The sequence below is a fragment of the Zosterops lateralis genome (genome assembly GCF_965231275.1).
Source record: "Zosterops lateralis genome assembly, chromosome: 14".
In the NCBI taxonomy this organism is placed as follows: domain Eukaryota; kingdom Metazoa; phylum Chordata; class Aves; order Passeriformes; family Zosteropidae; genus Zosterops; species Zosterops lateralis.
In genome coordinates, this window is record NC_139774.1 from 7,743,713 (window position 1) to 7,988,287 (window position 244,575).

At 43.6% G+C, this 244,575-nt stretch overlaps 5 protein-coding genes and 2 long non-coding RNA genes across 14 annotated transcripts; 4 read left to right on the forward strand and 3 right to left on the reverse strand.

Moving 5' to 3' along the window:
* Positions 1-20,775: 20,775 nt before the first annotated feature.
* Positions 20,776-47,787, forward strand: P4HA2 (prolyl 4-hydroxylase subunit alpha 2). Of its 4 annotated transcripts, none has more exons than XM_083871676.1 (16): positions 20,776-20,824; positions 22,221-22,323; positions 27,797-27,896; positions 29,583-29,679; positions 30,853-31,004; positions 32,444-32,581; positions 33,448-33,687; positions 35,363-35,574; positions 36,345-36,521; positions 40,041-40,111; positions 40,344-40,443; positions 41,397-41,450; positions 43,858-43,923; positions 46,052-46,120; positions 46,494-46,590; positions 47,281-47,787. In XM_083871676.1, the coding sequence occupies exons 3-16, from the start codon at positions 27,815-27,817 to the stop codon at positions 47,349-47,351; spliced, it is 1,626 nt and encodes a 541-aa protein (XP_083727802.1). In that variant the 5' UTR covers positions 20,776-20,824; positions 22,221-22,323; positions 27,797-27,814; the 3' UTR covers positions 47,352-47,787. The 4 variants fall into 4 exon arrangements, with proteins under 4 accessions (XP_083727802.1, XP_083727804.1, XP_083727805.1 ...); XM_083871678.1 differs by lacking the exon at positions 43,858-43,923 and adding an exon at positions 43,730-43,789 and having other exon boundaries at positions 20,777-20,824; XM_083871677.1 differs by lacking the exon at positions 20,776-20,824 and adding an exon at positions 21,596-21,693.
* A 15,997-nt stretch (positions 47,788-63,784) lies between these two features.
* On the reverse strand, positions 63,785-65,994 carry LOC310914905. Its single transcript, XR_014591117.1, has 4 exons — positions 65,797-65,994; positions 65,680-65,709; positions 64,888-65,016; positions 63,785-64,046 (listed from the first exon to the last, which is right to left on the reverse strand). It is a non-coding gene; the product is annotated as an uncharacterized lncRNA (long non-coding RNA).
* Positions 65,995-85,703: 19,709 nt separating this feature from the next.
* LOC310915140 (uncharacterized protein) lies at positions 85,704-87,598 on the reverse strand. The gene is made up of 4 exons (XM_083871787.1): positions 87,438-87,598; positions 87,316-87,345; positions 86,302-86,427; positions 85,704-85,825 (listed from the first exon to the last, which is right to left on the reverse strand). The coding sequence occupies exons 1-4, from the start codon at positions 87,576-87,578 to the stop codon at positions 85,721-85,723; spliced, it is 402 nt and encodes a 133-aa protein (XP_083727913.1). The 5' UTR covers positions 87,579-87,598; the 3' UTR covers positions 85,704-85,720.
* A 15,148-nt stretch (positions 87,599-102,746) lies between these two features.
* Positions 102,747-160,998, forward strand: ACSL6 (acyl-CoA synthetase long chain family member 6). Of its 3 annotated transcripts, none has more exons than XM_083871788.1 (21): positions 102,747-102,796; positions 129,748-129,968; positions 131,569-131,683; positions 132,480-132,544; positions 132,946-133,047; positions 133,169-133,268; positions 133,945-134,123; positions 134,945-134,977; positions 135,937-135,988; positions 140,814-140,887; positions 143,821-144,033; positions 146,493-146,627; positions 147,726-147,860; positions 149,645-149,740; positions 150,578-150,650; positions 151,054-151,142; positions 151,683-151,799; positions 152,037-152,180; positions 152,910-153,011; positions 153,972-154,043; positions 156,080-160,998. In XM_083871788.1, the coding sequence occupies exons 1-21, from the start codon at positions 102,748-102,750 to the stop codon at positions 156,218-156,220; spliced, it is 2,307 nt and encodes a 768-aa protein (XP_083727914.1). In that variant the 5' UTR covers position 102,747; the 3' UTR covers positions 156,221-160,998. The 3 variants fall into 3 exon arrangements, with proteins under 3 accessions (XP_083727914.1, XP_083727915.1, XP_083727916.1); XM_083871789.1 differs by having other exon boundaries at positions 143,821-143,898; XM_083871790.1 differs by having other exon boundaries at positions 143,956-144,033.
* On the reverse strand, positions 147,398-174,422 carry LOC310915143. Of its 2 annotated transcripts, XR_014591148.1 has the most exons (4): positions 174,299-174,422; positions 162,014-162,113; positions 147,612-147,764; positions 147,398-147,446 (listed from the first exon to the last, which is right to left on the reverse strand). It is a non-coding gene; the product is annotated as an uncharacterized lncRNA (long non-coding RNA). The 2 variants fall into 2 exon arrangements; XR_014591149.1 differs by lacking the exons at positions 147,398-147,446; positions 147,612-147,764 and adding an exon at positions 148,311-148,608.
* On the forward strand, positions 161,412-174,307 carry MEIKIN (meiotic kinetochore factor; the record flags this gene model as incomplete). Its single annotated transcript, XM_083871791.1, has 14 exons — positions 161,412-161,655; positions 163,048-163,135; positions 163,358-163,436; positions 164,416-164,476; positions 165,109-165,249; positions 165,672-165,791; positions 166,045-166,084; positions 166,353-166,414; positions 167,202-167,296; positions 167,629-167,799; positions 168,120-168,200; positions 168,700-168,855; positions 169,143-169,266; positions 170,902-174,307. 14 exons carry the CDS (start codon positions 161,412-161,414, stop codon positions 170,946-170,948), a joined length of 1,509 nt encoding a protein of 502 aa, XP_083727917.1. The 3' UTR covers positions 170,949-174,307.
* A 526-nt stretch (positions 174,423-174,948) lies between the features above and the next one.
* On the forward strand, positions 174,949-239,139 carry FNIP1 (folliculin interacting protein 1). Of its 2 annotated transcripts, XM_083871792.1 has the most exons (18): positions 174,949-175,100; positions 202,415-202,541; positions 210,947-211,090; positions 215,311-215,411; positions 215,656-215,730; positions 216,223-216,314; positions 218,807-218,890; positions 219,885-219,956; positions 220,800-220,935; positions 221,463-221,664; positions 222,042-222,127; positions 228,308-228,454; positions 229,364-229,533; positions 230,808-232,233; positions 232,584-232,752; positions 234,459-234,656; positions 234,995-235,110; positions 235,893-239,139. In XM_083871792.1, the coding sequence occupies exons 1-18, from the start codon at positions 175,012-175,014 to the stop codon at positions 235,969-235,971; spliced, it is 3,513 nt and encodes a 1,170-aa protein (XP_083727918.1). In that variant the 5' UTR covers positions 174,949-175,011; the 3' UTR covers positions 235,972-239,139. The 2 variants fall into 2 exon arrangements, with proteins under 2 accessions (XP_083727918.1, XP_083727919.1); XM_083871793.1 differs by lacking the exon at positions 218,807-218,890.
* Positions 239,140-244,575: the final 5,436 nt, after the last annotated feature.

A 244,575-nucleotide genomic window follows, 5' to 3' on the forward strand; every position in this document is an offset into this window, starting at 1 on the left:
AAAAATGCCTTATGTCTGACAAAATAATAACGATCACTTAAAATCCAAGGAGCATGAAAAGCAAATGTTATTAACATTGAACTGTTTGTCTGCTTCAAGCACAGTATTACACTATGGTAATGAATATATGTCTGTACTTTAATTTATTATTAAGAAAATAGCACCCATCTGCCTCTCTAACCAAGGCACTTAAGAGCCTTCTGCAAACATTAGCTCCAAATTTGTCCTCACACACAGAATAAATAATGTTTAACAAATAAATGATACCGTGGCATAAAATGGTTAAATAACAAGTTCCAAGACAAATAGTCCTGCTAGAAATTGTACCCAATCTCTTAGTTCACTCTCCTGCAGTTTAAGCAAATGATGGATGTGTCTGAGAAACCCACAAAGGACTGAGGGTCCTCTTCTGTCCCATCAATTGTCCTGAGGTCCAACTGGATACACTACCAGTTAAGAGAAAGAACTAATGACGTTCCACCAAAGATATTTCATCTGTTAAAGATACCACAGAAAATAACACTTGGTTGCCAAAGAATAGGATCTTTTATGAATGTTTAGGCATGCAAGGTGAGGTGTGACAAGATCAAACAGAACCTAGCAATTCTGATGCTCATAAAATGAGCAAGAAGGGCGAATCATTCAACTTTTTAAATTCTTCCACGACTCTTTAAAGATTTAATATGCAGTAGTTGTTTTGGGGTTTTTTTTTTTTTTTTGGTCAGCTTTAAATCTTCACAGTGCTCTAAAACTCTTTATTTATTCTCAGCAACCCCAACACTGATCTGTGGATGGTTCTGCTAAGCTTAGCCAGAGGGTGCCCTGCTGTGCAGCCCTGTGCCATGGCCCCAGCCTGCCTGTTCCCAGGAAAACCTTGCCTGGCTCAAGATCCATTGTTTTTCTTTAGTTCACCCCAAAGCCTTTCACTGCTTCCTTTAATATCTTTATTTCAGCACTACTTTTAAAATCATCAGTGTCACTGCCTAGGGAGAGAGAATACAAATACTTGGCACAGGTGGACATTTACTTTTCAGTTTTCATGGATGTGGAGTCAGTTGTGCCTGTTCAGAATGTCTCAGGAGAAGCATGAATAGTTTAAACATGTGTTCAAGAAAGATTTTTAGTTTATGGGTCCCCAGGTATTATTCCAAGTTGTGCTTTGGTAAAAGTTTTCAAATAGGTGAACTATAGTTCTTTTAAAGGAGACTGAAAAAATAATTGAGCACAGAAGGAATATTCTTCAGAGCACACTTTGCAGAGGAAGTGAAACTCAGTGCGGCTCCAGCCCCTCACCCACTCAGCTCCCCAGGAAGCCACAGCCCAGCCACTCTGCAGCCACACGAATTATCCCAAGACAAGGGCAGTTTAAATTAGATATTAGGCAGAAATTCTTCCCCATGAGGGTGTGTGCTGAGGCCATGTCATAGATTGCCCAAAGAAGCTGTGGATGTCCAATCCCTGAAAGGGTTCCAGGCCAGGTTGGATGGGGCTTGGAGTAAGCTGGTCTAGTAGAAATCGTCCCTGCACATGGCAGGGGGTTGAACTAGAAAAAGCTTTAAAGCTGCCTTCCAACCCAAAACATTCCATGATTCTATGAGGGAGAGATGTATAGTGCTCTTGAAATGCTACAGAAAGCTCGAGCATCTTGGTGGTTCATAAACTGAAGCTGGGATGGAGCAAGCACGTAGCTGAGTTAACAGCAGAGGGGTTTCTTTGCATCTGCAGTCACTGAGCATCAACTGCTGATGACTCACTTGGAAATGATTTGTTGGCAGCTTGTCCCCAGCCAGCACACAGCCTCCATCCCACCACTCCCACTGACCCCCTGGCTGCACACGCTGTCTCCATGGTGTCGGGCAGGGATGAAATCCAGCTGACAACAATAGATACCACAGGAAAAAATCCCCAAGAGTTTCTGCTCCTGTGAGGGATTTGACAATGGAAATAGGGGAAGTCCCTTTGCTAGATTTGGCAAAAAAAAATTTGGACAGTGCTGTCAGGAAAATATTCTTCACTGAATGAATGATGCAGCTTTTTTTGGTCTTTTCTGTATTTTTGTGACTATGAAAATGGAATTAATGAGTAAGAGGACCTTACAGCTGGTGTCCAACTCAACAGTTACAACATGCTGAGGGAAGCACACTTTTTCTTTCCTTTTGGACAACCAAATGTGGTATTTTTAGACCCATAGAGAGTTTTCTCCTCTGTAATGATGTAAGGTTCCTGTAGCTCATCAGATTTGATTGCCCAATGTAAAAAGCTAAAAAGAGACAAAATTGAACACCCCATCATGTCTGAGCCTCAGCTCAAGGCAGGATGTCAAGAAGAGACTTTTGGCTGCTGAATCAATCACACCCAAGCGGAGGAGAAGGCAGGACACAGAACCCAAACAAACCACAAAGCCTGATTCTAGCTTGAACTGAACTCCTGCTAATGTACGTCTATTTATGGAGTTGTTTGATGTTAGACAGAATATTAAGCTACTTTATGGCCGCTTCATTTGAGAGAAAATATGTGATGACCTAAACAAATACCAAAATCCACAAATTATACCCAGGTGGCAAATTTATTGTTCATGTTTTTAGAGGCATTTTTTCTGTAATCCTCCTCATGGGCGGCTGATTGGCGAGGCTGGATCCCTGGATGGTGTCAGCCTGTGTAATTGTGTCCACTGTATTCATCTCTGCTGATTTGTGCCAGCTAACAATTTGCCCCATGCATTTTAAGGTTCTAAGGTTGGATGGGGCTTGTAGCAACCTGGTTTAGTGGAAGATGTCCCTGCTTATGGCTAGGCGTTGAACTGAGATGAGCATTAATGTTCCTTCTCACCCAAACCATTCCATGACTCTGTCATTCTTTGTAGATAGAAATCTAGAAATCTCCTCTTCTTCCACTTCTCCCACTCCCAGCACTGTGTAACTCCTCTATAAATTGTTATTAGCTTTTTCTGTCTTCTGTTTTTTCCTCTCTTAGGCAACCAAATCACATTCACCTAAAGCTTTCTATGCAAGAAATTAAAGTAATTTCCTTTGAACATTCATTTGAGGCGTGTTAGTTTATAAAGAAATCTAGTTCTCTTGCATCGCCCTTCCCAGGCACTTCCTTTGCATTCCTGAGTGGCGTGTCAGGAGGAAATGCAGGTGCCTCAACCTTTGGCTGCTGGCACCCATCACCATGGGAGAACAAAAGTGTGAAGTGGTGTGCCTAGAATAGCCAGCCCAATGGTTTTCTAAATCTCCCCAGCATATAAAGCTTGCAGCTTCTAATTATAGATGCTAAGCACTCCTAAGGAAAAAAAAATAATAATAAAAACAAAATATATATTTTCTATTGATGTATAAACCATAGAGGATCAATTACAGATGTGCTGTGAGCCACCATCAATGTGGGGACTTAACAAATGGCTGCTGTGCCCTGTCATGCATGGGGACATTTCTATGATGCTTTGTATAAAATTTGGGTTTTCCTTGTTGGGCACATGGTCCCTTCTCTGCTGACCCACTCACTAAAAGCAACAGGACATTTTAGGTGGATGTTCACAGACAGACATGTGTTCCAGGTGATACATCCTGCAAAGATGCCCCCAAATAATTTTGGGGTGTAGAAAAAACCTTTCTGGCCCATTGGAAGTGCCTGAGAATGAAACTGCTGAGTGAGGCTGGAGCCTAAATGGGGTTTACTTTTGCTGAATGCTCTGAGGGGCCCCTAAAGACTTTGTATTGGCTCCAAGCCAACCCATGTGAGCATTCCCGTCAGTGTGGCTTTTGGAGCAGGCCAAGGAGCAGTAAATGGATTGCTTGCGATATTTCCCAGGCATTTGCTTTATAGTCACTGAAGACAAAGTGTATTTGGTTTCTAATGAAACAGGGATGTTTCTCAGCATAATGAAGTTCCTGTCCTTGTTTTGTTTTTTGTAGCCCAGCATTACGTGACATATAAAACCACCCCATTTGTTTTGCATTGACTGGAAATAAATTCCCCCATAAGACCACCACTGAGCAGATATTATCACAGAGGCCAGCCCCACTCCCACATTCCTGTCTCCTGGACCCCCAGCCCTGGCTTATCTTGCTGCAGGGCATTAGTAGCTTACTGATGCTGGGTGTGTTCATGCAGTGTCCACCCCGTGCAGGCACAGCACACACTTCCTGGCATGGAGTAATGGTGTATCCCATACAGGCACCAAGCCCCAGTTCTGTCAGGAATGTGTCACTCTCATGCCACAGCACGTGTTAAGTCCTAATTTCCATGGGCCTTTTCCAGCCAGATATGCCCCATGCTCCATCCCACAGTACAGCTGGATGTGTAAATGCCTGCAACATTTCTGTGTGAGTGCAAATGCATGTGCTTTGTTGAGAATAGTGTTTTATCCAGAGGCAAAACACAACTATATTGTAAACTGTGATCATAATAAATAATAAATCATATGGCAAATAAAATCATATGGTGGATATGACTGGGATATTCTGGTTTGGGGCTTTTAGTGTAAGGAGATTTTTTTGTGGCAATAGTTCCTCTTTCTATGGCTGAGAGAGTCAGGATTGGTCAGCTTGGAGAAGTGGAAGCTCTAGGGAAACTCATTGCAGCCTTACAGTACTTAAAGGGTGTCCATTAAAAAGAGGGAGAGTGATTTTTACAGAGGCAGATAATGATAGGACAAGAGGAGGTGGTTTAAAATTAAAAGAGGAGAGTTTTAGATTTAGCATTAAGAAGAAATTCTTCCCTGTAATAGTGGTGGAGCACTGACACAGGTTGCTCAGAGAAGTTGTGGCTTCCCCATTGCTGGAACTGTTCAAGGCCAGTTGGGTGGTGCTTAGAGCAACTTGCCCATGGCAGGGAATTGGAATTACACGATTTTTAATGTCTCTTCTTCACAAACCATTCTATAATTCAATGATTGCCCATCTGTGGGGGTAATGGTGGAGTGTTTTGTCACTGGGGCAGCTCTGTAGACCCTGGTGTGTCTCTTTGAGCCAACTGCAGTCCTGGCTTTTCTTCCTGCCCTCCTGGGAGTAATTCAAGCCAGGGCAGATGACAGACCTGGCCCCAGGCAGGAACTGCTATGTCCCTCTTCCTGGTGACTCCAGGGTCAGGAGAAGTGACCTGACGGAGGTCTTTGGGGACAAAAGCATGGTCCATGTCTTTCAAATTGCAATCCTGTGAATTCACAGAAACCCATCCTTCCTGCTCCCTGTGCCTGGTGGTTATGGTGCCTTGGGGAGCCAGCACCATTTTGCAAGAGCAGGAAGGGAATGTGCTTGGAGAGATTGGCAGCTCCTCTCAGTGCTCCCTGATCTTCCAATTGGGTATTTCCAAAGCACACAGAGAATCAAGCATGCTTCTATGGATGCTTTCCACACAAAGCCTGCTTGCAGAATTTACAGGCTGTGCAGGGTCTCCATTTCCTACAGAGTCTGGAAGTCATGTTAGGAGCACCTGCTTCTCTTCACGGACAATAACTAACATACAATCCTGTATTTCTGCTGCGTTAAATGAAGGGATTACTCCCTAAAGGACTCAGTACAGAATTCCTGTGTTGTTAAAGATGTGCCAACATTTTATTTGCAAATCTTTGGTTCCCACCAAAGTTAGTGGAAAGATGGCTTTAAACTTGCTGGCGCCCTAAAGTGAGTTCACTTCAGGATAACCCTGAGGAAACTTTTTTTTTTTTTAATGCAGAAAGAATCATATATTCCACTTGCTGTGATTGCCAAGGAAAAAATTAATAGGGTTTTTTATTTTTTAGCTTGAGGCTTTTTGCTTTTTTGCTGTAGGACCAGGTGCTCACAAATGTGTGTATGCTGGCCTACACTGTTGGTATAGTGCTACTATTAATAACAACCTGGCCAGAAAAAAGAATCTGATCCTGTTAAGAAATGGGTTACACAACTCCCAGTGTATCGTGTGTATCTTGAATTGAATCCAACCAATCTTGATTAATTCGTGTTCAACTACTAAATCTACAGTTGGAATTAAATTCAGGGCAACAGCAATGTTCTATAGAATCTGAGTTTCTAATAAATTCATATAAATGTTTCATTTAAATGATTGCATCTTCAGCTTGGATGTATTTTTTTTACTTTATGATCAGAGGATCATAAGGATTTGTTCTTTTCTTATTCATTCCTTGAGCCTAACCAGCAAAATTGTTGCCTTTTTTGTATGTGACTGTGGCCAAAAGGGATGTTATAAATCTCAGACTGCAGCATTTTGGGTATCAGAGGCTGTTTTTACACCAGAAGACAAGTTCAGGTTGCCAGTGGAGTTGTTTATTAGGAATCCTGCCAATTAAATGCTGAAGATATGCTTTGTGTTTACATCCCTTGGTTGTACAGGGCCGTGCTCACCCTGACTAAACACAGTTTATTTTCAGCTGCTGCCCTCTCCTTCCTTTCCAGCTGTTTGAATTGCTGTGCCACAGCAAGAAATGCATGGAGGCATTTTAGCCAGAACGCCCAAATTCCTGTCACCACCTTCACGGTAGCAGCTGTGAGTCCTGGCTTGGAAGAACAACACTGAGAGGCTGGAGCCAGCAGTGCTGACCTTGGCTGCTGAATCCTGAGGAGCAGAGCAGGGAGCAGCCCTTCCCTGTGGCTGGAAAGTGCCGGTGGAGTTAGTCACTCCCATGGCTCCTCTATGAGCAGCTCACTCAGCCTCTTTGCTTGCTTTAGTCTGGAGAGTACCTCAGTTAAGGAAGCTTTGCCAATTTGTCTCACACACTGCTGGCCCCACGCAGTGACTCACTGCTAACTATTTCTTTGAGGGAATCAGAGGTGGTTCTTAAGTGTGGATTTTTATTGGCACAGACAACACAGGAGTCTGTATTCCATTTCACCCAGGAACCCAGACGTGGCAGGGAGGACAGGCCCAGACAGGGACCGTGATCAAGGAGGGTGTCCACCTGCATTGAAAACAAGCAGGTTCCTAAAAGGAGCCCAGTGGGTGCACCAATGGGGGCAGGACGGGTTGAGGAGGGCAGAAATGCAGGGGTTCCCAGCTGCTTGCTATGAAAGAGCAGGGAACATGTCCTCACTTGTCACCACTCTGCCCTAGGATTAGCATCCTTGTCAAAGGGAGTTTGCTGGCTCTGCTGTAAACATCCCCTTGTACAAAGAACTCCACTAAGTCAGGCTGCTCTGTGTTGTGCCCAGTGCAGGATGGTCATGCAGGGGCTGAGGCAGGTCACAGCCCTTTGCCCTGCCTCCTCCTCCCTCTCCCTGTGGGACACGCAGCTTCCTCCTGATAGAGTCAAGGAATGATTTGAGTTGGAAGAGACCTTAGAGACCATCTCAATCCAAGCCCCCTGCCATGGGCAGGGACACCTTCCACTAGACACCGGGTTGCTCCAAGCCCTGTCCAACCTGGCCTTGAACACTTGAAGGTTTGGGACAGCCACAGCTTCTCTGGGCAGCCTGTGCCAGTGCTTCAACACCCTCACATGGAGGAATTTCTTCCTAATATCCAATCTAAAGCCAACCTCCATCAGTTTGAAGCCATTCCCCCTTGTTCTGTCGCTGTAGGCCTTTTGTCCAAAGTCCTCTCCAGCTCTCCTGGAGCCCCTTTAGGCACTAAAATGTGTTTTAAGGTCTCCCTGGAGCCATTTTTCTCCAGGCTGAATAACCAAGCTCTCCCAGGCTGTCCTGAGAGCAGAGGGTCTCCAGCCCTCAGAGTATCTTTTTGACCTCCTATGGATCTCCTCTTCTTGTTGGAAGGACCTACCCCTATGTTCTCATCTTCATCCTCTGCAGGAACAGAGCGAGGATTTCCCTGTCTCAGCTCTGCACCTTAGTAATTCCAAGCAGCTCTCCTTGGGTCCCAGCTCACTGCTTTGTTTTCCAAACTGCTCTTTGGTAAAGTCAGAAAGACTTAGAGAGGCAGAAATGTACTTGACTCCACCTCCAGACAGTATCTTGCAAACTTGGAAGCACTGGGACCTTATTTCTGGCCTCTGATGTGGACAGCAGATGTGAGCAAAACATTTAGTGTAATAATGGTGTTAGCAAGAACCAAATTGCTAACTTGGTTGTGAATAAAAATAATCACTCTGCCAGACCATTGCCATGAAAACTCTAAGAGCAATGAAATCAGACTGGTCTGGAATGAAACCCACTCATTGTATCAGAATCATCTTGTGCACATTCACTGCCAAGTATGTTGGCTTTTGGGTTGTTTGACAAAATATGGCCTCAGCTGCTCTCTGCTGTTTGGCACCATGTCAGGACAACATCGAAAACAGGGAATCCTATTCCACAGACTTCTAGAAAGGTGAAAAATAAAAAAGGAAAATAAAGACAAAGAGTATTTTATATACTTCTAAAATATTTTTTATAGTAGCAATGATGCAAGCAAGAAATTGAATGGATTTTGTGTGATTTTTATTTCCTGGCTACAAATGGGATTTTTTTGTGGGGGAGAAAGTTCATAAAGCTTCTCTGCTATTTATCCCTTTGACCTCTGCATTACCCCAGCTGTGGCTGGGATGACAGATATACATCCATGCAGTCAGAGTTGTGAGGTTAAAAGGAAAAGTGACTCATTCAGTATGAAACCCCCAGGAAAAAATCCCTTCAGAACAATAGAGATATTAGACCAGAAGCTGAATTTTGGCCAGTTGCTGGACTGACTTACTCACTTAACTTACGAGTTAGTGCTGTGCATCTATGGCTGCTTTGGGGTGGGCTTTCTGGACTAACTCTTTAGGGGCACAGGTGCTCACTTTTGTTGAGAATGAGTGGGGGGCAAACAAATCCTAGCTGCACAAGTCCTGCTGGGACACACAGTATGTGCTGGAACAGAAGCAGAGTTGGATGTGAGAAGACTGAAGGAACCCTTGTTCTGTGCCTGCTGTGGGAGAGGCCCCAGCTGGTTGAGGATGTGTGTCATGCAAGCTGGTCCTTTTTAGGGCAGAGACACAAAGTAAATGGAATTTTGACAGAATTGCATTGATAATTCCACTTTTTGGAACACTGGACATGATGTCTCAATTTCTGTGGTTTGTAACTAGTGTTTGAAATCAGGCTTTTCCTCTCTGTCCTTTTGGTTTCATATATATATATATATATATATATATATATTTAGGGAGCAAAAGTGGCATTTACAGCTCTCTCTGTGTAAATCAGTTTTACTATAACCACTCTGAGGACAGCTTCATCTTCTTGGTCACAGTCCAGGGCTGATGTGTCATGTGATAACACATCCCCAGCTTAGTGGAGGAGGGAGCATCTTGAACTAGAGAACTGTCCCAAGACAGGTATTCATCATTTTTGGTGCTGTAAATGAATGGATTGGAAACAGAACTGCAACAGCAGAACTGACCACCACCACTGACATCTGGTTTACACCTTTTATCCATTGATTTCAGTGCTCTGTCCTGATGTCAGGCAGTTCTCAGCTGCCTGAGCAGCTTGGGTCTGAGTATCAGCAGGAGAAGCCTCATGGGCTCTGCTGTCTGCCCAGCATGGTTTTAGGATGTTACCACCATATCCTGGATCTCTGTAAAGCTGATCCTTTAATTTGTTGCTCTGTTTGGTCCAACACTTACAGTATTCTTGCCCACATCTTTGGATCCCCTTGTCAGTCACAGACTGAGCCCTCTGTCCTGGGCAGAGGGGAAATTGCATGTTGATATGGAAAATACCAGTAATGTTGTTGAATTTTGTTGCTGTGGAAACAGGAGCTGCCCGTTGTGAAGGATGCCCAGAATTCTGTCTTTAAACAATGAGATGGAAAAAAGAATGCGACACAGAAGGCCAAGAACTTCTCTGTGGGTTAGTTTTCTGCTTCTTTTAACCTTTAACTATAAATTGTCCCTCTCATGACTGTCTTATAATATAATCTTATATCGTACAGAATTTTTCATGCTCTTGTATTAATAAATGGGATGATGCATTCCCCTTCTTCTCTCTGTGACCTTCTGTGACTAAAATACTTCACTGAGAGATGAGAGATACTATTTGCCTTCAGCACAGATAAATATCTTGTGTTAATGTACTAATGCATGAGCATCTGCAGTCTGCACCCAGATGTCAGCAGTGATGGCTTTTCATCTTTCAGTCTGATGACTGGGTTGCTTTTATTTAGGAATGAGTAGGACTCAAGGAGGAGTTGAATAATTCTGTGGTTAATGAGCACATCTGGAGCTATAAAAAAGCCAAGCCATGAAGGAGTAGGAAGGTCAAACTGCTCCACACGTGTCCTGCAGACAGCAGGCCTCTGCTGAGCTCCCTGGTGCCTGTGGAGGTTCTTTAAATAGCCAGGGCTGATGCTGACAGAATTGAGTTCAGTGTCACACCCAACTCCAGACCCAACATTTTCTGTTCCCCACAGTCCTTTTCCACCGCTGGGAACCACGCTAATGTATAGCTGGTTTGATGGTTTTAGAACAAACTAAGTCCCACAACTTTGCAGTCAGGCCATGGCGAGGAGCCAGTTCCCATAATTTCTTCATTGGGGCATTTCCACCTGCACACGTGAGAGGCAGGTCAGCACGAGGTCTTGATGCTCCAGTTCAGCTGCCATCCCAGCTGTGTCAAGGCACAGAAAACACCCAGCAAGCAGTGGGTCCCAACAAGGCCCAAGGAACACTCAAAACTACTATTTCTTCAAAGCTGCTGGGAGTTTGGTCTTCTGCTGGCTTAGAGCATGCACATCTGTGATACATCCCCAAACTCCACAGCAGCAGGGAAGGAGGAACACTGAGCCTGTGTTGGCACAGAGGAGAGGTTTTCCAGGGCAGGGTGGGGTGATTACACCACGAGTCCCTCTGCCTGGAGCTGGAGGCTGTGACAGCACACTGGGCAAGGCTGGGCTGGCTGACTGGGGCAGCCTTATCAGCTGGGGCTGTGCCAGGGGAGCAGGTTATGGATGGGGCTGTCAGGGCCTCCCGGCACCACCTGCCAGCACCGGGGAGCGTCACAGCTGCTGGCCACTTTCCACAGGAAAGCTTTGGAAAAATTGTGCAGGGAGATTGCATTAAACACGCTGCCCGGCTGACAGGAGTGTCTGCTCAGCACCAGCTAAATCCCTGCTGTATTTTTAACCTGTTCATTGCCCGTTGTGCTGTGTGCCTGTGTTAGCTGTCAGGAGCAGTGTTAAATTTCTTTTTTACTTTGTCTCTCAAGAGGAATAAGAAGGATTTCAGCCCCAGATGCTCTGCTCTCTCCCAAGGGGTGGGAGTTACATGCAGAGTGTGTGTTTTGGGCTCTGCTCAGGCTGAGCAAGTGCTGATGGTGATCATGCTCCAGGAAAGAAGGGAAGGTCTGACCCAGAGCAGGGGACAGTGGATCCTCCCAGCTCAGCAATGCTCCAGGACGCACACACAGGGTGTGCAGGAGACCCCATTCCTTCTCCCTCTGCATGATTCCTCTCTGCTTCCTTCACACCTTCCTTCCAAAGCCAATCCAAAATCAAGGCCAGGAGGAGGAGGAGGGAGAGGGTTCTGGTCAGCTCACAGTCAAAAGAGAGATCGGGATGCAGGGAAATGTCCAGGCAGTTATAGGATGAACTTTGGTGTCTAGTCACTTTAGCTTTCCTCAGAAAGTGTGTCTAAGACTGTGAAAGTAAATAGTTTTGTTGTGTATTAATTGTCTTTTCAGCCAACAGAGTCTGTGATGCAACTCCTGGCTCACTGGTGTGAGGTCAGACACAGAGCAGCTAACGCTGACTTCCTGCTCACCTGAATTCCCACTCAGAAAGTGACTATGCCAATTTAAGTAAATTAATTTAGGAACAGTTTCTTTCAGGCCATACAGTTTCTGTAGGTCCCTGGGGAGCAATGCCAAAGGGGAGCTCATTCTTTTCTGCTCATTTTTTCATAGCTGGCCTGTCAAAGCAGGAACAAAGGCTACATTTAGCAGGAGCTGTGGCAGCAACTGATGACATCTGGACCTCATTCTGCTTGTCCCAGTGATCCACAGGGGCTGTCACAAACTGCCCTCCCTTCATGACCAGCAGATTTCCCTTTCAACTGAGTCAAAATTATTCTGTCAAGATAAGGAGAGTAACAATGGCACTACCTATCTGCATGGCTTAAAACCTATTATTAATCTCACTAATTCTGTGTTTCACTGTCGAGCTGCTGAGTCAGTCACTGGTCTGCATTTGTGTATATTAAATGCTTTTAGGGATAAAGATCAGATCCTCGGGTTTTGCAGAACACAATTCCATTCTTTTACTTTAAAATAAGCATGGCACACATCCTAAATACAGAAATATCCATTGTTTTCCAGTTGGGTTATAACAGAACTGTTGGAACTTTATATTTAATTTCTGGACTTTTTGCTAGTTACTCTGTTACCACCCAAGTACGTGTGGCCAATGCTGGCATCATGTTAGATTTGTGTAATGAATAGTGAAATATATTGCTTACATGTGTAGCCACAATATGTCAGCAGAATGAGAGGTTTTATTTCAGTTTGATGTGAGGTGACAAGTACTTGAGTATTATCCAGTGCTGCTTCCTTGGCCAGCCAAGACTCTTCACTTCCAGGATAAATAACCATTTTTACCACAGCCCTGTGGAGTTAGCACAGCTACCCGGAGGAGGGGATGGATTTCTCCTGAGTACCTACAGCAAGAAAAGCGTTTGTTATTTCGACGTTGAGCCTCAGCTGTGGAGTTTTCAGGCTGGCAATGGACGGGCGCAGGGCTGGAGAAGGCACAGCCTGCCGCAGAGGGGGAAGCATCAGCCTGGTCCTGGACCGGGCTCGGCGTGCCCCCTCCCGGCCGCGCCGGGAATCGCACCCGGCCCGGGGCAGCGGCGGTGTCCGGGCTGGGCACACGGGCCCGGGGCAGCGGCGGTGTCCGGTCCGGGCACACGGACCCGGCCGGGCTGGGCTGGGCTGGGCTGGGCTGGGCTCGGGGGACGGCCAGGCACAACCAAAACCAAGAGGGTCCGTACAGATGGTGTAAAAGCACAGAGCGGTGTTGTGTCCCGTGGGCAGGGAGGGTGAGCGGTCTGACACAGCAGCCTGGGGACAGCAGCTCCAGCCCCCCTCAGGAAGGACCGCAGCTGGAGCACCTGGGGAGGACAAAGCCCAGCGGCGCCAGGGGAAGGTGATTCCCGAGGATGCCGGCGGAGCTGGGCTGTAGCGTAGGGCCAATGCCTCACCAGAGCCACGTTAGAAACCACAGCGCTGCCCTGGGACGGCTCCTGTGACACACTGAGGTGTGAAAGGTCACTTTGCCCTACCACACGGCTCTGAGTTTAACGAGAGGTTGGACAACACTCTCAGGTACATGGCGGGATTTTGGGGTTGTCCTGTGGAGGGTCAGGAACTGGACTCAATCATCCCTCTGGGCCCCTCCCAGGTCAGGCTATCCTATGACTCCAAGGGAACTTTCCAACAGCCCAAGAATGTTGTGAAAAACGAGGTTTACTTTTTTGGTAAACTTTAAGAAATAGGTTTAATAAAAAATCAAGACAATTAGGAGATAGGAAAAAAGCAAAGTACTGTTGGTTGAGTGACTTGGCACTCAGCAAAGTCCACTGTGCTATATCAGAGACATTCTTTAAATACTCTTTTTATTGCATTAGTTGCATATTCAGATTCCTCTATAAATTAGTTTCTATATTTTAAGAACTGTTTTGTATGGTTTCTCTTTGGGTTTGCCTTTTTAGAGTATGCATGTTTTGTGGTTGTGTCTTCATTATCACTTTTATCTTGGGCTTTGGTCTATACTTTTTTTAGATGGTAGATGCTGATAGTTGGTGTATCAGTAGCAGAGTTTTCTTTATATGTTCACTGGATGTTATTTTGACCAAACAGACAGTTTAAGCATACTTATATCAACTATTACTACTACGTCTAATTTTCTTTACTAACAGCAGAAATAAAAAACTTACATTTTTTACCACAACATTATTAATCATATAGCACACATTTTGTGAAGAACCAACTTTATCATATACATTTATAACAATGTCCTTTAATTTCTGGCAGGGAGATGATGCTGACGGGGCGTCTCCAGGCGTGTGAGGCCCTGCAGGGAGCTGGGCAGCCCTGGCCGTGTTCCCCTTGGCTGCCCATGGCAGTGTGTGCAGTGGGCTGTGAAACCACAGAGCAGGGCTGTGCCACGGGCTGCACCCTCCAAGGAAACTGAACACAAATACCGGCTCTGCCCAGCGTGAGTCGTTCCATTTTTGACTTCCCAAAATCGTTATGGGGACAGGAAGTTAGGGCACAATACCAGAGTTGGATCCACAGTTAATTAAAAATAGCTTAATCTCTTGTGACCTGAAACTTTGCTAATTAGGGTCTTTCTCCTGAAATTATTAAGGGTTTACAATCTGTATAAGATGAGGATTTGTCTGTAGGGCCAAAATTATTCACCTTGTGATAAATTTCCTTTGTCACACTCGTACATTCAGTACAAGCCAGACTGAGCAGAGTAGAAATGAAGATTTATTATATGATTTTTTAATGTGTTTCTTGAATTGCAAATGAGGAAATACAATTTAATTTTCTTATGGATTTCCATCCAGCTCTACAGCAAGTAAAAAATTCAAGAGACATTTTTATGTTAAAATGAGTATTATTAGCCTCTTGGTTGCATTACATATTTTCCAAACATATTATTTTTCTGTATTAAGCATGGAGCTTTAAATCTTCATTAACCAAAATGACTCAGTTCAGTAATTGCTAAATAGAGCTGAAGTGAAGACATACATAACAAAGAGCAGATTAGAACATAAAACCACACAATTATATCATTGCAGTTATATCAGGAGTTATGAAAATGCCTTTAAAGAACACTGGAATCTGTTCAGAATTTGTCAGAATTGTTAAATGTATATACTCTTTACAGATCTGCAATTTCATTTCTTGCAATGGCAGTTTAAATCCATTGCCTGTCTACTTTTTTTCTCTTCTTTTTGATGGTTTTCTAATGTAAGGGAAGAACACAGCCCATACTGATTTAAGCTCTTTGAGTTATTTAAATGTGCTTAGAAAATGTGGAGCTGAAGATGCTTCCAGACACCCTATTTACTGTAGAACCAGTCATTGTGGGAGAAATCTCTGCCTCTGCACTTCTCCAGATCAGGCCAGAAATGAACTGTCTTGTGTATCCTATCACAGGCAGAGCAAGAAAAAAACATTTACTTTGGAATAGGGCCAGCAAATGAATGGTGTGACTTTACCTATGGAGTCGTAGCATGGGTATATGCAGAAAATGTATTTTCCCTTCCAGCAGCTGTAATGAAATGAGTTCACTGCCTTATTTAATACCTCTGCATGAATGTTCATGCTCAGGTATTCACTGTTTACTTATGCTGAGTATTCAGTGCACACACTGTGCCTCTTCTTCTGCCTGGGAAGGAATAAAGATACACTGTTCAAGTCAGACAAATATTTTTAAAATCAAACCATGTGCCAGTAAGGATTTCAGGAACTCCAGAAGTTAGCAATTTCACCACTCCATTTTGCTGTGCAGATGTTGCTGCTCAGAGGAAGGATCAGGACTCCTGCTGCCAGGGTTGCCCTGACTGAGCACTGAAATGGGGATTCAAAAAAGATGCTTTGCAGGAGCAGCTCCAGATCAGGTAGGAGAGACGAGAAGATTGACCCTGTCCCCTTCTGGCCTGGGTGGCTGTGCATGAACCATGAACAATACAAAACATAAATGATGTTATGTGAGAATGACGAGAAGCTAAAGGACTAAGTATTCTGCAGTTGGAGGAAAGAGATGTTCATTTTGCTTTGCTGGCTGCTGGCAGGACTGGAGGTCATGAGTTTGTCAGAGGGGAACTTACATCTCTGATCAAATTTAGGAAGGGTGCTATCATCCTCCCCAGAATCTCAATTCTAAGATCTGAGATTTCAGAGTCTCAGCACAAAGCTCATGAGCCCTCTGCACAAGCATTTTTCATCAGTTGGGTTTCCCTTCCAAGGTGTCTGTAAATTATGTTGTGCACAAAGGTGGGATGTGAAAAGCCAGCACAGGCTGATGCAGAATGAGTAATGACACGGAGCTGAGAGTGCTGGAGCCAGTCAGCAGTGAAACCACGGAGCTTGCAAGCAGCATTTGCCCAGGCTGGTCTCTTTAGTAGAAAAAACCCAGATGCAGTGACCCTTTCCTCATGTGAGGCATCTTTTTTGGATAAATATACCTCAGTTCCATGTGGAAAACCCACACACATAGCAGGAGATATGCCCAGCAGATGATTGCCACCTAAAACGCAGTGACTGCAAATTATCATCTCTCCAGAGAGAAATACTTCATCCTGATCTCACTTCAGACTGATCCAATATGGTTTTTTTTTAAGGTCAGTTTTTCCATCCACTAATTAGTAGCCTAAATAAAATAAAGGTTGAGATTTTTGTGGGTTTTTTTCATGGGTTTGCAATGTCTTCTATCCATATTTCTTAACTATATCTTTCTCTAAACCTAAAAGGAATGATGTGACTGGCTGGCCTTTCCTATTTCTGGATTTGATTTATGCTGGAGTCAGTGAAGGAATGACTTACAGAGCCTTTCCGTTGGCTGCTTAGCCTTGTACAGAATCTGTGTTGAAATCCAGGGCATGCACAGAAAGGTCTGCCTAGTGCAGTGTGGGATGACCCAGTCCTATTTCACATTCCCTCTTGGGATTTATTATGCAAAAAATGTGCTTCTCCTCCACAAGCACCTATGTTAAATGTGTCACGAGCTTAAATCCCTTGTGGGTTGCTTTCTGAGCTTCAGGCAGGTCTGTCTGTGTTACTTCAAAGTCTTCATTTCTTTACCCAGCAGTGAAAAATCAGCGCTCTGTGGAGACACAGGGGTTGGGTGGGCAATGCTCAGAGGTGCCTGCTTGCCAGCCACCCAGGTGCATTCCAATTCACTGACACCCCAGCTGTGGTGACACAGGGAGATGGAAATGTGTCTTTCTGCAGAAATCAGCATCTTCCTTAGACTCCGACCGTTTAGAGTATTTCCTTCTTAGTTCAAACAGGGAACACAGGGTGATTCATCATTCCTGCTAGCCAAGTTTACAAAAGAGTTTATTCATTTGCTGAGGCAGGGGCCAAGTTTTGATTAAAACCCATGAAATATGGATGTGGTTGACAAATGTTTCAGCCTGGACAGTGCCTCTTTTGCATGCAAATGCTGGAGGTCACCGTCCTCAGACTGTGTCACAGTCCTCAGGTCACTGTCCACCCCAAATGCCCCTGATAGATTTCAAAGAACAATATCAGAATATCATTTATAAAAGCTGCCTCGTGTCCTGCAAGCCCCTTGGATGCTTAGCAAGGACTGCAGTGTGCATCACTACATCCCCTGATTCTTTTGGGCATCCCTGGATCATTTGAAAAATTTAATTAAAACATGGGCAATGTCATTTTAAATAAGAAGGGGAGAATGTGTTTCTTTTTCCCTCCCTGCAGTCAGACCCCTCAAATTCTGTATGGATGCACTTGTAGAGGTTTAAATAAGCCAGTCAGGCAATTACCAGCTTTTTCCTGTGTTTGCAGAAGTTTAAATGGCCTTGTGAACGTGCAGCTGGGCACGGCTCAGAGCACTGCCAGTCAGCCTCCACCAAACCATAATTATGTTGAATAGGAACACGAGCCATCAGATTCCTCCCAGGGACAATCCTGGTGAATCCAGCTTTAGCCTGCCAAGCCTGGCACAGGCAGCTGGAGGTAGTGCTCTGCATCACAGACCTTTTCCATCTGAAGGCTGTGTGTTTATCTCGCCTTAAGTCTTGCCTAGATTATCTGCAGCAGAACTTAAGGCATAAATCTCATCCTTTCACTTCTCTCTGTTGCACTTCAGTGTCCTCAAGGGGTGCAGCCTTGAATAACACTGAGTTATTCATGACTGCCTGCAGCCTCCCAGTCTGCTCAGCTCAGCTGCACCAGCCATGGGGTGGCTCAGGGCCTCACAGGACTGAGTTCCCAAAACAGTCCATCAGCATAAAGCCTTTTGCCCATTCCAGGAGAATCCTGGCACGAGTCAGACTGCTCAGGAAACCTTCAGAGCAGGAGTTTGTTTGCAGCCAGGGTCTCTGAGTTTTGTCAGAGGACAAAGCATGGTATAGTTGATACCTCAGTGTTTCACACACTGGATTTGTTTAGCCTGTGCAGGGCAGCCCCATGCAGAGACACCTGAGCTGGCTGAGCTGGCTGCTGGACAGTTACCTGCAATCAAGACAGCAGATGCCCAGTGGGGAGCAGTGGGAGCATGTAGAGCAGTAGGCTGTGTGGGCTGTGGAAGTGCAAGTAACCTGATGTAGCTTTTTGTTGCTGCTGTGCAGGGTGTGTTATTCCAAGAGGAAGCTGTACTCGAGTCTGTTCATGGTGAGGTGTGTGTGTCTGGGCACTTTGCCTTTTTCCAGTGTTTGCACTTTAGTCCCACCTTCTTCATCTTGTGATGAAGATGTTTCACTAATGCTCAAAGGGCTTGATTCAGGATGGCTTCCTGACAAATGCTCAGGAATTCTACTGTTTGGAAATGCTCTGGGATTTTGCTGTCAGCTGGGTACCAGACAGTGCCAAGTCCACATCTGGCACATCTAGCACATCTGGCACAGCAGGCTTGTCCCAGTCCATACACCCATCTCTCACCTCAGAAGCCCCCTGGCTTCTGCCCATCATCAACAATACAGTTTGTATTTCCCTTGGTACACCAAATCCTCAGCTTGTGAGATCCACCTGTGCACAGGCTGAAGGAAGACTAATAATTAGATAATACTTCAGCAGACAGCACCTCCACAACATGGCACAGTCTTTTATCTATGACTGATGAAAATACATTGCTCAGACTTTTGGCTGGATCTCTGAACAGCAGACACTGGATGATGGCATGCCTTGACTTTTGGCTTCCATCCTTGCTTTTCTAGGATCTGGTGTGATTATTTTTTCATTCATGAAAAAAAGGAAGCGCAACAGACACAGCTAATTTTAGAATTTGTTCCTGTACAAGGCCTTTTTACACATGTAAATTTTAGCTTCAGTTTCAGGGAGAAGCCTGAGCTATGCTGAGGTCAGAAGGAGTTGTTATCCAGGCATATTCCTGCCTCTTCAGTTCTGACTCACTGCATTGTTTTATGGGAAATCCTATACACGGCATGACATAAATACTCTTCAGTTAATGTTAATATTTCCTCTGTCTAGGTCTTGAACAAACCCTTGTAATATGAGAGATGAGGAGACATCCAAAAATACTCGTGTGCACTTTCAGCAGACAAGCTCTCTGCACAGAGATTTTTACTCTACTTTTCAGGAACATAAGAGCTTCGAACACCCACAGGACACTTGATTCTCCTGGTTTTAAAGCAGATCTCCATGTCACAGCTCTCTGGGTTCAGTTGCTCTTCTCACATATTATCACTTCTTTCTCTGTCTGCAGTTGTGCAGGGTTGTTTTTTATTCCCTTTTTAAATACAGTAATACTGCTACTATTGCCAATGGGCTCAGCATTGTCCAGCAGCAACATTGGCTCCATCAGGGAGGGCAGAAGCTTCCAGCAGCTTCTTCCAGATACCACAGCTGTCTGTAGTCTCCCACACCAAAATGTTGCCACACAAACCCAACACACCTCTACAAACACATTTTGAGTCATTTCTACTAAATGAAAAGGAAAAAAAAATCTATTTTTCCCTAACGTAAGAGCAAAAAGTCTGTAATAAAAAAGGTTAAAAAAGAAGCATCAGAACTGAATCAGAGTCAGAATCCAGCTCTGACTCATGCCATTGGGTCTGAAAAATAACGGATTTTTTACAGTCTGTAAAATGTACTAATATCTTTAATGTCATCACAGACTCACAGCTTGCTTCTCTCATTGATAATGATGCAATCATTTCTAAATTCACCCAAATAAATGTTAATGTACAAAGTGTTTGTATGTGCAACATATGGAACTGTGTTGGTATGTTCTGGAGACAGGACAGATGGACCCTTTTATCATGGTTTATGATATTAGCAGTTGTTGAAAGTGAAAAAATTGCCTCCTTATGTTAGATATTTAGTTCCCTATTTTCTATTTTTCTTATGGATTGTGGTTTGGTGAGTCATTTCCCAAAAGCTTGTTTTTTCAGTTGTAGTTCACTAGATCTCTCTTTAGAAAATGGACTTGTGATGGAGTGAATTTGGAAAGCAAGAGGCAGCTTGTTCATGGTGTCTTGCATGGTCTAATGAGGTTCCTGGTTCTATTTAATATTGGAAAGATTTTAGGTAGAGATGACTGTTAGGGTGGTTGGCAATGATGATGGTCGCTTAGAATTAGTGTGAATACTGGTTTCTGGAAACACACAGTAAGTTAGACTTTCTGGTGAGCTGGGGGATTATTTTCTTTTTGTTTCAGCTCTGCCAGCGCCTCGTGTCAGGCCCGTCCTCGCCCGAAGCTGTGCCCTGTCCCGGGAGACCCAGTGGGGTCCGGCAGCTCCTGTCCTCGGCAGGGCCCAGGCCAGTGTGAACCCATCGCCTGCTCGCAGGGCCCTGCCACGTTCCAGCACTGAGATTGCTTTCCTTCATCTCCATCATTCCCTTCTGCCACAGCCCCCCCTGCCCAGGGCTCACCGGAGCTGCTGAGCGCTGGCGCGGCGGTGCTGCCCGGCCTTTAGGGAGCATATGCAGGGCCAGACGGGCTGTTCCGGGGATGGAGCAGGGTTACCAGGTGTCTGAGCTCCCTCGGGTCCGCTTTTCACCGGGGAACAGCCGCCGCGAGAGCTCAGCACAGCCCAAGCGGCGGGGGCAGTGCGCCGCTACTCGCGGCATTACGGCGGGGGCGGGGCGGGGGCGGGGCCCGGGCGTGGGGGCGGGTCAGGGGGCGGGGCCGGCGGGAGGCGGGGCTGGAAGGGCCGGGGCGCTTCTAGAACGGGCGGCGGGAGCGGCGGCGGCGGGTGAGCGGGGCTGGGCTGGGGGTACAGCCATAGGGTGTATAGCTGTAGGGTGAGCGGGGCAGGGCTGGGGGTACAGCCATAGGGTGTATAGCTGTAGGGTGAGCGGGGCAGGGCTGGGGGGACAGCCCCCGGGTGAGCGGGGCAGGGCTGGACTGGGGGTACGGGCACAGGGTGAGCGGGGCAGGGCTGGGGGGGCAGACATAGGGTGACTAGGGGTACAGCTGCAGGGCTGGGGGTACGGCCACAGGGTTGGTGGTACAGCCATAGGGTGAGCGGGGCTGGGCTGGGGCTACAGCCATAGGGTGTATAGCTGTAGGGTGAGCGGGGCAGGGCTGGACTGGGGGTACAGCCGCGGGGTGAGCGGGACAGCCTCGGGGGTCCCGCTGCCGCCTGCCCTGTGCCCGCTGCCGCAGCCCCCGGCCCTCGGGGGGTCCCGGTGCGGGGGAGCCGTGAGCGCTGCCCGGCGCCGCGCTCCGAGCGGGCTGAAGGCGGTCCAGCCCGGCACGTTTGGTTAAATCCCCGCCCGGGATCCTCGCTCCGCCGCTGGGGCTCGGCGGGTCCTGGGGGCCCAGTCCGGTCCAGGGGAGGTCGGCGGGCAGCAGCAGCAGCAGCAGCCGCCCCTCGGTGCTGCCCACGGGCCGGGCTCTGGGGACGGCGCCTTGGCTCGGGGGGGAGGTGGTGTCGCAGATCATCAGCGGGTCTCTGTAAGGTGTCATTGCAAAAACAGTGCAAGAGCTTGTTCCCCTTCTCCGCGCTGTTGGGGTTTGACAGGACTGGCACTCTCGGTTCAGTGACTGCCAGCCGACATCGCCAGCTGTATTGACTGTCTGTGCGGGTGTCCTGCCTGCCCCAGGCTCAGCACAGAGCAGGTGATGGTTTAAGCTTCCTAGAGGTGTTTCGGCCACGCTTTTTCTGCTCATGTCTCATTTTATTTTACTCTGAGCTTTGTTTTCCAAGGAAAAAGGCTGTCCCTGCACGGTGGTGCAGCTGGGCTGGGGACAGGCCAGGGGAGCACAGGCAGCCGTGTGTGACCTGTACCAGGCAGTGACCAAAGGCCCGGGGGAAAAGGCTGTGCAGAGGCAGCTGCTGTGGAAGCTGAAGGCACTGCCTGAGTGTTAGCACAGCCCAGCTGTGGCACAGCAGCTTGGCATGTCATGGGATGGCAAAACATGCCTTTGGCTAGACAGGAGTAATTTTATTTCCAAAAACAAAGAATGTCCTTGTAACCTGGAAGCAAGGAGGAGAGAGGATATGTAAATAAAGACTATTTTTGGGACTGTCTGACTTTGTGGTGTTTGGTGTTTCCAGCCAATAATCATTCCTTTTCCTCAGTAGTGAAGTAGGGTTCCCCAGAAGACATTTTTGTAACAAAACCTCTTGCTCTTTAATTTTATAGGTGCTCTGTGAGGGTGGAGTGGAGCTGAAAGGCCTCTGTGGCCATCTTTACCAGGGAAATACTTCATTTTTCTGGCATTAAGGACTTGGAAATAATCCCACAGGTATGTTGTGGATATATATATAGCAATCAATAAATGCCACTCACATTTCAGTAGAAGATTCTTCTGCATTGGTAAACTGGCACTGCTGTGACACTAACAGACAAGAATGTGGCTTCTTGCTAATGCTATAATGTCTTGGGATTCGATTCTTTGATGTGACTAATCATACTTTGGGAAGCAGTGCAGGAGTAACATACTTCAAAGAGAGTAACAGCAGAGGGAGCAGCGTTTACCAGTTAGTGTAAGGAATTTTTCACTGGAGGTTTAAGTCAGGAATCCAATCTGTTTATAATTTCCATGCTGTGCACGTTGGCAAACTTCCAAAGAAGCAAGCTGTAAACATAGATATTTTTCCTATGACTAGTTCTGATTTTTGTGCATGTTTTCTATATGTCAGAGAGATGAGAACATGGAGCGTGGAAGGGGGCATATTCTAGGGTGATGTTAGAACAGACTCAACCCCTGAGATAAAGATAACCTCTGAGATAATGCCTGATTTTAATTAAATTTATTTGAAAGAAACAGTTCCCTGACCATAGACCTTTTAATATGAAAAGAACCCCTCTTATTTCTGAACATGAAGATATTTTTAATGCTTTATATGAGCAAATAATAAGTTAAGTATGATGTTATACTGATGTTATGGGCTTTGCACAATAAAATGTAGTCTAAATATTAATGCCAAAAAAAAAAAGCTGTAGTGGAAAAAGCCCAGAGTCTTTTTGTCTTCACCAACACTGTGGGATTTGACTCCAGGCTGCTTTATAAAGGCAGGACTTGCAGTGTAGGATTCAGGTGGATTTGCTGTGCCTTAGATTTGCATCAGTTTTACTCTCTGCTGGAGCGTAGAGGAAACATTCTTTGTTATGGCTTTAAAAAATTACTGGGAGCTAATCAAGATGATTATGGCTTTTAAGGTGGTTATAATTTATTTTATGTTAAAAGAAATGCCAGCAGTTTTGCGTGATTGTGCTGTGTCCTTGTTAATGCTTGCAAATAAACAGCTTTTCCTCATTTTCTTTTGGCTTGCCTTGAGAAACACAAGGCAATAATATTGGTGTTTCTGCTAAGTAATTCTAATTGGTTTTAGATGCACATTAAAATGCTTTGTAAAGAAAAGTGGTGATGTTGGCATGGGCTGCTTTGAGCAGTACAGCCAATGTGCTCTGGAGGAGGGGGCTGGGTTGAACACTGGTGCATCTGAGTTCATGTGGACAATGAATTTCAGCTCTGAATTACTTGTATCAGAGTCTTCAGTCAGTGGTGTAGGTTTTCTTTCCTTAGTATTTAATAATTTTTAAAAAGCTTTATAGCTGCTATGATATAGCAGCTATATTAGTTGGGCTAATCTGCAAGACTTGAATTACTGCTCCAAGTGGATGGTTTTCTGGCTGCTTTTCTTGGTTGGTATTGAGAGAGACTCTTCCTTGGCAACATCTTGAGAATCTGTTTATATTTCAGCCTGTCTTTTGGCTCTTAATAAGTAAGCAGCCTTGCAGGTTTTTTGTTTATACCATTTTCCGCTTAGATGTCATTAACCTTATCCACATCCATCAGTGCTGATAGCAGCTTAATGCCTACTTTTGAAGCTCCATTGTTTATGGAGAGGAAGGGGATGAAGCCATCTGCAGCAGCAGTTCAGTAGTGCTCGGTGTGTCTGCAAGAGGATGGGGTGGAAAACAGTGGCGTTTGAAGGAGCCCCAAACAGACCTGTCTCATCCAACAGTCCAACCTCAAGTTGTTGTTTGGGGATGGACCAAACTTCACAGCCTCAACTGTGTGTCCACCAGGAACTCCTCAGTGGTTTGAGGTGATCTTGAATTAGTGGTTTGCTTGTTGGATTTCACTGTGGTATTTAAACATAGATACATATGGAAGCAGCTGTTTACAGAGTCATTTCCCAGGTGTCTTTAACAGCTCAGGCAAGCACAGAAGAGGAGAGAGGCTGTAACCCTTACTTGTGTCATCAGCTTCTATGTTGCATTCCAGTAGCTCAGAAAAATGGTATCTTAATCAGATGTTGACAGTATCTGGTTATGATACATTGTCTCACAATCTTAATTCCTCTGCGGCAAATTCTGGGTCTGTAAGCGTGGAACCAAACCAGAGAGCAGTACTCTGCTTTAATTACTTAGAAAAAATCATTGCTGTGTGCTCTGAAAAAAAAATTTCCCCATCTAGTCTTGGGAAAGAGGTAACTTTGCTTGTAGCAGTTTGGAGCAGTTACATGGAACCCCAGTTCCCCACCTCCACTAGAGAAGCCCCATAGCAAAGGGAGTGCTGTCACCTTTAAGTGAGGAGTGGAAGAACACTGGTTGGTTTTTTTCTGAAGTTCATGTGATCAAAAGGAGTGTTCACATATGAGTACAAGCAACACTCTGATCTCATTTACTATGACTTGTATTCTTTATGTTGTGCAGTCTGGTCTTATGTTGGTTCCACTTAATTTAATTCTCCTGCATGAGAAGTCGTGCAAATTTGGAGCTGGATGAAGGACTTGCTTTTTTGGTCCCTGTTTTTAGTTAGGCTGTCAGGCACGTGGAGTACTCTTGTACTATGGTGAACAAAGGAGAATAGCGTATCAGTTTGATCAGAAGTTGAGTCCAAAAGGCACTGGATGAGTAATAGGTGTTTGTTTCCTCTTCTGACCTGAAAAGAGTCCTCCCTTTTTGCTGGGAGCTGGCCTATATTGCCTGTGACTGGATATGAAATGCAGAGTGAATGAGAAACTGAGAACCATGGTAGATGTGCAAGCAACTTCCCTTTAATAGGTCAGCTCTCTCTTTTTATACCTTGTTGATTACAAGGTTTTTAGAAAGCTTATTTCATAGAGAATTCAGTCTAACCTGTGGAGAAAAATTCTATCCTTGTGTATTTTGTCTAGAACCTGTTTTCCTTCTGCCACTGTTGCCTGAGCCTGACAGAGATCTTTCCATAGGGAGGAATGAGGTCATTACATTCATTGAGGTTTTACATGGTAAAGAAGTAAAAAAAAAATCTCCCAAAAAACCACAAAGGAAAAAGGCAGGAATATAGACAGTATTTGTCCTACAGAGACTTGTTGTCTGGTATTTCTGTTTGAATAAAACACACAAACATTTGTCTCTGTTATTGAGGCATGAGCTGCTCATGCCCCTTCTGCCCCTCTTGCCCTCTTTGTTAGCAGATTGTTCTGCTGGAGTGGGGTGGGCACACGTACGTGTGGCTGTGCACACACACTCCTGCCAGCCAAGACTGTGGTTATTCAGCCTCCTGTAATTCATTATTTGTGCTGGTTTTCCCAGTAACAGCTGTGAAAAGAATGTGTACAAACAATCTGCAAACCCTGCAGCCAGGTGTCCTGCTTGTTTGAGCAAGAGCTGCTTTCCCTTTTTACTGAGGTCTCTGTTTATTGACTCAAGTAAAACTGAGTAGGATGTTAAAGCTGTTGAGTGTCTGCTATAAAGACAAGCTGGTAGCTGTAGTAAGTGTATTTCTTGGCAGATATCCTCAGCCGTGAGAGAACATGGTGAGGAGGTGCAGGAGAATGTAGAGTTGTGTTGTTTTAACTGGAATATTCACTTGTAATTATCCTCCCAGGCTTTATGTTGTGCGTCCAAAAAACCACTGCATTAAATGATGGCAGACTATTCAGATGGACAGATGAGGCTTAATATATCCAAATTAATGTATTTCCCAAGTGCACTTGACTTGCTGGGCCTTCTGCTATATCACTTACTGTGGCTTGTGATATTGGCAGACCTCTGCATGGCACTATTCACTCAGCTTTACTCATTTCTCAGATTACCCGTGTACTAGTTCTTAACTAACTTAAACAGGCATTTTGGGAATATGTGGTTTGCAGGAGGGTAAGAAACAAGAGGGAAAGGAGAAGCCTTACAATGAGACATTTTCCTGCTTACTCATGCTTGCAAACTGTTGTGGTAAATTATTCTGATTCCTTGTGTAGTCTTGTAAAGCAATCAAAAGAATAATTAAAAAATAATCATCTTGCCATGTGATAATACACAACAGAGGACAGAGCTGTTTCTAATGTTTTTAGTGATGGTGGTGTCACTGAGGGTGTGTTTGATGTTTGTGTCTGTGGCACTGGTGAGCCCAGCTGAGGGTGAGAGCTTCAGTTGTGCTGTGGGCTTGAAAATCCAAGAAACAAAGGGCAATATCCACTTTTCATCTTTTGCCTTGTGGTTATTTTGTCATTTGGAGGTGGAGGTGTGGAGTCCAAGGAAACAAGTTAGAGTTAGTGCAGAATTATCTTGAGTCCTTCCTGTTTGCTGCATTGCTTGAAATTTCAGGACACTCCATGTGTTTTCATTTCCTTTTTCTCCTCTATTCCGTTTTCTCAGGTTGATTCCATTTTGCCCCCAATAGATGCATTTTTACTGTATATTGAGTTACTGGGTCACACATGGTAATTTTGAGCCACCAGTTTGCCCAGTTACATTGAGTAGGCAAAAGTAATAACTGCTTCCTGAGTTGAGGTGGAGAGTTGTCACCTCCCTTTTGACCCTGTGCAGGGGTGTGCCAAGAGCTCCATGTTTGAGCAGCATTACTCCTACATGAGACTGGCACAGTGGCTGCTCCTGCTTGGTGGACAGGCAGCTCTGGAGTGAGCTGTGGACTGATCCAAGGGCAGTGCTCCTCACAAATCCCCTGGAGAGAGTGTTCTGGTCATCACATCTCCCAGGAGGCTCTTCTGTATGCCTCTTGCATCCCTTGCTTCTCTTGACCCCATCTGTTCAGACTGGCTTTCCTCCCATACCTCTCAGGCTGTGCTTTTGGAAGTGGAACAATCTGCTTCCAACATCCATTGCTGGGACTGGGTTTCTAAACTGGCACAGCCTCTGAAATACAGAAGTTATAAGCCTGTGCCCAGAGGCCAATATGCTGAGATAATGCATCTTGAATAAGCAGAGCTGGAAATTTCATTTTTAACTTTTCCAATCATTGCTGCCACTTCCATGCTACAAAATGTTCTATTTCTCTATTTGGCTTCCTCACTATTTGTGTTTCTAGACAGTTTTTAAATAACTGAGTTTTATAGAATGCTATAAACCCATTTAATTTAGACTCTTATTATTATTATTGGAATATAATACAATTTTGTGGGTCTCATATTTTCCAGCTCTAGCTGTGTCTGACATGGAAGATGCTGAACTGCTCTTGCAGAAGAGCATGTTCTCACTGTCTCAGTGGACAATATATTGTGTCCCTTACTTTCCTCATTTGGGCTTTCCAGTGTCTTCCATGTAAATCCCAAAAAGTATGCAAGATAGCATTTGATACTGTTAAGTAACAGCTCCTATGGTTGAAGAAGAATTCTTTTTCAAGCTTTACTAATTAAAATTCAAAGAGTGTAAATAATTTTCATGAGGGTAAAATGAGTGAAGATAAAAATTAGTGCTTTGGCTTGTTTTTCACAAATAAGTTAATTATTTTTATTCTTCCTCCTCCTCCTTTTAATTTTTTACAGGTTTGAGTTATCTGGAAGATGAAACCCTGGCTGCAGTTGCTGTTCTTCCCTTGTGTTTTCCCCATCTGGCACACAGAAGCAGAGTTCTTCACCTCCATAGGTGTGGAAAGAACCAGTACATGATGTTGTGCTGTGGTTATTGTGATTGCTAGATCTGTTAAAATTATCATCTGAACCATATGGCTTTCTTCATGTGGCCTTGGGCAACACTGTCTTTATTAGGAAAAGCTGCTCTTCTGCAGCATCAGTGCAATTTGTTTGCAGTTGGCTGACTTAGAACACTGACCAACATGATTCAAGTTTCTCTGGGGGCTCTGTCAGTAAAATAAGATGGGATGTGTGTTTTGTTAGGATTTGTGCATCTGTTGTCATCTTGAGCAGAGCATGCCACCTTATCCTAAAAAGCTTAGTCCTGAATTTGAGTTATGAAAATAATTTAAGTGATAAATATGTGAAGTTTTTTTTTTCCACAGCGCCTGAAATCTCTTGTCCTCTCAAAAAGTTGGAGTTATGTGTCAGAAGGAAAAATCAGTAACTCCCTTACACTGTGTGTTTTGCTAGGCCTGAGTAAATCCTAAAGTATTTGCATTGTAATAAATCTGTAAAATAATTGGATTTTTATGACAATTTAGTTCCTGTGCTCTAATAAGATACAACCATGTATGATTGTGGTAGAGCTTCAAATAAGCACAAACTGAATTTCCTGCTGTTAATTGGTCTAAAGTTTTCCTGTCAAGCAGTTTGGGGACTTCCCCTCCATAAGGGCATTAGAGGCTGATTAACTACCACTGGCTGTTCTCCAGAACGTCCTTTGACTCAGTGGAGCTGTTTGTGAATGGCAAAGCTCAGAGCTCCTGGTGGGTTGTTCTGCACCACTGTGTGGAACTGCTCAGCCAGACTCCTACAGCCAGCCACCTCATGTGCCCTGCAGCTTCCTGAACAATATTTAACTACATGTGTGTTATTTGCTTCTGATTTTTCTAAGTAAAGTAGCATTTTATACAAAGCCTCTGTGAAGGATCACCTTCTCTTTACACTTACCTATTTCTGAACCTTTCCTAACTCTGAAAATAGCACACCCTGCTGCCTTCTGTCTGCTTAATCATGCCTCATTCATAATTACTTTGGAATGCTGGAGCTGTGGTTGCATTTATGAATCTCATCATGTTCTTTCAGTTTGGGCTTTGAAAAGCCAAATTTGTCATAGCAATTAGGACTGATATGTTAGCAATTTCCACTAATGCTAATCAAAAGAGTGTGTGTGTGTGAGTCCAAGAACATTAGTCTGAAATTCCTCTCTGGGTAGTGTTAGTTTGTTTCCACAGTTACCCGTATTGTAAAGCTGTAACTTAAATTATGCCAGTGATTACACTAATAATTTGTTAGTGTGACCTAATCTGTATCCATATGTAGAACAGATGCTTTGGCAACCATTTGGATCTTTCCTTGCTTTGTCTCCCCATAGCTGTCTGAGTGTCCAACCTTTCTTGTAATTGTCTTGCATGCCCTTGTAATACCAGAAGCAATTAGGAGGCAGAGGAAGGGTCAGGGCAAAGCTACAGGAACTGTTGAAGCTGGGACTTTAAAAACCCCCTGAGGCATTTGAATGCCAGACCTGTGTGTCTAATGGCTTTTGTGGTTTACAGGCATTGAAGGCCTGTATTACGCCCTTAATTGTCTGTTGTGATTGTTTTAATAACCCTAGAGCATTTAAGATTGGTCTTCTGTGCACTTGGGAATTGTTACTTTTTTAGATCTGATGAATATTTACTGCTACTCTTTCTAGGTCAAATGACAGACCTGATTTATGCAGAGAAGGACTTGGTACAGTCTCTGCAGGAATATATCCGAGCAGAAGAGAAAAAGCTCTCTCAGATTAAAAGGTAGGGGTGATTTGTGTAATGAGGGGTGACAAAATGGCTCATTTGTGTTCAATCGCACCTCACCTTTGTCACCACTCCCTGATGCTAAATCTTGTTGCTATTTCCTCAGTAGATAATCACATGGAGGGGATAGGTACTAACTTGGTTTAATTTATTCCCATTAATCTACAAGGATCCCTGCTTCAGCTATCACTTAGAATTTGCTTCCTTAGAAATGGTGCTCTGGTGGGCCCTGTCCCCTTAGCCCTGTCCTTGTACCATCACAGGGCTCTGTAGAGAGGACACATCAGAGTCACATCAGGAGTCTTGTTATGAGAGCTGAATGCCTCTGTGTGCCAGTGCTCTGTGCTGCCTGTTGTTTCATGCCATCAGCCCTGCTTACAAGAGCCAAGTGTGCCCAGCGGCATTTACCAAATCTGAGTTCATTCCTGTGGTGGCTTTGCCCTCAGGGATGGTTCTCCTGCCTTGTTCTCTTCAGATATCAACCTGGCTGGAGCACATCTCTGATGTTGTCCTGATTGCTTGGATCACTTGAAAGGCTCTTGCTGACAACTGATACTTTGTGTCATTTAGGAAGATTGTTAATTCTTATCTAGCCAAAGCAATATGTACTACCAGAGTGTGACAGGAGGATAGTCTAAATGAGGTCCAGGTTCAGAAAAGCCAAGTGCCTCTAGAAAGAGTCGTATTTTCTAAAGAACTTCTGAACTCCAGGTTGTATGTGTCAATCTGACCTTCCTTTGGGAGTGTAGGATGAGAACAGAGAGATGGAGTAGTGAAGTGATGGGAATTCTGGTCACATATACACAAAATGTTCTTTTCTTGAAAAGCTGCCCTTTGGAGGCAAAGCAATATCCTCTTCAAGTATTGGTAAAGTGATTATCTGTTCAGTCTATGAATAAACTGGTATTTTTAAGGTTCATTACAACTGAGATGCATGCCTACTGAAATTAGGTTTAAAATACTAAGCAGGGAAATACTTTCCCTTTGAAGGAGGCTATTGTAATTAAAAAAACCTCCACTTTATCCTTGTGAACTTGAAATACTGAAAGCCAGTTTTGACAGCAAAGCTGGCAATAATTTGAGCTGGGTACGTCATTTGAATGATTTAAGAAGGAAGATGTATACATTCATAAATTATTCACAGGCTGAGGTGCACACTTCTCATTCCAGCTGGGCTGAAAAAATGGATATACTGACCAGCAAATCAGCCTCTGATCCAGAAGGGTATCTGGCACACCCTGTAAATGCATATAAGCTTGTGAAGCGTTTGAATACGGACTGGCTGGAATTGGAAAACCTGGTTCTGCAGGATACAACAAATGGTAAGGAGTTACAGGGGACTGCTCTGGGGGGCAGCCTTGTGTTCTGGGAAACCACAAGCTTGGCTGTGGTTTGAATATTATTGCCAAGTTTGTTTAAAAAGCAGCTAAGGACTTGCCTTGTGTGTACTGATTACCCAAGTGAGTGAAACTTGCAAAACTTGCAACTGAAACACATCTCAGTCAAGACTCAAACTGGTTTATTTGGGGAAGAAGGGAGAATGGGGTGTGCTTAAAGCTGTGGTGATAACTGTTGAGTGGTATGTTCTCTTGTATATAAGCTGCTTCATTTGCTTTCCCAGTCTGTTGCTTCTCTTGATTGTTTTTTACCATATTGATCAGAGAATAAGATTAAGAAACAAAATGAGTCCCATATTGAACTGGTAGAGAAATCTCAGTCCCAGCATTAGAGTTGGCAGATTCCATAGTCTGCCAAAACCAGGATAGTATATGATTGCTATCTCTAAACCTATCCTTCTAAATCAGATGCTTCCAGTACTAATCCTTGGGTTTGCATTGTTTTGTCAAGTGTCTGCCTGAATTTGCTTGCATACCTTTTTCAAGTGGAGGTTTATTTTTACTGGACTCTTGGAAAGTGAGAGAGAGGTGGTTATGTTTTTCAGGCAGAGCACCACATGGTTTCCTTTTCTACTCTGCATATACGAAAGTTTAGGTACTTGAAAGTTTTTTCCAGACCAGGCTTTTATTGCTTTTTGGAATAGTTATCCTAAATGGAAATAAAATACTCAAGTCTATTGAATACATCTGTCACTGATTCTTTTTTTAAAGGCTTCTTTTTCCAGTTTGGCTTGCTGTATGACTGGAAATGGTTGGGGCTGTTTTCCTTCAGTTGATGCCTTCCTCTTCTGCCCAACCAACCTGCTGTGTAACCCTGATACATTTACCTAGTGCATTTAATTTTATTTCTGAATATCACCTGGTTTCACTTGTCAGTTTACTTGAGGTTCAACTATCACACTGAGTAAGACCCTACACTAGTGAGGGGATCCTGGAACTGAGACTTGAAAAGCTCTTTATGGCTTTAGAGTGTGGAATACAGATCATTGACCAGTACTGCAACCTAAAATCAGTTGTCTCTGTGGGTATTGCAGGAGATCTCATGAAAGCTATTAAATTTTCTTGTCCCAAACAGACATTACAGGAAAATGAAGAGTATTAGATTCACACTGTACATCAGTAATTGTGTGGCACAAGAAGACTGAGCAGTTTAGTTATTTTTCCTTTATATTTAGTCATGAGCCATATTTCTTGAAAAGGGACAGAAAACAATGTGTTTATAACTTGAGCCAAATAGGAGGCTTTAAATCTGCACTATTTGAAACTCAATTCTCAAGCCAGACAGATGTTTCCTCTTCTGTGTCAATCTTGTGCTGATATTTATTCAAGCTCTGAAAGTAACATCTTTCCTTTTCACTGCACAGGCTTTATTGCAAATCTTACAATCCAGCGCCAGTTTTTTCCAACTGAAGAAGACGAGACTGGAGCAGCGAAGGCTCTGATGCGCCTGCAGGACACCTATAAACTGGACCCTGAAACCCTCTCTCGAGGGAACTTGCCAGGTAAGTGCACTAAGGCCTCCTCAGCTTTAACAGGACACAAGTGGTGACGTCCTCAAACTCTCTCCAAAAGTCCTTTATGAAACGAGGATTAACTGGTCTTGCCATAGATATGCCTCAGAAAATTTTGAGAGATGCTGGGGTGTCTGATTATTAGCTGAGTCCTGATGAGTGTTGATGCTGCTTATGAGTCACCTACCTGAAACAGGTTATGGTGGCCACCAACATGGTGTTTACAAACTGAATAGGCTTCATTGGTGTGTGGGTAGATGAGCTGACACAATGTTTTTAGTTGTTACAAGTATTTATAGCCATTGATAATAACTAAATTTTAAGCCTTATCTGTGCATCTTCTGAGCTAAAGCAACTGGAAATCCGTGCAGGCACACTCAACTGGACACCCAGTTTGTTTAAATAAACATCAGCTTGCTTATGCACAAATACAGATTTACAGTAAAGAGAAACAAGTTGGCTCTGCATGTAGTGTAGGCATGTAGTCAGGCTTCTCTGATCATCTAATGGTGTCAATCTGTAGGTTAGGTGAAACCTGTTAAGATGTTTGTCTGCTCTTCCTTTGTCTCAGAAAAGCTCAGAAAAGTCAACAGAAAACACAATAGCTTACCACTACAACTTCTGTTAAACCTCTTTTTTTCCTAAAGAATGAATTAGAATAAAACTAAGAGTTTACTCTTTAATTCTGATGGTGATGACTTTAGTACTGAACTTAAAATATTGTCAAAGTATTGATTCCTAGAAACATTTTTGGATGATAGAAGTGTGTATTTACAGATACTTCTCAATGTGTCCCCATGTATTTAAGGCTAAGGTGCTTCTGTGTGGGTTGCTGAAAGCTATCTTTTTGTTTTTAGGAACAAAATATAGATCCTCCCTGACAGTTGGTGACTGCTTTGGCATGGGGAAGACAGCCTACAACGATGGGGACTATTACCACACTGTGCTCTGGATGGAGCAGGCCTTAAAACAGCATGATGAGGGGGAGGATACAACAGTCAGCAAAGTAGAGATCCTAGATTATCTCAGCTATGCTGTTTTCCAGTTTGGGGATTTGCACAGAGCCATGGAGCTCACCAGACGGCTGATATCCCTTGGTAAGAACAAAGACCACGTTATTGTAGCTGGGGAGTGTTACCAGCAGCAGAGCTGAGAACTGTTGTGGCCCATCCACATTGGTGAGCTGCCTGGAAAGGATATCCTGACAGATGACTTAGAAGTGTGGGTCCTGGAAAAAAAGTCTATTTATACATGAAGTATCTTTAATAAGCTGTCTTATGGTCCATGCTGTTGTTACCCAAGGCCCCAATGTGTCTGATTGCACTCACTATCTCTGTGCTTTGCTGGAGTGTACTGAGCTGCTGTGTTTGGCAGTGGTTAAAGCCTTGCTTGTCTCAAGTGGAGATCAAGGCTGCCACAGATGCAGGCAGTGCTGCATCCTCTGTAAAGTCTCTACTGACTTTACTTAGGCCTCTTTATTCCTCAGTGCAGGTACTCTTGGATGCTGGAGTACTTTCCCTGAGATCTTACAGTATTTATTTCTGCATATTCAGAACAAACTGAGTTTCTGAAATCCTCCTTTAATTTCTGAACTGTTTCTAGCTTTCCCTTGAGTAAGCAAGTAAGCTTCCTATCCAGCCTACTTCCTGTATTGGAAAGGTCTGTCTTCCTCATTTAGAGTTTACATTACCCATGTTAGGTATTTGATGGGTTTTTTAATGAGCTGTGGTTCTTAGTTTATATATTGGCAGCATCCTGAGAGTGGGTGAAACCTTCATATTGAAAAATATTTATTAATCTGATTTCCACAGAACTAGAATTCTTAAATAAAGATTTACAAGAATATGTCTATGTATTGAATCTAGCTCCCTCTGCAGTTAGGTTTAACACTGATAGCAGAATGCAAATCCTTATCAGCAGCAAACAGTGGAACACACTTGGCAGTCCCCTGTGAAAGCAGCAGCTTCCTCTGCTCTGGGCTCAGCTTCCCTCTCTGGACACTATTACCCTGTGCTCTGAGGGGTGATGGAGTGAGCTTTGGGGTTGGTTCCGTGAGATAGAAAGTTGGGAAGGCCAGAAGGGAAAGATTTTGTTGTAGGTAGTAGCATCCAGAAACACAGATGAAAAAGGAATTGTTCTTTCTTAGTTATCTGGGGTAAAGGTCTATTGATGATGTTTATTGATTCATACCAACATCATTAATAAATCACTAATATGTCCAAAGGTGCTGGTGATCCAGACTCCCTCCTATATAACCCTGTTAGAGCTACAGATGGATGCTGTAGGTGGACTCAGAGCTTCCCAGCCTGAGAGAAAGTCTTTGGGACTAACACTGTGGCTGGACTCCAGCACAGGACTCTGTTAAAGTGTGGTTGTGCAGCGTGGGTGAGGAGCATGGTGAAAAAGAAGGGTACAGCAAGCAGGCTGCCTTGGTCTCTGCTCATGAGCTCTGGGGATCTGCTTATCTTGGATCAGAAAAGTTGAGAGAAAAGGAGAAATGTGAAGAACAAAAAACTTCTATTCTTTTTCTTGGAATAGAAGTGTTATGATGGATTTTTCCAGAAAGGATTCTTTTGTATCCTATGTGCACCTCTGCTTTGTGAAGACACAAACTTCCCAGTGTTAATTTTCAGTGCAGACTGAAGCCAATGCCTTTGCTTGCCTGATAATACTTTAGGAAGGGAAGAATTGCTGCTGTCTTGATACAGGGACTTGTTTGTACCAAGTTACAAAAATCACTGTTTTTCTGTCTTTTTTTTTTCCCCAATGAAGACAGCACTCATGAGAGAGCAGGCAGTAATTTGAGATACTTTGAGAAGCTGCTGGAGAAGGAAAGAGAGGAGAAAGAGAAAGAAAAGTCAGTAAACAAGACTGTGACAACCACAGAAGCCGTGGTGCAAAGTGGAGCCTATGAGAGGCCTCTTGACTACTTGCCAGAGCGTGATATCTATGAGGCCCTTTGCAGAGGTGAAGGGGTGAAAATGGTAAGAGACAAGAATTTCCTGGCTATGCTGCCTTTGCATAAAGGTGGTCAAGCTTGATGTGACATGTTTCCCCTTCTGTGAAGCTTTTTTTTAAAGAAAAATTTAAGTTTGGCTCTCTACAGGCTGAGATTTGTGCCTTATAGCTTGGCTTCTCAGTCTTCACCTGTTACACACAAACAACTCTGAGCTCTCTTAAGGGCTGTTGAAAATTTATTCTCCTCAATCTGTCTACTCAGCTTTTTCAAAGTCAGCTATACAGATACAAAAGGAGGCTTTTTCCCCTGAGAGCCGATTATGCTTTACCACACTCAAGGAATCACATTATTCCTTCCCTTTTGCATCTTAGGTGTGTTCCTCTGGAGTGACTATTTTGACCAAGTGATTTCCAGTACCTCTCAACAAACATGGCTTCAGTTCTTAGTCCAGGGAAAAGAACCAATTTATTTCATCTGTACAGTCTTATAAATAAGAACCAGGCTTTTTTTTTTTTTTACAGCTCACTGTTTGTGTGGCTCTTAATCTGTAACCTGCTATGATTTAATTCCCCTAAAGATTAATGTTTTAGATGCTGCTCAGTGGTATTTGGAACAGGATAACTTGTTTTTAATTGCAGTAAATTGCAGGATCACTCTAGTTTACCTCTTGTATCTTCTGGTCACCTGATGGCTTTTACGATGTCTGTGGAATGAATATCATCTTCTTATCTTGCCTGTTTGAAGTTCAAGGACAGTGTTTGAGCAAACAATGCTTTGTTTGGCATTTTGTTTCAGACACCTCGAAGACAAAAAAGGCTGTTTTGTAGGTACCATGATGGAAACAGAAACCCTCATCTGCTCATAGCTCCCTTTAAAGAGGAGGATGAATGGGACAGTCCTCATATTGTGCGGTACTATGATGTCATGTCTGATGAAGAAATTGAGAAAATTAAGCAACTAGCTAAGCCAAGGGTAAGTTTCCCTTTTTCCATCTCACTGATGACTGCTAATTCCATACTTCAGTCTCTATTAGCAAGGACTAGGCAAAGGATTTGAAAGATCTGGTTTCATACTACAGATGATACACTGCAGCTGTGAGACTAAAGGAAATGCTTTTGAAACTGCCTGGTGATGTAGGACCATAAAGCCCAGGCTCCCAAAGGTATTTATGCATTGTTGTACTTAATTATGCAAAGCTCTCAGTAAATGGCTTAGAAAGCTTTAAGAAATTAGAGACTAGACTTGAAAAGGTAAATGGCTGACTTAAAATTATAGGAGTAGGTGTGCAATATGCCTTAAGTCTGTGTTTTGAACTGGAGCCAGACTTAAACGAAATTTAAAAAGCCCAAATCTCAACAGAAGTGGAAAGAAAAAAAATGTAAGTTTTGCTAGAATAATACCTAGATGTTTTGGATTGGCTTTTTTTTTTTTTCATTTGTTTGTGTATCCTGGAATCCACTGCTTCTGTTCTAAACCCATAGGTGTTCCCTGTTGCTCGTGGTATGAGTTCTGGTGACTCTGCACACAATAAGAAAAAACAGCTACCCCATGCAAAGCTAGCAATTATCTGTTTTTTCTGGAGGTGGGATTTCCTGCCTAACTGTCACATTTCTGGCAAGAAGTAGTATGGCAGTGTGATAGTAGTAGATGCCCCCTTAGTTTTTCTGTCAGGTCTGAGTAGAATGTAGAACTGAACAAATCTTTGATTATAGAGGAGTGGTTTGTTTTAGCACTCTTCAGGCCACCTCTGTGAAATAAGGCACTAAAATTCCAGGGAAGATTTACCCTTCTGTGAGTATTTCTAAATGTAAGCATAAATAGTCAGAAACAGATTGAGAAACTGATGCTTCCCAAGATGATTAATAATTTGAGATGTTTGTGAAGCTGGTCTTCTATGACTACTAGCCAGCCATGGAAGTGTTGGCTGAACATTCCTGTCTCAGTGAGGATTCTCACCTCCTTAAATGGAGAATTTTTCCTATTACATCATAGTAGAAAACTTCAAGAGCTTCAGATAAAATGGAAGCATTCACATAGAGCATATCACTTAATCTATTTTATCAAATAAAGCACAGTCTAAAGACAGCTATTTTTTTTTTTTGTTTTCCCTTTTTATTCAAGGTTTTATGGAAAGTCTTAATAATTGGTCTCTGAATTTTGCATGTATTACTAATGTTAGAGGAATTTTTTATGTAATCTATGTAGAGTAGAACTGCAGTCAGTCTTTGGAAGAGTAGATAAATATTATAGCCTTACAAGTCAGATAAAAATTGTCAGTTTAAAAAAAGCAACCATTTTCTTACGAGTTTTATTCTAAACCTGTGTATAGGTCAGCTGCAGAAATAACCTTAAATTCTGTGGTACTACTGAAGGAATGGAAAATGCAAGTCCTGTGATGAGATGGTCCTTAATAAATACAGCTTAATTCTAGCCTAGAAAATTTAGTTAGTGGTCAAGGAAGCTTTCAAATAGAACTGGGAAGTGTTATTTTATTTTAGGCTCAGAAAGATGACCACTTTCTTTATTCTAAAATGCATTTGCAAGAAATTTTTACTTTTGAGTCCAAGCACTTCAACATTATCTGCAGTTTACACTTGCCAGTACTTTTTGTAGAGAAAGAACATCTGTATGTGATTGGGAGTGACTGCAGTTGAATTGCTTTTTATGCTTGTTTTGCAAAATGCAGTCACTGTTATTCCACTTCCAAAAAGTAGATCCAGCTTTTCAGGCAATCTATCAGAACTGGCTGGGGAGGGTCAAGAAAAGTCCTATATGGACTATGTGGACGGCATTGAGGCAGGTCTGCCATCATGGTGTGAGAACCATATTCCCAAAATTGTTAATGTTACCTGCAAGCCAGGAATGTCTGAACAAGCAAGAATGTGGCATGAAGTGGGGAGCCATGAGTATGAGCTCATGCTGCAGGGTTTCAGCAGTGCAGGATTTCAGAAGGAAATAACAATGGACAGCTTGCTGAAAAAAAAGTCTGAAACAGTCAGAAGCTTCTGACCAATGAAGGTTGTTATGATACTTTTTGAAAGCAAATGCATCTTACAAGGCTGATTTCTCCACCCTGAGAGAGGAAGCCTCACACTTATCAGTTGCTCTTACCAACTGAGATGTAGATTGTGTCTTAAATGGAGAAACCTACCTATCAAAGCAGATAGGGAATAATATCAAAGTGGCCAGACTTATTTGAGTTTTGATTTGTTTAGATCATATGCTAGGTGCCGAAATCAGGCAAGCATATACAAGCTTGAAAATGGCAGCAGAATGAAAAGTTTGGGAAGCAAAATATATATCCCCAAAGGTATGCTTCACTGCACCAGTAAAGAACAACATTCAGTCAGTCTGGCTCTTCTGTTATAGTTTATACAGGCGAAATCTGGAACAAAATAACAGTGAGTCAGAATTACAGCAACAGCTGTGCCAAGAACTCTGGTATAGGGACAAGACAGCTGACATGGAGTGTAAAGCTGGCTGGAGACTTTTTTGTGGAAAAATGGAGGAAATAATGACTGCATTTTCTGAAGATGCAAATAAAAAGGCTTTCTATGACCTATAATTGAGTGGAAGAAAAGAGGTATGATTTAGAGTGTGTGTGGTTGGCAGGAGTTAAATTTAAATGTGGTCTGTCTGAGTTTACAGTCAAAGAAAGGAGTGTCCCAGTTCTTGTTCTCAGCTACAAGAATGAAACTGAAGTGACCTGGTGTATAGTTAGCAGTCATTTGTCACTCTGACACCACAGGAAACTTTATCAGTTTTGCCAAGTTTCATTTTTTTCCCTGCAGATCTGGTGATATGGCTTAAGTGTAATGATACTCAGTGTTTAAAATGTATAGGTGTGCTGTGCTTTTGCAGAGTTACCTTCATAATGTAATAACATCTCTAACTGTCACAGGACTAGATAGATGTTCCAGGCATCTTTCAGCTGGAAAACTTGAGCATGGGAATGTTGAGTGTTGTCCTTGGGAGTTTTCTGCCACTGGGGATTTGCTTTTCCCATAATTTGTAACTCATTCTGTAAAAGCTTTCGCTTGTTATTTTACATCTGAGAATGAGGTTGGATTTTTAGTCCATGTGAGGAGCAGGCCGATTAAATTCATGAACTAACCAATGACTTGCTCTTTGCCAGGAACTTGGACTTCATATGTTGTTAACTTTTGTTGTTGTTCCCTCTTGCTAATATTGACTCCTGCTGTTTAAAAAAAGTGCCTTCAAAACCTGTTCAGCAAGCAACTCACGCGTTTAATCAATATCATGGCTTGTGCAGTCCATCAGACTCTTTTTCCAGGATCAAATGCAGGTGGATTGTATTTGTTTCTGCATGTGTTGTTTTAGCATGAAATCAGATCATGTTCTAGTGGAAGCTCTTTCATCCAATGAGATATTGAAGTTGGACAAATCAGATGTTGCTTTTGGTAAGATGCAAGAAACTTTCTGCCCTGTAGCTGATGTGTTTCTTCCCCCTTGGGATTTTTTTTGGCACAGCTGGCACGAGCCACAGTACGTGATCCCAAAACTGGTGTCCTTACAGTGGCTAGCTACAGGGTATCCAAGAGGTAAGCAGGGAGAAGGGTTGAGCTTTAAGGTTTTTGGGCTTAACCGCTGTTGTTTGCTACCTCCTATGTCTGAAAACTTGAACTGTTTTGCATGTAACAAAAGCTTCCCCAACAAATGCATGGAAAATGGCTCTTTTAGCCATCTGACAAAGGGCAGATGAATCCTTCTGCCATGGGAAATGTGATGTGCTGATTGGTATTGTAAAATAATGTGTTGCTATCGTTCCCTTAGCTCATGGTTGGAAGAAGATGATGATCCTGTTGTGGGCAAGGTGAATCAGCGAATGCAGCAAATCACAGGGTTAACAGTGAAAACAGCTGAGCTCTTGCAGGTTGGTGCACTGGCTTCCTCCTGGTGGAATTAGCTGCTGGTTTGGGTGGTCTGGTGCAGACAGATGTTTTCCCTGTGTGTGCCAGGCAGAAAAGGGTGGAGATATCAAAGAAATATAAGCTAACTTTGTGCAGGAATCTGAGATTTACCCATTTGTTCTGAGGGAAGTGCTTGCTGCATATTTTTCAAGTCTGCAAAAGATTATTCTCTGTTCTAGTTCAATGTTTCTAAGACCCAAATATTTTTTGTGGTCCTGCTATAGTCTCATATGAATTCAGATCTCTGGATGGCTGTTGGGGAGAAGAGTGCCAGTAGTACAGCACTGCCAGAATAGCTGTACCTTAGCCCATTCACTGTTTCTCTTCCTCTGTGCTCCTTGAATTCCTGTTTCAGAGCTGGATGAAAATACTCTTGATTACAGCCTATCCATAGAAGCCAAGTAATTGTGTAGTGATCTGGGACACACATTAAGTGTGGCCTCAGAGTAACTAAAACATGTTATGTGACCATAAAGTAAGTGAAGAGATGCTTTTAAGTTAATTTTCTGTGATCCTGGAGAGGCTTTTGCATGTAATAGATCATACATGAGTGGCACAGAGTCCAGTTCTGTCCCCTAGACTGGATCCACAGGGAGCTGCGCAAATTTATTTGCCTTTCCTTCAGAGGAAGGAAGCAAGAGTGTGGTGAAACTATTGCTGCTGAGTGTTAAACAGGCTGCTGTAGTGATAAGTACAAACCCTCGAACTACAAAAACAAATAGCACTCAAGTTGTTTCTCACCTGTGTGCCTCAGTTGTGGCAATCTAAAAATAAATTAAGTGTACTATAGATAATAATCTTGCCACAAAGTGCTGTTTCTCAGAGCATGCTTTGGATTTCTGAGAGCAAGTGCTGTTCTGCAGCAGTCACTTGCAGTTCAGTAGATATTTATGTGCTTCCTTCTTCCATCCTGTAGGTTGCCAACTATGGAATGGGAGGGCAATATGAGCCACACTTTGATTTTTCTAGGGTAAGATCACACTTGCAAATATTTTGTAGTGGGGTGGGGAGGAGGGAACAGTTTGGTCTAAGAACTTTTGAAAGTGTTTTCTGTTAGAGCATTTAATATGTAATCCTGTTGCATGGATGGATTATGAATTCTGAAAAGCCTTTGCACTGCCTTCTCTGATGCTGAAAGTTCAAGAGAATGATGAACAAATCTCCTTGCTTACCTTTAGGACCTTAATTCCTTACACAATACAGAGACACTAAAAGAGTCATGCAGCACTTTATTGTGCTCTTTGCATTGTTTTATTTATACACTGAGGTCTGCAAACCCTGGGTTATGAGTCTGTCTTGTTCCATCCTGTTCAGTGATGTTGTCCAAACTTCCTCCTGAAAAGTAAACATGGAAATCCTCATGGGTTGTACAGCCCTTCTGGCAGACCCCTGAGAGTGGCTGCAGCGCTGGGGTCTGAAAAGAGTTCCCTGGGTTGGTGTTGAGGGCAGTGCTCCAGCACAAGTGGATGTACAGGTGCTTGTGCTGGGTCTTCATGAGGCACTAGAGGGCTCTGCCTGGCAAAGAACAGCTCTGGCTTGCTGTGGGAGAAAAGTAGAGGAGATTATTTCTAATGACCCTAAACAAGTTCATGGACATGCTAAGCATACTGAAGAGCTGTGGTGACTGGTAACTACAAATATAAAATCCACGTGAGGCCTTGGTTTTTGTAGTATTTCAGTGGAATCTGGCATAATTCAGGTTGTCCCAGTGGTTTTACCTGGTAGGAGGGATTGCTGCAGCCAGAGCACACAACCCAATAATTAAGTGCAGAATTGAAGCCTTCCAACTTAGCACTGTTTAATAAAGAAAAAAAAGTTTCAATGCTGTGGAAGCTTGTATTCGTTAGCTTTGGCCCATTATGAGAATTTTCCTCTTAACATCAAGTCTGCTTAGTTTCCTGAGTTGAGCAAATGCTGTTAAATTCTCTTCAAAGCCTTTGAACTCAAGGACCTCAGGCATCAAATTGGCCATTGTGGACTTTACTTTTGGATTAGGAGCTGGACCAGAGCTCCACTTGGAACATATCCTTGGCTGCAGTTGTCAGCTGAGGCAAGGCAGTTGCAAGGTTGCCACAGTTTTGGTCTGGTCCTGCAGGCTCTCTGTGCATCACAAACTTTGTGTTGAAATAGAGGTGCTGCTGTGTCTCCCCAGCTTCTGATCAGCCTTGAAGCTTTTTGTTCCCTTGCAGCTCTCAAATAGAGGCTCTTCAGTAGCTGCCTATTACAACTTGGAAATTTTATTGGTTGTTCAAGTTAGATTTTTGCTGTTGAAGTTCAGAAACTCACAATTAGACCTGGGTTTCACAGCAGTGGCAGTAACCAGGGAATTCCCTGTATCTCACTGTTCTTATGTTGGCTTTTTTGGATTGGATTTGTATATGCAAGTCTCGGGGTTTTTGTGAACACATTTCAGGAAAGACCACTTGTTTATTAAAACATGCTTCAAGCAGATTGAGCTATGACATGTTAGACATGGTCACTGTGGCTTTCCATGCTGTTTCTTTGTCAATACTGATTTATTTTCTTTAAAGGTTAAACATTATTGCTTTTGTGTGTAAAAATGCACTTTGTCTCCAGTCAGGAGAATGACTTCCTGACTATTATCAATGTAAATAAATTCCTAATTTCATTTTTTTTGAAGGCAAGAAAGACACTAGTATTCTAGATATTCTTTCTGCTTTTACACTGGTACCAGTGTGATCTCAACTTCAACAAATGAAAGTCAATGTTTTTTACAGACTAAAGACAATTTGATCTTTTTGATGTGGTCGTTAGTCCTAGACAGGCAACCACCTGAAACCACTTTATAGTTTTGTCTGCTGTCAAAATATGCATTTGCTCTTCTCATGACAGTCTTTCTTTGAGTTGCTACATTTACAAGAATCTGTGTTATCTAAAGCCCACTGAAGATTAATTTTTTGTATTCACATCAGTTGTTGACTTTGGATCAGTGCCCAGAAAAATAATGGCCTGTTGCTGACCTTACTTGGTTAACATCTGTCCCACAGGCCCTGAAAGCATTGCTTCTCTTCTCCCTTCAGAATTGTTCAGTGCAACTTGTCCTTGTCGCATACAAGTGCCCTGTGCATGCAGCTGTACCCTGGCTGCAGCTTTTGACAGCTTTAATGTTGCCCTGTATCAGCTGTCCCCTTTCTATTCCAACTCCTTAAATTGGGCTTGAGGATCTCTGCAGAGCTGCACATATGTAGCTCTGGTGAGAGCCTGGGTTAAAGTTGTTGTCTGTTGCAGCGACCCTTTGACAGCACACTCAAATCGGAAGGAAATAGGCTAGCGACGTTTCTTAACTATGTAAGTACCTCTGTCTGTCTGCTGTCTGGGAGCTTGAAATTTGCAGTTATTCTCATTTAATTTTATAGAAAGATGAGCCAGATGCTTTCAAGCGGTTAGGGACTGGAAATCGTGTGGCCACTTTTTTAAACTATGTAAGTATGATGATCCTTTATGCATTGAGTGTAACTTTAGCAGCATCTTTTTACAGCTTGTGCAGTTGGTTATTTGTAGAGATTTCCTGGCATCTGGCAGTTGGGATTTCATTATTCTTGCAAGCATCAGGTGCTGTCCCTTCTGAATTGATAGAATTTTGGTGGTATTTAACCTCAGAGCAGAAAATTAAAATACAGAACACATCTTCTCCTTTTGGCTGCTCTGCTATGTAATCTTTTACTTAAGTGGGTTCCATGGAGGGAGAGGAGACTTTGGCTTCTTTCTCAGAGGGAAATACTTGGGGCACTCCTGTGGTACACTTCTGGAGAACTTGAATATCAGCCACTTAATGTGAGACAGTCTTATTTTTCCACCACTGTTTGACAGCACGTGATGTTGTGGTCTGTCATCCTCTTTCTCAGCTGTGTGGCAAAGCCAGAGTTGCTCAGCTGCTCAGCACAGCTGCTGCTTCAACAAATGGAGGGAGGCAGAGCTGATAAAATTGATGCAACTAGGTTACAAGTTTTGAAGATTTGAAAGATTCATTAGTTGCATGCATTATACAGCTCACAGACCATGTACACTGGAATCCTAAATGTAGCTGCCACTGGGAATAGTGGCCTTGTTTTCACAGTAGTCTTCTGACACTATTTTATCTATCAACCTATACTCACTATATCTTTAGGATTGCTTCATCTTTGTGTTTAAGATTGGAGTGATACAGCTTAAATATTTTGTCACAGAATTTGAGATTTGATGGCTGACATTGTAGTTTGAGAGTGAAATGCAGCTCAAAACAGAACCAGAATCACTTTCAACTTCATATAGAGGGGAGGGATATAATTTTCAAAAAAGAATTGGAGCATAGTGGGTAGCTGTGAAATGTTCTGCTGTGAAGAGATTTTAATTTTAAATTGAGTCAATCTTTATTTTGTTTTCTTCTCAGAATTTTGGATGAGCTCTGATTTAGAAGGAGCAGTGCACGTCATCTCTGCCAGTTGTACATGGTCAAAGGCAATTTGCCCTTGTTTGTCTGATGCAGAATGCATAACACATCATACCTGTACCAACACCCTTACTAAAAAGAGTAGCTGTGGGCTAAGACAAGCGTATTAACTTGCAAGGCTGCATGCACATGCTTTCTAGTTGGAAGGGGCAAAAACCTGTGCACCTATGGCATCTGATGCCCTTTTATTTTACCAAGCAGGAGGACACCAGAGTGATAACAACATCTGCTTTAAACAGAAATCCAAGTTACAATAGGGATTGTGGAGACTTGGGGAGTCTAATAGTAGTTTTTAAATTTGGTGGGAGCTGGATCGGACTAATTTGTTTCTTTTAATTAGTATCTGACCCAAAGCTTACTGAATTCAGTGGCAAGACATTCTAATTTTAATGAGAGCATTTCCAGGAACTTTGGTGGGTTTCGAGTCAAGTCTAGAATTTACAATAAATACATTTTTACTGATGAGTACAATAGGGTTAAATTTATTCCTGTGTAGTAGGGCTAATAAGCTTAAAGATATCTTGTTTTGTTTAGAGTTACATATCTTGTAGCTATTAAAGCTTGAGCTGCCTAAAGCACTTGAAATTGTGTAAGACTGCTGGTGAACAGCAACAGAAAAAGTGCAGAAAGAGAAATTTTCTAATAGTTTGTGTAGTTTTTGAAGTGGTTGACCAAGATGCATAAACTAAATTATGAAAATGAGTTCCAAAGGCATGGTTTCAATTTATGAGGAAATATGTGGTTTAACAGACACTTGTTTTCCTAATTGGATCATAAAGTGGAATGAAATTCTTGAAACCAGTGTACTCTGTAGTCCTCTCTCTTGTTTTAGAGTATTATTGCAGGTACACAACTTCTAGTGCCTATATGAAGTAGAGGATGCATAATCTAGAGAATATATATCTAGTTATACATTATCTGGACAAAAGCCTTCAGCTGAAATAAAATCCTTCAACAGCAGGTACTGCTTGTTCTGCAGTTTGTGCTGGTTAAAGTGCATCCTCCTCATCAGTGCCACTTGAAGAGGTGCAAATGGGTATCTCAGGCCTTGGGACACTTTAGCTTGTGGAACTGCATAAAAAGCCTTGTAAATGTACAGTTTGTGGACTTTGTTTTCTCAGATGAGTGATGTAGAAGCTGGAGGAGCTACAGTTTTCCCAGATTTTGGGGCAGCAATATGGCCCAAGAAGGTAAAGCCTGTTTATGTGTTTGGGTTTATTCCTTGTCTCTCCCTCAGCACAGTCCATGTAAAAGTCAGCTGATGTGACAAGTGCACTCCATTGCAGCTAAAGGGCATCTCCCTTTGCTGGTCATGTATGAAGTGAACGATTCCTCTGCACAGCTGTTTCTAGCAAAGTAAACTTGTATCCCGTAGAATTCCTCTGTACTGTGAACATGGCTGAGCTAGAACAGGACTAAGAGTTTTTAATGTGCTGTTGATGGTGACCTGTTAAAGTGCTTCCAGCTGTCTGCAGCTGAATCCATAGGCATCCCCCTCCCCTTACTTTAACCTGGTTATATTGACTAGGTCCTGACTAATCCAGATCTGATCTCACTTTTCAGGGTACAGCAGTGTTTTGGTACAATCTCTTCAGAAGTGGTGAGGGGGATTATAGAACAAGACATGCAGCTTGTCCAGTACTAGTAGGGTGTAAATGGGGTAAGTAATACTTCTTTAGAACAAAACCTGAAGGAAGGCTCATGTATGTAAAGCTGGGGGTATACTGACCTCTTATAAAAGCATTTAATAACCTGGATGTTGCCATTTCAATTACTGGAGCCATTTGGCCATAATGAAATTTGTTGCCATTGATCTCAAAGTATTAAGCAGCTGCATTGTAGAGCTATAGCTTTCCTAGTCAGCTTTTGTGTCAACGGCAGCACAAAGTGTCAGTATCAGAATGACTTGAATTACCACTTTGCTAGAATCAGGTCCATTTCTAGGAAGATCTGTCCACAGTTATAGCTGCAAAAGGATGAGAGTAAATGGGAGTGTCTGGATATTTGGAATTTCTGCTTCCTGCTGAAAGCTTCTCAAGCCTTAATATCATTTACTCTCATCCCTATAAACCCTAGCCCTCCTCCTGGAGTGCCAGAGCATGCTGACTGTCAGTGGCACAAGCCGCAGAATGCACTGCTTTGTTAGTGTTGGCTCCAGAACTGTACATTGGGGAAGAGCCTTTCTTCCCCAGCCTTTTGCATATTTCAATGTATTTTCCCTTGAGTAAATAGAGAAGTATAAGCATGGATCCCCAAACTGAGAGGTTTTACCAAAAGTATCCATCTAGGTTGTGATGATACCCACACTGGCTACATGGTGATAACTAATTCCAGTTCCCTGTTTTCACAGTTTCAAACAAATGGTTTCATGAAAGAGGAAATGAATTCTTACGACCTTGTGGGAGAACAGAGGTTGACTGAAATCCAGCCTGCTGCAGACCTTTATTTTTGTCTCTTTTTCTACTGTTGTTTGTTCCAGTTCATTTCTAAGAAATGATCCATCTTTTTCTCCAAGAGTCCTGGCACTTTACTACAAAAGAACAATAAAATATGTAACACCTGTGAAAGAAAGTAAATGGCATTGTACACATCCATGTGTTTTGGTTGCAGTTATTTCCACATTTTCCCTGCCTTCCTCCCTACAGTCTCCCTCTGTAGTACTGGTGCAAACGGTGCTGTGAGCAATTCTGTTTGTTTGGGTGCTTGGTTTTGTGCCTTTTGTACCTCAGAAGATTTAGATGTTAAATATTTCTTTGAACCAAAGTTGATTTTTTTAAAAAGTTTTGTGTACATGTTGATTTATTGTATTTCTATGGATCACAAGTTTTAAAGCAAAAATAAATGTTCTTTCCATGAAGCGATTCTCTATTTGGAGTCCTTGATTGGTGCATCAGTGTTTGGTTTTAGGGAACAGTGGGCCCTTTTTCCTCTGAAGGCCTGTTGCCTTGATGCCCATTTCCTGTAGAAAATACATCGTGGTTTTGGACAGTGTTCTGTCTAAAACTCCAGTACACAAAACAGAACTAATGAAACTGGAAAGGTGTAATTTGTGTATTGAAACTATGATGTGTCCTGGGAGCAGAGAGCCTGCACATTTTGTGCCAGCAGCAATTGTGGTCTGTGTTTTACACTTACAAGAAGCCTTTTCCTGTGGTGTTAACTCTTCTCTTGCAGGATGCTATCTGTTTTTGACAAGCTACTTATTTGTTATTTATTTGCTACTTATTTGTAACAAGCGGTTACAAAAATTAGAAGCCTTTCAAGAACATTGATAGTCTTGACAATCCCTGATTCTAAAACCAGACATCTGCTGCTGAAACAATGTTTTTCCCACAGGAGTACCTGAAATGAACATCTATGGAAATCGGTAGGATGTTTTGCAAGCAAATCTTAATCTACTTTTGTAGACTGGAGGAGGGTTTTGTCATGCTCTTCAGACAGACTGGGAATAATCCTTCCTTGTGATTCTCCTTTGCCATTTTGCTCTGTTATCATGAGTGTTGGCCCATGGAGGACTGAAATAAAGTTCCACTTCTGAAATATTTATGAAAAAATGAGAGTTAATAGCTGAAAAAAAGCACAAAAGTTATGGAGAAATAGGCAAATGTTTCAGGAATGTAGGAACTTGGATTTCACAGTACAGCTGCTCTGTAGCTGGACAGATAAATCTGGCCAAAATAAGAAACCAAATTTGGCTCTCCTAGTTCAAGAAACAAGTCCCTGGGTGAACAATCATAGGTTAGATGTAAACATATATGAGGGATCCTCACCCAACCCTATTTGATCCTGATTGCAAACACCATTATCCAGGGAGCTGGGTGTGGTCTGGGTCTTAGCACATCAGCTGTCTAAACCTGGGAAGTTCAAACCCCCTATAAAAAGAGCTGCTGTAATAAACTCTGAGCTGTTTGTTGATGAACCTCAGTGAGTTTGTGTTGTTTCTGTCTCTAGCCAACAACCCCATATGTAATACTTGGTGTTAATACCAACACTGTCTGTTAGTACCAGTGAATATGTGGCTCTGCAGCTGAATTGACTTTGGGGCCAGACCTTGGCTGTGGGTGGTTTGGGCCTGACTTCATGGGGCTATGGATCACTGCAGGTGAACTGAAAGCCAGAACTGGTAATAATTCTATAATCATAAACTGGTACTTAAAGACATGCTTGGGTAATAGTAAATGTACAATCCATGGAACTGGCTTGAGAAAGTGGAAGAAACTTGAATTGCACTGAAACATCCACTCGCAGTCAGCGTTGTCATATGATGACCAAGGCTGGTTTGCTTTGTGCTTCTGCATTACCCAGTGTTGTGCAAAGACTGAGTGAGGTAAGGCTTAAAACAGGTGTTGAGCAGGGTTAGAAAAAATTCTCCTCCTGTCCTCTTGGATGAGACTCATAGAATGGGAGAGCTTTACATGTTAGATATAATAAATGTCATCAAATTATTCCATCAGTATTAAAGTAATGTGGCTCAGCAGTGCATCTTTATGTGCTCTTGTATTTTATATGTGAAGAACTGATTAATTTGAGAGTTATTGCTTCATTTAAATGCAGCATCCACCTGTACTTACTAAAGCTTTAACTTTTTCTGTTAAACATGCACAACTGATTGAAGAGAGAGGCCTTGCATATTCCAGACAGAGACTTGCTGAGCTCAAGTTGTTAATAATGCTGAAATGAGAACCTAGACTTGTGACTAAGCTGTGTGTGAATACTTGGTGCAGGTAGCTATGGAAACTGCAATATTTTTTTCCTAAAAGCTTTGAAGACCCAGCACAGCAGAGCTCAATAGCTGCTCTCTAATCTCCCAGGGCCTCCTTTGCCTGCCATGAATTTTGTGGTTGCTGGCTGGCTGTTCAGAATATCTCATTGTTGACCTCCTGTTTTCTTAGTAAAATGTTTCAGCATAACATAAACTGGGGAAATAAGGAGCTTTGCTTTATAACAAAATATTCAACATATGACGGTCTTGCAGGTAGGAAGAAGTGATGATGAGCCAAAGCCACAGGCTCTGGTTGGAACACTCTGGGTTTCAGAGGAAGGAACATACTTAGACTTTGTCGATGTGGTATGTTTACAGATAAAGTTCATATCAGGACTCTGGCCAAAAACTGCACATCCCACTTCTGAAATAACATAGTTGGCTGGGAAATACCATTGTTAACTGTGTGTTATCACAGTGAACTTGTAAAGATAATTTTACTTGCTTGTTTTCTCTGGGAAAAATCCTATTCTGCCTTCTCAGTTGTCTTTGACCTTGCTCCCACCTAAAGTAGGAGGTGATGAACGTGGATGCAGAGGTGCTTGAATGCCAAGCTGCTTTTGGTGCTGTTATGCAGGATTTGCTTACTGCTAATCTGATCTCAAGAGTAATAGATAATAAATATAATAATTTGAGAGAAAAAAAACGTATGTGGCTTGTGAGATTCAGTAACTTCCCAAGCATATTTGTGTAGTCTGTTGCATTATACTCCCTTTTCTGTCTCCTATCACTGTAGAAGATGAACAGCATATGGCAGCCTAAATTTAAGCCTATGGGATAGTTCTTAGACCTAAAACAAAGAAGTTTCAAATGCTGGAGCAAATCAGTCTTTCTGCATATAGACACAGGAAGTTCTTGCCAGTATGTTACTGGTAAGGGAGGTACTTAGGTCTTGTTGAGACTGAAATGGTTTTTCTCCTGATCATGTATGTTCTTTATTTCACAGGATTTAAATACTTAGCACAGACACTGCAGAGGTTGACTCTGGACCAGTGCCTACAAGTCAATTTGAAGTGCTTTTGACTTTTCTGGCCACATCTGGTGGAATTAGCTGGAGATGAGGTCTGCAGGGTTCTGCCCTGTATGACAGATACCAGTGAAGGCAGATATCGTATGAGCTCTTATGGAAAAGTGGTTTCTTATCTCATGTAGCTGTTGTAGTCATAGGAAGAACAACCACCCCCAGCTCATGCCAGTAATCCACATTCTGGCCTGAGTGTTGCTTAGGTGGATATACACTGTGTCACTGAGCAGTTGTGCAGCCCTCCAGCTGGGTTGGGAAATCACCCAAGCATTCATGTTCAGCTAAAGAGACTCAGTGAAGTGTGTACCATTTTTTTGCCTGCATTAGAGATTGCTTGTCTTTCCTGGTACAGTAGAACAGCATGTGAAAACCATCAATCTAATCACCTTAGATGGAAAAACTCGTATCCAGGCTCAAATGTCTAGTGGGAGTGGTGAAAGGGTCTGGCTGGGATGGACATGGGAAGCTGTGCAAACACTGGCAGAGAGCAGTTGACATAATCTGCTCAGAGGGGGGACCACATTTGTGTTACACAAGATGTTATACATGGTCGTAGGTTGGAGACAGAAATCATGACTCAAGTCCTCTTGGTCATAAGACAAACAGCCTGTTTTATTGTTCAGGACCTTCTTGTATATGGAGTTGAAAACTCGCAGATCTAGACAACTGATTGGTCTGGGTCTTGGTCTTAACACTGCCCAGCTCCCTGGCTGATGATACATCTGCATTTAGGGTTGGAAGGGATTGTTTGAGGTCTCTGTTCGAGTTTAAATCTGTCCTATGATTGTTCATCTAGGGACTTGTTTATCGAACTAGGAGAGCCAAATTGGATTTCTTATTACAGCCAGATTTATGTGTCCAGCTACAGACTAGCTGTACTGTGATAAGAAGACAGTTCTGTACTTTGGCTGAGCTATGGACTGCCTAATTCAGGAAGAGGAAGGATCCTTTTTCACTGAAGCTAACTTGTGTTTGTGGTGAGGGTGGTGCATGTGTGTGTAAAAGGCAACCTAGGATATAGCTGTCCTCCAAGCCTCTTCTCACTTGTTCTTCCTGCACCCTGAGATGGTGCTGGGATGGCTCAGCACAGCAGGTGACCTGTCATTAAAGCCAGACAGTTCATGCCCAAAATTTACCTCTGCTTGGTAAGGATTTTCCCAAAGATCGACTTCGTTTGCAAAGCCCTGGAAGAAATGCCCCCCAGGTATTCTCCAGCATTCAGAGATGGCCATTGGCTTGAGTGTGCACATCAGGATATTTCTTCTGAAATTTCCTGATGAGGCCTTGAGAGAAAGTCAAGGATAAAACCAAACTGCTCACTTGATGTTAAGATCAGCTGGGTCAAAACTCACAGAGAGTAAGACCTACTTTTCCTTGAAACCTGTTTTTCTCGCACCCTCTAAGGCCTCTCAACTGTATCAGCAGCATGTAGGAACTGGGGTCATGGTGCCCTGAGCTCTTCTGGCAACACCTTGCTGTTTGTGGGCACGAGTAACCAGAGTGTGACCCAGCACGCTCTTTGCTGGGGAAAAGGAGAGAAGGGAGCCTGGCTGCAGTTTGAGTTTCCTGGGGAAAAGGAGAGAAAGGAGCCTGGCTGAGGTTTGAGTTTCCCACTGCTGGGCAAGTGGGCAGTGGGAGCTTCAGGGATGTGATGTGCTGGTGGGCAGCTGGAAGGGCACATGCAGTGCACCCCACGGTGGCAAACAAAATGTAGCACTAAGCCCTAAGCAGTGACAGAGGCAGAAGCAGCAGGGGGCCCTGGCAGGCGCTGGGTGTCAGGATAAAGTGTAGCAAAAAACCCGAAGCAGCGGCAAGAAATGGCCGGGGCGGTGCAGCGGCAGCAGCAGGGAGAAGCTCCTTCAGAGGGGCTCCGGGGCCCGGGTTTTCATCATTCCTTATAGCTTCAGAGGCTATTGCTGTCAGTGTCCATATCTGCAAAGATGTTGGAAGATTGATTTATCACATTGCATATTGAGACCTGATGAACTTTCTAAATTTTCTCTGCATGTCTGGGCTGGGGTGGATTGACTCACCCGCAGAGGTTCAGCAATCCTGTGACCACATCCATTTGTAGACCTGGATGAAGTCTCCAAGTGATTCATCTCCTGGAAGAGGAGCTGCTGACCTGTCACTTATCCCATCTCCTGCAGAAGATGAATTGGGCCCATGGGGCTCCTTCCTCTGGCCCTGGAGCAGATGTGTGTGGTTTGGTCGGAGAGTGGCAGCTGCAGTCAGCTGTGAGCATTTCCCACCATTCCCAGCATGTGCCCTCCAGGTGTGCACCAGCCCCAGTGGCATCACTGAGCCCTCTGTGAAGGCTGCAGCCACTGCTGCTGCACCACGGGCAGGCTGGCAGTGAGAGCTCACCTCCTCCTGCTACAGCATGATTTTGCTTGTTTCTGCACTGATTTCCTCCACTTTGAGTAGGTGCAGATAAGTGAAATGTTTCTGACTCAATGAAGTATGGGAATCTGTGAGCCTTAATATACCATCTGTAGCCTTAGGCTGTCGCTTCCTAACAAGTGTTCATTTAGTCATGCTCTCGGCTCCCACTTTGCCCCCACATATGTATTTTGGTGGGAGAAACATTGCAAAATGTGCTCACTCACCCATGCCTGCAGGACGGAGGGAGCTTCTGGCTGTGCTGGGCCCAGCCTGCAGGATGTCACTCTGCTAAGACAGAGCCAAATCTGGCTCCTGCAGGTATGAGAGATGAGGTAATATTTTAGTGCAGCCAAAAGGTTGCCAGGTAAAAGAATGAAAGTTGTTGATTGTTGGAGTCCAGGGCATCCCTCTGAGCGCCCTGGAAAGTCACAGACCTCAATAGAGAAGCCTGGGACCCAAAAAAGAGGGTCCTCTAGAGTCTGTGCAGAGGGGTTTGCCTGGCACAGAGCCCAGGAAGACACAATCTTTGATTTTGTTCCATGAGAAAAACATCCAACAGAGAGAAGAATTGCAAGTCACAAAAGTGTAACAGAGAGTAGTGTAGTTAGTTCAGCATGCAGAAGATTTTGTAGTTTGAGCTTTTAGAATGTAGATGCAAAAAGACAAAATGGAGTTTTTAGGGCGGTGCCCTGAGTTCTTCTTCTCCCTTGGCATCCATCTTCTGCAGTGACGTGGGCACAAAGTAGTTTGAGTGGATTGAATCAAAGTAGACATGACCCTGTTAGGTGATAGACATTAGCACAGAATTGTAAATAATGGGTACGTAGTTATCTGTATAAGAGGTAGCGACCTCTCATCCCAGGGGGAGTCACCTTGTGTCCAGGCTGCTGTGAACACCTTGGCCGGACACAGGGGGAGTCACCTCGTGTCCAGGCTGCTGTGAATATCTTGGCCAGACACTGAGATTTGTAAGATAAGAATTAATAAACAACACGAGAAACCAAGAAAACCAAGACCTTGAGACTCCTCATCCTTCTCGCGCCGAACACCGAGCACTGAGCTCAGCACAGAACACAGAGACACAGAGTCAGACAGCAGACCCTAAATCCTTCAGAGGTCAAGAGGGAAAATCACTCCCTCGAGCCCACACAAACCACCAGCCTTAGAATCTTGAGAAGAAAAAAACAGAGTAAACCCGAGAGTTGATTCTATGTGTTGTGCACATAGATAACTGGATTTGTTCCAGTTAATCTGTTGGGTGTTGCTGTGGGCTGGGAGAGGGGCGGGTTGAAGACCTGACCAAAAGGAAGTGGGACGGGAGGGGAGGGGACACAAAAGTAGGTGCTCAAGAGAGAATGTAATTTCCTGAGTACCCAGCTGATGGGAAAGGGGGCAGGGACTGCCCTGGCCACAAAAGGGTGTAAAAATTTGCAATTTCTCTGGAAGGTGTGTGTTCAGCTCATGGGGGAGGGAGGCACACAGCTGGCTCAGCTGAATCAGTATAAAGTTTTCTTTTGCTTTGATGACTTTGTCCCTATTTGTTACAGATGGGTAATATGATGATTGGCTCTCACGATTAGGGGATGAATATTGTGTGTGTGTTAAGAGAAGCTTTATTGATGTATGGTTGGGGTTATGGGTATGGATTGATGTATATTGTTGGGGTTTGCTGTTGGGAAGTTTTCTGTTCTCCTCAAAGTCCTCTTCTCCCCCTCTATATTGTTGCCCCTGGTCACTGGGGACACGAGGAGGGAGGGTGTGTACCATGTCCCTCCATGGGGCGGTTGGGAATGGGGAATGCTTGTTGCTAGGGCGGCACACCATGACAACACCTCACCGCCAATCAAGCTGCAAGAACACGGCCTCCACCAATGGATGGTGAAGGAGAGTTGATTGACAGTCCCTGGGCGGGGCCAGTGTTGCGTGAGGCACCACCGGGGTATAAAAGGCAGAGCAGCCATCTTGTGAGCGAGTCTGTGGCAGATGGTCACGGGTTCTCTGTGCGCTGCTCTTTTTCCTCGTTCAGTCCTTTGTTGTATTTGTTAAAGTCTAATAAACCTTGGCAAATTTAAAAAGTGAGAGGTCGTTTCTCACACCATTTAAATTGTGTCTAAAAGCTTGTTTGTTTCTAACACAGATGTTCTTTTTACCTTGAAAGGCCTTAATGTTTTTAAATGTGTTTCCAGCATGGCTTTCTCCAGCTCCTCTAGCAGCCAGGAGCACATGCTCTTGTTCTGGATGCGCTGCTTACAATTGGATCCCACCTTCTCTTGCAGCTCACTTCTCACAGGGGTTGCTCCAGCTCAGCTTAGAAGGAGGGAGCTGTTTCTAATTAGCAAAGAGTCTGAGGTAATTGACCTCTTATTAATGTAGTTTTACCCCTGCCAAAATAAATGACAGAAACCTCTAGGCAAGCCTATTGGCCAGCTGAGGCAGTGACCAATGTCCCCCATGGACACTCCATACACAGAGAACCAGCTGGATACCGTCGCCTGGTCTGACTCATTTTTGGACACTACTACTATGTGGAAATGTTGTACTATGTCACATTCAAGCAAGAAAGAGTTTGTACATCACATAGTTCATTTAAAAGAAATTATTTCTGCATTGACATGTTGCCTAGAAATTCAGACTGCTTAATGACTCAGGTTTGTACCTGAGTAAGACAAACGTCTGAATTGTTACACAGTCCCAGCTTTGAATCTTCCCTCCCACAAGAGCTTCCCTGAGACTGCACTGCCCAAGACAGAAGAGCACTGAGAAAAAAAGCTCCTTGGGTCAGAAGCTTTGCACAGGCAGCATTGTTGTTGTTTTCATCTCTGTGTTTTGCTCTGAGTAAATGATAGCCTGGATTTTCAAGACAATTAGCCTGAGTTTATTCATGGGAAAGAGGAAATGGCAAGCTGGAGTTGGTTTTGAGGTGGTACAGAGGAAACATTTGTAGAACTTTGGGTGCATTTAAAGGTGGAGGGGAGCAGCCATGGACGGTATCCTCAGTGAGCAGAATCACATCTTGTAGCACTAAGTGACATGACAGCAGTGTGGGATGTGTCCAAGGACTGACCAGAATGTCAGTCTAATGTGCTGAGGACTGACCAGAACCCTATGGCAGCACTCCCAGGAATGGAGTCAGAGCTAATGGAAGCTTCTGCATGAATTCAAAATAGCATCCCCATCCTTGTTAGTTGTGATTTGTCCCCAGTGGCCCCAGGCAGCCAAACTAAGCAAAGGTGTCAAGGAGAATCACCCCTGTGAGTACCAGACCTTTGTTACTGCAAACAAAGGATTTGATGATGAAATGCCATTCTTAAGTTATATCTGGGAAGCCACAAATTTGTGGCAGACAGATCAGAAGCTTCTTACTAACCCTTGTGCAATCAGTGCCACTTTTTGACACTTGGTGTTTGGTTCTGCCAGGGTGCTGCTCTGGCTGGTTGCACTTTTATGTCTGTCAGAAATAGCAGTTCTGAGTTCAGGAAGTCTGAAGTGTGTCTTGTACCCAGCTGGGAAATTGGATTTTACAAACCCAAGTCTGGAGGAGGACCAGGTGTTCTCAGGAGTGCTCCTCTAACTCATCTCTCCTGGGTATTTTAGTCCAAGATTTGACTTTGTCTTCCAGCCCTGCCCTGCTCCTGCCATGCTGGTGGGATGCTGCCAAATGGGGTTTGTCTCACCCAGTGCCAGATGCCTCCTTAGGGAGGAGGAAGGATGCAGACATTGATGGAACAGCTAATAGCTTGGAAAATACCCCTCCCTCCATTAGATCAGAAAAGGCACAATCAGGCTGGGGTGAACAAGTGCGCAGTGCTCCACCTAACTGTGAACAAACCCTTTCCTCACTTTTCATGGCTGTTCTGTGGCACCTATCTGTTTTTTACTGAAGCAGCATAAAAACTACTTGAAGAGCTGACAGCAGATAAAACAGGCCAGGAAGATTCTTGTCTCTAAGTCTTGCCTAAAGGCAGTGCAACATGGGATGTTGCTGTGTGAAGAAACCACCATCAGGCACTAAATGTTTTCTAAGAAATGCACAGCTCTGGGGCTCGATATACAGATAAAGGCAACTGCACCTTCCACCCCATCAGTTACAGGTGTCACAACACAGCACTTGTCAGTGTCAAGACCTAGGTGTGTGGGGCCAGTTGTGCAACCGGGGGGTTGGATAACACCCAGTGAGCCCAGCAGGGCTGAGCTGCTGCACTTCATGGTTCAGGGGGGCTCTGTCCTGTGAAAACCACCAGAGCTGCCCCAGCATCACTGTGCTAATTCTGCTTTTCTTCTAAATATTTATTGGGTTAAATTCCTTATGTGTCCTATACCAAAGAGATGGACAAGACATCCCTTTCTCAAAGAAAGGGTTTACCTAGCCATGCTTGTGTTATCAGCAAAACTTCCTGAGATATTAATACATAACAGCCCTTGTTAGCTGGACACTTGACCTATTCTAAATTCTGTTTGTAAAGTTTGTACAATGAGTTTGCAGTTTGGGTTTAATCCTATGGGAAACAAACAAACAAACAAACAAACAAACAAACACACAACCAAAAAAACCCCTTGGGAAATTCTTCAAAGACAACACTGTTGAACATTTCCCCTTGACCAGGCTTGGCCATGGCTGGGTCTGAAGCCACCCTTGAGGTGTTCCCTGCTTGTCCTCTGTATGTGCCACCAGGTCATGCTCAGGCTGCCACGTAGCTGCAAGCGTGGCTCAAGAACTGTGCGGGGAACTTGGAGGCTGATCCTGCACAGCTGGGCCAGCTGCTGGCCAGAGCAACCAGAATAGTGTGAGAAGGAGCATTTGGAGCTTGGGAGGGAGAAATTAATGGAATCATTCCGCTGGAAGGGACCTGCAGCAATTATCTAGTCCAACTGCTTGACCACTCCAGGACTGAATTATTTCCTAGAAACCAACTTTCCTTAATAAACAAAAGTATATTTATTTTTAAAAAACTCAAACAAAACCAAAAACCAAGAACCAAGAAACCAAAAAACAATTTGAAAATATTCCAAGTGTTATTAAAACAAACTCCTTTTTAATAAAGTGCTGAATTCTCTCTTGTGAGTGATGCTTATCCCTTAAGTGCCTTTGAGCAGCCTATGCAGTGCTTGGCAGTGAGAGCAGTGGCCAGCTTGTTATAGTGGCCCTGAGCCACAGCTGGGTGAAAGGACAAAATGATTGTTGTGGATTCCAAAACTGAAAAAAGTTACTTTCCACAGAACAAGACAGTATCAAATAGTTGTGCTCAGTGTACACAGTAAGTTGATGCAAAATCCTTTGGAGACAGGCAGGAGAAACAAGTGACTTTGTTTCACTGGCATGTTACCTGGAGTAAATGCAGGATATTTTACACTTCTAGAAGCTTTTATAACTCAGTGGCGTTTCCCTGAGCTGAAGAGGGTGTGGGTGGGATCTGAGGCCTTGCAGTGAAAGCACAGCTGGGACCTCTGTTATTCAGCACATCAAAGCAAGGCAGATTGGAGTGAGCCTAAGGAGTCTGACTTCTTTGTGAGCACTGCTCAGCTGCTGTGTGGACCCTGTGGTTGGCTTGGCTTGTTACTGCTAAAACAATTTTTAACCTTTCTGACAAAAGTAAGTAATTTAGAGACTAAGTGGTGTGGTGTGAAGGGACAGAGGATGGTGAAGGAGTTTTCCACAGAGCTGACAGCAGGGGAAGCTCTGCTCTTCTTCAAGAGCTTAGTCCTGTCTTTTCCCAGTCCTGCTGTTTGCTGCAGCCTGGTAGCTCTGATTCTAAACCAGGCCAGAGTTTACATGTAAAAACTGGAACTAATATTTCATTATAATAGAGTGGAAATGAAAATGGACTTTTACTATTGAGAACTATTGTTTTGTTACCACAACAGAGATCTGCATCAGATGTGAAACAGCACCTGTACAAACTGCTGGGAACCAGCCTTGGTGCTTGTTAAAGCTGGGCCTGATGGTGGTAGTGTTTTAAGGGAGAGCAGCTTTGCAGCTTCTGCAAGTGTCAATCATGGACAAAGCTTTCCACTTGACCTTCACCTCCAGGTGTGTAACTGCCTGCTGTGGGCATTGTTAAATTGATCAACTAGAGCTTAAACTGCCTTGCAAATAAATAGTGTTGGCTGTGGGGCTACTGGTTAGTGCTCACTCAGCATTGCATTTTTATGCCTTTTCACTTAACTGAAAAGTGCTGCTGTAACTGGAAAGCCACACTGGAGAAGAGCTGCTTGGTAGGGATGTATTCTCTAAAACTGAGAGGCTCAGTGAGTAATTACTGGATAAAGGAGGTTTCTGATGATTGATTTGAATCCTAATGAGATCTCAGGATGAGAAGCTCATTTGAGCTCTGGGAAATCATGTTATGCTTTCTGCTGGATTGCCAGTCTGCAAAGCAGACCTGACACTATGGGCCTGAGCCTGGCCTGCATTCACAGCCTGGCAGAGGATGGGAGCCAGGTGGACGCTGCAGTGAGATCCCCTGCTCTCAGCTGTGTGATCTGGGGAGGCAGGACTCACACCTGCGATGCAGAGTACCTCATACAGGGTTATCCATACCCAACCTTCCAGCAGCACTCCAGTCATGTCAAAAACTGAAGGAAGCTCATTTTCATTTCAGTTTATGTGCTTTTGGGGAATGAATTCCTGATGAGGCAGGAAGTGGGGGTGCAGCAATGACCACTGCCTGTGCTCAGCTCCCACCACATCAACCACAGCTTTATCTCACCCCTCCATCTCAGGGAGGGAAGTCTCGGTCTATGACACCTCTTTCTGCTTTAATTTCTACTTTCCTTTATAACTTTTCTAAAGCTAAAACACTTTTAAACCTCTTTTATTGCATGCTGTCAATGATCAGTGGTGGCTCTGTTCTGAGTAACACCTTGGCAAGAAAAAACAAGCGGTAAGGTAAGCTTATTCCCATTATGTACTTTGGAAATTGCCAGCTACGTTCAGTAGCCTTCTGGCCACCAGAAAAATGATTTGTACCTCTGGGTCTAGCTGTTGTACTTTTTTCCACAATTTATTTGAAATATGCATTTTTTTGAGATTAACATTTAAGTTCAGGAAGAGCAACCATTATCGTGATACATTTGAATTTGCCAGCAGGTCCCGGGGGAACTGTGACTTTTCAAGGCTGATGTGCCTGGATTTATGTAGAGTGGATCCGTGCTGACTCAGTAGGGAGGTGGATGAGATGTGCCTCCAGGTTCTCTGCAAGCAGGATTGCTCAATTCAGGAGAGAGGGATGATGTTCCTACAGATAGCAGAGAGAGGCAGGGATGGGGCTTTCCCATTCTTTCTGTTGTTTGCTCGTGGTAGGTGGTTAAAAGTGCACTCAGGTTCCTCCAGCATTCTGTCCTGCACCAAAGTTTAGATCCTGTTGTGAGGGCAGAGAAGAAACATTTAATTGCAAGTAATAAAAATTAAAAGTCCTTGCATGTGAAGTGTATCACAGATAAAATAGACTTCAAGACACATGAGCCCAGTACTTATGGAAGTTATTAGAACACATATTGTGCTGCTGCCAAGAATATTAGATCCAGATTTTCTTTTTTTCCATTGCCTTTGAGAGTATTTAGGGCATTGCACTTGAGAAGTTTCAAAGTCTGGATGAAGATTCAAATAACTTAGGAAATTGTATATAGAGAGTTAGGGTTGGTTCAGGATTGTTTCTGACCGAAATCAGATGAGGTTTCTGTAGGTCTTACATCTTTTGGAAATGAGTTATTTTATACTTTTTACATAAGGTTGCAGTCAATGATAACCAGGCTTATAGCCTATAGATTGCTGATGTGCTGTTCGCCCAAATTCTTTAATACTTACCATTTCTTCCATTAACTTTTTTTTTTTTTAATATGAGTTTTTAAAATTATTTTCCATTCTGTCCTGTAGTTAGTTCTATTATTGTTATTGAAGGTTATGGTTTATTTTAATCAGAATATATTCTTTGCCTGCTCACAGCATTTGTGACTCAAGGATGTGGTTAACAGCTGCTTGTATCTTAAGACACAAAAAAAGGGTTTCAAATATTTCAGCTATGATAAACAGGTACTGTAGCTTCAGTGCCTGGTTTATTTCCCTATTCTGATAAAGTCATGGGAAGAATTTACATGCTGAAGTTATCTGCCCGTGTTTCCTTAGGGTCAAATCCTGTGGGTTAATCTTGTGCTAGTCCTCTCATAACTTCACATAGATAGATGATATCAGGAATCATCCTAAATTATGTGTCTTCTTGTTTCTATAGAAGCATTTGCATTAAGCACAGGCTTCATCGGAGTATTTTTAAAAGCTTGGCCCAGGTTTGGTTGTTTTATCAGTATACATACTCTGATACCTGAAAAAACACCAGGGTGCTGGTGTATATTTTTTAATGCTTGTTTATAATCTTTGCTTGGTTGTTTAATCTCGTAAAACATGAGGAATAACTGAGCATGGATTTGACCTTGAGGACTTTATGTGAGAGGGAAACATGTAAGTGCTGGAAACATGAGAAATAAATGCATTCATAAAGGTGGTGAGGAAAATGCTGCTGCCTACCCAATTTGAAAGGTCAGATTTTAATTCTAATCTGGTTTCCTTTTCTGCATTTCCTTGATGCAAGGGCTGCAAGTAGATATATGGAAAAATAAACATTTATACAGGGAGAGTGACCTGAATTTAAGAGTAGGTATAGTAACTATGTGAGTAGGTGGCTAGGGGTTTTTCCTCCTTATTTATGAACTTAAAAAAGCAAATATGAGTCATGCTGGGAGTGCTACAGGACTTTCTGATCAAGTCAGTGGAATACTAAACCCAAATGTCATGCTTGGGATTTTAAAAATTAAACTGAATTACATTAAGGTTAAACCTTGGAGGAGCTGCAGGAGTAGGTGGGTGCTCAGTGGCAAACCCCAACTGTATCTCAGCCAACCTGACCACAAGCAGTAATAAACAGATGTTCTCTCACAAGAGCTGCTTAAAATCATGGACTTCTGCAAAATAAATACCTTTCTGATGATAATGTGACTCTTCTGTTTGCCATCCCAGTTCAAACATTGACTGATGTAATATCTCTTATTCTGTGGGGTTTTGTGAAACCTTTAGGATGTGTTTGAACAAGGCCATCTCCAGAACATTTTGTGGGCTGATCTGTTCTTTTTCATAAGGTTGGACAGGACCACTTTGGTCATCTCTAGGATTCATGAAACTGAACGAAGTGCCCTTCAATTTCTTTCTGTTTTTTGAACTGAGTTGTACTTTGAGCAGAGGAAGGAGCTGCATGCCCTCGAGGAAAACCCTGGGGCAAAGGTGAGATCACAGGTACAAAACATTAAACAGTGACTTTGAGAAAGAAACACACCACTTCTAAACTGGGTATCTTCCAATATTTTTCAAAGTCGTCTGGCAGTTGAGGTGGGGCTGAATGAGCAAATTCATGTATTACTCACCAGCTGCTCTGAGTGGCCAGCCAGGAGTTGGTTGTATTTACTGTATGTGCTGGGAAGAATTTCAGAACAGCAATTCAGCAGGTTTGTTTCTTTGTGTAGGTCCCATCCTTCCTCATACAACCACAGAAACTCATCCTTCACATGGCTGTGTGAATATGGCCCTACAGAACTCTGCTGCAGTTCAGATGATGTTGGGATCTCAGATGTTTTCATAGGCTTTGAACTTTCCCAGTTCATTATTTTGTTTCAGTTTTCAAGGTTCTCTGTGATGTGGGGGTTTCCAGAGTGCTTATCTTGCCTAGGATGCAGAAAGATGCAGAGAGCTACAGGAAGACCTGTACCACCCCATCAGCACTGCTGTTTTAACCTGGAGATGCCTGATGGTTCAGGACTTGCTGAGCATGATATAAAACTCCTTATGTTGGGACTGAAGCATGACAATAGGACAGATATTTTTCTCCACATGCCTTATAAATGCTGTGTCTCTTTCTTCCTCTTACCACTATTTCATCAGCTGCAAAAATTAGTTCTGATGGTCCAGTCTAGATTGGATATTGGTTAGTGATCCTGACATGATGGGAAATGGTGCAAACCCTCTGGCTTGTGTGTCTGAGTGAGTTACAAGGTTTACATGTGTGATAAATCATACTGCCATAACAAGGAATTTTCATGGTTGTAAGTGACTTCAATCCTTGTTCAAAACTCACCAGCCTTAGATAGGCTGTGAGTGGGAGTAGTGAAGCTTGTTCAGCAGTAGCAAAGGTCTAAGATCAAGGTAAGATTCATCAAGCAAACTGATACCTGTCATATTTCAGAGTTAGAAAACCAATTGATGATTCCATTATGTTTTATTACAGTTGTTTCAAATTTGGATCCAGCCTTTTTCTGTACTTAGAAGAGCTATGGATTTTTAACTGATGTCAGCTAGATTTGTTATTATACAAGCCAATTGTCTTTTGGCTCAATTTTATGGCAAATTGTAGTTCTATCTGTACTTAGAGAAGTCTGGGTTCCCCCCATCTTTTCTAACTGTAAGGACAAAATCCTTGAAATCTGTGACGCCTCTGAATCACATGGGAAGAAGTATCAGCAGTCCTTTTTCTGCATCAGTTGTACCTTCTCCATCAACTGCACAAAATAAATGATGACACTTGGCCATGCTTGTTATACAAAGCTTTAATTGCTGTGTACAGTTTTAATTTGCCTCCTTGCATTAGCCATCAAAAATTAACATTAATTAGCATCAGAATATTTGCATTAATATGCAAAGGCTCTACTTTATAACAGCCATATCTCCCCCTCCTCTTCCCAGCCAGCCCCTCACTGCCTGGGCAGCTCTTCCCTAGCCCAGGCCTTGGAGGGATTTCCAGGGGTTATGGCAGCTGCATTTGCCATCCAGGTACAAACTCGACTTGTTTCTCCCAACCATTTTGCAGTCTGCGTTCTCGTTGACCCATCTCAAGAATTCTTGCAGACTCTCTTTAAATTTTGAGAATTTTCTTATTACCTTCCCGCAGCTCTTGTCGTTGGATGATTTCTAAGACCAAAAAGGAGTTGATGCATGAGTTATAGATGCTGCATATTCTGTCTAAGCTGTCCTAACACCCCCAAAACGATTTCACACAATTCTTAGAAATCATTACTCATTAACTATTTCTCTTTGACTTTCATAGTACTGCAGACTTTTCTGTGTTGACTTGGGGGGGCAGAGGAGTCATCTGCCAATCTGGAAGAAGATCAAAAAACATTTTTCTCACAATACCAAATCCTAGGGACTTTGAGGGAGTGTGGGACACTGGTTGGGTCCCAGCACAATCCCAGCTGCAGCAGTGTGGATCACTTGTTGGTTGGATGACAGACTTAGACATGGCTTATTTTGCAGCTGCAATAGATAGGAAATCGATGCTTCTCTGTTACAGGGGATTACCTAAACACAGTCATTATTGGAAATTCAGCCACTGGTCCATGCAAATCCTATTTTTTATCTCCTAATTTCTCTGTCTTTCTCTCCTTTGGATTCAAAAGGCAGCTTCTTTCTCTGTAGTATTTCTCATCTGTTTTTTCTGCTATTAATTGTCTTGTTCTTCCTGAAGGACAAACTGTACAGGTCATTATTAACTGCACCTAATAGATAATCTTCATTACTGCAGGTCTAACTGAGCCATATTGATACTGTCTTTATAAGAATTAATTTGTGCATGGGAAAAAAAGCTTGATATCCTTCCCTGGGACTGGAGCTGGTTCAAAATTAAAAATGAGTGATAATTTCTTTGATAAAATGTTAGAGCGGTTAATCACCTGGTTTAAAAAACCCTAGATAAATGGATAATTACAAGAAAATCTTTGAAACTCAAATAAAACAAATAGTACAAACTTACCTTCAAAATGTTGCAGGTTTCCTCTAGCCTTTGCATACCTTTCTCCACTCTTTTCATGCATATCCATTTGTCAACCTTTTTTAGTTCCTTAGTAAATGTTTTAGCATTATTATGTGCACAGCTTTCATTCTAGGAGAAAAAGGGAAATATATAGGTTGTAGTTTGCAACAAGAAAGTTTTTCTTTCTTAAAAGAACTGTTAATAAATCATATTGAATATGCAGTTTTTCTTTGGAAATCTAGACTTCTTTCATTCTTTTTAGAAATTCCTTTCCTTCCTTCTTTCCAGAAGTGTTATAAGGACAGTTTTTATAACTATCATGGCTGGAAACTTTGAAATAAAAAGGGTCCAGTTTCTGTCAGTGGAGGATGTGACCACATTGGGAATTTAATTTGATTCCATCTAAATCAGAGAGCGATTCATTTTGTCTTTGCTTTGGAAGTAGGACACTTAGAGGGAGCTACTTTAAACATTTTCTTTATACTGCCAGTCCTTTGAAGACCAGACTTTGCAATCACCAACAGAAATTTCTCTGGAAAAATATTAAAAAGAACTGATAAAAAAAGAGGTAGGGCATAATTATCTTTAGGAGCAGTTAGAATGGTTACTAGCCAGGTTCTAATAATCTTTTAAAAATAGGGCATTGCATCAGTATTTTGAGACTCCACTTACCTCTGCAGCAATTACAGCTTGCTTTAAATGTCCTCAGACTTGCTATGCCAGAGGTTACGCTCCAAGTTCCCTTTGGAGGATCTAACTGAAAATAATAGAATGGAAGTAGCAGGTTCTTACCTTTATGTTAAGCGGTGTGAGGAACTTCGCCTGGAAACAATAGAAATCTGTTAGTCACAAACTGGAAATCAGCTCAAAAAATAAATCTGGTGTGAAGGAAGCAGGGAAATTATTTACATCTATGCGTTCATTTTCAGCTTTAAGCAAACAAAGCATTTCATCAATTAGTGCGTTTTTAGCCTTGTTGAAGAGATGAGGCATTTCCTTCTGTGAGAGAAAGTAACTGGACACCCCAGAACTCAACAGTAACAAGAATATGTGAGGATACATTCTAAAGGCGTTACTTTGGGTGCTTGACCCCTGTTATCTGAAAAGCTGAATTCAAGCTCTTCTCTCTTGGCAGATACAACCGTGGCTTATATAGAGAAGATGAGTAAGTGCAGGATGTGATTACTATCTTATCTCATTCATAAATCATTCAAATCAGACAACAGCAACAACTTGTTGAACTATCAGCATATCAGATTTGAGAAACTTCTATGATTAAAGTTCTGGTAAATTTCCTAAAGCCTCTAACTTCAGAGCAATGCTTTAATGGAAGAAAAAGTGATGTGTAAGGGCATAAATATTGTAAAAGAATAACAGTGTGACCCGTTCTCACTCAGAGGGGCCACAAGTTGCGACGTGGGTGTGGACCCTCACAGAGGACAGCAGGCAACAGCAGGGCAGGATGCGGAAAGCTTGCTTTATTTTCTGACTCCATCACTTTTTACAGAAGGCCAGGATTGGCCCAAGAAGGTTACAACCTCATGACTCCATTGGTCACTCTGACCATCAGTCAAGTTCTCCTCTCAGAGAACAACTATGCAAAATACAAGATAATTTCTAAGAATACATATAGTTTACATGAAACAGTATGAAAATCAGGCTGCAAAGATTCAAACACTTGAAAGCAAGAAAATGCAGGGTGATACAACAGAATAATCATAAAATCATAAAATGGTTTGGGGTGGAAGGACATTAAAGTTCATCTTGTTCCAAACTCCTGCCATGGCTAGGGAGACCTTCCACTAGACCAGGTTGGCCAGAGCCCCATCCAGCCTGAACCTGAAGACTTCCAGGGATTGGGGCAGCCACAGCTTCTCTGGGCACCCTGTGCCAGGGCCTCACCACCCTAACAGGGAAGAATTCTTCCTAATGTCCAATCTAATCCTGTCCTCTGTCCATTTGAAGCCATTCTCCTCTGTCCTATCAAGGAAAATATTTGAGGAAACTTGTAGTAATGCAGCCACAAAGGGGATTGCTTCCCCTCAGATAAAACTACATCTTATATTGCTGTAAATTTTTGCAGTTCAATAATTTCAGCACCTCTGGAGCTAATATCAGCTAAAGATAGAGCCCATAGGAGCTAATTAATCATCTACATCCCTGCAGTGTGACTTGGGTGAGCATGTATGAGCAGGGGGGGCACAGGCATGTAAGCAGCCTTCCAAATCTGACTACTTTTCTAGAGCAAATATCATCTCTTTGACCTGAAAAGAAAACAATGGGCTGATTGTGCATTGTAATTAGTAAGTGTGAAAGCTGGATTTTACCCTGGCATAATTAACTTGTATGACAATGCTGTGCAAAACTGCAGTCTCAGGTGGCAACTGCAGTTTCTCCTTCTCATGGGACAGGGAATGTTTGCTTCTTCATTAATGATACTTGGGCCACTATGTAACACTTCCCAAAGGTAATGAGGTGATTTACATGGGGACATTGTTAGTAAGTGACAAGAGGGGCTGCAAGGACAGTACCACTTGGTGTGGTGGTGAGTCAGGGGTGCTGTGGGGTGGAACCCCAGGTCCCACAGGAGGGAAGCCAGGGCTCCCCCAGCTTTCACAGTAATTGCAGCTCTCCCAGCACAATCAGCTCAGAGTGAACACACAAGGGAGTTCTCTTCCAAACATGAAGACAATGCAGCTCTAAAGACAAAAAAGTGTCATTTGTTCTATGCTAGGTAGCAATTAATGTTACAGCCAGTCAAAGTGTCATGAAGGGAGCTCTGAGCGTGAAGTTATTTCTGGACACCAAGGAAAAGGAAATCACTCATTATCAGCATTGATGCCAACCATGTCTGGCAGTGCGGTGGGAGATTTCATTAACCTTCATCAGGACACCTGGGCTGCCTCACCTTGTTCTGTGCTCAGGAACAGCCCTGGCTCCAGCAGAGAGCTGGGAGGAATTCCTTGTTCAGTGCCAGAAGCAATGTGCCTGGCAAGTGCTCTTTGGGAAGGCTGAGGGAAGAGCCAAGCTCCCAACAAGAGCACCAAGCTTTGCCAATATCCCTGCCAGCCTGGGCCAGTTTGTGTTAGGGTCTCTCCTAAATATTTCCTGTATAGGCCAGTTTCTATTCTAAGTCTATATTTGATTTTTAGATATGTAATTTCATGGAAAATGTTTGACAAAGCACAAATGGGTTTTTCCAGATTTGATTAGGGAAATTTTGTGTTGAGTCAGGGATATGTTTCCTTCTGGATAGTCTCCTAAATAATAATAATAACAACAACAATACTACTACTACTACTACTACTATGAATATGAATATTTGAGACTGGATGATGTTCTAAGTTCTTTGTCTGAGTGTGTTTTGGGTTGTCTCTATTATAAAAACAAGTCTGCATGTTAACCATGGTCATGTTATTCACTGTTCATTTACCTGCTCTGCAACCTGGAGAAGTTATGTACATTACCATGTGAAAGGTTCTTGTAGCAAAAAGCACACGGAAAATGGTTGTCATGGATGTACTTTCCAGCACAGCTTTCATTCAGTTCTCTGATGAGGAGCCTGAATCATTCTCTCAAAGGGCAACATTTTAGTATCAAGCTGCTCTTGGTCTGTTGGTGTCCAGGCCCCCTCATTTCCCAACCAGACTGTTGCAAGACCAAGTAGCTTTGGGCATCTCTTTTCAGCTGACAACCTGAGGTAGTAGGTTAAAATGAGTTACCAAAATGAAAGTTTAAATGTGCTAAACTGGCACACTGAAAGATGCAAAACATGTAAATAATCAACGAAAATGCCTTTGTACTTTCTCCTCTGTGAGTTTCAGTATCTGTTGGTAACACAAGTAAGCCCATTCTGCTTCTCACCTCTGGAGGTGGGAGAAATCAGGGAAGGACAGTCTCCTATACCTTCTCCCACTTCTGTCTGGATCATTTGCTCCAGGAGAGGCTGTGGGCAAAAGGCTCAACCACCACCTTACTGTGTACAAGGATTTAATAACCAGACCCAGCACACACAAAGCCTTCTCTGGACTGTATGTTCACCTAAGCCACTAGGCAAAGATTAACACCTTCTAAACCCATTTATCAAATCATTTTTGCCCCAGATACCTTTTGGAACAGTGTCACTCTTTTTAATACACGCCTCCCTGGAAAACATACTCTGACTTAATGTCAAATAGCTTTGAAGCTGCTGGAGAGAAGTAGCAAGATGTTATCAATAGGCTCATGTGACAGCTGCAGCTGGTCTGAAGCTGTACAGATGAATTTGGCCATAGCAGAACTCCAATTCAGCTGGCCTAGTTTGTTAAAGAGTAAAAGTAAACAAGTGCCTGGATGAGACAATGGTAGGTTGGATTTGAACTCAAACCAGGGACCCCAGCCTATCCCATTCAACTCTGAATGCAGACATTTAACTGGCCAGTGACCTGGGCAGTGCTGATCAATCAGGTGTTCAATTGTGGGAATTTTGAACCCTTATAAAAGGGGGCAACCGTCAATAAACGTTGGCTGTTGTCACATGAACTTCATTGTGTTCAGTCGTGTGCCTGTCTCCAAAACTGCCACCAAACATAGAGGCTCATGCTCAGAGAGCAGCTCCGTGGGCACTGGTCGCATCTTTTGGTGATGCTGCAGTGGCCGGGTGTAGGTGCCAAGCCCTTTGACTCCTACTTAAAGGCAGCCTACTCTAGAAGCTGTGGGGCCTGACAGAGTTGTTTTCCTTTCAGCTCTTTCTGTAATGAGACGTGAGAATCTGCTGTGCTTTATTAAACCCTTTTTATCTAGAAGTTTTTATAAAAACATGTTTTATACCAAAAGGACTCTAAATAATACTAGTCATGTTTTTAACCAGCTGAAGAGTTTCGAGGACGTTTGCACAGGGCGTTTTGAGAAGCTGGGATAAACAAGCAGAACGCCAAATTTCTCAAAGTGGTGAAAAATATTTGACGTTCAAGTCTTGGAGTTGTACACCTAGAGGATGCCCTAGTGAGTTTGGGCACTTCAAGGGAACTGAGGCACACAAGCCCGTTTTCCGGCTCATTCAGAAAATAGCTCCTCTGAAGTCCTCATTCACCTTTCTGTGACACCTCTGAACTCTTTAGAGTAATACTGAGAAAAGCTGATTAAAAACCTGAGCGAGTATCTCACATGTTACTCTTTTTATCGTTCTCTAGCTGACCCCAGCGCTGTGGCGGAGCACAGGCCAGGGCTGCCACCTAGAGAGCAGCCACCGCCACTTGCACACTCATCCTTACAGCATCTTGTGGAGAGTAAACGCCTGCCAAACCTCGGCACAGCCCTTTGCGTGCGGCAAATACAGCCAGGAGGGGTTGCCTGCTCCGGGACTTATCCCAGCCTGAGGGGTTGCCTGGGGGAGATGAATAATAGTGTTATTTTATTTGTATTTGTATTTGAGCAAATGATTGTAAAGGCAGTGTCTGGGAGTGTGAGTGTCTGCTGTTCTATGGGAAACATTATTGTAGGATCATAGAATCACGGAACATTTTGGGTCAGAAGTGACCTTAAAGCTGATTTAGTCCCAGTCTCCTGCCCCTGGGCAGGTTCACCTTCTATTTATCCCAGTTTGCTCCAGGCCCCGTCCAGCCTGGCCTTGGACATTTCCAGGGATGGGGCACCCCCAGCTTCTCAGGGCAGCCTGCTCCAGTGTCCCATTTTCCAATCTTCCCTCCCCTCCACGGGCAATGGTCCACAGCATTTCCCATTGTCCTGGCCCATTGCTTTGTCTCCCCTTCAGAAGATTTCTGCTAAAAAATGTAAATATTTATTTGGAGGAAAACTTTTTCTGTGTTTCCTCTCTCATTGCATAGGATCATGGCCCCTTCCCTCCTCAGAAAGTTAACTGTTCCTCTCTTTTGCATCCAGTCCCAAATGACAGAGCAGCTTTTCATGCAGTGTGTAGGATTGTGCTCCAGCTCCCCAAAGAGCTTTCAACCTTTGAGCTGGAGGTCAGTACCAACCCTTGCAGGTCGTGTGCCAGTCTGGAGGTGATGGGACTAGAATGTCCCCTTGGGTTCCTTGTGGGTCCTGTCATTACAGGAGTTACAAGCTCCATCCCAAAGCACTGATGTACCCAGGGTCACCTTCTTCCTACTCTCTCACCCCCTCACAGGGTGGCTGCTTTGACCTAAAGCCACTAATAATGTCAAAGTTTTGAGTTTTGCATTCTGTATTTTTGTAGGTATTGGTAAATGTTTTATTGCTGACTATTTTTGGGTGGCAGAGAGATGATGACTGAACCTATTGCTGGATTGTGGTTTTTCCCCTGTTCATACAGTGACTGTTTCTTTCTTCCCCCACATTCAAGAAACTCCTCTTCAGGTGTTGCTACAGAAATTGGCTAATTTTTCAAACTTGTGGGTTGCCTTAAGGGATCCCTGCAGATTCCAGCATGGATATCCCTGCCTCTTTCAACCTGCCTTTTTCTGCAGATAATGTGATGTTTAGGGTATCCCACGGGTGCACCATGGCTTGCACAGCCATTGCTCTCTTCTAAGTTCTCCATGAATCATGTGTTTTAGAGAAATTCTTTGTAGGTGCTCAGTGATGCCTGCAAGTGTACATAAATATGATGGACTAAGTTTGGATTGCTCGGAGGGGAAGATGTGTATCCAACAACCCTGATGTCCCTGTTAGTTTCCCCATCAGAGCTCCAAAAAGGAATTTTTTTCTGTCGGCTACATTTTGCTTTCTTCTGCATGGGTGAATCTTCCTAGAATCAGAATATCCAACTGGATGGGAAAGAGGAGATGCTGGAGGGAGAGAGATCTCTATCGGTGAAGTGAAAGTGAAAGAAACTAAATCCTGATGCACTATTTCAGTGCTACTTTTACCCAAATTTGAAAACACTAGTTGTATTAGGTGGTATCTAGACCTAAGGATGGTGATTCTCTACACAATTTTTTGTCATTCATCTATAGCCTATATGATAAACTTAAAGATTTCTGAATACCCTGCTGACACTGTCCAGACCTCACTGGTAAGAGACATTCAATCAATTAAAATATTTTTTATTTAGAATGTTCCTTACCATAAATATATATTTATGTTTATGTTATAACATTTATTCTATAGATAATACATCAAGTATTATGGAGTCTAGATATTTTATATCTATATGTATCATGATACATATTTTATATATTATACATAATACCATAAACTTTTATATATAAAATGCCTGTGTGCTTGTGTTATATATGCTGCAAAAAAAACCCCTGCCAGTTCTATCTTTGTGCAGGAAATTTATTTTGCATAGATTCTGTTAGAGTTTGGGTACATTTCATAGAGTTCTGCATACAAGTTTCCCAAATACTTAAACATAAAAGATGTACAAGTGCTGTGCACACAACACACAGCTGCAACGAGAACAGTCATGCTTTACACCATTTGCACTTCACATTTTTAACATTTTAAAATGATTGTCACCACATTTGTGGCATAATAAGTTAAAATAAGTATTTAGGTAGAATTAGAAAAAGTGCATCCTTGTATAAGATTGTCCACTGAAAGTGCCTCAGCCTCCTGGAGGTGAGGTGAAGGTGCAGAGTGACATGGATGGCTCTGTTCCACAGGTTGGCCTTGTTCTGGCTCTGAGAGCACTTGGGTGATGCAGAGCTGAGCCTTGGGGTTGTAGTTTGGAACAGCACGTAGAAGAAATAGTGTGACAAAACTCCTAAACCAGATCCCCAGAGCAGCTCTTCTAAAGCAAATACTTATTGTATTTCTTCATTGTAAAAATAAATAATTTGAGGTTTCTCTAAATAAATAGAATAAATAAATAATAATAAAGATCCAAATAAATAACAGCTCCCAATAGCATTGCTCGAAGGAAGATATGCTAAGCTCAGGTCTTCTGGCAATCTGGACAGGTGCCTCGAACTCCTTTGAAGCTTGGTTTTTTTCTATGGATCGGCATTTTCACCCAGGAACCTTAATAAATGTTCCAAATCCTTGAAAAAATCATACACTTCCAGTGTGTCTTCATCTTCCTTGAGGTCAACCTGAAAGGAGAAGAGTGAAAACAATCAGGATATGTAGTTACATTCTATTCTCTGACTAGTTCTTTTTCTTATTAATTAATTTTAAGACCACAAAGACATTGGGGTTTGAATGGCTGAAGAATGTGTTACATGTTGCACCTTGTGCAGCTCTTTCTCAGCCAGGGCTCCAGTCCCCACCTGCACCAGGGCACCTCCACTTGGTGATGGGCTTTGTCTTAGCAAGGAGATATTGGGAAGAGGTGACCAGAGCAGAGGAGGCACTGGGGCCATGGCCAAGTGTCAGCTTCTGGCTGGAAGCTGCTCCCACTGCCACATGATCAGGAGGCAGTGGGTGCTTTGGTCAGACACTTGTTCTCAGTGCAGCCAGGAAAAACCACAGAATCCTTCGTGGTCCTCTAAAACAAGAGGAAACAGCGAGCAGGGAATCAGCCCAAACATACCATCCATCCGGTGCACGACTCTCCATAAGACCGGATTTTCTCCAGCTTCCGAACTATGTGAAGTATGGGACTCACACTCTCTTTCCTGTTTTTTAGGGCTTCATTTTTTAGGGCTTCAATAAATCCTTCCAGATAGTTGGCTGCATTCCCTCTTGCCTCCATCTTCTTGTTCTGGAATAACAAAGTTTAGTAATTTTGTCTTTTCTGTACTGTATTCCTGGCACAGATTGCATCACATTAATTCAATCAAAATGCCTGCTACAAGAAATAATCTTGCACAATGATTCGAGTCCAAATTTATATAATATTAATTATAGAATTATGTAATAATCTGTACAGTAGAGAAGCAATTGTGCAATCCAGTGCTTTCCTTCTGCTAAATGCTGATGTTACCTCCAAAAGTTACAGAGTCAGTCTGTGGAGATGGAACTAGGCATGACTGGGCACCCTTTGTTTTTTTATTGCCTCCTTAGTTGACTCAGGCATGGGAAGGCAGTGATTCTCAGGAGAATCTCTAACCTCCAGCTTTGCTGCCTGGGCTTTGCATCTCCTGAGATTCCCCAAGAAGCACACTGCCAATGCCGCTGCTGGCATTGCTCTCTTAACAACATGGGCATTTTTTCCCCCAAAAGGTAGGGAAATAGCCTGTTCCCCACTTTCCAATGGCAGTAAGGTACCTGTCTCCATCTGACTCTGGAAGACAGTTCTGATTATCTGCCTGTGAAAAGAGAGATAACCAATGCTGTCTGGAGCCAGCTGTTCTGCACCGCTATACTGAAGGCAGAGCCCTGAGCACAGGGAGATATTTGTTTGATAACTCTGGAGGGAGGAGAGCCCTGATGCGATCTCTCAGCACACATAACCCCACCATGGTGCTCCCAAAAAGCCAGAAGGGTGACTTGGCTGCCATCTAAGACCTGACTTAAAAGCACAACATCATCCTGAATGGTCTATAACAACATCTGCTTTCCCCTTCCCTCTCGAAAAGCAGCTAGCCACCCCACAAGCCCATAGCATTGCAAAGTGAACCACAGAGAGATCTTACCAGAAGCACGATTTCGCTGCTGCCCTGGAAGAGATTGATAAAAATCACATTAGCAGGTTCCCTACAAACAGAGAAAATCAGACACGGGGCACAGAGAAAATGGACCAACCTTAGACTTTAGGTCCCGAACGGCTTGGATGGTTTCCTTGAAGAGGCTGCTGCTAGGGCAGGCTGTGGGTACTGGTGTAGAGAACACCAGGCACAGCACTGACAGCATGACCCCAAGCAGGCATAGCATTGTGGCAAAGGGGCTGTTCTCCCTTCCTTGGGCTGGCTAATCTGCCTCCTGGCTGCCTTTTATATCTGCCTCTGGTGCGAGGAAGTGAATAATACCTCACCACAAAAATGCTTAAACTGAAGGCGAGTAGTCACCTGTAGAATGGAACCTGCTGGTTTCTTATCTGATTGAGGAAACTACGTTTCTAAAATAAGGACTCCCCCAGAAGTTCAGTGGGAGCTATGTAATTTGGATATTTGAGCCATTCTGATTTTAAATGCTGAAGCAATTTTATGAACTGATATTGTGTAAAAATTGATGTGAAGTAACTAAATGTGTCTTGGATCTTTACATACATATTTGCCCTACTTAAGATTGTGATTACATCATACTCTCACTGATTAGAGTATCAGTATTGTTAGAGTATTAGTAAATCATACTTCTACTAATTATTTCTCTTGCCCATGTTCTGTGTGCTTGCCATTAGAACCATGGCATTACTCAATGGTAATTGAGTGGATTACTCGATGGTACCATGCTCAGACATAAATGACAATTTTGAGACTCCTCCTGACACCATGTGGGGCCTGTGCTGGGGAGATGGACCAGCCATGGACTGCTGGGGTAGCTCAGTGTCTTGGGCGAACACAAAAGCAGCTCCTCTGCTCTTTTCAAGGAGAGGACATTTGTCTAGTTTCTGTGCTCTCCTGAGGAGGTTTAAAACATTTGGCTGGTATCTCATTTTACTTCATCTGCAGGAAGCTTGGCTGATGGGGTACATAGCACTGATGATTGATGAGGACACTGACAGATTTGCTCCTCGAGCTGCAGGTGGCCTCTGGGTAGCCACAGTGGGTCCTGGGTGTGCAGAGCCATCTTCTGTCCCCTAATCCCCCATCAGGGCTGCCTTTGACTCTGCTGCAAAGCTCTTCATTAATCCCAAGAGGAATGAACAAAGCTCTTCATTAATCCCAAGAATGAATGCCAGGATTACACTTGCAGAACATCAGGTCTTTACTATCCAAAACCTCAAAATGTTAGGTTTGCATGGTTTTGCTTTAATTTAAATTATGCTATTTCAATCCTGCAGGAGTTTTATTGTATAACTGACATTCTTTAATGTGCATAAGGTATTCTTGCCCTTAAGAAAACTCAAGTGGCGCATAGCTAGAGAGACAGCTTTATTTGTGCTTTTCCCCTGAGGCAAGGGCAGGTGATGCCCACACACAGGTGCCATCCAAGCTGATGAGAGCCCAAGTGCTGCTTTTTCCACACTCTTGGCATTTTGCTACTGGTCCCTAAGCTGATGTTTCACAGAACACGTAACTTCATTGGTTTCTTTGCATGATATTAATTAAATCAGAAGACACTGTCTTGTTAGCCACAAACCAGGTTTTGGAGATGCTGCCAGGCTCTCCCTTGAGCACCCACCTTGTTCAGTTTTTTGTTTTCAGTCATTTTGTTAATTGCTTAGTGAGTAAGGCATCTCCCCTGCTGTTCTCCACAGATCAGCCTTCAGGAGCCTTTGCTGCATGAGCCACTGTGAAAGCAGCAGTCAGGTGTGGAGCAGAATGTGCTCCCTTTCCTATGTGCCCTGGATACGCTGGTGTGGGACCTGGGGTAGCTTTCCTGCCTGGAGACTCCTGCTGGAGTCACACTGATATTCCCAATGTTTCCCTGTAGTCAGAAGATTTGCTGTACTCCAGATTTGAGGTTAACCCACTGTGTGTTACCTTAGTGGGGAAGGATCCATTGGAATGCTGTCTCTACCTTGTGCTATCAAGGTATTTGTATCAATTCAGGCAGTGGTGAATACCAGTCTCTGTGGTGCACACATGGCTCCTTTTAAAAAAATCCTGTGATTCTTTTTATTTTAATGAGCTCATGAGTAGTGTGGACCCTTTCAGTGAACCTGTACACTGGACACCTTAGGAAGCAGAACTGCACCTGAGACACAGGTATTTTCCCCCATCTCTGGCTGGTTCAGGACTTTGCCTGTCCCTGGCACTTATGTGGCCGTGGAGATAAAATTATTCCTTCTGGTCTAAAGGGAAGGAATGGATTGTATGTATTGAATCATAGAACCATAGAATGGGTTGGGTTGGAAAGGACCTTTAAAGGTCAATTTGTTCCAACCCCTTGCCATGACCACTAGACCAGGTTGGTCAGAGCCCCATCTGACCGTACCCTGCATGGATGGCTGTACCTGCTGGTACTGAAAATTGTAGTCAGGTTTAAAGTGCAGGGAGTTTCTTCCCTTGGAAAAAGCAGTAGGAACTAAGGCTGCAGATAAACCTGTCGGTGAGCACTGAGGATTTTGCTTTCATCTCCAAAATAGTTAAAGAAATGAGAGTTCCTGCAGAGAGGGCAGAAGGGAAAGGTGTGGGCAGGATGGACTTTTACTGCTGGAAAAAATGATTTGTGAAGTTGGGACTCCACCTTTTTTTCTTTATTCTTTTTAAAGCCACTAATGACATGCAAATACTTTCTTAGATTGCGGCCAGGGTGGAAAAAAAAAGAAGCGATGAAACCAGAGAGGAAGATGGAACTTGTGGTCTACTCATGTACGCACATTTACCAGTCAATCTCACACACACCGACTCTTTTGCAAATATTCACTCAGAGGTGAAACTACTGTGACCACCCTGCTCCTCTCAAAGTTGTATCAGCATTGACCTTTCTTTCCCGTTCTGTACCGAGGGAATAACTGCTGTAGGAATCTGAGAGAGCTGCAGGGAATTTCCAGCCAGGGCTCATGCAGCAGTGCCCGCATCCAACTCCACCTCCGCTAAAACATCCCACAAGGATTAGCACTGATGACATGTAAATCATTGATATCATTGATATGATTTCAGTCCTTGGCAGAGCCCCACATGTTGTCAGACATGGAATTGAATAAATGAACAGAAAATGGCCCAGCCCATTAGGAATTAACTAAAAGCTTAACATTAAAAAAAAAAAAAAAAAAAAAAAAAAAACAAAAAAAAAAAAAACAAACCCACTGAAAAGATAATATAAAATTAACTGAAAAGTAACAGAATTGTTCACTTTTCTAAACCTGGAGAGATGGTGAGCTTCAGTTTTATGAGTTGGGCTCTATGTAACTAAAGTAGAAATCCTGATGAGAAGTCTCAGCAATGATACAGAGACTATTCTTGCCCTGTAAAGGATTTGGACAACTTCAGGTTCTTCACCACATATGCAATCATTATAAAATCATTACAACCATGTAACTCACTGGAGTGGAAGTTCAGCCAGCTGAAAGGTGACACAAGCTCTTGCAATGCTTCCTGTCCTATCAGGGAGAAAGTAAACCATTTTGAAAGCAGTTTTACTAATTTGTGATACTCTATCTCAAAGCTATCTTCTTGCTGTCCTTCCTCTGTGAAAAGATTGATCAGCACCTGCTTTCACTCCTCTGAATATCCCTGTCACAGACATGCCAAGTTCATCTCTGCACATTCTTGCACTACCTTGATTTCTCCCAGATTTTGATTTCTCCCAGATGTTTGCCCCTGCCTCGTTTCTGGCTGCCTGATGCACTTGCACACTTCTGAGCAGACCAAACCATCAGACTCCTCAGCCTTGATGCCCCTCCCTCCTTCCCTCCTTAGCCCTTTCACTTTGAATTAATGTCAAACAGAGAGAGTGAAATGATTTACAATGTCCTTTGCACTACAGGATTGACGCTGCGTTCCTCGGTCCTGGAAGGAGCTAAGCAGCATTCTGTCTTTGTGGTCTGCCTCTGCAGTGTTCTGCCTCTGTGGTCTGCCTCTGCAGAGAGGAAGAAGCCATGCCTCTCCCTGCCTTGCAGAGTGATTTTACACATTGTTCAGAAGCAGCAGAATTTGAGATCATTGTCACTGGTGACTGTACTTGGTTGGGGCATCAGCAGCAGATGTGCAGCTCTGCTCCCCAGCCCAAGGACATTCCTTTTGTGTTTCATGCTCTGGCTGTGGTCACTGGTCTGTGACCAGCTGTCTGGCCAGTGGGCTGTCATCCTTGGAAAGTGGCCCTTGGAGCATGAGGCCAAGTCAGGCTAACTGGAGAGCAGAGCTACATGTTTTGAAATAGGCTCTAGGGAAAGATTTTTTATTTAATCAGAGGTATTCCCCATGTTTGTATGACTTCTTCTGCAGTTAATCAAAAGAAGTGCCTGTGAGTCACAGAGGCCTGTCCTTCCCTCACAGGACCTTGTGGGGGAATTATACTGACGCATGAAATCAGAAATTAATCCAAAGCCGACTCATTCTGCACATCTCAACCTCCTGGACTCCTGCCCTCTGCTGCAATCTCTTAGTCTGTCAAGGCTCTGCCAAGGCCTCCGTAGTTGATGGAGGTCAAAAGGGCTCCCTTTGTTTCCTTCAACCTGTTAAAGGGATGCTTTAGGACTCATATAAAGAACTTTTAGTAACTACACAACTTTGGAAAAGCAACGAAAACCTCCCTCCTTGCTCAGAGAAATGTCTGGAGATGCACAACAAATTCTCTACCTTTCAGGCAAAATTAGAGATAAGTTGTGGATTTCAGTGTTAAATTCTAAGAAGTGAGATGCCTGATTGATCAGAAAAGATTTCACAGGCAGCCTTGACCCCTCTCCAGACCCAGTGAGTCAGGTTGGTGCTCATCGGACAACAAACATTACCTCATGCATGCTTCACTTTCCACAGAAAATAGAACAGTCTTCCCTTATTTTTTGAAAGGAATTATATCTACAGTTTCTTATATCTTCCCACACACAGGAGGAAATTGCAATACATCTCTAGACTTGGGTTTATGGTGTAAAAGCTATTCAAGTCCCCTCAGGACCTCATGTTCTCCAATGGTGGGAGCAGCCACCACCTTGCACCTCTTGTATCTTTAAGATAGAGCCTTTCACCCATGTGCAGTGGCCTTAGCAGTTGTTGATAAACATCCGAAGAAGGACAACTGTATATTTAATGATGATCCATTGCATTCTCAGTCACTTGTCTGAAATCAAGTGAGTGAGAGAAACACAGGTGATCAGTCCAAAAAGCCTGTAATGGGTGTTTTCAAGCCTCACCCACTGACCTAATGGAATCTGGCCCCAGACAGGTGGTGTCCAGAAAGAGACACCTAATTTTTTGGTTTCAAAGACACCATGAATGAAGGAGGAAATAAAAATGAGGTTTTCCAAAGCCTGTGGGATCGTGTTGAGCAGAAAATAGAAGATTTATGAATCCTGACAAGTGACTAATCACAGAATCACAGAATGACTAGGTTGGAAGAGACATCCAAGATCGAGTCTAACACATGCCCTAACACTTCAACTAAACCATGACACTGACTGCCACATCCAGTCTATTTTTAGACACATCCAGGGGATGGTGACTCCACCACCTGCCCAGACCATTCCAGTACTTTATCACTCTTTCTGTAAAAACTTTTTCCTAATATCCAACCTATATTTCCATCGGAACAGCTTAAGACTGTGTCCTCTTGTTCTGTCAGTTGCTGCCTGGAGAAAGAGACCAACCCCCACCTGACCAAAACCACCTTTCAGGGAGTTGTGGAAAGTGATTAGGTCACCCCTGAGTCTCCTTTTCTCCAGGCTGAACAACCCCAGCTCCCTCAGTTGTTCCTCAAAGGGTTTGTATTCCCAGCCCCTCACCAGCCTCATTGCCTCCTCTGGAGGTGCTCAAATGCCTCAACATCTCAACGTCCTTCTTAAACTGAGGGGCCAGAGCTGGACACAGCACTCAATGTCCATCCTAAACTGAGGGGCCAGAACTGGACACAGCACTCAATGTCCATCCTAAACTGAGGGGCCAGAACTGGACACAGCACTCAAGGTGTGGCCTCACCAGTGCTGAGTACAGGGGCAGAATGACCTCCCTGCTCCTGCTGGCCACACCATTCCTGATCCAGACCAGGATGCTGTTGGCCTTCCTGGCCACCAGGCCACACCCTGGCTCATGTTCAGCTGCTGTCACCAGAACCCCCAGGTCCCTTTCTGCCTGGACACTGTTCAGCCACACCATCCCCAGCCTATAATGTTGCAAGGGATTATTGTGTCTGAAATGCAGACTTGGCACTTGGACTTATTAAACCTCATCTTACTGGACTCTGCCCATCCACCCAATCGTTCCAGGTATCTTTGCAGAGCCCTCCCACCTTCCAACAGATTGACACATGCTCCCAGTTTAGTGTCATCTGCAAATTTACTAATTAAACACTCAATCCATGTCATCAATGAAAACACTCAACAGAGCTGCCCCCAGCACAGACCCCTGAGGGACACCACTGGTGACTGTCCCCAGTTGGATGCAGCACCATTCACCACCACTCTCTGGGCCTGGCCATGCAGCCAGTTCCTAACCCAGCAAAGAGTGCTCCTGTCCAAGCTGTGGGCTGCCAGCTTTTCCAGGAGAAGAGAACTACAGATGAAAAAGGAAGTACAGTGTCAACAGAAAATGACTAATTGAATGTTTCAGAAAAAGAAAACAGGGAAATTACCCTTGTAGAGAGTAAGCCCAGATCTGGCTGCTGATTGCTCCTTGATGGAGCTGAGGCTGCATTCATCTGGTTGTGATGGCATCACTATGCTCTGTACACAGCTGAGCAGGAGAGCGATGCCATTGCTGATCTCCATTTCTCTCATCCTTAGTGCTAAGAAATCATGGTGAGAGAAATGGTGCTGGGATGGCAGAGGAACATGGGAACAGCATTTCCATGTTCAAGCTGCTTTCTGTCAGTTCTGCCCTGGCATAAATGAAGGAGGTCCTCTGGCAGGGAGCTTGCCTGTGGGCTGGGGCACAGCTGCCCTGCCACATTCCCCTGTGCACCTATTCCAGAACCATCTACAGCCTGGAAAGAGAGACTCTAGGAGAGACACCCCCAGGCCAAGCTGAAAAATGTGGCCTTGTGAAGCTGGTGCCTGTGTGCTATGTGTCCCACATGCTCCCAGAGCCCAATGTCTCTTGGCAAATCTTCCCCCAGACTTGCTTGTTGTGGTTGCACAGGACAGCTGCCACCATTAAATATTTGGAGAGTATCCAGAAGACTGTGGCTGGTCCTACACAGGATGGATGTGACGCTGTTTTACACCACAACAGCACAAAGACTGGCTTCAGAAGGCTGAAAATTACTCCTTTATTCTTGGGATGTGTCTCCCCTTTTATACTATTCTACACAGACCAATTTGATTGGTGACAAGAAGACAAACCTCTTCAATCACATTGGTCAGACCAGAGGGACATCAAGAAGAAGTCCCTCCTAGGGAAAATATGTAAACTAATTTGCCATTACAAAAACATATCTCTTGTTTACAGAAAATTCTCTGGGAAAGGAATTTCAGAAAACCAAACATCTCAGGCATAAGCCAGGGCTACGTGGATGGGCTTCTTTCATCCTTGAAAAGCTCATCATGGATCTCATAAACACAGGCAGATCTACACATGTGGTATGCACCCCAGAGGAGTTCAGCAGACTGGAGGGGATCTGCTCTGCTGTCACAGTGTTGGGGAGATGGGTTTTACTGTAAATAATTTCTTGCTTATCAAATGGGGAATGCTAAATATAACTCACACCTACAACTTCTAAAAGTAGCACATGGCTCTGTGCAGCATACCTTCCCCCGCTGTGCCACCAGCTCACACAGCTTGTCCCCTACTGAGGCTCACAGAGCTGATTTTCCTACCTTGATGTAAGAAATGCAACAATCATTTTTTAATGGCAAATCTACTTCCAAAACAAACAAATCTGAAGCAGCCCTCGAAAGTCAAAGTCACAGTTTAACTGAGACATCAAGGCAGGTGTGTTTTGTTGTGTTATGATGATGCAAGATGCTTATCAGGGTTGTTAGAGCTGTGATGAAGCTGTGGGGTTGTCATATTCAGGCAGCTGTGCTCAGCACACTGGTGCTGTCAGTGCTGGTGGTAAGACTGTCTCGCCTGCTGAAACCAGGCATTCCCTTCACTGCTGTTTGCACAACAGTTTCTGCTTGGCTGAATGGTATCAAGTTATTTCGGAGCCGTTGCGGGATCCGAGATGACGGCAGGGCCCTTGGAAGCTCCAGCCAAATAGACTTTGCCCTTGCCAGGGCAGGGTGGGGAAGAGGAAGGGCTGTGCCATGCTTGAGAGCTTTACAGGTGCTGCTGGCATCATGGCTGGGAGGCCTGTGACCTGCAACCCCACTGCCTTCACCCCACTGCCTGCATCCTATTACCTGCATTCTACTGCCTTCACCCCACTGCCTTCACCCCACTGCCTTCACCCCACTGCCTTGCATCCTGCAAGGCCCCAGAGCTGTCCCACCCTGCCGGTGCTTTCCCTGGCAGTCTGCTGCCCCAGGCAACAGCTCCAGTTATGTTTTCCTGTGGTCAGCCTGTTACATTTGGTCACAGTTTTGGAGACAGGCACACGACTGAACACAATGAAGGTCATGCAACAACAGCCAAGATTTATTGATGGTTGCCCCCTTTTATAGGGGGTTCAAAATTCCCACAATTGAACACCTGATTGTTCAAGGTGTCAGCACTGCCCAGCTCACTGCCCAGTTAGATATCTGCATTGAGGACTGAATGGGATGGGCTGAGGTCCCTGCTTTGAGTTCAAATCCAACCTATCATTGCTTACATCTAGGCTGGTTGAGTTGAAGTTCTGTTATGACCAGTTATATCTGTACAGCTTCAGACCAGCTGTAGTTGTCATACCAGCCCAGTATTGACTTGGAGTTATTTAATGTTTCACTTTTCCCTCTTGTCTGTTAGTCACAATTTCCTGGACTGCTGTGCCAAGAATGCTGAGCCTGATTAATGTTTCCTCTATAAAATCCTGATATTCTTCTCCTTTCCATATATGTCTGATTCTGAGACTTCCTATTTATCTGAAGGGTGAATTTAAAATTTAGTGTAAAACATTTAGATGTAATTTCAAATAATGTATCTGAAATATTAAACACCTCATTGCTAATGAAAACTTTGAAATACAGGAAATATTTCTTCAGGGTATTTCTTATTATTCCTTGAACTGTTGCAGCACTGAATGAGATGGAGTCCAGGAGCAGAGATTTTCCTGACTGTTTAACCTAAGGGAATTTGGCTGGATATTCATTCATTTCTCTGATCTTAGTAAACAGGTCCAGGGTTTGGGTTGATTTCATTTTTTTCCAGTTCTTACAAGAATTAAATATAAAACAATGCACAATGACCGTGGGCAGTTTGTGGTATCCAGGGAGAGTCAGGGCACTTGTCCCCATCCAGGGCTGGTGGCCGTGTCCCCACTGTGGAGATTTTTGAGGCTCCTGCCCCTGTGTCAGGAGATGAAGTCTCTGTACAGCCTGACTGGGCTCTGCCACATACAGTGTCTGCAAGGGGAGGTGCTTTTTGAATGCAAAGCATCTGCTTCTGTTTCAACCATTGGAAGTGTGTATCTGAAAAATGGGGTGTGCTCTGCTCTGTGGAGGGGGTGAGATGTATGTAGGATCCAATCTCTGCTGTAGCAAGCCCTGTCCAGGGCCACCATGCTGTCAGCAGGGAAAACCCACATTTTTGGAGGTTTCTGCAAGGCATCCTCTGTCTCCATGGGTGCTTGCCAAGGTGGCTGTATGTCTCTGGTTCTTTGGGTGTTCATTCCTGCCTCACCTGGGCTGTCCCTCCATTTCAATCCTCTTGGTGAACATGGATGCTTCTCAATTTTTCAGGACTGGGAGCTCTCCACATGAGTGGAGAGGGGGATGGTTCTCAGCGGTGACAAGTGAAAGTTTTTCTGCTTTTCCAACACTGCAGATGTGGCAGGGACATGGTGCAGCCAGGAATGAGTTACCCCGGACAAGAGGACACATCTTCTTAAAAGTTCAAGCACAACATGACTGGGTAAAGCTGAGTTCAGGGCCAGGGTGCAGCAGGTGGGGAGGTGATGGGATGGGTGAGGGCTGATGTTGCTCTGCTCACCCTGATCAGGGGCATCTCCCCTATTGCTGGCAGTACCTGTTGTGTCCATCCCACTTGGAAATCAAACAGCTCCCCAGTGTTGAAACCACTCACCCTCCTCAAATAAAGGACTCTTAATTATACAGGAAAACTTGTTTATTTTTGTAAATTTGTTAATTTTTTGTAAATGTGCATTCAGATTAACAAAAGGTTGCAAACAGTCAGTAACAGATACCTAAGTATAGGCAACACCTGACAGGAGTCCTTAAAAACCAATCCTTGGAGGAACATTCCTCTTCAATACTTTTTTATTAAATATTAACTTTCAGAATCTTAACTGATAGCTTTACATGGATATGCACTTTGTGAGTACCTGCCATAGCTATGGCTACTTAAACAGTTTGGAAAACAAGTATTGTCTGATTCAGTTCATTAGAATTCAGCTCACATGAGATGGGGAAACACCTCATCTCAGCTGAGTAAACTTGAAGGAAAAACAAACAAAACCTCTTCGCTTTTGTGTTACCCAGTTTGGCTGGATTTGGGTGACACGGCTCTGCTTCACCAACAATAAAATATGTAGTGGTTGAAGTTGCCCCCTGGATCTGAACCCTTAGGAGTGGAGGTGGGAGTGCACAAGTGAAGTGAATCCTCTCCAGTCCTGGAGCTGGGTCAGGAGCCAAGGAGAAGTGAATGGCCTGAGTGCCACCAATGGCCTTGTCCCTGTCCCACGGACTGACTCTGACCCAGCTCTGAGAGCCCTGGGGCTGTGGTTTGGGACAGTGTGAGAGAAATATTGTCACAGCCAATCCCAAAGCAGATCCCCAGAGCTCCTCCTCACACACCATCACACAGCAGTTTCCTAAAGCAAATACTTAAATACAGCAGCATCACAATAAATATCTCAGTCTAAATAAATAAATAAATAAATAATAAAACTTCCTCTTTCATGAAGAAAAAGACATAAGTTAAAATATTAAAATTATCTGAAATATTTAAATATTTAAGTGTCTTTAAAAATCTGCATGTTCCAATCATTATAGTGAACATGACTGCTGTTATAACATCACTTTTTATACATATATATATATATATACACACACAACATATCTCTCTATATATAAATATTCTATGGCCACATTCCTGAGGATAAGTTAATTGAGTCACAGTTTGGTTGCAAAAGAGTTCAGGTTCTCCTTTTCTTCTCAGATTTGCTCTATTTAGGCATTTTGAATTTTCTCAGAGAGCAATCTCAAGAACCTGTCTAGTGTGTCCAGGAAGTCGTCCCATGTTACTTGTGCAGTCTCACATTCCTGATCGAGGTCCTTGAAAAAAAAAAAAGACAATGTAATTCAGTCACGTAACTTGGATATCACATCTGAGTCTATGGTATTTGATACCTCAACTGACAGATGGGCTGTAATAGCCCAGAGCACGTTTTGGAGAGCTGGGTGAGCTGCCCCTGGAGGCTCCAAGGCAGGGTGATGATGTGTAGGAGACAGCTCATCACCTTGCAGCATGCACAGGTGCCCTGAGCCCCACTGCTGTCCCAGCTTCTACTCTCATTTGAGGGTTTTTCATATTATTATCTTCCTTGCAATTGGGATTACCACAGGAAAAGATGTCAATGTTATCTAAGGAAGAAGGTGGATGTATTTACACCTTTCTTAATCCTATCATTTTCAGAAGAGATTTCTAGTGTCCACTGCAGCCAGCTCAGCACCATCCCAGCTGCTGTGCCCCATCATTGAACAGCCTTTGCTGATTATTTTGCTATTAAGTACCACAAAGCCAAACTTACTTTGGGGAGGATGTTTTTGTAGGTATTAAGCCTGGTCAGTTTTCTGGCTATGAATTTGCTGTGAATGTCAAGAGCTGTCAAGGTGCTAACAAAGGTTTTCAGGTGGCTGTGCATACATCTCTCCACCTGCAGGGATAGGGAAAAGTTATTTCAACAGTAATAATTGGTAGCACATAAATAAAACATCATATCCCAGGAATTTAAATACCCATGAAAAATAATAACCCACAGGAATTAAGAGCTGTGTTTTCAACACTAGCCCTGACTCTGTATTCAGCCATTTACTGGACATCAAATTTAGGAAATCATAGCACAATCTATAATTTTAATTTAAGAGCATGCCAGTGTCCAAAAACTCCCAATTGCCTTAAGTAAGTTGCAGGTGCCACTGACATATAAAACTGAACATATAAAATTTGAATGTCTTCAGTTCTGGAGATATTTGTTCCTCAAGGGAAAGGAGGGTCAACCCTGCATTTGTGTTTCATGTCTTGCTATTGTGTCTCTTTTGAAACTGGATCAGAATTGTCTTAATGAAATAAAAGCAATTATTGCTGCTGATGTGAATTTTCAACTTTTCTCCCTGAAACTAAGAAGCATTGATGCCATTTGTCTTTTGTTCTCTTGTAATAGGTGATGGGCTGCTATTTCTCACTGGTACTCCTCATGTCCTCCATAAAAAAGCTCATTTTTCCACTGGATTTCAGGAAAATACAGGTCAGTGAAATGAATGGGTCTGTATAGGATATGGACTAAACACTCTGTTCTAAAACTAAGGGATCAGATGAATTTTTGAGGCTTCCAAGAAGATGCTGGTGCACATCTAAGACCTTTGCCTACTGAGAGAACTACTGAAGCATTTTAGCACTGGCAGCAGCTTTCTGTGGGTTCTTGCAAAAACTTTTCATTTCCCTAGGTTTGTAAAGTTATCTTATTGCTATTAGAATTCTGAAGTGAGACAGAAATGTGGGGATTTTAGACAATAATTTTAAATAGAAATATGTGGTTTCTTACCGTAGCATTCACGGTTACAAGGCTGGGAACCTGCTCAAGAGAAAAGGAAGTTAGTAACTTCAGGAGAGAACCTGGAATAGAAGGGCAGCTAGGGAGAAGTTGTTCAAAATTAAGGAACTTACTGCACTTAAATTTAGTTTCTTCGTATCTTGGAGAAGTTCTCGAATGATCAACCCCACCAAAGTCCTGGAGTGCTCCTCCTGCAGTTGTGCTGAGCTGCCCAGCACCCCCAGACCCAGCAGGGCCACAACCTGGACCAGCATTTTGAGAGTCAGCTCTGCTCCTCAGCTGGGTAAACTGTGTGTGGCTCTGCCTTGGGCTCCTTTTATATACACAGTGCTGCAGGAAATGATTAATATCTCACCACAAACATGCTCTTGCTGAAGAGGAGGAGGGGAAGAGTTACCTGGAGAATGGAATTGCTGGTTATTCAAATGAGTAAGAGTCTATGTACTTTCTGCATCACGAGCAATTTTATAGACTCTCTACCTGAACCCCTTTGCAATATTTATTTCCAAGGCAAAATGTACAACCCTTTAGTGTAAATAAAGTGTAGACAGGTATCTGTATCCATATTAGAGTATGTATTCATAGACTATACATACACATATATAGACAAATGTGCACACAACTGTGGATGCTGGAAAACTAAATCTTGCTTTATATTAGCAAGATATCAGCACTTCCAAAAATTTGGAGGTAATTTAAAGAAAATGTACAGGTTTTCTCAGAAAACTAGGGTTATAGTTCTCAATATTAGTAGATTTTTAAAGATTTGTAATAAAAATATCAGAAGTATCAAGTAGAGTTTCTACACAGAATTCTGTCTAATTCAGGAAATATACTACAACCTGACTGAGTGAGGACCGAGATCTCAAGGTGTTGGTGCTCTTAGGAAAGGCACTGTGGCCTCAGGATAGATTTTTCAGCTGTTTGTGGAGAAAACAAACTGAACAGTAACTGAGAAATTTTGCAATCAAACTTCATGTAATACAAGTAGAGCTGCACAGGACAAGCTAATTATGAATATTAAGTGGAGAAATTTGGTAAAGAATGATTCAGAAGTCTCATGACCTGTGAATATTAAAAAAAAAAATCAGATTTCATAAGAACAGCTGTCTCTTGGGTTGCATTAAAGGAAGATCACCACGGATGCTGCAGCCCTGGCAGAGAGAGGTTAGATCAGCTTTACTCTGGACAACGGCTGTGTCATCTCTCACTGACTTGGCCTGGGGCTACAAGTGAGGATGGGAACCAGGCTGTAGTTTTCCATGTTCTATTTAAGGTATGAATAGAGAGTTTCCAAATCACTGTTAGCAGGATATTTATTCACTCTTGGATTATTGAGGATGCAGTTGTGGATGCTAGATGAGGTTGTAGCCATATCCTGGAACCATAAAAGGAACCCTCTACTCAGTATTTTTTCCATACCTAACATACTTTCAGAGCCAGTACTAGAAGTACACACTGTCATCCAGAAATTTTGTTAGATTGTACTTTTCTCTTTAATGCAATATTGCTGATGAAAATCCTGACTAATACTGGATCCTTACAGCCAAGGCTAGGTTCGACCTTGCAAAGTGATGATGAATTGCTTGTACAGTGATATATTTCACCTAGTTTGCTTATGAAAACATGCTGTAGCTTGGACAAAAATACTACTAACCAAAACAGAAATCCAAAGAGCAAAGTATTTTTAACAAATGTTACATACAACATGATCTCCTTTACTCTCTCTGTGTTTGTTATTGCTCTCTAGAAATGAAAGAAATTTTAAAATCAGATTGTCACTTGAGCATGCTGTGCCATTATTCTGTATGGACCATGCTGAGTGATGTTCAGGGAAGGCAACACTCCCTCTGCCTATGTGCAGGTGCTTTATCACCTTCAGCTCAGGGAACTGGATGCTCCCTTTTGTTTTCATTTCTGTATGGTCAGGTATGTTCAGGTCACACACAGTTTTGCATTTTTCCATCTTTCAGATGCATTTTGTTAAATTCACTGAATCCATTCCTCTCCTGAAAAGTCAACCCTATGATAATAATCTCCTTTTTTCTAGTTGTATTCTGAGAGCCCTTGCACCATGAAAAACATAGATGATACAGTGAATTTGGATAGTCTTTAAAAGATATGAAGTAAGAAGGGAAAGGAAAAAGCATATCTCATACATGAGTGTTATATCAGATCACATCAGCAGCAGGCTTTCTTCCAGCTACCTCTGTTTTCTGCATATCTATTTGGTTCATCTCAGGGGTAGTTTCCAGCAGTGACCCATAGTTTCCTCATCATTTTGCTTGTATTTCAGCTGTGCTTAAATCCTTCCACATTCCATTAATAAATGATGACATTTCTCTGGTAATTCCCAATTTTTTAGTACAGCTGTCAGGGTAATGCATATTTCAAGATTAATTTTTACCATCCTGGACATACTTTCACGCCCAGGCGGGGGACATGATGTGCAGGCGAGGGCTGGAGACTGGCTGAAACCAACTAACAAGTGTAAAATGTATTAGTAAGAAAACTTCAAAGACAGCAAGTGACTTACAACAGGCAAGCATAAAGCAGTTACTCATGCAATTGGTTACATCCTGCAGTCAGGGCACTTGCCAGAAGCAACAGAAGCCAGTGTTAAAATCCAAAATGATATTCTGAGATAAATGCCAGGACTATGACTTTTATATTTACTTTATTGGATTCAGTCCAGAGCATTAGAGCAATTAAATAGCTGTGCTGAGGAGGTTATGGAAAAACAGTGTAGCTGTCTGGTGTCAGCATCATCACTCTGAGGGGGAATTTTTTTGGGAAAAGACTTTTACGAGAGTCTTTGATACGTTTGCAGCCATGTGCAGGACAGAAAAAGCATCTGTCATGTCTTACATCTCCACAGCTTGTTTGTACATCCCACGAGGAGTGTGCACATTTATAAAATGGGAAGCAGTAAGAAAATAAATTAGAGGAAAAGAAAAAAAGACAAAAATCTGGACCGGGCAACCTAGTTGATGTTTGTGATCCTTCAGTGATGCTTGGCCACTCTGTGTGTTTATGTGTGTTTTGGCCATTTGCCTCCCTATTCATTGCACTTTATGGCTTGTCTTCCCAAGAGCACATCACAAAGACTGTCCCTGGTTTATGATTTTAAAAGTTCATTATTACTCTTTTTTTATTATTATTGTATCTGGGTCAGGAAACTGCCTGTGAAAACTCCATTGTTCTCCCTCCATTTGATAAGAAATCATCCACAATGATGAGATATTTCATCCTCTGAAGAAAACGTCTTCAAACTTTTCAACATTATAGTCCCCAGCCTGTCATGCCAGAAGCCCAGCAACCCCTTCACCCTCACCTACAGCAAAGAACAGTTTAATTGTGAGCAACAATGTCACCCCAGCTCTATACTGACTACTTTAAAATGTTCCATTTCTAGAAACATTCAGGTCTGATTGAAGATATTCCTGCCCATTGCAGAGGGTTTGGAATAGATGAATTTTAAAGGTTCCTTCCAACACAAATTATTCTATGATTATATGAAAGCTCACCAATCACCTTATTTTTAGTAGAAAAGACTGATAGAGAATTGGTTTCCAGATCCTCCCACAGCTCAGGCTGAACTGATTCCTCTATAAGCAGCTCCTCAGCTTTCTACTGGTCCCAGGCTGTGTTTATCTTCCTCCACTCCCAGAAATTCCCACAGTCCTCTGGGTTTTCCAGGATTGCTAGCAGTCATCCACAGTCACACTGCAAAGAGCCTTAGGAGCTCAAAAATTAATTACATCATATCCTGCAGACTTGACTATGGTTAGTTTATTTAAATAGTTTCTGTGAGGGGATATTTTATGAAGACAACTCTTGTGTTTTGTTGACCAGATCTCCTACATACATCCTGGTTTACTGTCTTTGCTCCAAATTTCTGCAATCAATGAGTAATAACAGCTGTGTTTGTGGCAAAGGAAGACCTTCAAAAAGACAACCCAATTACAGAGGGCTACAATCTCAGCAAACAGGTTGCTCTCTACAGAAACATCTCAGAGTCTGGCTCATTCTATATTCTGTATCTGTATTTAAAGAAAGTCTCCCCAAAGCCTTAAACTTCAAACTACAAAGAGCATTTCACAAAATCATTAGCATTGAATCGCTGTGACAGTTCTCTCAACCTGTAAAACAACAAATTCCTTTCCAATAATGCACAAGTCTGTTCTAAGAAACCTGAAAAAGCCCTTTCTAGGAAACAGAGTACCTCTGGCAAATTAGCTGTGTTGACCTATATTGGAGAGTGGAGTAGAGGAAGATTTATGTACAGTCATCAGTGGCAATTTCGTCAGCCCATGGGCTATTTTTGTCTGCTCAGAGGTGCCTGAAGGTGTCCAAAGTTCGAGAAGTTCTTTTGGTCATGGAGAACAGTGCTAGAAGACATGGTTGGAGGAAGGATGCCCTCTGTTCTGGCTCTGAACACAATCTCATGTTAATGAGATGGATTTAATTTCTCTGAACGGAGCATATTGCACTAACCTTGTGCTGTTAGTATAGTAAATACTGGAAAAATCTGTGTTTCAGGCCATAATCTATGTTGCAAATGAGCCCACACCCACAGGCTTCATTGCTGTTCATGCAGTCACATAGAGAAGTGTTTGACTTCTTCAGTAGGGATGAGATTACTGGAAACCAGGTGGTGAAACATGGGTTAATGAACTGCTCTACTGGAAGACACTGAATTACTCTCATACTCAGCTTCCCACTAAACTGAGCTGAAAATTTAATTATTTTGGGGATGCCCACTCTGGAGTGAGCTTGTGCAAAATGGTAGATTTATTCCATGCTCAGTAATCTTGCTTTATTTACTCTTCTTCCAATTATTTTTTGAAAGGTGCATATACTTGCAAACATACAAAACTTTCTCCTGGCACTATCAAGACCAACTATTTGGTGATCTTGATTAAATAATTATGTTAATTACTTTTACTCAATCAAATTCCTGGGGGAATAAAGGAATAGAATCATAGAATCATGGTATGGTTTGGGTAGGAAGGGACCTTAAAGATTATCTCACTTCAGGAACCATGGGCAGAATAAGAGAAATATTTGTGTCAGAAAGTTAATGTATCTCATCTAGGTTTTATTTCCTGTTTCTTATGGAAGCTTTACAGATGTTTTCTCATAAAAACCACAAGTGCAGATAGCAAGTGCTTTCTTGTGCCATTAGTAAACTCTTTGTGAGATCAAATGAGGACACCAGAGATGCAATGGTATGATGAGAGCTTTAACTTCCAGTTTTGATGTACATGCAAATTCTTGCTGCTGTGAAATGCACCTCTGCAAACGTTGCTCCGAGTCATGTGAAGAATTCTATATTTTAGAAGGGGTCTTTGTCAGCCTGATGTGAAAATGCAAAAATTGAGTGTCCTGATGGGCTACAGCCTGGATGCTCCCTCTGCTTTCCATCCAACTATCTACTGCAGTCAGACATTTCTAGGCATGGCATGTCTAGATTCATTTAGACAGTAACAACAAAAGCCATGACATCAGGTGTATTGGATGGATCAGTCTTGATCTTCCCAATAGATAAGTGTTTGTGTACAAAACCTCATGGCCCTTTGGGATCCCATTGCTCCAGAAGGGAGCCCAAAATGGGCATTCTTGGTTCTTGTGCTTTTTGCTCCCATGTGGCCAAGAAGTAACTCGAGACATTTTGTGATAATCTATGCAGTGAGTAAAAGAACTATTTCTCTCTGCATTTCTGGTTTTGTTTCTTTTTTTCTTTTCTTATTTTCAAACTCACAATGAATTTTGTGCATTTGGTAATGGCTGTGGCAAAATGCGAAGTACAGTGGTAGTTAACATTTATAAATACTTTCATGACATCAGCTTGAGATGGCTGCACCAGCACTATGTGAATTAGAGACTTTATCAATAGCACAAAGGGAGGAACATAAGCCAGAAACCACACATCCAGAAACATAAATCAGTGGAGGTCCCTGAAGTTGACCTGGCAGACAAGAATGATTTAAGTACAGCAAGTAGTTTGGGATATTTTGCATAAAAAATACAAAGCAGAATTGAAAATATTGATGAGAATCTGATGGTTATCAGGCTACTATCAACAATGAGGGTAAAAATCAGCCAATTTTCTTCCAAGCCCCTTCTGATGTGGCAGGCAGCCTTAGGCATGCCAGGTAGCAGTGGGAAGGACTGGAAACTCCTCTTCCCAGATGTGGTGAGTTGATGGTGCTCACAAGTTGTGTGGTGGTTTCTGTTTCAGAGGAAAAATGCCACTTATACACAGTAACTGCAAAGACAAAAAAATTTTACAAGTAGTTGTTGATTTATATATGAATATCTTCCATGAAATGGACCTTCAAACCTCAAGAAAGGAACTATCATCGCAAAGCCACAGCTATTGGGAGGATCCTTGTAGCCAAAGGTTTTACCTGGGCATTTTTTACAGGTTTGTCTGGGATAAAAATGACCTGGTAAAAGATTTCACAAATCCATCTTTTTTTCTGTGTTTTTTCTTGCAATATGGTATAAAAAGTGGTAAAAGGATTTACTACAAAGTTGAACACTGAGAAGCTTATCTTAAAGGTCCTTTACAAATGAAATAATTCTGTAATTCCTAAGAAATAAAATCCTAAAATCTAGTTTGCTTATGTGACCATATATTAGTCTCCTTGAATCATGCTTTCAAACTTTCTTTATTTATATTTTGCTTATTTTTTTTTCCCTGAAAAATTTGTTGAATCTCTGTTTTGCTTAGGGTGGACCTCTCTTGGGTGGCAGTTTTTCTGTAGCATTTCTAAATTTTAAGTCATTGTTTTGCAAGCTTAATTATCTTTTAAAGTAATTTTTTTCCCATGTAATTTTGGAGTTTCTTTTACCAAGTAAACCAAACCCCAAAATCTCAGGCAATGTACCTTTTGCAGTCATCGTGACACCAGCAGGGTTAAGAACTCAGTGAATTGCACTGTATAAGGCCATAGAGATTTCAAACAAAAAGTCATTTCATGTTTTCAGTCTTGCTAAATATCTTTATATACTAGGTCCTATTTTTAGAACCTACTGACATCTTCAAAATGAGTCAGCATCCCAGTCAACACGGAAAAAAATTGTCCTGGTGATTAAACATTGATAAGACTGTTGAGAAAAGAACCTGACAGCTAAAACATGAGGCTTCCCACAAAATGCAAAAGATGCATCTTTTGGAATTGCACTGGGAAGGAGCAGAACCTCCAGCCTGGTACAACCAGTGGGATTCAGTGCCTGGAAAAATACCTGTGTCTGTGTGGGAACTGGTGGTGCAGCCCAGCTCCTCAATGGCAAAAGTGCTGAGAGTCAGAGGTTAAAGAGCCCAATATGGAGTTTGTGGAGCAAAGTGTCTTAAGGCACTTTGTGGCTCCCCAGCAGCTGCAGGAAACTCTGCTTGGAAGATTACTCACATCCTTTGCATGTTTCTGGCCTCTCCAGATCAGCTGAGAGGAACATCAATGTTTAGAATTGCTAAATTATTTTTAAACAAACAATAAGAGAGACCATTTATTTCTAACTCATTTCAAACAGCCAGGGTATTTTTTTCTCTGTGTGTCCCAGATTGCTTTCCCCACAGACCTATGGAGGGTGCAGCCCACAGCCCATACCCATCAGTGCACACTGAGCAGGCTGGGGCCCATGGCAGCATCCCCATGGCTACAAGCAAACTGATGTGAGAACACAGAGGTGAGAAGTCAAATACGTATCAATGTCAGCTTGTTCTGTTTAGGGAAAAAAAGCGGGAGGGAGGATTTTCAGTGAGGATTTCAGTCTGGTTTTCCCCACCTGAGTACTGAGAAATAGGTTTTTAGATATCCTTTGATTGTCTAATAAACTACTGCATTCCAATACCTCTTATCCTTGGGAAAAGAGAAGTAGGTTCTGGGAGTGAGTCTGCTACTTTAAAGCAATCAGCAGACAATGTCTTTACCATCATTATCCAGAAGTGGCAGAGGCAGCACAACATGCCTTTTGCTTCAGTGCTGCTGGCTGGCAGATCCAGCTGCTCCTGCTCTGCTCCTCTGGAAGAAAGAAGGAAACATTGCTCTCCAAGGAATGGCTTGATCTGTATTAGGAAAAGATCTTGAAGTCTCTTGTGTGCTTAAAGGCAGCTGCTTTAACATTCAAGAGGTGTTTATGAAATAGTGACATAAAATGAAAATAAAAGCCTTCTGGAAAGCAGAGCACTGCTATGGAGAGCATTGCGTGCTTGCACACGGCAGTGGCCTGGGAGTTACCACTCTAGGGTGTAAAGAGTTTAGTTCAACAGAAACATTCCTCATGTCATTGAAAAAGCCAACTCACTCTCTGTTGTACCTACTTAGATTAAGTTTTCTGGGTGCATGTCTTTGCTTACCAACCCTGGGGGTTTTGTGCCATCTTCTTGCCTAATCAGTCATCTTTACAAGATCCTACTATGATGCCTCATACTCAAATTCAGTACTTGGCATCACTCCACTCCTCAGATTTCATCCACCTTCTTTTCCAGAGGATATTAAGCAATGCAGGTCTTTGCTACTGTTAATTCTGGCTTTAAGTGCTGTTGCTGAAACATGGTTTTGTGAGCAATTAATTGTTTCATGCAATGGCATTTCCCTTTGACTGAAGCGATCCAAAGCCCTCATCACTTTGGTTTTATTTATGCTCCCTTTTTGCACATTCAGTCCTGCATCCATTCATTGAGACTGGGATTTATTTCCCTTACATCCATTTTATTAGACCATTCAGTCTATTTTACTCCCTTTAAAGAAATAATATTTGATTCAAAATATTAATGAAAAACCTACTATTTAACAGCTACTTTTGCTGTTACCTTGGTAAACAGTGAGTTTTTCTTGTGCAACAAACTCAGTGCTGATCCTTCTACAGTACTTCTAAAAAACCATATTAAGATTCAGCTCTGATATTCATCCCTCGTTTATCTTTGTTTTTGAATAGTTTTCTAAATTCTTTACCTTGCTGTTATAAAAATTTAATGACCAATCAATTCTATCTTTTAATTAAACTATCACAAATAGGCAGCTGGCAGATGATCACAGCAAGAAGGCAAGTAAAATCAAAAGCCCTGATAGACTGGGCTAAAGGGCTTTTTGTCTGCAATATAAATGCTTGTTTAAAAGATGTTCCATTTGAGTACAAGCTAATAGAAAATAATGAATAAATGTGTGAGATGATAGAGAGTAATAAAAAGTTTTATATAGGCATTTCAGCTTGCACTCTTAATGGGGATATTTCTGCAGCTCTTTGATTTCTGATGCTTTTACTGGAGTTGACTCTCTCCCAATTGTCTGAATGAGCTTCTGACAGCAGATGGCATCTTCCTCAAAACCAGAAATCAAAAAGGGATTGCTACAGGAGGAAACAAGGTGGAAAGTTCATTACCCTGCTCTGCCAGTCTGCTGCTGTTGATAAGGTCACATTGTGGATCAATGGCAAAATTTGGCCATGAGGACTCTCTCTGCTCACACAGGCTGGTGAAGCACAGTGCTTTATTGGAGCATTTACAGCTCAAAAGAGCCTAGATGCTTTTTAAATAATAGGGTTGACACTTCAATGGCTCACCAGTCAGTTGTTTGCAGCCAGTGCACAACCTCACTACCCACACAACTCTTCCATGAACAGATCAGCTTTCAGCTGTCTCCAGCCAAAATCTGTGGCAAAAATATTTAATATACATTAGATATCACTTAAAACCCCACCTAAAGCTGAGGAGTACTGAGCTTTTGGATATGCTCAGGTCTTGGCTTTGCCCTTTACTTAGTTTAGAGGTGTGGCTCTTGGGCTGCAAGCTGAACCACAATACCTATATTTGTCCATTATCCAAAGAGAAGAGCTTTTGTCTAAAGAAAGCTCAAAGGTCATTACAGTGTATGTTTATATCTATATAAAGAGATTGAAGCTTTGCTTCCAGTCTGATGGAGGTTTAACATAATTTCCTGCAGCAGCATTAAGCTTTTCTGGCCACAGCAGAAGTGTTACCAGAGCTTGTTCTGCTTTATTGATGGGATCGTTTTGGATTTGAGCTGTGAGTATGTCCTCTAAGCCAGAAGAGGTTAAGTGAATATCACTTATTTTCTTAGTGATTTCAGCATAGCTGGCATGAAGGGTTATGGGATTAAATTATTTCTGTTGAATTCTGATATCTTCATTTGTTCCATAACAACCATAATAGAACTACTTGTTTTCTCCCTTCTTACTGTAATGTATGAAGAGTGGGTCTGGGATTTGGTTTTTTTTCTGAAACACCTCTTCTTACTTTGTCTTTGCAACTGGGGCAGCAGCAGAGCAGCAGTAGCACCTGTGCACTCTTTGCATAACCCCACCAGAAGTGGTTCAGAGAGTTAATGGTAATGAACGGATGTAAACAGAAAACCAAAAGAACAAACTAGGTCATAATATCACTTCTAATCTAATGCTTGTTGGTATTTCTGCATCCTCAAAATGAAATATTCTATTTTTCCTTGTTTTTTCACAGTCAATCAACTGAGTTTTCCTGCGAATAGTTGAGTAGGGGTCTTGTCTCCAGACTTTTCCTTACAGCCATGAAGATTTTGGCACTAAGGTCATTAATCTCAGCTAGCAATGATGCATAACTGGAGTTTTATGACCAGGGGAGGCTTAGATTGGCTATTAGGAAACATTTCTTCAGACACTGGCAGAAACTGCCCAGGACAGTGGTGGAGTCACCATCCCTGGAGGGATTTGAAAGGTGGAGTTGTGGCACATGTTGAGGACATGGCTTAGTGGTGAGCTTGATTATCTCAAAAGCATTTACTAACTTGAAGGGTTCTGTTAGTCCAGTGCAGAATGGACTTAATTACCTTCTCTTCCACAGGTAGGAGAAGATAAAATGTCAGAAGAAGAGGCTGGTGATGAAGCAGAAGACAAAAAAGGAACAACTGCAACTCCTAGGGTAACTCATTGATCACTGTTGCTATCTCTAATGTTGGCAGTAATATAGAACACAGTAGGCAGTCCCTTAGAACCTCCAGTTATTTAATGGGGCAAAGAACAGGTTTGTCAATAAATAACGATCCTGGCTGAGCTGCCGCTGTCCGTGGTGCTGGAGGTGTCGCCGGAGCCCCCGGGGACCAGCCGCGCCCCGGCCGCGATTGTCTCACTTGTCTGGTCTGTGAAAACACCCGAGCAGGGAAGGGCCTCGAGCTTCCTGTGTGGTGTCAGGACTGCGAGGGCTTGCAATAGCTGAGAAAAAAAAAAGTGAAAGGTGCCTCCAGAGCTAGATAGAAAAATTAATCATTCTTCCTCAGGTGTGTTACTGCATTCCAGGTCTAAAAGAACTATCTTTATTTTCATAAAGTGTACTGAAAAAATACCTTAACCCTCCCCACATATATTTGCTACATTACTTGTCATAAATCTGTCAGCTGCAATTTTAGAAAGTTAAAGTTGAGTACCTAACTCATCTGAGATGCCCAGCCAGCCACTTTAAAGTCATTTTCTTCCAGACTATCATAATACAGTAAAACAACTACCTAAATGGCAGGAAAGCCCATGATGGGAGAGTTCACACCCTTCCAGTTGTGGGGAAATCCAGCCATGAGATGGGGAAACCACAGACTTTGCAAGTTTCACTTCTATCAAAAAGAATTTCTTCTAAACTGATGACTTGTCAAAAACTTTTCATGCTCTTAGACTTGATAAATTGGATGACTGTAGTAGGTAAGGAATTGGCTGGATGGTCACACTCAAAGAGTTTTGGTAACAATGGTAACTGGTTGGCCAGTCACCTCTGGGTTGAACAGAAATCCAAAGAAAGGATAAAGGAGAGGACTCAAGGTGTAAATACAACCTTCAAAGCTAGGTAAATTAAAAAGTAAAAGCAAAAACAAACCACAGAAACAGAAAGCAAGGAGCTTTCAACATTAACAAAGGGAAAGGAAGCTTCTGCTCACAATCAAACAGATATTTTGGAGCTGAGCATGTTGTGGTTTGATATGAGACAAGCTCACTTGACAATATAAAGCTGCAAAGAAACACTGAGAAATGATGGGAACAATTGAAACATCTTTGTGATCAACACAAAAGGAAAGTTGAAATAGCATCCTGAATAGGTATGATCTTTATTTAGCAGATTCCTTCATTGATTCCACCAATAAATGCTGAGTTTCACAAGGAAAGGCTGATATTTTAATCATAGTTCTGCAATGAAACAATAAAGAGAAGACAAGGTTATAATTATAAGAAACCGGAAGGGTAGACAGTTCTGCTACTGGAATGTGAGGGAGTGCTGAGTCACCCTGCATTAGGTGCTGCCATAGTAACTATTTACCAGCTGGTTGGGAATGAGGACAGACTGAAAAATTTGAAATAAAAATTACGTAAATCCTGACTTGAAATATATTTCATATGCTTTTAAAAATATTTAACAAAATAGAATACTTCTGAAGGTTTTTAATTAGTGTTACTTGGGGTAAGTAGATTATATTGGACTACTGAATAGACCCACAAATGTATTCAAGCAAAAAATAAACTGATTTCTTCCTAGATAGGCTAATGTTACTGTATCTAATTGTGAGAGCAAGTAGGAACTGCTTTGTATTCATGGGGAGTGATAGAGTGCTTGTTCTCTACAATCCAGCCTAGGCTGTGATGCAAACAGAAGACGAGAGTTCTGGTAGTAACAGCTCCTGGGGTGGATTGAAAAACTTAACATACTTTAGAGAGGTGTGAGCTCAGATTCCTTGGCCAGTTTTTTCCTGATATTGCCTTCAGCTCTGACTATTGGGAAGGTCACTGCTGGTAGTGGCTTTAATTTCTTGGTGGCTGAAGGTCCCCTGCAGGAGAGATCACTCTGGTGCAGTAGTGATTTGGGGCACTTCTGCGAATCATAAGATTCTGGGTGGTTTCCTAGCACGGAAAATTTCAGCATCATTATGACAGGTGTCTGTCACTATAACACCTCCAAAGACAGAACATCCATTACTATTATACCAGTAAGTGAGAGCACTTACATGTTGTTGAGGTGTGGTCAATTTCAGAAAACTGTAGGTGGGCCTTTTGATAATCAGTTTGGCTAAGTTTGTCTCGGACTGTAGTTACAGAGAAATAGAAAGCTAGCAAAAGTTTTAAAGTCAAGAATTAGAGAAAGGTTTATGAGAACTCTGCAGAGAGGCAGGAAGTTTGTGGTGAAACACAGGAAGTCACTTGCCTTTTTTTTAATCTGTGTAGAGCTTGGAGGAGCTGCTGCAGGAGATGCTGAGGTCAGGAAAGCACAGGCTTTGCAGAGCACAGGCAGACACCTTGTGGCTCCCCAAAACAAGGGCATGGAGGTCCAGGTGGGACTTGTCATGCCAATGAACTTCACTTCTACGGTAGATGAACAAAAAGTGTTTCCAGGACTCATTGTGCAACTGCATGCAGAGATCTGTTTCCATAAATCTTAATGAAGTTTTGGGAGCTGGTACTCTTTAGCCAGTTTCCTCTGATCCCTCAACTTTTCTAATGAGGTATTATTTAAAAATACTCATCTCCTCAAAGATCAAGACATCCTGAATCATAGAACATTTTGGATTGGAATGGACCTTTAAAGGTCATCTAGTACAACTCCTCTGTGTTAAGCAGGGAGATCTTCAACTAGACCAAATTGCTCAGGGCCCTGCCCCACCTGGCCTTGAATAATTCTAGAACAATTTGTTTTGTTGTATCCATTAGCTTCAGTATTGCCATTTCCAGCTAACAAATTCCAGGAGTCCAGAAGCAGGGCTCAGTTAATGACACTAGTGGTTCAGGGAGAAGTCTGGGCTTGCTTAGACACAGGAACTGCAGGATCCAGGTAGCCTGCAGAAGATGAGACATGCTAACAGCCTTGCAACACAAAATTGGCCACAGAGAAGCAGGTAAAAATTGGCATAGAAACTGGTTTTCGTTCTCAAGAAAGAGAAGGCTGTAAGAATATGCTACAAATGTTCTTAAGTAAAATAGATTGTGCACTATTTAATCTATAATCTGTCTCACTCTTAAGCAAAATGGATGGTAGTAGAAATGATTTTGCCAAGTCCTATTTTATAGCTGTTATATTTGATTTTATGGCACTTGAAGGTGTAGCTGAAGTCCCAATTGCTTTAGAGGCATTTACTATGGGAGTTGCAGTCTGAGGAAGCAGATACAGTTCTCTTTGGTTTCCAGCTCACTTGTTAGAGTGCTTGATGATGGTTTTCCACCTTGAGACTGTGATCTTGAAAGACAAAGAGCCCTTGACTTAAATGGACATGACAATTTTATAACAGCTTTCAGGAGTGGGCAGTGATGACTCTAATACAAATTACATCAAATTTAATCAGCTTCTGGGCTTCTGTACACAGGACTTTTTTAAGTCCTTCTCATATTGAATCAAAAGGAAACCACATGGTGATTTTTTTTTGCCCTAGAATAGAAATTCTTAATTTTCATATGCTTCATTTTTGCCTTTAAGAAAACGAAAAGCTTCTTTCTGCAAAGAAAATGTGTGTCCTTCACAGCTCTAATCATACCTGAACTACTGCTAGTTCCTGGTACAAGCAGAGAATTTTATTGGTGTTCCCAAAGAGTTAAACAGCTGCATATCACAGCTTGGAACAGGCAGTTCTGCCCTGCTGTGCAGACCTGCCATGTTAGTGACTCAAACGACTGTATAAAAAGACAGCTGAATAAAAAGACAGGGAGGGTCTCTTCTACCCTTTGGCACTGCCATCCTGTTTACTCCACTGGCACTGATTCCCAGAGGGGTGCAGACCTGTTCTCACTACTGGTGCAGCCCTTTTAACACCTTCTTCTGCAAAGCCCTCCATGTATCATGGAGCTGGGACATAATTTTTTTACAACTAGCTTGTTCAGGGAACAGTCAAGAACGCAAATCTGCTCTTCTCTCCTCTCTCCATGTATTTAGTATCACATACAGATTGCCTCTTTTTTTTTTTTTTTTTTTTTTTTTTTTTTTTTTTTTTCTTTCTTTTTTTTTTCTTTCTTCGTTTAAGTAGTCACGAGCTGAATGATGATGAGATGTCTAGAGGCAATGCCGAGCTGTCTCTGCTGATGAAGCTGGGTGTGTTTCAGCATCTCTGATAGTCTTTAGTTCCGCTGTTGTGCAGATCACCGGGCAGCTGCAATTCCACCGGCCAAAGGTGAAAATAAAGCTATAAAGGAGTAAGCTTCTCCCCCTCGCTGCCCCCGCCGCCGCTCATGGATCCGAGAGGATAACGATGCTCTGACGAGCATCCACGCACCACCGGCAGCATAGCCCCTTTTAGGAGGGATCTGGAGGGCTCGGAAGGATGGGGAGAGGAGGAGGGCTGCTAAAAACACCGCCCTCCGCCGGGGGAGCGGCGGGGAGTGTGCGGGGCGCGGCGGGCCGGGCCGGCGGGGTGCGCAGTGAGCGCCGCAGTGCGCGGAGCGGGGCGCAGGGGCCGCGCCGCAGGGATGCTCGCCCCGCTCCTGGGCTCCGCGGGCTCCGGCTGGCTGCTGCTGGGTGAGTGCTCCCCCGACCCGCCTCGGCAGCGGGGGTTTGTCCTTCTCCCCGCCCCTCTCCCTGGTTCCCGGCTCCTTTCTCCGCAGCGGGTGGGGACGCGCTCCCCGCCTTTGCACGGTGGTACTGGCCCGAACCCTCCGAGCGGCCTCTGGGCCAGCGGTCCGGCTCCCCATGGCCCGCCCTGCTCCGGGATAAAGGGTATTCCACGCTCTTTGAAGGGAAGAGGCAGGCGGGAGCGGCACTCTGCATGGGGATGGGATGATGCTCGGCGTGATGCGTGCGGCGGAGAGCCGGCACCATGAGCCGCTATGGCAGTGGTGCAGAGCTCGGCGGGATGCATTACATAATATCTCTCAAATAGTCCTGCTGATTTGTTCCACCAGTCCACCTCTGGTAAATTTGTTGGGGCACTTTGTAGCCGGCATGTGAAATAGGGTGGCGCGCTTGCAGGGGTGTGTGCGTGGTAAGAGCAGCTGGGCAGAGAGTGATGCTGGATCCCATTGTTTTGTGGGCAGGCAGTGACGATTCCAAATGGGTCTGCATTAGGAAATTCTTGCAAGCCTGAAACAGGAGGATTTCTGTAAGGTATTTAAAGGTTCATCTCGAATCGATCTGCTGTGCTGATTTGAAATTGAGTCCTTTGAGTCTGTGTGAAGTGTCTTTTCTAAAGAAAGGTAATGTTCAATGTCTGTGCTATTTCTCCCATTATGTATCAAAGAGCTTCCCTCTAGACAGACAGACTTCCAAGGAGAAGAACTGCAAAGGGGAAAATTATTTTAAAAGACAACATCTTAGCATCATTAGATAAATGTTCTGAGGGGAGTGTTGATAATGGAAAAGATTGTAATTTTTTATGTTCATGTCTACTTGCTATTTTTGATTATGAAAAAGAATTTTTCATACTGAAAAAAAGGAAACCTAAAATTGCTAGCCTGAATTTTGCCTCTGAAAATATCCTGGTGGATCTCATTAAAGGCAGTGGCCTTACAGCTGCTTATATCAGCATCTTGAATCAGCTGCTTTAGAACTGGAGCAAAACTCATGCGGTGAAATATGGCCCAGAAGGAATTACATGGGTAAAACAGAAAGGAGGACTTGGCTGGGAAGCTGTGGGCAAATGTTTGTTACTGTATTTTGGGCCCCAAGCCCCAGGGACTGCTCTGAGCCACATCACTGGTTGCACCACGCTTGTTTATGACAACAGCAGGAGAACAGGACCCACTGGGAACAGGTCTCCTGTGTGAGCTCCTACCCTCAGTCCTCCACATCCACCCTGCAGTATTGATTTCTGTGTTTCACGTCTCAGGCTTTCTGCTGTGTCCCAGCTCCTCTCTCATGTGCATCTGGCTATCCCAAAGTGTGTATCTGGGGCCTCACTTAATGCTGTGCTCACTTTATTTTAGTGTGGACATGACTTTAGCCCAACATTTCTGTCTGCAGAATAGGTGCCCTCAGAAGACAGATGTGCTGTTATTGCCTTTTACAGTGGCACTGAGATGTGTGCCACCACAGGTCATCTCTGGAAGATGGATACCACCAGAGAGCCAAAGGCTCTGCCTGACCTGGCAGTGTGGCACCTGCTCAGCCCTGGAGCAGCAGCTGTTGCTCTCTTATCTGGTTTTGGCTTTCTGGTGGCCCCATCCAATCAGTCACTGCTTCATGTTGCAAAGGATTCACCATGGCTGCACTGATTTACTGAACAAGGGGTTCCTTGGCCATTACAGCCCCGTGATGCATTCTTCTTTAATTCAAATTAAGTTCTGGTGCCATTAGAAAAGTTTTAACAATTTGACAACAGGTCTATAATGTTCATCTCAATAGATAATGGTAGAAGTCAGTGAAAGACAAAGCCAATTATTTCCTACTGTGCAGTGTTGGATGGTCTGATGGATGCAGAGAGTGATATAATAAACACAACACAAACCTAATGGCAAACTCCCCTAGGGATTTGAACATTGCTGGTTTTGTTGAACTTGTCCAAGAATTCACCTTACCCCTTGAATCTCTGGGATTTCCTACATTTACTCTTCTGTTCTTCTCTTTCCTGTGGCTGCAGCCATGAGCCTCTTGCCTGCCCTGTCAGTCCTGCCTTACAGAAAGGACGCCTTTGTTCTCTCACCTCCTGGCAGCAGCTGGAGGCCAGGCAGGCACCTGCATTCATGTGTGGAGGCACAAGAAGGGAAATCTGCCATCACAGTGTCCCTTCCCACCAGCACCAATGCACAGCTCCAAATATTTCTCAGTGCATGTTTGCAAAGGGATGGGAGGTTCATCTGGGGTCACAATAGACTTGTATCATCCCACCACTCCTGATCCTGGCTCTCATGCTGTGACACAGGAGCCCTTGGTGATGCTTTGTGTACAGAGCAGATGCCCAAGGCTGCTCAGCCCAGCCTGTGGAGTGCCAAGTGCTCCACCAGAGGCAAAACCCGTGGTGTCGGTTGAAGTATATTTAGTTGCTTTTATTCTTCATCCCTCTATTACTGCTCCATTTGAACATTTGCTGGGTACTATAAAAAGGAAAGAGTAGATGCATTTGGATTTTCCTTCTCCCTCAAAGGAAAGGACAGGATATAGTAATGTTTCTCTGCTGCTCTGGACTGATCTGGACATTTATTTGATTCTTGTCTCCACAACAGAACTACAGATATTACCATTATATTCAAGTAATAAAAATAGGAGAGAAGCTTTGAAGACAGATGGTAAACTGAATTAAGTGAATACCCTCAGAAATAGGAAAGCTGACTTGGGAGTGAGCCAGAAACAAAGAAATACAACATTACATCAGTAAGGGTATAATTGCCCTTTTGATGTCACCAAACAATGGAGAGCACCAGAGGGTTTAAATGTTTCATTGTGAGTACATTTCTGAGAGCACTTTGGGAGAAGTATCTTCTTCTTCCTTCCTTGCACAGTTGCAATCAGCACCTGGATCTCTTATAGGTAACTGGAGTGAGATGGAAAGAGATCGTGGGTAAGGTGAGGCAGGCAGTTACCTTTTGATGGGTTCAAAGGTATCCAGGGCAGCTCTTTTCCCATGGCTTTGTTCTTGATTTTGCTACATTATTTCTTCATATAGACCCAAATAACTCAATGAACCTCCTTCTGATTAGAAATCAGCATGAAAGAAAAAACATGTTAATTTTTTTCTTTTATTTTTAAGTGTTCTGCATACGTTCTTTGGGGATGGGCCAGTACAAGTAATGAGGTTTTTTCCATCACTGCTATTTCTGTCTCTTGTGCTACTGTGCAAAGCCAAAGCCCTGCAGGTCCTTGGCACTGGGGACCCATCTGTCCCTGCTGTTGTCCCCACAGGGCTGCGGGTGCTGGGAGCAGGGACAGCTCAGAGAAGGAGCAGTGCAGGACTCTGCTCCTGCAGCTCACTGGTCTTGTCCCTTCTGGAGGAGGTACTGGTGGTCCAAAGTGCTTCATCCTCTCACCTCTTTTCCCACTGAACAGAAGAGTTGACAGAGCTTGGGAACTCAGATACCCTCTTACCCTGTGAAACCACTCAAATAGAGTGGAGAAAGGTGTATTAGGGAGCATGCGGCTATAAAATGTATACATAAATAGGCTTGAAATATACACATAAAATCCATGAAGCCCCAGCAGGGACCCTCATGCTCCGTTCCACATTCTCCTGCCTTTTGCTGTGAGCAATGATTGGCTCTCCAGGAGCTTTTCTTCCCAGATATGCTGATTCAGGGTCTTTGCAAAGGCTTTTTGGAGACTTCAAGGAACTGAGCGTTGATTCCGTACAGCACGATACAGTAAAATGTTTTACTGGCTTGGATTGATTGTACAGTGTGCCACCAGGACTTATTGATGACAAATCATTTGCTGTGTCAAAGCCTCCTTACACCATAAACATTGTCACAGAGCCTGCAAGGTGACCTGAGGCTGGTGAGAAGGTGGGAGAAGAAGCAGACCAGGGGCTTCACCTCATTCTGCTTCTTCCTACACTCTGTGTATATTTTACTATCCTGCTGGAGACTGCACTATGAAAAACATGGTAGCTTGTGGTGTGAAACTGAGACACTGGGATGAGTGGGGATTTTTAGTCAGGAAAGTGTCACAACCACAGGGGTTGTTCAGCACCTGTGGGCTGGTCCCCAGCTCCCTGCTGCAGCCATGCTTCAACACCCTCTACTCACTGCTTGGGCTTTTGCAAGCAGTGATGTAATTGCTTCAGCTACAGTGTCTAGCAGATACTTTGGAAAAGCATGGCTGAAAATGCAGCCCCTTCTTATCATGGGCTGAGTCCACAGCAAGGTTTTGGCAAGACCCCATGGTGATTCCCCCACAACCCTCTAATTAGTCTCTCAAACTCCCCTGGCAGCTACACAGGGGTTTTTTCTGTCTTCTGTGTTGTGTGAGATATTCCACTCTCATAAACATGGAAAGCAGTTAATCCAACCAACCTGTCCAAGTAATTTTCTTCCACACCATAGGAAGAAAACGTCACTTGTCAAAAGAAAGTGTGTCATTCAGTGGAAATCACTGTTTCTATAGGAAAGCCCCAGTACAGGGAGGAAAAATCCTTTTATTCAGACCTGTGTGCCATGGTGTTGCAAGACTGCAGCTCACATTTCCATTTGCTCAACAAAGCGGCTTCAGTGGTGTAGATAAAATCTCAGAGACACCACATGAGAACTGCAGTGAGGAGTTTCCACTAAGCTCTGCGCAGTCACACTGCAAAATCCGTGCTGGATGAGGTGGCCTCTTAGAGAGTAACAGGCTCCAAAGGCATCTGGGGGTTTTTAGGTGACTTTTCTCTCTGAGGTCAAATGTGTCACGTGGCCCAGGAGCACCAATTCCAAAAGCTTTGGAAAAACAACCCTAGCAAAGGGTCTTTTGTCCACTGTTGCCTGTGGCAGAGGTGGATGGTTACCTGTGTAAATCCATCATTAGTGGCCAGATTCTAAGAGACCCTTCACTGCTGAGGGTTTTGTTGATGGCAAATAGGAGGGGAGCATCAGTCCCACACCTGGGAACAGACCCTTGGATGCTCCACCTACCTGCCTGAGTTTGTGTTTTGACCACAGAGGAAGGACAGCCACATCAAAGCTATCAGCCAGATCAGTCACTGCAATGGGACTTTTTGCTCTGCCAGAGGAGGTTTAGGTTAGGTATTAGGAAAAATTTCTTCATGAAAGAGGTGGTCAGACATTGGAACAGGTTGCCCAGGGAAGTATGAGAGTTGTTCTCCCCAGAAGTGGTCAAAAACCATGTAGATGTATGTGGTGCTTGGGGATGTACTTTAGTGGTGTGCTTGGCAGCGCTGGATTAACCATAGGACTCAATGACCTTTGAGGGTTTTTCCAACTGTAATGATTCCGTAATTTTTAAGTTACAATTTTGGGTCAAGAAGCAGAAGCCCTGAGGTGATAGGGACCTAGTGTGTGGGTGCTGTGTCAGCTGATCCTCCCACAGAAGAGTAACTCTCCCTGCTGTGAACATACTTCCGTTTGGGAAAGTTCTAGAAACTACAGAACCCTCCAAGTTTCCTCTGAGATTTGCTTATGACTAATCCAGATCTTGTTTATTTGGATGCCAACATGATGTCTCAGCCAAGCTATTAGTTTTCCCCCTTTCCTCTCTGGGACAGCTGCCCATGTGTCAGATCTCTGCCCCGTCCTGTCTGCTCCTGGGGCTGTGCCCCCTCTTCAGACTGGCATCTTTTGCCTTTGGAAAGGGTGAGTTTTTCCTGCTGATGAGAGCACGGGCAGTGCATGGATGGGTGCAGAAGGCACCACAGCTCACTTTGGGCTGGTGCTTGACCTGCTGTTGGATGGAAAATCGCACTTCCTTTCCTGGGCAAGCCACTGTGTTTGTTCATGGCTGAGAATCAAGGGGCTGAAATGACCTTTCCTTCTTCCACCAGCCATTAGGAAATTGAGGCCAAATTGCCCCCATGCACAAGGTAGAGCAGCCCCTGGGCTTGTGCCCACCCATGTGGGCCACTGATGGTGCCCAGGGAGGGACAGGGGCTCACGAACAGGGTAGGGCCTGCATGGTAACGGTCAGAGCCCCGCTCCTCTCTGCCTCCAGAGCAACAAGCAACTCCTTTCCCAGGGCTATGAAATCCCTAAGATCAGCTTCAGGAGCCATACTGACATCGCTGTGACCGCTGGGGTGTCCCACTCGCTGCTGAATGGCCCCAGCTAAAAGCTACCGCAGGGAAAGCACTGAGATGTTCACTAAGCTGGCATTCCTTTTTTTTTTTTTTTTTTTTCCCATTTCCAAGGGCAAGTATGAGCTAGCTGGCACTGAGATTGCTCAATTGATTCACTTTTGTTTTTCCCTCTTTGAAAAATTATCTAGAAAACAATCATTCTGCTGTTGATTGAAGTAAGCTGGAAGCGATCTAAGCATTGAAATTACAGAAGATGTGAATGGTGCAAATTTAACGTCTATTCTGCAGAAAACTACTTAGTTATAAGAAGTGGAGAGAATATTATTTATTGTTGTAAGATTCTTTGCAATGATGACGAAAAAAAGACAAATATATTAGAATCCCATTTGAAATGTTGAATATTCTTTATTTAGTATCTCCAACTGCAGGAGGATTTTTACCTTTTTTTTTTCAAAAGAAAAAGGGAATTTTGTCCCATTTGATGCCTAAGAGATGATAACCGGCACTTAAGAGAAAAAAAGATGTGGATGGGAGAAGGAGGAAGGGTGAGGGTGCAGCTGGCTACTCTCTTAGTTGAGGGGTTTTCCTTTGGGAAGGGCAGAGAAACTGTGATATTTTGGCTGAGGGTGAGGGGCTGGGCTCGGCTCCTTGCTCTCGGATTGGAGGTGAGATAACTGGGCTGAGATTGCTGTGGGAAGACTTAGCCGCTATCAGAGTTGTGAAACTGCAGGAAAAACAAAACCCCTCCAACAACATTTTTAATGTTGAAGAGTCAAGGCTTTACTTTATTCTGGCCAGGATATTGTTCTGGACAAGATGTACCACAGAAATAATCTCATCCACACATAGCCCAGGTATGCAGAACAAGTCGTTCCATGACATATGTTTTTGCAGGATTTCCCCCAAACTTTATAAGGTCAAAACCCATGGAGATGTACTGTTTCAAAATTCATTGGTCTAGACTTGAGCCACCCCTAGTATTCAGTTTTCCATTGAATCCAAATTTCTTTGCCTCCAATATTAATTAGGTCTTCATTCTTCCATCTTCTTATCACTCCTTTCTGGATTAGATGTCTTCAACTTTGCAAGAGGCAGAATGTGAGGGTAGATGTTCGTAGATGGTTTGTAGATGCTACTGACGTTCCGTTGATATTTTGCTGATGGCTTTTTATCTTTCTGGGTATCTTTGGGTTACTCCCACCCTGTTGGTATGTTAGGCCCATCTCCTTGGAGTGACATTGCATCTCCTAAAAAAATATATAGAAAATTCCTTTCTCCAAGGCAAGGTGATGCCTAGCTAGAGACAAAATAAAAACTTAGAAGTTATATTGTAACTGTAAACAGTTTGGGTTTTTACTGCTTCCCCTACTGTGAGCCTTTGCTTGTAAGAGCAGCTGTTGAACAGGGACTTTATCAACACCTGACCTCACTGGAAAAGGGCCCTCACCATCTACTGGGTGCCCCAGGGGAAAACCTGGGGCCCGGAGCCCCTCTGAGGGAGCTTCTCCCGGCTGCCTGTGGGAGTCCAGCTGCTGCTGCACTGCCCCGGCCATTTCTTGCTGCTGCTTTGGGTTTTTTGCTACACTTTATCCTGACACCCAGCGCCTGCCAGGGCCCCTCGTGGCTTCTGCCTCTGTCACTGCTTAGGGCTTAGTGCTGCGCTTTGTTTTCCCCCGTGGGGTGGCTGCCCGTGCCCTTCCAGCGCCGCCCCGGCTCCGGCTCCCGCCCGTTCCCCGCCCTGAGGGCCCGGCCCGGCCGCCCCTGGGGCGCTGCGGGGGAAGCCCCTTTTCCTGCCCGCCATGACCCACGGGCAGACAGGGCCTGGCCCGCCCACAGCGCCCCCTGCAGCCGCGGGGGAGCCACCGCACCCGCCCTGCCCGGCCCGGGGCCAGCAGTGCCCCTGGCGGCCGTGACCGGAACTGCACCCAAGGGAAAGGCCGCCCAGCCCAGGGAAGTCTCTCGTTGGGTTCTGCTTTGGGTTGTTGTTGGAGCCGTTGTTGTGGTTTGTTTGCCTTGTTATACACATATAGACCAGTAAAGCACTGCTATTCCTTTTCCCATATATTTGCCTGAAAGCCCCGTATTCTCAAAGTTATGATTTGGAGGGAAGGGAGTCATATTTTCCATTCCAAGGGAGGTTCCTGCCTTTCCTGTCTTTCAAACCACAATACCAATACGGCTCAGTTTTGGGTAAAACCATTCTCCATAACTGCAGCTAATCTCATTCAGAATTATCTTTTCTTCAGCAAAATGTTTAAATATCTCCTTGGAGCCAAGAGCAGCTTGTGGCTAGCCTGCGAGCACCAGCTTGTGAAAGGTCACCCAGGTCATGCCAGTGTCCTGATGTCCCCTGAACCTTTGTTCACTGTGAGTCTCCCTTGCACACCCACTCACGTTGCTACAGGGCAGGGACACCTGCCACTAAACCAGGTTACTCTAAGCCCTGTCCACCTGGTCTTGAACACTTCCAGGGGTGGGACAGACACAGCTTTGCCGGGCAACCTGTGCCAGGGCCTCACCCCCTTCACAGGGAACCAGGGTTTTGAGGTGCTGGGGGAGCCACCCTCAGTGACCTCCTCCCTCTGTCTCTTTGGAATACCCGAGTCCTGCTTTCTTTCTGCCTGAAAAGTGCCTTTTTGTGCCACTGCCTCCTCCAGCCCTGAATCTCCTGCAGCTGAGAGGCTGCTGAGGGTGGTGTGATGCTCTGACCTGCCAACAGCAATTCAGGGCTGTGTTTCTTTTCAGAGAAGGCATTTGCATATCCTCTATTCACTTTATTTGGTTAAATATATTTCAAAAGGCAAAAGCTCTGGGTCATTGAGACTGCAGAATGAGCTGTCTGGGGGCCTCCTCCGTCTTAACCCTTTTGGAACCTTGCTCCAGCATCTTGCAGACTTAAAATATCCAGGAAAATATTTTAAGCCTGTTTTTGCAGTTTTGAGGAAGGAGGCTGGAGACAGGGAAAGCCCTGACAGAAGTCAGCAAAAATGTGCCATATATCTTTGAACAGAAAATGCACTTATGTGCAGCCACAGACTGACTTGCAGAGAGTTTGCAAAATTTAGTGCAGACAGAAATATCTTCAGGATGACTTGAAAGTACCTGTGAAAACAGGAGAGCAAAACCAAGTTACAGCAGTGTCAGGCACAGAAAGCTGCAGGGTGTCTCGGGGTGTGAGATCAGCAAAGGGAACTTTCTAAAAACAAAAATAGAAATAACTAATTGCTGCTTTAGTTAACAAAATAAATAAAAAACCCTGAAGCAACAACAAAGATCCTGAAACATAAACCGTGTGTTTAAAAATCATTCAAACTATGTAACTGCTTTTTATTAGTGTTAGGAGAAAAAAATATTTCAGTGAAGTGTTTAATTTGGAATATTTAAGGACATCTCAAATCATAGCCCAACCACAGATTTCTCAAAAACCCTCCATGAGATGATGCCAAATCTCCCCTTTTCCCTCATTTTCTAGCACAGCCCCAGGGCCTTGCTGCCAGGGGAACTGAAATTGGATTTGGGATGTGGTTGGGGTCTCTGGCTGGTGGATTCCAGCCCTGGTGCCATGCCAGGGTGCAGGAGAGACCCCTTTGGACTGGGCCAGGACACAGTCCCTGCACTTCACTGTGTGCTGCACCTACCACACTCAGCTGCAATGTAGAGACTGTGCTTCTGGATGCCTGTAAAGTGTTTTGAGGATTACAGCTGGGAAGAGATGCATAAGCAATAAATTCATCATTCTGGGTTTATTTTTGTTACCATGCCATCAGTTGGCATCCCTGTGGTGTAAGGAAATTGAGGGCTGGAAGGAGAGGAGGCAGAAACTTGCCCAGTAACATAGTATTAATGTTCCTAATTATTGAAATAAACCTCTGTTTGTGCTGTATGCTTCTTTCCTGCTGCTCTTTGGCAGTAGTCAAAAATATAGGCCGTATAAACATAAAAGCATAATATCTGACCAGAAGATATAGAAAAGAAGACCACTAAAAAAGAAACACAACACAGTAAAGTTCCCCTTTTATTTGAATTAGTGGCTGTTTTTTATTCTACTTAAAGCATGATTTTCCATGGATGGGCCTTCAGGAATGTAGATACACTGTTGGCAGATTTCTGTTCTGTAACTGAAGCTATCACTCTGGTTTATGGGAATGTCCTTAAAACCATAGCAGCAGTTTGGGGGTTTTTTGAGTTATCCGCAGAATTTTGAAGGGCAAAGTGGAACTCTTCCACAGAGCAATGGAATCTCCCAGGCTATCTCAGCTCTGTGTGGTTTCCTAGTGGAACAACCTCATTTAGCTGCTCTGATGACTCCACATAGAGTCATAGGATAGTTTGTTTGGAAAGGACCTTTAAAGTTCATCTAGTTTAACCCCTCTACAATGAGCAGACAACTTCAACGAGACCAGGCTGTACCAGGCCCTGTCCAATCTCACCTTGAATGTTTTCAGGGCTGAGGCATCCACAGCTGCTCTGGGCAACCTGTGCCAGTGTGTCACCACCTTCCTTATAAAAAAATAATTCCTTATATCTAGTCTGAATTGACCCTCTTTTAGTTTTAAAACAATTAAACTGTGTCCTATCCTGTATTCTCCTGGATATAAGCAGCAATGTTTAAAATCTCTTCAACTTTAATCTGCGTTTCTCGTTAATTTTGATAAAGTACAAAAGCATAGAGAGATTCCATAGGTTACTCTCTTTTATAGGACTCTTTAAAGCACTGTGATTTACTGATTTTTTTTTTTTCCCCTGGATGGGTCAGGTCTCAGCCAAATCCCACAGAAGTTCTTTGAAGACTTTCCATTGATATTACTGGTAGATGGGTCTCACTGGGCTTTAGACTGAGTACGAAAGGTGAAGTCTTATTTCCTTTCTACTAATATAAACATCCCTGCTACTTAATGCTCCAAGGTGAGGGCCAGTCTGGAGCAGATTTCTACAGAAGCAGAAGTCACCCACATCCTGGTTTGAAGCTTAAAGAGTTTTGTGGCTCCTATTGCCAAGGTGGGGTTCTGGATGCTCAGCATCTCTGTGCTCAGCCCCACCAGCCCTCAGCTTTCTGTTCTGCAGGGCACAGCTCACACATCTGCAGCAGGATCTGAAAACAGACTTGAACTGTTCTCTGTGCTCCCATGCCAGAGGATCTCATAGCAAATCCCTGTTTATGGACAACTGCGTGCTTTCTCTTGGCTGTGAGTCCAAAAAATGTGATTGTCTTCCCATAAAGCCCTGTCCCCATCACTTTGCCCTGCAAATTACCTGGCAGAAAATTCCGGGGTGGGGGAAAGCTTTTATTCAGTGTATTACCTTGAGTATGCTTACATTGTTTTTCCCTTAAGGTAGGCAGCCCACATCCAGCTTCTTCTCTTTGTTCTCCCTAAAATATCTCCAATAGTTGCTTCAGAGAGTGAGTCCAGATACGTACATGCAATGAAAGCAAGACAAGAGACAGAGAATTACTGCTCAGGGTATTTACAGAAGAGGTAAAAAGGTCACACTCTACCATGAAACACCTTATACTCAATCTCACCACCTATGCTGAGAGTATATTGCCCATGGTGAGCTCCATCTTGGTAGAGAAGACCTGTCCTTATCAGCAGGAGCTTGAAAGAAGAGCTCCATAGCACAGTATATTGTTTTTAATCCAATATTCACATGAAATCAGGATTCCCACATCCCCTTTAAGGCATTTCTTCATGAACACAGATATGCTGAGACTGTGGGCTACTGGCACTGAAACTCCCAGCCAGCCCAGGGCTGTTCACACATCTGAAATATTTTCCTGACTACAAAGATTCTGTCAATCTGTAGCTCCTAAGGAACAGGGGGGGCAGGAATTTGAGCTGATGAATATTGCTGAGGTCCCATTAAGCCAGCACTGTGATGCTGATTTGGACCTGCAGACTATTCAGTCTAGTACTCCCTGCCCTACCCTGGCACTTTAATGAATTAAACCTGGTTGCAGAGCAACCCCCATGTGACCCAAAGGAGTGATATTTAAAAATCCTGCCTGAAATCTCATTAAATAGTCTCTTCATTCATGGGTGTTAAGTGTTCTTTGAGAATTCTCCATTGTGAACTCCAATATCACAAGTAAAAATTTAGAACAGGTCAGACAGAAACTTCATTAACTATGGTAATAGTGAGTCTTCAGACAGCTTCTCTCCCTCTGCTCCCCCCTTTTCTGCCGAGCGGTTGTGGCAATCCAGCCAGGAAAAAAAAGCGTTGAGGAAAACAATAATTTCAGTGTTAATAATGCCAGATATTCAGCCTCTGGAAGGGCAGACCCCTCAAATGCCTTCCTAACAGCCAGAGTCCTAAGTAGGAATCGAACAGTAAAAAATGAAGAGTAAATAATGTGATGATATGGAGCAAGGGCTCCCGGGGGCCCAGGGTGGCACACCCGTGTTATCTTTGCTCAGGAGCGGGAGTTGGAAGCTATCAGACACTGCTGGCTTTCAGTTGAAAGGAATGTTCTTGTAGTTAAGAGAGTATTTCAGCCAGATCTCTCAAATGTAAATGTTAATAATTTACCATGACAAAAGAATTTCAAAGTTCTGGTCTTGTTATTTTGAGTGTAGATTACCAAAACCTGCTTTGAGCCGAAATACCAAGGTGTTGGGTTTTTTCTTTCAATATATGCAGCAGTATAAGGATGATGTTGACAATACTTACTATCTTAGTATTTTATTGATTCAGAGGATTTGTATTTATTCTACTCGATCATCACAGAGTGTTTTGGGTTGAGACGGTCCTTTAAGGTCATCCAGTTCCAATCCCTATCCCAGGTTGCTCCAAGCCCTGTCCAGTCTGGCCTTGGACATCCAAGGCTGGAGCATCCCCAGCTTCTCAGGACAGCCTGCTCCAGTGTCACCCTCACAGAGAAGAATTTCTTGCCAATATCTAACGTACCCCTATTCCCTGTCAGCGTGAAGCCACCACCCTTTGCCCTGTCACCATTTGCCCATTTAAATGTCTGCCCATATCTGACCTATGAAGTTTATAGTGCAGCAGACCGGAACTGGTGGCATAGACTTTCTCAGTGTCAGAAATTTTATTTTATGATGACTTTTCCCAAGGGAATATATATTTAAAAAAAAAAAAAAAAAAAAAAAAAAGAGCGCCGTTTCTAATTTTAAACTGCGCATTTGCAGGAAGGTTTTACAGTTTTACACCCAAAAGCCTTGCTTCGAGCCTGTAAATCCTCCAGTATAACATAGATGTGCGAAAATACTGCAATATTCAGCTATTCAGGAGCGGAGGGGGTGGGTTTTTCCCCTCTGGAAGGCGGCTCCCACCGCCCGTGGACGTGGCAGCTCAAGGGTTACACGGGCATCGCTGCTGCTGCGCTAATACAGCCTAAGCCGATATTAGCCAAGCTTAACTTCTTTCAGGCGCTCGCAGATGCGAGGGGGAGGGCGGTCCCGGAGTCAGCAGTTCTGCGCGGGGAGCGGGAGGGCACAGCCGGGCCATGAGCTGACCGGGCACACGCGGGCCGGGCACGGCGGATGGTGAGTCCCGCCGGGTCATCGCTGCTCCTGCGGGGCGTGTGAGGAGCCGGGGGCGGGGGAGTCCCAGCGCCATCCAGGAGCTGCGTCCGGGCAAGGCTGCGGGGGGTCCGGGAGGAGCCGGGGGGCTCCAGACGGGACCCCCATCCCGGGGGCCTCCCCGGGGCCCCGCAGGCTGCACCGGAGCCGGGCCCCGGCACGGCGAACAAAGCAGAGCGGCAGAAGCAGGAGAGAGCTGCTGTGCGGAGACACCCCAGTGCTGCTGGGGGTGGGTGGGCTCGTTTGGCGCGGGGATGCAGGAGGGGCCGTGGGACGGGGCTTTGGCAATTTCCCCTTGCTGCGGGTGTTTCCAGCAGCCTTAGTGCGGGGAAAGCTCCTGCCCGCCTCTGGCTGGGGTTCCCAGCGCTGGAGGCGATGGCTCCGTGGGTCCCGGGGGCTCCGGAGCGCGGGGTGACAGCCCTGGAGGCCAGAGCCCCTACCTGCACCCCGGGATCAGCCGTGGGGGCAGCCCTACCTGCACCCCGGGATCAGCCGTGGGGGCAGCCCTACCTGCACCCCGGGATCAGCCGTGGGGGCAGCCCTACCTGCACCCCGGGATCAGCCGTGAGGGCAGCCCTACCTGCACCCCGGGATCAGCCGTGAGGGCAGCCCTACCTGCACCCCGGGATCAGCCGTGAGGGCAGCCCTACCTGCACCCCGGGATCAGCCGTGAGGGCAGCCCTACCTGCACCCCGTCAGGCGTGGGGGCAGCTTCACTGGGATCAGAGATGGAGCCTGGCGCCTCGGGCTTCCCTGGAGGACTCTGCCTCTGTTAGTGCATTGCCCCAAACACTTGACCCTGCATATCGGGGCTTGTTTTCCACAGCAGGAGCTCTGTGGAGCCTGGCACACCTGTTTAGTTGTGGTTGACCTCGAATTCTGTGTTGAGTTTTGGGCCCCTCACGCCAAGAAGACATTGAGGGGCTGGAGTGTGTCTGGAGAAGGGCAAGGGAGATGAGGAAGCATGTGGAGAACAAGACTGATAAGGAGCAGCTGGGGGAGCTCAGCCTGCAGCAAAGGAGGCTCAGAAAGGACCATTTCACTCTACAAAAGAGGTTGAAGCTAGGTGGGGAGGTTGGTCTCCTCCCAAGTAGCAAATGGAAGGATGATCTCAAAGATGAAATGACCTCAAGGCATGCCAGGGGAAGTTTAGGTTGGATATTAAGAACCTTTTCTTCACCAGAAGAATTTTTTAGCTCTGGAAGAGGCTGCCCAGGACAATGGTGGAGTCACCATCCATGGAGGAATTTCACAAATGTGTAGATATGGCACTTTGGGACATGGTTTAGTGGCAAGCCTGGCAGTGCTGGGGGAATGGTTAGACTCTATAATCTGAGAGGGCTTTTCCAACCTAAATAACTCTGGGATTCTGTGACATCCTGCTGGTTTCTAGGTTTCTGTGTCTCAACTTTCAGCCACCCAGACTTCAGTGTAGGCTCTTTGCAGTGTATGTCTCTGCCTGAGGGATCTCCCAGAGATGGTGACAAAACTTGCCTTTGCCAAAGCTATGCAGCAGTGGTAGGTTGCAAGCATTCAGTGTACTGTGTGATGTTGTTCCTAATTCCATGCTGTGCATTTACTTTCCTCAAGAATGGAACCATGATCATGCTCCATCCACATGGGAAGATTGTGCTGCCATGTTGATTGTGAGAGCTCATGGGGGTGCACCTTGGTGTCAGAGAACATGAAAAACTTCTTTGTAGCCATGAAATCCCCTATGTGGACATAGTGTGGTTTCTTGCTTGCTGTATTGTGTATGTGCCTGTTGCATCTCGTCCTTTGGCATGCTGGGGACAGAGAGGGTTGGGGATGTGAAGAGAATGGAAGGATGCTTTCAGTAGTTTTGGGGAGCCTCCTGGAAGGTGGAGGGTCCCTGCCTGCTCCTGGAGGAGTTCCATGTGGTGGGTCAGGCATGGCCGCGGGTACAGCTGCAGAGGTGGCTGTGTGTACTGTGTGCCCTCCTCAAAAAACCTTCTGCACCTGGGCAGTGAGAGTGTCCCTAACGCTGTGACCCTTTCTGCAGTGACCGTTCTGGTTTTACTGACACCATGCAAGATAGAAACATCAAGCTGTGTTCCTTTAAAAGCACGGTGATACTCTCGTGCACACAGGAGATTATTTTGAGAAGCTCTGGCTCTTTGCAGGCAGCGTGTTTCAGTTCTGACTGGAGGCTACTGGCACAGGGCCCAGGCAGGCAGAGGGCACGGCAGGAGCCGGCAGGTCTGTGCAGTGGGTAGGGCTGCTGCATCACGCTGCTCCTGCCCTGACTGCTGCCCCTGCTGCTGTCCCCCACCTGCACTGGGAGGGGGGAGTTGCTTTCCTTTGGGTTTTTGGCACACGGCCTGCCTCTTTATTTTCTTGCCCCTTACTGCACTGCAAGGTTGCCAAATAAGCCTTGAACAACTTTCAAAGCTGCCTTCAGATTCTGGTTTGTTTTGGGATAAAACCTGGAGCTGATTCAGGCAGTCATGTGCACAGGGTCCGGATAAAACTCTGTTTTCTCCATGTGTACTTAACCTTCGGTATCCCCTCACTCCTTCCCATCTGTGCAGACAGGGTCCTTTAGAAAAGCACTACAACTACAGGACCAGGTTGGATGGAGTCCTGAGCAATCTGACCTCATAAGGGCATCTCTTCCCCTTGTGTGGGGGATGGCTGGATGATCTTCAATGTCTCTTCCAACCCATTTGTGATACCATGAACTTGCAGGACATTTTCTTGGTAATTAACCTGGTCTAATTATGGTCAGCTTACTCTGAAAGAGGGATACCACTGTATTTGTTATAGGTAGTGACACTACTGTTACTTTTCTGTAAGCTCTCATTTTTGATGCTATTTTCTTGTTTCAGTTTCTAGTGTGACAGTTGTAATGCGGTGTTCATGAGCATGTGTTTGACACAGAGCTGGCAGAGCCTTTCTGTCCTCTCTTTTTTCATATGGTTTTGCTTTAACTGCAGTAGCAGGTCAGTAAGTATTAGAGCTCTTCAAGCTGTACAATTGGCATAAAGAGAATTGCTCCTTATAATAATAAAGGCAGTGTTTAGCTATGATATGGCCCAAACTGTGAGGTCTCTCTCTACATCTGCAGCAGAAAATGAAAATCTGTGGTGTGATAATGCACAGGCAGCCTCCTGCAGACAGCAACAGGCCAAATTTCCAGGATCTTCGTGGCTGGAGACAATGCCAGCTGCAGTCTGGCCTGCTTAGCCCTGCTGTGAACACTTTGCTACATAACTGTTGATACTGCAGAAGGCAACACAAAATTGAAGCTTGACCAAGTAAGTGTTTTGGTGCAGTCTGAGCTGTCAGAGAGACAGTGCAGGTTAACAGCTGGCTTGGAAGCGGTATTCAAAACATTGCTGTTCTTCCCTATCCTCTGCAGGACTAACTCTGGACATGCCACTGTGTCATGTCTTAGGCATTATGGAAGATTTTCTGCTGTGAGCTTGTTTCGTTTTCTGTGTCACTTTGGATGAAGCACTGCCATGCTTGCCTGAATGCCATTGGCTGGCAGGATCCTCAGTGTTATTCAGAAACCACTTTATTCCGGTACTGCTGCCAAAAGAAACTGCAGCAATGAACCCAAAAAGGTTTGCAGCTGGATCAGTACCCCTGGACTGGTGCACAAATATTTGTGCTGATGCTTGGGAAAGGCAGGGTGGGTGTGGGAGTGATGGAAGGGGCAGATGTTCAGGAGGATTCCTTGCCCCTGGCAGGCCTGGAATACAGTGGGGCATCCCAGCCTCTGTGGGTTCCACCAAGGGGTGTGTGCTCCAGGCGGGGGTGGAGGTGGGTGTGTGGTGGGTCAAGGATCCATCAGGATGCCATCTGATCATGCCAGGTGGGGATTTGCTTGTAAAGTAACCACTTTTTCCAACACTATAGCAGGAAAGTTATTTCTGTGCCAACAGCTCTGTGCCCCAGTGGGGGTACAAGGCGAGGGGCCCCTCATGGCCCACTCCAAGGGTCATCCATCCCACCCTGCCAGAAGCCAGCAGGGATCAGACCTGTGCAGTTTGTGCATGCAGCAGGAGAGCAACCAAGGCCAGGGCTGTCCCTTCAACTGTCCCTATATCACTGTTACCAGTGTCACACAGTGACCCTCCAGATGCAGCCAAAGGCAGGGTGTGAATGGTCATGGAGAGCTGGGAACTGGCAGTGCAGGGAATTGCCTGCATGTGTGTCCTTGTCTGGCAGTGACCTGCTATGGGGACAGCAGAGCCAGGCCTCAACAGCCAGGGCAATGCAGGCTTGTGGTACCAGCTTCTTCCCTGCCTGGCATTGTACCCAAAATCTCCTTGCTTCCACACAGCCATGTGCTAGGGGCTTTGTAGAGTGAGATCCTCACAGAGGGCCTGGCTATGGCATGTTCATGTGGAGAGACTGAAAATGAGCCAGGCAGTGAGCTGAGGAGGGGAGTACATCCCACCTGGATGCACTGAAGGATAAGTCCCCTTGTGATCCCTGCACCTCTGCAATGCCCTGCACCTCTGCACTGACACTGCTGCAGAGCATTCAGTTGACTGGGGTTCTTAGCTGGACCAGGGCCTCTACAGACTGTAGTACTAAGGTTTATCTAAATTCAATATTTAAAGGCAAACATCAAAACTTTCCCTGGCAACAAGCCATCAAGCTCTTTGTCAAGCCAGCTGTCGGGGTGCAGGTCCCTTCTTCCTTTCCATTAACTGCTTCTCTTTGTACTCTGCCCCAGATAACTATTTTTATGCCATTCTTTAAGCTGTTTGTTTGCTGCCTGACACAGAGTATTCAGGAATCATATAGTATATGGGACAATCAACCATCAATGTCAGTAAAAAATACAAAAATCCAAAGCCCAACCCAACAAACCACATTCTTCACAAGAACCGAAGTTGACAATTACTTTGGGTACTTCTGGGAAGGGAGGAGCTTTGCAGATGTTCTGTGAGCAGAGTCCAGAACGAAGCCCCAGCCCTGCAAAAGCAGTCCCTGGATGCACTGTCAGGATCCAGCCCCGTGTGACAATGCCAGCAGCACATGGCACTTCAGCATGAGCCCAGGAAACATGTGCAGGGTTCACTGCCACCTGCAAGCTTTGCCATAAGGCTGAGTGGCAACTTCTCTCCTGCTTTAGTCACCTCAGTGGGATGCTCCTGTGGATTATGCTGCCTGTGAGGCAGGGAAGCAGACAGGGAGGGATCAGGCTCTGGTTTCTCCGGATGGAACTTTGCAGCCCTTGTGCTGATTTTGGCACAGTTGTGTGAACAGGCTCCAGAGAACTGAAGACAGCCAGAAAGCCCCACAATTTTGGTGGTTTGCTTTTCCTTCTGGCTGAGTTATGTTTTAGCTTGGAGGAATGGCCTGAGCTCACTTGGGGTGAGCACACAGAAGCTGCACGGGCATAAGGGGAACAAGATAAATATGATGAGGGGGATAGTGGGTGCAAAAATATCCCGTGTAGGTTTTGCCATCTGAACTCCATCTTCTGCAACCACAGGCTGAGGTGTTTAGCCTGGTCAATGAAAGAAACCTCATGACTGGCTCATGCTGGCGCTGGCTAACCTTTTAAGGATGTTTCAGCAGTTAGAGGAGCTTTTTTGTTACTGTGCCTTAGGCAGCTGATAGACTTCAGAGACAGCAGAGCTGTTGAGCTTTTCCCTTTTGGTAGGAAACTTGAAGTGCTTGCACTGGCTTCCTAATGCTTTGTTATCCAGAGGAGTGGCAGATTTGGACCAGATTCCCAGTCAGGGCTTTTCCATATGTGAGTCATAGTGGTTTCTGAGGGCTGCTACACTGCTCTGCTCAGGGATGCAAAACGTATTTTTAGACTGGTCCACGTTTGAGCTGTGCTGTGTGGGTGAAGAGGTGTGGGATGAGGGATTCATGAGGATTTGGTATCAGTGGATGTGGAGAGATGAGGACGAGTTGGTGGTCCGTACATGGCTCCGAGTAAGGGGCATTTCCAGACAGCTGGGGGCTGGATTTTTCTCTCTGAAAGATCTCAAATGTCTCTACATAGCACTGAATTATTTATTGAATAATTTCTCTAGGCAAGGGACCAATATGCTGTAGATATTTTAGATACTTTAAATACTTCTATTTGCGTGTGATTACTGGTCTCTTTCAGGACACTGAGCTCCTTGTAGCATTTTTCCCTTTTTAGTGGATGCTTGCAAAGATCTTGTGTTTTGCAAATACATTTCCCAGCAGTGCAGAGAAGGAGGGAACAGAGGCCAGTGCTGCTGCTCTGGTTGCTTGGAGATTCCCATCCTTTGTCTGTGCCCTATCTTTGGGGTTGGGGGTGATCAGGAAGGTGAATGGGAGCTGGAGGGTCAGCAAAGACCCTGAGCCAAGTGCTGTGATATGCTTTTAACTCTGTCCCTAGAAACAATGGGGAGATGTGGTGCCACGGTCACACCCAGACTATTAGTGCACCAGCTACTTAGAGTTTTTTAAAGAGTGAGATATTCCTACAGTAATGCTAGGAGCACATGGTTATTATGCAAATAGTGCTGTTAATCATCAGTCACCCAGAGCAGGGGGAGGTTCTAGATTTTATATATATTTTATATATATGCACATGCACACACAAGCATTTACATCCAGATATGCAGATATATAATTGCATGTGTGTAAATACCATATATCAATAGGACCCAGTACTTTAGCAGCCTTTTCTCTGAGACATTTTTTCTGTCCTGAGTGAAACTGCAGTCTCTCCAAAAAAAATAATACATCACCGGGCCAAGTTTATACCACAGCCCCAGCTGCATGCTGATGCTGAACTGGTCTCTTTCATCCATCCCTGTGCTCTCCCCACTCAGTCACCAGAGGACACAGGAAAGCACGGCTGGCCTCCTTGCCATGAAGTTTATTTCCCTTATTCTTCTCCTGCAGATCCAAGGCTTGACCTGGATGCAAAGCCTTTTTCCATTGTGGATAACTCTGCCTTGCTGAGTGGGAGGGAGGGCACTGGGAGAGGGTGAGTGGGAGGCAGGGGCATGGGGTCAGTCACTGATGGCCTTGCTGCAGCCCCACCTCTGCTCCCATGCCCCAGACCCTGAGTTTGGGGTGCGCTGAGCCCCCAGCTGACTCTGCTGGCACGAAAGCAATTTGAGCTGAAGAGGCTTAGGTACTATTGAAACCCTGTTCTTTAATAGTCATGTTGGCAAAAGGCCAGTTTCACAGATTGAATGGGTCTGATGCTCAAAGGAAAGGGAGAAGGATATTCTTTGCGAGTAAAAATAGAATATAAAAGTTATAAACTGCTTTTATAACATTTCTTGATCATGGGGTGCTTCTCTAGTCTCTGCTCCCCAGAGAAGTGCCACAGGCTCTCAGGCACCATGTGCCTGTCCTCACTTATTTGCTATCCATCACCTCTTACATTGCCTGAGCACTGACATAATAATCCAAATTAACAAATTTTATCTCTAAATCAGTTCCTTTCTTTCCCCCTCTTTTTTTTCCCCCTTCCCAATTCATTGAGTTATAGTGGAACCACAGTCAACTATGCCTTGGCTTTGAGTCCTCTATTGTTATTTAACCCTGCAAAGAATGGTGTGATCTAAGTAAAACACAGTAATTGTGGTCGTGCCCTGGAGAGGCAATTATTTTGCTCAGTGGGTAAATTTAGGCACCAGTAAGAGTTCAGTTTGGTCTTGTTTTGGTAGGTAGGGGGCATTTTTTAAATTGAAAACACAGTTTTTATGAAAATGCGCTGTCCCAAAAATCAAAGCAGTGATACATCACGTGGAGGCTGTGGGAGATGGCTTAGGGTGATGTGTCTGAAGGTGAGGGACATTAAATGGAGAAAAGTGAGGTAGGTCACTTTAGAGGAGCAAAAGCAGGTATCATTTCAGAAAGTTTTAAGTAGTATTAGCCTTGGCTTGATCAATAATCCTGGTAATTGCTGAATCCCATGTGTGGCTGATTAACTCTTGCTGAGTACAGAGGGTCCCTTTACATGCACCCAGGTATGTGTGGTGGGTCAGGGCTGGGGGTCACCCCTGGCCAGGCTGCTCTGGAGGGATACAGGACAAGCAGTGAAATGTTTTGGGTCACTGTTTTGGTGATGTGTTTATACCACAATTGCATATGTGGGACAGAAGCTGTTAGGTGTCCTGCAAAACTATGTGAGCCTAGTATTGCTTGTCTCCTGCTTCATTTTGGGGCTTCTTACTGGATTTCCAGTGATTCTTTCATAGTTTCAGATACTTCTGGTGTTCCTATTTTCCCCTTTACGTTTATCACACCCTTTACTCTTTCTCAAGCAGTTTGCAAGCTTGCAGACTGCCTGGCTTCCTGTCTCACAGCAGGGAATTGTTCTGTGAGGTTTTCAGTAGCTCTCTGTAATGCCCAACAAATACATAATGGCATTTTCTCTCTGTAATTAACACTGGCTTTGTCTTGCTGTAAAGTGTGGCGTTACCATTTCCATAAACACCATAGTGTAAAATTATTAAAACAGAATAAATAGATCTCATCTCCAGCTAGTTGAAAATGGAAAGGTGGCCAAGTGCCATGAGTTTTCCAACTCTTCCTGTTTAAGTAAAACAAATGAGAAAAAACCTGCAGGCTTGGATTAAACTGGGTGTTGCATTTGTGGCTGAGGCACAGCAGAGTCTGTGGTAGGAGATCTCATTAGATCACTTTTTCCCATAAAATCCAGAGAAATATGAGCCCAGCCTGCTGCAGAGTGGTCGGTGTCCCCCTTCCTCACCTGAGCCCAACCCACACTGGCTTCAGGATGAGAACTGAAGACTCATCCAGCTTCTCATCCTCTGTGCCCACACAGGGAAAACTCGTGAAGCTGCAGAGCAGAGGCTGACTTGGCATCGCCTCTCTGGTTTTAATTACAGCAGTGATTAGAAATTCAAAGCCTGTGGTGTCCCAGGAGCTCCCTGGCCAAGTAGCAGAAGGTCAGAGGTACCTGAGCTGCATTTAATAGCAGAGGCTTCTCCCAGGGTTGATGTCCCACAGCATGCCTACATGGAGTTTGAGGAAAAAGGAAAAATAAAAATGATTATACTCTGCAAGCAATACACAACATCCCCCCTCTGCCTGCATGGCTGTGGCATCCTCTTGTGCATGTTTTCATAAAGATGTTAATTATTGCAACGGCTTTCATTTAAATAAACAAATGGTTTTCAGTGATGCAGTGTGATTTATAACTTTATGTGCCCCTGGGAATGCTGATGCTCCCTTTCCCCTTGGCAAATGGAAACTCTCTTGTAGTGACATGGTCATGATTTGAGTGCCATTCTTGATTTGAATCCCTATTGCCAAGTCCCCTGAGCCCTCAGTACAGAGCACCAGGCATGTTTTTTTGTTCTGCACAGGAAGGTGACAGAGAGTGGTCCAAGTTTTGCTGGATGCTTCTTTGTGCAAATCTTCTGTCACTGACCCCATTTCAGGAAAACAACTATAAATCTCAGGGTCTGGGCTCTGCAGAACTGAACATGAGAAAAGAGTTCAAAAAGCTTGTGCTGTTTCACTGGAGTGAAACACTACTAAATCTGCCTGTCTATATTGAGATGTTTTGGATCCTGTAAATTCTGTTTCCTCAGTGAAATGAGTGAGCAGCCAGTGCCGTAGCCAAGGACACGGATCCTTGGTGACTGCAGGATATTCCAGCTTGCTCTGAGAGAAGTGGAGGGTCTGTGGGCTCTGAGCCATTGCATGTCACTGGTTCTGCTTTGTAGTTCCCCACTGCAAACAGTTAATTCTCTCAGACATATTGAAAAGCTGCTTATTTGGGTTTGGTTTTGTTCTATGAAGTCTAATGTAAATAGCCTTTCTTGGGGCTTGAATAAAGGGATGGTGATGGGACACTTTGCCCATTTCCAGGATGGAAATGAATCAGCTGCCTCTTCCCCATCCCACTGCAGGGGGGCAGGAGGATATGGATGCCCCAAGAGGAGTTGTTCTTCCCAAGCAGGCACTGATGGAATGGTAGGAAGGATGTGATTGCGTGGCTGCACAGGACCAGTAAAATTTTAATTGCATTAGGCATACACCAGTATCTGAGGCTGTTCCCACACTGGCTTATATCACTGGACTCCATTGACTGGAGTTACAGAATCACTTCCAGCAGAAAAAGATCAAAACTAAATCGTACAAGAGAGCCATTTGTTACCAAAATAAATAAATAAGCCCTGTTCTGGGGGTGATTGCTGTGAACACAGGCTGGTGGATGACCTGGAGCCCAGTGTAACTGCTGGTTGCCCCAAGGCTGCAGAAGCCCTGCTCAGCCCAGATCCACGCTGGGAAGTTCCCTTGTGCCAGGCACCCTCAGCTCTTACCCATGGCTGTGCTCTCTTGGCATTTCTCCAGCCCTTCTTCCTTCCTTCGCTCAAACCACTTTTTTCTGTCCTTCCTTGCATATTTGTTTCTCTTCTCTTTGCCATGGGAATATTTTAGAAATCCGGAGCTGTGAAGTGCCATTTGGAATAAATGGAAATGTCAGCATTTCCATGTCCCACATGCATGGGTGCTGTGCTCTGCTCACTGGCACTCAGGACTGCTTGTTTGTGGGGAACATAAACTGCAGCAGGCTGGTAGATCCACCTCAGGCAACAGCAATGGGGCCAAGAGGTACTGGAAATGGGGCACAAAGGTAACAGAAATGTAGAGAAGGGGTGTGGAGAACATCCTGCTGCTGATCCTGGGCCTGAGGTGACAGCAGCAGCTGCTTGCTGTGCACTCTGGAATGTAATGCTGCCTTGCTGGTGGGTAACCCAGCCCAACTGTGCTGGGTTTAAATTGCTATTATTTATTTTCCTGATCACATGAGAAATGTACTCCTAGAGCATGTGGCCATGAGGTGCTCAGTTGCTTGTCTTGAGTCGTCAGAGGAGGCTGTGATCCAGGTACTCCTGACCCCTCTTTCTCTAGGTATAGGCAGGGGGTGAGGCAGTTCTCTCTGATCATCCCAAATACACCTGGGCCCCTTTCCTGGCCACCATCCCAGGGCAGGTTGGCAGCTCTGAGCAGATCAAGCATGGACTCATCAAGAATCACTTTGGGGTGCAAAACCCAGGATTAACTATTGCAAAAGGCAACTTGTGAGACCTCTACAGTGCCAAAATGAATAGTGCCAAAATGAATGTGAACAGAAATTGCAGCCCTGACTCTCCTGATCCTTCTGTTGATGCTGTGAGCTCTAGGTGTCTGTGGATGCCCATGACCCAGACAGATGTAAAGGCCTGGTCCTGCTTCCACCCAGGCAACCCCTGCAGCTGAACAGGGCAGAAGTAGGAGAGAAGCATTTGGCTGTAGCCAAGAATTCCCCCATGGTAGTGCTGTTCCCACCCTTCCCTGCTTTCCACTTTCAACTTAACTGTGTAGATGGATACAAAACAGCACTTACAGGCTGCTGTTGGGGGAGTAATTCCCAGGATTTCAGTGTAACCAGCAAATTGGGTGGCTGCTTTTGATGGGACAGGCTGTTTCTGGGAGCAGACAGTCTTAATTGGGACTTGCTGAAATGCTTTTGCACAAATAGGCAATTCATTAGTCAATTAATAGCTCCCTTGCTAAGCTCTCCCAGTTTTTGTAGTAAAAGTGTGTTTGTCAGGCTACTTTTCATGGTCTGGTGTCAAGAAATACTGAGGGGAGAAATCAGTACTCTGTCTCGTTCATAGAATCATTTTATCCCAGAATGGTTTGGTTTGAAAGGGACCCTAAAGCTCATCCAGTTTCAACTGCCCTGCCATGACCAGGGACTCCTTCCATTATACCAGGTTCATCCAAGCTCCATCCAGCCTGTCCTTGAACACTTTCAGGGATGGGGCATCCACAGCTTCAGCTGGGCCAGTGCTTCACCATCCTCACAGTTCATCCTATATCACTGCAGTCACATAATCAGTATTTTATCATGTGTGGAGATTTCTGAAAAGATCTCAGGAGAAAATTGCCTCCTTGTGCGGGTATTTCCCACAAATACCTACTTGTGTGGGTATTTCCCAGTAACATCATCTGGGTGTGATTATTGGAGGGGTTCAACTGTTCTTAAAGAGGCTGGTTGTGATCCCAGAGGGTTTGCACGGTCAGGAGCTCTCTGGGAGCAGAGGTGACTGTGGGATGTTGGGCCAGGGCCCTGAACATGGGCTTTGTGTCACTGTCCCCTTGCTGCTGCCCTTACCATTTCATAATCCAAAAGTGAGTGAGGTTAATTGTTTGTTATGTTGGTTTTTTCTCTTGTGCAAATTTAAAAACCTTCTCCAGAGCCTTGTGCAAGGGGTGCCCCCCTGTTCACCACCTGGCCTGTGCCAGCTCCAATGCTCACTTGGCACAAACACAGAAGGCTACTAGAGGATAGTCCTGACCCTCAGGACTTCAGGATAGTGCAGCCCAGACACTGTTCCCAGGAGAAAAATAGCAGGTTTGTGTTAGTGGTGTTGTTGTGTGGGAAGTCCTGGCCCCCTCATGGAAGTGAAGCCATGTAACTCCACAAGCTGGAGCAAGGCCAGAGGGCAAGAGGGAAGGGGCTGCCTGGGCTCATGTGGCTGAAAAACTTTTTTAAGACCTTGACTCTTGTAAAATTATAAATAGAGCTGTGGGAAACCTTAACTGTTTGGATTCCCCTGGGGCAGCACCTGCTTGGCTCATCCCTCAGAGGGCTGGCCAACACTGGAGACTCCCCAGTGAGGAGCTGATACGGGGCTGTCCCTGTAAACAGGAGTTATTTAAAATGTTCCTGGTGTACTCAACATCCAAACACGAGTCCCCTGAGGACAGCCTGACCTCTTACTCTGGAGCAGTGAGCCACCTGCCTCGCTCTTTCTCTCTGGTGGCTGTTTCTGTATGTGCAAAAGGGAAAAAAAGACAAGGCAACCTGGTATGGCAGAGTCTAGATTGTTGCCTGATCCACAGTGTGACCTTGCTCCTAGGAGCAGCTCCCACTCTGTGAGCCCGGCACAACTGTCTGTGCAGGGAAGGCAGAGAAAGCTCCTGACAGCACCGAGGGGTCATCACTGGATCCCAGAGCTTGTTCTAGCATCTCTTCCTCCAGATAACTGCATCTGTGCATTGGTACTTGGCTGTGCTTAGGGAGTGAGCTGTCTGTTCCTGCTCACCCTGCTGTGGATGTTTCCTCCTTTCTTCCATCTCTTCCACAGATGCTGTTTTTCTCAGTTGGGCTGGCTATGGGCAGGCAGCCCCAGGGCTCAGCAGAGCAGGCTGTCTGTGACAGCTGATGAGGCAAAGTCTCTCCCCTTCCCAGAGCCCCACGCTGCCTCTGCCCACCCGCACCTGCCCTCCCCCGACCTGACCCCTCCTTGTGGCTGTTGCAGAGTTTGCCGTGTCGCTGGTGGAGAAGATGCAGGCTCAGGAGATCCTGCGGAGCCTGCGGCTGCCCGAGTTCGATGACCTCAGCCAGTTCTTCCGCAACCTGCCGGCCACGGCTCTGGTGGGCATCGGTGCCTTTGCCGCCGTGGTCGCCTACTGGTTCGCCAGCCGGCCCCGCGCCGTGAAGCCGCCCTGCGACCTGCGCATGCAGTCCGAGGAGGTCGAGGTGAGCCCAGGGCAACCCCCGCTGGCTTTCCCTGAGATCTGCGTGCCTGGGAGTCATGGAATGACATGTGTCAGGTTTGAGTTGCAAGGGAATTTGAAGATCATCTCATTCCAGCCTCCTGCCCTGGGTACTAGACCAGGTTGCTCCAAGCTCCATCCAGCCTGGCCTTTAACACTTGCAGGGATGGGGCAGCCACAGCTTCTCTGAGCAACCTGTGCCAGGGCCTCACCACCTTCACAGGGGAGAATTTCTTTCTAACATCTAATTTAAACCTACTTTATTTCGGTGTGAAACCAGACCTCTTGTTCTGTCAGTATGTGCCCTTGTAAAAAGTCTCTTTCCAGCTCTCTTGTAGGCCCCCTTCATTAAGGTCTTCCCAGTGCCTTCTGTTCTTCAGGCTGAACAGCCCCAACTCTCTCAGCATTTCCTCATAGGGTAAATGTCCCATCCCTCTAATCACCATCATGGCCTGCTCTGGACTAGTTTCTACAGATCTATGTCCACAGGGGATGCCAGGAAGTCTTTGTTGTTGTTATTTTCGCAATTCCCCAACCTCATCCTGAAATCAACCATATTCCAGGGATCGCTTCATCCCTTAATTCACCCTTTTCTGTAAACTAGAAAAACTAGACGACAGCATGTTATTCTCTTAGATTTTCAGTAAAATTTTGGTCTTAGCTTTGCTTAACCATCCATGGCCAAAAATTAGGGGCACTGCCATTGGATGGAGAAACAACTGAAATGCAACAGCTGATGAGACAAGATCACCTGTCACTCTTCATGTGTGCCCATTGCTGAGTTGGGTGCTGCAAACTTGGTAACAGTAAGAAAAAGTAAACCTGAATCCATGCTTAGAGGCTGAGGAGATATTGTTATACTTGCAAAAGGCTTTAATGATGCAGCTCTGTTTTAAAGAACAGAAATATTTCTGAATATTGTCTCCGCTTATTTTAATATACGAAAGTGGGATGAGAATTTTTAAAGCCTTTTGTGATGTTCCCTCTAAGACATCATTGTCTTTAATTCCAACAGCTTTTTAAAAAGGTGGGAGGAATTTACATTTTTCAAGATAGTTTTTCCCTGTGGTTAGGGCTTTAGTTAGACTTTTTTCTGGCTCCCAGTGCAGTCCTGGTTTGGTCATTCTCACCCTGGTTACTCACTCCTAAAACACCTCTGCTGAGCTCATGGCAATGGGGGCTGGCCTCTGCCTTAGTGTGTCCTTCATGCTGGCCTGGATATCCTTGTGGAGGTGCTCAGGGTGCTAGTCCTGGAGACCTGTGGAGCCCAGAGCAGTTGCTTCCCCCAGCACATCCCCACTCCATTACTTCCAGATCCGTAATTCCTTATTAAATTCCCTAGGGAAACATCAGTGATCTCAGTGACAATAAGCTGGGTCAAGTGCTCCTCTGTGACCAGAGGACTCTCTGTATCCCTGAAGTCAATGTCCCCCCTCTCACATCCCTTTGGGTCTTGGGGCAGGTGGCGGTCACAGAGGCCTTGCTGGCATTTGGGGAGCTCTTTATGGTGGGAGTTTCCCCATTTCCCACCCCCTGAGCAGTGCTGATGGGTGTGTCCCCTCATGTCACCTCACACCACACAGGGCCTGGCTGGGGCGCGCCGCTCGGTGATCGGGGACAGCCCACAGCTGCTGACGCACTACTACGATGATGCCAGGACCATGTACGAGGTCTTCAGGAGAGGATTCAGCATCTCTGGTGAGAGCACAGTGGTGAGGAGGCCTGGGAGCAGAAGGTGGGAGAGGTGGGGACCATGTTATGCAGATGTTCTTACCCCATGGTCAGTGGTGTCATCACAGAGCTCTCAAACACTTGAGAGATGTCACTTCCCACTCCAAAAAGCCATGATGACTCTTCCCTGCTTTATCATAACTATTTCTGTGTCCCCTGTTTATGGTGTCCTTCCTCATAGGATACAACGTCATGGTCAGATTATTATTTTTGATACCATAAAAGACCCCAGTGGAATGGCACATATTCTGCCCTGCAAGACAGGGGTAAATAAAGGACTCAGTAGGTATTTGGAGGAATGGATTTCTACTAATGGTACCATTAGCAAATTATTCAAAGATTTCAAATTTTCGTCTGGTCATGCACTGCTCAGTGTTGTCACCTTCCTCTAGAGTAGGCTGGGCTAAATATAGTAGTTTTCACCTTTTTAATTCAAAAGGCAGTGCAGGTAGTGGGAGCTGGTGTTTGGGATGAGTGTCCTTATCAGACACTAATGCTTATGTGTCCTTTGAGGAAGTGTCTTTTAATGAGGCTGTTTGGGGCAAACCGCTGCTTTTAGTGGGGAGGACTGAAGCCTTTTCGGGGGATCCCAGCAGCTCATCTCCCATCAGATACACTTACGTATGTAATTTCCTGGAGATTGCTGTGAGAACCAACCCAGTAACTACAGATTTACTCCTGGAGGTCTCCCCACATCCTGGCCTCGTGTGTTAACTCCTGGCACTGCCCCCCATTACTCATCATCTCTGCTTGTGTCTTTCAGAGAATGGCCCCTGCCTGGGGTTCAGGAAGCCCAAGCAGCCCTACCAGTGGCTGTCCTACAAGGAGGTGAGCTGGAGGTGACACCCATGTGCATCCTCTTTCCCTGTCCAGCACAGGAAAGGATATTGGGGTGCCTGCATATTAGACCAGGAGGTTGTTCATGCACCGTGTGATGCTTCCTGATGTCCCCAGCCAGGCACATCCAGGAGTTACAATGGTGTGTCAGCTTTCAGGGCTGGCTCCATGCCATGAGCCCACTCCTGAAAGAAGCACTGATGCATTCTGGAGCCGTGGGGATACGCTGACCTCATCAACTGCTAGTCAGCTAATGATGGCTCATGATAACATCAAAATTGGACTTTTAGATAGGAAATACAATAATTTGAGAGCCTCCCTGTAAGTCTTTGCTTAATTTGGTATTGTTTATATTCCTCTTTTTGATGTATTTTTTCCTCTCCAAATTCCAGGTGGCTGAAAGAGCAGAAGCTCTGGGTTCAGGCCTTTTGCAGCAGGGCTGCAAGCCATCCACAAAGCAGTTCATTGGTGTCTTTGCTCAAAACCGTCCAGAGGTGAGATTTTATGTCCAATGTGATACTGTGTTAATAATGCTCCAACCCTCCCAGCTTGTTCTCAAGTTATATCTACTGTCATGGCCCCTTCTCACCTTTGTGCTTCCATGTTCTCCTGCAGTGGATCATCTCTGAGCTGGCTTGCTACACCTATTCCATGGTGGTGGTTCCCCTGTATGACACCTTGGGTCCTGGAGCCATTCGGTACATTGTCAACACAGGTAAAATAAAAACTGATGTCATCCTCTCAGTTTTGTTGCTCAGAATGGTTCATTCTCTGCTTCTAAAAGACAGATGATCAGAATCCTAGAATGGTTTGGGTTGGAAGGGACCTTGAAGCTTATCTGGTTCCAACTCCTCTTCATGGGCAGGGACACGTTTCACTTGACCAGGCTGCTTCAAGCCTTATCCGGCCTGGCTGTGAACACTTCCAGGGGTGGGGCACTGTGATTATACTTGCTGAGTGTCTTGAATTCATTTAGAGAGGTTTCTGAGGAGCCATGTGTCCCTGTGCTGCCTCTGTGCATATTCCACATGCCCAGTTATGTATAGCCAGGGATAAGGGCTGCTCTGGATGTGGGAATTACTCCATGGCCACCCACTCCTGTGCTGCTTGATATTTTGTCTTCTAGATTTTTTAATCCATGTGGGGCCCAATTTTAATATTTTGAACTGAATCCCAGAATAATCGTAAATGTCAGCTACAGCTTTGGCATTGATTTAAGTTAGCTAAGATTGCATTTTTTCCTCATTTTTCAAGAGAAGCATGTGTTGTATGCTGCGATTTCTGGTGTAGCTTGGAGTGACTATCAGAACTGATATAGTGTTAGCTATGAGCCAGTCTTGCATTAAAAAAAGATTTACTGCAAGCAGCTTGTTTGGCTGTTTTTCTTGCAGCTGAGATTTCCACGGTCATTTGTGACAAGCCTGAAAAAGCCAAGATACTCCTTGACCATGTGGAGAGGAGAGAAACCCCAGGCCTGAGCTCCATCATCCTGATGGACCCATTTGAGAACGAGCTGGCAGAGAGAGGGAAGCGCTGTGGGGTCCGCATCCAGACCATGCAGGAGGTGGAGGTCAGTTTAGTCTCCCTCTCCTTTTACTTTTTTTTTTTTGTAATATCTGTAAAAAGACAGTACATTGTACAGAGACTTGTGAATTGCGTGCCAGGTTCAGTGTCTGGAGAGCACAAAAGAGCAGCTTGTGCCTGATAATACTGATGCCTCTTGGTGTTACTCCTTGTTGATTGCAGAGCCGACATTTCAATTTTTTATCCTTACATGCGCTATCAGCTGCTATTTAAGCATGGGAAGGGAGTTGTTATTTGTGACACTGTGATACAATGTTACTAATAAGTAAAACTTTACAAAAGAAAGGCCTTGGAAAAATCATGGCTCAGGCCTGTTACCTTGGCTAAGTGGAAAAGCACTGTGGGAAAGAGACTCAGCTGAATTAATGGTAGGAAAACAAGTTAAGTAACCATCAGGTATTCACATAGTGGTGTAAGTGGTTGGTTGAATTATGTTTGTTGTGCTTTAAAACTATGTAACTGATAATGGGCTAACTGCTTAAAAAGGCCTGGTTTTTACAATAAAGGGCTCCCATTTGCACCTGCCTGGGGACTCTGCATCACTACAGACCCACAGAACACATTGCATGTAAGCCTACTGCCTCACACTTGTTTGAAACACCCTGGATGCTGCCCAACCAACCCAAATACTATTTGAAATCCAAGGAAGGCAGTTAAGGCAAGAAACTCAGAATAATGAAGATGGCCTCAGTACCAGCTAGGAATTTGTCTGCTTTAGCTCACACTCTCCCTTAGTGGTCTGCAGATTATTAACAAGTGGGTTACACTGCAGGAATTAAAGTGGAAATCACTTCTATTCTCTTCCAGGACTGTGGCCGTGAGAGTCGACATGTGCCTGTGGTGAGTGTTGGCACATTGCTTTTCTCTCTTACAACTGCAGCAGAAGGGACTTTAAAGCTCAACCTCCTGTCATGGGCAGGGACATCTTCCATGGGTGCTTGGTTGCTCCAAGTCCTGCCCAATCTGGCCTTGAACATTTTCAGGAATGGGTCAGCCACAGCTTCTCTGGGCAACCTGTGCCAGGGCTTCACCACCCCCATGGGGAACAATGTGCAGTATTTGCTTTATTCCCTCTACCTGGAACACTTAATTGAGGTAGCTCATCCTGCTATGAACATGTTAATGGGGTAGTAATTAAATGCCATTGCTAAGATACCCTAATTCCACTACCTTACCCTGGAGGCACTGGGGTGAAGGAAACACCTTCACTTTCTGCTGGGACTTCTATAGTTCAGAAACACTATTTGGCAGTATTTATATGGGATATTTTGGGAAAATTACTTTGATATTTTTTCACTGGCTGCTCATATTTGTACAAAACTCTCAAAAGCAGCTTCTGATATTCAAGCTGTTTATTTAGTCATTTGTGACCCAAAACAGTGCACGTATGGGGTGGTGCTGAGAATACAGAGATGCTGCTGAAAATGGGAATAATCAGCAGCTTTGGAATCTTGTCCCCTGTTGTGGAGTTCTTTTCAGAACTGATCTGGAAATTGATGAATTATCTCAAGTTGTCTCACACATCTACAGATATAGACGGTGACTTGGAAAACACTAACTGTGAGACAAACACTAAAGCGTGCCCTTAGTGCAGCTGTAGCATAGCATAGAGGGAGGAAGAGAATCTGCATCAGCTGAAGAAACCTGGTTATATATGCTGAGGGGAATTATAGCTTTTTATGTCAGAGCAAAAACGTAATTGGTTTGATCTTTAGGTTTCTACAATGCCAACAGTCTCTACCAGTGACATGTCTGCATTTGACTGATGTGATTTTCTTAACTTCCTTTTGTGTTTCTAGCCTCCCCGACCAGAAGATCTGTCAATTGTCTGTTTTACTAGTGGCACTACAGGTAAAAGAGGCATTTTAATCTTGGAATGTTAGAATATCTTACAAAATTAATTATTAATCCCACCTCAATACAGGCAAACTTGCTTTATACTGATATGGCACTGATATTTCTAGGCATTTTTAGTATTTAAGAATATGTAGGTTTCTATACTTCTGTAGATTGCAAATTAAAAAAAAAACAATATATTTATTTTTCATTTGAATTCTCTGACATACACTTGGGCAGTAAGATTTTCCAGTTTCCAGTTTCCTGAAAATCCACCCATGTGTCTGATTCCCATTTTGCTGTGTCGTTGTGAAGCACTTGGTTGATTGGTATCTATCTTTTGCAAGTGTTTAGAAAAACACCTCAAACCCTAAAATGTGGTTCCACAGCTTTCTGTTCTCTGTATTCTAAGCACATTGATGTCTCCAGCCTCACCAAGGTCCTTGTCACCTCTGTCTCCTCTTCTTGTGTGTTGCTCATGACACCAACTGCTGGGGAGGTTCAGGATGAGCCTGGGCAGCTCATGGTGCTGGGACTCGTGTGCTGCAGGCCTCTTCTTGGAGAAAATAATGTTCCTGCCTGTTATTAGCAAAGGCAGTGCTTTCTCCTTTCTCCAGACCCTGGTCTTCATCAGCTTGCAGGAATTTCCTACTCTTGAGAGCTCAGCCTGTGTAACATCTCCCTGAAAGCTGTATGGGCAGATGCACAAGGCATCACTGCTTGGGAAACTGCTTTTACACTTGCCTGTGGAGAAGGTTCATGTTCCAGGGACTGCTGGAGCAGCTCTTCAGATCCACCTGTGCTCTTGGGACTGCCTACTGCTTGGTCCTACACCAAAGCATCCTCAGTTTGGTCTCAGCAGAAGATGCTGGGAGCTGCTGGTACTTCTCAGATGGCGGGTCAGGCTGAGCACGAGGGAACACCTTCATCCTTCACCTCCCAGAGAAGACTTGTGCTTCAGACCAGGTAGGCAAGTGCTGGATCACCTCCAAGTATGGGCTCAAGATGTATTAAAAGGGTTTGGGTATTTTACCTTCATGCATGATCCTTAGTTTTGAGCTCTGCACTTCAAAGCACTGAGGGAAAGGAGCCTGTGACTCTGCTCTGTTCCAACACTGGGAATTCCTAAATGGAAAGACTGAACTCAGTGCTGGACATGAACATTACGGCCATGTACAGAGTGAGTGCAAGGTGGCTGGGCAGAAATGGGAGCAGCAGGAAACTGAAGGAGCCATGCCATGGATACAGCAGGGCACAGTGTCTTTGTGTGGATGTTCAAGTGCAGAGTAATTTTTTTTCAAGTCACGTTATTGTTGATATTTTTATTTTTAAATAAAAAATTCTGCATAGACATTCTTTTTTTTTTATTTGCAGATGCAATCATGGGCCAGTTTCTTATTTTGTGCTTTTCTTAGAAACATTCCCAGTTACAGAAATAGCACAACCAGGAAGTTAATTTCCTTTCTCCCATCCAAACCAGAGATTTCCAATTTTGCAAATCATCTCAAACTGAACTCTCTCATAACAATACTTTGTGGTGCATGAGCCCATCCTCTGCTGCTGCAGGACTTTGCACATCACTCTTTGCCTTTTCCAGAGGTTGCATCAACACTCTGGTCTGTTTTCAACGTTGTGCTTTGATGTAAGGGTTTTATATAGCCCATGTAATTTTTAGTGACTAAATTTAGAATTTTCTTCCAAAGGATATGTTCTCTAGGGCTTTTCCAATTCCAAAGGGCATTTAAATATTTTTGTATGGTGTGAAAAAATCTCAGCTGAAAATTGTAGAATTGGAAAGAATTATTCTCCAGGAGAAGACTTTAACACTTGTTTTATTTGATAGGACCAGATGCCCCAGTGCCTCCCCAGGGAGAAAAGAGAGGCTGAGGTTGCTGATCTTGGATGACAAGACCAACTTCCATGGTTGTGCCAAGAACCCATCAGCGCTTGGGAATGGGCCAAAGGCACATAGATATCCCCAAACTGTCAGGATACAAATTTTCATGTTGGCTACTCCAGGGAAATCAACTGTCATTCCCTCAAGGATCCACTGGTAACCAGATGGATAAAAATTGCTTCCCAGTGGTTTCTCCCAGCCTAGAAGTACATGTTCCTTTTTGCCAGAGCTCCCCAGGGGAGGAAAGTGCTTGCATCCCAGAAAACTGATGGATTACATCATCAGATTAGTGCTGGAGCACTTGAAAGACCCATTTGGCAATGTGGAAAAGGTTCTTCTATTCTTTTAAACGTTCTACTATTGCTTATAAGAACTGTCAAACAAGCCTGGCACCAAGATAAGGAGGAATTGACATTCCTTGGCTATTAACGGATTGCAAGGTATCCATTCTGTAACAGGACAGTCACTGGGTCTGTCTTTGTGAGGAAATTCAAACAAGAACAGTGTTACAGAAATGGCATTGATTTTTTAAAAACAAAAGCAGCATCCCTGCCAACCTTCTTCTCTCGAAGTGGTAATTCTGGGAAAGGGCTCCTTTTGCTAGGTTAACTCTTAGAACTACTGAGGAAGGTTAAAGTTTACAGGAGTCCCCCAACCCAGCAGCTGTCCCATAAAAGCATGGCTTGTTCTGGATTTCTCCTGATGGGAGGCTCTCCTGGCTCCAGCACTGCTGCTCTGCTTAGACACCATTCTCACTGCAGCCTGTCCAGGATGTTGAGCCCTTGTGAGAGGGATGCAGAGGAAGGAGTCAGGATGTTGATGCTGCTTCCAGGCATGGCAGAGATACTGAATCTGCGTTCAGGTCAGAGGTGGAGTGAGTAAATGAGTCAAACATCTGAGAAATCTTATAGAATCATGGAATAGTTTGGCTTGGAAGAGACCTTTAAAGCATGTCTAGTTCCAATTCCCAGCCATAGCAAGGGGCACTTCCACTTAGACTGGTTTTGCTCCAAGCCCTACCCAGCCTGGCACTGAACACTTGAAATCCTCCAGAAAACAAGTCTGAAGAATTTTCTGAAGGCGCAGAGACCAGATGTGTGCCAGAGGGCACACAGTGAGTTTTGAGTTTCTAAACCAGTACTGAGCACATCCTCTCCACTGGTGCCTGAGCTGTGCAATGCTGGAGGAGCACAGCTGCTTCTAGAACTGCAGGGGCTGAGCACACATGTTTGGCTGGACACAACTCAATAACACAAGTGATTTTTGAATTGTCGATACAACTGACACCTGTTCATGGACTTTTCTTGGAGCCTGGATTCATTCACGCACCCAGCTGTGAAAATAACCTGCCAGGCTGATTTGGCATCTGTGAGCCTGCTGGTTCAACATGATAGGATGGGAATGCCTGTGCCTGGCAAAGCTGTCAGCATCACCCCTGAGCTTTGGATGAGACCAAACCAGCCTCCTGTGCACCATGTTCATCTGCAAGTGTTTGCGACTGAATTACTCAAGGCACTTGGAACAGCAAATAGGGATTTTCAGTGTAATATATTGTGTTAAAAATGTCCTGCTCTATTGCAATAAATGTATGCAACAATTGCTATTGCTGTTTGTGCCTGCCTTTAATTATTTGGGAGATTGAGTAGGAGTGATGGTGATGGTGGTGTGCTGGCAGGGCAAAGGGCTGAGTGTGCCCATGTCTGTGCCCATGCTCAAACTGTTCTGAAATGAGAGGATTAAACATACTTTCCTGTGTTGAAACATATTCACAAAGCACCACAGCCTTCCTAATCTGAGGAAGGCAGAATGAAATTCTGGCTGATTTATGATTTTGTTACATTACCTGCAGGAGCTTTGCCAGGCTGCTCATGCCCACTGTGGTGGGGACACTCTGGGCACCTGCAGGTAAAGCTCCTCTGATCTGCCTTCACATGGAGCAGCAGAACCTACGTGGCAGTGGTGTGATGGAATTAAAACAATCTGCTTAAAAACATGGTGGAGAAAAAGAGGCTGGCCCCATAAGCTTTATTTGAGCTGAGCTACACCTTCCTTTCACAAGTAAAGCCTTGGAGGGTGATGAAAAGGGACAGTGCTGTGACAGGAGGACGTGCAGAGTCCTCTATGTCACTTTTCTGTGAACATGGAGGATCCAGCCTGTGTATTTGCTGCTTAACAAACACTGTGTTTTGGTGTCCAGATATGAAATGCAAGAGGTGTACCATGGTCAGCAGAGAAAATAATGTAAAAAGGCAAATTTTGATGGTGCTGAGGTGCCTGCTGGTGGTGGATGAAATGCTGCAGGGACAGTGCCCAGCTCTGGAACACAACACAGGGGCTTTGCTGGCTCCCTAATGGGTTTAGAGCTGTCTTCAAGACACCTCTGCTGCTGATACTATTCATGACTTCCCATAATTGCAGTCTCAAGGAGTCTTGTAGCCTGAATTTTACCTGAACTGCTCTCTGCATTTTTCATGTTATCCAGACTACTGGCTAAGTAAGAGTATAACAGCCTTTTAAACCATGTTTCTTGGTGTTCAAGATCATTCTTAGTCAAAATCTGGATGAAATAAATCCTCCTAGGAGAGGCTGGAAAAGCTATCCAAGTCTGATGGCTGTGCTCATTGAGTGGCTCCATCTGAGCACTATCTGAAATTGCAGTTGGGCTATTTTTGCTGGAACCTGTTTTCCAGAGTCTCCAAGAGAAATATTTCTGTTTGCAGTATCATTTTATTCAGTTTTAAATATTGCAGTAAGTGTTTTGGGTGCATATTAGTGTGCAGAAATGGTGCACTCCATACGTTTTAAATTACATAAGTTTTAAAATTGAAGAAGTGAAGAAGTGAAGATAATATTTTAACCATTTCTTGTTTTGTTTTGTTTTGTTAAGTTTTTGAAAGTTACCTTCTGGCTTATCTTTTAAACTCCCTCTCTGTTTCCTTTCAGGAAGTCCCAAAGGTGCTATGCTGACCCATGGAAATGTGGTGGCGGATTTTTCAGGCTTTCTGAAAGTGACGGAGGTGATTACCCTGAGCTAGAAAACATTGCCAGGTGCAGAGTGTGTGGGTTAAGCTGTGGCCCTGCATGGGCTGGAAGTATGCTCTTGCAGATAAAAGATGACATTTTTCCTGCTCAGAGGGCCAAATCCATGGGAATGGAGCAAGGCTGAATCTACAGTACTGGAGGGCATTAAATCCTCTTTCCAGCCCTGGCTCCCAGGCTCTGTAGGGCACTAAGGGCTTCTGAGAAACAGTGCTGACTTCTGTAAATCAATTCATTAACTCTCTGAAGAATTAGGAGAGCACACAAGCCCTGTACAGTTGCAACTGGTGCTTGAAGAGGAGTTCAAGTTCCTCTTGTGCTCTTTGTGTCCCATTGTGCCCAAAAATGTCGTCATTTATTTGAAACCTCTCTGCGTACAAAATATGTGTGTATATAAATATATATATTTATATGAATATACATGATTTTTTACAAGAATGGTTAATGGTTAATTTCACTGATATCCCAGTATATCTCAGTTTTTGTTATACATATTTCTAATGGAGCATAACATAGTGCTGGCCAAGTGCCTTTATAATATGTTTATACAACATGAAAAGTCATGTTTAGAAACAATATTGGAAGCAGAATCGTTTACCATGACATTGTCAGGATTTCATACACTTTATATAGAACAAATATAAATAATCTAATTTCTGGTAGTGAACAGGCAATTCTATAAAGTAGTTACCTGCACATGGGATGGACAGTTGGTGACCTCCTACCCCTTACTGGTCTTATTGTTGATGTTGAAATTACTGCAGTCTAATTACTTTATCTTTGAATTTTCTGAGACTTCTGATGTAAGTTTTCTGAGACCATGGTGTAAAGAAACTCAGACATGTGATGTAACAAATCCCACTGAACTCACATGTTCCAATGTTTGCAGGACTGTGCCTCCCCAGTGTGCAGGATGAAATGCCAGTGCTGCAGTGAGGGCTCCTCAGCATGGAGCTCTCTCCATGGCTTCAGTGGCAGCAAGAGGGACAAATGAAAGCTGAGGTGTGGAGAGGCCTGAGCTTCAAAGGGCAGGAAGGTTTATTTTGAAAGAGCACTAATTTAGAGCTAAGGGAACTTGGCATCTTCCAGGACTGGTCCATAAGGTTTAGTGTTTGCTGACAGCAGTGGGACCCTGATTAATCTCAAAGGTATCAGATTGAGACCCAAGTCTGGTGCGATTGTAAATTTGATATCTCCAGTCACCAGAGTATTGCTGGCAGAGGGTAAATGCCTGCAGTTGATCCACAAGATTAGGCTAGTCTGACCACAGTAATGAAGTAGACCAAAGTGTGAAACACTTGAAAATAGTATAATTTAAAGAAATAAAATGAGAAGTTCTGTGGGTTTGTTGTTTACAAGTTCTTGTGGCAGTTTTGCTTAGTTCAGTGATTTTTACAAACCAAACATATTTTCAAGTGAGTCCAGAGCTTTATTATAAGGTTGTTCTCAAATACCAAGAAGCTGTTTGCATTTTTACATTTAACTGGACAACTGTGCCAACTGTGAATTGCTATTCAATGGGATAATTTTGGTCTGATTTAAAACCAGATTATTTTGTCTAGGCCCTTACAGCAGTAATAAAATAAAAAAACCCAAACAAAAAAACCTGGCTGATATTAAAGGTTTTGTATTACTGTGCTTGCAGAAAATGAAGCCAAATTGAAATAATGTATAAATAGATCTGCAGGCCCTAATGGCTTCATTCAGACTGACAGACACAATAATATGAAATGGGATGCTGAGAACACCCACATGGTCAATGATGTTTGACTTTGGTAGGTGATGGTTGGGAGGCCATACCCAAATTGGACCAGCCCAGATTTAACTTCAATAAAATATCCCCTGAGGGATGAACTCCTGTGTCTGCCTCCACTGTATCCCAGGCCATGGGCTATCGATTCCTTCTGAGCAGTGGAGGTGCAAGTGGGTATAAACTGTTAATACTGTGAGCTGATAGATTTTTATACCCACTAACCACTGGTCTTGATGCAAATTATTGGGTAGTCAACCTTTCATTTTTTATAATCCATAATATTGCAGCAAGCTGTACCCTAGGAAATGCAGGTAGAAAGGTTATTTGCTTTTGGGGAATGGGTTAGGTAAGGCTCTTGGGCCTTTGTTTATTCCAGCCTTCAAGAGACAGCTAAAAACTTGGCAAAATCAAGACTTTGGCCATTTTTTTAAAAAAAATAATTTGTCCAACCTTCTCTTTCCCCTGTCTGTGGGACAGTCATAATGTCATTAAAATCATATTTTAATCACTTAAAATGACAAGAAACACTAACAGAAGTAATGAGTTTCTGAAGCCTAAGATTAAATCATTAGTTTCCCAACATATTCTGATTTAAATCAATGATTAACCAAAGGAAAAGAAAAAATATCGCTAATTTTGACTCTAGTAACACTGTAATTCTTGAATGGGCTGTATGCAAAGTGAAAGTGCTGCTCCTGCAGAGCCCTGCTGGTGTCCAGGAGGCTCCTGTAGGTTAGCACTGGGATCCTGGGTGCTCCTGCAGGTGTGCACCAGGATCCTGCTGTCTGCACACAGCTGAGAGCACAGATCAGGGTCTTGGCACCTCCTGGTAGAAAGCAGTGAATAAAAATTGGATTCTCTGTCAGGGTGAGCCTCCATTCCCAGCGTGAGCTGCGTGGATACAATCTGCCTTCTGCCAAGGAGAGCCCTCTCCATTGCCCTGTGTGTACATCTCTGTGCTCTTTACTCCTACTGCTAACTGAGCTCCATGATGCTGTGGCTTTAACGCTTCCCTGTGTCTGCCGCTCCCTCCTCTCTTGACAATCTTTACCCTTTTGCTCCTCTGGTGCCATTTTTCTTTTTATTATTTTATGACTTTCTTGTTGTCTTCCTGTCAGTGTTTCTTTCCTTTCTGTCTCCCATGCCCTTCACCTGCAGAAAGTGATCTTTCCGAGACAGGACGATGTGCTCATCTCCTTCCTGCCTCTGGCTCACATGTTTGAAAGAGTTATACAGGTAAGAAACCTGCCTGAACTGACGAGGCCTTGTGGGGCTCCTTGTGTTTTCTTCCAGAGTCAGTGGTCTCCTACTTGTGAGGATGTACACATTTCCTATTTGCCTTTAGCACACATGTTTGAGAGAATGGTACAGGTAAGGTCATGGTGTCAGTGGAAATCATCTTTTTCCACGCCACCAACAACAAAAAAATAAAATAAAATGAATAAAATACTAAATAACCAGCGATATCTTGTAGCACTAAAAAGGCTTGTACTCCAGAAGTGCCATGTGCATAACACCAGAGCCAAGGTCTCAGTGACATGGCTGTGAGTCCAGAGCGAGGCCAGGAGAGTTTCCCAAGTTCTCCAGCTTACACCTGGCTCAGGGATTGAAAAATAGCCCTTCAGCAATGAGACAAACTGATTGCTCATTCAGCTCATCGCTACTGCTACCTGAGCAATTAGTGGGACAGCTTTTCAAAGTGATGTAGGATGAGGTGCCATGTGAGTCAGTATAATTTCATGCTATTTTCTACATCAGCTAAAATGATTTTATTGCATAAATACCATGATCTGCATAAAAATCCCCAACCTGGCAGACACTGAAAAAGAGGAAACTGAGATCATGGTGTGAGACGTGATCCTCCTGCAGGGCAGCATGCAGTGGGCATTTACTGGAGCCTGTGTCCCCTGGGAATTATGGCAGATCCGAGTACTAAGTCTTGCCAGCCCACAGAGCTGACTCCATGTCTCTTTGGGAAAAAAAAAATAGGGTGATGATTAGTGCTGCAGTTGGTGAGCTGGGCAAGTCAGGTGTGACACCCACATCAAGTCTCCCGACCTGAGAAACTGCAAACTTAAAATGGATCCAGTATGTGAAGATTAGATCTGGATCCATTTGCAACTCTGTGCTTTCTCAGGGAGGCCTGTTACAGGCTGAAGGCATACTTTCTGAGTCAGGCAAGCATCTGAATATAAACCTCCCACTTCTTAGTAACATCTGTGCCAGAAGTAATATATTTTTTTCTGTTAAAAATCTCACAAATTGGAAGTAAAAGCCCATGAAGGATTTGGAGAATTACAGCACAGCTTTTCTCCACCTGCAAGGCAACTTGGTCAGTGTTCCAGCACTGTTCAGGCAAACAAAAATATAATTATTCAAAATTCATCTGGGGCAGAAAGAAATTAGAAACATTGAAAATGCTTTCATTTCACAGGATGTTGCTGGACTGAAAGGGACAGCCTCCAAAGGATGTCCAGGTTTATCCTCCTGTCTGAAACAGCTTATTAATATAAAGATTTTTTCAAAAGGGCTTAAAAGTAATTTTCAAAAGCATTCTGAACAGCAAGCACTGCATCAGTGTCCCTAGTTTTAGTCAACATTATTCATTCCTGGAATTTACAATTAAAATCATACAGATACATTCTTTAGAGCTAAAAATTCTAGTTGTTATTTTCAATTCACAGTGAACACACTGGTTACATTTTCTTTTTTAAATTCATGTGCAGCATAAAGCACAGATTCAGCAGTGTGATTTTCATTAAACCCACATCACATGTGTAAAATTCCTGTGGTTTCAGCTGATGGAGACAGTCTCTAACTGCCTGACAGAGCAGTGAGAGCAATTTGGTTAATATTGCAGATTTTTAGGAGCAGCACAAAAGATGTGGAATTTTCAACTTATTTAGGAATTTTCAACTTATTTAGTTATCTGAGGAAGACAAGCCCACGAAAGGGAGCTGAAGTTTTCAGTCTATCCAGGAAGGCTGGGCTCAGCTCTGGCATCACAGGCACTTGCTGAGGACGCTTTCTCCTCCATGCACATGGGAGAAGTGTTGGTCTCCAAATGTTCTTCAGTGATAAAATGCCAGTTGACCCAGTCTGTGATGGCTCCTTGGCAAGGTTACTGGTTACCAGTAACCAGCTACCAGCTGGCTCATGGCCAGCAGCCTCTCTGCCCCATCCTGCATATTGAGCTCCATTCTGATCTGGGGAAAACATCTTGCTTTGTTTCCAAGTACAAGGCTTCTGGATTTGTAGTTTCCATACAAGTCAAGCACCTTTTATGAAGTGGGCTTCTATTTCTGGGATACAGGATCAGGCACTGTATTGCTAACGTAGTTTATACTGTTGTATTTAAACAAAACTAAAGTATTAACATCTAAAAATTGGATGCTGCTCCGTGTCTTGTGATGTTTCTTACTTTGTATTTCTGTATTGATGGTAGGTTCTCATGCTGTGAGCTGCTATGGGAGGGCTGGGCTTTAGGAAAGTTCTGATCCAGACTCTTGACTATAACTGTGACTTCTCCATCCCCATATGCGGGGGATGAAGGGAAATCCCTTTTGAAAACTTTGACTCCTTGTTCTTCCAGAACAAGTAGCAAATTTGGTGGATGCGAAATTGCCAGTACTGAAAAATGCCCAGAACTATCTGGATATTTCTATTCAGTGCAAAATTTATTGTTATTTTATGGTATTTCCAAAGTCCCATTTTTGCCATATTGGAGAGCTGAAATTCAGAAAAGGTGCTTCTGCTCTCAGGAGGAATGCTTTGCTTTGGGAATTGAAAGCAAAGGGGCTACTACATGTGTTCCCTTTTCTCCCCATCAGTCTGTAGTGTACTGCCACGGAGGGCGAATTGGCTTCTTCCAAGGAGATATTCGCCTCCTGTCTGATGACATGAAGGCACTGAAGCCAACCATCTTCCCCGTTGTGCCACGGCTGCTGAACAGAATGTATGACAAGGTGAGCTGGATTTTGATTTTACTCTTTTTGGAACAATGGATGTCCCTTTATGTCCCTTTACTACTTGTGGGAGAATTCCCTTAGTCATGGAGATTTCTCAAGCAGATTACACTATTTCTGCCTTGCTGCAGACACATTCTCACCCTGTGTAAGGGATACAGCTCCTTCAGTGTGTAAGTCTGTGTTGTGACTCCAGACATAGCTATGATGTGTGAACATGAAATCCCTCTGCATTAGCCTCCTACCCTGTTCTCACTAAGCTCACCAGTGACATTCCTAGAGATGAGGGATTTTTTAATCATAGAAACATCAGTCAAATCTGGCTGCACAAGGAGCTCTTGTGCCCTTCAGCCAGATTTGAAAACAAATTTGTTTTGGTGGCAACAAAAATTTCTGTTCTGGAAATCAGAAATTTCAAAAAGCCTTTGAGGATTTAGGCAGTGTAAATGTGACAGTGGCTTTTGGATTTAGAAATCTTTAAAACTAAGGTGAAGGTATTGCAAGGTATTTAAGACAGGCACGTCTAGTCATCATGTTTAATCTGTTTGACCAGCTGGGAATATTTATTCCTCAGAAGACTTACCTGCTAAAGACAAGCTTAAGCACAAGCTACTGATTTAATTTTTCCCCAAGGTCAGGGCTTCTGTGCTTTATTAGGAGGGACAGGCACTGGGGGCTTCTCATTTTTTGCAGTGGAGCTCATGCTGGTGCCTGATTAAGCTCAGGTCAATGCAGCTTCCATCACCACATCAGCCACCACTGATATCTGTTCATGTTGCTCATTCCCTGTTGCTCAGGTTGATTGAACTTCACTGAACCCTATCATAGAAATTACATATTAAGAGCAGCCCTGTCAATCTAGTCAAAGCCTGCACCACCACCCTGTTTTTTCCCCCCTGAGGAACCACATGTACAATAGGGAATGGAGTGAAACACATAATTCCTTTTTTCCCCACTTACAAACCCCAGTGTAGCCTTGTTTACCTGTGCTGCAAACGTAGCTGTATCCACCTGGCTGGGTGGGTGTTACGGGGAGAACAGGTATTGATGTGCTCTCTCTTCCTGTGACACCTCATCTGCCATCCTATGCTCCCACAGATCTTCAGCCAGGCTGACACATCCCTCAAGCGCTGGATCCTGGAATTTGCGGCGAGACGGAAAAAGGCTGAAGTTCGAAACGGCATCATTAGAAATGACAGTTTATGGGATAAACTTTTCTTTAATAAAATACAGGTAAGTGATTCAAGAAGTCAATCTGAAGCCAAAGAACTCTTGTTTCTTCTAGCAGGGACTGGTTTTCTGACAAGGGAGTTTCAGACAGTAGGAAAAATTTCTTCATGGGTAGGGTTGTCAAGCATTGGAACAGGCTGCCCAGGGCAGTGATAGAGTTACCACCCCTGGAAGTGTTGAAAAAGGGTGTGGATGTGGCACTTGAGGACATGGATTAGTGGTGAAGATGGTGCTGGTGCTGGGTTGATGGTGGGACTTGATGATCTTAGAGGTCTTTTTCAGCCTTAACAATTCTATGATTCTATGATTCCTTGAAGTCAGTGTGGTTCACTTGCTTGATGATGAACTGTGGGCAATCACTACTCACTAGTGAACAACAGACTGGAAAATGGAATAGAAAAAGGGAACTGAGCACAGTTTGTTGCTCCATGAAGTTTTGCCATATTTATTTTTTGGTTTTGTTTTTGTTTTTAAACACCATGCATAATGTCAAAATTTCAATTCTCTCAGGGATAACTTTCCAGAGGGAAATTGAGAAACAAGGCAGGCTAAGATGACATTGGCCCCATCCCTTTTCAGAAGCACCAAGAAATCACTAATTTATGAAATAGTGCAATAGTGAAAATGTTTTTGCAGCTCTCAGATAGAAACTCTGCCCGTGCTGGGGAGGAAAGGTATCCAGGGACAAAATTCAGGAAGGTGGTCATGAAAAGAGGAGTCGTTGATCAAAGAGGTGCTGCTCCAAAGTTTTCTGCAAAATGTCAACAAATGGGATTGGATTTAGGGTTGGGTTTCGATTGGGCATATTCAAACCTGCTTTTCCTCCTAGGAAAAGAATGAGGTTGTTAAAAAAATTGCACATATGAATCATGGTTTAGCAACCATGAGGAAAGAAATCAGAATGCCCTTCTGTTTATGACACATCTCTGTAAAAAAAGAGATTCAATTGGCTTTAAACCAGTCTTTTTGGGCTCTGTACTACTCCAAGAGGCCTTAATTACTTCATTTTTTTAATCGGATGACTTATCTGGAGACATGCCACTTTATTTTTAACTAAAGAAACTGACTGTACTTGTGGTCTGTGGATTAGTTGTCCTCAGTGTGCAAAGATAGCAGAGTTCACCCAGCCGGGAGCGAGCCAGGCTGCATATTGATGCAAGGGCTGGCGAGACAGGCAGACTCAGTCAGCAGTTGTTTTCTTTTGTGCTGGGTTTTCTTTTTTACTTTTAGAATAAAGAAAAGGAAATGAGGAAGGAGGAGAAAGAAGTAAAATGGGACACAGGAATTGATGTAATACCCTCCAGAAATATTTGAAGGTCATCTGCCTTAAAAAAGGGACAACATTATTTTAGAGGGCTTGGGAGGCAATTCATTAAAACCGATGAGGTGTAAATAAGTAAAGAAGACTGGATGGAGGAAGAGTCTGTTTTTCCCAGCAGTTCCCAGAGCCAGGTCTGCAGCCTGCCCAAGCACAGCTTTTGCAGGAGCCCAGGCTGGGCAGCTTGTCCTGCCAGGGATGGGGGCACTCCTCTCTCTGTACACTGAATGCGGTTTTATCCCTCAGGAAAGCTTCAGAGCTAGTTTGGATTTCCATACATTGGCCACGTCACAGAATCACAGAATGGTTGGGTTTGAAGGGTCCTTGAAGATTATCTAATTCTGACCCCTTGCCATGGGCAGGAAATCCTGCACATCTATCCTAGTGAGAGCATTTTGTGTGAGCTCATGGTTTTGCCATCTGCAGTAGCTTCTGATGCTTTCTTTTGTTTCCTCCTGGTACAAAACAGGCAAGTCTTGGGGGATGTGTCCGTATGATAGTGACAGGAGCTGCTCCTGCCTCCCCGACAGTCCTGGGCTTCCTCCGCGCCGCCCTCGGATGCCAGGTGGGTTTGTGTGGCTCTTCAGGGCTGTTCAGCATGCTAGCAACAGAACATGTGCTACTGAAGAAAGGAGATGTGTTAGACCCTCAGAACTGCGTTTAGGACAGCTCTACCAGGATGGATCCAACAGCAGGGCTTGGGGCAGCCCTGGTACGTGGAGTCCTGGTACACCTGGTACACCCAGAGCTCAATGGGGTGGGAAGAGCCCTGGGATGGCAGTAACAGGCAAGAGATGATTTCACTCTGGGCATCCCCCAGAAAAACCCCATAGGCTCATCCCACCCACCTCTCAGCACCAAATTGAGTATGTGCAATTAAATGTGTTTGTGCAAGTGCTGGGAACTTCATTACATGAGTTTTATTCTATATATAAATGGAGAGAGCTAATCTTCAGATGTCAGCCTAACCCACTTGAGGTGTCCACTGCAATTATTTCTCTGTGATAGGAAGCCCAGGGCAACAAAAAGGTCTCATTTGAGAGCCTAAAATTAGTCAGGGGAAAAAAAAGGTGGATTTTCAAAATGTCCCACAACAGTACCTTTTTTTCCCCACTAATAGGTTTCTCTCATAGTGTTGCATATATCCTGACTCAAAAGCTAAGTGCTCAACTCATCTTATCCCTGTTTTCAAGGTTATAGAGCCATGATCTTTCCTAGTATGGAAGTGGAATTTTGTACACAGTAGAAGCCAGGGGCAGTGTTCCTGTGGTAAATGGGCACCCACATATTGCAGCTGCAGGCTCAGCTCACAGGACTGTGCAACAGAGGGCAATGCTTTGGATTTCAGTTTGTAATAGCAAAATCTTTAATGATCTTGTAAAGATACCTATCTCTTTGTCAGGTTTATGAAGGCTATGGCCAAACAGAATGCACAGCTGGATGCACTTTTACAACTCCAGGTGACTGGACATCAGGTAATTATTTTCTTCCACCATTTGAAGCAATAAAAGAAATGGATATTCCTTTAGGAAATTATGGACTGTAACATCAAGGCCAGGCTGTATGTCGCTTGGAGAAACCTGATCTAGTTAAAGGTGTTCCTGCCCACGACAGGGGGTTGGAAAGAGATGAATTTTAAGGTCCCTTCCAACCCAAACCACTCTATGCTATGTCAGAATAGGTTTTATATTCAAAGAGGAGGTGTCGGTATTCAGTTTTAATAGTGCAAAACCTTAATTAAAGAAGTTATTTCTGCACACAGACACAGCTCCTGCAAGAACATCCAGTGTATCTACAGTGATGCAAGTAACTAATGATAAAATGCTAATTATTGTTTGTAGGAGAGATGACAAGTGACTTGATAACTTTGATTTCCAGGTCATGTAGGAGCCCCTTTGCCCTGTAACTTAATCAGATTGAAGGATGTGGAAGAACTGAATTATTTTGCTTCCAAAGGAGAAGGAGAGGTAGCAAATCACATTTTTATATCAAATTCTCACTAGTTAACACTGTATGAAGTAGTTTATAGAAGCATTTTACCTTTGTAGGGTGCATGGTTGCTGATGTGTTACATAGTGCAATCAGGAAAGGAAAATGGCAGTTTAACAATAGAGCAGCAAAGAATTAATGAAAAAGGAGCTGTGACAGTACTTCCAGCCTGATTCCTTGAACTGCTAAGACTGAATTAATTAGTTCAGCTAAGAAGAGCTGAATTGCTGTGATTTCTACATTGCTGTGATTTCTATGCTACACAAAAATTAAACTTATTGAAATGTTATTTTTAACTGCAAATGGAATGCAAATCAACTTCAAACAAATCAGTTTTGCAAAACCTACTTCATATTTCCATCAGCTTGAAAAAATCCATAGATAGTTTAATAACCCAATCCATTTTAGTTTCATGCAGCACAGTCATTAAAATATTTCAAATTTTGTGAGTTACTACTTAACTTGTATTTATAGCAGAATAAGAAAATAATTCATCATCACCCCTGGTTGTTTTGCAGATCTGTGTGAAAGGACCCAATGTGTTTAAAGGTTATTTGAAAGATGAAGAGAGGACAGCTGAGGCGCTGGACCAGGAGGGCTGGCTTCACACAGGAGACATTGGAAAATGGTTACCTGTGCGTACTGGACACACACAGTGTTCTTACAGCAATTGTATTATCCCATGTAAATTTTCAAACACTGAACTTAGCTCTCCAAGCAGGTCTATCTTTACAAAGGATTAAGTTTATATTTGGCAGAATAAGCTCAATATGTCAGTGAAGCATTTGAAAGCTCTGTTAAAGACAGTCTGCCTGCTGAGTTTCTGTGGTTAAATAACTTCTCTGGGAATTCTTATTTCTTTCTCCTAACAGAATGGGACCCTTAAAATTATTGATCGGAAAAAGCATATATTTAAACTTGCGCAGGGAGAATATATTGCACCAGAGAAGATAGAGAATATCTACATCCGCAGCGACCCTGTTGCTCAGATCTATGTCCATGGAGACAGCCTGCAGGTACAAACCAAGCTTTCAGGAAATCTTAGTAGTTACTCTTAGTTTACTCTTAGTAGCTAGAAGATGGGGAGCTGGGCATGAATGAAGGGAAAATGTGAGTGGATCATGCCACATTGTCTGCCTCCTGCTTTGGAGCTGGCTGACAGCCAGGCAGGAACTGAGCTGCTGGTGTGACCCTGAGCAGCTTAGAGAAGGCTGTGGCCAAAGATCAAGCCTTTAAGTTGGCTTTGGTGTCACTCTTTGGGTCTCCAATGCTGTCCTTTGCCACCCTGATTGTCGTAAGCCAGGCAAAGTTGCCTCCACACTGCCTGCCCATTCTGACCAAGCTTGTTCTATTAATTTGCACATTTATACACACACATATAGTTTTTGAAACCATGGCAATTCATTGTCTGCATTCAGGGCTCACAAGCATGAGCCTTCTCTTGGCATCAGAGTTTGCCTGGGATTTGCAGGGCCATGTGAGTTATTAATGTCCAAGAGGAACACAAACCCAACTGAGGGTATTAAAACTGCTGGTACATGCAAAGTCACGTACAACCTTTTATCTGAGAAAAAGGAACAGACATCAGAATGTACTTCATGATGATATGTTAGCAAATTATTGACATAATTAAACAAGAAATGGTAAACATGCAGAAATTCGGCTGATTTATGTATCCACTTCAGTGTAGAGCCTGGAATGTGGTTCAGCTTTCACCTGCAACTCTCTTTCTCCTTTACCTACAGGCCTTCCTGGTGGGAATTGTGGTGCCCGATTCCGAAGTTATGCCAGGTTGGGCAAAGAAAAGAGGATTTGAAGGAACATATGCAGAACTCTGTAAAAATAAGGTTTGTATCTGCAGTACAGACTTTATTTTTTGCTGTAGCATTATGTGTGCACAATACTGTGTCTAGGAATGACAATTTCAGTGACAAGAATTATTTCCTCACTGAACATTCAGCAGGGTGACCTGGATCCTGTGATATGTATTGACTGGTGGTACTGACCTCTGCCAGCTCTGGTGGGGGTGGGGGGCAAGAGTCTGTCTTGCAGAGAAAAACAGTACAGGAGGAGAGGTTGTGTTTGCTTAGATTTCTTAACTAAGACAACTAAATAAGACTTATCACTGGTCTTCTCTGTGGTGACCAGCAACAGGACCAGAGGGAAGGGCCTGAAGTTGTGTCAGAGGAGGTTTAGGTTGGATATTAGGAAAAGTTTTTTTCCCAGAGAGAGTGGCTGGGTGCTGGAACAGGCTCCCAAGGGGACTGGTCACACCATCAAGTCTGACAGAGCTCAAAGAGCATTTGGATAACATCCTCAGGCACACAGTATGACTCTTGGGGCTGTTCTGTGCAGGGCTAGGAGTTGGATTCAACGATCCTTGTGGGTCCCTTCCAGCTCAGGACATTCTATGAGTCTATAAAAAGGATCCCATGCTCTCTAATACTGAGGAACAGCATTGGATCACATCAGTGAATATGGATACCACTGAACCATCCCTGTGGTGTCTGTGGGCAATGATTCTGCATTGAAGTCTGCCAGATGGCTGAAGGACAGTAAATTTAACAGCTATGTCACATAGCTGGTTTGAAAATAGAACCTTATATTTCATGCCAAGGAGATGCTTAACATCACCACAGTTAAAGGCAATGTTTATACACTACAATAGAATTTTGGTAATTACACATTAACTGCTAGTAAGGCACTTGAACTTTAGTCAGAAACACTTTTTTTGGTGAACAGTGAGCACTGATTACATGTAAGGTTCACTATGGTAGCTTATGAGGAATTTCTGTGTTTTAATGCAGGAACTGCAGCAAGCGATAATGGAAGACATGGTACGGTTAGGGAAGGAGAGTGGGCTTCACTCCTTCGAGCAGGTAAAATGAAACACATCATTCAGTGTGATCAGACAGGCAATTTGTCTGTGCAGAAGAGGGATTTGTCAGCATTTATGGTGTTACTACAAATCTTTGTTGTAGCTGTGCATGATGTTTTTGGGAAGGGCTTTATTGCTGGCAAGTTATTTTTATTCCTTTGGAAAAATGTACTTGCTGTGATTCTGCTTCCCACCCATGTTTGAAATTTGAATTAAATTTAGTGAAAGTTTTGGGTGCAGAGGTCAAAATCTAAATCAGGGACATGGATAATCTCCAGATTGAGAACCGGAGGTCAAGATAAACATCTGTAGGAGTCTGACTTTTCTGACACTGAAAGCTCTGTTAGAAATTGGGTCACTAATTAGTGTTCTTATACCTGACCTCAAAATGCTGCTGGTTTCTTTATTTTCAGTCTGGGCACTAGTTATTTCCTGCTCGTGTAAATATTTCTGCAATAGAGCCACAAACAATTCAGAAGGGGAAATCTGAAATCAGCCATGGATTACATGGCATTAAAAACACAGAAAAATTATCTACCCCATTTTAAAATGTCAAATGCTTATTTATGTTTAAAAAATTAACATCTTAATCATTACATATAATTAGCCAGGGCCTTTTTGCTTTTGTTTAGACTGTTTCTGGGTGATATTTTTAGTAAGTAATTCACCATACTGGAGTGGAACAGAAGCGTCATTAAACATAACCCTGTTATTCTTAATTTCCCAGTTACCTATGCAAATGAAATGATAGCGAAAAGAAATCTATTTAAAAATAATTCAGTACAGAGCATAGTTTTTAATGCACATAATTGTCTGTGCTAATAAGTCTTGTTTGCCTCTGCCATGGTCTTCACAGTATGAAATATCCTCAAGTAATCAATTCCACCAGCAGTTTTCAATTAATAAAGTATAAGGTAGTAAGGAAAGCCTTGTCATCTTTCTAAAAATTGGAATAAAATAATAGAATAGAATAAAAAATAAATTATATAGTTTTCAAAATTAAAGGACGTCAAAACTTCATTTCTGTTGCAATATGTAATCTTAAAACCAAAATTTGAGCCACATACGTGGCTAACGTTCGCATGGGATGAGATCCCATTTATGGGGAAACTCTTTGTCATCCACATCCTTGTCTGCAGTGTGGATCTCTGTCTGGGGAATGACAAGTGTGGCTTCTATAACCATCAGCTTCCAGGATCTCAAAACTAGTGCAGCAAATGGGGGAGCATTAATAGCGTGAACACTGATTTATGAAGAATTGCATGGGGGCAGGACCTGGACCACAATGCTTGCAGGGAAAAATTAATCACGTATCTAAGGAATAGAAAATGGATTTGCAGCCTGTATCACTGCAACTCCCAGCCAAGCAAACTGCAAAGCAGTCTGGCTTGAGGAATCACAAAAGCAGCAGATGGCTGGGGAATTTTGTCTTAAATCAGTGGACTCTGACCAGTCACACAGCAGTTTTCTGCTTTCTCCCACACCAGCACGGGAAGGAAAAGCTCCCTCCCATCTGTGCTGCCAGGCTCCCCACTGTGCTCAGAGCCACTGCCTCAAACAAGGGCAGCCTTGTGAAATGCCATTTGCACAGGCTAAAAGATTTGTATCACTTTAATTAGCTAAAGATGATCATCAAGTACACGCTTTGTGCCTGCAAAGCTTCGTGATAATTTTGCAAGATTGAATCAGTGCTGTTTACTTTTGCAGTGAGGTTGAGATTTCCTAGCACAACTCCCTGCCCTTGCCCTCTCCCCCACTGCCTTTCAGCTGTGTGAAACTGCAGTGTGACAATATCACACTGTATCTTGTGTGCTGCCTCACTGTGCTCTGGCCTTGCTTTCATACAGAAAAGAAGTTTGTGTGCTCATTCTCTTGGAGACCTCCCTTCTGTGGGCAGGGGACAGAAATCCTGGGGACTCAGCAGAAGAGTGCCCTGGATTTGAGGCACCACCGGAGGGAAGCACAGCAAAAAAGCTAATGTTTATTCAGTGTGATGCCTGTAACCTTTGCTATAAATATATTCCTCTTTTATTTTAGGTCAAAGCCATTTATATTCACTCTGATATGTTCTCGGTGCAAAACGGTTTGTTGACACCAACATTAAAGGCTAAGAGACCGGAACTGAGAGATTACTTCAAAAAACAAATAGAAGAGCTATATTCAAGCATCTCCATCTGAAATCATGGGAAGAATCTTCTGAGTAATGGACTTCATAGCAATATTAGAATAATACTCAAAAAGTACAGAGCCAGAACGACACTGCTGAAATGGATAAGCATCTGAATCTTACATTCGAGCCTTTCATTTTTTTAGGATTTCATCACTAACCGTATTTTCCCTTCGTTTTGCCATCAGGTGTGATACAATGTCTTTTTTTACTCTAGGTACACAGTAAGGCACTACTAAAAGTTATGCTAAATTGCCACAAAATACGCAGAAATTTCAATTTATGACCAAGTAAATTATGGAAGCATATCTTATAAATATCTACAAACATTTCTAATTAAAATAGGGAAAATTTCAGGTATGTCTGTTGTTATTTGATTGTAAATAACCTAATATATTAGAAACTAAAATAATAAATAATTCAATAATGTGGTCTACCTCAAATAATCAGTGATTGATGGTGAAAGTAAAAGTCTATTTTCTCTGATTTGGAACTTCAAGCTGGATATTGGTTTATATAGTAAGTGATAATTTTTAAATTTTTCAGGACATGAATGACATTGATTTGATTTGATCATTGATGACTTAACAACCAGAACAGAAATAGGAAGGAATTTCCCACTATTTGTTCTTAATAGACCCATTAGTATATTACATCTAATAGATTAATGTTACCTTGAAATGACAAGAACAGGGTAGGAAGCAATAGCACAGAATTCCCTCTATTTCCTTTTCATCCAAACATAGTTTATCCATGGTATGCAGATTCTGCATTGGGGCTCCTTTAGTCCAGTGCACTCACAGACATCTGAACTGCTCAAACTGAAAAGGTTGCAAAAGCATCGCTGGCTCTGTGGTGGCTTTAGATGGGAGTTCACGATAATCCATATGCTCCCAATCCCTAATTTATTACTTCACATGATGCTAATACTGCATAGTCCAGCTGGACTAACTCCCTTTCGGAAGCAGCGCTAAAGAAATGGAGCACAAGGAATAAGCTCTGATTCTGGATGGGGCTTAGCAAAATGAAAGGGTTTGGGAAAAGATCAGCCTGAGGTGCAGCAGTGGAGGGCATCCTTTGTCTGGCCATGCAAGGGGAAGGAATACTGCCCCAAAAGACCCATGGGGATGGGCTATAGGCTATGTCAGCCGTTGCTGTGTGAGGTGTCACCGTATGGCAGAACAGTGGACGTGGTGGCAGAAAAGCCTGTTTTGGGAATGTCTTTATGGTCAGACATCTGGAAGCATCAAGTCCCATTGGCATCACTTCCAATGGTCTCTCTGGAATAACCAGCAAGTTGTGTGGATAAAACCTTAGATTTCTGTGGTCATCAGAAAGGGTTTAAGTCTGACAAGGAGTAGGAACAGACTCTAGAGCTCCCTCTTGGTACAAAGCATGGTACAAGGCAAAGAGAAAACTGTCATGTCAAGTTGCTTGAATACGTGGACTGTCGAGGGCTTCTTTCTGCTAAAAAGGGTCCTAAATATCTGTGTATTGTACTAGCTGATGTTTGTCACACCAGTGCATACTAGCATGGAGCTGTGCCTGCTAGATCTTTGCTAGGACAGTGGAAGCACACTTACTTTCTCTCTTATAGTGGAATCCACTGTAGATTTTTGAAGCTAAAAGTTTCAATTTTTAATCTAAACAGTATCTTAATTTCTCTCTGAAGTTCTGTTGCATGCTTCAAAACAAAATAAATCAAATTAATAAGTTAGTGTTATAAGAAGACTGATGTATTCCAGTGATTTCAGAATAAAATGATACATAGGAAACCATATCAGCAACATGACTCAAACAATGTGGCAGTTTGATTTATCAAATGTGTGTTTGATCCCTTTATGCACCTGAATCCTTTTATGCACCTGATTCCTCATTTGATTTCAATGCAATGACTCATATCAGTCCAAAGCAAGTACAGAAATATCTGAGATCTGATGGGATTATCATTTTTCACCCATGTATGCAGCAGTAGCATTCCTGGGGAATTCGCATGTGCCACGCCAATGGATGACAGGGATTATTGCATAAAATCTGGATCTTTAGGTCAAGTCATAAAGGATTTTTATCTAAGTGGAGTTTAGTTCATATCCTTTTTGTGTCAGCCAAAAGACAGTCATTACATACACAACCTTCAAAGCAATGGAGAATTAATTTCAGTACATTTTCCTGTCCATTTTAATGCAAGTTTTAAAATAAACCCCAAACCCTAGTCATCCAAGTAAGTAGAGAAAAGCTATTTTTCACTGATTTTTTTTTTTGCCATTTGAATTTAATTTACTTTTCTCATAAGATGATTTCAGGCTTTTTGAGACAACTAAACTCTGTATAAGCATGTAAGATCCCAATATGAGTTTATTTACAGCTTAGATGACTGTTATTTTTAAATATATGATGCTGAATAATATATCTATATTTCTCTTTTGGTGTTTGATGCAAAATGTCAGATGCACTAGAGCCAAATACATGAACACCAAAAGAATAAGAAAGAAAAAATGCAGACTTGGCCACTCTTGGTTGATGCAAAATCTGAGTTGGTTTTTGTCACACAGGAAGTGTGAATGCTTTCATTACTTGTGAAAAATTATATAAATAAACTAAAAGCTCTCTTTTATACTTGTATAATCAGATTTTCCTCTACAGGTCACTCTCTTGCCAAATTATAACGATGTTGTAAGAGATTAACACTTGAAAAAGGGACATGCATAAGGCATGAGCTAGGCTCAATTCTGCTTTTCTTCAAATTCCAGGAATATTTATCTTGTATTGAGCTTTCTTAAACTGAAACACTCCTTGTGACCACCAAGGAAAAATCCCTAGGGCTGTCCAATAACCAGGTGGGGATTTTTTGGTTTGTTTTGTGGGTTGTTTTTTTTTTTTTCATTTGTTCATTTGGTTTGGGTTTTTTTACCTTAAGATAACTAATTACAAAATTAGTTTCTATTATTCATCTTAAAAAGTGGCAACTCTTTTTGCAGTCAGTTTTACATTTGCAGTACTGCATTCTTGGACACATTAAACATGGGAGATTCTTCTGGGCCTGATGCTATGCCCTGTGGAATCACTGGAAGACTCTCTTATATATTAAAAAATCACAATCAAATACATTTTTTCAGGAAGAGACTCTTGCTTCGTTATATATTTTGTATGTTCATTGCTTGATATATTGCACAGAGAAAAATGTGTTCTGCCAAAATGCACAAAATGTGAGCAGAAACCAGACCAGAATCCTTAACCCCATTTGGGCAGGAAATACATGGAATAATTCTGTCCTGAAAGGCACATTTGCAGGTTAAAATGCTTGATGCACATCAGCTGAGATAGAGACGGTGAGTTTTTATTGATAAAGTACCATTTTTCAATCTGCCCTCACTGTTAGTCAGTATCTATCAGCAACAGTAAAGTCCAGTCTCATTTTTGCCATAAAATTCTCTTGTGTAACAAAATAATCTGACCTTAATCTCTGGAATGAAAAAATTAACTTAGACTTTTTTTTTTTAGTTTTCATGTGTTAAAAGCACAAACTGCTGATCTATATGTAAATAAATGCTACAAGATGAATGTAAAATGGGAAAGAATATACTATTTTTGCATGGTAATAGGTTACTTAAAGACCTCTTGATGCCTTAGAAAAAAATTGAAAAAGCATTTTATTTAGAGGCAATTTTATTGGCATACTTTTTGTATCTTTAGTTCACTTCGGTTTTCTCTGAGGGAAAAAAAGTCAGAATTAAAACATTGTTTCTTCTTGGAATTGATGTTCCTCAGTATTTTGCACATTTGGTGGTTTCTATACCACCTTTCCGCCTGTGAAACAGTGAAGGTTTTCAGAGAAGAAATCTGGATGCCTGTAGCCTATAAGTGAAAAAGTTTTTAGATCCCTTGAATTCATCCAAAGAAAAATGTTTTCTGAGGCATCTGGAGTCTCTTTAAGCCCTTCGTTTTAGCTTTTTGTTATGTATTTTAGCAAAGTAAAAGCAGCCAACAAATGAGGCGTTTTGGTAAGTGTTGCCTATTGTATTTTCAACTGAAAGTGAAGGGGGGTAAAATTTAACATATACATTTGTGTAATAAAATTCCTAACTTATTAAAAATTTTTCAGTTTTGGTATATTAGCATGTATATCAAAGAGTCATCTATGGAAACTTTTGTAAAGAACTAAATTCTCGCCTTTCTCAAAACTTCTCATAAGATTTTCTCGTGGACTGACAGAATAAAAGCTCTTTTATAAAATCTGTTGTTCCTCCAGGACTTTGTCTTCACCATCAGTATGAAGTCATTCGGAATGTGTGCCTAAACTAAACGTATTGTAAAAATAAGAAATAATGTAAAATAAAATAACGACCAAAACCATACTGGGACATGAGATTGATTTTAGCAATCTCCTATGAAAACAAATTGTTGCAAAATTCTCTGAAGATGCAGCAGTCTTTCTGTAATGGTTTCATTTTTTTATTATTTTTAATTTTAAATCAATAATAATATAACCAAATGTATATGCTTGTTTAATATAAATTGACAATTGGGAATGCATAGTATTTTTTCAGACTGTGTCTAAACAAATAAAGTTTCAAAGCATTCAGGCTCTATTCGGGTTTTTGTGTGCACTTTTATCTCCCTTCTCTTGGGTATCCAGGAACTCCTGGAGGTGCCCAGAGCCAGGCTGGATGAGGCTTGGAACAACCGGGTGTAGCAGAGGGCAGGGGCTTGGAACAGAACTATTTTGGGGTCCCTTCAACCCAAATCATTCTATGATTCTGTACGCTCTATTTTTTCAGGTAACGAAGCAATGAGGGTCCTCCTCTCTACAAACTGAAGCTGACACACGGGGTCGGATCAGTACATAGGGCTCATGACACACACGATTTCTTTACTCCATTTTCATACACGAGTTTTTCCCCTGTGAGGGCGGCGACATAGACTGGCATAGCCTGCCCTGGGAGCGCTCTGGGCCGGCTCAGACGGGGCACGGAGCCGCGGGATGAGGCGAAGCCGGCCCTGCCCTCAGCGGGTCCCGCACGAAGCCGGCCGTGCCCTCAGCGGGTCCTGTCCTCAGCGGGCCCCGCCCGGCGGCCGCTCCCTCACACGGGGCGCGTGCGGCTGCCCCGCGCATGCGCGCTGGGGGCGCGGGGGCGGTGCCGGCTGAGGGGCCGGGCCGGGCTGGCGCAGGGGGCTCGGGCTGGCTCGGGGGGTCGGGCCGCCATGGAGCGGGACCGCGGGCCCCGCGCCGCCTGCGCCGAGAAGGCACCGCAGAAAAGACGCCGCGCCTCCCCCCTGCCGGGGACGGCCGCTCTCCCGAGCAGCCGGGCCGGTGTCTCCCAGATGTGCCGGCGGCGCCTGTTCGGGAGCGCGGGGCCTCGCGGGCCCGAGCCCGCCTGTAAGCGCCTCTCCCGGGCGGCGGCGGGGCTTGGGGTGCAGGAAACTGGGCCGGTACCGGCGGGAAAGGGTGGGGGAAAGAGGACCCTGCGCTGTGCTTTGTCTGGTGTGTTCGCCTGGGTAGAGATGCTGGGCAGGGTAATCCGGCTAAGGTTTTCACCAATAGCGTTCTCTGTGTCCCCCCAGAGGTTTGTTCCTCACACGTTCGCCCAGCGCAGCGGGTCCTGTGTGAGGCTGGGAAGTGGTTTCTTGTTAACCATGTCCCTTACCGCTTGGAGAAAGCAGACCGCTGTTCTAGAAACAGGGATGTTGTATTTTAGCTGCTAGTTAGAGATAGGAAGGATTTTTCCTTCGCTAGGGTGCCTCCCCTGCATTTAATCTAGTTGGAAAGGAGCACTGATAAATGGCTAGACAAAAGCCGTTCTTACCTTGAGAGAATGCTCTAAGAATTGCTTGAAGTGGTTACTCAAAAAGAGCTGCTTCGTTGTTGAACGCAGTGCAGCAGAAGTCAAGCTAAGAATTTGAGACCTGTTAAGAAAAAGATGCAGTTCAAGGGAAGGGATGGGAATCAAGTGAAGACTGACAGAGTATGGGGAAGACCAGCGTGAGATGTCTTATCTTGGGCTGATCTTGGTAGTTTAAATGTAAAGCTTTGCTGTTGGAGGGTACAGTGAACATTTGTTGTTGCCTTGTTCCTGCTCTGCTGGCTCCTGCTTTTTTATGTATTTAGTGCTCCTTTGCACAGGACTGGGTGCAACCAGCTGCCTAGAGGTCTTCCATATGCTTGAAAAAAAAAAAAAAAAAAAAAAGAAAAGGATGAGTCCTGTCTATATATCATCTTGTCCTGAATTCCATGGAAGCTTCAAATGAAGGGCTTTGTGTGGCCCTGGGGAAATGCAGTGACTCAGACCCAGGTTTTGGTGTGGGGATCCTTTGCAGTCATAAAAGTATAATTCTAGAAAGTTTGACTGTTTCTAGCTCTTGGATAATGAAAGCAAAGCACAAAGCTAAATTACTTACAAAATTTGTTTTAGGATAAGAAAATATGTCTGAAAATTGCTGGTTACTGATTAATTGTGTCATTAATGGCATTTTGAGATAATATACAGTGAGGACCAGTTTCTGTCGACATCCTTGATACTCCTAATAAACTCCATTTAAAACCGTTTTGTACTCAAACTACTTCGAATCAAGGTGAAGGTTGCTTCCAAGGTGGTGGAGTTTTTTCCTTTTAATCAACAGGTTTCTAAAACAAGAGAAGTATTTCTTCAAATCTGCTTTTTGTTTTGTCTTGATATACTGCTGAAAAAAGCAAATTCAGATTTTACATTGTCTGTGATAATAGGGTCAAAAAGTGTTATGAGTGTAGAAGGTGGGAACAACTAAAGGTTCCCTGTTAGAAATAGTAATCTAAATTCTAATGTTGAAATTACCATTACTGAACTAAATACTTATTCTCTAGGCCTGAAGAAAAAGTTCAGTGGGAAAAACCTACCAAAGATTAAAGAAAAAGTTGAATATACTGAAGAAAGCTCTTCATGCAGCCAAAGGTCAGCTAGAACTAATTCAAACACACCACTGTTAAGACTTGCTAGTAAATTATATTGTTTTGCTTTGTCAAAGGGCTCTTGAAACGATGCAGCCTGAGTTATCAGTGCACTCATGTTTGTCAGATTATTTATTGACACACCATGAAAACATTTTGGAGTTGTTGCTTTTATCTAAGACAGTGTAGCTCTGTGATTGAACTTGGTTCTGGTTTTCAATTGCAGCAATCAAGTGACTGCCAGAGAAACAACAGACTTCAAGATAAAAGAAGAGGAACCAGAGGAAAGCAGTGCACCACTGAAGGTGCAAATGCTGTTTTGCTTTTTATCTACTAGTGATGGAATATAAATCAGAGAAATGTGACACTTAAATTCTTTCTCTATTCAGGTAAAATGTCCTGTGAGTTATGTCTGTGTGTCCCCAGACATTTTTCAGGCTGAACTTGGTTGTGTATTTTGGATTACATTTTCTGTGTCTTTGCCAGAATAAAAGCTGTTGGAGCTACTGGTAGCATGAGAAAACATCAATACTATTTATCCTGGGCAAGGCAAGGCTGTAGGAATTATGTTGTGGAAGAGATCTCAGTAGATTGTGATTCCAGATTTCACTTCTAGGTCAGGTACAGACCTTTGACAGGTTACTGATGCTCTTTCTTGTGTTATTAAAACTGGAACAAAGTCATTGGAGATGATGGTGCAGAAGTGTTACAGGACAGTTAATACTGCAGTGGCAAGAGAATAGTGAACCAGGTGTGTTTGAACTGAAATCTGCTGCAGCAAAGGGCACAGGTGATACTGGTATAAAACTCTTTTTTTAAAATGTTAGCTACCAATTATTTACATTTTCTACAAAATGCCTAGCTTTGTAGAATCTACTGCCTACACATCCTGGATGTTTGTATTTACAGAAATGCTGTAGGATTCTGAAAGTGAGAAAGTGAGGACTGGTGTCTGAAAAAAAATAAAAGACAGTAAAATTAATTACTCCACCTCTGTTGTGCATAAGTTCAGTTGATGTCATTGTGTCTTCAACGGCAATTTCATCCAGCAAAGATTGCAGGATGAAATGATGGGTTATTTGTCATGAATTTTAGAGCTGTGAGATGCAGATTTGTTAATGTGCATGAAAAACCCTGCTACAAATGACACTGTAAATGGCAGGCTTAAGTGGTGAAGTACTAGACAGTTTTCTCAGCATCTGCTAATGCAGGATGATATTTAAATGCCTTTCTTTGTCTATATTCAGTTTTCTCAGGTTGGTTGTATTGGTCTTTTAATTTTAGGAATCCAAAATGATCAACTTTGAAAGTAAAGAAAGTTTGAAAAATGCTGAAGTGACTTCAAGTGAGTATAATGGCAATACATTATATTATTAAATATATTTTATATCAATATTAAACTAAATGTAAAATTCATTATATGATTTTATTTCTGGAAAAGTACTAGTCTTGTACTGTGCTGGCGTTTTACTGGTTCCGGCTGTGTGATATTAGAAAGTGCAGGTTTTGATACCACTGGCTGAACTTTTCTGCCTCTTACTGCAGTCTGGGCTCACATGAATTAGTTGTAGGCAGCACACACAGACCCACAGCACCTGAGACAGTCTTGAGCCCAGCCTGTTGGAAACCACATGATTTTGGTTTTATCATTGACAGAACTAGTTGTGGACATGAGTTCTTCAATTTACTCAAAAGCTTGTGACCTATTTAAGAATTACCCTACTAGAGGCTAAATTCTTCAGGTATGTTTTGTGAGGCTTGGGCAAAGAAGGTATCTTCTCTTGGCTTATGGTAGTGTATGGAAGTAAACAAAGGATGCCTTTTGTTTGCTTCTTTAACTGTATTATGACTCATTATAAGACTCTGACATGACAATATTTAGCTCATTACAGGAATGAAACTCAGATAAGGAAATCCTGATGGTTTGTACAAGATGATAGATTTTTTTTAGCCACCTTTTTTTGTCTCTTTCTCTAGGTACAGAAATTACTCTTCCCACAGGTGTTTCCACCTTTCTCATAGAGTGTTTAGATGAAGATTCAGCTGCAGATTACAGCACTGCTAGCGACAGTCTGAAGGCTTATTCATCCCCTGAAACATTCAGAGACAATGATTTGGGTGAGAGTTTTGGGTGACTTTTTTTTCAGTTTTATTTGCTGTAGAAAGTGTGGGGAGACTGTCTACAACAGAAAGACTAGCAGCCTCCCTTGGTGTGACTCACCAGGTCACATTTCTGCTTAACATGGAATCTGTGTATCTGTCCTCTCATCTGGTGTGAATCAGGTCCTTGAGTAATTTGAATCCCACTTTAAACTTAAAGTGTTCACTGTTGACACAAGCTGTTTATTGGGAATGACCCACAAATGTGTGTTCAGTTGATTTCCTTCCAAACTTTTCTGCAGCTGTTTGAGCCAAGACAGTGCTTTAATTTTCCTTTTTGTTCCTGTCCTGCAAATGTGATTGCTTTTAGTTTGGTCATAAATGTAATAACTCAATGAATTTCAGCATAAGAAATCTGTACTTATATTTTTTATGTCCAGAAGGATGCAATTTTTACTCTGGGGACCTTGGCAAGTACAAGAACTCTACTCTCCTGGACTCCAGCAAAGCAGTGACAATAGATGAGATACCACAGATCTCAAATATTTCAGCAATATTAGGTAATTCTTTTCTACAATACTTCAGGATATAAACAAACCAATTTCACTCTGGTGTGAGGAACCTGTATAAAATATGTAATGATCATTTTATGTAAGGTCTGTCTGCATAATGGAGAGCAGCTGCCTGCAAGTGGTCTGTGTTTGCTTCTGATACTGTGCTTTATAAGTCAGTTTGCACTAAGAAATTGTCTGGTCTAAGCTGGCATAGCTTTTTTATTTAAAGTTTAGCTTTAATGTTTTGGGGTTTTTTTAGAACCTGTACCAGAGGATTCTCCAGACCAACGCATTAAAAGGTAATCACTACAGCAGACTCTTTGATGCACCTAAATGTTCAGACTCTTCTGAGAGATACTTAAAAGAAAGGCCAATACAAATAAGCCTCTGCTCCTGCAAACACATCTGTGGAGTTTCAGCTGCCTGTGTCCTCACTAACTTTGATATTGGTAGAATTTATCCCTTTTCACTCAACCTGTATTTTCCGAGGATTTTCTTAATAATAGTTTGGGTTTTTAAAATGTTAACGTTCATTCAGTATAGTTGTTCTTTTTTTCCCTCTTCTAGAAAGAAACTATCAACTTGCTATTACAGTTCTTCACCATCAAGTGTTTCAGCTACAGTGGCAGGTAAAATATCACCTGAAGCAGTTGTACTAGCTGTGAGAACAGAATATTCTACCCAAGCTTAAATTATTGCACAGTATCTAAATCAGGCTCCTACTGTGTCATTTGTCTTCCAGCACAGACTAAACTCAGTTGTGTCTAGAAGGGAAAGTGTAAATCGAAGAATCATCCCAGCAAATAAGACTTGGTTCTAATTAATGTTTTAGGAAAAGAAAACAAAAACAACCAACCAACTAAAGTTTCAGACTCTGCATTTTTCAGTTTAATCACCCATGATGCTCAATAAAAATTGACATTTCTTATTTACCTTACCCAGGAACACAACTGTTTGTGTCATGCTCTTTACTTGAGCTTATTTCATATCAACTTCACAAATACATTGAGTCCCTGATGTAACTACACTTCTGATCTGTGACCGATACAGTTCTGTCTGTGGCCCGGGTACCACATAATTTCTTCCTGATTAATTTGCAGTGTAATGGCAGCAGAAGTTGCCACTGGTAAAGACTGCTGTGATTATGTGGATCTCTGGTCCCCCAATATTTATCCAGCTGTAAATAGCCAGGTGAACATAAGATTAATAAGCAGCCTTGTTTACAGAATGGGAGAGGAGTAAAGCAGTCCTGATGGTGGGGAGAAGGAGATGAAGGTTATATTGGAGGGAAGAACTGTGTTCACATGGGTGGCTTTGGAATTACTCCTCTTTGAAAACCATCCTGTAAGACGTGGGGTGGAGAGTAGCTGTGGTCTTTGTCTCAAAGTTAATTAATGTGTTGGAAATCTGTCACAGGAAAAAAACTCTGTAAAATAGCAGCTGCAAGAGAGAGAACTCCAGACCTAAAAAGTGGTATGCGCTGTTCTTCACCGTTAGGACCGGAAAGCAAGGTGAAAGATCCTTAATAAATAGCAAGGCTGTAACACAAATGATTTGCTCCTTGTATGGGTGGAAAACTCCACCTAGAGGAATAGCAGTTCCTGATACAGTTGTAAAGCAGTGTTTGCAGCCAGGGCAGAGTGAAGATGTAGCTTGCATTTTCCTCTCAATAGAGGAATAATCGTGGATGTCCCCAAGCTCACTGTTTTCCAGACTGGCTGTGTCAGTGGTACAGAAATGGGTTGTGTAGAGCTTGACTATGACAGGGGGACTCTTTTTTTAGTGCTTGCCAGGCTATAGAGATTCACTTTGTAACACAAAATGTAATTATTTCCCTATTTAGCATGATAATCAAACACCTAAAGCCAAAAGGTCGAAGAAAAGAGCAAGCCGTTTTAATCCCTTAGAAGGTTCCTCATCGTTTAGGCAGCTTGATGCTCCAGAAAACACATGTGCCAGATCAAAGGGGTTCACAGCAGAAGTTCTCCCAAGGAAACGGAGAGATGCTGTGGTGGTGAGTATTCTCATTGTGCCCCACTGATTAACCCTGGCATGGAATGGAAGTGGGAGTTGTGAATCCTGACTGAAGTTACAGTTAAATAGGAGAAGTGCCACATCTGAAATGTCTGTGATGCAGTAAACTAATTATTTGTCTTAATTTTGGAGAGCATAAGACCAAAAAACCCCTGAGTGTCAGGAATTCTGTACTTAAATCTGAAGAACTAGTAGTAATTCTTAATGGAGTTCCTAAAGTATTGTTTACTTACAGGAAGAGTAATAATAAATAGCAAAGACTTTTGAAACGATACTGAGTTCTTCTCTGTTTTTGTTCAGCAAATGACTTCCACCATGCTAATCATGGAGGAAAATGAACTCCTAAACAATCCTGGTAATGCTCAGCCTCTAGAGCTAGATGTGAGTGTCTGTTATTTTTTCTTTTAATTATTAAAACCAAAGAAATCATTGCTTGTGGCACATTCCGTTTCGGCCTATATATATTACACTGCAAATTGCACAACAAACTGATAAATTCTGGACAATTAAAAAACCCAAACAGCACTATCTAGGAATTTGTTTTGTTTTTTTACAAATGTAATGTAAAACCAGCTCTGGTTTCCTTACTTGCACAAACTCTTTGATTCAAAATTGATATTTAAATGCCAGTTTGAATTCTTTGGCAGTACAGGTAGTACAGTTCTGCTACTTGTCTCTTCACATAGTTAGGTAATAGATTAATAAATAGCTAGATTAATAAATCGGGAACACCAAGGTCTTGCTGAATCCCTAAACAATTTTTATTTAAGCAACAGAATGTCTTATGCATGAGCCAACAAGCATTAGCCAATCTGAATTGTTTTCTGTTATTTAACTGGACAGTTATTCACGTATATTTTGTTTTTTGACGGAGCTGTAGCTTAGCTTGTCTCCGGTGTGTAAAGCCTCACCTGGGGAAGACCTGTTCCTGAATACCACAGGTCCATTTGTAAATTCAGAAGAAATTGTTCCTGCATCTCTGAGCTCTGAAAAAGAAATTATTCCCCAAAGTCCAGAAGAAAAGAATATTTTAAAGGTTCTGAGTTTATTGCACTTCTTAAATCTAGTTTTATCATGATAATTTTTACTGTACTATATGTTTAATCCTTACAGTATCAAAACAGCTAAAGAGAATGTTTAAAGCTTTGATGCTTTCTATCACCCTATCCAATAGCATGTTGAGTGTACACAAGTAGTCTTAAACGTTTTCTAATGACATGCCTTGAAATCTGCACGTAATTTCTAATTTCCCTAGAAGAAAGCTAAAAGAACATTTCTTCAGTGGGAATAGTTGTGTGAATGAAATGTCATTAATCTTTTCAGCCTCTGTGTGACAGACAAGATATCTGCTGCATCGTTAGACTGTCACCAGGCCAGAGGCCTTCCAAGCTCCAGCAAGTTCCAGTTAAGCAGAAGGAGTTTTCTCTTCCCAAAGGAGTGCCTGAAGGTAAAGGAGTGTATAGACTTGGTTCTCTGTGCAGATGCTAACTGGTTAGTTGAGTGTTTAAAGGTTGTTGGGCTTTTTTTCAAAAGTCTGAATATTTAGAAAAATCACAAGGCTAAAAAAAGTGAAAGATACAGAAAATTTCAACTCTCTGGCTTAATACTCTTCTTGTGCAACAGTACTTTATTGAAATTGCACTAATGTTTTCTCCTCTAAGGATCTTTAGCACAGGAATTAATACAGTCATAGGCTACTTCAGAATTAAGGCCTTACGATTATTCTGAGCTTTATTTCTAGGGTAAGCCCGAGTTGAACTTTGGTGTTCACCACCACCCCTCCACCAAAGTAGTTCAAGTTATCAGTAATGTTTTTCTTTAAAAATTATCAGTTTCTCATAAAGTTTCTGTTTTTTCTCCTGAAACCCTTAACATAGGATAGGGAAAGCTCCTTTCTTCGCTTCCTAGGGTTTTGTTAAACAAAAATTACAACTGTGAACAAAACTGTCTCATCACTTAACACAGAGGTAAAAGCCCCTCCCTTTCCCATCTCCCGTGAAGTTTCTTGGTGTACCACTGGATGGCACATGTCTTCCAAAGTTTAAAGTAGTTCTCCAAGTTTCCTGAAGGTCATGTGTAGTTTATTCTGTTTTAATTCAGTACAGAGATACTGCATAAGTGTGGCAGCTTTCAAAAATACTGAATACACAGAAATTTTCATTTGCAGTCTCTGAGGTCCAAATGTCCTCTGTAGCAATGGGGAACAAAGAGACACGGACTCCCTTGTGCATGTGAAGGAAATCACTTTATGGTAGAAAACACTCCCCTTTTGTACCTTCAACTTCCACTGGACATAACCAGAATTTTAGCAGAAGAGGGGCACCCATTGGCTGCTCAGCTGCAGCCTGCTGTCCACGTGTCCCAGCACCCAGTCAGCCTCCCACTCACATGCTGTCCACATGTTCCCCTTCCTAACTGCCTTTCACCCCCCAGGTGACCCCTAACCATCCAGCCTGCAGCTGTGCCCTCCTACAGGGCTTTCTGGTAAACATAAACTTTAATAACTTTAACAATTTCAACCCCGTATCTCACAGTTTTCCTACTTTATTAGCAGTTATATGCAGGATCTAGAATGCAGGGAAGTGCTTGTAAGTGTGTGTGTGTATGTATTAATTAATGACACTCATCTGATGCTTCTGTACAGATCAAAGAACTGGGATGCTGGGTCATGTACCCAGGCAAATTGTGGTCATACAGAACACAGGTTATACTTGGTGGGCAAGTGAATCAGAAATCGGCAAGTAGTGTTGTCAGAAGAAAAAAAGTTTGGTTTTCTTACTCCTTTTCTAGAGGGTCCTGGTATCAGGAATTAGACCCCACTGTGGTGGGGGGTTTATGTTGGATGTTTTGTTTTCTGCTCAAGGAGTCCTTCAGATGATGCTGGTTTTCATTAGGAATGTACATACACTCAAAACTATTGTTCTTTCCTCACTGGCAAATGAGACCAGATTCTTCCAGACAAATGCTAGCATTGGATATATCTAGTGAACATCTAAACAGCTGGTCAGATTATTGACCTTTCTCTTACATGTAAAAATGTACAACTTTATTGATAGTTATTTATCACTTTTTTTTCTCCCAGATATTATTACAAGTACCAAAAATTGGATCTACTGTAACCCAAGATAAGATTTTTGGCTCTCAGCAGCAGTTAACAGAAGAAATGACTGTCTTGCTGCTGTGGCAGTGTGGTAAAACAGAACTCCTAACTAGTTATATAATGGTAAAATAATGGTTGTATTTTTTTTTTTTTTTTTGCATGCATGTTGTTTGAAACTTAGTATTACGTATTTCAGTAAGCTAGTAAATACTCAAATACTTTATATTAAATAATTTTGTACAGCAGCTAGATCCTGTTCTTGGCATTGTTCTGTAAGGATTTCATAAAGATGATTCTTCAGTTTGTTTAGATTTTTAAAAAATGTGACTGAAGAACAACAGACCAAATTGCTTTAATGAAGTTACTTTTGGTTCTCCCTCTGTTAAGATTTCTAGTTTTCTCTAGTAGCATTAGCGTCTAAAGATGTGATCTCTGTTTAAGTGTTGACATGGGCTATGAAGGTAACTGCATGTCCTGGGAGTGGCTGTGGAAGCATTCATGTACTCTTGGGGACCCAGAAGTCCATAGTATGCCACCATTAAACTCCTTGAATGCTTTGGTCTGCAGAACTTCGGAGGTACAGGACTGTGTGTTCTGTTGTAATTTGATTTCTGAACACGAATACAGGTCATCTTCACCCCGTCATCACTGTGAATTGCCTCTTAATGGTCAGCCCTGTCACCATTCTGGGCATATCCACTGCCATCTCAGAGTCCTTCCTGTTTCATCTCAGGTATTTTGTAATATCACATCTCTTAGTCATTGTTTTTTCTAGTGGCTTCAGACTTAGATACAGTAAATGCCTTACATGAACACAATGGTGGGAAAAACCCTTTTATAGCTGAACTGTTTGAAGAAATGGATATTGACCTTCTGGATTTTCAGGTTCCTGCTCACACTGTGTGCACAAAGTCAAATTCGCAGTGCTGCGTGCTCAGCTTATGGATGGTTAATTCATAAATGTTGTTTTAATGTGCTGAATGTCTCAGAAAACACTGTCAAGAACATGGTTTTTTTTCCATTTGAATTCATTGCACATTCAAGTAATTTGGACCCCTACAGTGTTCTCACTACAATATCCTTTACTCAGACTTGATCTGAATAAAAAGGAAGTTTTTCAGTGTTTCAAAATGCTAGTATGGCTTTCAAAAGTCTGAGTTTGTTTCTCAGTGTTATCACCCTGGAAAATAGTTCTGTATTTCCAAAAAGAGCATGACAAGAAGACATATAAAATCCATAACTGTTGTTTGACTGCATTTGAAAACCTGCAAAAGTTCAAACCCTGATCTTTTCCCCATTGCTCTGGGGTAGAAGGAAGTGCAAATAATTGCTGCTGGATTAGTCTGTGAACAAGTATTATATAAACATTCTAAATGGCTCAAGGTTAAAAATTATGCCATTAAGCTATTTTTCTTTTAAGCATAAGTAGAATGAGTTCTGCCAATAACTCCTTGGAGTCCTGTCGGGTATGATTTTAATTATCAATATCCTTGTTCTTGCAAATACCAAGTCAGTAGTAATTATGCAAGAATCTAGAGCCCCTAGGAGACAGAGGTGAGCTCCTTGATGTAGCTTTAAGCAAAATTGAAAGTTACATATTTAGTAAGTTGTGTTTATGATGATTATTCAAATAAAGGATGGTCCAGAATAAAGATATGTTTATTGTAAGGGTATTCTGGAAGTCATAGGAGAAAACACTTATTTTGCCCCAGGCCATTTGGTAGTGTTATACAAAGTGACTAATACTGGCAAACTAATAGGAAAGTACAAGACAGGAAAATATGTTCTGTAACTGTGGAATTGGCAGTAGCAGCCTGAATATTGCTGGGGTTTGCTTTTGTTTTTCTTGATGTGATGGGGCTGTAGAGGAGGACAGAAATATCATGAACCATCTCTTGTCATTCCCTTAGTTATGAAAGCACTGCTTCTTATCATCTTTTGTCTGACTCCTAGAGAAAGTGTAATTAATTACCAGGATAGCTCTTTGCCCCAGGGAAGGAAATTCATTTTGAGGCTGCAACAATCTCTACTCTTGTTCTGCTGTTCTCAAAGGAAAGGCATTTTCCCATAGTTTGGTTTTCAGCTGAAAAATTACTAAATAAAATTTCATTCAGAGTGGAAACTGGCTCTTCCATATTGGTAGATAAAGGTTATGGGTCATGGCCAGTTAATGGGTAGGACAGAGGAGGTTATTTGTGCAGTGGTTCAGGAAAAGAATCTGTTCAGTGTCACCAGGGCTGCTCTGTCACATCCCAGACATGATGAAGTCTTAATGGCTTGAATGAAATTAGTTCCAGCAAGTCAGTCCATGCAAGAACTCTGATATTCACCAGGAATTGTGTGTGGCAGATGCATGTTGAGTAAATGTATTATACATAAATCTGTAAGAGCTTTTTCATTAACACTGTTCAGTTATTCTTGTTACCTGAAGTGCACTTCTAGGAGACTTTGACTTCAAGTACTCAGAGATGGTGGGAGATGATGTTTCTTGTACTGGAGTGCTACAAAGGTACATGCACAGGCCCGTGGAGGATAAAGCCTTACATGCAAATGGTTCTGGTTTGGTTCATAATCTTTAGACAGAAGAGAGATGTCTGGGGCCCAAATCAAAATATGCTGAATGTACACGTAAGTTCACTTATATTTAAAGGGGCTCCATCAGCTTGAATTGTAATGCACTTGAGCTTAGCTAAATCTTCATTGCTCTAAGTTGTGAAACTACTGAAAGCTGAGTTACATATCCTGGCCAAAATTCTGTCGTTTTGTTTTGTTCCCTGAGGACTCTGACTTTGAGACTGTGTTTAGGTGCTCCTCTTGAAGCCAGGAGGCTTCCACATGGTGAAAGGATGCAAAAATTGGTCATGTAGAAATCTGTGGCAAGTATGTGTGTCTTTTATACAGAACAAGGGGGAAAAGATGTATCTAAACATTAGTTCCTGTTTTGTGTCAAAATTGTCTACAATTTCTGGTAGATGAAAATAAAGTTCCTACAGATGGGTAATTGTGAAGAATCATTATGTAGGTATATTACACATGTGCTAAATTATGCCTTAAAAATAATCTGCTTAATTTAGTCTTACATCATAGGTTGTTTTAGCTTAATTCCATTTTCCAGGGAAAGCAGATGAGTCAGTCAGTTTTGTCAGTCCTTAATTAAACTTCCTAGCAGGGTTGTATCTGAGCAGTGAGACACTGAAGGAGACTGTTAGCTGTTACCAGGGTTTCTATTTCACTTAAGTATTACTAATAAAGAGTTTTGTAAAAAGGCATAGATCCTTTTGATTTTACAAAATCTATCACACTTAAAAAAAAAAAAAAGTTTTGGAATCGGTTGCTGGGCTTTATATCCTAAATACTCTTTTTTGGATGGATGTTTTACCTGTAATGATGGCTTCCTCTGCCATCAACTACACGCGTTCCGCCTTCCCTGTAGGTTTTGACTCCAGTGCATCTGAGCTGAGCCGTTCTGCTACAGGTGTAGGAGAATCGCTTCGTGTACCTGGAAGGAGAGCGGGCAGGATCTGGATTGTCGAGGTTTAGGGTAAAAGACGTCACCTTTCTCTGGTGCAGCCCTGCACGCCGAGTCCCGAAGGTGCTGCCTGCAGCCACGAGAGGGATCTGACGCCTCGATCGTGACCTGCTCTCGCCTTCCTGGGGCTCCTGCCTTTAACTTCCGTCCGAAGAAGGAAAACACAACAGCGGCGCGTTATCGCCGCCCCCGGGGGAGTCCTGGGCCCTGCCCCCGGCCGAGCCCCGCCGGGAGCGGGCGCTTGTCCCGCACACGCTGCGGCCGCAGGAGCCGCCGGGGCGGGTGGAAGGCGCTCCGAGCTCGCCCCGGGCCCGGCGCTGCCCGCGGGCTCTGCGGGGCTCCGCTCTCACGTAGGGCCGCCCCCGGGCCCGCCCCGCCCGGCCCCCGCTCCCTCCGTCCCGCCCCTCGCTGCCTCCTCCCCTCCTGGCAGCGCCGGGTGACTAATTTCTGTCATATGACTGTGACACCGAATGGAGCGGGGCGGGCGGAACTAGCCGCGACGAAGGGACGGCGCTGCGCGGAGCCCAGCGCCTCGGCGCCGGGGGCAGCGGCAGCGCCCCAAAATGCCGCCCACCCTCTTCCAGAAGCTCTTCAACAAGAAGCATGGGCTGATCTCCCCGGCCAGAGACGCCCGCGACGACTGTGTCTTCAGGTAACCGGGACGGGGCCGCGCTCCTCCCCTGCCCCAAACTTCTGCTCCGAGTTCCTCGCTCCCTCTGCCGCCCGGAGGACGCGGGGCCGGCAGACCCTTCCCTGCCCCGGCGGCAGCTCCCCGGCGGCGCGCCCCGCTCTCCCCGGCCCCGGGGATCCGTCCTCGGCGGGAGCCCCGGGGCCGCCCCGGCCGGGCCCCTCCGGCGGGCGCGGAGCGGGAGCCCCCCGGGAGCGCCACGTCGGGGCCGCTGCGGTGTCTCCGCTGGGCCGCTCCCCCCAGGGCCGCCGCTCCCCGCCGGGCCGTGCTCCTGCGGAAGCCTCCCCTGCCCCGCCGAGTGTGAGGGCCCGGCCCCCGCGGGCCCCTCCGCGGATGCCGCGGGCCGGGGGAGGGCGAGAGGCGGGCAGGTCCCCGGGGAGCAGCCTCAGGAACGGGGAGAGAACGTGAAGTTTTGGCCAAGAGAGGAGAGGGGCTGCTGGTGGAATTGGTCAGGCTGTGAGCGCAGCAGCAGCAGCCGCGGATGGGCCGAGCGGGGCCGGGCTGGGCACGGGGAGCAGGGCAGGGGCCGGGACAGGCTCCGTGAGGGGGCTCTGCGGGCCCGGGGCTGCCCCGCCTGCAAACAGGTACCTTTGTGCTGCTCCACGCCTGGGTGATGGTCACGCTCGAAAGCGATGCCCGTGTCTGCGTCCTGGCAAAGAGAGAACCTGCAATATCGCTTTAAAGTGCGGTTTGCCACCTGGATGCAAATAAAATCTGCCTCATTAGTAAGAGTTACGCGCTTGTTGAGCGTTTCTAACAGTGTTGATAAGCTCTCTTCCCACCCGCTGCCTTGAAATTCACTGCAACTGATCAGCCCTTGGGTTGCTCTGTAAAGGGGCATGTCACTGATGGTATTAGTGTTCTGTGGTGGGATACTGCTTTTGGCTGCAGTGTTTAGCAGCTTTGGTGGATGATAGTGTATCTGCAGTTATCTGAGCACAAGGGTTTTCAAATAATATTGATTGGACAAAAAATACCAATGAGTCCTGAAGGAGTCGAGACATGCTCCTGGATATTACCTCCTGGAGCTCACACAACTTTTGAGGACACTGATCCATAACTGTTTTCACACCTGTCTGATACTCACTGTAGAGTGAATCCTTATTTTTAGTGATCTTTTCTAAGAAACAAAATGTTTTAATGATGTAAATGTCATCTTATTTTCCAAATCGTGTTAATTCTGGGCTAGAGCCCTTGTCGGGGAAGAGAAGGGGCACTAGGACAGCACTGTGTAATTGTCTTGCCCTTTTGCCTTGCCTTAGTGATGGGTTTGTCTAGAGACTGGTGGTTCCTGCAGCAGCTGCAGTGCAGACCTGGGGCAGAAATGTGGGAATCAAACCATGTTGAAAGGAGGAGAGGAAGTGTATGGCAAGGTCTGTTCTTCTCTCGTCACCTGTATCATTCTGTGCCAGACTAGGTTTGAAAACTATAGTGCTGTTTTGCTTTGTGATATGAACTGTCATCTGGTAATGGGTGAATTTGCAGTTGGGTTGTTTTGGTGGACTCACAGGTACAATTTGCAGGGGGAGGCTGATGAGGCTCTGGGGAGGGTGGGAGATCCAGCCCTGACTTAGGAGAGGCAAGTAGTATTTTTGAAGATTAATACAGATGCTCTCCAGGCATATTGCCTAACACCTGCTTTCATTTTCCAAATGGGGATAAGTTTTTAGCTAAGATCACAACTTGTTGGGATTATCAATTCCTGGTGAAACTTTCAGATAATACACAAAATAAGGACTGTTATTTATAACAACTGAGTCTTTGGAGACTGGAAAAAAGCACTTCAGAGTTTAGACTGTTGGTGGTTCCAGTGAACATGAGTGCAGCAACAGCCTCATCAATTCCATTGGGGCAAGGTAATGTTTTATGGATTGATACATTATATCTGTTTACAGTCTAAATAACAGAGCATTTCCCAAATATTCCGAGCACTGTTATTTCTGTCTGTCTTCACTTTGAAAACTCAGGTCTCTTATTGAGGAGACTGTTGAACTACCATAAAACTGCATAAATTCTCTTCCTGTATTTTGTGAATAATATGTACTTGGAGAGAAGAGCCCAATTACTCTGGTGGTTACATCAGGATAGCAGAACATTTAAGGATGATTTTGCCACTCTTTTTTTTTTTATGAATATATTTTGCATTTCCATCAAGCTTATTATGAAAATTCACCAGTTCTATTTATCTGGCCTTACACTGTTTCAAAAATAAAATAATACTTCAGAGGGGAAACATTTTGTTTAGCTGTTGATTTGTTTGTGGTGGGTTTTAATTATTTTCCTTTTTTTGGGGGGGGGGGAGGGTGTTTTTGGGGTTTGTTTGTTTTTTTTTTTTTTGTTTTGGGTTTTTTTTTTTTTTTTTTTTTGTTGTTGTTGTTTTTTGCTTTTTGTTTCTTGCCACGAATCTCTTTCTGTGCTGTGGGTGTGTGTGTGTAAAACACTTCAGGACTAGGTGCTGGAGAAGTTAAGATGTTTAGTAATGGGAACAGTAAGTTAGCAACTTTAAAATATTTGCTGAGATGCCAGTTTGCCATTTATATATATTATATATATATATATATATGCACAGTTTATTTTACAGAAGAAACTTCAGGAAATCACAGTAGATCCACTACTTGTTAGTTTTTTAGATCTTCCATCTTCCACGGCAGACTTAGCCCTTAGACTGAAATCTCTTGCTACAGCTTGACATTCACATGGTGAGCAAGAATATTCAAATTTTAGTGGTAAAATCTGTTTACAAGAAACACCGAAACACCTGCAAGTATTCTAGGAGGGAGGAGTCAAGCCCTTCTATTCCAAGATGTAGAGTACCTGCTGTCTACTGCAAATAATACTCACGTGAGTGGATTTTCCCTAAGGGTTACTCTTACTATAAATAGCATCTCTTGGCCATATTGTAGCATCTGGCACTGGCTGCTGCTGGTGACAGGAGAGCTCAGCCCAGGCTCAGTCTGTTACAGTTATCAGGGAAATAAAATTTCAGGTAAGCTAGAAATTTAGAATCAAAGTATTCCAGTTGTAAAAATACATAAAGGTGTTCACTTGAGCCGTAAGCTGTATGTGGCTAAAATGGAGATACACTTTAAAATAGTAAAATAAATGCACCCTGTTCTGCTAAGATGGAAATAATCTTACAAAAACTTCCTTAAATTAAGCAGAAGCAGCCATGCATTTCTGCTGTATATTATATGGGCACACAAAACATTCCAGTGCACGTTTACATTACTGACTGTTAGAGATAGTGATTTTGAGCTGCTGTGTCTTTCCTGGCTTTCCAGGGATCCACTTCAGCCCTTTGGAGAAAAGGAAGCTGGTAAGTCACTGGAAACTCAACCAGCTTTTTGTTCTTCAGAATGGGCTCAGTAGATTGAGCCTGAAGCTCAGTAAAGTACTGAGAGGGCTGAGGCTTTATATCCTTGTCAGGATGTGTGGGCAGTATTTCCAATGGTAAATACAGCTGCAAGGACTGCAGCAGGGTTTCTGCAGGAGAGTGTGTTGGGATCCTGATTGCACTTGGAGCACTATTAGCACGTAGCAGAGGGAGAGGGATTGTCTTGTGACACTGAACTATGGGACTTGTACATTTTGGGGCTCTATGTAGGAGGGAAATTCAGTGGGGATTTTTTCCATCTTATGTATAAAGTTCAAATACTTGTTCCCTTCTGTCTCTAGACATCCTGCCTGCATAGCTGGAGGATAGAGGGATTATTAATCAGGAATTCTTTTTACACTACAACTCAATAAAAGCTTCAGTGTCTCTTTTCTTTATTTTAATCTAGGTTGTAAAGAACCATCTCACCCTGAGGGGCATTCCACTGATATTTGCAAACTCTGTTTTGCTCTTGTTAAAGCACCTGTTGTAGAGGTACAGCTGTGTGGTAATTGTTTAAGCTTGACAGAACCCCTTCCAGTTTCAAGTCTTACCAATGGTGTGGGTTATCTTTGGGCACATTCTTCCTTTAGGGCTTTGCTTTGGTTATCTAGGTATTTTTGAGAACGAGTGCTGTTTTTCAAGCTGGGAGATACAGGAATAAATAATTTAAAATGTTCTTTATGATGGAGAAAGTAATTTTTGGTTGTTCTGGACATGTGCTTTCTTGGGGTCTTCTAGTAATATGTGCTGCCCTTTTATTGAGAGAATAGTTTGCCAGGTTCCTGAGATAAGAAAGGCCTCAGGCTGACTGCAAAGTAGTATTTCCTGAAGCATTCTCCATCAGCCCAGACTCTTTCTGTTCTCTGTGGCAATGACTTTAAATGGTATCCTGAGATTTGTTTCCTTTCATGTAATTTTGGCAGTGCCATTCATCTAGGGAATTACAATAAACCTAGAGTTGTAAATGGGTAGCTTGATACAAAGATGCTTCATGAGCCAGTTCTTCTGCAGAGCTATCGCACAGTAAAAATGGTACGTGCTTTCTAACAAAGGCATAATTGCTTCTTGAAAGAGGCTAATTTCTTGAAATAAAGTGCAAAGAGACTCAGAGACATTTATTAATGTGTAGCCAGAGACTACTACATCTTTTTAAAGTAGAGACTGGAGTAAGGTGAAGTAGGAACATGAAAGTTATTTTTACATTGGTATTTCCAGTCAAAAGTTTTACCCACAGAACTTTTTTCTCTGGAGCAGGTAGCTTTGTGTACAGCTTGGCTGAGCCCAGGAAAGTGGATCTCTTGCCAAATTGTGTCAGTTCTTGGGAGCAACACAGCCAGCAAATTCCTGATCCTAGTTGTTCTGCACAAGGCTCTTTAAAGTTGTTCCTCAGCAGTGCATCAGGCCAGCCTGACCAAAACCTGATATTAATGGAACAGCATGTTTTGATGTTTGTTCATTTCTGGCATTCTGCAAGGTTTTTTGTCAATATTTGTAAAACTCCTGGAATTTCACCACCTCAAAGTCTATCCTCCAAAAGAGCATTAGCTGGACCTCATTTTGTAATAGGTCCAGCTTTTTATCTTTTCCAGTTATCTATTGCATTTTAAAAGCTTTTTTAAGACTAAAAGACTTTTTTAAGACATAATTTTTAATACTACTCAAATTCTTAAGCAGCTGAAATGTTACTGTGCTTTTATTAAGCTAATTTCTGCCCTTAAATGTCCTTATAAGTTTTGCTTTTTCATAAAAATCCATCTCTCCTGTAATCTCTGGAAGAGTATGGTTTTGGCTTTTTGGTTGCATTCATTAGCTTGAGTGCACCAGGTTTTAATAAATACTTCACTTTGATTTATGCACAGTTTTCTCTCTACTATGATGATTTTGGCTTGTGTTTTGAAATATATTGCTGTTTTCTAAAGTACTTCTTTTTGCCAAAATCTGTTTTGCATTTCCTGTCATGTAAGTTTTTATGTACCTTCCAGTGCTTAAAGTCAATTTTCTTGTTGGAAACAGAGACATACAAGTGACTAGATTGAGCACCTCTGGAGCTTGGAGATAGTTTTGACAATTTCTTTTGAAAGGGCCACTCTCCAAGCCCTCCTTGCCACCATTCTCTAGGTCTCCCAAATGCTTCTCCAGGTAGGAATGTGGTGCTCCTGAAACACCCAGCACATCTTTGAAAATTAGGTGTTAGTTCTGAATAAAGTAATGCTGCAAGCTGGGTCTGTGCAGTGACTGAAGGAGCTGATAATCAGAGGGTTGGCAGTCCATCCAGTGATTATTTACTTAAATTATCACCAGATCTGAAGGAATTAACTTGGATTGATATTCCCAGCATGCTAGGTGCATGTGAGTGCAGAGAATGATGAAATAATTTGAAAACCGTTGGGGTGCTTGTGTCTACCTGGCTTTGTGCCTTGGAAAGTTTTTCCCTGCTCTGGTGGGACCTCTGCTTAGGCTTTGCTTCACCTTAGCTTCTTCCCATCACCAGTGAAATAGGGAACATTAAGAGCAGAGTGAAAAAGCCCTCTGCTCATTTTTTCTCTCGTTTTTCAGAAGGAGTTAAAGCTCATTACAAAATGAGCTAACAGGTGAAGGGTCACCCTTATTGCCTTTCCTGCTGGCGTATCCTGTGGTGGCTGGGAGCTCGTGGTGACTTGAGAATTTGGCATCACGAGGTTGCCCTGCCTGTCCTGGCCATCACGAGGTCAGCACTGTCAGTGCGCACTTGGCTTCCTCCCAGCCTGCAGCATCGCTTCCTCCCTGTGGGATGGCCTGGGTTGTCTGGGGATAGCTGCAGTCTTGTGCCTCACTGAGCAAAGGGAGGCCCTTGGAACAGTCACTTTCTTGGTTCCCCTCCCTGCATTTCAACTCCTTCCTCTAAATCAGAAATCTTTTTTGAGGGGAGGTTGGAGTGAGTGAATCATGTACATATAGATGTACACAAATGGAAATGCTTCACACTTGGGTTACGCTGGCAAATATTGTAAGAAGGGGTTTCTACAAACCCTTGGGTTCTGTTTCTTCCCTCTCCTACTGTAGGTGAGATCATGAGGCATGAGGATGTACCAAGAGCATGGGATGTGTATGTACCTGCTTGTGCACTGCAATGGCTTCTCTTTTTCTGAAACAATTCCACCATTTGTTTTCAGGTGACTGAGGGTGTGTTTACGTGTCTCATGTCACAAGCCTTGCTGGTTTGGGATGGTCAGCTCATCTGGTTGACTGATAGGTTGTCCTTGTGTTTTCAAAGGGCTTTATCTCTTGCTCTGTGTATGCTTTGAGTTAGCGTATGCTCATGGTGACAGCTTGGATGAATCCAGGCTTCTGTTCTGGAATAAACTGGACCAGTGTGACTTGGAGCCTGAAACTTGTGTTGTAATTTTGGCTGCATGCTGTAGGTGACCACTTTAGCAGTGTGTTTTACAAGTGGAAAGTAACGCATGTGGTGGTTTCGTGCTCAGTGGTTTGTGTTCCGTCCCAGCGCTACATCTGAAGTTGGATGTCTGCAGGATCACATGTTTGTGAGTAACCTTAGGAAAAATGCAAAGCTCAGTTGCAGCAGCGAATCCACAGTGTGGCTGTGCTTGGCTTCCAGAATCAGCCAAGAGTAGAATTTGTCTCTGAAGACTTGAAAAATTTTGCATTTGTGGTGTTAGATGGAGAACCTTAATCTGTAAAATATCTACTGGAGGAAAAAAGTTATGCTCATTAAAAACAGGAAATATTTTTTTTTAATCAGCAATTGGTTTGCTAATGCACCGGCTGCTCCACATTACAGTGAATAGTAGCAGAATTAATATATGGGAAATATTCAAATATGGAAAATACATTTGCACAAAATTCTGTTGTGCCTAAGGAATGTGACCATAAACACTACATTCAGTCATTAATTTCTAACAATACCTGCCCAAATATGTTCTGCTTCACAGACATGTGAATGGTTATTATGTAGTCTTTGTATTGAAAAGGATTTATTTATTTTTACAACAGTGCATGGTTAACAATGTTGCTTAGTGCTCACTGAAGCTTTTCCTTGAGTTGATTCTGCACATTTGTGTAAACAATCTTTTCCTTCTCTGAAACTGATAGCTTCTGGAGATACTATTATTCAGAACACAATATATTGCAGAGAAACTTGTTCAAACATGTGAATTGTGGCATGAAATACTCCATGAAATACATATAGAGTGTTAACAATGCATGTATGTGAGATGCATCTGCAGGTAAAATGTGCTTGCAATACAGTTTTTTGTGTGTGTGCCCCACTCTCAGTGCCTTTAGATGTTTCTTGCCTTGCTCCAGCTAAAATGTCAGCAAAACATAAAATTTGTAATAGTACCAGAAACCTTCTAGTCTTTCAGTTTGTGTGATACAGATCTGGGAAGAAATGGGAGCCAAATTACAGTTCTCTTCCATCTGTTTTAGTTGATAAATGAAGAAACTTTGCAGTTCAGCCCTGACTTTAGATCCTGGCCTCGTGCCTGTTCAAGCCAGAACAGTATCTTCACCCCAGTTCCTGTGTCGTTTCCCACTCAGAGAGAGAGAAGGTAAATTGTTTGAGCATTGCCCAAAGGAGCTGCTACTTTGCTACCTGCCTTGTTATTTTGTTTTACTTTGGCCTCAGGAGCTGTGGAAATGGTGGCTCACCATTTTTGGTGAGCCACTTTGCCCTGCACTCCCTCAGTAATTTCTAAACCTTTCGATTGATTTTTATGTCGTGTCTGGTGGAGAGTGTGAGAATAGGAGTTTGAGTGAGCTGAGTTTCTCTGACTTTAGTGAAGAGGCTGTGGGTGCTGTTGGGTGTCTCCTGCCCGTTAGTGTCTGTGCAGCTCTGAGCTGGCTGCCCTTTGTCCATTCCTGTTTCCAGTGGCTATGTCCCTGAGAACAGCCAGAGAATGGGCATGTTGGAGGAAGACAGTAGTCATGTGGTTCCATAGTTTGTCTTGCATAGTTTGCAGGGAACAGCTGTAGTGTGACCTCAAGAAAGGCCAGTCCTGGACTGCTGTGAATACCAGAATATCAAAACCTCCGTTAGCTAAATTATTCTGCTTTCCTAAGAGTATTAAAGCACATGCTGTCTGCTACATACCCACGTTTCTCTTGTCTCATGCTTGTCCAAGGTTAAAATCAGGCCTCCAAAGCCTGTGTGCTCAGCACTTAGTTTGTCATGTTTGTGGGTAATTATGGAAAACTTCAGTCAGGCAGAAGGAAGCACATCACATGTGAGCAGTTAAATGGAAATGAATGAGATTCTCGATGAGTGTACTTGCACTCTCCCCGTGCTGCCCCCATGAAGCCTTACCCAGAAAATGTTCTTTCTCCAATGCCATTTGGAGAGTTGGCTGAATGGTTTGTTTACTCCTTTCCGTGAAACTTGATACCAGAAATTTGTAGCGAAAAACTGTGTTAGTTCAGGTGTTAATGAAGAATGGGTGCAGATGATAAGCCGTGTGATGGGGTGTGCAGGGAACAGGCGGTGGAACTTGGCGGGAGCTGTGCTCCTTCTTAGAAGCTTGTTCTAGTTGAATGACATTATCTGAACATCTGAGAAGCTGTTAGGGAAGAAGTCTGCCAGAATTTTCTTGTTCCTACAAGAAAAATAACAGTATTACCCCTTAAGACAGAGTTAAAGAAATGCCTCAAATGTCAGGACAGTGAATTGGCTTACAGTGCTAACTGTTGTTTCTATTTAAAGGCAGCCCAAACTCTGACATAGAACTTAAATAGTCAGACAGAAAAAAGTGGTTGGTTTTTTTCAGTACTTAAACGTATTTCAGCTGCTGTGAGTTACTGGAAACTACTCTACTTGCTCAGTAGAAAAGGAAATTGTTCTACTGACAGCATGGAGTACTAAGAAGCTGTGAAAATGAGCATGATGGTTTCTTAACTGGGTGTATTTACTAGTCATACCAGAGATGCTATCATGAACTGCTGACCTCTTTTTTTTCCAGAACAGACATAATAAAAAAGTGTAGAATTTAAAAAGAAAAAAAAAAAATCAGAGCGACTTTAACTTCTTTCGAGACTATAACAGAATTTTATCTTTATATAAAGAAATGTTTATCAAAAATTTTTCAGATAAGCAAAAATACCACTTTGTAATAATACTGATTTATTTTACTTTCATCAAATTTTAGTAGGCTTTTTTTTCATAGTATCTTTTCTGCAATTATCAACAAATGAATAATTTTGATTAACCTGAATATTTAGCTACTTTAAAATGTGTCACAAGATTTTTCAATTGCAGAATGCTCAGAAACTGCTAGGTAGCTTGTGTTTGTATGTTGTGTAAGGCTTTTTCTCACATTGGGGTCAGAAGATAAGACACCAGGTATTAAGGGGTTTTGTTGGGTTTTTCCCCACCTGGGTTTAGTAAACTAAACTCATTTAAACACTGGTCTTTTCTATTAGTAGCTAGCAGGACAAATAAGCTGAATAACATTCAGGAGGTGACGTGAGTCTATGTCCACATTGGAGAAAAAACCCATGCAAGATAATGTAAGAATCAGTTATGGCAATTGTTCTCATCTGTATGGATAGGGAAGACAGAGGAGACAAAAATATAGAGGGAATGGGGAGTTTGACAATAAATTGTTTTTTATATGAAAATTAAAATAAAGAGAAGCTTAAACATTAAGGCAAATACCAAATACCCAGTTCTATGAAGTCCTCAGCATCCTCACTGGGGTTTGAAGGCTTTCAGTGCCAAAACCTTGAGCTTTGCTGAGGGATATTCATGCTGGAAGAAAAGAGATCACAAGAACAGGAAAGACTTCGCTGTTAGATCTGTGACATGTAGCCATATATCTGTTTGTGTCAGACAAAATACATAGATCTGTATATTTGAAAATATACCCAGGTGCCTTCATTTGCTGTTGTGGCTCTGAGTGTGCAAGCACCTGTCTCAACCCACAGTAATCAGGATACCACAAAGCAGAAACATGCCTGCCTTGCTCAACTGCTGTCTGTGAGAGAAGGACTTCAGTGCTTCCCCCAGCAGTGAGACAGGTAAATTCATTACCTGTGTGCACTGCGTAAAACAAGCCTAAATTGCTACAATGTAACACCAGGCAGACTCCTTTCCTTCTGAGCTCCGAACCACCATGCTAAGATTTTTGTAATTTTGGGGGCTAATAGATGCTAATAGATAAATATAAGCATTTTGGAGTTGCCCTGTGTTCAGAAGCTTACAAAGATACCTGTGCAAGTGTAGTTGGAAGCAGTTATATGATGCTGCTGTGATCACATACATACATTTTACAGGATATGATGATTTTGTGGGCACAGTGCTGTTTGGTTGAAGGTTGGACTTGATGATCTTGGAGGACTTTTCCAACTTTAGTGATTCTGTGATTGATTTTGCTTGGGATTTTTTGTTCTTTGTAGTGTTCTCCCTCATTGTCACTGTCCCTGTTTGGTGCTCTGCTTTGGGAATTTGTATTTACACACATGCACTGACACAAAGAAGAAGAAGAGAATTAAAGATGATCTCACTTTCCGCTCTATTCTTCTGCTCTCGTCTTAGTGCTGTCGTGTCTGAAGGCTGCAGTGCTTCCTCTCCTCTCTGAAGGGTTGCCCTGGGTGCTGTGCTGTCCCTTCCTCCTCCTACCACGAGCAGTGGGGTGCATCCTGTTTGAGGTTACTGTTGTGTCACATCATGTGACATGCATGAGCAGGAGAAGGGGAAAGGGAAACAAAAAGCAAAGGGAGCGAGTACTTTGCCAACAGCGCCTTTAGAAAGACCATAAAAAAAACCAACCCAACCAAACAAACCAGTCCAAAATGTCCTGGTGGCATTGACAGCTATTACTGTCCAGCTCATGAGCCTTTCTTTCCTCTTGATGCAATGGAATAAATAGCTTTGTGTGTTGCTATGGCTGGTTCACAGCAGATTACCTGCAGCACTAGGCTTCTCTGGGTTCCACATTTTAAGGATGCTCATGTGAACAGACTGAAATCTGCTGGCAAGCTGTGGTGGCTGGGAGTGTCTGGAATTATGTTCACATCAGTTCTGTTACTACCAGCAAAGAGGGGTTTATTGAACATACACTAAATAGACATATATATCATGATTAAGTACAGCCTCTCCCAGTAGAACAATGTAAGTTTTATCAAGTGATTTTGTTGATTCTGTCAGGCAGAGCTGGTTTGGACTGTGTGTTCCAGCTCAGTTCCATGATAAGGAAGGTGTGTGTTTGGAGTGAGTTTCAGTGCTGATACCCAGGGAGGGCATGTTGAGCTGAACCTGCAATTTTCTTTATCAGAGACAAAAATTTTTAGCAGTAAGAAAAGCTCTGAGGCATGTAAAGGCTAAGTTCAGCTGATGCTTGAAGCTGCTATGTATGCCATGTCAGAGAACTGCTGAGCTGCTTGGCTGTTCATAAATCTGTGGGCCCAGATGGGATCCACCCCAGGGTGATGAGGGAGCCAGCAGATGAGCTTGCAAAGCCCCTCTCCATCATTTACCAACCTTGGCTCACTGGTGAGGTTCCAGAGGAGTGGAAGCTGGCCAGTGTGACTCTCATTCATAAAAAGGGTGGGAAGAAGGATGCTGGTAATTACAAGCCAGTTAGCCTGACCTCAGAACCTGGTAAGGTTCTGGAGCAGTTTATATTGAGTTTATATTATGCAGCACCCACAGGATGGCCAGAATATCAGACCCAGCCAGCATTGGTTTAGAGGGTTAGCTTGTGTTTGACCAACCTGATCTCCTTTTATGACCAGGTGACCTGCCTGGTAGATGCAGGAAGGGCTGTGGATGTCTGTTTGGACTTCAGCAAAGCCTTTGATACTGTCTCCCACAGCACACTCCTGGAAAAGCTGGCAGCCCACAGCTTGGACAGGAGCACTCTTTGCTGGGTTAAGAAGTGGCTGCATGGCCAGGCCCAGAGAGTGGTGGTGAATGGTGCTGCATCCAACTGGGCACTGTCACCAGTGATGTCCCTTAGGGGTCTGTGCTGGGGGCAGCTCTGTTGAGTGTTTTCATTGATGACATGGATGAGGGTATTGAGTGTTTCATTAGCAAATTTGCAGATGACACTAAGCTTGGAGCGTGTGTCAATCTGTTGGAAGGTGGGAGGGCTCTGCAGAGAGACCTGGAACAGTTGGGTGGATGGACAGAGTCCAGTAAGATGAGGTTTAATAAGTCCAAGTGCCAAGTCTGCATTTTGGACACAATAATCCCCGGCAACATTATAGGCTGAGGATGGTGTGGCTGAACAGTGTCCAGGCAGAAAGGGACCTGGGGGTTCTGGTGACAGCAGCTGAACATGAGCCAGGGTGTGGCCTGGTGGCCAGGAAGGCCAACAGCATCCTGGTCTGGATCAGGAATGGTGTGGCCAGCAGGAGCAGGGAGGTCATTCTGCCCCTGTACTCAGCACTGGTGAGGCCACACCTTGAGTGTTGTGTCCAGTTCTGGCCCCTCAGTTTAAGAAGGACGTTGAGACACTTGAGCCAGGGGAGGCAATGAGGCTGCTGAGGGGCTGGGAACACAAACCCTGTGAGGAACGACTGAGGGAGCCGGGGTTGTTTAGCCTGAAGAAAAGGAGGCTCAGAGGTGACCTTATCACCCTCTGCAACTCCCTGAAAGGTGGCTGTGCTCAGGTGGGGGTTGGTCTCTTTCTCCAGGCAGCAACTGACGGAACGAGAGGACACAGTCTCAAGCTGTTCCAAGGGAAATATAGGTTGGATATTAGGAAAATATTTTTTACAGAAAGAGTGATAAAGTACTGGAATGGTCTGCCTGGGGAGGTGATGGAGTGACCATCTCTAGATGTGTCTAAAAAAAGACTGGACGTGGCCCTTGGTGCCGTGGTTTAGTTGAGGTGTTTAGGGCTGGGTTGGACTCAGTGATCTTCCAACCCAGTGGTTCTGTGATTCTGTATCTGTCATGTGGAGTTCTCAGTAATACTTGACCTGTTCAGTCTTTCAGCTATGGAAAATCCCTCTAGATGGATAGTTGTGTGTTGAAGAGCTTGGGCAATGGCCAGTCCTGCACTGTATTTTCCATTCCTACCATTCTTGGAAACCCAAAACCATGAGCATGTAATGATACTTAGAAAACTGAAGGGGATGGCAGAAAGCCTCAGGGTACAGAGCTCTTTGTGGCAGTGAGCAAAGCACAATGGAGCAAACCCAGTAGAGCACTTTGTTAAGTTTGGTTTAAAGGTTGAGCAGGCCTTAGCTGATAGCTAAATGCATTTTCACATGTTCTTTTGCTGTGAGGAATCAAAATATTTGAGACCTCACAGTTAAGGTGCATTTGCTTGAAGGTGCCAGGCTGCTCCAATATTCTGATAGTCTGTATTTTATTTTCCAATTTTAATGAAGTTGTGGCTTGTTCAAGCATCTGATTTGTATTTGTCCTTATGAGTTACATAAAAGTGAAGTCAACCAATGTCTTTAGTGTCTGCTCTATATAAATCTACCTGAAATAGTTTCAGGTCACCTTTACATGCTTAATTTGGAAAACAGTTGAGCAGCATGACTCTTGCCTTGGAGAATTAAGCAGTCTAGGCTCCTCACAGTAGTCTTGGGGCTCTTGCAATATCTGCACAAATCAGGATCTCATCCCTTCTGCAAGTTAAGTAGGGGCCTGTTTAACTCGTAGAGCCAGAAAGGGAGGGATGTTCAGTGCATGGGTTGTAGCCAAGTTAGAAAAGTCTTCCCTCCTGAAAAGCACCTGTAGGATAGATCCAGTCCACCTAGATATTTGTTAGTGTTACTTGGTAGATCTATGAAGTCATTCTGGTTTCAGAATTGTTTCTGGTTCAGAGCCTGGCAATAGTCTTGAAATGCAGTCTACTTTATGGTTAGGGGTTTTGAGGGTTATCAAAAGGGATGGGTTAAAGTCTTCTAGGCTTATGGCAGCAGGTAACCACTCTGTGTGCAGAAAGATTGCAGAATTTAGCCACATCAGACATTTGAAGGTGTTGGAGGATACTTAGATGGCAAGTGACCAACACTGGTGTGTGGCAGTTGTTGATTCATGGAAAGTATCTATCATTAGGACTTGTGGGATGTTGATATTAATGAGCATCACATACAGATAGGGCAGCCTGGGATTTCATTCCATAGATATGAATTTGTTACACTTGCTTGTAAAATCATCCTCTGTCTTTAGTTTGCAGTTGTTCCTGTGTAACTGAGATGGGGTTTTGGTGAAAGCTGATGGGGGGCCATAAGACTGAGTCAGCACTGTGCTTAGGTATGTGCTGTAAGCCTGTAAGTAGTTTGACTGCTCTCAATGAGCCTGATGATGTGCTTAGCACTAGGCATGTGTTTTAATAAGTGCTGAAAGGTACACGAATGAGGAGGGTGAGACTACAAGCACACAGTGTTTAAAATCAAAGGCTTAGGGGGTTGTATTCTTCAGGAAAAAAGCTTTTGAGCTTTTGGCATTTAATGCATTTCAGTTACATACTGAGCTTGAATGTCACCTTCATTGAAAAAAATTATCATCATCTGTTAATTTTATGTGACCGTCTTGATAAATGACCTGGTAACATAGCAAGCTAAAGTTCACTGTAGTCCTCTACAACCCCAGGCTTTGGGCTGAGAGCAGCATCTTGGGATTATCCCTACGTCAAGCCTTGTTTGAACTGAGTACATATAAATAATTGTCTGCCAGCTTTTCCTATTACAAACATACACAGTTCATGAAATTGGTTTACCATGTCCTGAAAATTTCTTTGATATTTTTAAAGCCTGTTGCTATGGGAACCAGACCCCATAACAGAAAAGCTTTTTGGTGCTAAGGAGGCCAAGAAATTAGCTTAACAACAGGAATAAAGCCACAGAAAAATAGCTTGTATTCTTTTTCCAAAAGCAAACAAACAAACCCCAGAAGAAAGCCTGATATCCTGAAGCAGCTTGGACCTGGATTACCAGATGGAAGGGGATACTCTGCTCTCAGGGCTTCAGAGCCTGGCCAGGGAGTTCACCCTCTGGACACTTGCACTGGTCCTGGCTCTTATAGGTGAGAATAAATCAGGGAATTCACAAGCATCTTTCTCTGAAATAATTCATATGGAAAAGTTGAAATGATGTGATGGATTGGTTTATGGGCAAGAAAACACAAGTTTTGCTTCTCAGAACTGGATGTCCCCTTTGTGCTTTGCTAATACAGAAACTGGCAGAACAGGCATTACTTTGACGTTGAGGCTTGCAGCCCTGTTTCCTTGTGTCTCATGACTGAGTGAATCAACACCTAATTAAACAGTCACATGAGGGACAGAGTAAAATGCTGTTCAGGCACTGATCCCTGTGAATCTTTGGAGAATAACTACCTACCTCTGTTTTCCTTCTTTTCCAAGGATCTCTGAACAGCTGCAGCTCTGCCTTTTTTTTTTTTTTTTTTTTTTTTTTTTCCCCGAGAAAAGAATAGCACGTAGACCTCAGCTAAAGCAATGCTGCCTATGCAGATAACTGAGATCTGGAATCTGGGGTAGGGGGAAGGAAAACCAGGGAGTCCTCAACATAATCTTGAGGAATTGGAATGATTTGAGTTCATGCTGGGAATGATTTAGCTGAAAGCCTTGTGCATTTGACACTCTTGAAAATTTAACTGAGGATATGAACACTGAGCAAAGAAGTTGGGAGTGATCTGTGGGCTTTCTTGGTATTTTTAATATTAGCTGTAATTTTACCACTTGTAGCTCATCATGAAGGTCCAGAACAATTCCTTTCCATCTCTGAGTGACAAATACTTGTGTGGAGATTTATTAGGCTCTCAATTATCACTCGGTCACAAGTGCAGCCACCTTAATCAATTACAGGACCGTGGCCTGCAGCCAAGGAATGCTCCAAGCCCCATGCTGCCTTGCCTGCACTGGATGACTTTCACCACCAAGGCCATATTTTTTCCCCTTATAAAACTCACAAAACAAGTATTACAGGATGTTTTAATCAGCATAAGCAGATGTCTCCCTGCACCCTGACACAGCAGAGACTCCCGGGTCGCATGCAGGGCTGTGCAGCAGGTGCCAGTGTCTGCAGCTGGAGGTTTTATGGCTGTCATGTGCTGGCACTGGAGGAACCAGTGGTTTGAGCTCTCCATGGAGTGGCACTTTCAGCCAGGCCAGGTGGTTTCAAGGTGGAAAAAGCAGGGTCTGGGCAGATGCCCTGGCAGGGATGCCCCTGGCACACTGGGCACAGCATCACCCATCCTGGTACAGCTCACATGTTAAAAATCACGACATAAAAAATTGCAGCTGTTTACAGTCTAGTCTTTCAGCCTTTAAAAATATATTTATTTTTAGATGTATGTGTCTGATTTAAAAAAAAGCTTATTTAGATGTGTTTGCTTGGTGTAAGAATCAGCTGACATGTCAGGCATAGCTTGAGCACACTGGCAGTTCAGTTATGCACCTTGCAGCTTTTCTTTTAATGTCTGCTGAAGTAATATATTGAAAATCTCAGTTTTCAGTGGTGCAAAAAGAATAAAACTCCATAGTCCTTATGGTTTCTGGGAAGTACTTGAAAATAAAAGCCTTAAAGATACTCTAAGCTGAAGATAAATACAGGGAATTCAATATTTGTCTATTAAAAAAGTGAAAATGTTAGGAGTATTCAGCCAAAGTACCCTTACTCCATCAGGAATCTTTCAAGGGTTTATTATTATTATTAATATTAGGGTTGATAACAATAGTGGAGCTTTAGTGATTTCTCTAAGATGTCTTCATTTTCATGACAAGAGGTCTTGCAGTCAACCTTGACTCTTGTTTGTCTTCTCTCTTCATTGTATCATCTACTAATATTCACAGTTTCCAAAATAAAAAGCATCAATTCACTGTTAAGTTCCCTAAGCAAACTTTGCAGTTGATAAATCTGAGCTTGTGAGCTTGATTTCGTTTTGTCAAGCTAGTTTTGTGTGCGGATTTAAAGATTGTTGAACCTATTGCGACATCTTCAGAACTACACAGCATAAAGGAGGGAATGCAGACTGCCCCCCACAACCCTCCTCTGCTGCATTGCATAATTCTGGGTGATTTTAGGAGAGTCTTTATTTCCAACAACTATGCTATTTCCAACTATGTTCATCAAAAGCAATTTGTATTGGAACTTTTTTCTCCCCAACTTTTCATTAAACACACACAATACTGAGCTATTTACACTTTATTCTTAATAGCTACAGCAGAAGAGTCTGCTCTGCACACCCGAGTGTGCACAATAAAATAACTGTTTGGCAGGGGGAAAATGCCCTGTTGTCTTGCAGTACCAGTTGGTATTATGGAGGTTTGTTCAGTGTCTTACAGTAGATTGCGATTGGAAATGTGATACAAAATGAGCACCAATGTTTCAGAAGCCTACCCATGCATCAGATTTTTACTTTGATAGTTATTTTTATTCAGCATTTTTATCATGACATGAAAAATTACAACAGTGGATAGGCAATCTGCTGAGATCTCCACGTTTTTAAAAGAGAGATAATTGTTTTGTGTCCTACCCTCCAAGAATGCTCATAGGCAGATTTGGAGTTGCTGATGCTCCTTTACAATGCTGGTCAAGACAGTTTATTCCAGTCATGAGACCTTGTGGTGCTAGTGAGAATCCTGTGTATGGAGAGTCGGGTGTGGGGGTCTGCAGAGGGTCCTTTGGGATCTGGATGTGGTTGAACACTATCACCTACATCTTTCCCATCTGCAGCTGGGTAGAGGTGCATGGATACTGAAGTGTCTCCCTGGCAGGTGATGGGCTATGGCAGGAGATTTTGATAACTTTTATTTTTGATCTTGAGTGTTTTCTGAAGCAGGGTAATGTTACCAGCTTTGTTTTTCAAGCTCAAATTTTAAACAAAAAAAAGGAAGGTCTTCTCCCTTTTAAAGAGAGGCCTGGATATACACCTAGAGAAGAGGATGGTGCATATCTTGTGTTAAAGATGCTCCACTGTTTTCTTGGGTATGGGAGTGGTGTATAAACAAACATTGAATATCTGAATTCCTTCCTCAAGCAATATTCACTGATCTGGTTGAAGCACTGTTTACTCTCTGTACAATTTGAGTCTGTCTCTATTTGCAGAGAAATTCCTTCCAATATTTTTCCTGGTCAGTTGTTGGATGGAGGCTGGGTCAGCTTTCAAAGCACTGCTTTTAATATGCATCGAGTTACCCTGAGGTAAAATGGAAACCTTAGATGTTACTCCTGTAAATAAATGTTTACATAATACATGGCACTTCTCAGCATTGCATGTGTAAGAAAAAAGGTCACTTTTGACATCAGTAACCTTTAGAGAGTGGTGCCTTTGCCACACAGGTAAGGAAAGTTACTGTGCCCTGCTCATTCCTTCACTAGATCAAGAATGTAGGTAGGAGTGTTCAGATGTTACTGCTTTTATCTCCTAAAGCTTGGCATTTTAAGCTTTAAAGGCAAGATTTGGGCTTAAGGCATAGATCTTGTAACCAACACATGCCCAGTTTTGCTCATGTGAGTAATTCAGTTGAATTCCCTGGCACTAGTCATATATGAAAGGCCAAGTCTGTAATGTATGTGTTTTTCTCATCAGGGCCTCAGTTCTTCATTTCTAAATGAGAAACTTCCTGTAAAGCATGGTAAGAAAAGATAATGGTTTTATCTCTCTTTCGTTTTGCTGCTTTTGTGTCAAAACACGTGTCCAGCACCAAACATAAAAATATTACCATCCTATAAAACAGCAACAAACCCATTGTAGTGGCAAGAGATCAAGGATTTCTCCCTGAATTTAACCCACGAGATGTGTAGCAGAACAGGGAGCTTCAGGTTCTGCTTTGGAATCCATTCTAGATGAGGAGCACCATCTGACCTCTTGAGGTTGTATGGTCTTGGAACCAAAGCCCATGAACAGGTGCACCAGTTCACCCACTCTGTGGTAGAGGGGGACCGTCGATAGCATTGGGTTGTGGGATGCAGTGGAGCAGGAGAGCCTGATGATAAATGGATTTTTGCTGCTTATGTATTTAAAATATTGGCAAAACTTCTCGGTTTTCAGACACCGGGGAAAAAAAAAATAAAGTAGGAACTATGATGCTGTAGCCTTCTGCCTTCATGTATTACTTGAGCTTTGTCCGAAGATCTTGCAGAATTAATAGTATGAGTGATTAGCCCCATCCATGCCTGTGACAAGACTAGGTGGCTTTTAATGTGCATTGAGTTTTTGAATGCCCAGTTCTTTTTCCCTTCCCTGTCCGTCTGTCTCATTCCCCGCCCCCCCCCCCCCCCCCCCCCCCCCCCACAGTTTAGAGATAAAAGTTTGTCAAGTAGTTCTTTGCTATTTAACGTTTGTTAAATCGCACTTTGCTGTTGTGATGTCTGGGTACCCTTCCTGACATGACCCGGGCTACCGCCAGAGCACCATCAGGAAACCTTGTTTACAGCCACACGGGTTTTCTTTGAGCGCATTATTTTGCGTATTTAATTTTTTTCCCCGTCTACGGCCATCCAATTGTCTCGCACATATCCCCGCTTCTCCTCGTGTAATATTAATGAGCCCCGGCCGGGCGCACAGCGCGCTCTTTGTTGGTGCGCGGGGCCGGGCGGGATGCGGGAGCAGCCGGGGGGCGGCCGGGGGCTCCTCGTTGCCCATCCTCGCCGAGCCCCTGCCCGGGGAGCGCTCCCAAGGCGCGGTGTGAGGGCGGGCCGGGGTGTCGCCGGCCGCAGGTGGCCCGCGGTGACAGCCGTGTCACATGATGGCTGTCAGCGCGGGCCCGGCCACACGCGCGCCGGGAGCATCCCGCGGCTCCCGGGAATGTGAGCGCCGGGGGAGCCGCCTGCCAGGAGGCCGCCGTGCTTCTCCCCCACCCCGCTCCCCGCCGGGCCGGCTGAATCCCCGGGACTGCCCCGGGACCCGGCCGTGAGACGGAGCCGCGGGTGCGGCGGGCGGGAGGCGGATGGATGGCACTGACAGGGCAGCGCTCGGCTTCCCCGTGAATCGCACCGACCCTCTCTGCGGTAAACCCTGGGACAGACGAAGGAGCGGAGAAGACGGGCGCTCTTTCCTCGAGCAGAAATCCGCGCCCCCCCGCCCCAGGCTGTGCAGAACTGTGAGGCAGGGTTTGGGTTATGAAACTCGGGGGCAGCGCAAAGGCAGCCTGGTGCAAACCCCGACACTGCTGTCCTTAAGGTGGTTTCTGTGCTCCTGTTGCTAGGATTAAGGCTTTTGCATTGCAGCATGGAGAGTCTTTTGTTTGAGTTAAATTCAGACCTCTTGATATGTCACTTGACAGTCTTGTGGTTTTGGATGAATATGGCTCATTGCTATTATTAACCTGAGTTGGCAGCCAGGCACAACAGGAGTTTATAGGGATTTCAAAAACTGGAACTGCTCGGGGGACAAAGATGCTTCCCAGGTATGGTCACTGCACAGTTCTTGAGATAATTTTAATTATTTGAAAGATTATTGTTTTCCCTGTGATTAAAATACTTCTTTTCCAGAGATGTGAATCTTCTAGGGATTTTTTTTTAATGATTCTTACTATAATTTTATACTAAAGGTTGCAATGTTTTTTGCCTGAATTGATTCTATCTTGTAACTTTGCAAAGGGAAGTGCAGTCTGCCTGAATAATGTAATTTTGTTCACTGCTAGTGAATTTAACTGAAAGGAGCTGTGTTTCTTTTGTGTGTGGTTTTAATTACAACATATTTCAGAACTTGTGCATGTATGTGCAAATATTTGCATGCATGCATGTACATAAATCAGCTAAAACCCGAACAGGTACTTTTTGAAATGACATAAGTGAGGTAGTCCCAAAAATATTTTATGAAATTATTAATAGTGATTGTAAATTCTGCAAGGTGTGTGAATTGCAAAGTTATTCAACATACTACACAGCTTTAACAAAACCTTTTTATTTTCAGTAATTAAAAACCAATTTATTTTCAGTATAACACTCCAGATTATGATTACTGTGTTGACTAGGCTGCACCTAACCTGTCAATATTATATCTTTTTGCTTGCGGAAAAGCATCTGGCTGATATATTGGACTTTAGAGTATAAATTAGGTATCTTAATGAGAGTCAAGTGACTCTCATTAGAAGGGAGAAAAAAATGAAAACAAACTAAAGTCAGCTTCATACACAGATAAAGAATAGGATAGAGCCAAGGAACTTGGCAGCCAGCTAAAGTTCAGGTCCAAATTTGTTATACCTGTGAAATACCTGGCTGACGCACTTTGTTCCTGGTGTACAATATGTACTTAGCATAAGCAGCACAAGTTTCCTGGAGCTCAAGAAGTGCATCTATTCCAGGTGAGGATTGCTAAGCTGGTAAATAATGAGACCAGCTTAGCGATTGAGCAGAGAGCTGACCTCCACAGTCTGCTGTGCCGGTGGACATGTCACCCTCTTTCAAGAGGCAAAAAAGCAGGGGGCTTGGATTTATTTTTTTGTATTTTAAAGAAACGTTATTTCCGTGGGATAAACCTGGAACATGTCAGCACTGCAAGCAGTCAAAGGTGGTTATCCCTGAGATGATCCACCATCTGTCTGTTCTTCCATGCTCCCCAGAGCCCAGGTCCTTTGAGCCCTGTGGAAGCCCAGCTGAGGTCACGGTGGCAGAGGGCAGAGCCACTCGGGGCGCTGGGCGAGCTCCTTCGCAATCCACCCTCGCGGGCTCCCTCCTGCCTGGGCCAGGCACAGATGCCGGTTTTCTCTGCAGAATCAGCAAGTGTTCACCACCACAGTCACACAGCCCTGACGTGACCTCAGCTCTTGTAAAGACAAGTATCTTGCAACATTTTTTTAAAGTATAGGCCCCGTGGTTTCTCTGCTTTAGGAAATTTTGTTCCTCCTTGCAGCCTTATGGTTGTGTTATGTCACCAGCACTTAAACGGAATATCTCTCTTAAAATGCCAGCTTTGCAAATCAGACATGCTGCCTGGATCATCCTTGTCTTGTGAATCCTAAGAAAGTTCTTTTTTGTTTCAGGTGCTGTTGTTAAAGAAATAAATAACCTGCCCATGCCTCTAAGAGAAAATGGTCTTCCAAAGCTGCAGGCATCATTAAGACACATTACAGTTCTGTTTTCATTGCTTCCAAATTAGTTGTGATCTTTCAGAATGGTCTAAGCAGGTGTTTTGTGCAATGATGGTCAAATAATAAGTGAATTAAGAAGGTATTAGAGTATGTACAAGACCTTCCCTATTAATCCTATATACTCAACTTTCGCTGTATCTTCACAAAGCCAAAAGAGATAGAAATCTAATAACAGATAATAGAAATCTGCAGAGGTGTTTGGGCAGGAAAAGGGAATTCCTGATTGGAAAAGGCATCTCAGGGCTGAGAGGAGTATGATAGGATGGTTAGACTAAGCAAGGACCATTTTCCTTCTGGACTTGATCACCCTTACCTGTAGCAGAGCAACTGCAGGATCCTATATACTATATACTGGGCAGTTTAGGTACAGGTGTGTGTGCTTTGTTGTGGATGTACATCTGAAATCCCAGTGCAGTCAGTGGAACAGTCTCGTGTTTACAGTGTTAGCTCTTCATGGTCAATGAAGCCTCTGGTAAAAGCTTGTGTAGAAGTTGGCTGGTCTAAGCACCACTGGAACAAGGATAACACCTGGAGAACCATCTGCAGGTGCTGGAGGCAAGCTCTGGAATCCCTGTGCCTCCATTCTGATGCTCGTTTAGCAGGAGTGAAGGAAGATGTTCCTTCCGCCAGAGCGTGCAAGGGGAGCATGGGCAAGGTGGGCCTGTCTGCTCTGCTGGGCGGCTCCTGTCACCCTTTAAAAAGGTGCTAACATGAAAACCATGCAGAACAGATAAGCTGGCATAAACTATAAATATCATTTGCGTAGATGCATTTAAAAATAGTTCCAAGTGATTCATCACCAGGCAATTTTTATAACTATGGGTAACATGATGTAGGAAAACAATGGTTTGACTGATAGTTTCAACTTACTTTTTACATGTTTAGTCCTATTCTGATTTTGAGCAACTTTACTTTTTAGAAAACTCTTTTCCAGTTCCTACGTGCTTAATATCTTGATCATTTTGCTTCAGTTGCTTTAAGATTTCTAAAGTATCTGTTTTTATTAAAAAGTAACCAGATACCATCTGAGCCATGTTAATATAAACAGTTTTAAAAGTAAAGTCTCAGCCAGGAGGGAAGATAATACTAACCTAAAGCTTTAATGTAGTGAAGAAGTTTTGCTCATATTCTAGGTGGGAATGAGGAGGAAGGAATGTACTGGGATTCAATTACAGGGGAAAATCCTGTATTTTAATTGTTGGAGTGGTAATGAAGGATTTCTGTGTCTCTTGTGTCATCTATTAAAACTTGCACAGAGTGAAATAATACCAATTTACAGCCATTCAGTTCTTGCTGAGAAATGTTGATGGTGGTGGTAAACTCCAGGAACACAAGAAAATTCATCCTTAGAGAGCAGTTGGAATTCTGGATTGCTATGAATCTCTATAGTAGAGGTGTCAGGAAGCATGGAATGGATTTGTAAATATAAGCTACGGGTAATGTTCCTGGTGATTAGAGGTTAAAAAGTCAGAAAAGCAGAAAGGACGAAAAAAGGGAAGAGCTGAACAACAGTAGGGGTTAAGTATGAATATGTATTAAAATACTACTTTTCAGATCTTGATCTCATTGTTGCTAGTTTATAATAATTCCATTATAATCATATGGAATTTCCCCTTTCTCTCCAAACAATTCCTTTTTTTTGCACTCTGTACTTGCATGAGTGTCGGTGCAGGGGCATTGGATCAGGTGCCCTCCAGAAGACCCTTCCAACCTCAACCAGCCTGTCATGGTGTGAGAGCTGGGTTTTGTTTTTGAAACATCTCATACCACATTTACAGGTCAATGGGTTTCTACTCCATATAGGTATTTTTGAACATCTCATTCTAGAGGAATCCCCACTTGTGTAGTGGAGATCTCCACAAGAGCAGTGTCCTGTCAGAAGGAATTTCTTTATCACCAGTTTTTCTCTTGCTCCATGCCTGAACTCACAGCGCTGTGTGGCTAAGTCACAAGCACTTCTACTGGTGAAAGGTATTTGGGGTTTTCTTGGCAGTGGTTTTTATGTTGTTGTTTCGGGTTTTTTTGTCCTGGGTTAATTTTGAGTTTTTTCTTTAGACCTAATCAGTTTCAAGGAAAGATCAAAGAGTGGCAGATAGGTCATGAAGGGAAAAGTCCTCATTAAGAAACTGTCATTTCCAGAGCAGTATGGGAAATGGAGACTCACCTTTCATTAACATCGCTAGAACATTTGATTCTACATCTCCTGGTTTTCCTGTAGGAATCTCAAGAAAACATCAGTTAAATGTCAAAGTTAGTTTCCATTTATAAACAGAACTAATTATATTCAGAAGATCTAGGTCAGTTTTCATCTGCCTGAAGAGGAGCACTGGAGTGCTGCCCTGTTATATTTGTTTTGAGAATGCCTCTTGCATGCAGGAATTTTATGTTTCTGGGGATAATCTATTCAGATATCAAGCTTAACAGTATTTTAAATCTGCTAACAACAAATGCAAAGCTCTGTGTCCTGCTTCCCCCTCGCTGGTGGGGGTGAGTTGGAGGTGCCAGGCTGCCTTCTGTTTACTGTCTGTCTGAATGAACTTTCCCCCAGCTCTCTGAAAGGCTCTTCTGGTTTGGGAAGTGGCCCGCTACTGCCAGGGAATGTTTTTGCACGGCTGAAATGTGCTTAAGGATGCTATTATGTAACAGAGATAGCGCTTCTTTGGAATTATCACAAATTATGATGGATAATAGCTACTAAATGCTTGTCTAGAGAAAGTTAAAATGTCATGTGAAGAAGCTGAGAAGTAAACAAGCTCTTGTTAACTTCATCGAATATGTTTCTGAATACAGCAGGAGTTTTATATTTAGCTTTCTCTCCTCTTAGTGTGTAATCTGCTCTTGGAGCTTTTTATAAGTAGACTTTCCTAAGATCTGGAACAGCTATTGCCTTCTTTGCCAGTAATTTCAAAGTCAAATATCAAAAGTACTAGGTAATGGAAGACATGCTTTTGTCTGAGTGTGAAGGAAATTCAAACGTGTTGCAAGGGTGGAGCAAGCAATAGCACCCTTTTGGCAAGCAATTAATTGTTATTGTCATACAGTTTCTTTATAGGAACCACAGTGGCCTATCTGGAAAAAATGTTCATTTCTGGACTAAATATATGGAGGCTGTTCCTCCAGGAAGCCAGTTTATCCAGAAGTCCTCCTCTCTTCTAGCCAAAGTCATGCTCTTACCAGCTACCATCCCAGCCTTTTGTCCCTTTCAGTTGGTAACACCCCAGCCAGGCATGTATCAAACTAGGGATTTTTGTTTTCTTACATTTTCTGAAATGCAAGATAGGGTTAATTAGGAGAGCCTCCAGTAAGTGTAAGCTTGCCTCTGAGTTTGTCACTGCCCTTGGGTCTTGGGACAGAATTTGGTGTTTGGTGTCTGCACTTTGTCTGGGCATTTTGTGCTGCGGGTAACACTTGGACTTAGGTGCCCAAATGAGAGGGTGCATGGCTCTCTGCCCCCAAATCTAGACATGAAGTTGTTTCAGCTCAAGTTGCTCAAGGTTTATGTTCTTGTAATAAGTTGATTTGGACATTTGTTGCACACCATCTTCTTTGCAGCTTCCGTTTTTCTCTCTTGTTGCTAAATGATGGGGATGGGCAGATTAGGAAATAGATTCCATCTCAGGAGAGTAACTGTGTGTCTTGATGCTTAGTTTCACCTCGTTGGGACTACACTAGCTGCAAAACTTGTGTACCTAGACTGAGCAGCCTTAAAAATTTCTGATAGGTGATGATGGCTTTGGTGATCAAGTGGATTTTCTACTGTTACAGGACTTGTTGGTCACATAAAGTGTGGGTGCAGAGCAGGAAACCCTTTGGGTGCTGAGTTAGAGGAGAGGAAAATTTACTGTTTTCTTAGAGTCTAACATGCCAAGTTTAACCCACGTTATTGGGTGTCTTTTTGTTGAAATATATGTACAACTTCTTGGAGATTGGGAATCTCTGTCCTTCAATAATGGCTTGTTCCAGTGCCTTGTTTCTGGCTTCTTGAGGTTCGTGCCAACACTGCTTGCCTAAAAGCCAAGAATAAGGAAGACAGAATTTCACTTGATCTAGGAAATGGCTTGCAAACTATCTGAAAGATGATTCCTGGTGGTTTCATGGATACAGCAGGTGTCTTGTTTCCTATCTTCCAAGAATTGAGATGGTGTCAGTGAAAATGGATTCCCAAGCCAGTGGATGACAGTGCTTGCTGGGCTTTAAAGGGATAGCTGGCTTTTTAAAATTTCAAAATTTTTAAAATTTAAATTTTTTAAAATTTTAAAAAGATAGTGACTACAAAGCACCCTTAAAGGGAAGATTATGGAATGGTTTCCAAGCCTGATCCCTGCAAGTTCTCCCTTTGAGACCTCCTCTAGAGCAGTGAGACTAGGGAGTGTTTTGAGGCTTCAGGAAAGCTCCTTCCCTTGGAAACTAGTTTGGGAATAGGTTTGTTGGGAATGCTTTGTGTGGTTTGCTGACCATGTCCTTGAGTAACAGTGGCTTATGTGGAAGGAACCAGGTGGTTCTCCCAAACCACCCTGTGATTATTCGTCTTGGGTTTTTTTGTGTCTTTAGACACAAAAGCTAAGTTCTAGGATGTTGATTTTAGATAGCTGGAACTTGAAGAAAACATATCACAATACAGAGCACAAGATCTATTAATGCTGCACACATTATTTTGTGCAGTTGTAGAGGATTGGTGCAGTTGATGACAGTGTGATTTGGCACATGTAGGGGAAAGGAAAGAAAACAAAGGGCATAGTTCTGGCTAATGGATCAAAGGGTTTGATGAAATGGCATTGAATTTGCTTGACTCTATGTTTTAATCAAGTTGTATATACAGATAATGTAAAAAGAGCAGTATAATAAAGAGTTGTGGTAATTGATCCTTCTGCTCTTTTCTTTTTTAATTAAAGCTGGCCTTTGCCGGAGTTTGACCCAAGTCAGATCCGACTGATCGTGTATCAGGACTGTGAAAGAAGAGGACGGAATGTCTTATTTGATTCCAGTGCTAAAAGAAAAATAGAGGATGTTTCAGTGTCGGTGAGTATTTTGCTAATTTACATGTTTATAGTTGTATTTTTTCAAATGGCCAAATTGATAAATTGCGTGTGTTCTGTTTTATTCACATTGACATTTAAACATTGGTTATATGCAGGGCTACATTTAAATGCCTGTTAAGTTGCAAATTATTCAGGCTTCAGTGGTTTCACTCTTACCAACTTTGAATACTATAGTGATCTCTTCATTCTGGGATTTATCTACTTTCTGCTCTTTCAGTGAGAAGGATTCCTTCTTGGGGCTGCAGCAGGCAATGCTGGTGGATTGAAACAGGGCATGAACTGGGATTTATTGATCTGCTTTTGTGCCATGGTGGAGTCTGGGTTCTTAATCAGAAGGTCCCCTCAGCCCCGTGTCCTCTTGTGTCCTGTTTGCTTAACTTTCGCCAACTGTTGTTTGCATGCTTTGCTGACAGTTTTTTCACACAAAGTTACTTGAAAACTCTGGTTTTCCTTTTGGCATGATTTGCATGGTAATCTATTAATTGAAACTGTAATGAATGCGGTCAGATGAGGATACTTCCTTCTAAGGGCTCTGGCCAGAAGATTAATTTCTGGCCACAGTGCTACTGAAAGTGGTGGTGTGAGGCTGGACAACTTATTTCACTGCTTTGAACTTCCTTTTCATAATTTCTAAAAACATTCATGAACCATTTTAAGCTGTGCAAGCAGAAAGCATGGTGTGAATTGAAATTAATGATTCCAGTTACTTTTACCTGTGGGACTTATAGAGGTCCTTCTGTAAGCAGGAGTACACAAAATAACATGTTATCCCCAAGCCCTGGCTTTTCTGTTGAGTATTGGAGTACAGCACGAAGATCTTTCATCCAGCTTTCCAAATTCTTCCAGCCTGTTGCCAGCCTGATGCTCTTAACCCTTGTCTCATGTGCTGTGTCCAATATCCAAACCCTGGAGTCTGTGTCTTAGCAAGCACAAACTTCCAGGCTCCTCCATTGCTTACTCCAGTGCTTTTATAACCATGAATCAAGATCCAAATTTCCTTGTTTTTCTAGAGAATTTGTGAAATAAAACAAATTTCACAAACGTTAAAAAATTGCATATTTCTTTTTAATTCAAACTTGTTAGAATGGTTCTGTTAGTTCCTGTTCTTCTGGATGCTCTTGCCAGGAAAACAGGTTTTTAAAGACAGGAGATCTTTAGAAGTGGTTTCGTGGTATGAATTGCTGGCTGTGCTTATCACTATTACTTCATTAATAAAAATAACTTAGAGTATAAATCCTCTTGCCAGATTTAAATTAATTTCTTGAATGTCTAAAGCCTCTTTAAGATGTGTACTTGTACACTGAACTTGCAAACTTCATTGTTTTGAGTTACTTCAGAAAGCTCATTGACTGTGGCATCTCAACAGCAACAGGATAGATGGCTGATTATGGAGCTGATAATGGAGCTGATATGGTTCCATATTAATCTTTCCTTTTTCTTGGCTAAGGGGAAGGAAAACAGCTGTAGTCACCATCTCCACGAGACTAGTGGAGGAAGACTGTTTCCAGAGCATTTGAAATACCCAGAAGTCATCTCCAGGAACTTGATATATTTATTTTTCATAGTATTAGGATTCTTTGAAAGAGGATATGTTGAAGCATTTGTTTGCCATGTATCTGCTTTCAGCAGCATTCAGATAATGCCATGTCAGGCAAAACTTATCCCATAAAACAAAGGTTTGCAGGTAAAAACGTGCAGGAGAGTCTTTGGCTTGGCTTGGTGTGAGCTCAGTATGGGCTTGTGCAGTTTTAGCAGGATGTACTGGCCATTTTCAAGGAATTGCATTGTTCGTTTTTCTTGCTCCTTATCATGATTCTCATTAGCAAAGACACACCCTGCCTATACAAAGCCAGATCTTGGCTCTAAGCACATTCCAAGGCACTCTTGCCCTTTTGCAGCCAGCCATGTGTGGGCTGGGCAGTCTCCCTTCTGAAAGGGTATCTGTTCAGCACCCCACAAAAAGCAAGGCTTTCTGCATCTCTTCCCTCTCACCCCCCATTTCCTAACGTGACTTACACCTCTGTATCTATAAATAACCCCGGGGAGACATCTGCAAGAGTGCCTGGCAGTGGCCAGACTGTTTTGGTTGAAGTCACATCAGTCTAACACAGAGAATCAAGAGGGTTTCACTTTGCTTTATGGTGCTCTGCTCTTCAGTTCCCATTTTCTGTTGTTCATGAGACATTAAAGCAATTATAACTTAAGAGTTGTATGCCTGCAGCAAGGTGAGATGTATTTTGGTCTGTTTTATATATATAATCCCTACACATGTCAAAAGTTGTGTGTGGTGGGCCAAGGTTGACCATGACTCAGGCATTTGAATTCTCTAAGGGAAGGTGTGGTCATAAAATTTAAGGAGCATCAGAGAAAACCTTTGTAGACACAGATGTTTCAAGAAATAAAACAGCAAGCTCTGGCTTTTTGGTCAGTGAAAACTCCTGAGTTTGTGCTCATGCCAAGCTGGGCTTTCATTAGTAGAGCATAACTAGGTTTGTCTTACCTGTGAGGGAAATGTGGCTAAAAAACAAATGAGGACCTTGTCTTTTCGCTGGATATTAAATCAGCCTCTTCATATCTTCAGTAAAGGTAAATATTAAGTAGACAAGAATTTGGGGAGAGTTTTTCACAGAGGGGCACTGAAGGCAGGCAAGAGTTTGCAGCGTGGCCATTCCAATACTTTAATTGCTCAGGAGAAGTGGTGATTCCCCCAGCCCTGCTAGAGTTAAACTTGCTGAGGAGCTGAGCAGCAGTCTGGTGAGGAGGGCTGGCCCTGGCCGCTATTCCCAACACCGGGAATGTTGGCCCGAGGCTGTGCCAGGCGGAGATCCGCCTCAGGCAGCTGTGGGCGCTTCTCCTGTGGGAGGCAGAGAGATCCCCTTTGTCAGTCCTATACCTTTTTTGGTGCTAAGCAGGAGAGGTCCTTCCCCAGCTTTCCAGGGGATGGGCTATTGATCAACTGGGCTCTGGAAGCAGAGGGAAAAGGCTGCTGTCTCCCGAGCAGAAAACAGTTCTGCCAGGGTAGCCCAGAAAGAGAGCGGCTGCCCCTTCCAGCCTTGTGGCTGGGTCATGAGCAAATGCATCAGAACACGCATTTACACATTGAATGTACCAGGGCAGCATGTGGTATGAGGAAGAGGCATTACTGATGCCTTTAGTCAGCAGTCTCTGTCCTGACTCAAGCATCTACATCCCCTGGATTTTTGGGTATCAAAGAACTTCTATGGGCAAGCTTGTGGGTTTGAGCCACTGTCTCCTCTAGAGAGTTATTTTTTTTAGTTCCTCATAGCAGTAAGTATCTTATTTCTAATGAGTCTCTGTTACTTGATGTGCAGGTGATAGTGTTACAACCTGTGACTGGTTTCTGCTCTTAGATTCTTTTCTGTGCTCCTTTGCTCCTTTTGCCCTCACCTCTCCTGCCCTCTGCTCTCCGGGGCCACCAGCCCCGTTCTCCTCCCTCAGCCCTGGGCTGTACCAGGTTCCTGAGCCAGGAGCTGTGTGTGAACACAGGTGTGCTCCTCAAAAAACTGAGTTACCAGGCCTCCTTTGAATTTCAAATAAGCACAACAGGCAGCTCCTTTTCCTCCTTCAGGTGCAGCAGCCCAGGTGGCCCAGCCAATGCTGGGCTGTCAGCCTCAGCTCTGCCTTTCCCTGTGCTTGGCTTCCCAGCCTTGACACTGCATCCATACTCAGCTTATTCTAAGGCTGGCTTGTGTTTTACTGTGTGCTGCAGGAATTACATTCCCATAACTGCCAGTGTGCAAAGACCAGCTGAAGTATGAGGAGTTCACCTCCAAAGGCTGGAAGCTGAAAAGGGGAGCCTTGGATCATGGCTCCCCTTGGAGCAGGCAAACCTAGTTCAGAGACTGGGATTAACTGTCTCATCTTAATGCTTATTTTCCTTTTTGTGTTGTCCAGTGGGGATTTAGGACAAGACAGTGGTTAACATTGGGGATCTGGCTGGAGAGAGGCACTGATGGGACATGTAAGAGCTAAAAGATTTCCTAAGTTTAAAGATCAGCCTAGAGGAAGGTTTGAAGTACAAGGAGGAAGGAGGGGTGTCACAAGGGACCATGAGGAAGAAAAGGGAGGAAAAAAAAAGAAGGACCCAAACTGCACCATGCTGAGTAGAGATCTAGAGTTTGGGTATGTGGTAGGAAAGGGGGAAAGACAAGGAATCAAAGAAGGGCAGTGTCTTGTTGCCAGGACCCAGAGGCAGAAGAAGGTTTTCAGAAGTAGCATTTGTTTTGGTTTTCTTAAGAAATGAAAGAGACCTGGGATGCAGAATTTGAGATGTAGAGGTGGAAAGTGAACTTCAATTTGGAGAATGGAAAATTCACTTTTTCCACTAGTTGTCTTTATCTTTGAATAATTTCACTAAAAGGTCATATGATACTTGATCTCCTTCAGCAGCAATTTCTTTTACTCTGAATGTCATATTTATCCCAAAGTGGAGAAATGGCATGCTGTTTGAAACCAGCCAGGATTAGCCACTTGTTCTAATGTACTTCGGCACTGGATAAATGTTGAACAGCAAATTGCTTTGAGGGATTAGTAATTGGATAGTGAGCCTTTTGCTTTTAGGTGAGTTGTGTGAAATGGAGACTCTAGACTCTGGCTCTCAGGACAGGTTTCCAGTGAGCAAAGCAGAGCAGATGGATAAAGCTGTAAGCACAAAGATCAAGTCCCACCTTCTTTAGCTCTGCTTATTCTCTCTAAACAGACATGGAAAAATACTAGTGGAGTAGGGGAGCAAGGTGTTGTCTTGACTTCTTTCACTGACCTTTGAGTAATAGAGGAACTCAACAGCTCTAGAAATAAAGGGAGGACTTGGCAGCTGCATTTTAAGAAAAATATCTGGATTTTTACATGAGCACTTGAAGGGGGGAAATGAATGCCTGTTCAGGTTACTCCTATGTCTTAGGTAGATACATACATTTCATTGCACATACAGACTAACTCATATTAATACAGCAAAAGAGTTAATTTATCTGTTTTGAATTTTTTTTTCTTCTGGAAAGCCTGTTTTGAAAATGAGGAACAGAGCTCTTGAAGAGTACCAACTTTGCTTGGAAATAGAATTTTCTCTATCACTGCCACCACAGTGGTATTTGAACACCTGCTGCTGCAGAGAGGTAAAAAAGAGTAAAGCATATGATGACATTTCTCTTCCCTTCTGTCACTCACTCACAGCCCTAATGGACCTCCACAGAGTCTGATTTAGTTCAACATACCAGGCTCCTTACAACTTTCTTGTTATCCCCAAAGCAAAAACTGCCCAGCAGAAATTCCTCTTCCCATTCACAGCACTGGGCATGTTTTTCCCACTTGCTGAGGAGAATAGAGACTTTATGTCAAAGAGTTAAAAGTCTTTTCTGACAGATGTGGAGAAAAGAGACTCCAGAAGAGGAACTGAGGAAGAAAACGACTTTGTACCCTGTACCCTATAAAGATGTTTTACTCTAAGTTTTCTTCAGAGCTACCTGGATATGTCCCCGAGACTTTCAGCAAACGATGACCTCTAATGTCAGAACTGAGACTGCCAGAAGTGTTTGGAGCTGGGTGGTATCTGCAGTGAGCTGGCAGGGAGAGAACAGAGTGTGACCCCAGCAGGGAGAGCAGTGTGGCAGCCAGGAGAGGAGCTGCCCATGGCATCCTTCCAGCAGATGTTCTGCTCTCCAGCAAAACAGGCCATTTTAGAGCACCCCAGCACCACCCTGCCCAGAGATTGAATTTGATGCAACTGTGTCTAATTGGGAAGAAAATTCACAGCTTTGAAACATTCCTCTGTACAGTTCTTAAATAATTAGGTTTCTTTTTTATTTTTGGAAACGTGGCTTGAATGTCTTTGGAATATTATGTGGGAATGCAAGTAATCCCACTCCTTTGATGCATAATATCTTGAGATTTGTAGCATCTAAAATTTCATTGACATTTGGAGTCAGAAATTGCAAAAGAGAGGGTCACTGCAAGTACTTGATCTCATTGTCCAATGAGTTCATCTTAAACACATGCTAAGTTTGTGAAAGAGCAAGCTCCAAAATTCATCAGTGATCTGCATTTTAGGAGGGATTTACTGTTCACAGAGTTCTGAAAAGTGTGAGCTGAAAGATTGTGACCTCATTTAAAGACTCCTTGCAGGAGTTTTGGTTCATTAAACTCCACTGCAAAGACCCAACAGCCATCTTCCTGGTTTGCTATTTAAATTAGGCAACTATTACTTCAAGTTACCTGACCACCCAGTGGATCTGGGAAAAGCTGCTTTGCAGAAAAATGCAGTGATAATGAGAAGAAATTATGTAAAAGTAATTAATTTGCAAACTCACCCTATTCTTTTTAATGCACAGAATTTTATTTTCTCCTGTAAAGTCAGTAAATGCATTTCTGCAGTCTCAAGGAAGCTTAGTTATAATTGTAACATTTTAGAAGGAACTTTCAACATCTGATGGAAAATGCAAGCTGAAATGTGGTTTGCCTGCAAAAGCTGCTGTAACCCTGTGGATTGTGTGTGGTTTTATCACATGATGCTTGCCTAGCCTAGGACATTGTTGTTTGTGTCAGAGATAAAATGCAATTCTAGTTCACGAGCTCCTACTGAAGTCATATGACGATCATTCACATGTTCCAGCCATTGTGCACTGTGCTCAAGCCACAGATCCTCAGTAGCCATTAGCAAATCTACATATTGCAGGATTTCAACGAGCTCTCCACTGTGTCAAAAGGGGAGGACATTGCTGTGTGTCAGGAAAGCAGAGGGCTGGGGGAAAGTGAACACTTCCCTCCCCTCTGCCACAGAATTACTAATTTCTCTGCACATTTTTCCTTGAGGCTTTCTGTGGCAGCAGCTCTCTAAGGGAGCAGCAGTGAAGGCTGCCACGTGGGGCTTTAGAATCCTGGCCATTTTCTGCTGCTTTGCTAAACTTCACCCACAGCTAGGGCCAAATTTAAATTACCTGTCCCTAAAAAAGTAACCTGGACAACTTAGGACAGAGGCATGGGACTCCCATCCCTCCAGAGCAGTAAGGCCAGTCATCTTTTTGAACAGCTGTTGCTGATTATTGAGCAGTCATGGAGTTACTAATGTGTGCCTTGGCTATTTCACACTTTTCTTTATGCCTTTTCCTTAAAGGTTGAGGCATGGTCATGTTTTTGGATGATGGGGAAGCTTGTGGCAGGGAGCTGTGAGTCCAGAGATGAAGCTGTGACATATAACAGCATTCTGTGTTCCCATCTATCCCTTAAACCTTGCTTTCAGCAGGATTTGCTTCCAGCTTGCTCTTCCTGGCTTGGTGATTGTGTAGGAAATGGTAATTAAGGAAGTCTTGGGGCAGAGTTAGTGTGGAATTTTGAGCAGTGTAGACTGTTTCTGTCTCATAGTGCTGCCCACCAGCAGATGTAAATAATGCCAACCTTATGTGGGTGTGCTGAAGTGTAATGAGTGTGTGAAAAATACATTGAGATCTTTAGGTGAAGAGGGTTGGCAATGCCAATGCTAGTGTAAACTGCATTAACATGGTGGATGTTGATTCTGCTTGGGATGCTGAGATTCTCAAGGGGAATCCCAAATGTTTTTAAATAGTGAATGAAACATAGTGAAGCATCTCCTATGCCAGTGATTGGTAATTCTCTGTATGTGGAGTGGACACAGATCCTGCCCATCTTGTACATCAGTTCCAGCTCCATCTGGGCCCTCTAAATTCTCTTCTCTGCTGTGCTTTCTCTCTGAATCTCTATCAGAATTTACCTTTTGGATCGATTCTCCATAATTTTGTGATTTTTTTCTGGCTTCTCTGTAACACTGTGTTTTTCAGCTTTGTCCATTTTAAGCCTCACAATTCCTTTATACAGAAAACGTAAGGAATGTGTCACCTCTGTGCCACTCTTGAGAAAGACCAGGGGGCTTAGACAGAGCTAGAGAGAGATCTGTGAAAAACACAATCTTTTCTCTCCACTTGCCCTTGTAACATGAATCTCCTGAATTCTGTGTTATTCTTGCTTGATAATTAATGGTGAGCTGTTCCTTCCTGTGTGCTCACACTCCTGTGTTATCTCCACTCTGGCAGGCACAGAGAGTAAGGTGGACATTGCCATTCTTCCTTTAAATGCTTTGCTACCATCCTCACTCCTAATCCTGGGTCTAGAAAAGTCTGTTTAGGAAGATGGAGTTGTAGTGACTTGTTGGCTCCTGCCTAACTAGAAGTAAAAGACCTCAGCTTTCCTTTGGACAGTCAGGCTACAAGAGATATAGATATATGTTCTATTACCTGTTTCCTGGTGCATGAGCCTTTCAGCTGTTAAATATCTTACTTGAACAGGTAAGTACAATGATGCCAACAGTGACTTTGGGTCATGGGTCTTAGTGCATCACATGTCTTGTCTTTATTTCAGAAACTCTGCAGTGATGCTCAAGTGAGAGTTTTTGGGAAATGTTGCCAACTAAAGCCTGGAGGAGACAGCTCTTCTTCCTTGGATAGTTCAATCAATTCATCCTCCTCGTTCTCTGATCCAAAAGAACAATGCCCAAAATACCAGGTGAGTAGTTGTTTTTGTTTTTTTTTTCATAACACGTGTCAAATGCTAACAGCAGGTGAGGCATGACTGCTTTAAAAACTTGAAATGAGAGGCTGGCAGTGGAGAGCAGTTTTCAGTCAGAACCAAGACCTTGGTTATGACTCAGGAATGTTTTGGGTATTACCAAGTCTGAAACCAACCAGCTGCTTCTCTCAGGATGTATCTTGAATGGCAGCGATTTCCCCAGGGCATTTGTTCCATTTTGTGACCCAGGTGATAACACGTTGGTGTGATCAGACTAGGCACAATTGTCTTGTCTAGGTGAAGTAGTTTATTTTATTGACACGTGCCAGAGAAATAACAGAGAGACACATTGTCTGTAGGGATGTCTGTGTAACAGTTTTATAAGGGATTCAGTGCACTTGAGTTCCATTTTATATAAGAGATTTTGGCCATGAGAGTAGCTAGAGTCATCTGACACGGATATATTTTTGTCATCTCTCCTTCCACAGATCACAAGTGTTTTATATTAAGCCACCCTAAAATAGAACTAAGCCCTTTTCACTCTTTGTAATGAAGTAATTGTGTGTTTGAGGGAAGCTGCTATCTCCACAACCTGCTCTGGAGTACAATACTACTGATGTCTTAATCTCCCATAGATAGAAATAAAGAACCTTCCAGTGCTGACTTTCCTACTGTCACGTTAACTCCTGCTATATTTGGCAAGCTGTGTATTCTTGTTTTCTCTTTCTCATCACACTCTTTTCCACAGTTTGGGTAAGGTGGCTGAAGATCTGTTTTCCGTTCCTCCCTTCCTGGCAGGGCATTTAACTGCGGTTATGAAAGGAAGAGATGTTCCTGTCAGCAGCTCCCTTCCAGCACAGAGCAACCTCCTTTGTGCACTGTGTGCCCAAGAAAAAACCATGCCCCCACTACCCAGAGACTGTCTCTCCTCCAGAGCAGGCTGTATGCAAACAATGCTCAGTGTTACTAAAGAAAATAAATTTTAGTGTTTGGCATGAGCGTGTATTTTAAAGCTGTGGAAAGTTTTCCCTTTGAAGTCTCCATTTCCTCACATGTATCAATCATTCAAAATCTTTGAGTTAAACTGTAATCAGAGTGGCTATGTGACTATGCCACACACTTTCAGCTGAAGTTGGTCTTCCACAGCATATTTATTGTAAACTATATACTGCATTCATCAGACTCCTTCCAGGCTTCCCCAGCATGCAAGCAAAAAGACAAAAACAGAAGAATTCTTTAATGTGCTATAAAATTTAGTATTGGCTATGCAGAAGAGCTGGAGTGAAGTCTGGACTTCACTCAGCCTGGCACTTCCTATGTTCTAACTGCTGTGTCTGTAACCTCAGAGGTTACTTATTGGATTTGCAGTGTTTATAAGTTCTCTTGTTTGTTTTTTATAAGGCTGTAAAATGGAAGTTCAAATAATATAATACTGTGGGATTTTTAAAATTCTGCTTTATGTTTTCTTGTTGAAATACACTTTAATTATATATGAACAACTTCAATTGCAAGATGAAATGCAGAGGTTTTGTTCCAGGCTTCCATATTTGTAGTTATGTCCCATATTTAACATTTATTTCTATATTGCACTTTTAATTTACAGATATACCTAGTTATTGACAGGCTAATATGTACAATAAGGGGAGTATTAAAAGCTGTAGATATGTTCAGAAATGTAATTTCCAAATTATGCAAATGCTATTACCTCTAATATGCTAATGTGCAATCACAAACACTTGTGTGTATTTTATGATCACTTTTTATGGGAGCTCTAAAGTGTGACCTGAGGAGTTGGTTTGTGTCCAGACTGTCAGTGCCGCGGGTTATGCCCTTTTTGCCAGATGTTCCTTGGCTACTTTTTGTTTGAGTTTTTAATATTTAACCCCTTTCCCCAGTTGGTTGCACTCTGCTTTGGTCTTGAGTGATCTGTATTTTGCAGCATTAGAGACCCAAAGAGTTGAGCTGTAACAGTGTTTCCATACTAAATGCATTAAATATGTGTCTTTGGTTATGCATGGTAAAATTATTGTTATTAAGTGTAGATGAAATGCCAGACAGAACAGGCCATGGGCTCATCTTATCACGTTCTTTGCCTCCAGCAGGGCTTGTCTGTCTTTCAGAGGAAAGGGAAACCCCTATAATTAAATTTGAAAGCAGCTGATTTTCACTTAATTTGGTTGTCTGGCAAAGAAAATCAATACTTTAAGATAAAGTATTTTTACTGAGCTTTAGAATTATATTTTCACAACAGCAAAAAGCTGAAATCAAAACCCACCATCAAGGGCTTGACATTTAATCAGAATTGTGTCCTTCATTTGGAGATCTGCAACAGATTTAAAAACAACAATCATAGTGTGAGGCTGTAGTAATTTGCAGTGTTCTTAAGTCAGGATTTTGTGATGCTCGCAAACCTGTTATTTCCTGGAGTCATTAACATCTATGCTGAGATTTTCTTGGAGCTGCTGGGTCATACTGACTGGTTTTAAATTCTAGTTTTTCCAGTACTGCCTACAGTGCACCTGAGCAGTGGGATGTTCTGGAAGGCAGAGATGGAAATTTCACTGAAGCCCAGCTAATGATCAGCTTTTGCCCTGTCATTGAACACTTACAAACCTTGGAGTTGTACCCTCATTTTTACAGCTGTGGATTACATTTTCAGTCATCCCCTCTCCTTGCAGGGATAGATTTCAGAGGTTAAAAGTATGGCTGTTAAAAGTATCATCAGCTTAATTGACAGTGCTTGAAAAGAGCTAAAAATTGAGAAATGTTGTAAATGTGTTGCCTTTTGGCTGATGAGCATTTCCTTGTTCCTGCCCTTGTTCTGTGGCTGGTGTGAGCAGAAACACTTGAGTGGGATGTTCACAGCTATTGGTGCTCCTGGTAGGGGTCTGTGGAGGGGACACCCTGTCCTTGGTTGTGTTCCAGGCTCACTGTCTGACACTGGCACAGGTTGCCCAGAGAACAGGAACTGTGACTGCCCTACCCCTAGAAATGTTCAAGGCCAGGCTGGACTGGGCTTGGAGCAACCTGATCTAGTGGAAGATGTCCCTGCCCATGGCAGGGGGTGGAACTGGATGAGCTTCAAGGTCCCTTTCAACCCAAACCATTCTGTCATTCTGTATTTCAATCTTGTGTAGAATACATGGTTGTTCAGGATACTGGCTGTTCAGAGCTTGGATAAGTAATATGGAGATGCATCTTATATGGATGAGCATCCTCCAGCAGGGTTGTTTCTGTGAGTGGTTTAAGGGGTTTTTTAGAAGGATTACTCTGGGGAATGGGGTAATTACATGCTATCACACACCTTGAAGGAAAGGTGTTGCTCTTTTGCACAGTGCCAAACTTCCTCACCTGAGAACTGGCTGAGCTCTGTTAGTGAGTGATCACCACATTTTAAATTATTCAGGGCAAGGTGCAAGTGGAGACCCAGCATTAATACTCTGCTGGCCTAGAGGTGAAACAGCCCTGGACAAAGGGACAGTGATCACAGTCATTGAAAATACACAAATAAGAAGTCTGTCAGCAGAGCAGTTGTCTCCAGTTGATTGCCCTGAGTAATTCTTTAATTTTAGGGTTTTGTTTGCAGAATTTGGCCTAGCCTATGATGCAGCATAGTGACATTGCTCCTTGGTATTTAGCCTGTGTGCCTTACAGCAAGCTCCTGCCACCAGGGAAGCAGGAATTGCACCACTTTAGCCTGGCATCATGATGCTGCAGCTCTTTCCTGGTGCCATCACAGAAGCACCAGGGAGAGATTCATCCCATATAAAATATCATCCATGGATAAGTTATCAATCAGTCTTTGTCAAGTAAACTTTGGTCCAGTTTGGCTCCATTGCACAGTCTAACATCTCCAGTGATTCTTCTTGTCAAGGAGGAACAAGGTTTAGGCTTAATTCAGTGAGGTGTGTTAACACATTCTTAAAAGTTTAGTCCCCTGGCTCAGGGCTGTTGGAATCTGCTTGCTCTCACCTCGGTGGGCTTGGTTTGTTGCATGGTTTTAGTGGTTGAGCTCACAGCCAGCGTGAAGATCACTTTCTCTTGTTAGCATTATCTGGATTACAACTTAACATGTTCAACAGTGTTCCAGCAAGGTATTTTGCATATTTATCTTTTAAATAAGGAATATTTTCTCTCGTATTTGTATTGTATTCTCTTAGTGGAACTGTACCTCTAAAATGCTTAAAACTAAATGTTGGTGGGTTTGTTTTTCACAGGGTTCTCGGTGCTCCTCAGATGCCAACATGCTTGGAGAGATGATGTTTGGCTCTGTGGCCATGAGCTACAAGGGCTCCACATTGAAAATTCATCAGATCCGGTAAGATTAACTTTTTGCTGCTGGTGCTTTCAGAAGACTCACTCCTTAGTGATGACAAATAATGAATTGAATGGCACAAGTGCAGAGTAAAAGGGATTTCTGTGTTTGCTTTAAAGTCAGTCTGATGTCACTTTTGAAATAAAAGGCTGTTATGTCGTGCTAAGGTCAATAAAATCTGGAGGGCTGTGAAATGGAAGGCAAAGCCTGTCTTTGCACTCACTGCCATCTTCCCTCCTGTTCCCAGCTCCCCTCCCCAGCTCATGCTCAGCAAGGTGTTCACAGCTCGCACAGGAAGCAGCATCTACGGCAGCCTCAACACGTGAGTCCACTGCACTTTGTAGCTATTGCACAGAGCAGATGAGTATAAGAACACACAGGACTTTCTTTGGACCCTCCAGATTCTTTCTCTAAAAGAGTAACTCCTTGCTATATCCTTTCAGTAGTGTCCTCACCTTTTCCTCATGGCTGTCTTCACCTCAGTTGGCTCTAAGGGAATGAATGAACCATTTCTTCCATGCTAGGATGGTGAAGCTTGATATTGTGAGGTACAAAAGTACCTGCCTGCAACTTGGGGGATTCAGTCCAAGATGAAGAAAAAGGTGTTACAAAAATATCTGGCTTCAGAGGGTTCCATGTTAAGTTTTCTGTTATTAAGTGGCCCACCTGAGGATGTGGCTTAGGCTATAAAAGCTTTTTCTGGTGGAAGCCTGTGTTCTTACCTCATCAGTCTGTTTTGGCTATAATGAACAAGCTCTCTATTCTACTGAAATGCAAATCACTTGTTTTGTTCTATGTTTTATGCTTGTTACAGGTTGCAGGATAGTCTTGAGTTCATTAATCAAGACAGCAATACATTAAAGCCTGACCACAGTACCATTATGAATGGACTTCTTGGGAATATAGGTAATTTCAAAAAGATTTTATTTGCTGGTATCTTTAATTGAGTAATCACAGATTCTAGAATATGCTAATATTTTAAATAGAATAATTTTTTTTAAAGCTAAAGATGTAACAGAAAGTTAATGCTGAAGGAGCTTGGAGGAGAATAAATTGGAATGTTCAGGAATTAGCAATCATTCAGTATACACAGCTGCATATGTGTATATAAAATACATAACAGAAATGTTTATATATACTTAAGTTCAAATACAGAAAATGTTGGAAAATAACATTCTGTAGAAATTCCTGAACAGCATATCTCTGATCAGGCAGGATTGATTCTGCCTGGCTCAGTTCCCTGGTTTTATTGTCATTAATAATTCTCATTCTGCTCTGTACTCTGCCCACCTGAGCACGTGTCCTGTAGGAGTCTCAGTTAACCTTGCACAGCTGCGCTGAAGCTTTGGATCAGATTAGGCAGAATATCCTTGTGTTCTCTCCTCTGGCTGACCATGGGAGCTAAGCAGTCTTGAGAAACCATCTGGCACCCTCAGATGGTTTCTCAAGAACCCTGGAAGAGCTGTGGGTGGAGGCTCCATGAATGTTAGATAACAAAGGTCTTGGCTTTTCCTTTTGGGAACAGTTGAGTTGATAGGACTGGACTTCAGTGCTTGGTTGTCCAGCATAGCAGCCTGATCTGTGGCTCTACAGCACGTCCTCCCTTTCCCTTCATTTTGATTGTGGACATTCCAAGCAAATGCCTGTTGTAGGTGGTGAAAGGGGCTTATTTTCACAATTGCTTTCCAGGATATTGCTGTATGTAGAATATGCTTTTATAGGGTTGGAAGTAAGGAGTATATTTGACGACTCTGTTACTCTTAAATGGGTTTCTGACTTTGATGTGGTCCTTGGGGGGGTTTACTGCTTTCCTTCACATTGGCTTTGGTAAGACTGTGCCCAAGCATGGGCTTAAATGCTTCTCAAGCTCATGAGCTGTAAAGCTCATTAAAATAATTTGCAGTAGTCTATTGGTAAGGGAAATCAATTAAGGTTGTAAGAACCTATTATCTGTTAAAGGCTTCCTGAATTCACTAAGTCAGGAATGTTAAAAAGATGGCATTTTTCTTAATATTCAGTAGTCCTTTCAGACTTCAGTGGTAATTTTCACAGTGAATGAGGTGCCTGATTTAAGAGAGAGGAGATCACCTTCATCTACTGTTAGGGTTTGCTGTGGCTTGTGTTTGGCAGAAGTTTGCTGTATCATTAGAGTGATCTAAACTGATATGATAGAGTGATCTAACTGATACTGCAGCTCTTAGGCATGGAGTGATTCAGGTGTAGCCAGTGCCACCTGTTCACCTGTGTCCATCTGTGAGGTGACTCTGGTGACTGCCCCTGGGCTGAGCAGGAGGTGTGGACACCTTGGAGCGGGAGTGTGTGGCAAGAGGCACAAGGTTGCCAGCAAGAAGAGGATGCTGAAGTTTTCTTTGTGATAGAGCTGCACAAGTTTTCAACAGTGTTTATTTACAGTTCCCGTTTGAGCACAGAGGGAACCCTGGGTAAAGTAGGGAGAGGAGTTAATCTGTAACTGCAGCACTTCTAACAACAGTGCTCAGCAGCAGAGACTGCTTCTGACTCACATGTGACAGGAGGAGGGTCTATGTGTTTTGGCTGGGAACTGTTTACAAGGTGCTTTTCTCAGATGTGCTGGTTAAAAAAAAACAACAAAGCAACCCTGGTCATGTGTTCCCTTTAATGGCTGGAGGCCTAAGAGGATGGAAGGGAGCTTTGAGGTGCAGCCTCCATGTTTTTTATAATCAGAAAACTTTGAGTGAGCATTGGCTTCAAATTTAAGAGAGGGACTGGCAATTAACTCTTTAAAAATACTTATGTGTTTTTTCTGGCTTTGTGTACAGTAAATACACTGTTTCACTGGTGTATCTATAATCCAGTGTTACTTTTAAAATGAACTACTGATACTGCTAACATTTATTTTTTATGTGATCATTTCACTCAACTTATGTACTGACTATTTTCAGAACTACTTCAGCCCATAATTTTCTGTTGGTTCTACTAAGATGAATTCCTGCCTTCTTTCTCCCTCTTCCTCCTTCTCTTCAGAAGCAGTGTTCCCAGCCACCCCACCAGTGTGGATGCTAAAACAAACATTATACTCTGTGATGAATCTCCTGTTTGTGGTCAAGTCGGGCTTTAAGCCTGCATAAATTAATCATTTTTCAACCTAAAAAAAAAAAGGCCTTTTGAGAAGCCCCATCCTTGTATGGGAGACAGTGGAAAGCTGGATCTATTATTTTAATCTGTAAATACTGTATAGCCCAGCTGTGAGACTCATCCTCGCATCAGCGTTCTGGTGAAGCCTCAGAGCTGTCCTCCTGCCTGTGTTACTCTGCATTTATGTTGGCTCAAACCTTCTCCCTGCCCTGGCCCCCTCCCTATGGACTGTTCTGCTTTACTAACCTCATTCTCTGATGTGTATTTTACATTTTGCCATGTAGGTCTTTCCCAGCTTTGCAGCCCCAGGCGGGCATTCTCAGAGCAAGGTCCGCTCCGCCTCATCCGGAGCGCCTCTTTCTTTGCAGGTTTGCTGTGTGCTGTGTGCTGTGCTGTGGGGCTAGTCTTAGCTGGGGTGACAAACTGTGTGGATTTGTAGTTTAGCCCTGCAAATAAGATCTCATCTTTAAAAAAAAAGAAAGAAAATATGGACAGTGGTGTTTGCTCCCTTACCTTGCCGGATACATTCCTTAAATCCCCAGAGGACATAAGGCATTTAATAGTCCTCTTTGGGATTGTCTGTGTTGTTTTGTTTTGGAAACTTAAATATTTAAATATAGAATTAATATTTATGGGGATAACATTTCACAATGATGTCAAGCTATTTTGATCTGGATTGGTTTCAACCAAACTGTAAAAATCAGAGCTAAATTTGATTCGTTCAAAATGGACATTTCTTGTTTTTAGTGGCTGGGTCTTATTTCCATGGCTGAGTAGCTTTATTTCACATACATATTTGTAAAATAAATCACATTTAAAGACAATTGAGCCTGACACACACCTTTGATCTTGTCTATACGCAGGCTGTGAATCTGGACAGCTTACAACTTAGTTGAACAACCAATGCACTGCTCACAATTTAAAAATATCAATTTCTTCAAGAAAGCATTCAATTTTTTTTTTAAAAAATGCATATATAATACCTGAGAAAGCTGGTATAAGAATGAAGTTGTGTTTATTTTGAGTTTTGGTGGGGTTTTGCTATACGCTGAGTACTACAAATGTGACCAACATCCTCTTGGTGCAATAAAATTTTATTTTATTATCTGAAAATTATCTGTGGAAAAAAACAAAGTTCTAGTTTTACTGAAATAGATGTGTGGACTTGAGAAAAACACATACAGGCTTCTCAGGTAGGTGTTTTGGTTTGTTCAGCTAAGCAGCCTTTCTTTGGTGATGGCCTTGTGCAGTGCTGTTGATCTGAATTAATGAGCATGTTTTTGTTTCATTAATTACATGGAGATCTGCAAACAAGAAAGGAACTGTACATTCCCCTGCTAATTGGTATTCCTTGTTTTACAGTTCATAGCAACCCTATGGATATGCCTGGGAGGGAGCAGAATGAGGACAGAGACAGCGGTATAGCAAGATCTGGTAATGGCAGTTCCATGTGTTAACCCTATAAACTCCAAAATATTTGTCATGGGATCTCTGCACATCGTGCAGTAGTGCTAAAATGGGATTACTCTGGTTTGCTGTAAGTGACATTAATGACACCTCTCTATACACATCCAGATGGTGCAGGTGTTGAGGGTGTGTATTGGGCACCTCACAGTGACCTGACAGCAGGGGCTTTTATTAAAGCAAGCTGCAAGTATGCAAGGCAGATTAAATATTGAAATGAGCTTGCAGCATTTCTAAACAATGATTGCTGTCATCTCCTTTCCAAATCCAAGAGGCCAGGTTGGATGAGGCTTGGAACAACCTGGTCTAGTGAAAGGTGTCCCTGCCCATGGCAGGGGATGGAATGAGATGAGCTTTAAGGTCCCTTCCAACCCAAATCATTCTGTGTTTCTGTGTTCCTATAATGGTAATGTTAAAACTCAAATCGGCCTCAACACCCCCCCCTTTCCTCCCTCCTAATTCAGGATGTTGGACACTTGTGTTAGGATTGTAAAGGCTGTCAAAGGATATGATCAACATTACTCCTTTCCTCAAGGAATTTATTTCCTGATACTCAGGTTGCTGAGCAAGGTGCATCCTGTGCATTGCCTATTATGTAAATCAGCAGGACTGTCCCACCCTTGTCATGCTTGTATGGCTTGTTAATGTCATTATAAACTGGTTATTATTTTTATATTAGAAACACAGATAAGCAAAAGAGAAGGCACTTGAGAAGCAACACCAGTATATCTTGAGAGACTTCATTTAGTTGCTGTTGTTATATTCCAAATGCTCTTTCTTCTGGAGAGATTTTTATTCCTCTTTTTCTTGCAGCATCTCTTAGCAGTCTGCTCATCACTCCGTTTCCATCTCCGGGCTCCTCGTTTAACAAGAGCTGTGCCAGCAGCTACCAGCGGCGTTGGCGTCGCAGCCAGACGACCAGCTTGGAGAACGGGGTCTTCCCTCGCTGGTGAGCTGGGGAGTGAAGTGCTGCTTGCTGCCCAGACACTGCTGTCAGCTTCATTCTGCTCTTGCATATATATGTACATCTGCTCCTGCTGATGCTTTTGGTGGGGTATTTACAGAGGTGTAAGTCAGGCTGATCTTTTTTAGTCTCTGCTTTCCTCGTGGCATTCATTGTTTTTTTTTCACTAACTGGAAAGCGTTCAGCAGCATGTAAATCTGTAGGCTGTATTTTTTGAGGATAAGAAGCCCTAAAATCCTACTCAAAACACAAATTCTTGGCAGAGATGGGAGGGAACTAGAATACCATATTCTGTTCCTACAAACACTTTGAATCTGGCTCCAGACTTTTGTGATTGCAGAATCAATTAATAGCTGTTTGTAAAAAATCACAAAGGGGTTGTTATCAAAGATGATGATTTGACAACACCTGCAAGCAAAAGTTAAATGCTGAAGAACTAAATTACACAGGAAACCAAGGTACAACTTTATGCAGTGGATTACATTAACTTTCTCTTTCATTCATGCTCCAAGGTCCATGGATGAAAGCTTCAACTTGTCGGATGACAGCTCTGGTCCAAACCCAGGAATTGTTAGGAAGAAAAAGATTGCAATTGGGGTTATTTTTTCACTCTCAAGAGATGAAGATGAAAACAACAAGTTTAACGAGTTCTTTTTTTCACACTTCCCTCTTTTTGAGAGTCACATGAACAAACTGAAGAGTGCAATAGAACAGGTAAACACAGTTGCTTTGACTTCTTACACTTGCACTGCTGTGTGTTCTCCCAGCCCTGACAGATTAATTTCTACCTCCTGGTGCTAGTTACAAAAGTGGGATCAGCTTGATGTTGGGTGTGGGAATTGCATCACTGCAGTTAAAACTCTGACCCTTTTTATGTCTTGAATGGTGAAAAGCACAAAAGAGGCAGAAGCTGCCTCACCTGTCTTCCCTCAGACGGGAAAGTTGGCACTTGGACCATTCACTTTTATCACTTAAAAAGTTATTTGCATGACCAGTTGAATGAAAGATAAAGTCAAACACATGACTTGGTTTTCCATTTTCTGTGCTTCCGTAGCTCTGTGTTACTTATCTGTTTAATGATTGTTTTCAAGGCCATGAAAATGAGTCGGAGATCAGCTGATGCCAGCCAGCGGAGTTTGGCATATAACAGAATTGTGGATGCCCTAAATGAGTTCAGGTGAGCCCTGTGTCTCTTATCTCTTCTGTCTCTTTCTTCAAAAGCACTTGAGCCTATTTTAGAAGGATCTTCTTAGTGCAGGATAAGTAACTTAAAATGTCTAAAGTCTTCTGCAAAAGTTAGTAGAGCAAAGGACCAATGATACCAAGCCATTCTAATGTGTCTGAGTTTTTGGATTTTTCCAGGTGTGTGTCCATCAGTCCTGTATGAACAGGACACAGATGTTCAAGGTTTTCTGTGCTTTAGGTGATAAGGAAGCTCCCAGTGACCTCTCAAATGGTCTTTTGTGGCCTGTCAAGAGGGGGAAAAGCATTGCAAAGCCCTTTTAGGGAAACTCTCCTCTAGTGTCTATTGTCCTGATGTGTGAGCAAAGCTCACCCCTCTCTAAGCTGTGCTCTAAAGGCATTTCAGAAAAACAGCTAGGAAAAGGGAGAGCTGTAATCTCTGGCTATTGGTACCTGCAGAGCCACTCTGTTCAACAGTTATTATACAAAGTAACACAGATAAGCACATCCCTGGCATTTAGCTGTATTTTCTTTCCATAGTTGAAGTCATGGGGAGGGAGTTAAGATGAAATCCATCTGTTTTCAGTGATTCATCTCCTCTCAGATGGGAGTGGCAGGGTGCTTCCTTTTACAACCACTGTAGAGCTACTTTTTAGAGACATTATTGAAGACAGCGCTCTGATGTTATAAAAAGAAATTTCTGACATCAGGATGTATTTTACTGAACAGAGAAGGATCCTGAGTGCTCACTTATTTTTCTACAATTCCACTTCCTACCTGAATGCCATGGATTAGGTAGGCCTGCGGGACGAAGGCACAGTGTATTTTGAATTTTTTTTAGAAGCTCACCTCCAGGCAGTCACAAGGAGAGGCAGAGGATATGTCCTGTAGGGACAGAAGGCAGAAAAGAGGGAGCACGTGGGCCTGTGGTGAGAGGTGGATGGGATGAGCTATGCCAAGAGAGGGAGCAGAGGGAGCTCATGACTGCTGGGAGCCACTGATCCTGCCCAGGGGCCTGAGACGAGTTCAGCAACTGGGAGCAGCCACAATGATTCCTCCCCTCCCACAGCTCTGCTCTGCCTCTCCTCCCAGGTCTCTTCCTGAGCCATTTCTGTGCCTTCCCACCCTCTGTTAACACCAGCTCCCCAGCTGTTTTCCAAACCTTCCCCCCAAAACATTCCCTCTCAAGATATATGCAGCGGACTTTGTCCTTTCTCCTTTGTCCTTCCAAGTTAAACAGTTCCAGAGGGCTGGGGAGGGGCACCTATCCCAAGTCAAAAGTAGGGAAAAAAAACCCTGAAAACCCCCAGTGCTGGCTTTTTCTCCTGGAGGGACTCTCAGCAGTGCTGAGCTGGGATAGGGTGAGGAAGGCTGCTGTGGTCAGGCTGAGGAGGAAAGCACTGTCCCAGCAGACACGGACGGATCAGCAGGGGCTGCACACCAGGAGCTGGGATCATTCCCGTGACGTGGCCATTGCATAACCAGCACTTGGAGCATGTAACCACCAGTTTTATGCAGAGGTTTCCATGGTGATATAAATATTGCTCTTTAATAGTGTAATGAAGTAAATTAAATCCAGTTTAATTTCATAGAAATGAATTTCCTGGGGCAGCAGCCTTTGGCAGTTTTGGGCTTTGTTGGGGTTTGCATTCAGAGGTGGGCAGCAGCTGGTGCCCCCAGTCTAGGCAGGCTGCTTGTGCCCCTGTGACATGCAAGAGCATGTTTCATTCTCATTTATGTGACATGCAAGACCCCCTTGCTTTTCAAAGCAATGCACAATGTGTCTGGTAAGAAGAGAGAGGTATATTTAAATACCAAAGGCTGGATACAAAGATGCTTTGGCACAGGTTCAGCAAACCCATTTAGGACACTATTATCTCTTTAGGTGTCTGCTTTCCCACTGAAGTCACGGGGAAGTCAGGAGACGAGTCCTTTGGTGAACCTGAGACTTATGTTGATTCCTGTCCTCTTAGCAAATTGTGCTGGAGGGAAGAAGGGTGCTGACTTCAGTGGGTTGGCGATTCTAAAATGTAATCCTGTTGCTGGTTTAACTCATTGCAGTCTGGTTGGTTTTAAGAGGAATATTTTGTTTGTTTGTTTTTCTTTAAAACACACAGATTTTCAGAGATGCTCAAGAGTAGCTAATGTGCATTTGTCTGGTGATTAGAACAACCTCAGATCAGTGGGCATGGGGGATGTGCTGCCCTGCTGATCAGGGAAGGCAGCATGCCACCCCAGAGTTCCCCTCTGCGGGGAAGGGGCTGTGGCTGTAGGTCACTCCACTGCCTGCAGAAAGGGAGCTGGGTCAGCAGGCATTTACCTGCTGGTAGTGAAGGGGGAGAAGTCAGCAAATCGGGGCCTTCCTTTACTCGTTTTGTCTTATCTGGGGAATAACAAAGCTGCCTTCTCTCAAGGGCCCAGGCTCCTTCTGCAAATGGAGGCTGTTGATAAATTTGCCATCAGTTTGGTGCCCAGCTCCAGGCTTACCTTTGCATCATTAGTCACTTTACAGCAATTTTTAATTTTCTAAAGCACTGATGGGTTTAGCTATTAACACTTGACTTAGAGGCTTAGAACTCTCTGTGGATGTCAGCTGTGCAGACACATGACTTATGAAATAAGCTACTGTACTTGCATAAACATTTCAGCTCCCCTGGTCCCCGAAGCCAACACAGCATATTGATAACACAGATTATGCATCTGACTAATACCTGTGTGGCACAAATGCAGGCTGGCAAGGAAACACTGATCTCAGGGGCTGGGGAAACACCTCTTTGCTTTCTGGCAGACAGATTTGATCCTATTTTCTGCCAGTAATTTTTAAGCAGCTTATGCTGCTGTGAACTGAGTGGTGCGTTGTGCTCGGTGGTGCCAGCACGGGCACTGAGCTGTGGGGGAGCCCTGCTCCTGCATTCCCTGCAGTGGGGATTGCCTTTGTTTTGTTCTTCCTTTTTAAGGAAAAATCGTCTTTGGAAGGAAGGAATGAGGATAGGGAACAAATGCACGTGAATTAAGCTTTATAAACCACTGATCATTTTCTTTCTTTGCCATTATGTTGTGGCTCCTAAATAGCAGAGCAGCTCTGGGGGCACAGTGCTGAGGGTCAGAGTGTTTTCCCTGGGGAGGAAGGGGGCTGCAGCAAGATGCTTTAATCCATGAGGAGCTATCTGGCTCGTTAGGTTTGTACAGCACCAGGGAAAGATGTCTTGGACTGGTAATAAAAATGACCAATTACTGAAATCAAGGCCAAAGGCCAGGGTGTTTTGAGGGCGTATGTGAGTGAGGGTGAAGCAGGGAGCAGCCGTGCCGTGGTGTCTGTGGGAGCAGGGCTGCTCATCTCTGCCCACGGGGCAGGCAGACCCCAGAGGAATTGGGGTGGGGTTTGCTCAGGGCTTCCTTTTCACTTGGCCAGGCTGGGCTTCATTGGCTCTCAAACCCTGTGAGATGTGAAGGTGTTTCCTGAGGGGCTCCTCTGGCCCCTGTGCTCAATGCTGCATTTCTGGGGCCAAGGTGCCTGGAAGCTCCAGGCTGGAGTTCAGCCTCCCAGAGGCGTTTCCAAATATAAACCAATTTAAATGTACTGGAACCCTCAAAAGAGCAGAGTCTCTCATTAGCTGAGCTTTCCCTCACATGCTGGTGTGTGTGTGTGGGGAGGGAGGGGAGGGAGTGCTGCTGCAGATGGCCAGGAGGAGAGGGGCCAATTGGGTTTTTAATGATTGTTATTTTTAAAATCCAGTTAACTTCCCTGTAGTGTTTGAGGAGGGTTTCTTCGCGTTGGTTTTTTGTTTTGTTTTCGTTTTTGCCCTTTGCTGTCTGGCAGGAGAGCACTTCCCTGGGTGTTTGGAGAGCTGGGAAGCAGTTAATCCTTGCCCTTGGTCTGTGTGCCATTGCTGCCTTCGCTGGCATGGAGGGTTCCCTGCACTGCAGTCACATGCCTGCTGGCCACCTGCCAGGGCAATCTGATCTGGCTTGGAGGAAACACTATCAGCTGCAGATGCAGCCAGGGTTACCAGAATAGTAAATAACGAATCACAAGACCCGGGCTATCTTTTCAACGAAAACAAGTATTTTAATATGTTGTTGGTTTTAGTATAGAGGTAGTTTCTTTTTTCAAAACAACCGAGCTGCAAAAGGCTTGGCTCGGGTTAGTTTGCATAAGATGGAGAAAGAAGCTGTATTTTATGTTAAGTTTGCTGTTTATCTTCAACTTCTCAGGTCAGCTGTGTCTGAGGGGTGTAAGTTTTCATACTTGTTTTGAACTTTGAAACTCCTTGAATTTGAGATCCCTGAACTTGAGGGTTTTTTTTTCTTTTTTTTTTTTTTTTTTTTTTTTTTTGGGGGGGGGGCTCTTTAACATGCACTCCAGTTAATGGGCTGTGAACAGAAAGCTTGCCCCTAATAATACCCCCCAGTCCCAGCTTGCCCCTTCAGAGGAATGAAATCCCAGTACCCCTGTCTGTGCTGCTGGAGACCCTCTGGTGTTTCTGGCTGTGTGCCCCACTCGTGTCTAGGTGGCAGAACTTGTGTCCAAGTCTGGGCTTTCCTCCCAGGACAGGACCAGCAGCAGAGGGTAACATGGAGCAGCTGCTCCAAAGTGACCCAGCAGACAGCAAAGCCTCTGGGGGCTGGGGAGTGCAGAGGTAACTCAGCTGTCCCCCTCTCCAGCACACTGACTGTTTTGAGGTGCTCTCATCATGCTGCTGGCAGTGGAGGATTTGAAGGTCTAACCTTTGAAGAAGACAGAGTTGATTCTGACTGTTGCGAGCATGAGCACAGATTTTGTATTTGATGAAAGCTGGTAGAAGTAAGGCAGAGAATCCCACTGCCCCCTCACCTTCTTCCTTCTGGAGCAGCCCTGGTGACCTCGGTCTCCTTTGGTGTCCTTTGGGGAGCAGCTCTGGGGTCACTACCCAGCTCTTGTGTGCCCAGGCACTGCAGTAACTGGGGGTGACTCCCCCCTCCCCAGGGAGCCCCTGCCCCAGGGCTGTGCTGTGCTGCTGCTGACGTGCAGCTCTCACTTCCTGGGAGTTTCACTTTAAACACAAAACCATAGAACATTTGGCAGCTGCTGCTCCACTGTGTTTGCCTGCCTGGTGTGCACAGCCTTGCTTCTGAAAATGTCCATAAATTTTGAGACCACAGTATCCAGAGAAGATGTTTATAAATCAGGGGTAGTGCTAGGGATAATGAGATAATGTATATCTTTGCCTTTTAAAAGGAAAATACTCTGCCTAGAAAAAGTAGTGCATTAGGTGAGGAGAAACCTGAATTGATCAGTCATTTCCCATGTCCTTTTGAGTTTTTTCAGGCTTACATTTTTACTGTGTTAAAAATACAGCTTTCCATAGTGTCATAACGTAGGCTTTGTACTTTAAACTATAACTTCTTTATATTTTAGAAGAGTTTAACAGTAATCTGAGGGATTTTAATCTGGTATTTTATTGCAGAGCCAATTTTTAATCATACATTTACTGTCCTCTGTAGAGTGAAAAAATGATGTGCTGTGTGTGTAATAGGTACAGCCACAGGGCCATTTTGAGTCTCATACTCTCTATTTAAAGCTAAAGATGTGAACTAGTTCCCTACTCTACACACCCACACTTGGGTAGGTTTGCCCAGGAGATACACCAAGTTTTTAAAGCAAGGAGGAAGTTAAGGTATTTTTATAAGTCAGATACATATAATCTTGTCCTAGTCATAAATAAAGCAGAAGTTTGTTTGAAATGAAATTAGGAACAAGCAAGGAGGTAACAGCAAGAAGATATCATCAATTCCTTCTGCATTCAGAACAGGGCAGCTCTTGAATTGTAATAGGGAATGTTGCTGTGTTTGGGATCAGGTCAGGTTGGATGCAGGAGGAACCTGTGAGGTTCAGCTCTCAGAGGTAAAGGATAAATTCATACTATTTAATGAACAACATGGTTTGGATAATGGTTGCTGAGAGAAATTTTGTTTCTGACAAAAAGGATAGCTGGATCTAAATGTTGCACAGAATTCTTTCAAGTTGGGATTTCTACTTTTTTTTTGTTGCTGTTTGGGGTGGGTTTGTTTTTTTTTTTTTTTTTGTTTTGTTTTGTTTTGTTTTTTTCGGGGGTGGGGTTGGTGGGTTTTTTGTTTGTTTTTGTTTGGTTGGTTTTTTCTTTAACCTCCTGGACTTTTTGGGTTTGTTTTCCAGAACAACTATTTGCAATCTCTACACGATGCCACGGATTGGGGAGCCTGTCTGGCTCACCATGATGTCGGGGACACCAGAGAAGAACCAGCTGTGCCATCGCTTCATGAAGGAGTTCACTTTCTTGATGGAAAATGCTTCTAAAAATCAGTATGGTGGATTTCAGTTTCTAAATTGCATATGTGATTGTGCCTTTTTATTTCAAACCAGTTTTTAAATCAGTTGTTAAAATTCTGATAGTCAAAGAAACAAAAGGCCATCTATAAATTCCTTCTTTTTGAAACATGTTAGAAATTATCTCATTAAATTCCTGCTTCCCCACAATCCTCTAAATCTTTGTAGAGACTGAACATCTGAAACATATCCATAGAAAGTGTGTGATGTGTGTGGATGTCTGGAAGAGGGTGAAGATACCTTACAAAATGCATTAACCTACCTTTCAGAATCAGTTAAATGACAAGCAGGATTAGACATTCAGGAAGAGCTGTGTCTGTAATACTGTCAGACCACACTTTTTTTGCTCTCAAACCTTAAATCATTTTAAAATGCCACTAAAGAACTGCAGTGCTCATTAGTGCTCACTCACCTCTCTGGCCTCTGGCCCCAGCTGTGAGCAGATGCTGAAAACTCATCCATAGTCACAAGTCTTAGGGATTTGGGATCTCCTGGGAGTACAGGCGTCACACAGTGCCACTGCTTTCTTATAGTGAATGAAATAAATTGGTTTTGAGATGTTTTCCAACATAAAAGTTGCAAAATAGGAAGTCTCATAATTATTGCCAAATGGAGTGAGATGCTACAAAATTAAAATGTTTCATTTTACTTTAAATAGATGTTCTAAAAAAGAACACATATTTAAAAGTTCTTTGCAAGGATGGCAGGGAAGGTCCAGCCAGCCTTTCTCTCCCCAAGGAACCAAGACTGAAGGGATGATGTCTGCTGATTTTGTCAGGCTCTTTCTTTAATCCTTCATCCATATAGACTAGAGCTGCTGTCAGTTTAACATCTTGAATGTGTATCTGGAAAAAAAAAAAACAATGTTGAACATTCTGTTTTCAGGTTTTTGCCAGCTTTGCTGACTGCAGTGCTGACTAACCACCTGGCCTGGGTCCCCACTGTCATGCCCAATGGCCAGCCACCCATAAGAATCTTCCTGGAGAAACATTCTTCCCAGAGTGTGGACATGCTGGCCAAAACTCATCCCTACAACCCCCTGTGGGCTCAGCTTGGTATGTGGTAAATACCTCTAAACCCCCAACAGCTTTGCAGAAATGGGATTGCATGACGTGGGGTTTATGATGCTTGTTACTCCCCTACCAGGTTATTTATTTTTTAATACAAATGAGACAGAAGTGTGTTTCAAGCTTAGTGGTCGTCACTGTATTTTTTGATGCTCTAAGTTTTTAAGGCATTATCCATTATAAAATGTTAGCCAAAAAGTAAAGCCCTCTTTAGTTGTCTATGTTGGGTCCCTTAAGGTCTCCTGCTCTGGTGCTGGTGGAGGATTCCAGGCCTCCTGTGGTCCTCCTCCTCCTATGAGGAAAATCTGCTTTTATTTTTTGGGATGTCACTATCACTAAACCTCATTCTGGAATGAGAAAATCAAGAAAATTCATCTTTTGATCAAAAGTGAATATCGTTTTAATACAACAGAGTGATGCAGAACAGGAAGTCATAGCTTGGCAACCCCCAGGGAAGGTCTCAGAGCTTCAGTGTAACTGGTGATACTGTCTGATAAATGCCCAGTAGAGAAGAGCAGGTCAGGTCAGATTGTCCTGCTCTGCACACACACTCTCATGGAATTTGATTAGGGAAGGGAAGGAAGGTTTTGCGAGGTTGTCCTGTTATTGTACAGGTAGGAATGGCCATGGTGTTGGCATAAAAACTTGATTTCAGGCCTCGTGTGACTTGAGGGACCCAGTGTGGTTAGGGTGGCCTTTAAGAGGACTCCTTGTCCCCTCTGCCCCGCAGTCATGCAGTGCCCTAACATCTCCAGAACTTCCCCAGGTGATTCAAGTACAGCCAGAACACCCCATCCAACCCACAGCAGAACTCAAGGAGGGCAAGAGAAGGAGTGACCTGCCATGGTCACTTTTTGTCCTTGTTCCTTGCATATGTTTGTTTATTTTACAGCTTTCTCTTGTGGGTAAAAGTCTAGCCCAGTTTCCAGACTCTCCAGGGTAACTGGGCACAGATGCCTCCTCTCTCCCATGGCTGTATAAGGATCCCAGGAGATGAGCCTCCAAAGCTGGAGTGAGGTGGTGTGAATGCTCCCTGATGTGTGAGATCAGATCCCTGACCAGTGGCTCACCTTACAGATGATACCAACAGCATCTTTGAGATTCTCTTACAGAAACAAAATACAGCATAGCTGTTGTAACTCTACTGCTTTAGTATTTCCCTCTTGTAGACCTGGTGTTTGAAAACTGGCCCAACAGCTGGCTGTTAGAAGAATAAGTTACTACAAAGATGCCAAATAATTGTGTTTAATATCCTGTCCTAGGTGACCTGTATGGGGCCATTGGATCACCTGTGAGATTAGCGAAAACAGTCGTGGTTGGCAAAAGACATGACCTGGTCCAGAGGTTGCTTTATTTCCTCACTTACTTCATCAGATGCTCTGAACTTCAAGAGACACACCTTCTGGAAAATGGGGAAGATGAGGCCATCGTCATGCCTGGCACTGTTATCACTACCACGCTGGAGAAAGGAGAAGTGGAGGAGTCTGAGTATGTGCTTGTCACAATGCACAAGAACAGAGGCAACTTGCTTCCCACTGAGTCTGAAGAGACGAGAGCTCCCAACTGCAGCTGTAAATATTGCAAATGTCCCATTTCCCTCGCACAGAACATAGAAGGTGTTGCACAGCAAGAGAGAGAAGACCTGCAAAGCACTCCTAAGGTAGAGCTGGAATCTTCTTCAGATGAGAACAGAACCATCGTTCCCGAGGATGGCCAGGAAGACGCTGTGGATGTGACACAACCAAGGCCCTGCTTGGACACCAAACTAGAGACCATGGTGTGCACAGGATCAGCTTCTCCTGAGAAGTGCATGGGGACAGAATCCTGTTTGGTGGCACCAGGCAGCCCGTGGAGGAGTGAGGATGCCCTGGAGGCGGGTGGCCAGGCGGGAGGCGGGACGAGAAGCCCTGGGATCGCTGTGGAGAAGAAGCCGCCCGATAAGCTCTTCATGGACACGTTCCCGTGCGGTGCTGCCGAGGCTCAGACAAAGGTGACTTTCCTCATCGGAGACTCCATGTCACCTGATTCAGACATTGAACTGAGAAGTCAGGCAGTAGTGGAACAAATTTCCAGGCATCACAGCCAGCCAGCAGCGGAGGCAGGAGTGTCTGCTGATCAGAACTGTGAAGCTAAACAAACTGTTGAGGACCAAAATAGAGACTGTGGGACAGCTGAACCCTTTCCTCAAGTTGCTAGTGAGCATCAGAGCTGGAACCCAAACCCCTACAGTGCTGAGAGCATGAGTCTGTTTGATGAATATTTCACTGATGACAGTTCAGTTGAAACCCGGACTACTGATGATATTCCAGGGCAAGCAGCTACGAACCTTCTTGCTCACAACAGTAGTTTAGAATTTTCTAAAAAGCTGTGTACAAAGGCTTGCAAACCACCTAGTGAATTTTGTAAATTTATGGACTCTGTTCGACAAGAGACCTACAAAAACTGCTTTAATGAGCAGGACCAAAGAGAGAAAATCTCTATTCGCGTCCCCCATGGGGACAGAGAAAACGTAGAGAAAAAAGTTGCCCCGGGAATTGATTGGGACATTCCAAGAAATGAGAGTTCAGACAGTGCCCTGGGTGACAGCGAAAGTGAGGATACAGGCCATGATCTAACTAGACTGGGCAGTAACTACTATGGAGGAGAGCAAGAAGATTGGGCAGAGGAATATGAGATTCCCTTCCCTGGGTGAGTACTGTTCAGCACTAACAGAGCCTAAAAAAGATTGAGCCTCTTCTCATGTCACATGTTTGGAGGACTGTAGCCTGACTTGGCATCAGGGGTTGGAAAAGCGTCTCTTGAGCTTGCTGGTTGTTGAGGAACATTGAGAGATCAGTGGTCTGGAAAAAAATACTAATGATGTATTGTGATCTTGGCTTGTATTCTCTGCTTCCATGATAAGCTGACTGCAAAAGCTGACTGTAAAGTTTTTAAAAAGTGCTTGACTTCAAGACATATCAAAAAAATAGAAATGCAACCTCTGTAAGCTGAATTTGCTGTTTACTGTTGTACATCTCTTTGATATGCCTTTCTTGCAGGTCAAAGTTAGTTGAAGTCAACTCTGTCCAGCCCAGTATTGCCAATTTTGGAAGATCCTTACTAGGAGGCTACTGTTCATCTTACGTCCCTGACTTTGTTTTGCAAGGAATAGGAAGTGATGAAAAGCTGAGGCACTGCTTGGTGTCAGATTTGTCTCATGCTGTGCAGGTAATTAAGCTATATTCGGTAAATGTATTTCTCACAGTAGGGAAAGATAAATGTTTGTGAAGGTACAAACCTGCTGGAAGTGGAAATATTTCCTGTCGCAGCTCCTGTCAGATTTCTCCAGTCCCAGGTCAGCAATTTTTTCTCCTCTCCCAATTAATGTATCTGAAAAACGTGGATATTTCACTGCAAATCCAGAGCACAAAAGATCAGACTCCCACTTGAAGCCAGCTGGGAGGCTTGTGCCCTGGGAAGATGGATCTCAGTGCTAAGCTGTATCATTGTCTCCTGTAGGCTTGGCAGCTGATGGTTGTGTCCCCACAGGACAGAATTATGTTAAACAAGCCCCTATGCTGAGGTTGTGCCTCTCTTCCTGGGCACAGAGTCCTGCTGCAGTGGTGCAGAAGCTCCCATTGCTCCCTCCTCTGTCCCTGCACATCTGACCAATGTGCTGCTGCTGAATGTGCTCTCCATCACGAATGCTCAGTGTTTTGGAGACATTGAGCCTTCTTCATGTGTCCAATAGCACTGTCTTCACTGGAAAAGGAGAAACCAGTGTAAAGATAGTGTTTTGAAGGGAACTCATGTTTCTGACATGTTGGAGATCATCTCTTCTCCACAACTGTTTTTCCCTAGATGAACTGGGGCATGACTAGGAAGTGTGGTATTTCCTCCCCCTTTTACCAGGAAAGAAGTAGAGAGCAGGCTGTCACTGAAAGTGTGACATCTGCTCCCATCTAGTTTATTCCCTAGAGAATAAGGAAAACCAGACTGGTGTTTTTCCAGGCAGCCACTTTCCTGAGACCTTCCAAATAGTCCCCTTTTCCCTACTTGTCACTTTAACAACGTGCATTAGACCTGTGGCCCTTCTCTGCATGCCTGTCCCCCTGCCTTGTGCCCAGCCTAACAGGGGATGAGTTTTGCTTTCTGAGTGGTTGTTGCAGGGGCTTCTTTAAGCTACTTGGGAAGTGTAATTGAATTTCAGGTGAGAGAGGCAGCAGTGTGAGGCACCTGCTGCTGTGGCCCAGATGTGTCTTGAAATACCTGATCCTGAGAGAGATTTTTGTGCTAATCTTCAGGTAAAACAGTAACTGCATCCCAGTGCCTGTGTGAAGCCCTTGCTCAATCTTTGGAAGCAGATAATTGCTAACAGTTCAACGCAGAAAATTTATTAGGGAAAGACAGTGGGTTTCCAAATACTCCCTTCTTGGAACCCTTTTTCATGGCTTTGGAGAGGTGGAGCACCAGCAGGAGGGAATGGCAAGGCACAGGCTTGGTTCCTGACTCCCTCTGCTGGCCTCCCGTGAAGGAAAACCAGTGACAGGAATAATCTGACCTCGTTAACACAGCCACGCTAAACAACAAGTTGGGGTTTTGGTGCTTTCAATTTTAGGAGTTTAAAATAGACTTTAGATATGTCAGAACTCTTTATGTCAAATACCAAAATATGTAACTGTCAGCCAGTAACACACTTTAAAGAAAAGATAAAATACCCACTATCCTTCTAAGCCTGTGCTTTGCTCACAGAACCCCTCTGGTTTTAATGGATGGAATGCAATGTGGGCAGATGTATTTTAGGTGAAGCACTGTCTGGGATGCTGTCCTGCTATCCAGTGATGCTGCCCTACTATACAGGATGGTGAAGTTTTGTGAAAAGACTGCTGTCATTTGTCATTCTCAGGGTTCTGCTCTTCATTTTTTGTTCCCAGCACCCTGTTCTGGACGAGCCCATTGCAGAAGCTGTCTGCATTATTGCAGACACGGACAAGTGGACGGTGCAAGTGGCCAGTAGCCAGAGGCGAATGATTGAGAATAAACTAGGAAAAGAAGTGTTAGTCTCCAGTCTCGTCTCCAACCTGCTTCATTCCACTCTGCAGCTTTACAAGCATAATTTATCTCCAAACTTTGTAAGTCTTAATGGAAATCATGAAGATGATGGTTTTGAAGCACGCTTTAACTTCACAGGTTAAAGATGTGTAAGGCTCCTTCCTAGTGTTTGTATTCGTAGCCAGTGCAACTTCTGGTGTAGCTGTTTGTGATGCCTATTGAAATGCCACTCTAATCAAAACAGCTGCCTCATTAATTTTTATTTAACATGTAATCAAAGGCTTCTGCTCAAAAATGAAAGTACTACCAGTGAATATCTCACCTAGACATGGCCACAGAACAGTCAACAGGGGTATAGGGTCTGTGCTTTCTGGTTTGGTTCTGTCCTCTCCCTGACACGACTGCCTTTGCTTTTTAGTGTGTGATGCACCTGGAAGATCGGCTGCAGGAACTCTACTTCAAAAGCAAGATGCTGTCTGAGTATCTCAAGGGCCAGATGAGAGTCCATGTCAAGGAGCTGGGCGTGGTGCTGGGGTATGGTCACACACTTCTCCCAGCAGTGTTACCCTGGGTGTCCTGGTGCCACACTCTCCACCTGGGCTTGTTCCTAAGCACAGCAAAATGGATTCCTAAATGGGACCAGAACTCCTAAGTTACCCATGGCTTCAGGCTTCTTCTTAGCCAGTGCTCAATCAGAAGGATCCCCCAGCCTTTCTATGGGCAGGAAGATGGGCTCAGCACTCCGGAGCTTATCAGACTCCCTTCTTAGTTGAACAGCTTGGGGCACCTGATTCCTCCAGGCTGACTTTCCCTACATGGCAGGAAACACTCTCTGTGTCATGTAAGGCACATAATACCTCTCTGTGGGTGTGGGGCATGGGCAGAGGAGCTATTTAAGGGGTGTTTATAGGAAGGCTCTGAGCATGTTTTGCTGCAGAGGAGTACAGGGTAAGCAGGAAGGCACATAGCATATGTGGTGCTGGACATGGCAGCTTTAGCTGGTCCTCTGCTCCTGTGCTGTGTCCCTCAACTATTACTCCCTTTACTCTGTGGTTAGGCAGGATTTTGCTTTTCCAGTCTGCTTCCTCTCCAGTTTGTTGGCCCTGTTAAAAACACACCAGACAGGTGGGAGCTCAGCCAGTGCTGACACTGTGGAAGCAGGCACATCTGGAGGGGTGGGAGGAACAGTCTGGCAGCTGCAGTGTGCAGCCCATGGCCCCAGTGCTGGGGCTGGAGCAGCAGTGTGGGTTCTGACACATGTTCAGCCCAGTGACGTTTCAGGTTGGATTAAACATGACTCTTCTGCTTCCCTTCAGGATTGAATCCAGCGACCTCCCCTTGCTGGCAGCTGTAGCGAGCACTCACTCTCCCTACGTTGCCCAGATCCTGCTTTAAAATGCCAGAGGCCACAGACTTTGACTTTTTGCCTCTCTGGAAGCAAAGTGGAAGACAACTTGTTCTGGCTCCTTTTTCTTTGCAGCAAGTAAAACAAACTGCTTGTTGAGCTGCAGCACCTCCATATATGACTGCACAGTGTGCAAACAGTTGGAGACTTCTCCTCTCCCACTTGGCCATTTGTAAAAAAGGATAAAGAAAGGAAAAAGGAAAACTGAGTAAGCCCAAGATTTCCGTCACAGAAAAGTGGAGATTTTAGCAAAGCTGAAGAGATGCATTTTTTAGCAGTTTCTGCCTTGATGGCTGACTGTGACTTATACTGGGGAATGGAGGAAAAACTGCTCTGAGAGATACATGATGCCATCACCCCTTTTGAACTGAACAAGAGAGCAGCTGCCTTCAGCCAGGCTTCAGCTGATGAGGATCACATTAGGATCTATAATTCTCAAGCTGCAATGATTTGTAAACAACTACTTTTTCACGTCATAGTCCAATTCTGAATACTTCCCAGAGGAAGAACGGGGCAGGGGCCTGGTTGTTGTTGTTTTTGTTGGGTTTTTTTTTTTTTTGTAAGAAGCTTATTAATAACAGTCAGCTACAGAATTTATTTATGATCTTTCTCCTGGGAAGAGGAAATAGTGGGGGACAGAGGGCGACAGGGGGAATGGAGGAAGAGGCCAACAGACAAACTAGCGATGGAGATTCTTGGCTGGATGCTGTAACCAGTATTAAATGTTTATAATGTTTAAATGTTGCTTTATACTAAATGATGCTTTTTCTTCCTCAACGTAATCAATATGTTAAAAACAAAAATAATCTAAAGAGGACGTTGGCTGAAATTTCCCCGTGGGTTCTCCGAATGACATGACAATTACCTCTAACTTTTTTATGATCTATAAAATCTTGGACCATCATATTCTTTTTACAGCAGTCAGTCAGCTATTGAAATAATGAACTAGAAATAATTGTACCAAAGCACTGGGGACAAAACGAGTAGACTATTACCCTTAATTGCTCAGGTAACTAATTGATACATTTTTTAAAATTGTTCTACAAAAAAAATGAACATTGATTACACTATAGTGTAGTAATATCCAAATTATTTTTTGACAAATATACCCTTGCTGCAGATGACTCTAATCCCTTTTCTACTCACTTGTGTAATTACCAGCAGGAAATGTTGTTTATTTTATTCTCAGCATTTCTCTTTTACTCAGCCATCACTGGTTTGTCATTGTATATACAATAGCTGTACGAGTAGCTGATGGACCCAACCTGGTGTAAGTAATGTAAATAGACAGTGGGAGGTGGATTATGTTTTCGAAGGCTCTACTACCTCAGTTTAACTGGACACTTCATTCTAGGCTTTGCTTTGCATATTCGTCCTAGCAGCCAATTAATGTTGCTGATTTTTAGCTTCTGTTTTCATCTATTAGGTTTAATATATTGAAATTCATGGATTATCCACACAAGTAGGAGACACATATTCACTTGGTCGCTAAACTCTATAAAATTTCTATAAATACGTCATTCTGTAATCATCTTTTCAATAGTACAGCACGCCTGCTATTGTTGTTTGCAGAGTTACTTTAAGTACAAATCTATTTTAACCATTTGATAAACTTGAAAACAATAGGAGAGATCCCTGCCCCACCTCTGTCAGTGACAGAACTCTCCTCCCTTCCTTCTCTGGGGCCAGGATTCACCGGGAGTAGTTTTTCAGTACTACTTAAAATCTGTCACCTAAAACTCTGTTCCAGGGAGATCTACGTGGCAAACCCACTCCTCCCTTCCATGTAGGACTGAGTCTACATCAGGAAGTGACCCCAACATGAATACAGGCAGTGTCATTGGAAACTCTTTTGTATATAAAATCTAATGCTGACTGCTGCAGGGGAAAACCTCGTGTTTAATATGTGATCCAAGGATTTGTTTCTCCTATTTTTCAAATGTCCTTTCCTTGCCACACAATTATATTACATCTGGCTTTTGGAATGAGCACAAAACAGGGGCCCAGTTGTGTAAACACATTTCTAATGAAATATAGGATTGCACTCAGAGCATGGATGTTTAACTCTTTGCTAGGATATGTGGTATAGGCAGTAGTTGGATACCATGTCGTGCATAGTCTGGCAGCAGTGACCTGGCGGTGTCTGTGCTGCTGGGGCTGAGAGGAGGGTTCCTGCCTGTGCCTTGGGAGGTTCCATGGGTGAGTTCATCCACAGCTCGTGCCCAGAGAGCTGGGCAGCTGCACCCTCACCCTGGCATCCCCCAGGACTGTGCTCGTGATGATCCTCACAGGAGAATGCTGCTCCTCATTATTGCACAGATTGTTGGGGTCACTTTGAAATGGGTTTGACTCTCCAGAAAGGCCCTTGCACAGCTTTCAATGAACATGAATGTGAGAGGAAAAGGAGGTGGCTGTTGGCTGGCACCTTCCCTGCTGCCCTCTGCCCCACACTGCCTGGTGATGGCATTAATGGTGTGTTCAGTCAGTCCCAAACAGAGCAGCCACGGACGGAGCGTCCTCGTCATCCTCCCACAGTGCCAGTCCCTCCTGCAGGGCAGCACCTCCCCACCTCCCAGCAGGATTGTGGGCAGAACACAACCAAAGCCCTTGTGTGATGGGAAGTTTTCCTGTGAGTTAACTTTTTGGGTACATGAACAATGTGGTACGTATGTCTGTTTGTTAAATAATATGAAAAGGGATTTTTACAGGATACAGCATTGACTTTTTAAATATATCACGATTCTTTTATGTGAATAGAAAACTAATGTTTGATTTCTTTTTTCTGCTATTCCCAATCTCCATTATTAACATGTCTTAATTTTCTGGCTGAAACCTAAGTGTACTAGGCACACAAATTAGCAAATTTGATTTTGTTGCAATTGGCAAACACTGGGCTGCTAAGAACAAAAAACTGTTTAAAAGAACAGATTTTACACCTTGCATATGTTTTCCCTCTTAGTTCTTAGAAATGTTTTATGACAATTTTTTGCTTTCTCTAAATTATTTAGATGGTGGTACTTGTAAAATGCTGGGTAAAATGTACATACTTGTTATCTCTTCTGTTTTTGTATATATTTCCCAAGATGTGCTCTTGTATTATAATAACCATTCCCAATTTTAGGGGAAATTTGTGCAATAAATACAGTATGTCAGTTTAATTCTGGTACCTTTTGTGTCCTTTTTTTGACATGTGCTATGAGTCTGTGGATGAGTGAACCATCAAACATTTGACACCTGTCTCCTCTCAGCTGCCCATTCTGGGGCATTGATTCTGGCACTTGGCAGTGCTGCAGCCATTTAATTTGGAGTCTGGTAAGGAATTAATTGTTTCAGATAGGAATTTGTGATTGAACTTCCTGTCCCTTCAGCTGTGAATGTTGTTGCCCCCCCCAAAAGCAATAGTGAGGTGGGAGGGAGGTCCTGATCCTCTCTACCTATGCTTGACTACGTGTGAGGTGAGCAAACACAAGCAGAAAGCCCTTGTCCTCCATTGGTTCATACATTCATTCCTAAAGTGACCTGCAAAGAATTTTGTCACGCAGGTGTTTGCCATTGTGTTTGTCACTGTACTTGTGCCCATCTGCCTGTGCACAATCCCTTTTCTCTCTCTCTGGGCCACTGCACAGGAATGAAGGTTATTGAGGAGTCTTTGTAAGGTTTTATTAAGTCTAAGTTCAAATTGTGATAACAGTGCTGCCAAGAAAAGTGAAGTAATACTCATACAACAGGAAAAACAATTAGGAAGATGTAGCAGAGTGTACAAATGAGGCTTTAGAGCATCTGGGTTAAATAAGGTCCTGTGTTCCCAAAGAATGGAAAAAGGACAAGCAGAAGATGGAAACCTTTGCCCAAAGCAGCTGCGTCTTCTATTTTTGATAAATGCTATGTGGCTTCCTGCCCTGGTGCATACCTGCCCCAGGTGCCCTTGCCACATGCAGGATGAGCTGAGGGACAAGCTGAGGTTAGTGTCCCCAAGCCCTGTCTTCCAGTGACCAGCTGCTGGGCAGGGAGCACTGCAGGTCTCACATTCAGCACAGCCAGACAGCACAGGAGCCTTCTAGGATTTCCACTGGCACCTGCCAAGTTCTGTCCTGTAAAAGGATGCCCATGATGGGAGTGTTTGGAAGAATGGAATTTGTCCTCTCTCAGAGGAATGAAAGCCACAACAGCTGACTCTTGGGTGCTTAATCTGGTCCTGTAACACCACCGTGAGGTTTCCCTGTACACAGGGATGAATTGCTCTGACTCTGTCTTCTCTGTTGGCATCCCAAGTTACACTGGATCAATGCTCAGTGCTCTGTGTGGGTGAGTCAACAAAAGCAATTAACACAGGATCCCTTGTCTTTTCATACTGGTTTCCACAGGGGTGTGGCTGGCCTGGTGTACTTGTTCCATGAAGGATTCACAAGGCAGACCCTGCAGTCCCACAGCAGCACTGAAGGTGTTGAGCAGGCAACTCCAGCAGAATCTGCAGCAGGAGATGCTCAGCTTTAGCTCTGCCATGGAATAGCAGAGATGTGCACTGTCAGACCTCCTGCAGGGCTTCTTGGGACAAGTGCACCTGACAGAGGGCAGAGAATTTAGTGTTACCAGAGGAGATGGTCATGAGGTGTCCTCCTGATGGGGATGGCAAGAGTAGCTGGAGTCATGTGTCTGCGTGGGTGTTTGGCAGAGATGATGTGAGCAGTAAATTCAGCAGTATAATCACTGCAGCATCCAGAAAATGCTGATGTTAATGCCCAGAATTGATTTCCTTTTTAACTTTCCAGCTAGACTGGGACATAGCACTTGCTAGCCAATATTTTTAATGTATTGTTACTCCTTTTCTGAAATTCCCTTTAAGTTTTCCTGAAACAAAAGTGAAAGCTAATTCACTTAGCTGAGGCAAAGACAGGAAAGGAGCCACAGGCACTCAAGTACCATGGCGTCTCTCCTCTCCCACATTATTCCCAGGGGTCTGCAGAAGAGGATATGATTATTTTTTGTGTGGCTTAGAGCAGAGTAACCACAGGACAATTTCTGGATCCAGGGGTGGGAAGCAGTTCAGTGTGTTGGTTGCACAAAAACACAGAGCTCCTAACAGCTCTCTGCTGAGCTGCTGTTGATTTCTTCTCTCTTAAACATTTATTGTTAAAAAATAGTGGCCTTGTAGTTAAAGGTAAAAGTAAGCAAAGAGCCTAAAGATACACATATCTTCTGAGTCTGTGCTGCAAGGAACAGCTCTGTTTATGTGCTGCAGCATGCACATTCTGTTCCAGCCATGCCCTCATTTATTTTGTAGTACAGGAGCAGTTACAGGCTTTGCACGCCACCCCTGCAGTCTTCTTGTCTTCCCTTGTGTACAATAAGATCACCTTTGCTGTTGCTACAGGCAGATCTAAATACACCAGTGCTTTGGGTTTTGGAAAGTGTTGCTGGTGCTGGCTGGAGATGCTTCTTTACTGGAAGCAGCACTTTTCTGTTTTGACTGCCAAAGAAACACAAGTTCAAATCCTATGGGCTCTGTCCAGGCTTTTGGAGCAGAACCTGATTCCCCAGCAGCAGTGGCTCTGCTTTGAGAGTCCTCTGGCAGAGGAGCTGGAAGGTAAATCATCTGTGCCCAATGTGTCTGGTAGCTCTCCCAAAGGGGTGGGTAATTTCCCTGGTCAGTGGGAAGGAACAGACATTGCAGCACCAAGGAACGGGAGTGACAGCTCCTGCCTCAACAAGCACAGAAAGTGCCAACGTGGAGCATCCCGTGGGGCTGAGTGTCCCACAGGAACCTGGTGGAAGACCTGGCCTGAGGGGCCATGTGTTAGAGAGGTGCTGTGACTCTCCTTCCACCGAGGGACCTGCCAGGCAGCATTTTCTGCCTCAGCAATACCTGCTGGACAGTTGTGTGGCCTCTGGAAATCCTTCCTGTGAGCCATCACCTACATGTCACCAGCCTGGGTCTCGCTCAGGGTCTCTGCTCCCTGGCTGCTTATCTCCTGCTACAAGTATAGTAGCAGGAAGCAGCATGTTACTCCCATGTATTTGTTTATTTTCATTACCAAAAATATTTGTACAGCGGCAGAGTTTGATTTCCAAATCTCTGTGTGCTCCAGCTGTTTGTTCCCAGCCAGGGCTTCAGACATCTGCTCCAAGGGTGGGGGTCACTGCCCGAGCTCCTGCCCTCAGCTGTGCTCCCCAGAACCAGCTGCAGCAGGGCCCGGGAGCTCTTCGTGCCCGGCACGGCCAGTTACGGTTCAGGAAGGTGCAGAGGAAAGGCAGGAGCCAGCAAGGAGCTGGTGCTGTGGTTTGGGATGCCCGTGATAGGGAAAGGTGGTTTGTGGTGGGGCATCCAGCAGCACCTCCTACGTCCTGCATGACCTCAGAGGACACGGCGTTGACACTGCCCATCCCCCGGTGACACTGCCCATCCCGCAGTGACACTGCCCATCCCTGCAGTGACACTGCCCATCCCGCAGTGACACTGCCCATCCTGCAGTGACACTGCCCATCCTTCAGTGACACTGCCCGTCCCCTGGTGACACTGCCCATCTGCCGGTGACACTGCCCATCCCGCAGTGACACTGCCCATCCCGCAGTGACACTGCCCATCCTGCAGTGACACTGCCCATCCCGCAGTGACACTGCCCATCCCTGCAGTGACACTGCCCATCCTGCAGTGACACTGCCCATCCCCCGGTGACACTGCCCATCCCGCAGTGACACTGCCCATCCTGCAGTGACACTGCCCATCCCCCGGTGACACTGCCCATCCCTGCAGTGACACTGCCCATCCTGCAGTGACACTGCCCATCCCCCGGTGACACTGCCCATCCCCCGGTGACACTGCCCATCCCTGCAGTGACACTGCCCATCCCGCAGTGACACTGCCCATCCCTGCAGTGACACTGCCCATCTGCCGGTGACACTGCCCATCCCGCAGTGACACTGCCCATCCCGCAGTGACACTGCCCGTCCCCTGGTGACACTGCCCATCCCGCAGTGACACTGCCCATCCCGCAGTGACACTGCCCGTCCCCTGGTGACACTGCCCATCCCTGCAGTGACACTGTCCGTCCCGCAGTGACACTGCCCATCCCTGCAGTGACACTGCCCGTCCCCTGGTGACACTGCCCATCCTGCAGTGACACTGTCCGTCCCGCAGTGACACTGCCCATCCCGCAGTGACACTGCCCATCCCGCAGTGACACTGCCCGTCCCGCAGTTCACGTCAGCTGACCGCCGGCGCTGGGCGCTGCCCGTGCCCGGTGCCTGTTGCCCAAAGGCCCCGGGGTTGGGCGATGCCCGCGGTGGCCGCGGCGCTGGGGGCGGGCGGTGTGTGCCCGGTCCGGCCCCTGGAGCGCCGCGATCGCTCCGGGAGGAAGGAGAGGCCCCGGTGTGTGCGGGGCGAGCCCGGCCCCGGGCTGGGAATGACTGGGGCGCACACACTCGCTTTGTTTCGAGGCCAGGTCTCCCCGGAGCTCATCCCGGAGCCTGCAGTGCCCGTCTGGTGCTCAGAGCCTGCAGGGCGAGGGGCCGTGCCCCGGGGCGGCGCTGCGGGATGAGCCATCCCGGCCCGGCCGGCCCTGCTCCTTGCCACATCCCAGAGGAAGTATTTGGGCCGTAGGCTCGTCCCGGATTTCCAAAGCAGCACGGGAGATAAGCGCATGCCTTTTTCTTGTGACACAGCCGCTGTGCCGTGCCCCAGCCCTGGCCGGCCCGGCTGTGCGGGGATGGTGGGACTGGGTGATTCACCTCCCGCTCCACCTTCCTGCCTTCCCTTTGCTCTTGTTTTCCTCAAGGGCCGGCAACCCACCACCTGTGGTTACAGTTTTTCTGCAGACAAAGCTTCTCAGAAGTGAAATTACAGACCAAGAAAAACCGTAAGGAAGAACAAGACAGGGTGGCAGGATGGAGATGTCCTGCTCCGGCTCCTCTTCTCCGCCTTGCAGGATCAGACCCTCGTGTGGACGGGAGGAGCCGCTCCCTTGGCAGGTCCCAGGGGAGAGGGGCTGGGCCCTGCAGTGCTGCAGTGCCAGAGGTCAGGGCCAGCCCCCGCCGCTGCCTTTTAGCCCATAACGACTTTGTTATTTGCTGGTATTTTTTGGTTTGAAGGTTTCATCTATGCTGTGCTCTCTAAAACGCTTTCAGAGAGGAGCTCTCTCCAACCACCATGCCTCTGCCTGCTCCTGTTGTTCAGTTTCTAGCGTTAACCGGAGCGTCTGTTTTATCTGGAATTTGCTTTTCCTTCTTCATTAACTCCTTAGGATGAGTTTTGATTCCACTGGTTGGACAGACCCTTCTTTTTTCTTATGGAAAAGCACTAAGGAGGGATGGGAGGTTGTGCAGATCACGGGCAGCTCTGCACGGGCCATTGCAATTGGAGCAGTTGCACCAATGCTGCTGTCATCATCATTTCCTGCATGAGCAGGATGGGCTGAAATTGCAGCTCTGGGACATAGGAATGTGTCACTGGTGGCAGTGCTGGGGCTGGGTGGGAGAGCTGAAGGTGGAGTTTGTCCTGGGTTCTTAATGGAAAACAAACATTTTCCTTAAGTGGCATTGAAACTGAAGACAGTGTTTCTTGTGGAAGTGCACGTAGCTGGGCTGAGGAAGGAGGGCGA

Excerpts from the sequence above, each read along its gene's own strand:
- P4HA2 (XM_083871676.1), top strand. The coding sequence starts at position 27,815 with ATGAAACCCTGGCTGCAGTTGCTGTTCTTCCCTTGTGTTTTCCCCATC. Across the intron at positions 32,582-33,447 it reads CTCTCGAGGGAACTTGCCAG|GAACAAAATATAGATCCTCC; the intron begins GTAAGTGCACTA and ends TTTTGTTTTTAG. Across the intron at positions 35,575-36,344 it reads GAGGTGAAGGGGTGAAAATG|ACACCTCGAAGACAAAAAAG; the intron begins GTAAGAGACAAG and ends ATTTTGTTTCAG.
- LOC310915140 (XM_083871787.1), bottom strand. The coding sequence starts at position 87,578 with ATGCTGGTCCAGGTTGTGGCCCTGCTGGGTCTGGGGGTGCTGGGCAGC. Across the intron at positions 87,346-87,437 it reads AGAAACTAAATTTAAGTGCA|GTTCCCAGCCTTGTAACCGT; the intron begins GTAAGTTCCTTA and ends TCTCTTGAGCAG. Across the intron at positions 85,826-86,301 it reads ACAAAAACATCCTCCCCAAA|GACCTCGATCAGGAATGTGA; the intron begins GTAAGTTTGGCT and ends TTTTTTTTCAAG.
- ACSL6 (XM_083871788.1), top strand. The coding sequence starts at position 102,748 with ATGCTCGCCCCGCTCCTGGGCTCCGCGGGCTCCGGCTGGCTGCTGCTG. Across the intron at positions 147,861-149,644 it reads TTTTCTTTAATAAAATACAG|GCAAGTCTTGGGGGATGTGT; the intron begins GTAAGTGATTCA and ends GGTACAAAACAG. Across the intron at positions 152,181-152,909 it reads TCCATGGAGACAGCCTGCAG|GCCTTCCTGGTGGGAATTGT; the intron begins GTACAAACCAAG and ends CTTTACCTACAG.
- FNIP1 (XM_083871792.1), top strand. The coding sequence starts at position 175,012 with ATGCCGCCCACCCTCTTCCAGAAGCTCTTCAACAAGAAGCATGGGCTG. Across the intron at positions 202,542-210,946 it reads TAGAGGATGTTTCAGTGTCG|AAACTCTGCAGTGATGCTCA; the intron begins GTGAGTATTTTG and ends TCTTTATTTCAG. Across the intron at positions 232,753-234,458 it reads ATTTGTCTCATGCTGTGCAG|CACCCTGTTCTGGACGAGCC; the intron begins GTAATTAAGCTA and ends TTTTGTTCCCAG.